This window comes from Cheilinus undulatus, linkage group 9 (assembly GCF_018320785.1).
Source record: "Cheilinus undulatus linkage group 9, ASM1832078v1, whole genome shotgun sequence".
NCBI lineage: Eukaryota > Metazoa > Chordata > Actinopteri > Labriformes > Labridae > Cheilinus > Cheilinus undulatus.
In genome coordinates, this window is record NC_054873.1 from 6,755,247 (window position 1) to 6,999,039 (window position 243,793).

The 243,793-nt window shown below is 39.4% G+C and overlaps 11 protein-coding genes and 1 long non-coding RNA gene across 29 annotated transcripts; 5 read left to right on the forward strand and 7 right to left on the reverse strand.

Moving 5' to 3' along the window:
- Positions 1–52,876: 52,876 nt before the first annotated feature.
- On the reverse strand, positions 52,877–64,996 carry api5 (apoptosis inhibitor 5). The gene is made up of 14 exons (XM_041796641.1): positions 64,677–64,996; positions 62,228–62,389; positions 62,021–62,114; positions 61,841–61,906; positions 61,217–61,368; positions 60,561–60,767; positions 60,330–60,434; positions 57,631–57,720; positions 56,723–56,904; positions 56,505–56,598; positions 56,366–56,422; positions 55,962–56,041; positions 55,708–55,850; positions 52,877–53,493 (listed from the first exon to the last, which is right to left on the reverse strand). The coding sequence occupies exons 1-14, from the start codon at positions 64,746–64,748 to the stop codon at positions 53,417–53,419; spliced, it is 1,581 nt and encodes a 526-aa protein (XP_041652575.1). The 5' UTR covers positions 64,749–64,996; the 3' UTR covers positions 52,877–53,416.
- Positions 64,997–65,909: 913 nt separating this feature from the next.
- samm50 (SAMM50 sorting and assembly machinery component) lies at positions 65,910–78,619 on the reverse strand. 2 transcript variants are annotated; one of them, XM_041794804.1, is made up of 15 exons: positions 78,469–78,619; positions 75,879–75,989; positions 75,663–75,764; positions 75,497–75,584; positions 75,265–75,371; positions 74,945–75,075; positions 74,738–74,825; positions 72,791–72,919; positions 72,232–72,303; positions 72,062–72,148; positions 71,675–71,745; positions 68,794–68,861; positions 68,555–68,701; positions 67,876–68,017; positions 65,910–66,088 (listed from the first exon to the last, which is right to left on the reverse strand). In XM_041794804.1, the coding sequence occupies exons 1-15, from the start codon at positions 78,487–78,489 to the stop codon at positions 66,043–66,045; spliced, it is 1,410 nt and encodes a 469-aa protein (XP_041650738.1). In that variant the 5' UTR covers positions 78,490–78,619; the 3' UTR covers positions 65,910–66,042. The 2 variants fall into 2 exon arrangements, with proteins under 2 accessions (XP_041650738.1, XP_041650736.1); XM_041794802.1 differs by having other exon boundaries at positions 68,555–68,710.
- A 1,608-nt stretch (positions 78,620–80,227) lies between these two features.
- On the reverse strand, positions 80,228–83,068 carry si:dkey-42p14.3 (EF-hand calcium-binding domain-containing protein 10). Its single transcript, XM_041796319.1, has 4 exons — positions 82,895–83,068; positions 81,249–81,413; positions 80,958–81,048; positions 80,228–80,864 (listed from the first exon to the last, which is right to left on the reverse strand). The coding sequence occupies exons 1-4, from the start codon at positions 82,995–82,997 to the stop codon at positions 80,825–80,827; spliced, it is 399 nt and encodes a 132-aa protein (XP_041652253.1). The 5' UTR covers positions 82,998–83,068; the 3' UTR covers positions 80,228–80,824.
- Positions 83,069–83,682: 614 nt separating this feature from the next.
- c9h12orf73 (chromosome 9 C12orf73 homolog) lies at positions 83,683–85,997 on the reverse strand. Its single transcript, XM_041796160.1, has 3 exons — positions 85,877–85,997; positions 85,028–85,154; positions 83,683–84,195 (listed from the first exon to the last, which is right to left on the reverse strand). The coding sequence occupies exons 2-3, from the start codon at positions 85,133–85,135 to the stop codon at positions 84,076–84,078; spliced, it is 228 nt and encodes a 75-aa protein (XP_041652094.1). The 5' UTR covers positions 85,136–85,154; positions 85,877–85,997; the 3' UTR covers positions 83,683–84,075.
- A 696-nt stretch (positions 85,998–86,693) lies between these two features.
- tdg.2 (thymine DNA glycosylase, tandem duplicate 2) lies at positions 86,694–96,246 on the forward strand. Its single transcript, XM_041794869.1, has 10 exons — positions 86,694–86,793; positions 88,937–89,292; positions 90,214–90,416; positions 90,592–90,661; positions 92,304–92,439; positions 92,666–92,748; positions 92,862–92,956; positions 93,041–93,212; positions 93,394–93,550; positions 95,845–96,246. The coding sequence occupies exons 1-9, from the start codon at positions 86,783–86,785 to the stop codon at positions 93,498–93,500; spliced, it is 1,233 nt and encodes a 410-aa protein (XP_041650803.1). The 5' UTR covers positions 86,694–86,782; the 3' UTR covers positions 93,501–93,550; positions 95,845–96,246.
- Positions 96,247–97,342: 1,096 nt separating this feature from the next.
- Positions 97,343–105,625, forward strand: LOC121514636 (G/T mismatch-specific thymine DNA glycosylase-like). Of its 2 annotated transcripts, XM_041794846.1 has the most exons (11): positions 97,343–97,474; positions 99,606–99,680; positions 100,488–100,654; positions 101,388–101,680; positions 101,768–101,837; positions 102,182–102,317; positions 102,430–102,512; positions 102,601–102,695; positions 103,511–103,682; positions 103,837–103,983; positions 104,894–105,625. In XM_041794846.1, the coding sequence occupies exons 2-11, from the start codon at positions 99,622–99,624 to the stop codon at positions 105,019–105,021; spliced, it is 1,350 nt and encodes a 449-aa protein (XP_041650780.1). In that variant the 5' UTR covers positions 97,343–97,474; positions 99,606–99,621; the 3' UTR covers positions 105,022–105,625. The 2 variants fall into 2 exon arrangements, with proteins under 2 accessions (XP_041650780.1, XP_041650781.1); XM_041794847.1 differs by lacking the exon at positions 99,606–99,680 and having other exon boundaries at positions 97,349–97,474.
- Positions 105,626–107,311: 1,686 nt separating this feature from the next.
- On the reverse strand, positions 107,312–115,596 carry LOC121515211 (patatin-like phospholipase domain-containing protein 2). Of its 4 annotated transcripts, XM_041795861.1 has the most exons (10): positions 115,324–115,459; positions 113,831–114,003; positions 112,077–112,309; positions 111,936–112,001; positions 110,058–110,267; positions 109,887–109,947; positions 109,630–109,809; positions 109,325–109,457; positions 109,151–109,201; positions 107,312–107,807 (listed from the first exon to the last, which is right to left on the reverse strand). In XM_041795861.1, exons 2-10 carry the CDS (start codon positions 113,877–113,879, stop codon positions 107,549–107,551), a joined length of 1,242 nt encoding a protein of 413 aa, XP_041651795.1. In that variant the 5' UTR covers positions 113,880–114,003; positions 115,324–115,459; the 3' UTR covers positions 107,312–107,548. The 4 variants fall into 4 exon arrangements, with proteins under 4 accessions (XP_041651795.1, XP_041651793.1, XP_041651794.1 ...); XM_041795859.1 differs by lacking the exon at positions 113,831–114,003 and having other exon boundaries at positions 112,077–112,306; positions 115,324–115,596; XM_041795860.1 differs by lacking the exon at positions 113,831–114,003 and having other exon boundaries at positions 107,312–107,804; positions 115,324–115,596.
- Positions 115,597–117,500: 1,904 nt separating this feature from the next.
- LOC121515174 (1-acylglycerol-3-phosphate O-acyltransferase Pnpla3-like) lies at positions 117,501–124,661 on the reverse strand. Of its 3 annotated transcripts, none has more exons than XM_041795810.1 (9): positions 124,343–124,661; positions 122,516–122,748; positions 122,162–122,227; positions 121,150–121,359; positions 120,510–120,570; positions 120,168–120,380; positions 119,781–119,901; positions 119,281–119,388; positions 117,501–117,920 (listed from the first exon to the last, which is right to left on the reverse strand). In XM_041795810.1, exons 1-9 carry the CDS (start codon positions 124,527–124,529, stop codon positions 117,569–117,571), a joined length of 1,551 nt encoding a protein of 516 aa, XP_041651744.1. In that variant the 5' UTR covers positions 124,530–124,661; the 3' UTR covers positions 117,501–117,568. The 3 variants fall into 3 exon arrangements, with proteins under 3 accessions (XP_041651744.1, XP_041651743.1, XP_041651746.1); XM_041795809.1 differs by having other exon boundaries at positions 120,168–120,359; positions 120,453–120,570; XM_041795812.1 differs by having other exon boundaries at positions 120,168–120,359; positions 124,343–124,660.
- Positions 124,662–124,713: 52 nt separating this feature from the next.
- LOC121515195 (UPF0676 protein C1494.01-like) lies at positions 124,714–130,479 on the forward strand. Its single transcript, XM_041795838.1, has 7 exons — positions 124,714–124,993; positions 125,070–125,194; positions 125,272–125,338; positions 127,055–127,208; positions 128,093–128,235; positions 128,521–128,631; positions 129,594–130,479. The coding sequence occupies exons 1-7, from the start codon at positions 124,841–124,843 to the stop codon at positions 129,777–129,779; spliced, it is 939 nt and encodes a 312-aa protein (XP_041651772.1). The 5' UTR covers positions 124,714–124,840; the 3' UTR covers positions 129,780–130,479.
- Positions 130,480–131,637: 1,158 nt separating this feature from the next.
- LOC121514993 (proton myo-inositol cotransporter-like) lies at positions 131,638–150,169 on the forward strand. Of its 5 annotated transcripts, XR_005992339.1 has the most exons (12): positions 132,331–133,433; positions 133,716–133,875; positions 137,750–137,958; positions 138,063–138,171; positions 138,337–138,500; positions 140,224–140,338; positions 142,032–142,157; positions 143,037–143,155; positions 143,431–143,583; positions 145,267–145,612; positions 149,513–149,581; positions 149,693–150,169. XR_005992339.1 is itself a non-coding variant. In XM_041795515.1 (11 exons), the coding sequence occupies exons 2-11, from the start codon at positions 132,995–132,997 to the stop codon at positions 145,491–145,493; spliced, it is 1,821 nt and encodes a 606-aa protein (XP_041651449.1). In that variant the 5' UTR covers positions 131,638–131,706; positions 132,958–132,994; the 3' UTR covers positions 145,494–147,612. The 5 variants fall into 5 exon arrangements, 4 of the variants coding, with proteins under 4 accessions (XP_041651449.1, XP_041651448.1, XP_041651447.1 ...); XM_041795515.1 differs by lacking the exons at positions 149,513–149,581; positions 149,693–150,169 and adding an exon at positions 131,638–131,706 and having other exon boundaries at positions 132,958–133,433; positions 145,267–147,612; XM_041795514.1 differs by lacking the exons at positions 149,513–149,581; positions 149,693–150,169 and adding an exon at positions 131,651–131,706 and having other exon boundaries at positions 132,955–133,433; positions 145,267–147,612.
- LOC121514995 lies at positions 137,789–145,314 on the reverse strand. Its single transcript, XR_005992340.1, has 3 exons — positions 145,215–145,314; positions 138,039–138,152; positions 137,789–137,922 (listed from the first exon to the last, which is right to left on the reverse strand). It is a non-coding gene; the product is annotated as an uncharacterized LOC121514995 (long non-coding RNA).
- A 3,298-nt stretch (positions 150,170–153,467) lies between the features above and the next one.
- Positions 153,468–243,311, forward strand: LOC121515628 (kinesin-like protein KIF21A). Of its 7 annotated transcripts, none has more exons than XM_041796493.1 (35): positions 153,468–153,944; positions 188,594–188,816; positions 194,336–194,518; positions 197,519–197,659; positions 198,598–198,729; positions 198,823–198,993; positions 199,278–199,393; positions 199,942–200,137; positions 200,220–200,409; positions 200,650–200,716; positions 202,806–203,009; positions 206,284–206,371; positions 206,453–206,567; positions 209,109–209,297; positions 209,892–210,091; positions 210,342–210,449; positions 212,310–212,378; positions 212,526–212,671; positions 214,432–214,576; positions 217,026–217,220; positions 217,387–217,488; positions 218,042–218,207; positions 218,840–218,860; positions 219,584–219,641; positions 222,476–222,530; positions 222,630–222,829; positions 223,450–223,575; positions 228,471–228,545; positions 229,517–229,653; positions 233,298–233,472; positions 234,430–234,594; positions 235,241–235,358; positions 236,065–236,235; positions 236,676–236,875; positions 237,652–243,311. In XM_041796493.1, exons 1-35 carry the CDS (start codon positions 153,901–153,903, stop codon positions 237,740–237,742), a joined length of 4,782 nt encoding a protein of 1,593 aa, XP_041652427.1. In that variant the 5' UTR covers positions 153,468–153,900; the 3' UTR covers positions 237,743–243,311. The 7 variants fall into 7 exon arrangements, with proteins under 7 accessions (XP_041652427.1, XP_041652428.1, XP_041652431.1 ...); XM_041796494.1 differs by having other exon boundaries at positions 223,462–223,575; XM_041796497.1 differs by lacking the exon at positions 228,471–228,545.
- Positions 243,312–243,793: the final 482 nt, after the last annotated feature.

Consider the following 243,793-nt stretch of genomic DNA (forward strand, 5'->3'; position numbering starts at 1 on the left):
CGGTTGCCAGGAGAATGGTACTTGTCTGACTGTATTGTGCCAAGTGTCAAGTTCGGTGGAGGGGGGGATCACGAGTTAGTGTTGTTTTTTTTTCAGGAGCTGGGTTTGGCCCCTTAGTTCCAGTGAAAGGAAATCTGAATGCTTCAGCATACCAAAGATTTTGGACAATTCCATCCTCCCAACTTTGTGGGAACAGTTTGGGGATGGCCCCTTCCTGCCCCAACATGACTGTACACCAGTGCACAAAGCAAGGTCCATAAAGACATGGATGAGAGAGTATGGTGTGGATGAACTTGACTGGCCTGCACAGAGTCCTGACCTCAACCTGCCAGAACACCTTTGGGATGAATTAGAGTGGAGACTGAGAGCCATGTCTTCTCATCCAACATCAGTGTGTGACCTCACAAATGCGCTTCTGGAAGAATGGTCAAAAATTCCCATAAACACACTCCTAAACCTTGAGGAAAGCCTACCCAGGAGAGTTGAAGCTGTTATAGCTGCAAAGGGTAGACAAATGTCATATTACATATTACGTCACATACCCTAACCCTATGGATTAAGAATGGGGTGCCACTTAAGTTAATAAGTGAGTCAAGGCAGGTTAGTGAATACTTTTGGCAATATAGTGTATATACATATACTTATAGAGAACACACTGTCACCCAAGAGGCAGAAAAACCCTCAGCATCTCATAATTCTCTGAGATATTTCATCTTTCAAAACCATCACAGAGTAAACCAAAGACTTTAGGAGGTCTAGGAAGTATGAGTAAGATCTAAGTTGTAGCTGCCACCAACACTGAAACTATCTCAGCTGGTGCTATACCTTAATTGTTTTACTTTGCAGTTAAGAACTTTAGTTCATCCTAGATAGCGCTAGTACTAGTGCTAGTACTAGTGCTGTACAGTAAAAATAAAGACTCATCTTCTGGCACCTATCTGACAACAGCGTTAAAACCACTTTGCAATGAACAACTGATGTACACTCTAAACCTTAAAAATGCTTTTAGAATAACTGAAATATGTGCTTTTTCTAGCAGGTTTTTTGGTCCACTATTCTACCTAGTACTTTTAACTCCATCTTCTTCCGCATTTTGCAAATTTCTTCCATGAAACCAAAACACAGATTAGGAAATAAAGCTTATGCAGTGTTGTTTTTGTATATCTGCACAGAGTCTTCGGTTCAAAACAAGAGGGCAGGGTGTAGGGTTTAGCACAGTGGTAGAGCAGGCACGCATAAAAGAGGCTTGTCCTCGACACACTGGTCGCAGGATCGATTCCCAGTCTCTGGGCGATTTGGTGCATGTCTTCCCACCACTTTTTCTCCCTATACTTCCTGTCTCACTTCGGCTGTCCTTTCAAAATAAAGGCAGCGCCCAAAAAATAATCTTTAGGAAAAAAGAGGGCCGAGCTGAGCTGCACTGTTCTCAATTCATGGCATTTTCTTACTGTTTTGACAGAAAGCCCCCTGGTGGTAGAATTTACATACTTTGTGTCAGTGTTAATTTTGTCGACTAAAACAATGACTAAAATTGTTCGTCGACAACTTTTTTTCCATGAGAAAGACTAGAATAAGACTAGATGAAAACAGATCTTTGATGATTTAAATGGACTAAAAGTAAGGTTAGTTTTTAACATGATGACTAAAACTAGACTAAAATGTATTTTAGTTTTCATTGGACATTCAAAATCTGTCAAAATAAAATGTATCTGTAGCTATTCTGCCTCTCAGCTGTACACAGTAAAATCTGGGGAGTAATTTTTCCTGAGTAAAAAATGTTTTACTCAAAAGTAGCAGAATTTACTCTTGTTTGAGTGTATTTATTACCAGCCACTGCCAGAGTTGGAGTAAAAACACAGAGGCTGTGTCCGAAACCACACACTCATTCCCTACTCCCTATCCACTCTATAGTGAGCAGCATATAGTGGACTATAAAGTGGACTCAACTGCAAAACACAAAAATGATTTCAGACACTACTCCATTCGCGGGCGATGTCGTCATCGCTGTTTCACAATTCAAATGTTTAGCAGCAACGGCTCATAAATTTCCTTGACAATGGCTGAGGATCAAAATTAACGGGAGAATTTAAATGAAAACGGATATAAAATGTAATGTATTTTCACAAAAAAAAAAAATATATATATATATATATTTATATTAAAAAACTTTGTCTCTACAGTGAAAAAATAATATACATTTTTTTGTGTATTATCACTTATTTTTGCATAAAGATGATGGTCTCATGTCTTGTAATCATCATAGGGGGAAAAGTTACTCCATTTTGAATCCTTAATATTATCTTACAGATTCAGTAAACCCAACAAACAAAAAAGCATTTTAAAAAGTTTTTATATATGTTCCTGTGCTCCTTTTGTTCATCCGTCATGTTTAAGAGCAGCAACGGCGATGCATTATGGTAAATATTGCTGGGCTAGTGACCATCGGTTGTTCACTACTTTTCACAATGCATTGTGGGATAGAATGAGTGCACTAAATAGTGAATAACAATGCTCACTCAGAATTCGGACACCACAACAAAATGGCACATTCACTATGTAGTGCACTATATAGTGAATATGGAGTGATTTCGGACACAGCCAGAGTAAATTCTGCTGGAGTAAAACTTTAACCACACCCACTTAAGTTCCAGCTCAGTTGGAGTCACTCATGGCCAGTCATGGCTGCAGCTTTTTAGGCGTCCCAGCTGCAGCTAATCCTTTGCAACCTGGTGATGAACTTTCAGACACCTGTGGACTACAGCTTCTATCAGGTAACATGGCTCCTCTTCAACCTTTGATAATCTAGTGATTTTAGGGGAGTTTTGTGCTGTCTAACTCCATTTTGTCCGTTTTTTTTTTTTTTTTGCAGTGTCTACATCTCACTGCCAGTGATTCTGCCAACCACCAGCCAGCTCACCATTATTTGCACTGTTGTTGTCCAATAAACTTCTTTAACCTTACCACTTCATCTCATGCTCGGCTCCTGGGTCATTGTCATGTTCATCACAATTGTTTCTGCAATATAAGAACAATATGTCTAATATGTGTAAGCAAAAAAAAAAAAACCTCTTTTGTGGTCATGCTCTTTGTAGGTGGAAAGGCAGAATAATCTGTTTAGAGGAAAATGTAGCTCTTTATAAAGAGGAAGATCAGTCTATTTAGAATAAGATACAGTTCTACATAAGTGTTACCTAATTGTAAATGGAGGAGAAACTGTACTGTAAGGAGTGGAGACCAATTCTAAAAGGAATGAAAAACAGCCCTGAAAGGACTAAATATCACTCTATATTGAGAAAAAAAGCTTTATATTGAGTAAACTAAGGTCTGTATTACTCTGTAGTGAGTACAGTTGTTGTAGAGTTGTTTTTATTTTGTTCATCATTGAGCACATAATCATCATTTAGAGTTAAATAACAAAAACTTTTAAGGGTAAAAACAACTCTGAAAACATTACTCTTCAAGCAGAGTGAATTTTACTGAAAAACAGACTGGGACCAAATGTTATATTTTTCAGAGTAAAATTTTATTCAATTTGAGTTGAATTTACTCAGGTAAATTTACTGTGCAGAAAGAAGAGACAGGGTTTGGATGGGTGCAGAGAACACACCACCATGATTCGGTACCAGATTCAGGCAAGAGAATGAACGCTTGGACTAAAAGTTAAGACTGAAATGGAAAAACTTTTTATGGACTAAAACTGGACTCAAACTACAAGGGTAGAAACGACTAAAGTGTGACTAAAACTAAAAGGCATTTAATCTTAAGACTAAGACTGAGACTAAAATTAAAAATAGCCGTCAAAATGAACACTGCTGTGTGTTCAAGTTCTTTCTTCAATGCAGTGAACAGAGTTTTGGAGTATTTTTCTGACATGTTATTTTCACAAAGGCATTTAATTTCTTGCAAAGACACACATATACCAGTAATTCAAGATTATCATAGAAATATTTTAATGTAATGCTGTCCTGGATTTTGACTTTGTGCGTTGTGTTATATATACGATATATCAGGGATAATCAACGGGCGGCCCGGGGGCCACATCAGGACCTTCACATCTTTACATCTGGCCCCCAAAATATAATCAAATTCAAAATGTGCAGAGGATTTTTTTTAATTCCCTACAGCAGTGGCTCCCAAACTTTTCACAGCCCGTACCCCTTCAAAACTGCTATCATATGCTATCCATTTTGAAGTGTTAACATCTTACTGTAGCTGGTATCTTTTAACTATTCTGTACCATATTTCTATTGTAAACCTTGATATTGGATCCAAGTTATTTTTCAGTTTACTGTATTGTTCTCTATCTCCTATTAGAATTTGGATTGGATTTTTATCAATATCTTTTCTATCTCTTTCCACCTTGATTCATAATTTGGGTTACACCAGCAATAAATATATTTCAGTTGTGATGTAAAATATTATTCTTCTAAATTTGGAAGGGCCAGCACCCCCTGCTCTTTCAGGAGCTGTAGTAGCGCATATTTGACCCTAGGTCTCTTACCTCCCCATATAAACTGTGATATCTTCCTGTCCCAAGTTATAAAACAGATTTGAGGTATCATCACTGGCAGCACCTGAAATAAATAGAGAAGTCTTGGTACCATATTCAGTCTTATAATTCCTATTCTTCAACTGAAATCTAAAGGTAGTGTGTTCCATCTTTCTAAATCTTTTCGGATTTCTGTAGTGATGTTTTGGTTATTTGCTTCTGCTAATCCATTTAAATTTTCTGTAACCACCACTCCCAAATATTTTATTGCCTTCAGATTCCAATTAAATTTAAATCTGTCCTTCAAATTTATTGGTGGTATGTAATTTTATGTCAGTACTTGTGTTTTTGTAATGTTTGTTTTATACCCAGATAAGTTTCCATAAGCCTCTAAGAGCAGGGATTGATTGATTTGGTTGCTGGAGAAAACAAATAACATCGTCAGCAAAATGTCCTATTTTATGTTGCATATTTTTTATTTCAACTCCTTTGATCTCCTCTTTCTACCTAATTGCCTGTGCTAAGGATTCTTTATATATGGCAAATAACGTGGGGGATAAACAGCATCCTTGCCTAGTTGATCTGTGTAGAATGAATTTCTCAGTCAAATTACCATTTATTTTGATTCGAGCACTAGGTTGTTGATATAATGTCTATACATTCCACAGATTTTTTTATTAAAGCCAAATCAATTTAACACTTGATAAAAGACCCTCCAATTAACATGATCAAACGCTTTCTCTGTGTCAGTACTTATCAATACAGTGCTTTGTTTTTGTTGTTGTGCCTCTTCTATGATATGTAAAGTTCTTCTTATATTATTGTGCGTTTGTCGCCCTGCTATAAACCCTGTTTGATCTTCGTCTATTAAACTGGCTATAAAACTGTCGAGTCTTTTAGAAATAATTGATGTGTATATTTTGTAGTCTACATTCAGAATTGATATTGGTCGGTAATTTTCACAATGATTGTTATCTTTTCCTGGTTTAGGTATGACCGAAATGATTGCCTCTGACCAAGATGGCAGCATTTTGTTATTTTGTAATGTCCAGTTAAAGGAAGACAGAAGTAATGGTACTAATTCCTCTTTGAATTTCTTGTACCAGAGAAGGGTGTCTGACTGAACATATGTTACTATAAGAATTTTGGATGATTCAGGACAGATTTCCTTCTCCAAGCTGCCTCATGAATCCAGCCTACAGCCTCTCTGCCAACACTTTAGGCCTTTATCAAAGCTCACAATACAAACATTTGCCAGTTTGAACTTTAACTACTGAAACAGCTGGTACTCAAGGGCCAGCAAAAACAGCTGAGACTGAAACAATTTAATCAGGAATGGCTTTGTTTCATCTGTTTTTCAGAAATCCACCTGTCAGCTATTATTAGCAAATATAATGCATGTTAAACACATATCTATCAGTTCATTCTTTTTTGATAAAAACTGCAGTTTTCTGTGGAAACAGGATTTTTTGGGAGTGCAATTTTCCTAATTGGGTTTTTCCACTCACCACTACACAGCATATTATTGGAAATTCCCCTTGTGGGACTAATAAAGGAATATCTTATCTTATTAGCATCAAACCCAGTGATAGACAACAAGACAACCACAGAAATATTCAACTGAAATATCTCAATCGCCCCCTTTTGGCTGGCTGTGATATTAAAGGACGATCTAAGTGTCAGAGAACTTAAAATTAACTTGCATTTGAAAGAAAATACCAATATTTAAACAAAAACATGTTAACTAGACAATTTTTTATAATTTAATTGGCTTATTTAAGAGTCCTGCACCCCAAAGTGGTTGATTAGGAAAAAAGCTGGCCCTTGTACAAATGTAGTTGATGACCCCTGCTGTACATTGTAATATATATTATACTGGCAACTGTGGTTGAAATCCTTCATGGCAGATTCGACCATGTTCTTGCTATTTTTAGGGTTGACTGATATTTGTAACTGAGTGGTGAGTTTGAGCCCCCCAGTTACTTCATTGCCTTAACAACATGCCCAATATGTGAGCAGCCAGTAACTTAAACTTTCTTACTCCTTCAGCTGAAGTCTAATGTATGTTTTTACTTATTTTCTTGTTTATTGTTTTTAAATTTCATGTTAATTTGCATCCTTTACTTGTATTTTGTGTGCCAATATCATTTTTCAATCACTAGTCTGTGTTATTACTCTCTGACCACCCTGGTTAGTCTGTGATGTAAAAGATCAACTGAATCAACTGGGAGGGAATTTATTTATGGAGAGGAGTATGGGAATTAAGAGTGTTTGCAGAAAAATATGAAAAATAGTCTTATTTCAATAAAAATATGATAAAAGAAAAAAGGAAAGTCAGAATACAGCACACAGTGTGAGCAGTGCCGTCAGCACCCACATTTGCTCTTTACTCATTTCCCTACATCTTCAAAGCTCCTGCTCCTGTTTCAAAATGACGTCATCTCTAAAAATACAGCTTTGCTCATGGAGCTCATATCAAAGACAACAGGATCGTCAGAGTATATTTAGGAGCATGCCGTCATTTATCACACATAGAAAGGTGAGGTGACGTAAGGTGAAACGCACCGTGTGATACGTATGATGGTGTGTCAGCTGCTAAGAAGTCTCATCATTCACAAAGTATATTTAGAGCTCTGAAGCAGGTGGATAATCAGACATCAGAAGTTGTGAGTTAGTCATTATGGATATTTATGACCGCAATTATGGCTTCCGGTGTCTGTTTTTTCACCAGGTTCAGTCAATTAGATGTGTGTGTAAATGCACGAGCTGAAACAGCCAAACTACGTCATTTTTTTTATAACACGCCCACTATGTCATGATGGTAATGATTCCAGAGTTACCATCACATTTATAGCCTTCAATGTGGGATGCCAAGTAGACAACAAATCCTTCCAAACATGAACCATTGAGCTTCAGTCCTGAAACGTCACTGTACTGCTCTAAGAGAAGGCAACAAAGTGAGCAACATACAGACAAACCACCACGGCAGTAAACAACACCGTATTAGTAAGAAATTAAGGCACTGAAAAAAGGGAAATTGACAAGATATCTTCTGCTGATTGAACAAGGATATAATATGCAAATAAAATGGACATTTTTACAAAAATCCAAATCATCTGTAATCATGAAAGCTGTAAAACTATATGGACTTCATTAAGCCACCTTTCAGGTAGATTTAACCCTCAGAGCTCACAGCTATTTTTGTCACCACCATGTTTCATCTGGACTTTTTGTCTTAAAAAGCCTCTAAAGCATCAACCCTGTGGTCCACAGTCAAGCTCTATACATCTTTTTATTCAGGACAACCTGGGCTTTAAGACTGTATCTACTACAGTAATGTCACTTGATTTTTTTAAAGATGTTATTGGACTTTAAAGACAAAAGAAAATACCAAATCAGTATTTGAAACTCAGATATTTTTATTTCTAACACAGAAACATTAGTGACTAAGCCTTTTTTTTGCACAGACTTGTTCTCCCATCTTTGGGGACACAACGGTGGAAAAATAAACATTTTATGACTAACGGTTTTCAAAATATCCACATATATATACAAAGAAAAGTCCATGCGCTTTTTTTGCAGTTAGATTCATTTGTGCCATTCCGCAAAGCAGTAGAGACGTAACTGGTTGACTACAACTCCCACAATGCATTGTTGTAAACAACATGGCGATGCCCTGGGCAAACAGCTGAAGTAAGTAATTTAAAATGGATTAAAAATGGATAAAAAGATGCTTGTTATTGCATCTAACAATGTGGATTCAATCTGTAAAGACCCCGAAAAGTCACCGAAGTTTCGGGCTTGCTAGAACAGTGTTCTTTAGGGCTACAGAGACATAAAGGATAGCAAACTAACAACAGGAAAGTCAGCTTTCAAAGGAAAAAAAAAGAGTAAGTGTCATGACTTATGGTTCAAAAGTTATCAATGTTTTTTTAAACTGTGTCACTTCCTGTTATTTACAAAAACACCGTCCTCAGAGACCCTGGAAAGTCAGCCAAGTTCTGGGCTCACTAGAAAATGTTCTCTAAAAGCTACAAATGCATGGAGAACATAATCAGAAAGGCACAACAGAGAGCTTTCAGATAAAGAAACAATGAAGTGTCTACGACCTACGGTTTAAAGGTTACCAAGTGATTTATAAAGGGGTGTGCCTGCAGCATGGATCCATGCCACGTGAGCTCTACAGGTTAATGGTTTAATTTCCCCAAATTCAAAATTTTCAAGATTCTCAGACCACCTTTTGTTGTATCCAGCCATACAAATATTTGGTCAACATTTTCAATCTGTCTCTGATATTTCTTTCTATGCACAGAATAGGAGAATTTTATATACAGTGCTTAACAAATTTATTCGACCACCTGTCATATTTGTCTCAGACCATCCAGCATCATGAACTGCTTTAATGCGGACTCCTTCATTTTCAGTGAGCTCTCCACGTTTTACCATTTTGAACAGGAATGAGGGATTTCAAACTGAATTCATCCAAATTTGAGCTGGCTCACTGGGCTTCTCTGAGAAGTCAGAAATGAATCAAGCATAACATTCAACCACTACAACTAATTTTTCTGTTCAGGAATGCAAGTAAATAACTATAATTTGACATATTAATCAAGAAATAACAATGTGCTTTACTATTTTTTCATTTTTTTGTAAATCAGTAAATGTGACAATTCATGGATAACAATAATAATTACATTTTAGCATTAAAAATATCATTTGGGTTAAAGAGCTTCTACATATTGGTGTATTAACCATTTCAGAAACATAAAAAATGATTTTGGTAATTACCAATACGGTTAATTTAGGGCAGCTGTGGCATAAACCTGACTTTGGTTAGGGTTAGGGTGGGCTAATAAATTTGTTAAGCACTGTAAATTTAACAGGGACAGTTCTGGCTGTATGAAACAGAGGTGTAGTCTTTGTGAGATCATGTATTAAGTTACTGTAGAGAATTCTATTAAGATATATTTTGGGGCTTTCATGCCTTTATTTAGAGAAGAGGAAAGAGGAAAAGTTGAAAACAAGACTGAGAGATCAGGGGAGCTACATGCGGAAATGAAGCCACAGGCCGGACTTGAACCCGGGGTTGGCCACGTTCGTGAGGTGTGACCTAACGGCTATGCCATATGGGCCAACTGAAGAAGCTTTTTCAAAGTTGGTCAAACGTAGTCATCATATTAGAAATGATGATTCTACATTACACTCAATGAAATCAGAAAAGATAGAGAGGTGGAACTGAGATGAGCCTTAGGGCTGTTGCAGATTGAGTGCATGGTTGCTGTGTCAAGGCTGCATAAGGGTTGAATTTCATGTTGGCGCGCATGTTAACAAATCAGGGCTTTCAGACTACCTGCATGAGTGCCAATTCTCACCAATTTAGAGAAAAGAAGGTTCACATATTTTTACCGTAAACTACACACGTTTAAGCCAAAAAAGGCAGAGAAATCATAAATAATAAAATCCTTATTAATCTTTTTAAGCCAAAACATATGCCCACATGGGATATGCCACAAACAAGACAGACAGCATGTTTACACTTCTGTGTTGGCCTTTTCAAAGTAAAAGCACAGTTTGGCATGTCTGTGGAAAAACGTTACTTTTTGTGTACAAAATGCTTTCATTCTGAATTTTTTTGGCTCAGTTAATCAAAGGTTCAAGTCACTCGTAGGGAAATATTTGAGGTAAAAATTGTTTTTAAAAGTCAGGGCTGTGACAGCAGGTAGATATAAGCAACATGCAGCACACGTGTGGCTGGCATTAAAGCCAGGATGAGCACCACAGCTGTCACACAGCAAACATGTACCCTGTCTGAAATAGTCTTCCTAGCAGACATCTACAGTGCACCAGGGTCAGTCATATCAGCCCCACCCCAAACTATATAGATCTATGCCGACTGTAAGCCTGAATATCCTTAAAATCAATGCCAATAAAACAAAAATAACAACCAGACACTTTTTCCCAATAAAGCAATGAGCTAAAGTGACGTTTTTAACCAAGAACCATGAACATGTTTGATTCTACTAAGAAAAAAAGGGATTTTAATGTGGAACCTTTCAGGTATTGCTTAGGTAGTTGCAGTCAGCCTCCAACAGACCCTCAGGAACTGCAGGTTTTTTCTGCTTCCACACTGGCTTCTTTTTCAGCATTACAGGTTGCTGATTGTTTTTTTTATATGAGTTTGTGTCACTCAGAATGACAAAAGACTGATGTCTATGTCAAAAGTTTCCAGTGGAACCACTTCTTACAGAAGATTAAGTCCCAAACACAATGGTGTATGATCCTTTTAAGTGAGGACACTCGTGGGTTTTCACCTAACTGTTTGGTTCAGTTCAGTTTGGTACAGTAAACCCTGATGTTGCTTACATTTTCAGAGCCAAACATAATAATTATAATAACTTTATATAGCACCTTTAAAAATATGTTTACAGAGGGCTTCAACAGTCATGGTACGGGCAAGAACTCAGGGATTAACAAAATAAAGAAGAAGCAATGAACCAAACAGAGAAAGTATTGAGAACCAAACAGAAAGTCAAAAGGAACTAAAACACAAAAAGTCTGCAAAATTAACTAAATCAAGTAAAAATGTATACACACATATAAGAAAACATCACATCATTAGTGATTGAACAAAAATTAAAAGCAAATAAAAAGAGAAGGAACAGGTAAGTGTATTGAAAACAGAGGATATGAAGATGGCAATGGAAGGAAAGGGCAAGGATAAAACGAGTAAGAGCAGCAAAAAACAAAAAACAAAAAAAATAAATAAAAGACTGATTTTTAAAAATTTGATTAAAAAGGCGTCACATAAAGCAATTCTGTAAAATTTGTTTCAAGGTGTGATTTGAAAGATGTTATTTAATCTGCAAGCCTTATCTCCTCTGCCAGGTCGTTCCAAAGTCGAGAGGCCCTGACAGCTAAAGCTCTGTCTCCTTTAGGTTTGAGTCGACATTGGAACAAACCAGGAACCCCCCCCCCGGTAATGCCAGAGAGAAGGAAGTTACAGTATCCCACTCGGGAGAACACTGGGGCGTGTATGACTATTTACAGATTAATGGGGGCCAGATGGGTTCGATTTTAGAGACTGTTCTGATGTCAGTGAAGCAGGACTGTACGACTGTTTTGTTGTGGTGTCCAAAGGTGAGGTTTGCATCAAAGATTACCTCTAAATTTCTTGCTGTGGTGGTGATGTTTGAGGACAGTGGACCGAGGGAACTTTGGATCTCAGTTTTTGTGGATAGTTGAATAAAATTACTTCTGATTTGGGTCATTTATTTGTAAGAAAAAATGGGCACTCCAACATTCAATATCTTTGAGACCGTTAAAAACAGCAGCTAGGCCAGTAAAATCACCAGGTCTCAGCAAGAGGTATATCTGTGTGTCATCAGCATAAAAAAATGGAAAGACAGCTTATAATGTTGAATGGTAAAACCTAAAGGAAGCATATAAATTGAAATTACAAGAGGACCTAAAACAGAAAATTGTGAAACACCACAGGTAATGGGAGAGGTGGAAGATGTGAGGTTTCCTATAGTGACTGCAAAAGTTCTGTAGGGATAAAACCAACCAAGGGCAGAGCCCTTCAGATCAACCCAGGTCTCGAGAAGTTCAAGGATCAACTGTGCCAATCACTTTAACCAAAAAGACTTAAAATTGTGCTCTCCCCTCTGTCTGCAGCTAAACAGTCATTTGTCATTTTGAGGAGGGCGGTCTCTGCACTATGTAGTGCTCTAAAACCTGATTGAAATTTCTCAAAGATGTCTTTTCATTCATAAACTAAAATCTGGGTTAAAACTACTTTTTTACCTAAACATACCCTTACTTGGAAAGCAGGGGTGTAGCAGTGTGTCTAATTCAACCTTTTAGGGTCAGATAGGGATCCCTGGTACGCCAACATAGCGGTGTGAAAAAAGTACAACACATGGATCAGTTATTTTGATGTGTTTCCAAACTTTTGAAAGTGAAAATGCTAATAATTGTGCACAGTACAGAACCAAACTGAAATGGACCACTTGGTGGAAAATTCAGAAGGTGATGAAACCATTGCAAATTAATACTGATGGCTATATATAACCTACTAAAGCTGACAAAAAACATTATTGACATGATTGTCTAATTTTAATAGTTGTCATTATTACTATCACTAGTGCCTGAAATGCTACCAGGGAGGTTTTTCATGTGACAGGTTTATTCAAAGTTGCACGTTAGAGACTTCAAACAGAGACTGATTGTACAGCCTGGAATCTTCACTTACACACTTCCAGGACAGCATCGGCAAAGGATAAATTATCATATTTTGTCTACAGGAGACGCCAAAATCAACACGGCTGGAAAATTCCTTACAGGAGCTCTAACATGATTTTTTGAAATCCTGCACACACCACAAAGAAAATTCTATTCAATGCATTTACACTGGCATTGACTATCAGAGTGTGCTGTCTATCAGCCTGCTCAAATGAACTCAAATATCTGAATGGACAGACTTAATACAACACAATTTAAATCTACAATAGAATTAAAACAAATCTACACAAGATACAAGAGGATATCTGTGTAAGTAGTTTTGAGTGTGATTTAAAGGAAACTGAAGAACCACAAAATAAGGCAGACACATTTCTCAACATTTTCTATACCATGTTTTCAAAAACAATATTATCTTTGCTATTCTCATCAAGTTAAATCAAATGCACATTGTAATGCACATTTAAAAACAACACGAGCTGGCCAAAGCGCTGTGCAACCAAGAGAGGCAATAAAATTGCAATAAAAAAGACAAAGCACCCACATACCGAAATAACTTAAATGGAGAATTAGAATTCTAAAAAATCTAATTGTATCAAAAGGTATGGAGAATGGAAAAAAAACACACCATCTGTTTCACAGGCGGATGCATAGAAGGGGGAAAAATGCAAACAATATCCTGCACACCGTCTCCATTGTTCAACTTGGTTGCCACTTTTCTTTAGGGACACAATGCCAAGTTGTTTGTGCAATTTGGAAAACCTGCAGAAGTTTTCTTGCAACTTTTGGTCATCAAAATAAGAAAGTAGCCAAAATCAGGTACCATGGACTTGTGATTTTCTTGCCCATGTACTGAAACTGGTATGAATGTTGTTTGAATTTCCTTGAATTATATGAAGGTTCAAAAACTGTGTATAATGAACAGCATGCAGCAACATCTGAGCCAAACTGAATCACCCGAACGTTAGTGTGGAAGTGGACTGATGTAACCTAGTCAATTTTACACCTATAAGACAAATGTATTAAAAACACTCATGTGCAGTGTGCAACAAAAAGCTGACTTTTACTACTTTTTTTGAGGCAATTCAAACAAATATGGTGTCTTTCTGGGATATAATCTTAAAATTTTTTCTGCACTGCAATCACACAAAAAAACACACACGCTTTAACTTCCACAGCATTCTTTTTTTCTGCCACAAGCCAAAAACAACCTCAAAACGTCTTTGATTACCACCTTCTGTCTAAAAACAGGAGAACCTAAAGTCACCTAAATAGCACAAGCTACGTCTCCTACAGCCTCCTGCAGCCAACATAACTTGTACCATCATTATCATATTTGCCACATATGTATGTTATATATCACTCTTTACACTTACTCTAACGAGTAAAAATACTGACTTTTAACGTGCATTGTAAGCAAACATGGTGGGACAGTTTGACTCAAATTTAGACATTTAAGTGCTGTGTTCCTGCTACAGGTCACGACGCCAACCCCCCCTGCTCACACCGGTAACTACCGCGTCATTACAAGGGCAAGTAAATGTAACGTGACGGTGGGGTGTTGCCTGAACTGCCTTTGATATGATGACTCACGCTAAGAGGTGACAAAGCAGGTATTTGGGAGGGGACTTTACAGCTCGTGCACGGTGCCAAAAACAAAGAGTGGATGCTGCAGACAAATATGGCTCACAGCTGCTTAAATATCACCAATTAACAACTACAAACTTGATAACACTTTCATCATAAAGTTTTCTAACTACACTGGCATGCAGGGGAGAAACACGGCTGATGAGAAGCGCGTGATGGCGAAACAAGAGAAAAAGTTTAGCCCCCAAAGTTACACTACATCCAGGTGACTCATCTTGGACGTGGCAATTACAAAATTAATTTGAATGGCACGAGGAAGGCCTGTGCACTATTTTCTTAGCAGTTTAAGAACAAATTTAAATACATTTATTCATATGATGGGTGAAAGTACAAGTGTGGAAGATGAAGGAGAGCAGCAAAGCACAACTCAAATATCCAGATGACAAATACGCAAAATGCCCCCATCTCACACATGAACATTTTAGTACCGATTTAAGTTCTACAAAGGAAACCATGTGGACTTCTAGACAAACTATTCTGTGTGAAATCCATGTCCAAGGATAGTCCTTTAATAATACTTTGGGATATTTCAATACTTTTATACCACATGGTATAAAACGCACAGCTTTCTACTTTTACGCACAACTTTCAGGTTTGTTTGACTACTAATTTAAGTCAGACAGAACATCCCCAGTGTTTATACATCCATCTAGGATAAAGACGAGAAACTCACGCTGGTATGTGTCATTTTAAAATAGCATTAATGTGAAATGAGAGGAGGAAGAAAAGAGCAGAGAAGAAAATCCAGCACAAACACCTGCGCAGACACAAGCACTGAGCAGTCAGAACGAGCCTCACGCAAACTGCAATTTAAAACGTGATTTGGATTCGACGTCATCCTCTAACACATCTCAGGCCGTGCAATTACCTTTACTCCCGGGGTGAGGAAGAAGGGGAGGACAAGGAGGGAAGAAGGCCGGTTGGTGTCTCTGTCCGTCTGTCTCTTTGTGCTCCTCGGTGAAAACATCCCAATCGTGGTTCCCCCCTTTTTCTCACTTGGACGCACATCTGGAGGCTCCCACATCAGCTGCAGGGTCCGCAGGAGTCCCGTCATCCCCACCTTTTGCTCTTCTGCTTGTTGCCTCTCCTGCAATTCAGACCAAAAAGAGACACGAACGGTGAGATCTATTAAGTTAGTCTGCAGACATGCAGGGGCAACACAAAGGAGGTGTGATGTAAATGTGGCTTTGGAGAGGAAGTTTCTGAACTTAATGACCCAGGCAGGTGGATGTCAGAAACTCGCCATTTTGACGCACGTATCTGATATGAATTCAGTGTAATTTAATTCTTACATCTCACTTGGAGAGATAAAAGAGCTGGTAACATCCACAATAACATCTGAGTCACGTATTTTGCGTAAAATTGATACCATTGTCATTGGAATAAAGAGAAACACGAGGCCTCTCCACAGGTCAGGGATCACGCTGTTTCTATTTAAAGCACGCCTGATTATTCTGTGGTTTCAGGTGTTTATTTAACATTTTGATGCTATAAAAGTTCATTTAACGCACACAAACCCTGCTCTGGCATTATTTCAATTACGCAGGAGTAGAAAATTGACCAGAAAGAGGCGTAGCAGGCAACTGCAACTCCTGCAAAGGCCTGCCTCTCTCTAGTGCTTTGCTCAAGGGTTGCGTCACGCGTAACTGCAATTACAAAGAAGCCTGCTGGGGTTTCTCTTCAGCAAGGTGTTTTCATCCTGCTCGCTGCGTGCCCTGAACTTTTTCTGACTTCCTTTGACGTCCCCCCCTTTCTGGTTATCTACGTCATAGCTCTTGGACCTAACAAATGGGCTAATTTAGACACAATTACGTCACTTTATGCTCTATGGCGTGCACGTTTTCTATCCTAACAATACATTTTCTTGCCAAGCTTTCAGTGCGTAACGTGCAGCTTTTGCAGCTTAAAAGTGGCCTTTTATTATACATGCACGTCATTTATGTACAGAACTATGTTGTGCAGCTGTTCTGATTCATGTTGTAGATATTTTAACGTGTTATATATAATTTTAACACTAAAGATGCGTTCATACGTGACAGGACAGCTGAGAACCAACTGTGCGTAAAGTTGCATGTGCCTTTTTTACCTCGTGGCTAAACTGAGCTGCATCTTCTTTGGTTCTTTTTGCTCTGTCTTTTAAGACAGAAAATGCTCGTCGTTTATTTTTATTTTCATTGCTCTGATCACTTAATGTGCAGTTTTGTCGTGTTGCAAAACTTCTCAGTATTCTGTCCAAGCTGCAGTAAATTTTGGTGGGCGTTTATTTTTCTTTTTGTATTTCATTCTGGTGGGTCGTGTCCGGGTCTCTGTATGCTCTTTATGGGGGACAAGGAACAGTAGTGGGCTGATGCTTGAGGTGGATTAACTTCTATTCACAAAACGAGGAGGGAGACACGTGTTCGTTTCCACAGTATGTGTGTGAAAGGGAAGGCTTCGTGGATGTCACACACTCTCAAGCACACACACGCAGGCAGTACTACACAGTCAGTGTATGAGGCAGCTATTGCAGATGTTGCTTATTCCTCTCCATCTGCTAATCTGGGCTTCTGTATGGCCTTGTTGGGGAATCCCTCGCATATGCACTTTACTTACAGAGGTGTGTGGGTTCGTGTGTGTGTGTTTTCATTTCTTTCAATCGGGATTAGGGGGCTCAGTGACGCCCAAGAAATGTGGCACCCCACCCTCCAAAAGACGCACACACGCACACCTCCCCTCCACTGTTTTGCCCACGTGCAACTTGTGCATTGCAAGGGTCTCCCCGTGTTTACTCTCTGCTCTACTGGGGGGGCATTGTCACTTGTTCGGTGTGGGACTTGGGGGGCGGGGGGGCTTGGGGGTATGTTTGACTGAAATGTGACTGAATGTTGCATGGCTCAAAGTTGTGAGTCCAACAACATGTTTGTTGACAGAAATACAAATGTGTTTTTTTTTTCTGGAAACCAAAGCACGCAAGAGTTTGAGCAAAACTTGGGTGCGACGTGGCTGCAGAGCTTCGCCACAATTTCTGACAAAGAAAACTGTTGACTGGGGAGAAAAATGACACAGGGAAAAGGGTTGGAAAGCAACCGAGATAAAGATGCCACAGCTTTGGCAATGACTGGAATAGAGAAAGTAAATGATGACAATAATGGTGCAAAAAGAAAATTGGAGGAGGTAAAAGTAAAACAGCTGTTTAAGAATAATAAAATTCCACGAGTGGAGTCGTCTTCCGATGTCGATGTCTCGGCGCGGCGATTGCGCCCTCCGCAAATGCTTTTTGGGGTAAGGGCTTCCCAGATTAATACATATGTACAGCAAGCCCAGACCGCAAAAAGATTCGTGAAGGACATTATCTGCTTCTGCTGCCGTCCGGTGGAGACTCCGTGACACCCGGGGAGTCTGCTCTCCTCTCCGCGCTCCCGTGGATTTATCTCCCATCCCAGCTCGGTTGATTGTATCTCCAGCCATCGGCAACCCGAGGCGAGTGTGTTTCCCCCTCAAACACACACACATACACGCATTCACTCATAGGAGGAGAGGAGAGAGGAGAGGATGGATGAAGAGAAGAGAAATAGAGAAAGAGAGAGAAAAAAGGAGGGGGGTCTCCGGATGCCAAGGCTGCTGCTGCAACTGAGAGCTGTCCAAGGTCCTTTCGCTTTGATTCCCCACTCCTTCTCCAGTTTGAATTCTCCTCTATCTCCTCCCTCATCCATTCCTTTCTCCTCTCCCTCTGTCTCTCCCTTATATTCTCCTCTCTCCCTTCTTTGCTTTTTTTAATCCAAACACTCGGATGTGCAGAGCCCGTGTGATCACTGGGAGCTGTGCATCGATGCGTTTTGTTGTCAGTGCACTCTCTCTCTCTCTCTCTCTTTCTCTCTCTCTCTCTCTCTTATTATATCCCCTGGTCCGTGCTGTGTCTCCGTGTATAGTGAAGCTCTGCCTCTCTGCAGCCGCTCCAGAGCTCTGGGTGAGGAGAGAGCAAGGCTGTAAACTGCTGGCAATAAATAGAGAGCAGGGAGGGATCTTATTGGAGAAAGCGAACCTCGTCATCGACCAATCGGTGTCTCGCTCATATAGGGACCCCCCTTTTTGAAAAAAATAGACAGGGCTAACCAAATTGTGATCTATACCAGAGAAAGTGTATACTTATATGCATTGATGTGGGGATATGAGCATCTGATGCAGCTATTTGTGTATATGCATTTTCCTTTTTTTACTTAATTTGCAGGATGCAAAGCTGACTGCTGCTGTAAGGTGTTATAGTGATGACTAGAATGATAAACAAGCTATCTGGACATGAGTATGTGATTTTTTTTTCATTATTAAAACAAACGCCCCCTTTTCCCTTTTTCTCACGCACCAGCTTAAAGCTACATCAAAGGATGGGACATGCAAATGCATTCAGCAAAAAAATATAATAATAATAATAATAATAGAAAACAAAAATAAAATAAAGAGAGTGAAAATGTAAAAGAAAGAAAAAGAGGGTAAAGGAAAGGAAAGGAAAAAGAGAAACAAAGGAAAACCAGTAAGTTAGTTAGTGGTTTTGTGCCCTAAACAACAAACTAGCGTACTACATACTCTGTGTACTAACCTGACCGTTAGTATGCCGTTAGGCTAACGACCATAGACATTATATACGTAGACGCCTCACTGACTGCCCGCTGCCGCCATACGTCAACGTGTCCGTCATATTACCTGAGAAAAGACCGTCTCATAAACAATGCAAGTCAATGAGGGATGCAGGGTTTTGTGATTAAAAACACACAAGTTTACATTTAAGTGGTCGTTATGAGTCGTTTGTATATAACGTGGAATGCCTCTGGCAAGATGGCGTCGGCGTTGACGTACGGCCCACTGGCCAATGAGGCGTCTACGTTTATAATGTCTATGCTAACGACTTACTTAGGCTGCTTTCCAGACCGAGCTTCGTTAGCTAAGCTAGCAACAAGCTAGCCGAAATGTCGACTTGTAAATAGAATTCAGCAGAAATAAACTTTCTGTGTCACAGCTACGTAGTTACTTGAATGGTAATTTGAAAATGTATACAACGTATTACTTTTATTTTTCCCTGCTTGTTGGCTAGCTGGCGAGCTCCCTTGTGATAGTCTGCCAACCGCAATGCATTTTGGGGCGGTTAAAACGCATACTTTCAAGTACGCATACTAAATGTGACGTCACATTAAGTAAGTTAAAAATTCATAATATGCAATTTTGTGTATTTAGAAAATACGGTATGTAAACCATATCAGACGGATTTTTTTAAGTACGGAACGGTTTTACGTTAGCTTAGCTAACGAAGCTAAAGGCATATTTACAGGGAGGACCTAGGTTACATCCGGGGATTTCACACACTCTCATAGATGCATACTGTGAATTTCTATCGTACTCTATCAATGTGACGTCACAATTGGTATAAATAGTGTAAAGATAAGCCTTAACGGTCGATTTGCATGAGGACAGAAAGTGGAAAAGCTTGGCTTATCCCTCTACTCCGCATCACAACAAACGAAAGATGCATCTGAGGCGACTGGTGGCCATCTATAGAGTGCACAGGAGGATACCACTGCAAAAAAACATGCGGGGGTCTCCGGACTGCAACCCCGAGCTGCGCTGCTTCAGGCATTTACAGCAAACTTTAAAGATAGTATCACAGCATAAGAATGGCATCTGCAACAGTAAAGGCAATCTTAACAACACAACACATTACTATGCATCACATCAAGAGTTAAATCACGACCACTCATTCTCACACACACGGAGTTCAAACAATCTTTAATATTGTTTTCTTTTTCTGCAGAGTTAGTCTAGAATAAAATAAAAACAAAAAAAAACTTACCTGATTTTTTAAAACAGCAACAGTTCCAGTACTTTTAGTAGCCTTTAAAGAGTCTAACCCCCCTTAATCTCCCCTAGATGAAACTGCAAGTTACTGTACCAGACGGAGGCCGGGTCACGATCAGGATCCGGACCCCGTCTATCTCTCCTGCTCCCCCCTTGTTTGTATCAGGTTTGATCCCGAACCAACATATGCACCCCCCCTTCCTCCATCCATCCCTCCCTTCCTCCCTCCCTCCTCCTCTCTCTCCACTATCACTGATGAAACTCGTCTGCATTCAAGTTGGCTGCCAGCATGCGCGGGAGCACACTGAAAACAAGCTTTGGAGGGAGAGAGGAGATGTTTGGGTTTGAGGAATGGGGGACATTTTTTTTTGTTCAGTGCACTCTAGACCCAAAGACCCCCACCCTTTTCCCTTTCTGCTGCGGGTATTTTTTTTATTGGGTGGTCTTTTCATTTGCAACCCAGTCAGTCACGATTCTCCCCCACCGTCTGCACTGCACAGTGACTGCCTCTCCTGACGCAGCCAACGCGCACATTACTCACTTTAGCAGTCACGACTCGGGAATCCGTGTTGTTTCCACCGAAATTACTCGCTCGGTTTTGAATAACTGAGTAACATCTGGCCCCTTGAATCGATATTTGCGCGTTTTGACCGACGATGGCTTGCAGATGTGTTGTTTTTGTGGTGTTTTTTTTATGGGGAGGTGGAGGAATGCATCTCAGGTGAGGCACAATCGGGATTTTGCATTACAAAGGCAAGTGATCGATGTGGGTATTTTTCCAGCCTTGCAGCTCGCAGGCAAAAATACTGGGAAAATCTGACCAAATTCGTGCACTGACATGGATCGGAATCGAGCCTGGATTTTGCCTCCCTTGGTCTTTGCGGATGCTTGTCGCCTGTCTAATTCAACAAAGATACCTTCATTAAAGAGAGTGATTCCTTCAAACTCTCTCTCGGAGTAAAGAGCTAATTATAGCGACACTGCTTTCGACTCTTGCGCGCCCTCTTCCATGCGTTAGGACGCAAAGTTACAGCTCTTAATAGCATTGAAGTTAGATGCGTCTTGCTGCACGTCAACGCTCACAACTCAGCTATTTTGCTGCTATTGTGTCTATATCGCAAGTAAACTGTAAACTTGACACTGCTGCTTGTTTTTACTCCATTTTTTTCTTCAAAAAGTCCGGATTTTGTGCTGGAAATGACGGGACTACCACGCGCAAGAGGGCTGACCCTCTCTCTCTCGCTCTAATTCTCTGCCTATAGCTTCCTATGAGACTGTTTAAACTACCCAGGCGGGAAAACGATCTTAAAACGTCTTCTTAAGCCAAATGTGTCCCTTCAGAGAGAGCAGGCGGTGTAGCTTCAGTATTTCTCCTCCAACGTCGCTCCAGGAAGGAGGATTCACTCAGAATAGAAGCTCGCTGGTTTTCCAAAACAGGAGTAAATAAAGCTTTTGGCTGCCAAGAACAACACCAGCCACCCCCTTTTGCACAAACACTCATGCACACAGGCACACACACACACACACACACACACACAGCACCACCAGCAACAGCCCACTACCGCCACTTGGTGTGGTTTCAGCACCATTGCTGCTGGACAGCTCCCGGGTTTCCCCATGCGGTGTGCCTGGTCTCTGCTGCAGCAACAGCTCCTTCACTCCTCCACTTCCCCTTCCTCTTCCTTCTCTTCTCTGCCAGTCTGACTCCCCTTAAAAACAAGGACAAAACGGAGGGAAATGCGTCCTCATCAGAAGAGGGTTCCCCCTCGCTTTCGCGGTAAAGCAGAGAGAGGGGAGGGAAAAAAAATAAATATGTGATAGGGACTCAACAGCGCCAACAGACAAAGGGAGTTTTTGCACTTGCTTATTTACCAAAAGGGTGATTCCTACTCTGCAGGAAGGGTTGCTCTGTGCTTCAGCATGCCAGTAATATCCATGGAGTCATGTTTTTGCGTGCATAAGACAGAGGAGGAGGCAGAATTAGAAGACAACAGCACAAAGCACTCGGGGGGCATGCATTAACAAAAAAAAAAGTGCACAAAATTAAACATCATATGTGTTGATGCCTCACTCACCATGCAGGCATGTCCTGGCTCTAATCTGCAGAGAGCAAAACAGAGACATTGAGAGTTTAGATAGCAACAAGAGAGTGGAGGAAATGCAACAGATTAAGTCCAGCATGTGTTAATATGTAGGCTTACAGTGGCACGTCCAAGTTTGCTGAGGATCGCCTCCCTTTTTATACAAGTGATACCCGTCTGTCTATTTCTGGCGCACGATCAAAACTATGATGCTATTTTTAGGTCACAGTACGAGGAAGGGGGGAAAAACACTCACAAAAGGCATCGCTTACGTGAAGTGCATGTAATATAAATTAATTTAGCCTCTCCAACTCTGCACAAGAGCCACGATTCCCCTCCGTTGCATCATTGCAGTGATTTTTTTTTTTTTTTGGAACCCTATGTGCCTCCAACAGCACCACCACCTCCTCTCCTCCTGAAAAACACACTTCTTTTCACCCTAAGCAACTAAAATCTGGAGCCTGTCGTCGCTGCCAATATCATCGACAATATTTGATGTCTTGTCGCCCTCTTCAGAAGCTTCTCGTCCCAGTGTCACTTCAGCAGCCAGAACTCGTGAGCGCAAAATAGGTCCAAAATTCTGATGAAGGCGGATTAATCGACGCTTCCTGCCAGACTTTCTGCTTTCTTTTAGTCGACGGAGCTGTGTAAAATATAGTAATAAAGCTCTGCTGACGAGAAGAAGAAAAATAATAAATAAAATGTTTTTTTTTTTCTGTTGAAGGGCTGCGTCAGTTACTAGGCATTGACGTCACGTTCAGATTCTCTCACTTTACAGCCCGTATTAAAGACAGAGCCGCTCTGTGATCAGCTCAACACTAATGTGCCGTGGAAAAAATGAGTGACAAAATAGGAAAATATTACATGTGGTAATGGGATGTGGACTCGTGGAAAGTGCAGCTTTGGAGAAGGTTATCTCCATGGTAAAAAACCCTCCTCTAATGCTGGAGCATCTGGGTTTCCATCCAGCCTCTCCCCCCCCTCCCTCCCTCCATCCATCCACCCCTCCCTCCTCTCTGTCTCTGTTTCTCCCCCCGCCAAGCGTTGGTGCTGTTTTGGTCTTGGAGAATTTTTATCCCAGCATCCAGTGCATTTGGCGGGCAAAACGCTAAATCTAGAAGCAAGAAGGAGGGGGGGGGAACAGCTCCATCTATGATCACAACCCACGCACCAGACCCCGATCACCCACAGAAGAGACCCACACTTGTCCTCCCTCCACAGTATGCTCCGTCTCTCACACTAACACCTTCATTGTGAGGACCCCACGCCGTCCATCTGCACTCATACCGCGTGGAGATTCACGAGACTCTGAGGCATGGGGTGGGGTGGGGTGGGCTTTGGAGATAGAGGTGGTGAGTGTTCACTGAGTGGCAGCTACCTAGAAAAGTCAGCTCTGAGGAGGGAAAAGGGCTGCGCCCGTCGCATCGGTTTGTGCTATTTTTATCCCTGCCTGTAGGCCAACTGTATGTCCGTGACTGCTGGCGAGAGCATGTATGGGAACAGACATACAGCGGCTTTAACATGTCATAAGCACAGAACATAACATAAAAATCACAGAATAGCACCAAAACACAACACTAATACTTATAAACACTGGATATTTGTGAATCTGTTGGAGTGTGGCTCTCTGCTTAACACCAAATCAAGCCAAAGTGCATCAAGTACAATCGAGTACCCTCTCTCTTTCTGACGCAAAACACCAAACTGCATAAACACACATGCATCAACAAATGTAGCCCCTTATATTCAACAATCATTGAATCAAAGAGGGAGCATTATCAATGAGACGCAGCCGAGCTCCCACAGTGCAGTGTGCAGGGATCACCGCATGGTGTCGACAAACTCGGCCAGAGATCCTCCTGATGCCATAAGACCCCCTCCACATCCACCCCCTTTTTTTAAAAAAAAAGTATGCACTCCTGCAAGTTGCAAGCCGCAGCAGACTTCGTCTTTGTCTGCCTCCATCATACAACGAGCTGAAAGTCATGCAGCCATCAATAACCAACACAACATTGTACAACAGGGGAGTCCTGCTTTAGAGCAACCACCTGTTTGAGGCGAAAATAGGATTAAAAACGCGGCACGGTTTAGGATCATGTGATTAGAGAATGCAGCTCTGGAGAGAAACAGCAAAAAAAATCACATTTGATAATGTAACTACCCTAAAAACATCTAATTATATCCCCAAAAACATCCACATTAGTTTAAGAGCTGTAATCAGTGTTAAAGGAATACTAGGCGCTGTCCATGGTGCTGAACAGCCCGGTCTCCTCTTCTACCTCTCTGCAGGCAAGGCTGGGTATTACATGGAGTTTTTAGGATTAAGGATGTCATTGCAAATAAGATATGGGGCAAGAGAGTATCGATATAGCTCGTGATCATGTTGATTTGGCGGGAAATTTAAAGCCAGGGCTACTGCTAAGTAATAAGATTGTTTAAAGTAAGAACCACAAATTAGTAGGTGCATCTTTTTTTATAAAAATCAAATAAACTGATACTTGTTGGATATTATGACAGCACAGAATTCCTTATCAACCAGAATTGAGTTATTTAATGTTTGTTTTGATCAAAAACTGCAGAAAAATCTCCTGGAAATTGCCCAAGTACGTTGGTAACAAACGAAAAAGTGTGTGGGACTGGTGTGCTACTGACATATTTGTGCAATTTGACACCAAAAGTAGAAGTTTTGTTGCAACTTGACAACAAAATAAGAAGCAAGTAACACCCAATATTAAGTATTTTTTATTTTTAATAATCAAAAGTTGCACAAACACGTTGGCAACATCAGGAAAGTTGGTGGTAATGACGTGTTGCAATCGTATTTGTGCATTTTGAGCGTGCTTTCCCTTTTTTGGGGAAAAATATGACTACATCTCAACATTTTTCTATACAACTGATTGTAACAAAAAAGCAAAATATATATTCTTTTAATACATGGTGAATAAAGACAACTTAAGTGTAAAGAAATGATGCCAATTTGGTACAGCTCACACAGTCTGGAGGATTTTGTTAGCCATTTTTGGTAATTACGCACAAAAATCGTCCAACATTGGCTTTTAGGACTCCTATTTCTGCTTCCATGATATGAAATAAGTGTCAATATTGTTTGATTTTTACAAGAATCAAATTAAAGTTAATCATTCTGTCACCATTTTTTATTTCTTTGCAGAAAATATCAAGATTTTCATCAATTCAGCAAAAAAAATAAACAATTTATAACTGCTGGTCCTTATCGACCAGCCCTACCTGCATGTACAGATGTTTCGTTGCAATCTGCACATAAATCACTTCCCGGTCAGTTTAGAGTGTTACAGAACCTGCACGATTTGCAAATGCAGTGAAGGCAACATTGCTGCCACGACAGCAATGCAACACGTTGGGCTGACGCAAGCCCGCTGCGTAAAGTTGTCTACAAGTGAATTTAAGGCGCCTTAACTCGAAGTTGAGCTTCGCCTGTATAAATCTACATGATTGAGATGCTGTCACGCTCTCCCTCTCTCTCTGACGCTCACATTTGCTTCACAGACACGACATGGAATAACCCAGCGAGGCTCAAGCAGCACACATACACGACAAACATCACATGGAGATGGTCAGGAGTGACAGAATATGACATTTTCCCAAAGTTTCCCCCCCTCTTCACGTCTCTTTCTTACTTGTTACTAGGCATCTCAGCAGAGCAGGCAGCCTGAAGCAGAGGATCCCCAACACGTGAATCCTCCCACGCATTACTGCAGCCCGCTCTCTTTAAGTGTCTGCAAAATCCCTCCTGATGTCAATATTCACTCACACAAAACAAAAATCCTGGATGCTGCTCCATGTCTGCGTAGTCTGATCGTCTCCGGACGTAGCGCGTGCCAGGAGATGCATGCCCCGCAATGAGGCTCAAATAAAGTCTTCCTGTGAGGCAATCAGGAAAAATGCTTCACATAAGCTTCAGTTAAACGGAAAGATCCCACGATTTCAAGCCCAAAAAGGCGAATCTGCCTGCTCCCGGTATCCTCACATAATCTAGATCATTGTGTCAAAATGATGCATTCAGACTGGAAAGGCTGGGTAACCTCGCATTCCTGCTCCGGAGAGTGCTACTGCCCTAGTCTTCACATCAACCAGTAATCTCCAAGACTCCCAGTCCCCAAATATCTCCGCATGGTCTGACTGCAAACTTCCCTCACGACTACATCCTGGGTCAGCATTTACGCCATCTAAAAGAGGAATCACTTACCTTTACTTTTGGCTTTCTCTCTCTTTTTAAACTCTTTCTCTGTTGGGAGGTTTTGCTCAGGCTGTGACAGAGAGAGGAGACACAGAGTGGAAAGCAGGGCAGATATAGTCTGCGCTCCTGCGTCAGGATGGAGAAAGCAGGTCAGTCCGGCGTGCGTCGTCTCCCGGAGACTCAAATATTTGGTGTTGCAGCCATTCAGGATTCAGGGAGCCAACTCGGAGGGGAAGGTGGGTTTGGTTTGGGTGGTGGTGTTGGGAGGGGAAAAGGTGGCAGTGGTGGCTGGAGAGGAGGTGGGGGAGCACACTGAGTTACAAATGTGAGCCAGCTGATAGAAAGAGCCCGCCAAATCACAGGGACTTTACGCAATTGGGCAGGCGCGCCACACGATTCACTTCACTGCATACACACTCTCTCTTTTATCTCTTTTACCGTGTGTGAGAGTGTGTGTGAGTGCCAGACAGAAATGGAAAGCATGAATGGGACAAGCACGACTGAGAGTCCGCGCTATTATCGGCTCAAAACCCCGCTGGGATGCGAATAAATCGGGCGCAATTTCAAAAAACAGGCTGAGTAAATAGAGCTCACGGAAGAGGGTTTGGGCTTAATGAGAGAAGAAATAAGCAGAAACAGAATCATTCATGTCACAACACAGGGAAGAAAGAGCTTTGGAAAATGTCTGGACCTGCAGACACCTTTCTGTTCTCTCCTTTCTTTCCCTCTCTCCATCTCTGTGTGCTCGTCTCTCCCTCTCTCCCAGCTCCTCTTCTCCAGCAGTGTGCTATTGACCTGCATTGACGTCATTGCGTCATTAGGTTTCCCTTAGAAACACTGACTTTCAAAAATAGTATCAAATTAATTCAGCTGGCAAGGAGAGATGGGTGGGGCTTATGAGCGTTTGGGGTTGGGGCGTTTGGGGTGAAGGGGGTGCGTGGGTAAGGTTTGGGTGAGGATTTAAGAGATAGCCGGTTTTATTTTGAGATTTTCACCCCACCCACCCTGAAGAAGTCTTCAAACCTCTCCGTATACTAGCAGCAAATCTAAATGGAGCTGGGCGGAGAGCTGGACCAGACACGTCGATATCTGAAGCTTTGACAGCCAAACCTCAGAGCGGAGCCAAAAATAACCCACATTTATTTCAGATTTTTCTAATTTATACTTATTATTGTTTCTAAGAATATAAAATACAGAAGCAATTTGATGGCCAACATGCACTAAAAATAAAGAAAATATACAGCTTTTGTAATGAGAACAAAATAGGGCAACATTTTACAATAAGGTACACAAAATTGGTGTATTTACAAAGCAACAAATAGGTTACTTACTGCTGGTTAACCAGGATGGATGAGCAGTCCTGAAGTATAGTTCTGGGTTAGTGCTTATGATGCTCCACTTTACAGCAGGACAGTGGTGTGTGGGATGGGGGCAGTCAAATTCCCCAAACTGTTGAAAAAAGCACACTAAATTTCCCTCTTGGTAGCCACAATGTGCGCAAAAGTGCCCTCTTGGGAGCCAAAACACGTGCTAAAGTGGCCTTTCTGGAGCCAAAACGTGTGTTAAAGTGTCCTCTTGGGAGGCAAAACGCACTCTTAAGTGCCCTCTTGAGAGCAAAAACACATTAAAGTGCCCTCTTAGGGGCCAAAACACACACTAAAGTGCCCTCTTGGGAGCCAAAACACGTGCTAAAGTGCCCTCGAGAGCCAAAACACATGCTAAGGTGCCCTCTTCAGAACCAAAACACACGCTTAGGTGCCCTCTTGGGCACCAAAAGATGTGGGAGGCAAAACGCACTCTTAAGTGCCCTCTTGAGAGCAAAAACACATTAAAGTGCCCTCTTAGGGGCCAAAACACACACTAAAGTTCCCTCTTGGGAGCCAAAACACGCTAAAGTGCCCTCGAGAGCCAAAATGTGTGCTAAAGAGTTGGCAAAACACTACTGTTGCAATGACTTTTATGTTGGGCCCTTTTTTGATCTATATTGAGCCAGAACTATATCTCATAGAACCAGTTTGGATTATCTGGTGCTAATATGGTGTTAAAATGCACTAGAATACAGGAAATGGCATCTACTTAATTGAAAATGTTCTGGGGGAAGACTCCCAGACCCCCCAGGGATTTACTTATTCATTTCTATGTTCTTCACAGTCCAACGCTGAATCTAAACAGTTCTTGTGGATGCTGATCCTAACTACAAACTAACTTGAGTAGTCTGTCTAGTTAGTCTGTTTTAAGGCTATATAATGTGCCATTTGTATAACATATAAACATGTCTTAAGTGCCCTCGAAAACGCGTGACACTTAGTGCCCTCTTCAGTGGCGAGAACGCGCTGTATGTCTTTTCGCCCCTGCCCTTGAAAAAGTCTTTGCACGCCACTGCAACAGGAGACATAAAATAATGTTGAAACTGAGAAATGTTACCGTTTCATGAAAAATATAAGCTCGTTTTGAATCTGAGGCCAGCATCACATCTCAAAAAAGTAGGGACAGGGCTATGTTTACCATCAGCCCCTCCTTTTTGAACTACAGTCTCTAAGCTTCTGAGAAGTGAGGAGACTAGTTGCTGGAGTTAGGAGAACAAAACTTGTTTGATGTAGGATTCTTGCCGCTCAACAGTCCTGAGTCATCTTCTCTGGATTTTTTTGTTTTAAGATGCTCCAAATGCTTTCTATCGGTGAAAGGTCTGGACTTGTGCACAGTCTCTTCTTCTGTGAAGCCATGCTGTTATGATGGATGTGGTGTGGTTTAGCATTGTCTTGCTGAAATATGAAGGCTTTCACCTGAAAGAGAGGTCTGGATGGGAGCATATGCTGCACTAAAACTTAGTGCCTTACCAGGTAAACCGCCCACAATAACATCAGAGATGAACACTTTTTAACTGTGAGCTGATAGCAAGTTAGATTACAAAGAGAACTTCAAGTTTTGATTCATCTCACCACAGAACAGTTTTCCATTTTAAATTACATTTGGCCCAGAGAAGACAGTGGCATTTATGGATCTTGTTCACATATGACTTCTTATTTACATCATACCGCTTTAACTTGCATTTGTGGAAGGCAAGGTGAACTGTGTTGTCAGACGACTTCTGGGAGTGCTCCTGAGCCAATGCAAAGAATACAGTACAGAATCATGCCTGTTTTTAAAGGGGATATATTTTACCCTTTTAGGACAAGTTTATATTGATCTCAGAGGTCCCCAAATCATGCCCGTGAAGTTTGTTGCTGAAAAAAAACTCCAGTATTAGATTTTTTGGATCCGTCCTGGAAACCTGATTTGTACTGCTGCAAACACGTGTCTACATCCGCTTGGCAGAGAAGGGTCTAGCTGCAGCAACAGCCGCTACAAACCACGCTCCGGACAAAACATGCCCTATCGATCTATACAATAAATTAATTCTAACCCTAACCAGTGGAATTTAAATGCTAAACCTAGCTAATTAAGTAAAATGTACACCTACCCCAGTGAACAACCCCTAAATGTAACCAGTGGAAATGAGTGGCTGTAGACGCGTTTGCACATGCGCAGTACAAATCGAGTTTCCGGGACGGATCGGGTAGCAACAGTGGCTCTCCTGATCCTCATCTCAGCTGGCAGCTGAAAGGAAGATCTGGAGAAGAGGGCAGAACTTTCTGCCAAGCAGGAGGGCCAACCAAACCGTGGGGAGGCTAACTCCCCATGTGAGGCCATGAGGGGAAAATCTGAGAACGGCTTGTTTTAGCACACATTTTCTGAAAGATGGAGAAAAAGAAGGGGGGGGGGGATTTTTCTGGTACTTGAGGGGATTGTGGACAGGCCAGGGTCATATATTATTGTTAGAAAAGCCTCAAAAAGTGATTTTTGCATAATATGTCCACTTTAAGTGTTGCCTGAGGCCCTGAAGATCATGGGGATCCAATATTTACCTCTAGCCTTCATTTTTCCAGATTCCACAGACCGTTCAACAATTTTTAGACAGTTTTTCACAGATTGGTGAACCACTACCCATCTTTACTTTGAAAGACTCTACCTCTCTAAAATGTTCCTTTTATACCCAGTCACGTGACCTGTTCCAATTAATCTAATTAGTTGTAAAACATACCTCTAGCTGTTTTTGATTCGCACCACTTACTTTTCCAGCCTTTTGTTTCGCTATTCCTATTTTTGAGTTGTGTTGCTGGCATCAAATTCAAAATAAGCTAATATTTTTCATGAAATGTTAAAATGGTTCAGTTTCAACATCTGGTATGTTGTCTATGTTCTATTGTGAATAAAATAAGGGTTTATGAGATTTGAATATCAACACATTCTGTTTTTATTTACATTTCACACAGCGCCCTAACTTTTTTGAAACTGACGTTGTAGAGATGAACTCATAGTAAGTTGCCCACTCAAACCCCGGTCAGCTAGCAGTTAGTGATCAATTTATTCTCTTCTAATTTATATAGCAGTAAGTCCTCTTGGCAATTCAATTTAAATCAAACAGAAACCAGAAGACTTAACATAGAGAACTTACCACCCGTGTCCAGATTCTACATCTCTGTGTACGATTTAGAATTTGATGATGACTTATATTAGTCATTGGTAGTGTTACAAAACAAGCACTAAAGACTTCCACTGGAAACTAACCTCATGTTAGTGTGTGTTTGAATGCTCCTGTTACCCCAATGTAGTCTAAATTTTCTCTGCCTGCCCCCTCATGGTTCCCCTCCCCGATCCTGAGATATAAAGTACAGGAACATTAGGAGAAGGAGATCAGGTAAGAAAGATGGGAAATTAGGCAAGAGAGAGTGCAAGTGAAATAGAAGTGGCATTGTGTTTGAGGAAAAGAAAGTTAAAAAGAACTGGAGTGTTTTTGGCTTTAAATCACATTCCAGCACCACGGACAGCTCCTGCAGGAAACCCATAATGATCCATTGTGAACTTTTCTCTAAATCGAAACAAACTTTCTCTTCTTTCTTAGCAGCCTAAAACTATCACTCAAATGTGTAATAAATATCTACAAATACACTGTGGTGTCATTTTTAGTCTAAAAAAAAAAGGCACAGACGAAGACAAATTTTGGTTTAACTTCAAAATGAGGCTCAGATTAGATCATGAATGGGTTACTTACTGATAACTGATCTAAACTAAAATTGGGACAGCTATCACTGAAAGAGTGTAACTAACTGTCATTTAACCAGAGAGAAAACGGTTGTCCAACTGCTAGTTAACAAGGCAATGAAGGTGTAATTGACTCTCATTTGGCTAAGGGAATTAATGAGTAACTTACTGCTAGTCAATGGGGAAATAACTGAGTAATTAGCTGACATTTAACCAAGGAATTAATGAGTGAATAACTGCCTGTTAATGTGGGAATAAATAGCTAACTAAATGTAGTTGGACCTGGGAATGAATGGCTGCCCTTTTACCAGGAAATAAATCACTAACGTGTTGCTTGTTAACCATGAAATGAATAAGATACTTACCACTAGACAACATTGGGATGTATGGGTAACAAACTGCCGTTTTACCAGGGAATGAATAAGAAACTAACTGCTGGTCAACCTGGGAGTAAATGAGTGACTAACTGCTAGTCAATGAGGGAATGGCTAATTAAATGCTATTAACCAGTGTGTGAATGCCTGCTATTTTATCAGGGAATTATATAAGAAATTTACTGGTAGCTAACCTGGGAATGACTAATTAACTAATTACTAACTAATTAACCAGAATAAATAAACGACTGACTAGTAGTTGATAGAGAATGAACAAATAATTAACGGCTAGTTAACAAAGGTATGGCTGAGTAAGCAACTGGTTATCTATCTGGATTACTGAATAATTAAATGCTTGTTAACCAAAGAATAACTGAGTCACTAACTAGTAATTCATCTCAGAGAATAAAGTAGTTACAAATGTCATATAACTAGAGGATGACTAAAGATGAAACTAGCCGCTAGTTAACCAGTTATCACTCCATGGTTGAATCTGTCCTGACCTTTGCCATTATCTCCTGGTTTGGCAGTGTCTCATTTGGAAATAGAAGAGGTTAGAACACATTGTTAAAGTTGCCAGTAAAATTATTGGTGTTGACCTACTGGGTCTGTTGAATCTCAGGCTCAGAACACCATGGGCATTCATACCCTCTGGTAGGAGATTCAGATAACCAAATGGAATTACCAGGAAGAAAAATTCCTTCATAACTCAATCCACTGCACAGCAAAATTTTTATATGATCAGTTATGATGCATTTTATTTCCACTACAACGTAATGATGATTCTGCCCTCAGTTGTCCTTCAAGGTATTTGGTTACTTATCCATTTCAGTGTTGTGTCTAAATCTGTGTGATTGTGTTTCTCATGTTTTATGTTTTACCTACCTGCAAACCAGATTTCCCTTAGGGGAGAATAAAGTTAAAGTTAAAAGTTGAGTTAGAGTTGTGAGAATGAAGGACCAGTTAACTTCCATCTAACCAGAAAATTGATAAGAAACTAACTGCTACTTAACCAGGTAAAGGTTGAGTATCTTTCAGCTAGTTAACAGGGGAATGAATAGCCAACAACATGCCTTGAACTCAAATATTAAATAATGAATACCTAACTGCTTGTTAACCTGTGAATGACTGAATCACTAACTGCTAATTTAACTGGATTAATAAATACCTGACTGCTCGTTAACCTGGGAATGATTGAGTGATGAACTACTGATATGTCTGGATTAATGAATACCTAACTGCTCATTTACCTGGGACTGATTGCGTAACTAGCTGCTAATATATCTAAATTAATGAATACCTGACTGCTTATTAATCAGGGAATGATTGAGTAAATAATTGCTAATTAATCTGAATTAATGAATATCTAACTGCTTGTTAACCTGGGAACGATCGAGTAGCTAGCTGCTTATATATCTAAATTAATGAATACCTAACTGCTTGTTAACCTGGGAATGACTGAGTAAGGAACTACTGATATATCTGGATTAATGAATACCTAATTTTACGCATTCAGCAAGCATTTTTTGTTTGACTGGTCTAAAAGCAATGTTTGGGTTAGTTACGGTTCTATGTTGCCTTCAGATTGAACTTGTGATGTTATGGATTTATGAGTATGGAGTCTTCAGAAAACTTTCACTGACACTGTGAATACCACAAAGGAGGGGCATTCATAAGTTCTCTTGTTGTCATTGCTGTGACTCCAAGGAGCCGTGAGTCTTTACTGTGTGTCACATATTACAGCTACACAAATTAAACTTCCTGCCCTTTCATAGCTAACATTATTATCTAGAGCCTGTAAACATGCTACAGTGGGGTTGTGTGAGTGTAACCAATGAGTTTTCAAATATGTCATAGTTACAGGAAAAACCCTGCTGAGTAAAAGTGGTCTAACTGCTTTATATTCTGTGTAAACCCCATTGTAAAACTTGTTTATCAGCTTAATGGTTGGTTTTTGAACTTCTGCATCATCGCTGACTAAGAATAAATATGGACCTTTTAACTACCTGCCTGTCTCTGAGTCGTGCGCCTGAGTTCAAGCCCATGTCTCTGCAGAGCCATCGCACTGTGTTGTTAAAGCAATTATTTGAAAAAATGCTCTGAGGAGTGGCTTCTGTAAAACTCTGTTACTGCTATTATTTTGACAGGCCTCTGACTCATTTGCTGCCCAGGAAAATATCGTGACTGCTAATTGATAATGAGCATGACAGAGCAAAAGTGGCAATACATTCACCAGAAATGATGTAAAACTGCAATTTACATGTCTTTTACACCAGCCAGAGGAGATATTCCAACAAAATGATTAAAAATATTGCAGTGATCAATTTAAAACCCAGAAACTATAGAAAAATGTGAAAATTTGAGAGTGAAGACAAGATTCTAAAAAAATCCTGTGTACAAAATTTACAACAGTGGAGACAAAAAAACTGCCAAGTGATCGAAAATATCCCGACTCATGATGACTCAGTCTTCAGTAAGGATGGAATGACGCTCTCAGGTCAGAATAGAATACATAGCACCATACTGAGCTCATTATGCAATCTCTACAGCTTAGGTCACTGATGTTATTTTTACAAGGCTTGAAAAAAGGAGCTTGCGATAGGACGACCCAAATTCCAAAAAAGTTGGAGCACTGTGTAAAATGTCAATAAAAACAGAATACAATGATTTCTTATAAACCCATATTTGATGGAGCATAAACAACATATCAGATGTTAAAACTGTGACATTTTAACATTTCATAAAAATATAAGCTCATTTTAAATTTGATGGTAGCAACACGTCTCAAAAAAGTAGGGACAGGGCCATTGTTTACCATTCACAACAGTCTGTAAATGTCTAGAAGTGAGGAGACCAGTTGCTGGAGTTGTGGGAGAGGAATGTTATCCCATTCTTGTCTGATGCAGGGTTTCATCTGAGCAACAGTCCTGGGTCTTCTTTTTGTTTTATGATGCTCTTAATGTTTTCTATTGGACTGCAGGCAGGCCAGTTTAGCATCCAGACTCTTCTACTGTGAAGCCATGCTGTTGTGATGGATGTGGTATGTGGTTTAGCATCATCTTGCTAGAATATGTAAGGTCTTCCCTGAAAGAGACATTGTCTGGATGGGAGCATATGATGCTCTAAAACCTCTATATGCTGCTTTTCAGCATTAATAGTGCCTTTCCAGGTGTGTAAGCTGCCAACGCCATATACACCAAGGTTATCATAGTTAACTAAAACTAAATAATTAAAAGTAAAATGTAAAAGAACTAAATAAAATTTAAATCTGTGCTCACAGTCATACTCAATTTCTCCCAGAAATTGTTGCAATTACAAATGTTTTTGGTATACACGTGTATAGTTTTGAATTTTGAGAAAAATTATGTCAATTCTGGCTTTTTTCTTCTTTTTTGGGTTGTTCCAATGTACATAAAGGAAATAAACATGTGTATACCAAAAACATTTATCATTGCAACGATTTCTGTGAGAAATGGTGTATTTTCTGGAAAAACTCCAGGGTCACCAATACTTTCATCTATATCTGTAGAAAACCTAACTAAAATAAAAAAAGGCACAAAATCTCCTTATTTTTAGTCTTTAGGCAGCCGTATACCAACTGACATGCCTGGAGAGAGTAAAATGGCCTGATTTGACTGAGGAAGACTTCACATAGTGGTAAATTTAAGTCTCAAGTTGCATTCAAATATTAAATTTAAATAAATAAAAGCAAAAGTGACGAGTAGCCTGGTTGAATGGGTTTTTAAAGTTGTATGATGTTAACTTTTTCTGACCCTTTTGGGTCTAGCCTCTGACAAGTATCCCTGAACGCTAAAAAAACTAAAACTAATGTTACAAATACTTAAAATTTAACTAAAGCAAAGTGCTTTGCTAAATTAAAGCTAAGCTAAAATAACAAACTGAAATTTAAGGCAAAAGTAAAAACTAAGAAAAGAAAATGAATGAAAAATCCAAAACCATTACAACCTTGATGTGCACTAATGCAACCCCCTACCATCAGAGATGCAGACTTTTAAACTGTGCGATGACAACAAGCTGGATGGTCCCTCTCCTCTTTAGTCCACCGGGCATGGTGCCTGTAGAGAATTTCAAATTTAGACTCGTCTGACCACAGAACAGTTTTCCATTTTTTGCCTCAGTCCATTTTAAATGAGCTTTGACACAGAAAAGACAGCAGCGTTTCTGGATCATGTTCTCATACGGCTTCTCCTTACATGATACAGCTTTACACAAACTTGCATTTGTGGACAGCACGGTTAACAGCGTAGACGGACGATTTCTGGAAGTGTCCCTGAGTCTATGCAGTGATTTCCAGCACAGAATCATGCCTGTTTTTAATGCAGTGGACGCTGAGGGCCCCAAGATCACAAGCATCCAGTATCACCTTCAGCCTTGACCCTTGTCCACAGAGATTTATAAGATTCTCTGAATCTTTTCATGATATGAGGTACTGTCGACTGTGGAACATTCAAAATCTTTGAAATTTTACAATGAGGAACTTTTCTCCTTAAATGTTTCCTATTTTTTAGACAGTTTTTTGCAGAAAAGTAAACTTCTGCCCCTCTTTCATTCTGAGAGACTCTGCCTTTTGTTGCCCTGTCCCGACTTCAATGTGTTGCTGCCATCAAATTCAAGATGAACTAATATTTTCATGAAATGGTAAAATGTTTTAGTTATACCATCTGATATGTTCTTTATGTTCTATTGTGAATAAAATAATGGTTTATAAGATTTCCAAATCATTACACTCTGTTTTTATTTACATTTTACACAGCACCCCAACTTTTTTGGAATCTGGGTTACACATCTAAAATCTTAGGAGGTAAGGACATAAAAGATTAAAGAAGAAGATGACAGAAGGAGACAAATACATAACGGGAGGGGGAGAGACTGTGGCAAAAAATACTTCACCATTAGGTCTGAATTAGATCTCATGATTCATCCCCTTGAACTGAGAAACACACGTTTCAAATGTCGTAGGATGTTCCATCTCACGTCTGGTAGCAATTTAGCACTACACCTTTTAGGTTTTCTCACTGTGAAATTTCTTTTTTTTGTGCTGAGCTGACACAAAGGAGGGTGTTTAAGGAGGAGGAACAACAGAGAGGGGAAAAAAACCCCATGAATATACCACTAACCTGCTCAGGTTGTTGTGATTTTAAGGAGGCGGGTCCAAGCAGAGCACGTCTGTCCAGGGTTCAAGAAAATATCCGGTTTTGTGGCACCCTTGAGTGAGTCCTGGAACTTCAAGGCGGCTCTTCTGACCTCTGTGGATGAAGGTAAAAGAGGAGAATTCTCACATTAATCAATAATAACAGCAGTGTATTATGAAAAGGAACAAAAACAAGTGTACCACTGTTGTTGCAGGTACAAGCTGTGGGACTCAGTGATGTGTGATAGCAGGAAAAAGGTGGGGGGACCCACATGGGGAGAAATGTATCATAGAGGACGTCATCAGCACCAATGGAAGTCACGCAGCATTCAGGGGTCAGTGCCAAAGCTGACGACAGAGTACGAGCGACAGAGAGAGATCCTGGGTGTGACTAAGACACTCTGACCATGGAAAAACAGCATGTGTCCTCCTCTCCTCCTCCATAATAACATAAACACGGAGTCAGACGGCCTGTTGGAGCGGAAACATTAGCCTTGACAACAATATGAAAATGTCTTTCCACATACAGTGAGCTGAGCTTTAAACCCTCCGCTTTGGCCATTTTTTTCAAGGCATGTCAATACGATAATAAACCCTTGAAAATGTTTGCCTTTGCTGTATGATCCTCTCCGGTTTTTCCACTTGGATCCCTGCTAATGTGGATGTTTGAATTGTATACACACCAGTCCTTTTAATTTGTTTGATGTCCCTCCCATCCACCTCATGGGTTTCCATTCGACTCGCCGGCTGCTTCTTTCTAGGAAACAGTGGGTGTTTTGCTCTGATGTTTACCTTTGGGCCCAGCAGAGCACTGGAAACAGAGGGACTAAAGAAACCTTATCCAGGGCATTTCTGCGCGTAGAAAACATTGTTTCACTAATCTTTAGAGTAAGGATGTCCAAACTTTTGTCTAAAAGTGAAAACAGTGATGATCTAGAACCCTGGATCTCACCTCTGGACCCACCAACAACTGCTTCATGAAGAATTTAGACCCAATGTTAATATTTTTCTTATCAATCAGACTTATTTAAATCTACTTCAGTAAGAATAAAAATACCAGTCTAAAAATCTACTCAAGTAAAAGTACAAAATAAAGTAGAGTATTGAGTAGCTACTGAGGAGTTGTACAGTAAAATATGATCTTTCCTTATTGGCAGGAAAAACAAGAGAATAGATCTCCAACCATGTTTGTTCAGGTAAAGTCACACCTCTTTAATAAAGTAAAATACATAGCAAAATTCACTTATGGGTCCCAACTAGGGCTGGGCAATTAATTGCAAATTAGATTAAATCGCAATATGGCCTGCTGCAATTTACACATTTCAGAATGTAGGTTATAATATTGATTTATTGCTTAAATTTGTTGAAAAATAAGTAAGTTGAGTAACCAAATAAGAATCCCATATCAACTTGCAATCGCAATATCATAAAAAAATCCCAATTAGATTTTTTTGCAAATCGTTCCGCCCTAGTCCTAACCATCTGTTGAGAACCCCAGATCTAGAGCAATGGCTCTCATCTGATCCGGCCTCAGGATCCACCAGTCTGTCTTATGACAGATCGCGACCCAAGTTTCCAGAAAAATTTCAACAACACATGTTTAGTTAATTGAATATATTGCAGTTTGGAGCATGATTGGACCAAAACACCTGATACAAAAAAGAAAAGGGACAAAACGGACAAATTTTATACCCTCTTTTCCCATCATTATGTGCCAATTTTTCAGAAAACTTTAGAAATTACTTCATTATTATGGGAATAGTGGCCATTTATTGCCAGAAGAGGAAATGAATAAGTTAAAATATTGTTCAAACATTTAAATTTACCCAGTTTCACAGTAAAACAGGGTAAATAAAAGGTATCAACGCATGTCCAATAAGGACTTCGGGACTTTTGCTGCCATTTTTTTTCAGACACCTAGTCACAACCTACTGAAAACTACTCTGCGACCCATTTTTGGGTCTAGACCCACCAGTTGAGAACCACTGATCTAGAGTGCTGGATCTCAACTGGTCTCACTGAAGGACCCAACACCAACTCCTCAATGAGGAATCCAGAATTCAATTTTTTATCAATCAGATTTATGGAATGAAAGACACTGCTGTTTGAACCGCAGACAAAACAGAGCATCATGGATTACACCGACTGAAAAATACCCTGGAGTTTACAGGAATAATTTCAGAAGATTTCTAGAAGTCTCCAGGAAAATTTTAGCTAAAAGTTTCTGGGAAGGTTCCTGAAAATTCCATCAAGTTTCCGATGGAAATCCCTGAAATCTGACTAGAAACTAGGGCTGAATAATTTGGGAAAATAACTGAATTGCAATGTTTTTCTCTAGTATCACAACTTCAATTTGATATGCAATTATTTCTTAAGGTCCTTATTGTATGATTTTTTACCGATACACACAAGCAGTAAACTATTTTATATTATAACCAACACAGCCTTAGATAAAACTAGAGCTAAATAGTTTTGAAAAATATCTTATTGTAATGATTTTGACTCGTGTTGCAAATGAGAAAGGAATCGTTGTATTAAATGGAGTCAAAAGTTTGATGTCTTTCTTATGTTTAATAAGAAAAATGTACAAAAAAGTAGGATTTTTGTAGACTCTTTGTAAAAACTGCCTGTGGATGACTGCTTGATCTGCAATGCATAACAACTCTCCTGCAAAAAAATGTTTTAAATTGCTATTTTGATACAAATTTCAGGTTGAAGAAATTTTGCACCTCTGCAATTTGAAAATTACAGCAGGCCATATTGCAATTTAATCTAATTTTCGATTAAAGACCCTGTAAAGTGAAAATAGATGTGCATTTAGGCTTACTTGTATGACGGGTCACTGTGTTATGAACCCCTAAATCAATTTAGGTCAATTAAAACATCTCTACATTAATGAACTTAAGCTTCAAAATCATGAAAAAAGAGGCAATAATCTGCTCCAGGATGGTGTGGGCGTGTCTGTTGAGTGAGGGGAAGCCACGCCCACTCAGGAGAAATATGAAAAAAAAAAAAGAAAAAAAAAAAGGATACAATCTGAATGATCAGAGCGCAGCTGCCTCTGGTCCAGAGAAGAGACAAAATCTGTTTTCTGGCTCAAATCTCTGTTATGATGCTTTAAATGATCCACAGACCTCTGTGGCTGATAGATTTGGCAAATTTACCTCACAATGAACAGCAAACCAGCATCTAACTGACTGTTAACGTCCAAAAAAGGCAGTGACATCAACTAAAAACAGACTGTACTGAGATGATCTGCGCTGTGATTTTATATTATAGTGTTAGAGGGGCGGGGTTATTCCCTTCTGTTGGCTGGTGACATCATAAGCCCACATATTTGCCCAGCCCACGTTAAACCCAGCCAGGAAAGAGGAGAAAAACTTTCTAGCAGTCTAAATCCAGAATTCAGTCACATGTAGATCTCAGTGTTTTCATGTTTACAGCAACCAGATTCCAACATTTCTAGAGTGTTGAAAAAAAACCTTTCAATTTCTCTTTACAGAGTCTTACCCAGGCCTACTAGAAAACGCCTGGAAAAGATTGTTTAAAGGTTCTGTAAAAAGTTCCAATAATTAGTGTAAAACTGACTAAAATGTAATGGTTTCATGTGAAATTTCTTTGTAATTTAAGGAACAATCCTGGGGAAGATTGCCAATGTTTCCAGAAAAATGCCCACAGAAAACTCACAACAAATCAGGGAAAATTCTTGATTTGTTAAAAGAAGTTAATCAAAGTTTCCTTAAAAGTTTAAGGAAAAAACGACTCAAATATCTTCAATCTAAATTCATAATGAAAATTCACAAATAATTCAGGAAAAAACTTGTAAAAAAAAAATGGGTCCTGACCCCAATCCAGTGGAGAGCTGGACTATAAAAGGGTTGTTTATACCGTTAATCCTCATGTGACTCTACAGAGCTTGAGCAGTTTTGCAGAGAAGAAAGGAGTAAAATTTCAGAATCCAGGTGTGTGAGCCTGAAGCCTGACTGAGACCTATGCACACAGACTTGGAGCTGTGATTGCAGCCAAAAGTGACTCTACTAAAGAAGACTAGAAGGAGGTGAATATTTATGCAGTCACTTATTTACATGACATTTTTATGTTTGATCAACATTAATTTGTAGAAATCTGTAGGGTTTAGTAAAAGAGGAGTCAAATTATCTGGCTGCTGACGCTCATACTTCAAAATAAAGTCCAGTTTTGCACATTTTATGATTTTTTTCTGATCAGTTTGGAGCATAAGGGACTTATTCTTTCTCGTCATTGGCCTTTACTGAATATTATCATTAAAAATAACCACTAAACCCTGAGAAGAGGTCTAAAGGAACCCTGTCCAGGTGTTCTAGGTGGAACCATTTTGTATGTACAGAGCGATGGCTGCACAGGTTTTGTTTGAATTTCAGGCCCAGATTAAGAAACCCTGCGCTCTCCTCCCTCCCCTCCCCCTATTTATTTTTCCATCTCTCCTGCCTAAATGATGTCAATGGAAGCACAGCTATTGTGCTATTTATAGAACAGCACCCCCCCCCATCCCCACTCCGTGTGCCCTCCCTACACACAACAGCGACCATCCTTAGCATCACATGCTCGGCTGGGAGCTCTGCTGCACACAATAAACCACCTCAAGAGAAGAATCTGCATGAATCGAGCCTGAATATTTATGAACGGCTTTGTCACATGTGCTCCATGCGAGCGCGCGCATGCGCTCACAGCCCCCCCTAAATACCCCCCCCCCCCCCCACTTTAATATGTGTGAGTGTACTGTATGTGTTTGCTCTCCATGCCTGGTTATTGAGCGTGCTTCCCTCTACAGGAGGAGAAAAAAACAAAAGCAAGAAACCCCATTGAGAGGGACACAAGCTTCTTCATTCAATCATTCATTCATTCCTCACTTCCCCACCCCTCACTCATTCACACAATTCCTCCTGCAGTTTGTGAATGGAGGACAAATGGGATGAATGTGGGGAGCCACCTGTTCTGTTTCTGCTCTGGTTTTTATTGATGAGTTTTGTCCTTCTTTACAGCTGGAATCACCAACTTGTGAGCGCGTGCAGAGGAGGGGGTGGGGGGTAGTAAAAGTCTAAGGGGACAGTAGTGTACACTGTGTTCCCTGGGTATGAGTTTTGGGAGCTCTATAGACCAAATAACACCCCCTTCCCTCCTCCCTCCTCTCCTTCTCTCCACGACTCGCTCTGTCTCTTGACATTCACATGCTATATTACGTAACACAGTTGTGGTTGGTGAGGGGGGGCTGGAGTTGAAAGCTGGAGGAGTGGTTAAGGATGGAGGGGGGTGGGGGGGGTGTTTTAAGTCTCCTTCCATCACAAATAAATGCACGGTTTGCTGCACAAGCGTCTTTGATTGAGAAGAACTCATGAGGTCTGTGTTTTTTTTTTAAAGGCTGTTGTCTATTTCTGAAAGGCGGCCGTGGTATAAATAAAACACACCCCTCCCCTTCACGATTCCTATCATCCACCCACATCCACTCTCACATTCAGAAAAGCTGAATTCTGATAAACAGAGTCGTGTAAATATCCATCAGGAGAGTGGCAGATGATGTGACTGATCATCTTATCAGGGGGATTCTGCATTTTTGAGGTCTAACAAGATGGAAATCCATTTCAAAACCAGTCTAATCACAATTTTGCTACCTGATTTTAAAGGTAAACTTGTTCTCTTCAGGCAGGATGTGACAGAAATGATTCCCTACCCTTAAATATTTCACATTCTTCATGCTAAAAATGCCTTTTCCCAGTGCTTTTGCCTCTATCTTTTTGTCATGCTTGGGGAAAATTAAAGCACATCTTTTTTTAAATTCACAAAGGTTTGCATGTAACATCAAGCAGCAAAGAGTAGGCTGCTACTCGGTATTTATAGACATGCTGTGTACATGCACGGCGGTCACACGTGCAGCTGCCGCTTCCCTGCACTCCTGCTGAAGTTGACATGTTAACACTCACTGGCTGCTATATTTAGCCCAGCCTCACAGTGCTGTTACTATTCCCAGCATTGTACATGAGGGGGCGGACAGTGTATGTTTTTTTTCATATAAAACAGGAAGAAAAAGTTCCCTTTTCACGACTGAGTTTTTTTCATCCTATTGTGCTTTACTGGCTCAGGGACGCCAAAATAAAAGGACTCTTGGAGTCTAAAAGTGAAGGGCGATGGGAAGAGTTTGGAGTGGTGATAAAAAAAAAAAAACCTGACCTAAAATAAATCGACTGATAAAGCCGGGTCCCTCTAAGGACTAATGCTGACCTTGACTTTTGAAAGAAGTTAAAAAATAAAGCTCAAAAAGCAAAGAAATCTTTAACATAGCACACCAGATAGACTGCTTCACATATCCATGATGTGATACACTATATTGCCAAAGGTATTCACTCACACATCCAAATAATTGAAATCAGGTGTTCCAACCACTTCCATGACCACAGGTGTATAAAATCAAGCACCTAAGCATGCAAACTGTTTCTACAAACATTTGTGAAAGAATGGGTCGCTCTCAGGAGCTCAGTGAATTCCGGCGTGGTGCTGTGATAGGATGCCACCTGTGCAACAAGTCCAGTCCTGAAATTTCCTCGCTCCTAAATATTCCACAGTCAACTATCAGTGGTATTATAACAAAGTGGAAGTGATTGGGAATGACAGCAACTCAGCCATGAAGTGGTAGGCCATGTCAAATGATGGAGCGGGGTCAGCGGATGCTGAGGCGCATAGTACACAGAGGGCACCAACTTTCTGTAGAGTCAAGTGATACTGACCTCCAAACTTCTTGTGGCCTTCAGATTAGCTCAAGAACAGTGCGTAGAGAGCTTCATAGAATGGGTTTCCATGGCCAAGCAGCTGCATCCAAGCCATACATCACAAAGTGCAATGCAAAGCGTTGGATGCAGTGGTGTAAAGCATGCCACCACTGGACTCTAGAGCAGTGGAGACGCGTTTGGGTTTGGCGGTTGCCAGGAGAACAGTACTTGTCCGACTGCATTGTGCCAAGTGTAAAGTTTGGTGGAGGGGGGATCATAGTGTGGGGTTGTTTTTCAGGAGCTGGGCTTGGCCCCTTAGTTCCAGTGAAAGGAACTCTGAATGCTTCAGCATACCAAAAGATTTTGGACAATTCCATGCTCCCAACTTTGTGGGAACAGTTTGGGGATGGCCCCTTCCTGTTCAACATAACTGTGCACCAGTGCACAAAGCAAGGTCCATAAAGACATGATGAGAGAGTTTGGTGTGGATGAACTTGACTGGTCCGCACAGACTCCTGACCTCAACACCTCTGGGATGAATTAGAGCGGAGACTGAGAGCCATGCCTTCTCATCCAACATCAGTGTGTGACCTCACGAATGCCCTTCTGGAAGAATGGTCAAAAATTCCCACAAACACACTCCTAAACCTTGTGGTAAGCCTTCCCAGAAAAGTTAAAGCTGTTATAGCTGTAAAGTGTGGACCGACGTCATATTAAACCCTATGGATCAAGAATGGGATGTCACTTAAGTTCATATGCAAGTCAAGGCAGGTGAGTGAATACTTTTGGCAATATAGCGTATCTTCACACAGCACTAGCTCGTACATCAGAGCAGTGCTGAGTTGAAGACATGGAGAGCAACTTTTTAATTCAGTCTCTGTTAGGTGATGTAAGAACAAACGGATGCCTTTATCTGGTGTATTTCCATGGTTGATATCCACGTGGAGAAGCCACAGTGTTTAAAAGTGAGGTTTCCGTGCAAGAGAGGGAGGGAGGGGGGTGAACGAGAGAGAGCAGGAAGCAGCAGGCGCAGTTTTAAATCATCAGTCACCTATTTAAATGACTTGGGCTGAAAAATTCACATAAAATCAACTGGGAATAAATAATGATGGACAAAAGTTTCAGCGTCAGTCTGCAAACATGATTGGAAAAACACGAGATCAATTTTCTTTTTTAACGTGCAAAATATTTGGACAAAAAGAACTGGTCTTAGTGTGCAAAGATCTTAAATCTTGGCCTTTTATTTCTTTTGTTTTATTGAAGCTATCCAATGCACCATTCCACTGATGCTTTCCATGCCTTTGTAGCCCATACAGAAGTTTTTCTAGCAAGCCTGGAACTCTGAGAACTTTAAAGACTAAATCCACATCAGTAGATTTGATATTGAATGTTTTTTCATTTTTAAAAATAATTTTTCTAATAATGTATCGTCGCTACCTCAACTGCAATCAGCCCTTCTGTTTTCCAGAATGCTTTGTGAGTGGCTGTCAACCAATGGCAGCTTGTCCCGTCATACTGCACATGCTTTAACACAGTGATCATTACGGAGACAGCCTGAATAATGGAGAGAAAGCGCGAGAGAGAGAGATTTTAATTCTTATCATTAATACTCACAATAATTAGCAGGAAAAAACTGTAAATCTCACAGAGAGGCCCTACATTACTATTCTGTTAGCTGAGCCGTGTAAAACAATGTGCCAGTTTTCACCGGTATTGGATTGGTACTCGATATCGGTCGGTACTCAACACTCTGGTATCAGCATTGGTATCGGGAAGGAAAAAAATTGTATTGGAAAATCTCTACAAATGGTCCAGCTTATGACGGATGAGAAATCTGTCCAATTCACCAGCTTCGGAAAAAGAAAGAACCTTTCGTAAGAAGTTTCTGAATCTGGACAAACTGAGGATGCAGTACTAATAGAGTCCCACTGCATGCTCCAGAATTGTGAGAAACCGGCAGTAAAACTCTTTAAAAGTTGTTCAGTTTTTTATACTTCAGTATTTTCTAAATACCACACCTTTGACACAACACAACCTCTGTTGTTTTGTTGATTGATAACATTCAAATGAATTGCAATTTAAAAATCTATGTAAATTTCACAAGACAGGCATACAGAAGAGAAATAAAATCATCAAAAATGGCACCAAAAAAAGTCCTGCACAGTGGCTTAAGTGCTAACCTGATATTCCACAGCAAATATTTCTCATTCATCTGGGAAACCTCCAGTTTTCAGCTGCCTTCTAAGACAGCCACATTTCATTAGCTACACTATCATATTAACTTCAGTTTACTTTGCAGTCTACATAACTGCACAACTGTTTCATTGTCTCTAGATTTATGAGTAGTTTCATGAGAAAGATTAATATCTGATAGCCTGTGAAACTTCAGCCAATGTACAAATGAAACCACTATGAATTTTAGGAGTCAGGTTGCCAAAATTGTTTATACCTGGATACTTTTGAATACAACATGTTTTAAAATGGCATTTGATATTCTGATGATTCAAACTGGAAAGCACTTAAACTTCTTTTAAAGGACAGATGGTTAGGTGAGGAAACTCCAGTGCATCATCTCAACTGCTTACACTGCATTGTTTAAGTACCAAAGTGTTATCAAAGCCTTAGTTTAAGTTTGATGGTGTTCACAAATTTGCCTACAATTTCTGAATTCTGAAATTTAAAAAAACATAGTTTAATGAGCTTTGGGAATCTATTTTTGTTTCTATGGTATCAAAACATGCAATTACATTTGATTTCTACAGATATCAAATCATGGTTTTACACCCTGGCAACATGGAGGTCAATAAAAGCCAAAATTTTGCAATTTTTACATTTGTAGACAGTAATAATAGTGCACAAAAGTAAAAACAAGCCCCCTCACATGGAGGTGGGGCAGGTAGGAAAGGAGAAAACAAGCTGAGTAACAACAGTCAGAAATTTAAGTTAGCTATAGGTATCATAAATCCGTCTCAAGTCGCTCCTTTCCTTCACGTCAGTCCCCACTCTTTATCTCCCTTATGCTCAAATCTATACACAGTCTGATCTGAATTAAGACATTAAAGCACCCCCAACCATCCCACAACTTGAAAAGTAAAATCTGTAAAAACTCTGAGGTGCATTTTGGGGGGCATACCTCTGCTGCTTATGTAGCCTGTCTGGAGGATTTCAGCACCACGGACAGTTCCCAATTAGAATTCAGGCTCCAGCTGCTGGTACCGCTTTGAAAAAACCTCTCGATCTTTTCTCCATCTTGAATATTTATTCTAGATAGCAAGAGAAAAAAACGATAGGTTCAAGACCGCATGTAGAGCAGAAATTGTGAATTATTTGAAAACTGCCATGCTAACTAGCTGTACTGTGACCAGACGATCAGTATTTAATGACAAAATCACATGACATTAATGTTTAATAAAAAAAAAAAAAAAAACAGAAAAAATCTTCCAAAAAACCTTTTTAAATGTAATAATAGAAAAGAGCAACTGCTTAAGTACATTTTTGCTGCATATTGCCAAATGTTGTGGTTTTTAACCTGACAGTAATTCTGGACTGTGTTTAAAATGCCCAAGGGTGGTATTTTTCTCATCCTTACTGCCTGAATATACTCAAAGTCCAATTTTATGAGCTGTGGTGTTCTTTGACTTTTCCTGCCATGATTGGGACTTTTCACTCTTTGCGTAAAATGTGAACTAAAAACCATCATTTGCCAAATCATTTTAAACCTACAGTCAGTTGAATAAAGCACACAAACAAGATCCTTTATGTTCAAACTGATAAATTTGATCACCATTTAGAAATATACACACTCTTGAACCAGTTTCAGAATAGTTGGGACAGGAGCATGTTTACCACTGTGTCACATCACCTTTTCTTGTAACAACACTGTAAACATCCTGGGACTGAAGACACTCGCTCAATTGAGAGTGGAATTCTTTCACATTCTTACTTGATGTACATCTTTAAATGTTAAACAGAGATTGGTTTTGTCTTTTAAGCTTCATAATGTGCTGTACATTTTCAGTGGGAGACAGGCCTGGACTGCATGCAGACCAGTCTAGTGTATACTGCACCCTTTTACTGTGAAGCCATGCTACTGTAACTCATGCAGAATGTGGTTTGGCTTTGTATAACTTAAATCAGCAGAAATGTCCCTGAAAAAGACATCTGGATAGAGAGAAATATTAATATTGCCTTCACAGATGCAAGTTACCCACTAATGCCCCCCACCCCTATCCCCCCACAGATGCTGGCTTTTGAACTTTGCATTGATAACAATCTGGGTGGTCTTTTTCCTCTTTAGCCTATGGAGGACTCAATGGAAATTATTTCCAAAAACAATATGAAATGTTGACTCATCAGACCACGGCACACTTTCAGACTTTAGAGGGCGATTTACCAGAAGGCCGATGCAGGATTTCATCTTTTTTTGTTTGTCGTGCCTCTGATTGCATGTTGTGTCCCTCACAACAAGAGAGTTATCAAAAACAAAGTAAATGTACACCATTTTGTTTGTTCATGGCATTTACTTCTCAGCTCTGAAAGAGAAAAAATCAGTAAAGCTATTGAAGGAGGCAAAGGAACAGTGTGACTGTGTGTTCAGGGCACTTGCCACTGGTCAAATGCAGGTCTTTGTTGAGCACACCACTGAGGCAGGTGAATAAAAATTCTAGCAAGTCTGACAGTCATAATTCATGAAAAGGACTATGAATTTACAGTGCCCCCTCTAGGCAGCACAGCAAACGTTTGCATGGTTGAATACAGGACAAACTGGTTGAAAAAAACAAGGTTTAAAGTGACGGACAGTTGGGATAACTTATGCACCAACTCTCTTATTAAATATCCTTGAATATTATAAGCCCTGACATTATACTTTTGAAAATAGTATTAATAGTAGAGTTGCTGGTAAAAAGATGCTTGTGGCTGGTAGATCTTTAAAGCCACCAGCAATACTGGCACATAGCTGGTACAGTTTAATTTTAACCCTGGTGTCGATGGATTGGGAGTGAAAGGCAGTTTTGCACAAAAAAATTCCAGGGCTTAATCTTCCTCCAGGTCCAGTGACACATGCAGATTTCTCCAGATTCTCTTAAAATCTCTATTTGGCCACACAGTCTATCACAAAGCGTAAAAGTCTGCACAATTGTAGATTATGAGTGACTGAGCTTCTGCCCAATCACGGCACATCCACCTGTTACCAGTTAACCTGCTTACCTGTGGAATGCTTCAGGTGTTTTTGAGCATTCTACAACTTTCCCAGTTGTTTATCAAACCTGTCCCAACTTCTTTGGTATGCATTGCAGGCATCAATTCTGAATGTGTTTATTTCTGAAAAAAATATTTTAAGTTGAACATGAAATACCTTGTTTAGACTGAATCCCTATATTCTGTTTTAATGCACATTTTTCGAAATGTACCATCTTTTTTGGGATTCAGGTCTTACTCCTGCTGTTTCTGTCATAATTTTGACTTTCTGCCTCATAATTACGACTAACAGTTCTGACTTTAACTCGAGTACACAATTTCACCTTTTTTAAATCCCAACTTCCACCTTTTATTTCATTATTACGACTTAATATCTCACAATTCTGTCTTTTAATGTCATTATTCCGACTTTCTGTCTCTTTACCATGACTTAAGACTCCTCTCCCCTCAGTGCAGAGCTTTCACATTGGCTCTCATCTTTGTTTTGCTGACAGAAATGGGCTTCCGTACTTCCACCAAGTGCTTCAGGACTATTGATTTACCTTCTTTACCTTCTCTGGTGCTCTCACATGGACTTGTACAGTCGCTCCTTCCTCCCTTTTCTCTCACTGAGGGTCGTCTTCGCTTCCTGCCGCCCACTCCTCCTCCACCACTTGATTATTTTCAGCTCCGTGTGTGGAAACGCATGTGCCAGGCACTGGCTGGCTGGTTGGCTGGCTGGCTCGCTGGCGGGCTGGTTTGGGAAATACCTGGTCACGATCAATGACGAGAGGCTTTATCTCGGTTGCACAGCGCCCTCTAGCGTCCGGGAATGAGAACTTAAAGGTAGACCTTAAACGCACTGTTGATGCCTGTGCCAAAATATGTACAGTATATGTGCAAAAAAAGGAGAAATCAGCGCCACATATGTTAAATATAGAGTAAAGTGATGCAGAATCAGGAAGACTGTGCAACATTTAGTGGCAATACATCGCATTAGGAAATATTATACGACCGGATGCATTCATAAATATCCACATTATCAGTCTGCACAACATCTGCATCCAATTTTAGAAAAATCTCTGGTGCCTTAAATTCAAATAACTTTCAGCACTGACAAAAACAGAGTTTCAATAATGACTAACAAAAGCATAAGGCTTATAATCACCATCTTCGATGGGTAAATAATAATATTTTATAATTGCTATCAATAATGTTGGTTCGTCTGGATCTCAGTGTTCATTCACAAGCTTGAGCCCAAGCAGAAAAAAACAGAGACAAAAAGACATCATGAAAGCTTTAAGTGACTCGTTCAGTAGGGATAAAAATAGATCTGGTTGCTTTGCAAGGAAAACCCTGGTCTCGATCGCCCTCCAGAGGGGAGACACTATCATAACATGGGAAAATATGTGGATGGAAATTCTATTATCTGCTTTTTCCTGCAGAAATGTGCAGAAATGTTAAACAGTGTGCACCCAAAACTCGATTTGTCGAATCAACATTGACAAATATTTTCAAAATACTATTCTAAATACTAACATGCATTTCTGCATGCGTGTTAAAATTATGTCTGTGTGCTGTGTGATAAATGAATATCTGGACTGTCGCCATTGAGAAAATGCTACAAACTGCAATGTTTTATCTGCAAAAAAATCAAACTAAAGTAATGATGCATTACCGTAACTCTCATATCAAGAGCGCAACAACAAAGAACACGTACTCTGGCTGCAATCGTGTTTTTAATTGCCATGCAACTTTTGTGTAAAAGCCTAATGGAGGGTTTTTATTCCACAAATGTCTGTCCGTAAACTCTGCCACAGTCGATTGAGAAAACTGAGGATCTGAGAGCCCCTCCTCCTCCAGAGCATCCACCTACACACATCAGCGCACACGTGTCTCCACATGCAGCTCTGTAGCACCCACTGAGAGCGCTCTTTCTCTGTTTCTCTTCCGTCTCCAGATTTGGACCTTCCTTTAGTTTTGCATGCAATGAATGAATGGGATTTGGCTTCTAAGTTTAATGAAAACAGCCTGATTTGGGCAAAACTCGTGGCTGAAGTCAGTTAAGTTACATTTCTGATATAGTGCATTCAGAGAGTATTCAGTCACTTCTTTTTTTCTAGTTTGATATGTTGCAGCCTGATGCTACAGTAGTTTAAATTCATTTTGAAATATTACATTACCATAAATATCCAGGTCCTTTGCAAAACACTTGGATATTTTCTCTTGGTCATTGCTGGGATGTTTCTACACCTAGATAGGAGTCCACCTGTGCTAAATTAAATTGAATGGACATGATTTGCAAAGGCACACACCTCTCTATAGAAGACCCCATAACTGACAATGCATATCAGAGCAAAGGTCAAGTCATGAGGTCAAAGAACTGCCTGCAGAGCACAGACACAGGATTGTTGACAGGCACAGATCTGGGGAAGGCTACTAAAAGTTTCTGCTGAACTGAAGGTTCTCAAGAGCAGTGGCCTCCATTATTCTCAAATTAAAAAAAGTTTGGCGCAACCAGGACTCTTCCAAGAGCCGTTTTTTCCTGGCCAAACTAAGTAATCAAGGGAGAAGAGCCTTAGTAAGAGTAGTGACCAAGAACCTGATTGTCACTCTGACTGAGCTTCAGAGATCCTGTGGAGATGGGATCAAGTTCCAGATGGCAAACACCACCGCAGCTCTCCATCAATACAGGAGTATAGCAGAGAGGCTAGATGAAAGTTTTTCCTCAGCGTAAGACACATTTAAGAAATCTTGGAGTTTGCAAAAACTCCACATGAAAGCCAAGTGCATGCAAGCTTCACCAAGCACAATGCCAAGCATTGGATGGAGTGGCGTAAAGCACACTGGAGCAGAGGAAATGGGCTCTGTGGAGTGACGAATTAAAGTCAGTCTGGGTTTGGTGGATACTGGGCGAGCGTCACCTGCCTGACTGCACTGTACCAACTGTGAAGTTTCAGGTGACTGAATACTTTTGTCCAGAAAGTGTAGGTTGCATTGACAGACAATCCAGAAAGATTGAATTCTGTAATAAAATGGGTGTACATATTTATGCAGTCAGATTTATGTTTTTTTTTTTTTTCTTCTTCTTTATATCCTACTTTTGTTTCTCAATCAAGTTTTATTTCTTACAGGTTGCATTAAAGGTGGAAAAGTTCAGAAATGATTAATATTGGTTTGATCTTTCAGATCAAGATATTTTTGTTTCCAGTGCATCTAAAGCACATCATCATGAGGATAAGCTTCTTTGGAATTACAGCAAGAGTGGGCTCATCTGACTTTACTAAAAGTGAATCAAATTTAGACAATATGTTGTTAGGAGTATTATCAGCAATAGTGCAGAGAAACGTAAGCATTACTCAGGGTGCAAAAAGACAAAACGAGCCTCCGCCACCAGCAGCAGTGTGTAAAAATGTGCTCCAAACATGGCAGCGACTATTTATGGCTGCGTCAATTATTAAGAGCCTGATCTACCTCTTTCTACTTCAAAGCTGCAGCACCCACCCCCAGCACCTACACACACACAAAAACACTTACTGGGCTAAGAGGGGGAGTCTGTTGATGCAGACATGTAGACAGCAGTGAAGCTTGTTTGTTGATGTGTGTTTTCTAAATGTAGACAGCAGATTGTGGGCTAAATTTACCCTCCATTCACACTGCTTTGATATAAATATAAGCGTAGAGGGGGAGAGGAGAGGATAAATGTGATGAATGAGTGGGTGAGTGAATGAAAAGAGGCGGGGATAAGAGAGGTGCGTTGAGGAGAGGTTTTTAAACATGCAGAGGAGGAGAAGAGAGGACATTTAAAGCTGTAGGAAATGTTATCTGCTTAAAAAAGCTACGGAAACACCACAGGTTCATACTTCCATACAAGTTTATGATAAAAATCCAATGAAACAACATCATTGATTCATACAAAGTAGCATAGTCATCCAATTCAACTTAAGCTCTAATAAAAAACAAAACAAGATTAAATAAAAAGGTAGAAAGAAATGCATTCAACATGTTGCAAAATGAGAGGGTCTTTATCTTTTCCTACAACAATCTGACAAAAATATTCATCAGTTACACGTTGGCAGTCTTTTGTTCCACAAAAATACACAATAAAATTTTAAAAAATCAATGGGGGGGGAGAAAAACATTTAGTTTCTTTTGAGCTGGCCAGGAGGAACACGAGGAGTTAAAGTTAAATAGTCTTGGACTGAAGTCTGAAGACCAGAAACCAAACCCACACCGCCCCTCCAGGAAATGATAATCTTGATTTGTGGGTTGAACAGTGGAAAGATGTGGAGACCAGTTAAAAAACAGAAGAGGAGGTGACAAATAGTCCATCTTGGTGAGGAAAAGATCTCAATGTGATGCAGTTCAATGAGCAATATGTACTGTGTGGTAGGGATCAGTAGATCCGGCCTCGGCTCCTGTTGCCTCTGGATCCAAAACCTCGTCCTCGGCCACCCCTGAAGCCGCCGCGCTCTGCAGATGGAAAAATAAACAGGGCTTTGGTAAGATGGATTAAATTCAAATTCATATATTTTAGAATATCTTACATTTCACTGTTAAATCATGTTTACCTGAATAAAAGCCTACAGTTAAAGTACATAAGCAGAAAACTTTTACAATAAAGTATTGTGTATATGATGCCCTTTTCATTCTTGTTTATTCATATAAATGGTCACTATGGTCTTTATTCTGGTGCAAGCAGTATAACGCTATTAAGTGCTGAGATTTGTGCTAATATGATCCCAGGTCCAGGTCCAGCTGCCCTCATCTCCCATTAAACGCCACCTGATGGGACTAGAAATGAACCCCAGTTCACTCACTGTACAGTATATTTCAAGCAGCTGCTTCATGGCTCACAACCTGCTGTGATACACAGCGACCCAGATGCTGGTGTCACTTTTTAGCATCTTTTCTCCATCATGAGGCCATAACCCTGCGTTTAAAGAAAATGCTAGCATACTAAGAGGTAAACTGATATTAAGCTTGTGGACCGCTGGTCCCCTTAAAGCCTATTGTATCATATTAGATATGCACTTTTATGAGACCTCCGTCTAATCAACACAAGTAATAATGTCCTTAAAAACCTTCTGAATACAATCTAATAAATGATAAAAATGCCCTCTAGTGGGCAGAGCAACTTGAGTAACCCAAAAAGACAATTTAAACCTTTACCTCCCCAGAAGAAGCCTAAAAACCTCAACTTATACACCAGCGTGACCAACAATCTGGATTTTATTAATTGCTGCACCGTCTCTTAGTCACCCCAAACTTGTCTTTGGCCTTTTTGTACCTCAGTCTCTCTTCACTGAAGTGTCAGATAAAAAGAGGCTGAGATTATGGCGATTTATTCAGCACAACAGTTCTACCACATGTACTTTCACATGGGTTTTTTATGAAAGCAGAATAACTTTTTGATACTATCAATAGTGGAAAGTGATGTCAGACTCCCTACTTTGCAACTGTCTTGTCTGCAATATAACCTTGACGCCTTGGTCATTTTTGAGACAGCTAATTTGCAAAAGAAAGGACACTCCGTCTTAAAATATGGTAGTGTTTCGAGTGTCTTAAGTCAATTTCAGACCAAAGATTTGCAACAAGCTGAAACAGCTTGCAACGGGTCATGTTGCAACGTTCTAAACGTCTGTCTGTCTACACCACTGCAAATGAAGGAGCAACAACTCTCACAGTCACTCAGTTTAAAGACTTTTATTTCTGAAGTAACCACAGAATAAATCTCTTTTCAAGAGGGACAGTACTGCACATTAACCATTTTTTCCTGGCATCTTCAACGTCTTGATAATGCCTAACATCTGGCTGTACTTATTCTGCTCTTCACTAACTTACTGTCATCACAGTTATGGTGTGGCAGTGAAATTTCATGGCATGTACAATCACAAATATAAACTCTTGTAAAGAATAATTAACTTTCCAAGGTAAAATTTAGCCAATACAGCTTTGAATTTGTCATGTATCAGCTCACAGTAGCACACGTCTGGCTTTATGTGCACAGCTGATGAAGGAGGCAAGAGTGTTTAAGGGCTGAAGTTTTCATGAGAAAAGTTTGAAAAAAGGGAAAAGATTGAAATATCAATTACCAAAAATCACTAAACGATTTTAACCAAAGGAATAGTCTACTTTGAACAAATATTTATTGGCATCTAAAGCCTTTCAAGTCGTGACTTCCAATAACGCGAAACATGGTGACTATAGACTCAACTTTTGTCTTGTTTAAAAAGAAAACAACTCAGTGCTGTTCTTTGTTCTTCTTTTAACGAAGAATTCTGAGTTCAAGTTCTGATAAAACTTATGCTTTAGCAGCATCAATGCAAATCTCTTCCGGCATAATTGCACCGGGCTCTTGCTGCTGCTTGTTTACGTCACGACTCTACCATGCCTGAAAGTACTGCCCCTCATCGCTGATTGGTCCTGTCACTTTCTAACCGGGCCCAAACGGTTCAGATGGTAGCTTGACAAGATGGATTCGCCAGTGAAAAACAAGGAAATGGGCATATCCATCTGCTTTGCAAGGTTATGATGCATATGTATGCATACAGCATGTATGCACTGTGCATGTATGTAAATGTATGCATGTGCAAAAAAACTTAGCACAACCTGATGAGCGCGACGGGACAATTTTTTTGCTATTATTTACAAGGAATTGAAAAAGTTTCACCAAGTTTTGCTCACCGTAGTTAAAATTGCCGATGGAGGCGCTGTACTTGCCGCTGGGGGGGTTATAGATTTGCCGTGCGTCCCTCCGGTGCTGAGGAGAGATCTGTTTTTTTGTGCTTCCACCGGAGCCCATCTCCTCACCTGAGGGACGCTTGGGTCTAAAAACACAAAAGAAAAAGCAGAAGATTACCTAAAGGGGCAGCAGATACCCTAAAATCAAAATGATTTCATCTCTTTACATCAGCTATGAGAGCTAAGAGAAGACTTACGCTACTGCCTCTGACTTCTGGACCGGCTTCCAGGACAGGGTGACTGTGCTCTTGAAGGATGGAGGGTTGTGGAAGAGATCCTGGAACAAATTAGAAAAAGATGAGACAAATCTCATAAAGAGAAGTACTACCTGGAATTAAAAAATACTTTGTTTAACAATTCAGCCAGATGAAACAAAAGATGTGGAAGTTTTTTAAATCTTCTTTAGGGCTATACAAAATCTTGACTTCTTAGTCCAAGGACCAGCAAAACAATACAAAACTTAAACCACATCATCATATTTATGTCATAATCGTTGCACTCTGAAGTAATCTTCAAACATGGACAACTTTATTGTGTAATGTTTTGTTGTACCAGCAGACAGGCTCTTTAATTTTCTAGTCAGTGTTTATGAAGATCTTACCTTAATGAGGACATTGATGTTATTTGTGATCTTTAGAGCCACAACTTTGATCTTGTTCTGATGACAAAAAAAAGTTCACATTAGAGATTTTCATAGCAGAATAATCAGAGCAGAAACTTAAATTGAAATGTTGCATTACCTCTTCTGTCTTCAGAGCATCTCCCGTCTTGCCTTGCAGTGCTACTCGCAGCTGTCTGATGTAAACCTGCAGGCCTCTGGCAAAATACTGTAACCTGATAGAACACAAGAAAACATCATTACTGTGTGAAAAATGAGCATTTTTGGGTGTAATCGTACTCCAAAATAAGCTAAATAATTTTTCTAGTGCCATGGGACACTTAAGATTGACTTCCTCACCTGATCTTGAAGTCTTTTAGGCGTTCAGCGTCGACTTTATCGATGAGAAAGTCCGGCAGCTTCTTTCCCAGCTGGTGGAAGGCGAAGAGGAGACACTCGACGTAACTGAACTGAAGTTTGGGCTCTTCGTTTGCTGGGTTCTCCCCGTTCTCCACCTCTTCTGGTGGCAGAGGCATGTACTCCTACACAAACACAAAAAAATTAAAACTGAACTTTGTTCTTGTCCCCCCACAGATAGTCTAAAAAGCAGAAGAAACTCGACGTATGAGAGAAAGGAATGAAGGTCGTTCTCAACAAGTCTCTGTTGGAAAACAAAGCGACCCAGACCCAAATTTGCTGCTGATTGCTCGAGGTTTTCCTTCAGAAATCTTCCCATATCCTTCTTTCTCCATGATTCCTTCCACCTTTATGAAAATTCAGTCCCGCTTGAAGGCATCTCTTCTGTAGAAGTGGATTTTTCTTGGCCCATTCCTGTTCAGGGCTCTGGTGATGGTCTTCTTATAGACTACAATTCCTGACTTGGCTAAGTCCTTCACTAGAGTCTTGGCAAACCTGATCAAGAGCCTCTCTTTCAGTGACAACATTACAACAAAATTATTCCTACATATACATATCTACCTCCTCAAATATCAAGTAAAGTTTGTTTGACCAAGAAAAGCTGTGGAAATCGAAAAACTATTCAAACAAGATGTAGATGAGGTAGAGTGATTATGTGGTGCTCTTGACTGTCAAATACTAGCAAATTCATTTTGACCCTCTTTACAGTAAAAACAATGATCTCCAACAAGAGGCTACTAAAAAGATGACATAAAATTTCAGAATAAAACAGGAAATGAATCTGCCGGTGGATCTTTATTTTAAGAACACTATCCTGTGATATTCAAGTAACAGACTACGGGTTCTCTTACCAGCAGCTTGGTAAACAGCATGTTGAGGTTGGCCTCCAGCTTCTCCATGTCTCCACAGAATGGACTCATCTCAGCCAGCAGCTTCAGCACCTACACACAAACACAGAGCTCAGCAGATCCCCTCACACTGTAATGTGCATTGCTAATTAGAAACAGTGTTGCGTGGTGCAGACTAATGACCCATTAACAACATGCAGTTGGCTGACACCTCTGACAGGTGGCTGCCACGCTGACTTTGTTTACTACTACAACCGCTCACCAAATGTCAGACATTAGGAGGATCGGCCTCACAACGATGGACATACTGGTCAGATTTCTCAGGAGTGAGGGTTCAAAAACACACTTAGAGATTCGGGTTAGGAGATGAGTCTTAATTTAATTGCAACACTGAAAATCTGATGCACACTTTAGGAGTTAGTGCTCTGTAATGAGCGTTTGGTTCCGTCCAATTGTGATCACCCTGGTCAGCCAGTCATGAGGTTGGGGGCAGGCGGAGCAAAAGAAAAAAAAAAACAGTGCAAGCACACAGCTGACTGATACTGCTGCAGGAGAGAGAGGGGCAATACACACAAACTTTTGCAGAACATGTTATATTCTGATAATTTTACAGCAGTTATGCTCCAAGTCAGTGGTTCTCAACTAGTTGAACCACAGGACTCACCATCAACTCCTCAAGGAGAACTGCGACCCAAATGTTGGAGATTTTTTTTGGTCAGACGTATTTCATAAAAAAATAGTACAGCTGGGGTTTAAGACAGTACAAACGGTGTTACAAAGCAATGAAAGAGGACAAAACATGCATGTTTTATAGAGTCTCAGACAATTTGGTGTCTTTTTTTTTTTCCCCCAGGCACACATCCGCAACCCACCAGTTGAGAAACACTGCTCTAAGTAACTTAGAAACAGTGCTTCTGCTGAGTGTTTCTACTCTGCCTCTTCTCACAGCATCAATGCCCGCAGCCAGTTTAATTCACCAGTTGGTAAATAGGGACCGTTTTTTGGGCAAACCAGGAGAAAAATTAAACTGTGACAGCTTTGGGACCTAAACATACTAATTGTTACGTGAAATAACAAATCAAGCAGGAGGTCTGCTAGGAACTAGCTGATAGGGAGAATATTCCACCACCTGTTGGAAAGCCAGACACACTTTGATCAATAATTTGATTCTCCACAGCTGTTAGCATACTGTGACAAGGACAGTTGACTAAGTTATTTATTACTAGGGATGCACAGGGTTAACTGATAAAACAGTTAAACTTGTTTATCAAATTAGCCGGCTTGGGATTCACTAGTCAGTTAAAGTAATTACCAATCTTTTTTTTATAAACAGGGGCTTGAACTCCCAGTCTATAATGCTCTTTAAAACTGTAATGAACCTCCCGCTACAACAGGCTGCAGTAGCCTCAGTTAATGACCGCTGCCTTCCTCTCTAGCACATCACCGAATGTAAACATGAGAAGCCCAGCAGTGGCTTAGCGGTTAGCGTGTAGTAGGAACACCGCAGTACGACAGTTTTCCAAAGTAGTAAATGTAACTAAAGTGGTATGTAGGCTGTAGAGGGTTGAACTCACGTGTAACTACTCACCCGATGTGAGAAGAGGCCACATATAAAAGTAAGATATTAATCTGCAAAGAGGGACAAAGGCGGGCGACACTAGCTTTTAATACTACCCATGCTGTAGAGGGAATATCACAGTAACATCACATCCACTAAGACAATGACCCTGTAAGGACTTTGACTGTTTTCTAGGGATTTTCTCCTCTTTGGTCAGTTAGACGAAATGTAAATAAGCGTTTAGTTGAAAAGGGAAACAGATGCATAGAACATCCTTAATTATAACCGTACTAAACATCTATTATCACCCTGACATTTGAAATCTCAGGCAGATGCTATGCCTGCTTGACCCTAGGCCTGCTGAGCTTCCACTGGTGCCTGTTTGGCTGGCTGCAGGGACCACCATTCCCTGATGTTTCGCCCCTTGTCCCAGAGCATCTCCTGATGGCAGCGCAGTGAACAGGGACGTCTCCCTGTAGCCAGCCCTCTTCAAGAGTTTGCAGCTCTCCATGCCTTGTCCCATCCTTACTTATTTGCATCACCCCTACATGACCAGTAGACCTCACAAGTGCTCAGAGCAGGGTCCACTTGTTGTCCTATTTGTCTGACTAAAAACAAAGGTAATTATGTCTTTGGTAATTCTGTCCCCAACTCTCAGAAGTTTTCTTTCAAACTTCAAGCTTTAAAAAGCCATTTTGAACACGTCGTTTGACCACCTGATGTAATTTTTTATCTTGTAGTTTCTTTAAGTTTTACTTGAGCTTGTTTTGAGAAATGCTGACCTTGTTTCTGTTATTGTGTTGTTTTTAAGCACTTTGTGATTTGTACGATATTAAGTATTTTTGCTAACTTAATAACGTGACCCAATAACTTACTAAATGATTGCAGAGTGAATATCCCATCTCTACCAACATTGTGTCAAAAGAGGAAGCAAATAAGCAGCAATCAACCCTAGAAAGTCAAAGTAACATGCTGTTCGTTTGCTGTTCTCATGAAACCAGCTGCTCCAGACTGGGTGGGGTCAGGTTTCAGAATCTGATCCAGTGAGTCTGAATGCGCTGCTGTCACATGGAGCAAAACCACGGTGCAGACCGATCGTGTCACACATGGATAATGTGGCTTTCAGGAGTAGGACAGTACTCACCTCCAACTGTATGTCCAGCTCAGCTACAGGACTCGTCAGGGCGCTGAGGTTTGGCAGGACGTGTTCGCAGAAGTAGGTTACAAAACGTGTGGAATGAACATTTTTCTACAAGACAGGAAAAACCAAGGTGTAAGGTTTACACTTTAACTCAAAAAATGATATATTATAAATATATCTTAAAGGTTTAGACACTTTTTGATCAGTTAACTTAAATGTGTTTGGTATACTCACTGAAAACAGGGGTAAGGCTTGGCGCGTGCACTGCAGCAGGCGATCGACGGTGTCTGGATCACCTGGATTCAGAGCCTGCTCCAGGAAAGCCTGCTCCACCACCAGCTCTACCAACTGCTGCCGTCCGTTAACCGTCTGCAGGACTCGCAGGCCTGACACGACACGCATCAACAACACAAACTCCTCTCCTGTCACATCCTCCAGCACCTGAGGAAGCAGCATCAATAAGTCTCCATGTTGTTTTTGAAGGTTTAGGAAATACTTGGATCATATTTTGAACTTCAGATGACACAGTTCATTTCCAAAATAGATTTTCTTCAAAGAAGAAGCTGAGATACAGTTGAAGGCATAACATAAAACTACCCCCCCTTTTACATGTAACTTAACACAATGCTTTCAGACAACACCTATTACACTAGGGGAGAATGACACTCAGAAATGCACTAAACAGCTTCACAAATTTAAAAAACAAAAACACATTTTAGCACACAAAAGAGATTTCATGCTGCACCTCCATGGAGAATTCAGCAGAGCAATCAGGTTTTACCAGCTGTTGTTTTCAAACATTCTCATTTGAATCCATCAGTTTGACATGAAGTACTCTAGTCATTCACTTAAAATCAAAGACCATTACTCAATTCCTAATATGTGTTCACCTTCTTTGTCTCTGCAAACACGTACTCCTCCACCTCTTTTGTCAAAACGTCCTCTGGTAGAGTCTTCAGTTTAGCGGACAGAAACTTGATGGCCCGTTCCCGTACGATGTCCTCGCCCTGCAGGATCTGAGAGAAGAGACCCCCGAGAGTACCTGAATGACGGCACACGGGAGCAGAAGAGATGGGATTTAGTGAAAACTATTAAACTATTTATTATTTGATTATTTAAAACGCTATGGGGGAATAAATTAATATACATTTAATACATGATGAAACTCATTTAATACTTGTAAACTTCACATTTTAAAGCAATATTTTTTGTTTAAACTATCACCAGTATCAAAAGGCTGGAAGAAAGCGCACCAGTTGGGTGTACATAATAAATCAGTCTCTTTTCTCTTGCTTTAAAAGTGTAAATTCATGCCTGACTGCTAAACCAGATATAAGACTGTCATGGAGAAATATGAAAGTCAAAGCTTAAAGATAGCAAAGCTTTGTTGGGGTGCTGCTGTGGACATGCATCATGAAAACACCGTAAAACTGATGTCTGAATATAATTATTTTTTCTGATATTTACTGAAAACAAGTAGAATGGCCATCCTTTTTTAACTAACAAAGACTTACCTTTTGCGTCAATCTTGAAGATAGAAATAAGTGCTGCATTCACTTGGTTAAATTCTGCTGTATCATCTGAAATTGGAAACAAACGACTTCTTTTAAAGTCATTTCTAAAGAAAATTAGAACTAGAACAAAATAAATCAGACTAAAGCACTGCTAGTTGTCTGTCAAAGAGGATCTCATACCCGTCTGCAGGAGCTGGGTGAGAATATCGGCAACTCTGAGGATGTTGTCTCCGGTTGCAAACCGTGGCAGCTCTTTGATCGCCTGCCGCCGAATCTGGTTAAAGACAAAAAAAGTCACTCTGACGCCCAGTGATCTTAAACGACAAGAAAAGCTGCACAATCACAGCTAAAACATATTTCTACAGAGGAGTGTCCTATAATACTCACAGACACATCTTCATCTTCGCAGAGATCAAGCTGAGCATTAATGGCTGCATCAGACAGCTCGGGGAAGTTGCTGAAAAACTTGGGAATAAACTGTGCTGCCAGGCGCTTCTCTTTCGGTCCACCCTTCACGCCATCCAAGATCACTTGGTATGCATCTTTGTGCTGCAGAACAAAAGAGCAAATTGATAAAATTTGCACAATGTAAATTCTGCAATACATTTTGATTCAAGCTAACTGTGGTGTATGGTTGAACTTGAAAGTAGTTTTTGTCCAAAGCTCTAAGAAACGTCAGAGATAGCTTTAGGTTCTGACTATGCAGAGTGGAGTGCATGTGGATTTGTAAATGCATTCAAAATCTGGTGGTAGCCTCCACTGCCTAATTTCAGACCCCACCGGCCCTCATCAGAGTTTCAGTAATAAACCCCATCCTTAAGAGACATCTCAAACTGTAGTATGTCATATGTGGTGATGGCAAATGTTCTTCTGTAATAAGAAAGAATTATTTTTTTAAATTATTTACACAATTATTAGAGTTCCTAGAGTTGTTTGCACATGGCACATGCCAGTAGGAAAGGTGCCACCAGTGCCTAATTTTCCAATAAACAAATGCAAAAGGTTCTTCACAAATAGGTTACTTGGAGGAAATGCTATGTTATTCAAAGTAAATGTTAAAGTTCAAGGGCCTAACTCATTGGAGGTTATTAGAGTTAGTGGGACACTAGGAAATTATAATAGAATACCTTCAATTTAAAACTCTACGTTGCAAAGTTTGAGTACATAAAAAAGATGTTGTGAAGCTGCTCTGCAGGCTTTTGCCTAATGGGAAATCTCAGTCTCTATTACATTGAGTTTGGCACTACGTTGATGTTTAGCCACTGTGGAAAAGTGCACAAAATGTATTATGTTTCAGCCTCTTGCATACAGAGGTCACACCTTACCTTGCATGTTCCTAGGTTTATTTTTGAGATATTTCTTTGAATCATTTATGATAGGTGTGCATTATGTTGGATTTTTGCTGATAATGGATATTCAACTGTAATTCAGACCTAAAACTTCAGTCCTTTAAACACACAAAATGAAGTTTGAGGAGGAACAAATTATCACATTTCAGTCCTTCAAAAAATACTTTGAAGTGCAAGGAATGGCAAGGAAATGTCTGTTAGTCCATCCTATACTTCTAACTTACTTTTTTATACCGCCAATATCTAAAGATGATAAAGGCAGATTTTATAGCCGAAATACCAGTTTTAAATAGAGGTAGAAACTTTCATACTTACTGTTGTAATAATTCAATTTTTAAGTTTATATCTGTCGATATTGATACCATGCCGATAAAACTCAACATCCCTTATTTATGATGAGACAATTTCATTCACCCACCGTCTTTTCAATGCAGAACTTTCATAAATGACTCAATAATCCAACAAAAACAAAAGCCCTTGGCACCCAATGTGGGCACTTGCTTGAACGTTTTGATTAAATAATTCCAATCCTACACACTTATTAAAAAATGTGGAGTTTTTCTAAAGCTTCAGACACTAAACATCTTTATCAGACAGTCTACGTTGTTAATTAAGCGCAATATTAAAGAGTTACTTATAATTATGACAGTTTCAAGTCTAAAGGAAGAAGCATACAGCGGTGGTATCTTATTGGTGAAATAAAAAAACACCTCGTCTTGCAGATCTTTAAAAACCAACCAATACCCTACTCTGTGACTGAAAAATATTTTCTCCTTGCATTTACGAAAAATGAGGTACTTTGACGTTAAGTTTTTAAATTACGCTTAAGTGTTGAAAGCTGACAGACAAGCACTGAGAAGCTTAGCTGCCAAAGCTCAGATTAATTTCCACAAATATTACCACCAAAGCAAAGTGTTTCGGCGATAACGAATGCTTAAATAAGATGAAAACTACCCTTTTCTGATTTCAGTGTGTATTCAAGCGCTCGCTTGCCGCCTCTCTGAAGGGTCGCGACGGTGAGGCCATTAACATCACTCCTGGGTTTTGGTTTCACTCGCGACCGTGCTAACTTGTGTCTTGATGCCGAATTCGCCTGTGGTTGTCGTAGTTACAGTAGCTGCTGAAAACCTTAACAACCCTTGATAACGTTTAAATTTGTTCATGTTTCATTTTACTACGTTTCTCTTGAGTAATCTTGAGTTTCGTGGGAAAAACTAACCCAAGAGGCATTCGTGATGGCTCCACAACAACTACAGAGGCATAGGGCTGACAGTCACCAGTTAACACGGTCACTCGTTATACCGTAACACCGAACATTGGCGTTACGTTAGCGTTAGCTACAATTAGCCTAGCGCAATCACAACAATGTTTTGCTGCTTAAGTTATACGTGCTAGCAGGAATGTGGGCATATACATGTATTTTACCAGAAAAATAAGGCTCTCAGGTAAAAGGCCTTACAATATGGGATTTTTTTTCCTTTATGTACCTGGCTGAGGTTGTCCTTTGCATCAGCAAGGATCCCGTAGCTCCGGTAGAGATCCTCGATAGTGACCGCCATCAGCGTGCGTCCGGATGCCTGCCGCTCACAGATAACACCACCGATAAAACCTCAGAGAAAAAAAACCCAGCCGGGTTACTTCCACTCTTTTTGACTCAACTGCTTCCCAAACAACGCCGTTTTTTCTCGGTATGTGCGCTCCTAGACGGGGGAACGGGAGATGAAATTTCGAGAATCCCGTGAATGAACACCCCCCACAGTCCTCCTCTCTTCCCGCACTGCTCTATGGCGTGTCGGTTACGATGCTACGGAACAATGAGTAGGGGGCATGCGCGGGCTGGGCGAATCACTGGGAGAAGCTGGACACACGTGACTACGAGTGTGCGCTAAACTGGTGCGCAAGAAAGCAGATAATAAGGGATGGAAAAAAATCCATTCACGTTAACTGACTAAAGTTAGAAAACCACCGCTATTCCTTCCAAGTCAAAATTGTAAGAGAAAAAAATAATTGTGACATAAAAGTCGATATTCTGAGGGATATTGTCGACATATGCGATGGCTTAGTCATAATTGTGGGATAAGAAGTCCAAACTATGAGTTAAAAAAGTCACAATTATAAGATAGAAAGTGGTTATTATGTGATTAAAAGTAAACAAGTTTTCTGTCATAATTAGGACTTATTGGTACATAATTTTTCTTTCCGTTAAGGCTGTCAAGACTAATCAAGGTCAAATAAAACTAATTAAGGTCCCAAACTAGTGCACCATTTCCTTTTTTTCCACAATTAACCTTGTTTTTTTGTCCCTTTCAACACACTATGGTTACTCCTGGTCTGGGTCTCCCTACAGCCACAGTTGTGTAAATGAGTGCACCGCTGTTCCTCAATGTCTCATTTCTCTTTAGTATCTCAGACACTTTAGTGGATCAAACATTTAACTTTTTACAGTTCACTTCTTTTCTTTAAGATCCACAACAAACTCATTTTTTTGTGGTTAAGTTCATGTTAAAATCTTCAATCTACCTTCTGCCCATCTCTCATCATGCTGCACAGAGTTTACATTTCTACTCTGAGTTAATCTAACAGCAGGCTGGGGCTCCTTGGAAAAAATTCCCCCTTTAACTAAACATATTGCATGTCATTTTTAAGTTAAATTATAATTTTGTATTTTGACTAATTGGACCTCCAACTGAAAGCAAGGAAAGATACATCAACACTTCATGTCAGTGCAAACACTTTAATTGAACTAGTTAGATGTAACAACAATTCTGTACAGTTTCCCCTTCCAAATAAAATGAATCTGGCATAAAATGAATATTTAAACACAAAGAAGACCTTCATCCAAGACAGGTGGCTTCACAGAAATCTGATTCCTGCTCCAAACTGGACCCCATCACATATCCTGAAAGGGAGAAAAAACTGTTGAAATCAGATGGCTAAAATCAGATCTTTCCAGGATTTCTTTAAAAAACACTCCAAGTTTATATGAAATGTTATCAAATGTATCTGCATGATTACACTCCAAGAAATTCTTAGTGTATTTCAATCATTTCTACACATGTACACAGACATCTATGTAACTCCAAACAAATTTTAAAAACTTCACCTGCACTTGCAGTTTCACGAGACTGCTTTGCCTTTAAAACCATCTATTACAACTAAAAATAATCACTTATTATCATTGGACAATAAGTATGCTTACTGACATTTGTCCTATGTCTAAAATAAATTAACACGGATTTATGTCTGTTTTGGCCATTTGGTTACCAAGCAGTAATCCTAAATGTTTTGTGTGGATACACCTCAATGATGTACTAAAACAGTAAGATATCAGATAGCTCAGACTTATACCGATGCCTCCATTCGGATGGATTGGAAGTTTAAACCAGGGTACATACAAAAAATCTGACATTCAATTAAATACTTTTAAAGACTTTTTTCAGGACCCTTTTCACACGTTTCAAGACTCTACTGCATCTTCAATTTCTAACTCATCACATAAGGTATCTGAATGTAGGGTCTCCATTTTTACTTAAGCGACCTAATAGTAGTTATGCTTCAAACTAAAAGTAGCTGTTTGCAAGGTTTGCACAGGTAGTAAAGCTAAAAAAGTAGAACAGCATACATTTAGGTTTGAAGAAAAAAAATGTATTATTCCGCATTTCAGGATCCTTATTATACTCTTTGATTCATATTTTAAAGGCTGCAATCTCTTAGATTACTACAAAAATAAAAAAAAATAATAAAAAAAATTTAAGCCCTTAAAGTCTTGCATTTAAGACTTTGTAATACTTTTTTAAAAGCCTTAATTGACTGATCAATTTTGAATACTTTTTAAGACTCTGCAGACACCCTGTACAGTGTGTACCGACACACATTAAAAACTACTCTGTCATCTGATATGATTGGTGGCATTCTGGGAAAAAATGGCTTAATATACAGTATATTTTACAATCTTTGTTCAAAGCAACAGAAATTGCACCCCTTTTTAGATATAAAGATTATTTGTTTCAGCTCAGTAATAAGAGCCGGTCTTTCGGCTCCGAAGTTGCTTTAAATTGGTTGCTATTTTTTTTATTTTTATGTTTATGGGAAAAAGAAAACAATGTCTCAAATGGTAGCTCGCCCCCGTCACTCACAAAGGAGCCAGCTCTTAGAGCCGGCTCATCTACAGACGACACATTAAGACTCCCTCGTAACATCTTGAATTGAGCTGTCATTTCAGTTTAATCACTACCCCACAAGACATTTTTAGTCCTTCAGCAGAATGTTTATGACAACAATCAGGAAGAAAAGCTGTTAAAGAGGCGCACCATGCTCTTAGCATGTGGCTAATTTATCCCAATTCATTCTTTTTGCCAGCAGCCTCAATACACACAGCATGAAGGGATGTCAAGCCACAGTAAGAGAGCTACGGAGATGATGTATAGGCTGTTGTCTGCGTGACAGGCTCACAGGTGAGTTTTGAAATAGATCTGCACTGAAGACATATTGTTAAGAGTTACATACTGAAGTGTGGTCAACTTGGTCTGCATCATTAATGAAAAATGTAAAGAGGGCTTTTGACTTCATTCTGTGTCTTTAATGTATTAAATCTAAAATTCTAAAAATTCTACAGCAAGTTTGCACAACTTCTCCCAGAGATAAATGAATGTAGTCGCCATCTCTTCCTTGTTATTTCAGTCATACCTGTCTCCACTCTGGACTCCCATGGGAATGCAGTAATTTAGCTCGAGCCTGGCAATGTTCCCCAAACGCAGCACAATGCCCAGTCCATATGACCAACGGATACATTCTGCCAGCTTTTTTAGATGTGCTTGTGGCCCTTCACCTGATAGAAAACAAACACAGAGGATCATAACTACAGAAAATGATGGTATCTGCAAAATCCTACCTGAGTAGTGCTTGCTCCTGTTCTCTACCAAAGACAGAGCTCCTTCAAAACATTAACTACAAAGGTTTTCACAGATCCATTATACCACACAAGTCCAAGTTTTGTACTTTTATTTTATAAGGCAGTGCATTAAAAAGAAATGAGTCTTTAGTTCTCTTTAAAAAGAAAATGACTATATGTTGGCAGGGTTTCTTTTTTTGAAATAAGTTCTATCTAATTTTTTTAAAAGAGTGACAAGAACAGAAGGAAAAAAAAAATATCATAAGCATGCTTAAACTGATATATACAAAAAGGAAGAATAAGCAATTTGATAAATTATTTTCAAATATCAGCCCTATTTTGTACAATCACTGCATCTCTTGTCCGTACATCAGGGTTTTATGAACTGAGATATCATTATTTTGGTTTCCAGTGAGCATAAGAAATTACCTTCAAATTATCATTACAATGAAGTTTTAGCTGTTTACTACTCACCATAGTTGAGGTTACAAAGGTTTCCTGCGTTTAGGAAGAAGTGCGTTCTGAAGAGGTCGCCAAAGCCCCCCCGGCCCGGTCTAAAAGGTAGCGGTGTGTAAAGGTGTAGGCCTCCTGCCCAGTAGGCCTCTCCTCCCAAGTAGTCACCTGTCATACCAGTAATACCAGCACAAAGTCATTCTATTAACCAGCAAACTTCAGTCTGATTACCAAACAGCTCAGCCATGTGAATGTCTCACCTTCACTCTGTGGGCCCATACTGTACATACTGAAGCCCCTGATGCTGGTGGGACCACCCAGATAGAACCTAAGAGATAAAAAAAAAAGATACACATCAAAGATAAAGTAACAACATTTTAGTGACTAAAATCCTACTTTATCATCTTTTAGATGAAATTAAATTGAGTTTTTTGACTTGAGTTGGTCTGAATCCCTTAATGAAAAAATACAGACTTCTCCACAACTTATGATTGTCTCATTTTCAGGATTACATATAATTTTGTATGCATTTAAAAGTACATGATTAACAAGACTGCTTTCAAACAATTCTCAGAATTTTTTCAATCATGACATTTTGTCGAAATGTAAACAACAATGAGGAAAAAATAAAGCTCCAGTTTTAGAGTCAGATTTCAAAAACCTTGGAAATTTGTTGAGTGGATTTCAGTCATTGGATGATTCAAATCTCTAAATCTGTGTTTTTCAAAAGAAAAACTCAAACCCCTGCCAAGCAGCTCTGTGCCTCTGCCACCTTCCTAACTATTGCTGGTATTCTGTTGCATGTCCCTTTAACAAGGTTGAGGGTAATGTGCTTGAAAGATATCCATTAGAGTACTCATAACTTTCTTTGTTGTAACGAGTATCTGCACTGTTTCTATTTCTCTCCTTCTTGTTGGTATGCCAGCATTAAGCTGCACGTGAGAAGATAAATACAGCAGTATTGCTAGCTTATTAAGCTGGCAGAAAGGACGGCATTACACCATAAAATTAGTGTAATTATTCCCTTTATTCTGGATTTTTGGTCAAAAGTGACAACAACACCACAGCAAAATGCAAGTTCAAAAGCTCTTCTTGTATTGACAGCTCTGAAGCAGTGCCTTAAAGTCTTGAGGTGCCTATGGGAAATGCACAAACCCTATGTTTAATACTCTGCTCTGTTTTTGAATTGTGAGCATATAAAGTTGCATTAATCTGTTACTTCTTTGCTGAGGCTATGAGCTATAAACTAGGCTGTGTAATAACAGCAGAGGCCACACATCGAGAGGCAGCTGACCACCTTGCTGTTTTTATAACACAGGAGGTAGAAACGTCGTCATTTTGGTAATGCATCATTGCATTAACTATTTTTCTCAACAGGTAATGCTGTAACCTATCAAGTTACTTATAAAAGTAACGCTACCCTGCACTGCTCTTTATGTTTATATTAGTCTTGAGCAATAAAAAAAGCATACAGAGATTGGTGCTATTTGCTCACTTGCCTGAACAGATCATGTGTCTAATTTGGTAAAATAAATGATACAAAAATGGCTTTTCTTTAAAGATAAATCTTGTTTTCTCCTGCATTGTAGAAACCCTAATTGAGGCAACCTTTTAATCAGTGTTGGATTATGGTGATATTTTGTACAGGCATGCTTCTGCTGCAACTTTAAAACCCCATGATGCAGTTTTCTACTCTGCACTTAGGTTCATTACAGGTGGTGCCTATAACACTCATCCCTGCATCCTTTACAGCAGTGGTTCTTAACTGATCCGGCCTCAGTACCCATCAGTCTGTCTTTTGACAGAACGCAACCCAAGTTTCCAAAAAATTTTAACAACGCATGTTTAGTTAATTTAATACATTTCAGTTTGGAGCATAACTGGACCAAAACGCCTGATGTAAAAAAGAAAAAGGACCAAAACTGATAAATTTTATACCCCCTTTCCCCATTATTATGTGTAAATTTTTGCCAATTTTCCAGAGAACTTGAGAAATTTGTGATTTTTTTTTTTTACAAAGCTGTTATTTGGATGCTTCCTTCCTAAATTTCGTTCTTGCTTGTCTGGTCCTCTAGAGCTCATAACACCCATCTTCTAAGCTCGGTAAATCTGCTGTATATTTCTTATATTTTTTGTCTATCATGTATTTTATTCTTTTATTTTCTCAACGTCGTTGTAGATGAGGGTTTGCCCTCAATGATTTTTTAGTCTAAGTAAAGATTATTGTAACTCCTAAAAGACCACAATACGGTACAATAACCTCAAAATTTTGCATGGTCAAAGTGACCTTTGACTTTCAAAATATCATCAGTTTAGTTTTTTCGCCTTTCTTTATGCCTTTAAACAACAAAAACAGGTTAAAAAAAGTAGGGATACAATACCAGCATGATGGTGGTATCAGCAGATATTAAAATATCTGCAGATAATTACAGCTGATATTTTGGCTACAAAATCTGCCTATATCAGCTGTAAATATTGGCCGTTCAAAAAAATAAGTTAGTGGAGTTTAGGCAGGACCAACAGATCAGCTTAAGTCTTTTTCTTTATAATTATTCCTTACATTTTAAAGTCAGTTTCAAAGTAAGAAGTATTGGCATATAAGAAATTGGCAAAAATCCTACATCGTGCATCCCTGAAAAAAAAGGAAAATGGAAGTGCCTCTTAAACAACAATCAATCTAAGCTAGCTCCCATCACTAACAAAAGAAACCAGCTCTCAGAACCGGCTCGAAACATCTCTTGTAGCTTTCCATCTTGAACTGAGTTATAATTTCAACCTAATCAGTAACCAACAAAGTTTAATTTGCTAAAAAGTATATCAGCATGTAATTTAAAAGCTTCTTTAGGAAAACATGAGGCTGAAAAGCTGTTCAAGAGGCACAAATTGCCTCTTTGCTTGTAGCTAATTTGTCCCCACTTATTTGCACTGCCAGTGCCACACTGCAGACAGCTTGAAAGATACCAAACTATGATAAAAGAGACACAAAAATAATGTTTTGGCTGTCGTTTGCATGAGAGGTGGAAAGGTGAATTCTGATATCAGGTCACAGCAGAAGATGCACCGTTCATGCATAGTCTGGACACTCATACTTACCATCATTAATCCCTAGGGATGCATTGTCATAACAACACTTTACTGTACCTGTCTGCAATGCTTGTTGGCTTGTCACCGATAGGAAGGAGTAAACCGCCCCACATCGAGGCAGAGAGGACCTGAGGAGTTAAAGGGATGAGTTTACTTGTGCATGCAAAGCAAAAAAACAACAAATTTATCAAAGACATACAAGTTAGAAAAGTAGTTCAAGCATCACACAAGACAGAGGGATGTATTAGCATGGAGTTGCACCACTATTTGCAGTTTGGGTAGTGCATAAAAATTTAGAACCATAAATCATTCTTTACTTCCAATTCTAATTTGATTTATTTCTAACGCTCATTTTCAGGCAATAAAGCTGCTAAAATTTAAGTTATACTATCTTTGGCAGAGTTAACTTGCTGTATGACTGAAAAAAAACAAAACAAATCTCACTGAATCCCAGATGAGTGTTTTGTTGAGCTGAATCTCAAAGTCCTCCTTTAGGAAACTGGCATCTCCCCCAGTGTAACCAGCAAGTTCCTGCAAAACCACGACCCAAAGCTCCAGTCACACTGTTTTTAAACAGCATTAGAAATGCTCAGGTTTAGAGTTAAAAGACAAACCTGATGGATCTTCAACAGGCCACCTTTCTTGGGAAGGATGGAGGAGTTTCTGGTGTCGATGACCATGGCATGCTTAAAAAAGAAAAAAAAAAAAAAAACAGAAACATATCAATTAACAAGATCAGTACTGGATTACATGTGTCACATTGTAGCTATGTCCCCTGAATTACACTGATACACAGTAAGATTAACCATGAGTGATGAGGAAACAAACACCATTTAAGGTCAGGTCAGGTATTGGGAGCATAGGCCGGTTCGGCACTTTGCCATGTCAACCCTGGTCTTGTACTGTTCTAGCCTCCTGATGGCCATCATACAGGTCTGCACTAGGCCCATGCCCCATCTCTCAAGGTATCCTCCCAGCTGACCCATCCACAACGCATGTGGTCGCCCTTGATGTCTGGACCAGCCCATCGGGTTCTGGGCACCCAGTATGTGGTGAGCCGGAACAGGCCCGGGAAAGTGCACCAGGTGTCTGTAAAAGCACAATCCTGAGCGTGTCTACATTAGACACATGGTCTTGCCACCATGTCTTTAAAAGAAATAATGAGGTACACACCGAAAGGGAGGACTTGAGGGAATGGCCGCTCTCCTCTCGGACGGCGAATGAGGCAGTACGGGCCAGACAGCCCAGCTCTCTCCACACTCCCTCCCACTTTAGAGTTTGGCTGGTCTTCCATACAGGGAACTGTTGGTGGTAAAACAGTTAAAATCAGACACCAGATAAGCATACTGGTTTGTATAAATCTTTTGCTGTATATGAGTGTTCATCAAGCAACATAACATACACTATTTGGACAAGAGTATTTGGCCACACCTGTTAACTATTGAATTCAGGTGTTTCAATCAGATCTATTGCCAAAGGTGTATAAAATCAAGAATCTAGCCAAGCAGTCTCCATTTGCAAACATTTGTGATATTAAATAGGTCGTTCTGAAGAGTTCAGTAACTTCAAACATGGTACCGTGATGGATGCCACCTTTGCAAAAAGGCAGACAATGATATTTCATCTCTGGTGGATACTCAGCAGTCAACTGTAAGTGATATTTTAGAAAGTGGAAGCGTTTAAGAACAGCAGCAACTCAGCCACAAAAGGTCAACAGCCGCATAAAAGTGGCCAATGCTCTGCTGATTCCATATCTGTAGAGTTCTGAACTTCCACTGGTATTAATGTAAGCACAAAAACGGTGCAGTGGGAGCTTCACGGAATGGGTTTGCATGTCCACGCAGCTGCAAAAAAGCCTCAAACCTCACCAAGTCGTGTGCCAAGCATTGGTCGGAGTGATATAAAGAACACCAACACTGGACAGTGGAGCAGTAAAAACATGTTCTGTGGAGTGACGAATCACGCTTCTCTGTTTGGCAGCTAGATGGGTGAGTCTGGGTGGATGCTGAGAAAATGTTACCTGCCTGACTGCATTGTGCCGGTTGTGATGTTGAGGAGGGATTACGGTATTTGGCTGTTTTTCAGGTTTTGGGCAGGTTATCTCCTAGGACTGGCAATCTTTATGAAACGTGTTTTGGACAATGCTATGTGTCCAACTTTGTGGCAACAGTTTGGGGAAGGCTTTTTTCTATTCCAACATGACTGTGCCTCAGTGCCCAAATCAAGGACTATGAAGACATGGTTTCATGAGGTCTGTGTGGAAGAACTTCACTGGCACGCACAGACCTGACCTCAACCCCATTGAGCACCTTGGGGATGAACTGGAATGGAGATTGCATGCCAGGCCTTCTCATCCTGCATCAGTGCCTGACCTCATAAATGCAGAATGAATGGGCACAAATTCCCACAGAAATACTCCAAAACCTTGTGGAAAGCCTTCCAAGAAGAGAGGAGGCTGTTATAGCTGCAAAGGGGGTGGGAGGGGGCAACATATTAAAGTACATGTGTTTGAAGACGATGTCATTACAGTCCCTGTTAGTGTAATGGTCAGGTGGCTGAATACTTTTGTCCATGTAGGCAGGGGCGTAGCTAGGGATTTAGGGCCCCCAGACAAAATATGGCACATGGCCCTCCTTCATCGGTTAGTCAAGCAACAAATGTTGCATCAGTTTTTACAAATATCTATGCAGTCTGCTGTGCAATTCATTTAGTCACTTTTGATTCAATAATGACACTAATTACTAAGAAAAAAAAAGTAAAAACACACTTTTCATTGCAGAATTCTCACGGGCCCCTCCCTACTGTGGGCCTGGGTAATCAGTACCCTTTTTCCCTCCTGTGCTACACCCATGCATGTAGGATTTACCTTCTGCCTTCATAAAAGACAAGAAATAATGTCCCTGAAAGACAGTGGAAGGCTTTAATCTATAGGTATCTATATGTATCTTTTCATGAATGTTGAGTAAATGTTAACACATAAAAAAGCCAAAAGCATAAGTCCAAAGTTTTTGTTTCTGAGACACAAAACTGCTTTTAACCTGTCCTTCATCCATGTAAAAGCATCTTTAATTAAACATAAAATGTAAATAAATAACCCCATAAATAGGAATAAGCACTTACACTCAGCTCTGCAGAAACGCCACGATCTGTCTCCCTCAGTGAACTCCATGGAAACTGGCCAGTTACTTTGTACACGTTGAGAGAAATGCTGAAAGTGAATCAGAAACATCCATACAATTTTGGAATTCCTGTTTCTGCTGTTGCATTAACATTATGTATGAATGTGATTTAACCTTAGAGAATTTTCTGATCTTATTCTCATCTTACCTGCGTTCAAAGTGTCCTGGTTGTGGTTTGAAGAAGGACAGACCGTAGGATGTCTCTTTGGTGCCGTAGGAGAACTGGAAGGTCAGTTTCTCTGCCCGACCTAGGACGTTAGGTAACTTCAGGCCCAGTACCTGAAATAGAAAGTGATTAGGGTTTCTATTTTGTCACAGGAAGTCAAATAGAAAAACTTCAAAGAAGAGGGGTTGCCTCAGTCTGTCAGACTAAACTGAAAAAAAATCAGATTTGGGATTATTTTAGAGAAACTTAACCTGTGCATTCTACTACTATGAGTAAATCCACATCAAGTTGTCAGTGCTCACCATACTGCCTTCATTGTTTCCAACCATGGTGTTGTAGCTGCCCGTCAGCCGTCTCAGCTCGGTGACTTCAAACGTCACATCAAGGCCGTTAGGAAGAGCGTCTTCACCTAAAGAGAGAAGAACACAGTACTTCATGCTCAGAATCAAACCATGTGATGATGTGTGCAAAAGACACCTGGCTGCATTTTGATTTTAAAAGCGTCATTATGAGAATTTTAGTGACTGACGGTACCTCTAGAGGTGTCAATTACGACTTCAACTTTCCTGAAGATGCCGAGACGCAGAAGTTTCTGTCGGGCTTCGTGGGATTTCCTCATTACCTGCAGAACAAATTAAAGCATGTGAGGCTGAAAACATGTATTCAATAAACAAGGACTGTTGTATTAACATGTACCTACATCGATCAAATTCTTCGCCCGAAAAACATCTGCAATTTCATAAGTCAGCAAGTCCTCTTTGGTTCGTCCAAGCCCATCTATGTGTACCCGCTGAACCACAACCTGAAAAAGACAAACAGGATTAATAGCCTGTGACTTTTATACAGAATAAAAATAGGAAAAAAGCTGTAGGTCGCTGCTTTGTCGGTTGTGTTTTAAACTATTTTCAGGACTTACATCCTTGTTTTCGAGAACTTCTTGCTTTGGCTCATGTTCAATCTCCAGAGCCTCGATGTCGTCAGCTTGGACTCCCAGCTCTGGCCCCCGCATGGGCAGAGGGTCCAGGCTCTGCAGCAGAAAACAGGAGAAACAAGAATTACAACCACATAATCACTGGCTTATAAAAGGAAATACAAGACTCAGAAATATTAGCTTATATCAAGTTAATTTTAAGTTTTTAAATTCTTACAGGTGCATTTTATTGATGAGTTTATATTTTTGAGTTGTACATGTGTCTCTCTTTGTCTGATCAGGAGCTTACTTTGTATCTATTTTCAATCAAATGCTTGGGTGTGTCATCTACGGTTGTCAAAATACCAGAATTTTAAAACTTAGACATGATAGTTTTCACTCATCACAACCTGCAGGCAAACTCATTTTTATTATTACATTACATAATGAGCATAACATATTTGTAAAATTTCAGTGCCAAAAGAATTGCCAATGTTTTTGGTGCAACAAAGAGAGTGTAGGAGCTTTCCTGCAGTTACTGTGATGGATTAATTCCTTTCCTTAATACATGTCTTAATAGCATTTTTTTTTTTAAGTTTGATCCTTTTCAATACAACTCAGTTAAAATAACAGAAATTGTTTTGAATCATGTGGTACCAAAGAATTACTGAATAGATTTTAATTCTGATTTGTAATCATTTAAACACATCTTCTTTTTTCTTTTCAGACATTTGTATATGGGTATGCACATATTAGGGACATTAGGATATTACATTTTCAATGTAATGGAAATTTTAGGAAATTTGTTTGGATATATTGATAAATCTGCTTGGAATTTTCTACATGGAAATTTTGGGGATATGTTTTTGTATTTTGGAGAGGTATATCAGAAGTTTTGGGGGAAACTTGCTTTGATTTTCTTTAGCATTTTCATGGTAATTTGAGAAATTTGTTTGGGGGAATTAGTATTTTACTTAATTTTGGAGAAATTTTTTCAATGGTATGTTTAGGCTTGATGAATAAGTTTCTCTGAAACATCTGAGGAATATTTGGGGGGTTCTTTTTATGGGATACTTAATATACAGTCATGTGCATAGGTTTAGATATGTAGGTAGAGCTGGTCAGGTCTGCGCTGCATTGCATTGTGCAGCGCTATAGACACACCTCTGCTGTGCAAGGTTATTTGTCTTTAGTTGGAGAAAAACCGTGGCACTGCAGAGCACTATGCAGCGGATATAAATATAAATTACAAGTAAGGATTCATCACAGGGCCTGGTATGATTCAACCAGGGGGTGGAAAGTAAAGCTCAAAACATGTCGACATGTGTCGCTTGCCAGCCAAGATCAAGCTCAATGGCATTTCTTTTGTCCAGACCTTTCCACACCTGCTAATATGCCTGGAGACCACCAGCTTTTGTTTTTTTGCCCTTGGGGCATCCATAGCACCTCCAGGGGCTTGTGGCTACCCTTACTACCCACCCTGACAGTACCCTAGGCTGTACTTACTCATCACATCCACCCCTTACTTCACCCTAAAGATGTTATTTTTTTCATGAGATTATTTTCCCATGCCCCTGGTAATATGCAAAGACATCCAGGGCACGACCGGGGTTGTGTTAATCCTCCTTCCTGTCCAATAGTGCCTTCAGCCAGTGTTCTCATCACATCTAGACCTTATTGTTCTCTCAATTTTTAACCCAAAAAGCCTAAAACTTACACACAGTACTGTGTATTTAAATCTTTTTTACAGAAGTTTTAAGTAATTTCGTTGAAATTTTAGTGAATTTGTGTGGATTTTGGAATGGTAGAAGTAAAAAATAACCAGAACTTTAACTGGAATGTATTCATGTTCAGCCTTAACAAGTCCTTGTTGTCCATCAATTAAATAACAAAAAAATAGACTCAGCTGTACCTCTCTAAATGACTGACACCATTTTCTTACTGACTGAAGACCCAAAAACCAACCACTGCCAAAACATATGCTCTAAAACCAGTGATGTATTTTATGTAGAAACAGAACCTTCGAGAGACTTGCCGACATCATTTTGGTAAAAAAAAAAAAAAAACTAATTCCTGCTCAAAGACGAGGTCAGGTCCTTCTAATCCCAAATCAGATGGAGAAACTAAAAATGCATTCAAATACTAGCTCTGAGGATTATAGCCTTCAATTTAGTCAGTGACTGTGTAAAGAATTCCTTATTAGAAAGACCTGAAGATATGAATATGAAACTACGGGTCAAACAGTATACACATCAGCAACTTCTAGGGGTGTGTAGCTGAATTTGCTTGCTCTAATGAGAGTCTGCAGCATGCACCAAGACAACAATGAGAGAATACAACACATGCGTCCCATTGCAGTAAACTTGGACCTGAAAAGCACATCATTCTGTATTTTATCTCTGTATTTTCGACCCCACTGCTGAGTTTTAGCAGGATAATGAGTAAGTTTCCTGTTCCATAGCTGACAGCTTGCGCCTTGTTGAACGTAAATTGAGGGCCTTTCCTTCAGTACAGTAGCAGCTCTGTCTAACATCTGACTGACTACACTGAGAGGTCAAAGTCCGCTCATTAACGCGGTAAACCGACTTTCTCTTACCCGGGCATGGACGGTGCCCATGCTGAGCTCCGCAGGGCGCTGTCCCGGTAAATATGGACGAAACTTCTGTGTGGAAAATGACAAACTAATTTAACCTACAAGTAACCGGAGAAAGGCGACGAGGCTCCGTATAAGGAGGCGGCTATGTCACTTCCGGACCACGCCCACTGCTGCTGCGCATTCAACACAGCAACGCTGCAAAATAGAAAATACGCCTTTTTACCGCTAAAACTCATCTTATTAAGCATGACCTTTCATTTGTCGTGAATTATGACGTGTAAAAAGAAAAAACCTCTCTACAAGCTAAAACCTCATTCCTTAGATCTTACTTTTATGAGTTAAATCCAACATTGTTGTGTAATAATGTTCTCAGGAACTAATTTATACTGTAAAATTATTCAACCTGTGACATATTTATATGACAGGGTATTGTTGTGTCATTAAGTGTCTGATTCGTAATTCTATTGCTTTTGGTTTTTTTATTATTATTATTTTGTGTTATCAATATTTTTCTTTATCTAATGCTTTACATGTCAGACCGTGCTGAAATTGGGGAAATCTACGGTGGCCTAGATGTACAATGCAAAATTACAAAGTCTGAAACACTTACAGCTTGAAACTTTTTTTTTCTTTTAAAGATTTCATAAAACATATTTACATAAATGAAACACTTAAACAATTGATGAAACAAATTTACATTTTGTAAAACGAATGTACAGAAAAATCAGAATTGCAAAGTGTGAAGCTTTCTGTTGGTACATTTGGTAAAATGGTATGTTCCCTTTTCGAAAGAAACTGTTGTATGTAAATTTGTTCCATATGTTGTAAACTGTTCTAAGTTTGACTCAGCACATGGAAAAGTGTTTTGAAAATGTTTCTTGTAAAATGCGCCTTTGAAATTTCAAATATAGTTTGCTAAATTTTTTATTTGATACATGATGTGTAAAAATGTTCCTGCTAAAAGTTTTTCATTTTGTAATTTTGTATCAAACATTTTTGTACATTTGTACAGAATGTAAAAATGTTTTTGTCATTTGTAAAAGTGTTTTGCTAAATACATTTATTTTGTGAAATATCAAAGTATTTTGGTTAATGCAAATTTGTTTCATGCTTTTAAAAAATGTTTCAGAATTTGTAATTTTGTATTCTACCTCCAAGCCACCGTAGAAAAAAATTCAAACCATATTTAAAATTCAAAAGGAAAGAAAGCAAATTATGATTTCCTTTTGATTGAACTTTGCAAAGAAAAAAACAATGTTCAGAGATGAGTGCTATTTAAGGGGTTAAGTCATGGGAAAGTTAAGAACTTACTCTGATTTGATGTTTTGATTTTCATAAAAAATGTGACAAGTGAGAACTACAATTTAAAGCAAAAACTATTTTTTTTCTTTCTTATGCTGGTTTCTGGGTTATTCCTTGACAGGATAGGCAAAAATAGGCCATAAGCACCCTTCTTCTCTCTTTGGCTTACTGATTGACAAATTTTGTTCTAAATGATCTTGTTTGATATTTGATTTGTTAAAATTGGTATGAAACAAATTTTGTTGATGAATTAACTAATTATAAGTGAAGACGAATTGATGTGCATCAATTTCTGCCATCAATATTTTTATTTAGATTTTAACACCTCAAGAGCCAGCTTTTACTTTTAGACATGTTTGGGCCAAAAACTTAGGCTGAACTAAGGCCAAGATGTGGCGAGCAAGCTTCCTGCAAGAAAAGGTACTGACACAACCCCAGTTGTGCTCTGGATATTTTATTACCATATCATCAGGGTCATAGGGAAATAATTTGTTGAAAAATAACTAAGTCCACACCCTTAGAACGATGTAATGGGTGCATGATGCGCATGAACATGGCCTACAATATTGTGTGGGCAGGTAGTGCTACAGTAATGCTGTAGATGTCCCATGGGCCTGAAAACTGCCAGAGGTCTCTGCGTGCATCACTAGGGGTGAAAAGGCCAGGACAAAAGCAATGCCATTGAGCTTGTCTTTTGCTACCAAGTGACACATGTGTGTGTCAACATGTGTCAAAATTTGCCTATGGCTGCCCTCCATCCCCTCTCCTGGCCCAGATTAAAGCCCCTCAGGCCCTGCAATGAACCCTTAGCGTCCTATGTGCCTAAAACATATGCACATGACTGTACATATAATCAGATCAAAGATGCACCTTTTGCACCGTTCTGTAGACATATTATCACTTCCTGTGCCAGGCATGGTGCTAATACATATGGACAACAGTTTCATAACAATAATCAAATAAAACCAGCTCATTTACTAAACACAGCTATAGAAAGAGAACAATTCCACGGACAACATCCAAATAATGAACATAAATAACATTTCAGCCTTTGTCATATGTATGTTGCTGAGCACCTCTGAAGGCCTTGCATCCTGTAATATAAATAAAGAAGCAAAGGTTAAACCAACAATTCTGAAACACTGGATAATGAATCATTTTGAACTTGTTAGATAAGCTGCTCTTACGCTTCTGTTTTGAAGGTCTCTTCTGATATTCTGTCCTCATTTACACCTTCAGGGCACTCATTTATGTCTTTTATACCTATGGTGGTCAGAGCTGAGGGGGGGAAAGACTCTGTAAGTAAGTTTGATTCAACTGTAAGGTCATTATTCTGACAAAAAACACATCTGACAAGTATTGTTGTGAAGTGAAATTCGTCAAATTCGAAGACCCTGCAAGTGAAGACGATTAATACTGAGATTGTCTGCATTATCAGTTTTACTGAGCAAAAGAGCATGCCCATGTTTTGTGTTTACCTTGCTTATACTGGGCAAAAGTGATGTATTTCCTGCCAGCTGGATCCAGTATCCCAAAGACTGCATCCAGGTTGGTCTTGTTGAAAAGATTTGGCCCCATCATTCCTCTCTGTTGAGAAAGCTTCAGCTGCTTCAGCTGCTCAATGAGAAACTCTCTGGGGTTTTCTGAAAAACAGAATCAGTGAAAATAAACCGTAGCTGTTATGGTGAATATATTGTGTTTCTGGTTTTACAGGCTCCATTAGTGACTCTACTTAAAGCTTCTATGGGGAACTTTCAGCTTGTGTTAAACATGAGTAAGCAGTGATTTTTTCGGTCTCATCCTGCTAACTTTTAACAGTCACATTTGTCATTTCTCAAGAAGATTTTATGTTGAAAATGTGAACAAAGTCTACTTCAGAAGCTAGCAGTCAGTAGCTTTGTCTGACACCTACTGTACATCCTTTACAGTAGTTTAAGGCTCTAACCTCCTAAAACCCCTCATGCACATATGAGATTATATTTTGGCTTTTCTCACCAAAGTAATCATTTTTTTTCTGTAACCATTTTTGAGATGATTGTCCAGAAAGTCCATCGAAGTTTTTGTTTCAGGGAATTTGTTTGAAATTTTCAATTATTTTCCTTGACATTTTGGGGACATGTTTGTATATTTTAGAGAGTTTCATTGGATGGATTTGGGAAAATTTGCTTCAAATGTTGTTTTGGTATTTTCATCGGAATTTGTAAAATTTCATGCAGAAATTTATGACATGTATCTGTAAATCCAGGGGAATTCTATTGGGGTTTGGGGATTGGAAGTGTTCTATGAATTTTCCAGATATTTCTGGGATATTTCAGAGCATTTTCATATATGTTTCCATCCTTTTCATTGAATTCTAGGGAATTTATATGTAATTTTGGGGGAATTTGCTAAGAAGTTTTAGGAAATTTTCTTGAAAATTTTCAGATTTCTACATGGATTTTTTTAGGGATTTATTTTTAGAATGCTTCAACTTTATGATAAAGTTTCACTGGAATATTTGGGACAACTTAAAGAAATTTTGGTGTATTTTTAACGGAAAATTCTTGAAACCGTATTTAAGAATTTTTACTCAATGTATATACAATTTTGTTGAAATCTAGAGAAATTTTGTGGATTTTGGAAAGGAAAATTTCCAAGTGTTTCCTTTTCAAAGACAAGACTGATGTTCCTGTTTTATTAGGTCATACTTCTCCCAAAAAGTAAGGAGAAACTAAAAATGCAAAAACAATGCTATATAAATACTTATCTAGACTCTGATGTTCTTTTCTGCTTATGCAGGTCATAAAGACTCTTACTTCACTTTAGAACCCAAAGTAAGAGGATTCAGCAAAAACAACACAAACATAATAAAACAGAACGATACATTTCGGAAATAGAAGAGAAAATAACATACATAATTTCTATTCAAACTGCATGAAATGTACGAATAGGACTACCAATACACGCCAAGTATTATTACATAACTCTTACTAAAAAATTAACACATTCGTGAAACCAAAAGTAGCGTTGCAAACTTGATGTTAACCAGTAATCTGTCATCAGGCTGTTCTATTAGCGGTTTCGAAAGCCTTTAGCCAGTATTTTTAGGATGTTATGTTGTCTGAAATAGTAAATAAGTTCCCACCAGGTCTGTAAAAGAAGAGCATGCTAGTCACGTTTTCCAAAAGCTCCATTAATTTGTGCTTCTGAAGATAATCCGCGGCGTCTTTCTCCCCCTGCGTCGCCATCTTTTCTCCATCACTTTTGTTAGAATTTGTTGCTAGGATACGCCAGCCGCCGACGGATAACGACAGAAGAACGCTCGTGCACGTTTGACGGCTTGTTGTTTACGCTGGGACACACTTCCGGGTCAAAGGCATAGAATTCCCCTTGGTTAGTTCTAAAAAACTGCTTTACAATTATTTTCATAAAAAGTTTCAAAAGAGTATCGTGTATTTAAAAAAATGTGTACAGTGATAATTATTCTTGTAATAATATTTGTCTATTCAATTGAAATAGTATTAAACATACTTGGTAATAATGGAACATATATTCATACACGTTTAAACTAGTGTTTAATTACCTTTGTATTTAAAAATCTTTTCTTTTTATCAACTTTGAATACGCCTTTTATCTATACATAAGGAGGGTCCCCCTCCGCCATGTTTCTAAAGTACCACAGAGTGGACTAAGTAACAACTATGCATATCGTTAATTCCACTGATTGCCACATTCCCTACCAGAAATTTCAGCATTTCAATCTAAGATCTGACTGTTAGATGTCCCTAATATTCCCTATCTTACACACAGTACCCAGCCTTATGGGAGACATTCAAACTATAAATGTAAGAAAAAGTGTAAAACCAAAAAGAACTCCTGGCAGAAAAGATAATGTTTTGTATTTTTTGAGCAACAGAAAACTTTAAACTGATGTAACTCATTTAGTTTATTTTATTTCAAACAATATCTTTCTGAAAGAGGAAAAACAATTAAATGGTGCACTTTTTAACAAAATGCATGACTTAATGACTTAAGCAGTTACCATGTGCGATTACAGTTCTCTCTAAGTCTTTAAGAGGCAAAGACTTCATACAGGATGAAGAATCTCCAGGTCTTGCACCAAAGAATCCAAAGCATCAAGACGCCAACCATTAAACATTTTATTCCACTTCACTTTGCTGATGAGAACCAGTCACCCAGCACTTGTAATCACTATTTGCAGATGTCCCAGATATGTCCTTACTCCCACGTAGCAGGATATAGTATTGCAAATACTGGGCATAGTCTGCTTAAGTGTCCGTCACTGTGAGGATGAATTATTCCACATCATTCCACTTTCTGTTCTGCTTTCATCTTTTCTAACATCGCAGCAGCTTCTTCTCTAGCTTTGTAACCTCTCAGTTCTGTTACAAGCTCTCCAGGTTTTGGTGGAATTTCGGGAATACTCTGAAAGATAAAACAATAAAAACAACTTTTAAACATGCTTTTATATTGTGTATGTCATAAAATCATTTTTATGCTAATGTTAGATCTGATGGCAGACAAAAATTTGCTCATATCATATGCTCATATAGCAGCAAAAAGTTGTTTATACATCATGGGTGCAAATATCTCAAATCTTGCATTTTGAAAAAAAATGTAAAAATGATCATCATATCAACACTCTGTAGGCATCTCAATAACTTTTATCTGCACACAAGAACTACTTCATTGTGGTTTAAGGCCTCTTTGATGTATACAATCCCTGGACAATGACAGTACAGCGGTCAGTCGAAAAGAATGACTGTGTGGTTTCTAAGAGTCATAGAAATCTCAAAAGCAGGGGAGGACATGAGGTCCAATGACCCTGACCTTTGACCTTCAAAATCTAGTTGTTTATCCCTGTGTCATGGTGGAAATTTGCACAAAAATTGAAGAAAATCCCCCTAAGTATTTTTGAGATATGGCATTTAGGGATGCATGATAAGCCCTACGTTTGACTGGCGACCTATGACATCTGGGATAGGCTCCAACCCCCCACGACCCCCAATGGGATAAGTGGTATAGAAAAAAAATGGCTGCACTACACTGAATTTTTGCTCTGATGGAGCCAGATTTTGTAGGCATAGTATCAGATGTCAATATCAGCAGAAATATTTACATCTGCAGAAACCTCGAATTCACTTTTTAAGCTCGTATCTGCCAACACTGATAACATACCATTAATCACATGCATCCCTAATTGCATTCACAAGAATCGGCTAGAAAGATGGGAGTCTCTGCAAAAACATTCCCTCACCAAATCTGGCAGGTAGTACTGGTGGACCACCTGTGCTCCTGCAAACATGGCCAGTACACTGGCAGCAAACATCCTAAGGTAGCGAGGCCAAGACACACCAGCTGGCATCTTCACAGAAGTGCTTCACCTGGAAAAAAAAAGGCATTATATAATTAGTTAACAATTTAGTCTAACTATAAATCCAAAGACAAGCAAGTTATCTTAACATGGGGACACAAGCTAAAAGAATTTTACATGTGACTGACACAGGAATACATTAAAATCCAAATTAAAAGCATATCTGAACTGAGAAAAAATAGATTTCTGGATATAACATCATAGAAAATGATAAAAAAAAGTTATCGGACACAGATGTTAAATCATGACCTTTATTACAGTGATATATAAGCCCCAAAACCGATTTTTAAAAACTTTAACACTATTTTTGTGAAAATCAAACGACATGGATACCTGCTTTGATGCCATGGTAGAAAATGCCCCCACTAGTGAATCACATCGCTTATTGATTACAAAAAAAGCAAGAAACCTTTTAAGACTGTATGGAAGACATTTTTTTCTGTTAAGGGTCATATAGACAATGTGTTTAATGTCATAGAAATGTAAGATTCCTTCAGATACAGCTACAGTGAGTACACAGCACTTAAATACTCTGCGATCATTAAAGTTAGAGTTTTATTGTTAATGCATGAAAACACAGCAAACATTTGATCATGCTTACTACCTGCATAGCAGTTATGTCAACATGTTAGCCCGAATGAAAGCTAGCAGTGGCTTAAAGTTTCAATAATATAAACTAATAAAGGTGAAACTGACTTTAAATGACATGAAGAGACGTCAGTGATACCTTACCTTGTTTAATTTACTGTCAAATAAATAAATGGTCGCGAAGAATGGCTAATAATAAATATTTTAAACCCTACTGGCTGTCATTGAGACACACTGGCAGGTCATGCTGTTTGCTAACACGGAGATCGTTCGAAGAAGTAAGAGCACTCACTCTATCTGCATTTAGGACTCGATGTAGTTTCGTGTCCCTAACGCTATTTTACTTTATTCACTGAACTTTCGTGACTTTTAAATTAACATGAACTCGAGTGGGGTTCATTTTCATTACTGAATACAAAGGAACACTTGCTTTCTTCTTCATGACTCTAACTGACGGCCATCTGTCGACAGCAATTAAATTTGAAACTTTCCAACCACACAGTGTTCTGCTGCCCAATCACTTCTACTTTTATTGTTGTGCCAGTGTAAGTCAACCACACAGGTTGACTCAGGGAAATAGTTAATGCTCCATTCAGGCATCAATTGCTACGATATCTGTGTATTCCAATGAGACCATGTTTTTAACCTCGTTGTGTTGCGCTTAATAAAACATACGATCTTTACAGCTACGTCTTTCTACTGCGCAAATTTGTGCTCGTGCCATCATACATACAGCGGCTACCGCCGCCTATTGGTAACGCATACTGACTCATAGAGTGTGATATTTTGTAAGTAAAACGAGAATTAAAAACAAAGAACTTAACTTGATAAATATAGCCTGTCGACTGTTGGTTGTAAAAATGTAAATTCTTGTCATAAACATCCAGAATGACCGCTTTTCCCCCCGAATTTTCCAATACAACTCCGCACCAGGCGGTGGCAGCAGCTCTCATTCAACCGTTGAAAACGAGATGTTGAACGTTTAAATGGTCTTTGTTTTGGGAGGGCTCCAAATCCCTTGTCCTCATAATCGAAAACTAGGGACCAAAAATGTATGACAGGTATGTGAGACTTCTTATATGTCTTGATTTTCCGTTGATACAGAGATCCTGTTCGTTTTAAATAAAGCTCTAGGTCTGCGTAATGATGTTAGCCTACTGTCAGCTCAAGCTTCTACCTTCCTGAAGCACCGTCCATCTCTTCTCTTTGTGCCGGCGGTGTACCGTTTAACCTGAAACTTAGACATAACTGATATCTTCAGTATCTACTGATGTGTATGGGAATGCTATGAATGATAATTTATTTAAATAAGTCAACAGTTAAGATGGAAGAAACCCAGTATACTTCATTGACGGCTCCTACGGATTATTTTCAGCAGTGGTGAGTTGGAGCTGGAGGTGGCAGGTCCTGAAAAACTTCTCATTTTACCTCCTGAACGTCTTCATTTTCATGCATGAGATGGAGGTTGAGAGATAGCATTTGACACATCATCCATGTCTGTTTATTTACATATCTAGGGCTACTGGGAGTGATATGATGCATGCAGTGCTGTGAAAAGTACTAAACCTTTCCTGATTTCTTCTTTTTGGCATATTTGTCACACATTCATGTTTCAGATCATCAAACAACTTTTGATATTAAACAAATTGCAGTTTTTCTAAGATGATGTCATTTATTAAGGGGAAAAAGCTATCCAAACCTACCTGGCCCTATGCGTAAAAGTCATTGCTAAATCATGAATTAACTGTGATTAACCACATTTTCTTGAAAGCTGAACTTAACTGTCATTAGCTACACCCACCCCTGATTACTACCAGACTTGTTGGACCTAGAAATCATTTAAAATAGAACATATCTGACAAAGTAAAGTAGGTTTAAAGATCTAAAAACAAAGCAGCACATCATGGTGCCATCTAAAAAAATTCAAGAACAGGTGAGAAACAAAGTCACTGACATCTATCAGTCTGGAAAGGGTTACAAAGCCATTTCTAATGCTTTGGGACTCCAACAAACCACGGTGAGAGCCATTATCCACAAATGGAGAAAACGGAGAACAGTTGTGAACCTTCCAGGAGTGGCCAGCCAACCAAAATTTCTCCGCATCGACTCATCTAGGAGGTCACAAAAGAACCCAGAATGACATCTAAAGACCTGCAGGCCTCACTTGATTCATGATTCAACAGTAAGAAAAAGACAGGGCAAAAATGGCATCCATTTGGTGAACCACTGCTGACCAAAGAGAACACAAAGATTCATCTCACATTTACCAAAAAATATCTTGGTGATTCCCAATATTTTTGGGAAAATATTCTGTGGACTGAAGAGACAACGGTTGAACTTTTTGAAAAACGTGCATCCTGTTACATCTGGAGTAAAACTAGCACAGCATCTCACTAATAGAAAATCATACCATCAGTCAAACATGGTGGCGGTAGTGTGATGGTCTGGGGCTGCTTTGCTGCTTCAGGATTTAGACCACTTGCTGTGATTGATGGAAACAGGAATTCTGCTGTCTACCTGAAAGTCCAGAAGGAGAATGTTTGGCCATCAGATCAGGACCTCAAGCTCAAACACACTTGGGTTATACAGCAGGGGAATGATCCATAACACACCAGCAAGTCCACTTCTGAATGACTTTAAAACAAAATGGTGTTATCTTTGAGGTTTTGTTTGTCTGATTTAAGAATCTTTTTGATGATCTGAAACATTTAAGTGTGACAAATATGCAAAAAAGAGGAAATGAGGAAGGGTCCAAACAGATTTCACAGCACTGTAAATCAATGCATATAGGTATTCAGTAAATTTGTCTAACATTGACTTATTTAGACATATTAACATAAATGTACCAATGATATTAATTGGACAGATTCATAATGATGCATTCGGCTCATGAATTTGAAAGAATAGTTGGGGTAATGTTGACATGAGTGATCTAATATTTATTAGTATGTGCAGGAGTAATAGAGGTAATAAACCACAAGAGAACGTATGCAATGGATGAAATACAAAGAACACAAACAGGTGTATGTCAGGCAGGGCATGTTTGTTGTCTTGCAAGTTTGTCCCACCAACTCTTTGACCCACATCATTGAATGCACGTATACTTTGTCTTGTCCAGATCCCTTTTTTTCTTTATAGTGCTTCTTCCTGTATCATTTCTCTCTTTAAACTTCTCCTTCTGCCTCCTCACATTTCTCTTTCAAGGTACCAGTCCAGTCAGCAGCACCCTGAAGCGCAGCATGTGATGTCCTATCACAACATGGGCCATTACTCAGAAGGCCCCAGGGATGAACCTGTCATGACTGAGCTCTCTGTCCACCGTGAACCACCTCCTACCTCTTACCAGGAGCCTGTTTATGAGAACTACTACCCCGTAACCTCAAATCACTACCAGGAGCTGGTCTGCCCGCAGAATGCCAGGGAGCAGCACCAGCACCAGCAGCAGCACTATCCTGCACAGATGCATCCTATGCAGCAACAGCACCAACCCCAGGAACACAGAACCCAGCAGCAGGAGTTAAACGTTCACCACCAACCTCAGCCTGCTGCTTCACCTCAAGGTACAGAAGAAATTATCAGATTTTTATCCAGTCTCATATTGTCTTCTGATTCTTTATTGAGCGTTTGTGCTGAACACCTGTACTACACATTTCAAATTGTTTTTGAAATAATGGCCCTCGAGTCCTCTGGGCTAAAGTCGAAAAGGACCATCCAGTTTGTTATCAACACAAAGCTCAAACGCCAGAATCTGTGATGGTGTTGGGGTGTATTAGTGCTCACTGCATGGATAACTTGCACATCTGTGAAGGCACCATTTTTCTGAAAGGCATATGAAGCTTTTGGAGCAACATATGCTTCATCCAGATGATGCGTTTTTCAGGGACGTCCCTGATTATTTCAGGGAGACAATGGTGAACGACATCCTGAGATAGGTTACAACAGCATGGCTTCACAGTAAAAGGATGTGGGTACTTGACTGGTTTGCATGCAGTTCAGACATGTCTCACACTGAAGATGTACAGAGCTTTATGGCACCCAAAATATGACAATAGAAACCCTGCACTGTTCAGCAGCTTAAGATTTCATCAAACAAGAGACGGTAAAGAATTCCGCTTTCAATACTTTAACAATCAGTGTCATCAGTCCCCGGATCCTTGCAGAGTATTGTTAGAAGATAAGGTGGTGAACATGATCCTGTCCTAACATTTTTGGGACATTGTGCAGGCATCAAATTCAGAATGTGTTTTCATGTCCACCTGAAAAATAAATTTTATCAGTTTAAAATTTAAGTATGTTTTCTGTTGTAGCTGAATATAGATTACAAATGAGTTGCAATTCACCATCTTCTGTTTTATTCACATTTGATGAAAAAGTCCTACCTTTTGGGAATTGGGTTTTGCACGTTAATTTGATAATAGGTGCTGTTGTCCTTTTATCAGCGGCATTCATGCCTCTGTATTTTCCCTCCTTTTCTGTCCCAGTTGTGACGCCCATGAAGAAGAAGAGAGGCCGGCCTCCGAAGCAGCAGCAGTCTGAGGAGGGAAAAATAAAAGTGGAGGATAATGAAGTTGAAGCTGCCAAAAAAGCTAAGAGGCTCCTGAACCGCTTCAATGGCATGTCCGTGGCTGAGGTCATGGCCAAAACGCTGCCAGACGTTATTACCTACAACCTGGACATCCTAATAGTGAGTCATTTATGATGCTCTCATTTAGACATACTGAATTACATTATTTCACATATTGTATTTTTGGTATTGATCCAAAAGAAAGATTTACACACAGTCTGTATCTATGTCCTATGGTTTCAGACACAAAAAGAAATGTCTGTTGCCATGGTAACACCCTCATGTTTCTCCTCAGATTGGAATTAACCCAGGACTATTGTCAGCCTTCAAAGGACACCATTACCCAAACCCAGGAAACCATTTCTGTATGTTCAAATTCAATTTCATCACTACTTTAGTTTCACTTTTAACTTCCTCTGCCCTGTTGGATCCATCTTTATAAACACTCTGATCAAAAGAATCATAAGGAATACAAAGAAATGTTAGGAAATGGTGTAAATACACTTAATACGTTTCTTATTGATGTTTGTGCCATCAAAAAAATGGTGTCTTGGGTTTGACTGTATCTCTCTGTATAATTAGGATGTATCAGCAATAATTCACTGCAACAACTAACTATAGATTGGACAGAATGCCTAACACTGTCAGTCATTTAAAGAATAGTTTTTAAGGGGACATGTATCTCTATTTCAGGAGTTTGATATACATGTGGAAAAGGCAAATGTATCTTCAGAGAGAAATAAACGTATGCTTTAGTCATCAGAGGTCTTTTAAAGACTTGTTTTCAAAATCAGAGGTTGTAATGAGAAAGCTTAAATGCCAAGCTCCTTCTTAACACTTCTAGCAAACTGTGAAGTAAGTTAGTTCTTGATTTTCCTTCCTGTTTTTAAACCATGTCCAATAATGCTGGTAAAACATTTAAGCATATCTAGGTAAAGTTCTAGTTTACTTTATTTATCAAGGGGAAAGTGAGCAACATTCATAGGAAATTTTTAAAAATGACATACAACATACGATATAAAAGTCATACAATAAAACCTCCACACAACAGAACATTTTTTTACTTTTGATGTAAACTTAAAGTATTCAATTACATTGAAAAACAACCAAATTTTTAAGGAGGAATTAATGAAAAAAAGTTGTGCAAATAGCCTCATGCCTAGACTAATATTTATGGTGAAGTGTAGTGGGGGCTGCATCATGTTTTGGGGCCGTTTTCTTTCGCTGGAACTGGGGTTTTGGTCAAGGTGGGAAGAATAACGATATCAATTTTGGCACAAAACCCTCAGCTACCAGCTAAACTATTAAACTGAAGATAAGGAATTGTACCTTTCAGCCTGGCTTAAGTTTTAGACTGGCCGAGCCAGGGCCCAGACCTGAATCCTGCTGAAAATGTGTGGGTTGACCTGAAAAGGGCTGTTGACTTGAAAATGCTCTTGTTATCTGACAAAATTTAAGTGCTTTTGCAAGGAAGTGTGGACAAATTTTATCTGTTAAGAGAGGCTAGGGGCATATTAATGCAACCAGTTTTTTAATATATTTCTTTTATTAATTCCTCCAAAGATATTCTAGCTGTTTTATTATTGAACTGCATATTTATACCTCACATTAAAAGGGGAAATAGTTGTGGAGTTATATACGTTGGTCTCATTTTTTGTACCCCAGTAAAATGTGGCATTTTAGCAGGGATCTGTAGACTTTTTATAGCCACTGTATTTGACACTTGTTCCTGTACTAGTACACCCTTTTCCTCGACCCCTGAGAAGGTCTAGGATCTTTACAGTAAATTTAATACACAGCAACAGCATTTAAGTCTTTGTCGTGTAACGATGGGCTTCCTTAATTACATATGCTTCCATGCAAACCCTCAGTGCTCAGCTGTGTGTGCAAAGGTTGCTGAAAATTACTTGACAAATGAGAGATGGCAGAATCTGGTGTTTGAAATTTATTTTATATATTTGAGCAGCTTTTAGCTCACAAAAAAATAATCTTTTCTTCTCTGTCCAGGGAAATGTCTTTTTCTCTCCGGTCTAACCGACGAGCAGCTGAACTACATGCACGACTCGAGTCTGCCAGAGAACTACGGCATCGGCTTCACCAACATGGTGGAGAGGACCACACCTGGCAGCAAGGACCTCTCTAAGTAAATTTTAAAAACCTACAAGTTCATTGGTAGACACACACTATTATTTTGACAATGTTGTTTGAAGTTACAAATCACTGTTGTTTTTAGTTCATGCTTTTCTGCAGAGTAAATGCTATAGTGGACTAAAACTTACTCCAAATTTTTGAAAATTTCTGGGCGATTATCATAAAACACAGTTGCACTTTCTTTTCTGGTTATTTTTCCATTTCTGCTTTTTTCACAGTAAGGAGATCCGTGAGGGAGGAAAACAATTACTGGAAAAACTGCAAAAATATAAGCCATTAATAGCAGCTTTTAATGGAAAAGGTAAAATGAATACAACCCTTTAACAACCTGACTTTAGGTGTTAGACTCCTTATTTATAAAGCTATGAAATAAGTAAAAAAAGAAAACCTTTTGATATTTGTCTGTCTTGGCAGGTATATATGAAATCTTCTGCAAGGAAACATTTGGTGTGAAAGCAAAGAATCTCGAGTTTGGTCTACAGCCGTACAAAATCCCAGAAACTGAGACAGTATGTTGAAACAGAACCTAGACTTTTTAAAATCTGCCTCATAGTTGAGACAACAATATTTATAGCATATTTTCCATAATCTAGGTGTGTTATCTGATGCCATCATCAAGTCCCCGCTGTGCACAGTTCCCCCGTGCTCAGGATAAAGTCCATTTTTACATCAAGCTCAAGGAGCTGAGAGACCAGATGAAGGGCATCACTCCCAACACTGAAGTGAAAGAGACACAGTACACATTCGATCTGCAGCTGGCTAAAGGTAAGCAGTTCAGCTTTAATACTCTTTTTTGGCCTGCTGAAATGTCAAGCTCAATGCTGTGTATTTGTGGTTTATTTTGCTACAAAGATGAATCTGCTATTTCTAAAACGCCAGTAGCATCTGGGTTAATTTTTTATTGTAAATGGAAATGTTATTTGTTGAAGTTGTGTTTGTTCTGCAGAGGATGCTAAGAGGATGGCAATCAAAGAGGAGCAGGTGGATCCAGAATATGAAAGCTGTGGTCAGCCACATGACGATACGAGCCAAAGCAGCAGCTCCTACAACTAAAAGAGACGGAAAAGAATTGAAAAAACAAGCCTGTCTGCTGAAACGCACAGGTAGTGCAAGTAACATATAGATCTCATCATCGTTTAGCTGTTTGTAGATGGAATTTGGATCCTTTTATTGGTTATTATAAAGCAATGAATAGTTTCTGTATGTACACTACGGCTGTAAATAATGACTCCAAATCACTGTGAATGAATACCATCATCCTTATAATATCTAAACATAGTTTAATTTTGATTGCTAACATTATTTTACTTTTCACACAGAAACAAAATTAGTTCACAAAAATTACTAGCCCCCCCAATGCTAATAGTCAGTTGTCTCTCCTTTTTGCTGGATAACAGCCTGCAGTCGTTTGTTGTAGTTTTGTTCTGAGACACGTCTCCTGAGGAATCCCAGTCCATTCTTCTTTGGCCAATCTCTCAAGTTCCTTCCAGATTTGATGGTCGTCTGGCATGGACCTTGGTCTTCAGTTCACCCCACAGATTTTCAGTGAGATTCAAGTTAGGGCTTTGTGCAGGCTAGTCAATAATGTTCACTTTGGTCTTCTGGAGGTAGATCTTCACCTGGAGCCATGTCTATTTTGGGTCGTTGTCAATTTGGAAGACAAAGCAACGATACAGACCCAGTTTTGCTGCTGATTTCTTGTAGTTTTTTTTTTTTTTCTCAATCTTCATAGACCCTTCTTTCTTCATGATTCTTTCTCTATTTACCAAATTCCCAGTTCCAGACACATCCCCACAGCATAATGCCCCAACACTGTGTTTCACTGTGGGGACAGTGTTGTTTGGGTTATACACCTCTCCCTTCTTTCTCCAAACATTAACAACGTCATCTCCATGGCCAGAGAGCTCTAGTTTGGTCTCATCTGACCAAAGGACATGCCTCCAGTATCACTATCTTTTTCCATGTTTTCCTTAGTAGACTTCAGTTTGGCTTGAAGGTGTCTCTTCTGCAGAAGTGGACCTTATCTTGACCTGCAACCTTGCAGTCGATTCCTGTGCAGGGCTCTAGTGATGGTCTTTGAGACTACAATTCCTGACTTGGCTAAGTCATTCATGTCTTGGCAGTTGTTCTGAGGTCGTTAGACACATCTGTGACAGCCTCTTGGATAAATTAACTGACAACAAAATAAGGCTCAAACAGAAAGAGACCAGTAACATATAAACATGGACACAAACAACAAATGAAAGCTGGGTAATGAAATCCGAGCTTTATTTATAATAAGTCATAAATGGAATCAGTTTGAATTAAATTAATGAAACAATATGGGCTGTAGGCGCTGGCCAAAATGAACAAAAGACAGGTGGTGGACATGGCTAACATGCAATGGGCCACTGGACCAGCCATCACCCTAATAAAAACTAACCAACCAAAAACAAACTACCAATTCAGGATAGAAAAAAACAACGAGAAAACAGGACTACCAGCGAACTACAGCTCAAACTAAAACAACAAAACCCAATCATCTAAACATGCGTGGGGGGAATGACTAATTGAAGGAAAGGAAAAACGCTTGGAAATAATAATGAACCGATCAACTAAATTTGGAGGTATACGATAAAGAAAATAAACAGAACAAACCTCTTTGTGCATTGTTGCACTCCTCCTCTCCTGAATGCAGATTATGCTCAGGTGTGTCTGCAGGTAGAAGGAGGAGGGAAGCCAGAGGGAGCAGGGAGAGAGGAGACATGCAGCATCCAACCACACATAACAACATCTTTCACTAGTTTTCTTTTAAGAGTATTTGAAATCTTTCTCTTCATCCCCAGGCTTGTTCTGGACTGTGTGGCTCTTTGAAAGTCTTAATGATCCTTCTCACTCCAGTTCTTGACATTTGAAATGCTGTGATAATGTTGTATCTCCTCCTACTGCTTTGTGAGCATCAATAATTTTCTCAAGTCTAAATTGATTTCTTTTGCTTTTTGCCTTGATGCTTTCTCCAGTGACAGCTCAAACATTTGCTGAAGTTTTTATATGAACTCAATTCTCACCCCATTTCTGAATTTTCTACCTCTTATATGGCTATGGAGCAGTAAAACTGCTATGATTATGGACAGAAATCCACCCTAATCTGCACATCTGCCTTATGTTCCGGTGACACAGAGATATGCAGAAATGTGTTTGTAAAAGTAAAAGTGCAAAATACAATACAGGTTACAAAAAGTCACATAAAATACATTTGCATATGTATTACAAGAAAGGAAATTCTTGAAACAACATTATGGTTTTAATGATTAATCAAACTATTATAAACTGTCAGGAGCTATTTTTTAACTTACACAGCACCTTTGTTTAGCTTACATAGCAACAGGGTTTATCTTTATATCTTCTCATCTTGCAGACATGGATTTATCAGATGCCATGGCATGGAACCTCTGCAGCTGGTTGCATTTGCTCTGCAGACATCAGCTGTCCTATTAGCCTGGTGCACACACCATGATGACATCACTCTGATGGCACAGAAAAAGAAGAGAATCATACAATAAGACATCACAATGTGACGCAAAAGGGGAGAAAGTCCCACATTAGTTACATTTTCTATCTCTCACACAGACTGTGCATGTGTTTTGGTGTTATTTTTACCATTATTTATTGCATTTTGTATGGTATGTGTGTCTAGTGACTTATTTTTGTATTTTTTTTTACAATGATGTAATGATTTATCAGCTGTAAAGTAAATGATTTTACTCTGGAATTTTTAATTTGTAATTACAGAGTTATTAAATCTCTTCTTAAAATGCTATGTTGTTGTAATGTGTAAGTTACTCATGTACAGCTGCAATGGGGCGCCGTCAGTCTTTCCATGATGACAAAAATATATCAGTAGAAAGTGTTTAGTGACCCTAAACCGAGCAATCAAACTGTTTGATTCTTATTTGATGTTTGATACCTGATACTTCATATAAAAGATGAAGATGATTTTATTTAGACTGGAGCAGGACCAGTGAAAATGATTAAGATAAGCTTCATTTGTATTTGACATAGTAAGCTGCAGACATTTTGATATTTTATCAAAAGCAAGGAGGTCAAACAAACAAATTGGATCTTTGTATTTCTAAATTATATCACTACATTGAGTACAGCAAAATTGCTTTATACATAGCTTGAAGGAGAAGTTCATAGTAAAAACGTTTCCCACCAGAAAATATGATAAATTAAACTAATTAACATTAATTTAAGACAGATCTGCGCCCATATTTTCGAGAAAAACTGGTAAACAGAAGAATGTTATGTTAGGCCAAGCTGTGTTGGATTCTATCATACAGTTTTATGTCTTTAAAATTACTTTAAAGGAAATCAAGTTATGTAAAAATACCATATTGGAACCTATATGGTTCAGTGAAAGGTCACAATGGTGTTGAAATCATCCAAACTGAAGTCATTAGTGGAGCTTTTACTTTCTTGGAATAAACTCTAGGTTTAACTTTTATTTTACTTTAAGCCATATTTTTATAATACATAAAGTGACAATAGTTGTTGAATTCACTACACATGATGTATACTACCAAAAAGCCAAATTAAATATCAAATAACCACACCAAGCCGCTGTACACATAACCCTTTAAACTTCTCGTACTATCAGCCAATAGAAAGCCCTCTTACTAAGTTTAAAAGTCGTGTGGTCGATACCAATACTAAAAAATAGGGGAGTATGTTTGTTTTTGTTACAGTTAATGTTGTTGTTTTGTAGAATTTTCTTAATACCACAACGATTATTGGCTTTCTGTGTATTAAAGTATTTTAGTACGTAAATTTTATGTTGGTTTAAAGATCTTTGTTGAAGATGATCATTATTTTTACACATTCACCCCTCGGACTTGGGCTCTTCCGGTGTCAGAGTTGACTGGCAGTGCTGTCATGTCTTTGTTGCCTCTGTAGCTGCTTCTATTTTGTGAAAATACGAGCGGGTTAGATGGGAAAATTGTAGTTTACTGGACATAGGATACTCATTTCAGCAGGCTCCACCAAAGGTTTGATGATGTTTTTATATTCTGGTACATTCTGTACAATTTCTACTCGCAGAAAACTCAAGAGAAGCGAAGCCATTCATCCACGCTAAGTTAGCTTAGCGGCTAGCTGTTGGCTAATATTAGCTGCAGTTGTGGCACTAATAGAATCACTATCAACCATCCCATTCATTTTTTTAACCTGAATTGCGACCCTTGCTTATGTGCGTTTACCTTTAAATGCCATCAGTGTGTTGGAAAACGTTTATTTTGTGTTATGTAGCTGTAGATAGCCAGTTAGCATACCGGTATGGGAATAAAGGAAATGTTAGACTAACAGATGTGATGTATCTAATGCTGCTGAGATCTTATTTTTCTCACAGTGGAAGATGATTTTATTGGTGTTTAACCAAGTGTTCATTTGTAATCACTTCGTTTTGTTATTCTTATATTTGGGGATGTAACGATATACTCAACCGTGATGTACAATACATGTTTAACGATTTTTTTAGAAGGTGCAGGTTTCATTGTTTATCACATCTTTAAGGTGATGGGTTGCCTCAAAAGATTTATCATTTGTTTTCAATTATTTTGCCTTTTTACTACCTTACAGGTTACTTTATTTTGTATGCTGAGGACTAATGCTGCCCTGCCAAATTGATGATCTCTGGATTGTGGCGTTAAAGGAACAAATGACATGAAAACAGCCATAAGAATAATCAACTGTACAGGTTCTTTGTAGATGACGTCAAACAGCAGTAGATAACTCCCCTTGGGGGGCAAGCAGTGATTTCTGCATAGAGACACCACTAAAAGGCCCAGTTTATAGCTGTTGATGAAATTTTCAGGCAAAAAAATGTAACATTTTTTAAAACTCAGTGAAACGGCAGCAGGTGGAATTAATCTCGGTTGCATGTATTTAAGGATGCATTAAAATGTTTGCATGATATCAGTATCATGATAGGATTTTTTTGTCCATCTTTACAACCACTATATTTCAGCTGTAAATATCTGCCTATTTGCTCTTAACATTGAACTTTTCAGCTGTTAACACTTGCCTATGTTTTCTGTAAATTTGGGCCAGTTGGCTTTAAAATATTGGCGATTGGTTATTGGTTCTAGATGAAGGGAGACAAGAGTCTTTAGGAGTCTGACTGGGCCAAAAGGCATCGCCTCACTCCTTTAACAGCTCTTTTCCTTTTTTTGTCATAAACATGCTTTAATAGAAATGCTAATCTACGTATATTAGGGAAATAGACCTAGGGTAAACAACAGAGTAATGGCGTGCTGTTCATGAATGAGCCTGCTTCATGAAACAGCTCTATCATGTGAACCACAATAGCTGTCACCCATTTTAGTTCCCATTTCTTTTCTTCCATTTTTTGTCATTATGTGATACACATTTTAAAAGCCAAACTTCTATCAAAATGAAGAGCCATTTGGGAGCCAATAAACTGTTTACATTATTGAGCTGAGCCAAATGATCAGGATCTCTAAAAAAGAGATGCATTTCCCATCACGAATGAGGCTGGCGCACAAGAAAGCTCAGGGCACTGCTTGTTTGGCATACGTCTGATACAACTCACCCAGGCTTTTGACAGGTTTTTTTAATCCACGTCTGCTGCCATTTCTTTGTAAGCTTTTTCAACATTTTTGCCTGAAGTTGTTGCTACCTTTGTTAAAGTATCTTAAGATAGTATTTTTATGATTTGGATGGCTGTCAGAGTCACAAAAGGCACAGAACTTTAGCATTTTATAGTAGCTACTTCTCTGTGCAAAAATCATCTTCATCTGGAGTTCTTCCCTTTGACTTGACGTCACCTGCAAACAACCTATGCCAGCATATTGAAAATAAGCAAAAGTTCCAAAAAGTGCATCCCTAGTCTGAATGACTCTATTCAGCTGTAGATGCAAGATATTAGAAACTCAAAGAAGAGAAGTCAAAAAGAAACAAACCTTTTTTTGCACCGAGACAGAACTGTCTTGTTATGAGTTACCGTTACATCCCCAATTGTTTGTTATTGTTTCTGTTTTGTTGCTAACTCCACATTTTGCCCTGGCACATGCATTCAGTTTCATACACTGCCAGACTCCTTATGACATGTACACCACCTAGTTATGTGTCCTAAATCTTCCTATCAATTTATTTATAAAGTCAAACCACCCAAAAGATGGAGGAAAGGCTGAACGGATCTTTCCCTGTTGTGTCCCCGGAGTATCTTCAGCAGTGGTGAGTCTTCGTCCTCACCAGTGTGGCCAAAGAGGAGTCTGATCATATGAGCCAATCTTAGAATGGCAGAGTGTGATGAAAATGAAATGAAAGCATGTGCGCCCAATTTCCCTTTTTACATTTGCTTTTTCCACATCATTTTGGTTTGTGCAACATGAACGATAGTTGTTGCTTTTTAAAAGCATGGAGTAGTTTTTGTGCCATGGTTTAATGCACGTAAAAATAACAGAAAACATCTCTTGGGAAAATAAGTTGCAGATGACTTTTCAAATGATTGGATGATATGTAACTTTTTCATTAAAACAGCAATAAAAGGCATCTTTTCTGGACTGATTTTTTGTCTGTTTAGGTTTCTTTATTTGCACCTGTAACTATATTTATTACACAACAAGTAGGGTTAGCATTACAAAATTTGAGGTGATTTTTTTCCCCCTATTTATTCTCCTTTGTTATGAAATAGATTTTTTCTTTTTGATTTAATCAATAGTTAGATCAAACATTACGTCGTTTTAAAATATGTGATATCAAAAACTATCTGAAATCAAAAATGTTAACAGCTTCATAGTGAATGAGGCTGCCTGTTTTACCCAAACTAACAGCACAAGATAGATCATATTAGACAAAGTGAAGGTGCTACAAAAACTAACCTTCATAAATCATGTCATGCAAATACAGAATTAATTTTAAAAAAAGTGCTGTGCTGTTATGCAACACACTGGTCTAACCAAATTCTAACCCTGCAGTACTAATAGCTGCAATTTCTCTTGCTGTATTATTATTATCCCTCTTTTTGTCCCAAATCCACAGGGTTCAGTCTGCACAGCAGTTTCAAGCTCTCCAGGCCCAATATTCAAGCTTCAACCCCAACCATCAGTATCCCTACCCTGAGGGGCCGGCTGAGGAGGCAGCCATGGCACACATGGCTAATCCAGAGCCCATGATGAATCAGCAGGAACCTGCCAATCTGACTAAACGTATAAAAGCCCTTGTTTCATTCATTATATATTAATATTAATGCGGTGCATTTATAAAGTATTCAGACCCCCTTCGCTTTTTTTCAAATGTGTTATATTGCAAAACTAATAATGCTACAGTTGGGAAAAAAATGTTTTATAATAATCTACACTTATTACCCCATCATGACAAAGTGAAAACATATTCAAGAAATTTGTGTAAATTTATGAAAAACTGAAATTCCACATTGACATAAGTATTCAGACCCTTTGCAACAACACTTGTGCCTCCCATTTCTCTGGATTGTTCCTGAGATGTTTCTACGCCAAATTAAATTGATTGCACATGATTTAAAGGCACACACCTATCTATGAAAGGCCTCAAAGCTGACGGTGCATGTCAGAGCAAAAACCAAGCCATGAGGTCAAAGAAACTGCCTGCAGAGCTCAGAGACAAGATTGGTGACAGGAACAGATTTGGGGAAGGCTACAAAAATTCTGCAGCACTGAAGGTTTCTGAGAGGACAGTGGCTTCCATAATTCTCGGATGCTCTAACACGCATTGTCAGCTTTGAGGTCTTCTGTAGAAAGTGGTGTGCCTTTCCATATCCTGCAACATAAGAAAAGTGAAAAAAGTGAAGGGGGTCAGAATACTCTCTGAATATACTGTTCATTTATAGATCTGTTTGATTGGTCAGAGATGGCCCCAAATTTCTTACTCTTCTGCAATCATCTCTCTCATCCTTTCCCATAGCCCCACCCAAAAAGAGAGGCAGACCAGCTCAACCCAAGGAGCCCAAGGAACCCAAACCCCCAAAAGTTCCCAAGATACCAAAACCCCCAAAAGACCCAAATGCACCTAAAGGCAAACCCGGCCCTAAACCCAAGAAGGCAGCTGAGGGTCAGGCGGATGGAAAACAAGAGAAGATTGATGAGACCTTCAAGAAGGTGAAGAGGAAAGTTGACCGCTTCAAGGGGATGTCAGAGGAAGAAGTGATGAAAAAGACTCTGCCAGATCTGCTGGATTACAACCTGGATTATGTCATCGTAAGATTTCCTTTAAAACTGCTCACCATCAGGAGTTAATTTTAGTTTGTACACAATAAAAATATGCACTTTTTTTTTTTTTGATAGATTGGTATTAATCCAGGACTGATGGCAGCTTTCATTGGACGCTGGTTTCCTGGTCCTGGAAATCATTTCTGTAAGTTATGGGACAAGATTTGTTTTGAAGTTTTCTTTCCTGTAGTAATCTGTTGGAGTAATCAGAGGATGGCAGAAAGTTTGGGTCTAGCGAAACGGTAACGAAAGTTGTCCTCAGCTGTTTGCTGAGCCTGAGTTTAACAGACTGTATATGCAGCCACAGCATAACAAGCACCAAGATGAGGAGCTGCTGATGGCGGGAATACACTCACTTAAGATCTGCCCCTCTCTTTTCTGCTTGTAAATGCTGCTTAAGATAAACGCAGCAACACCACTAACTTAAAACAATTACATCTGTTCTTGTTTTCAAAAGTGAGGAATGACTGGGGAACTTTTACATTTCAGGGAAGTGCCTGTTTCTGTCTGGATTCACTGAGGAGCAGCTAAACCACATGCATGATACCACCCTACCTGTAAAGTACAAAATGGGCTTTACCAACATGGTTGCCAGGGCAACGCCAGGAAGTAAAGACCTCTCAAGGTAGGCTAATAGAGAAAATACTGATTTGAACTCACCTTTATGTTTGATGTAAGGTTAAGGAGATTTTTTTACACTATATTTTAATGGTTTAACTTTGATTTTATCTCAACAGTAAAGAGCTACGTGAAGGTGGCAAAATTCTTGTAGAGAAGCTGAGGAAATACAAGCCTCTGATTGCTGTCTTCAATGGAAAATGTGAGAACTCTTCCACTTCTTAAAATCCCATTTACAGTGCAATTATTCCTCAAGTAACAGTTTCTGTGTTCTTCGTTCCTTCCCAAAGGCATCTATGAAATGTTCTGTAGAGAGCTGTTTGGAAAAAAACCAACAAAGCTTGAATTTGGTCTGCAGCCACACAAGATTCCAGACTGTGATGTGGTAAGGATCGTCTTTATGGATTCCTATGATAATTAATTTTTTGTCTGTGTTTAAGAGTACCATTGTCTCCTTTGATTGGAACCTGTCATTGGGTGGGATATGCACGTAAACATGTTGTCCTGAAGATAGAAGAAGGAATGTGTATGTTGCTTGTTTTTTAATGCACTCTGTGTGTTTTATTCCTATTACTGATGTTTGTTTTTATTTCATGTATTGACACCAACCTGCTAATGGGACTGGGGATGGAAATTACCCACCGGGCTATAATCCCATGTATTTACATGCAAATGTTCATTCATACATATTGTCCCATTTTTAAAAAAAAGAACTAAATCTCAAATCTCAAAAAACAGGTAAAGTGTCAGGAGTGTTGACCCGGTGACAGGTCAGTATGCAGTCAGTATGTCCTTGGCTTGTCCAATGCCCCAACCTACAGGTTGAAGAATGACCAACTCTGCCACTGATCCACACAGAACCAAAATTATATCACAAAAAGCAAAAACTACCAGGGTCTTGAATTATTAGCCCCTTTAAACTAACCTTTTTGTCAAGCCATAGCGAAAACCCCTGTTGTTCAATGATGTGCTTTAACTGTGTAATGCTCAAAGCTTTTGAAATCAACTTAGCCTAGGTAGTCTCTCTAGGATGTTTGGAAAAGCTGTGTTAAAAGTTTCTTGCTCTGTTTAATAGCACGTGGGAAATACTTGAAGAAACATTAAATTTTCATAGGCGGGCTTATAATTTTGTCCTCCCTCTCTTCAGTGGCTTTGTCTGTAAAGCAAAAAGAGATAATCTCAGTCATTTCTCTCCTGCAGGCTCTGTACCTGATGCCTTCCTCCAGCGCTCGCTGTGCTCAGTTCCCTCGTGCTCAGGACAAAGTTCACTTCTACATCAAACTGAGGGAGCTGAGAGATCAGCTGAAGGGCATCCAGAGGAGCACAGAAATAGAGGAGGTTCAGTACACGTTTGACCTGCAGTTGGCTAAGGGTGAGCACCAATTTTATTTCAGTCAAAACCTAGATTTGACCACTCAGTGATATGGCAGTAAAATACATTTTCCTTTAAAGACAAAAATTATATATATGTAAATAAGATAACTTGATACTTAATGACATTTTCTGATATTTTTACACATCAACAGAGGATGCCAAGAGGATGGCGATAAAAGAGGAGCAGTATGATCCTGGTTATGAAGATGCCTACGGAGGGGCGTATGCAGAGCGAGGAGCTGAAGGAGCTCAAAGTCAGACTAACGGTCACTGTACATTCTCATCAGGAGAAAACAGAGGTAACCAACACAGTCAAACACTCTTAATGTTTTCCTTTTTCTAGATCTGTTTGTTGACATTATAAAAACATTTTTGTGATGATTAGCGTCATATTCCATGACCAGATATCATAGGAGAGAGACTGTGACTTTGTTTATGTACATGGATTTGCTGCCTTAAAATCTCCAAAAGAAAACAGGATACTGGATGCCATGTATACGCCCTATCCTGTTTCAGTTGCAGACTACCTGCACAGGTGCGACTTTGATTAAAGTGTTCATTTAACTGCAGATACTCTGAAATATTTCAGAACAGCTAGAGTGCAGAGCTGCGTCTGCAGCAGTTTACACCATCTAAACTGACTGCAGTGCTGTGTCTAAATACGCTCATATTTAGACAAATGGTGAACTGAACAGTTTGATTTTTCAGCATGTGAAATATATCCATACAACTGACACAAAACAGTCTGTCTTGTGTGTCAAGTCATGTAATACCCCAGCTAATCTTGGGGGCAGTGTTGAGCAATGCAACCAGGGCAGCAAAACACAACAAAGAAAGCAAATTTAGAAAAATAATGGAACTTTCTGTGGAAATAACACCAAATATTTTGCAAGTTGTTAGAAACTACAAACACATACATGATCTTAGTTCAGCTGAGCACAGAGACAGACAAATACAACAGAACAGCAGAGGCGGCGTTGGACGATGGAGCAGCAGCAAAGCAGTTGTGGAGATCTGTGTGAGAGAGACACCTCAGGTGGACTGATTATTTATTGTCTATGACTGACATAAACCAAAGTGATATGGATTATAGCAAACAGAGCTTTAGGAAGTCACACGTGTAGAAGAGTCCGTTCATCATCATCATCATCTCAGCTGTTATCCCTCTTCAGTGTAGTCCTTCAAGCCTGTGTGTTTTTCTGTGTTCAGAGGGAGCGCAGGAGGTGAGCACGTCACAAATGCCAGAAGGTCAGCTCCCAGACGGACAGTGGATGACTCAATCCTTCGCAGACCAGATCCCCGACATCAGCGGTGGACCGAAGGATGCCGTCGTATGAGGAGAACGCTGACGGGAGAGGGCGTGTCAGATTTTCGGTTGTTTACTTTTTATTAGTGTAGATGGACTTCTTAGAGATTTAGCAGAATATTCTTTCTGCACCTTTTTTATTTCTTTAATGGTCTTGTGTACATGTGTGATCATCTTCATGGCAGTCTTTTAAAAAATGTGAATCAGGGACTCGACGATGACAATGTTGGACTGTCTTTGAGAATCATGTATTTAAACATTTGTACTGTAACGCTGCACTATGATGCAGGAAGTGGACATTCACGTCTACTATTGAAATAGTAGATCAAACTCCAGATGGTTGTTTTAAAGCTCCACAGATCACTGTGAGCTTGTATGATCCTCTGTAAGGATGGAGGATTTTAGCATTAATGTCTTCTTTTAAACGGTGCTATGAACTGACCACAATGCAAAGTGATCTCAGTGAAACAGGACTCATGTCTGTCAGAAAGAAGTTTCTGACAAGCCTTTTTAAATGTTACAAACCTCATACTGGTTTTATTTTAATGTTTTTAATCACTTTATTGGTTTAGAAAGGGTAGGATTATGTTTTGTATGTTTTGAAATGTCATTCTGAGGAAATTTTATGAAACATGTTGTCCATTAAAATAATCCTGATGATGTTTTCCTACATTGTTGTATCACTATTTCTACATCCCTGCATAGCTGAAGGAGTAGCCAGATTCTGTCTTCAAGCTGATGGATATACTCGCAGTCAGAGAATGATTGAACCAGGAAACAGAGAGAGCTCCGGGTTTGGTTTAGTTTTACTGCACGCCTGTAAACCAGGGGTGTCAAACTCAAGGTCCAGAGGCAAATCCCTAGACTATATCATATTTTTATTATAACCAGACCAATATTCTGAGTTCTGCAGATTTCCTCCAGGAAAAGAATGTAAACTTAACTTCATGATTTAAAATATCTTTGTTAAATCAAAAAAATCTAAAAAATTAGAGCTGCAATAATTAGATAAAATGTCAGGAATGTGGGAAAAGAAATTAATCTGAATTTTTATTTCATATTTGCATCTCAAAATTACAACTTGGATATATTATTTTGATTGTTTATTTAATGTTTTGACCTTTTAATTTCATCCTTTGGACTTTTATGTGGAATTTTGACTTTTTAGATTCACAATTTAAAATGTTTTGACATTTAAATCTCACAATTCCAAATATCTCATGTTTTGACATTTAAAATTCATGATTTTAAATTCTTTTTCATATTTTACATTTTAAACCCATGATTTGTTCTTTCTATCTTATACATTTGTCTTTTAAAGACATTATTTTGACTCTTAATTTCCTATTTTGACATTTTAAATTCATAATTCCGGCATTGTATCTCATACTTTGACTGTTCAGATTCCCAGTTTTAAATTTTAAGTCATACTTTGACCTTTTAAACTCGTAATTTTTAATTTTATCTTACATTTTGACCTTTTCAACTCCTTACTTTGACTTTAAATCCCAGATTTTGATATTTTATACTCACAGTTTAAAATTTTAGCTTTTATTTTGGCCTTTTTAACTTGTGATTTTGAATTTTATCTACTTTTGACAATTTTTTACTCATGATTTTTAATTATCTCATATTTCTACCTTTTAAACTCATGATTTATGTTCTTTTTCATATATCTTCCTTTTAAAAACATTATTTTGACTTAATTTCATGTTTTGACCTTTTGTATGAATAAGTTTGACTTTTAATCCCAGATTTTCAGCCTTTAAACTTAATTTTTACTTTTTTTAAATCTCAAAATCACTTCTTATCAGTGCTATTTTTAACCCATCATTCATTACTGGTGAAATTGAGGTCAACAGTTTAAGGTTAAATGGTGACCCTGTTGACCCCTGCTCTAAACAATGGTGGCTGGATGCAGATTTGGTGTTAGTTTTATCAAAAATGGACGTTTAATTTTCTTTATAATCATAATTAGTTCATACCGTCTTCACAGATTATGATTTTTTCTGTTTTCTTATTGACAGATGAGTCAAGTTTTGTGTTACCTTCATGTTTCGACTGCTGAGGTTGGCCACACACTAGAGGATTTTCAAATCTCAAACTATTTTTAACCCATGGTACAACACAGAAATGAAGACTGTTAAAAAATAGACATACAAGGATGTTGGATGAATTAAAAATCTGCAGCTATGGTTCGTTCAGTGGTTCATTAGCTGAGCCTCTATAATGGCTGTTTTTTTTTTCTTACACTCTAAAAGAAACAAAGAAGTAAAAGAGAAAATCTGCTCCATATAGAGAATAACTCTCTACACAAACTCTACATTGAACAAACCTGAAAAGATTTTATTCACTGTGAATGACTTTATAATGGTTCAGCTGTGGTATTTTTTAAATCCTGATCATGACATCACTTTATTTATGTAGCATCTTTCAGAAAAAAGCAATCACAGTTTAAAGTTTTTTTACAAGAAAAAAAGGTATAAATACAGTAGAAATGTAGCTGCTCTATGGCAGTTAAAGAAAGTCTTGAATGTTGTAAACCATGTTTAAAATGTTCAACAGTCCTTTATCCTGCTCGGTTTACTGTTGATCCGTTTACATCTCTGCTTTAGAGTCGACGTGCCGTTAGGAGATGTGTTTGGCTTCAGGGCTTTGTCTGGAGTTGTAGAGGTGATTGTGAGGGATAACTGCTCCATGTTACCGTTGTTGTCCATATGAAGAGTTATGTTGGAGTTTGTAGAGACTTGTGGTGTCAAAGGTTCAAAGTTTCCGTCTCCTACCGTCTGTGTCCTCATGTCTGAGTGAGAGGAGCTGCTGCAGGATGAAGACACAAAAACTTTTTGAAACGTCATTTATTTAAAAAATAGAAATGCCTTTGTGCCAAAGACATTATTTAACCCTTGTGCTGTCTAAATAATTTGTAAGGATCAAAAATAACCCTCCTTTTTTTAGTTCACAGCTCAGAATGACTGCATTTAACCACTGGATAACTCACAGCAAACTAATCATAAGTGTTTAATTCACTATATGACATTATTTATTTGTGTAGGCATAATTACTAAAAACCTAGTGCATTATTGAAAACGAGATTTTTGTTTGCAAAAACTACCTGTGTAGCCTAAAAAGTAGCAGGTGCAGAAATTAGCTTTTAATGCACTAAATGGAACATTTTTGCCAATTTCTTTATAATCTGTTGTGACTTTTTTGGCCTATTCTAGCCACCATTTGCCATTTTTGCCTGTTTTTGCCACTTTTTTCATTATTGTCATCTTTTTGCTGCTTTTTGACAATCTTGCCACTTTTTTCACATTTTTGCCGATTTGTTCTGCTTTTGCCCTTTTTCACCCATTTCTGCCACTTTTTTTTTTACCACCCTTTGCCCCTTTTTGGCAAATTTCTGCAAAAATCTTCTTTCCAACTTTGCCTACTTTTGCTGCCATTTGCCATTTTTTTAATCTGTTTTGGGCACTTTCGTCCATTTTTGCCCTCTTTTTGCTGCTTTTGTGCCATTTTTTGCCAATTTTTCCAACATTTTTTGCCACTTTTGTCCCAGTTTTTGCCCTTTTTTACTCACTTTATGTTCATATCTGCCCATTTCTTTCTATGTATACATCTATTTGCAACCTTTTGCCTACTTTAGCCATCTTTTGTCAATATTTTACCTGTTTTTGGCACTTTGTGTATTTTTGCCCTTGATTGCCACTTTTGTCCCTTTTTTGCCCTTTTCATCCATTTCTTTCACTTATATTTTTCCCTATTTCAGGAACATCTTTTTGCAACTTTTTTTAACCTACTTTGGTCGCCATTTTCCATTTTTTGCCTGTTTGCTACTTTTTGTTCATTTTTGCCAGTTTTAACCCCTTTCTGTCAATATCTGCATTTTTTTGCCCATTTCTTGAACATCTATTGGCAACGTTTTGCCTACTTCAGCTACATTTGCCAGTGTTTTGCCTGTTTTTGCCACTTTGCCTATTTTTTCCCTCTTTTTGCTGCTTTTTGCCACTTTTGTCCTGTTTTTATCCTTTTTTACCCATTTCTGTCACTTACATTTTTATCACGTTTTTGCCCCTTTCTGCAAGATCTTTTTGACACTTTTTGTTCATTTCTGCCCTCTTTTTCCTATTTTTTTTTAAAAATGCATCTGCACACATCCATACCTTTTTCTGCTCCATATCCTCCTGCAGAGCTCTGCCATCAATGTCAGCATTCTGCAAATCACAGAGCAGCCTGATATCATGCTATCACAACCAGAGGCCAGTAAAAATGCTGAAGGTGGGAAAATTAAAGAGGTGCAGCCAATGGTTTCCTATAATTGTCTTAAAGTACCTTACCTTTTGGCAAGTAGGTAAAGCAGCTCGATGGGGAGCAGCAGCAGAGTCAGCAGAGACAAAAACATCCTCACTGGAGGAAATTCAGAGAGCTGAGAGCTGCCATCATGACTGTGCCTGCACGCCTCATGCAGCACTAACACAGGAAAGCACACAAAGCCTTTTACACTCACTTTTCTACCAGCAGGAATAAGTAGTGTTTTGTTCTGCACCTTGGGATTAAAAAACCCTGTCCAGGTGGAAGTACTTCATTGCTTCCTGCTATCTTTTCTCTGTCTTAAAACCTTTGACCTTCTAATCATCCTCACCTTTCTTGAAGCTCAAAGGTAGATTTTTGATGACTTTCAGATTCAGCCAACACTGATCATTCTTGTGACAGTATTTTTCATTCATCGCTGTCTCCTCTGACTCCATCGGCTCACAAAAACATGGTGCGACTGTGTCCATCTCCTCCAAACTTGGCTGAAGATTCTGTGTTTCAAGCAAATCTGTCACAAGTAGATGACCAAAAGCAAACAGAGAAAAATATAATTCTGGAGACAAAGACGAGGGTGGAGGAGTTCACCTCTTTCTCTCAGGAAATGAAGAGCGTCCATGTAACCGTTATGGCAGATCTCTGCAAGCTTCTGTCAAGAGAAGAACAGTTGCTTGCTTTTAGAGAAAAGAAACTTGCTTGAAGAAATGCCATGAGTTACTTCCCAATTTTCTTTATTGTTTAACCCAGACACGGACTGACCTCAGGTTTTGGAGGCAGGAAGGACGTGCAGACTCGGTGCACGTTGCCAGTGTTGACCTGGATGCTCACGTTTCCAAAGGTTGCCTCAAAGAAGTTGAATGTTCCCTCTCTGGGACAGATGTCACTCTCTCCTGAGAATGGAGCCATAGTGATGGTGTTTCTGTGCTCGAACAGCGGCATGTTGTTGCTCAGGGCTCCATCCATGTAGTACTGCAAAGCAAAAGAGTCATAAAATAGTTCTTAGAATAATACTAAATACACACCCTGGGAACTAATGCATTAAGACATATGCAGATATGCAGGAGTGCATAAACAAAATGACTCTGTAAAGTCCATTGATCATGTTAAGTGGCTTTGTCTGTGTTAGTAACTCATTTAAAGGTCACATATTATGCAAAATACACTTTCAGGCATTTCTGACAATGATATGTCCCCCTGGCCTGTCCATAACCTCCCAAAGAATCAGAAAAATCCATTCCCTCCCTGCTCTCTTTCTCCACCTTTCGGAACATGTGTGCTAAAACAAGCTGTTCTCAGATTTTCCCTTCATGATGTCATGTGGGGAGTTGGCCCCACCCTCAGGTTTGGTTGGCCCTCCCCGCTTGGAAGAAAGTTGTGCCCTCCTCTCAGTCAAGGGAGCCACATCCATTAAGCCACATCGACTTCCTGAGAGGGGCGAAGTCAGACAGAATTTAAAGCTACAGACACAAAAACAGCTGGTTCTGAACAGGGCTGAAACAGAGGGGTTTTTAGACTTACAAAAATCCAATACTGGAATGTTGTTTCAGCAAAAAACTTCACAGGCATGTTTTGAGGGCCTCTGGGACCAATATAAACTTGTCTAAAAAGAGTGAAATATGTGACCTTTAAGGTTAACGATTCTGCTTGGAGCGTTTCTCAACAAACTGTTCTTTGACATGCTTTTAATTTGTACCGTCTTAAGGGTATTTTGCACCCTGTTTGAATAAAAAGCATAGACTGTAGAAACAATTGGACAAACCCTGTGTGACATCAGCCGTTTGATTACAATAGTCAGACTCACACTGCTTTTGAAGCCAATCCATGGCGGCCTCTATATTGAAATTGCTGTCTCAACAAAACTTTGGATCAACCTAACAGCAGATAAGGGCCCACCCACTAAGTCAACTTCCTGTCAGCTAAGTTATCACTAAAGCTGACCTTCTGGAGTTAGTGTCTGCCTGTCAAGCTATCTGTCAATCAAATGAGATGCACCAATCAGTATGCAGTGAGGTTTTTCCTAAATATAATTAACCCCACCCCCCATACTGTTTGAGTACATGAAGACATTAGGTAATGTGACACATTTCGCTTTAACATGTGTTGTGGACAGGACTTCCGGTCTTTTAAGTGGACACTTGCAGTATTGCTTGATTTTTCAGGAGGTTGCCGCTTGATAAAAAGCCACTTTTATTTTGAAAGAAATTAAGAAATTTTTGATAGAGGAGTTGTGAACTGGTAAAGAGAATGGTAAAAAAAGGAAATGTTTAAGAACACATGGTGCAGATGACTTTTGACATGTCCACTGAGCTGTCTGTGAGTGTTAAAAGGTAAATGAGTCATCCAAAGAAGGAGCTGTGTCTTAATTTTACATCACTGTGAGAGCAGGACGACACTATGGTGAGTAGCATCTTGCTGCTGCCCTGCAGTGTTAGCATAGTTACATTGCCCATACAAAAACAGAATAGCATGCAGGTAATGCACATTTATATATTGTGTTCATTTCACCTCTTGTTTAGAGTAATTGACTAGAGCACTGCTAGCTCTACTTCTTTAATGCAGTAAAACCTTACATAATCAGACCCTTTTTAATGCTTGGGAAGAAATATAAGCAATACAATTCAGAAGATATCAACTCACCACTCCTCGGTATGAAGGTGGGATGAAAGCACTGTAGCAAGGAAAAAAGCAGCTGCATGCCAGAACCTGCAAAGCAAAGACAGAGGGTCAAGTATCAGACTGAAACGTTGATAAAGATGCATCATCAGAGGTTTATTTCACCTGTATGAGCTCCTCTCTGCTCTCAAACTCTGACACCAGCACATTCTTCCTGTCAGATATTCTGGTCAGGGACACACAGAGCCTCCCAGAGGATTTAAGATGGGCATCTTCTGGAAGCTTCTGCTGCAAGAAGTCCTTTGCTGTCTGCAGCAGACTGAAGGTTGGGTGGAAAACTCCTAGAGTGTGTTTTCTTGCCTTTTTGGCGGTGGTCAAAACATCTGCAAAGAACTCTTCTGAGGAGGAAATCAGCAAAAATAGTGATGGTGATGCCAAGTCAGTTATGCCTAGTTAACTTAAAAATATACTGTATCTATTTATTTGTTCCAATTCTTTTACTTTACAGGTAAAAAATGAAAATCTACATCATCAAAGAAAGTTTTTTAGTTGTCAGCTTACATTACCAAAATATTCCAAAAGTTGTCAGGGTCAGATTAAATTTTCTTTGTAATAGATTTAACAGGGTCCACCACAAATATTTATTGTTACCGTGGAAACACTAGATGTTATGCTACAGGCTTCCATAAGCAACTGCCACTGGAAGCTGCCGCTCAGTTGCTGTACCTCATTCATAATTTGTGCTGCCTACATGAGATGGATCACAATGATTCTCTGCAATCAGCTAAGTTAAAGTCCAACGTCTGACCTCATAAATGAATGAACGGGCACAAATTCCCCACAGAATTACTCCAAAATCTTGTGGAAAGCCTTCCAAGAAGAGTGGAGGCTGTTAAAGCTGCAAAAGGGGGGCTTCATGTCAAAGCACATGTATTTAAATACAGTGTCATTAGTCCCAGAGTTTATGTGTGAGTGAATGGTGTTTTCCCTCATTTGGCCCCTTTTTGCCTTAAACTCCATGTGACCTCTGGAATTTGCTCCCATTATTACTACATGAGTTGTTTGTGTGTCAGTGAACCTGATGTATGTTTACTCAACATATCAGTGAAAATGTGTCTTTAAGATAACGTATCCTCTGACTCTCTCTATAGCCAAGAAGTTCAAATAGAAAATGAGCTTGTAGCAAACAAACAGAAGGGATCAAATCAGAAAAGTACATGAGATAGGATATTGATATTTTCGAAATGAACACTGAAGCTATAACATACATGAGGAAGTGCTGTTGTGCTGAATATTAGCATGACTGTGATCACGTAACAAAAAGATTGTATGAACTCTATGGACGCTCAATCAAAACAATAACAAATCAAAGCTGCAAACAGTGATAAAGGTGACACTGTAGAGAGTGTAGAAACCACTGGGTAAGGTTAAAAGCTTAAGGGACCTTATTGTGAAAATCAAATAAAGCTGGTGGACTTTGTGTTCAAGAGGCTTTTTTTTTTTAAAGGTCCTGACATCTTACATATGTCCACCAGTTTTCATAATCTTGAGTTTAGAAGGATGCAAGGGCAGGCTTTTGAGGAGGCACCACTTAGTCATGAAGCCACCCCTCAAGATTATCAGGTATGTCCACCTTTTAAGCTGGGTCATGTGAGTGATGTTTCATTACAGTAGGATTATTTTAAGCCTTCTGAAAAAAAAAAAACTTCCTGTTTTATGGCGTTTGGTGCTTTACCATGGGAAGAGTTTTAGCCAGGGCTTTGGGAGGCAGTGTGGTGAAGGTGTTTGGATGTTTTACACTAATTTTAAAGGGGACATATTGTGCAAAAATCACTTTTCAGGCTTATCTAACAGAAATATGTGACCCTGGCCTGTCCACAATCCCCTCAAGTACTAGAACCCCCCCCCCCCATCTCCACCTTTCAGAAAATTTGTGCTAAAACAAGCCATTCTCAGATTTCCCCTCATGATGTCATGTGGGGAGTTGGCACTGCCCACAGGTTTGGTTGGCCCTTTCCTGCTTGGAAGAAAGTTCCGCCCTCCTCTCCTGATACTCCAAGGAGATCCACATCCATTAGGCCAGATCCATTTCCTGAGAGGGGCGGAGTCAGGGGCGGAGTCAGACAGCTTAGTAACTTTTAAAGCCACAAACACAGAAACAGCTCATTCTGAGCAGAGCTGAAACAGAGGAGTTTTTAGACATATAAAAAATTAAAGTGTTTTTTTCAGCAACAGACTTCACAGGCATGTTTTGGGGACCTCTGAGACCAATATAAACTTGTCTTAAAACGTAAAATATGTACCCAATGTACCCTTTAAGAGACATGGAACAAACTGTGAAGGAACGCAAACTATGAATACAGAAAAAGTTACTTCCTGTTCGCAAAAGGAAGTGCCATGACAAAATTAAATTATTGAATATGGATGTGTTCAGGCAGGGAGTGTTATCTTACTCGTGAATGTCAATGAAGCTCTGCAGTGTTAAAATGGATAATATTTTTGGCAAAGCGCCAAAATTTTTCATCCAACTTTGGCACCAGATTGTGCGCCCACCATATAATGAAACCCCCATAGAGCACAATTTAAGAACTCTGACTTGTGTAAAATCAGGAAAAATGATTCTGGAGTCAGTCAGATGAAATCCCCTGGAGGAGATCCTTCAGATGCGACACAAGTGATTTGACCCAAAAATGCCAGAAATTTGACCTTTAGCTTTAAACTTCCCAGCTCCTGTGCATTTTTGAAAAAAAGACAATAAATTAGTTTTTTGTTCCTCTTGACTTCATGTAAATGTGTACCAAATTGTACACATGTATCTCAAACTGTCTTGAGAAATTATTCAAAGAGGCTTCTGGGGGGGGCTATGTACAAATCCACTAAAATATGTGTTGCCAAGGCTGATACGTCTGAAAATTTTTGACTTTTTTTTTTGGCATATTGTGGTCTCAAAACAAGCTGCAACGTCAGAAAAATAATAAAAATACCTAAAATTGTAGAGGGTCCTAGCTCAGGCCCTGAATATAGGGTACATGGCAGTAGGGATCTTATTTCACATCATTGTGGCTGCAGGGAGCAATGCACTGTGCAATGATGGAAAGTCAAATCCTTCACCTTGAATTTCAGATAATTACAAAAGAATTCACATGTTGTTTGCATAGGACTTCAGACTTCCCAAAGTATAGGTATAATGTAACTTTTACTATAATTGTATCCATTAAAATCCATTAAAATCCATTCTGTCAAGACAGCACCGGTGCATTTAAACTTCGTACCATCTCAGCGTAAATCAGCAGCCACCCCAGTCATAAAAGTCTGGATTTGTGCTTGTAAACTGGGTAGTACAGCTGTAACCTTTGCTCATAAGGAAGTAATATGTATAAGCCTAAAAGAGCTGCAAAAACAGAAAACTCACCAATGGGAATCCCAACAACCAAAGCTGCAGCCACAAGACACCCAGAAGAAGCTCCTCCAATCTTAGAGGCTCCATGAACCAGCCGTGGGACCCTCTCAAAGATACAGCTCAGAGCTCCCAGGTAGTAAACACTCCTGAATCCACAGCCTGCAAAAGAGATGTTCCACTCCTCGTCCCAGTTGAACATCTTCTCTGCTCACTTTCACTCAGTGCCTTTACAGTCAAGTTCAGCAGGTGCACTTGGCCTTCCTCATCTCTCTAATCAACATGTGTACTAATGTTACACTCACAGTTTGATGTGTAGGGCTTCAGCTGACCATGGTGTGGGATTGCGCAACGTAGGCTCTGACGTCACGGGTTTCATAAGAGAAAACAAGCTGGGGGCCCTTACAGGAGCAATAAGGCCTGCGGCAGGACATGTGAGACTTTCCACAACTTTCTAAGGGAAAAGGGGGCACAGAGGGAGGGAGAGGATAACAGCTGCTGAGAAAAAACACTGGCACGTTTGAAAACTACAGTCTTTGAAGCAGCTTGTCCAGTTGTGCCTTCAGCAGATCTTTGTTTTCCCCTGATCTGGTTGCTTTTTAATTGTTGCTGCTGGGTGGTTTTGAAGACTACACATTATAAAGGTTATTCTAAAAATAGTGCCCCATAATAACACTGTAAGTAAATAAATGTTATTTAAGTATTTAGAAAGACTCCAAATGTTAGACTGGATTCATTACAGCTATCCAACATTTAAAGCAGCTTGAAGCTTCTTAATCCCAAAAATTTAATACGAAGCAGAATTGTATATGATTGTCTCATCAGCATAGAGCTGGTATCAGTGCTTATTCAATCACATAAAGTGAGATAAATTATCGATTAAAAAAAGGACCCAGTAGGCAACTGTGCACAGTCTGCTCAAATAAAGTGACTTTGTACTTGTTCTATCTACAGTTGCTTACATTTGTTTATAATTAAGAGTACCTCAGGTGATCTGCAGCTGATCATGATCACTTCTGCTGAAAGTCAGAAACGTTTTCAACAGCAACAACATCAGACAGCAGCTTTATTCACCTGCATTGGAAGAAAGCCTGTTGGCTGAGAATAGGTAATTCTGTTCTCAGAGAAAAATCAGTGTTTTTTTCTTAAACCTATGCTGTTTTTTCATTGAAGCAGGGCCTCCGAAAGGCCTGTAGCCTGAACAGATATGAAGTCAATTATGATAACTTACCCCTATAGGCATTTTGGGGGCACCAAGATGCTACTGAACTGTGAAAAAAAACTGTCGAAAACAATTTTTGGGAAAGGGCAGAGCCTTTGAAAAAACACTCAGAGGGTGATTGGATGAACATTCTGTCTATCACATCTTAATGGGCCAATCAGAGCAAGAAAACACGTGACGTAGCCCCAAACCAAGATGCGCCCGTACCGAAGGAGTAAACTCCATATAGAACCGCATAATGCGAACCACAGCCACTGTAGACTTTTGTTTTTGAAAAGAAAACAACTCACTGCTGTTCTTTGTTCTTCTTTTAACAAAGAAATGTCATCAAATTCTGATTAAATTGGTGCTTTAGCAGCATCCACACTAATGTCTTCTGGCCTTGCACCAACCTCTTGTTGCTGCTTGCTTATGTCACAACTCCTCCGTGCCTAAAAGTACTGCCCCTTGCCACTGATTGGTCCTGTCACTTTCTAACCGGGCCCAAACGGTTCAGACGGGAGGTTTGCAAGATGGATTCGCCAGTGAGAAACACGGAAACGGACGTATCCATCTGCTTTGCAAGGCTACAAAATGTCCACTTGTCAATCCATCAATTAATTGATCTTTTCATCCATGGATGGATGCTTTATTAATCTCCAGGGAAATTCAAGATTCAAAATCCATGCGTCCATCCATCATTACATCCGTCTGTCTACCCATTCATCAATCTTACTGTCCCTTTGTCCATCCCTCCATCCAATGATCCTTTCATCCATTTCTCAGTCCATCCATCCTATCATCCATTAATTCAGTTGTCATTTATCCATGTGTCTATCCCTTCATCCATCCAGCCTTCCAATGATCCTTTCATTCATGTGTCCTACCATGTGTCCATCCATCAATTCGTATCTGTGTACAAATTTATGTCAAATATTCATCTTAAAAATATCTCAGGACTGTAAATGTATGAAATTACATAGAGGGCAGAGCATTTCCATTCCTTTATTCAACATTAATTTTCATTTATTTTTTATTCTAGTGCATAATAAAACATGTTTACTTGAACGTAGGATACAATGTTAAAAAATCAATTTTTTTGAGATTTTCAGTTTTTTCTGATGTAACATTTCTGATCCATCCCACAGCCTTGCCCAAACCCCATCCTCTACCTTCACCTTTAGGAGACTCTGAGGAAACGTCATCAAACGCAGAGGTGGGGCTGCATGTGGGTGTAGGGGGCGGAGTCAGTGGCATGAGGTCCAGCTTATTCTGTTTGGGCCAGGTAAAGGTGAGGCTGGAGGTGGGCGTGGCCTCTGGAGTCACTGGGAGATCGTTCAGGTTTTCTTGACTCAGATTGGGCAGGTTGAGGCCAGATGGAAGGCTCTTAGATCTGCGCAGTGAAGTCTCACTGGAAACAAAAACAAAGTCCCACTTCAGTCCAATCAACTTCATAGATATAGCGCATTTTAAAAACATGGTGAGGTCGAACCTGAGTTCCTAAGAGATTCAACATTTAACTGTCAACCTCATTTTTACCAGTAATGAATGATTTTAAAAAAAATTGCGCTAATGATAAATGAAATCAAGATTTTTAAAAAGTCAAAATCATAAATTCAAAGGCTCAGATTCTATGAGATAAAAAGTTAAACTTCTTAGTTCAAAAGGCCAAAACATGAAATTACAAGTCTAAATTATGTTCTTAAAAGGCAAATACATGTGTTTTAAAGGTCAAAATATAAGATTACAAGTTGAGTTTAAAAAAAAAAAATCTGAAATAAATTTTGAAAGCATGAGGTTTAAAGGTCAAAATATGAGATAAAATTTTAAATCATGAGTTTAAAAGGTCAAAATATAAGATACAAGTCAAAGTTTTGAGTCTTTAAGGACAAAACATGAAATTAAATTCAAAATAAGGAATTTTACATTTATAAATTGTGAGTCCAAAATATGGTATCAAAAGTCAAAGTTAGGAGTTAAAAAGCTCAAAACCTGAGATAAACCTCAATAAAATGTGGTTTAAAAGTCAGAATATGAGAAACGAGTCCAAATTATGAGGCTTAAAGATCAAAATATGAGATAAAATATAAAATCATAAGTTTAAATTTTACACTGAGTCTAAAAGGTCAAAATATGGGATTAAAAGTTAAAGTTAGGAGTTAAGAAGGTCAAAACAGGAGATAAAATTCAAAATCCTGAGTTTAAAAGGTCAAAATATGACTTAAAATGTAAAATTGTGAATCTAAAATATCAAATTATGCGATAAAAAGTCAAAATGAGGGTGCGCAGATGGCCTAGTGGTCTAAGGCACTACCCATGTACGCAGGCAGCCGTGGTTTGAATCTGGCCTGTGGCTCTTTACTGCATGTCTCTCCCCATTCTCTCTCCCGTTTCCGACTCTATCCACTGTCCTCCTTTTGAAATAAGGCATGAAAATGACTAAATAAAGAGTCAAAATAATAAGCTTAAGTCAAAAAATTGTAAGATGCAAAACTGAAACTATGAAATGAAAACACAAATTATTTCTTTTCCCACATTCCTGACTTTCCATCAGACAATTTCAACTTTTACTTTTTCAAGTTTGTATGACTAAACAAGGATATTTTAATTCATCAAGGTTAAGTTTACATTTCTATACAGGAGGAAATCTGCAGACCCCATACCAGTGGTCATGTTGGTCACCGCAGTCATGATGTTAGTGGCCGAAACCTCAAGACTTAAAGGTATGAAATGCTACATATTTATTACGAAGATGTGAACGGACTGATTACCAGTCATAGTCCTCCTCTTTGCCCCTCCAAGCTTGTTTGTAAATATTATCAGCCATGCCATAAAGCCAGCCCACATCCTTTGGTACATCTGGGATCCAGTTTACCAATCTAAGAAAAAGAATCGAGGGTTCATTTATCTCACATTTGAAGTAATAAAAAAACATCTACAATTATCAGTGACAGTGACATTTGTGAACAGTTTCATGATTTACAGAAGGAAAATGATGAGGAAGGGAGAAGGGAATGCAGGATGAGATGAAGTTACGAGAAGAGATACTATGATTTTATTTCAAATATCTGCTAATCTTATGGAAAACAAATCTGACTTTATATTGCACCAATTATATTAAATATGTATTTTTGGGATGCCTAAATTATGGGGCATCTATCCTAATTTGTAAACATAAACATCAAATTGCTTGTGTCAAATATTGATGTTTAAATAAAAATTATAAATATCTATATATTAGACATAATTTGTAAGTGGGTCTAGACAGTACCTCTGAGCTAGAGAGCAAGCAGAACCGACAGGCAGGATCTGTGGGATCTTTGGCAGGTACTCTGTCATGTGGGACAAAAGTCCACCAGCTGTGTGCGTCTCCCTGCAGGCCTCACACAACGCTGACACAGAGAACAATACACACTCAGTAATTGGCTATACTGTTAAGAAATGGAATTTATTTATGGTACATTCCTTCCACCCCCAAAATAACCCAATGCATTCCTCTAATCTAGCTGCTTTGGGTCTGTTTTTGTTTTAAATGTGAATGTGTTGTAACCTTGTGGTTTTGAATACCTAAAGAAAAAAAAACTTTTTTTTAATACAAGTCCTTCTATTCTCCTTCTATTTGCTCTAAAGTAAATCTTCTTCCAGTAAAAGCACTCACCCTTCTTAATGTTGAGTGGAAGTTTCTCAATGAGTCGCTTATCCAGCCACCAGTGCTCCTGAGCTGCTCTCAGTCTGTTCTCTTGTGTATTTTCTCTGCACCCCACTTCAGCCAAACTCTTCATCAGCTCACAACAAGATGGTTCAGGCGCATCCGTCTCCAGGCTTCTCATTGGAGAATCGCTGATCAGATCTGTGAGAGGACACATGATTTCTGCAATAATAAGCTCTTGATTACCTGCCTGAGCTACTAAGGCTGGTAGAAAAAATAATAAACATCACATAACTTGCCAGCTTTGCCATTGCAGGAAATTCAAACGTGTCTGTGAGATGAATTTCTTACTGTTCTCCTGCAGGAAGCGGAGAGCGTCTATGTAGCCATTCTGGCAGATTTCAGCCATTTCCTGTTATATTAAAAATTCAGTCATAATCTATTAAAATAATCCATCACAGATGGTTTTTAAGTAAATTTGAGACTTGCCTCGGGTGTTTTGTGTGTTTCAAGAGATGCAATAACCAACTTCTGACCAGCAGGGGGCAGAGAAGAGCCCAAAAGAATTTAAGAGTAAATCTGAAGCCATGTCATTTCTTAGCTAGACGTCTATCCACTTCAGCATTCAACAACTAAATCATTTGAAGAAAGGACTGAAAACACATGCAGGCAGCATCTTTGGCTAATCTACTTGAGTGTAATTTTTTTTTCTTCTCATCATTTGGTCTTTAGGAGCATCTACTTCATTTTCAAGGCGATTCCTTGCTCCCACATAAAACAGCTGCACTGAACAGAAGTTTTCAGAGCCATTTTTCTGTCTTACAAAGCTTTAAGAAAGCTTGTGTGTGTTTGGTGTGAAAGGTGTGTTTATATCAGTATCGGCCAAAATGAGTCTGGAATTAGTGGCATATCAGACACTGGCAAAAATCCAATATCGTGCATCCCTTTAAGAATTAAAAGGTGTCACAGTGTTCGTCCCCTCTAGTCTCACCTCAGTCTGCGGGGGGAAGAAGGTGCTGGTCACTCGGTACATGTTCTCTGAGTTCACCTGGATGCTCATGTTTTTGAAGCGCACCTCATGAAAGTTCAGTGTGCTTGCTCGTGGACAGAGATCGCTCTCACCAGCATACGGAGAGAATATTATGGTGTTTTTCACGTGACATCGAGGCTGGTTATCACTGACGGCGCCGTCCATATAACGCTGAGAAAAGAAAAGGAGTGATGGTCAGTGGGAACGACCAGGAATATACATATTCTTAAATATATGGACTAAAGAACACTGTGGCGGTGGCGGTTTGAAGATGCTTAAGGCCAGGGGTAAAATTTTGTCCACTAGGAGGGCATCAGGATAGCAATATTTCAAACTTTTTCCACTTAGAGGTCAGCAAACTGGGCAATTTTTTTCAAATACTGTCCACTTAGAGGGCATCAGGATGGTGGTTTCCAAATTTTTTCCACTTAGAAGGCACCATAGAGGGTAATTTGTCAAATTTTGTCCACTTAAAAGGCACCAAAAAAGCAATTTTGCAAATTTTATCTACTTAATGGGCATCAAGGTGGCAATTTTTCAAATTTCATCAATTTATAAGTCAGTAAAATGGGCACTTTGTCAAGTGATTGTCCACTTAAAGGGCATCAAAGAGGGCTTTTTGTCAACTTTTGTCCACTAAGATGGCATCAAGATGGCAATTTTTTTCCATTTGAAAGGCACCACGCCGGGAAATTTGTCAAGTATTGTTCACTTAGAGGGCACCAAAAAGGGCACTTAAATTGTGTTTATCTACCAAAGTGGAATACAACAGGGCACTATTGCACTAATTTTTAAGTTGGGCTTCCTCCTCTCCCCGCCTCGTAGTCCACCAGTACTGTCTTCAAAATAGCAAAACTAAATTATGTGTATGTGGTTATTTGATTTGTATTTGAGCTCTTCTTCTTTTATATCATTTGTGTGCACTCCATTAATCTGTATTCAGACTTTATATGTGACCCGCAGGTAAACTCACCACCCCGCGATACGTTGGTGGAATAACACCACAGTAGAGAGGGACAAAGCAGCTGCAAAGAAGAGCCTGGAAAATGAAGATACAACTGTTTGTTAGTCAAAGAGTATATACTGTGCTTTGGTTCATCAATAAAGAGAATTCCTACCTTTTTTTGTAAGGAAATAAGATTAAAATACATGGATGTACAAAACACAGATGCACATGTGGTTGTCCCATTTTGTAGGGGAAGATTTCACCACTACCCGCTTCAAAGAGGAAGGACATTTGAAATGAAAACCAACGTCTTCACATGAGCTTTAAATTGAATATGGATTAATAAGGTCATGTTAACTCCCCAACAGTCCACCTACATACCTGTATGAGCTCCTCCCTGCTGTCAAACTCAGATACCAGAAAGTTCTTCCTGTCTGACACTCTGGTCAGTGACACGCAGAGCTTCCCGGTGGCGAGGACATGAGCGTCATCAGAGAGACTCTTGATCAGAGAATCCCTGACGATCCGCAGCAGGTCATACGCCGGGTGAAAAGGACCCAGCCTGTGCTTCCTTGCTTCTTTAGCCATGAACATCAAATCAGCACAACATTTGTCTGCACAGAGAAGCATGAAAATACAAAACTACTGTTGATGCATTCACAGTGGGAAATGAGCTGGAAATTAGAATATACTTCCTACTGGAAAAAATACATTAAAGTAGGCCTACAAGGTATCAAGAAAATAAATAATGTGCATTTCCATTGTTGTGCTGTATCAGTGTAAAGTGTAGGAAATATACATGTTTGAGAGTGTATATTGGCTGTAAATCTAAACGTGTCTGATTCTTAGCAGCAGCTCTTTGTGTTTACATAATACCTCTGATTTAAACATCAATCTGAATCCAGAGCACACAAGATGAGTTCCAGCAGTGACCTTCTGTGGCTGACCCTCCTTATGGAGGGTGTCAATGATTGTCCTCGGGGCAGCTGTCAAGTCAGCAGTCTTCCACTGATTGTGGTTGTGTATACTGAATCAGAGTGAGAGTATGAATCTTTCACTTTGTATGAGATGAATCTAGCATATATGGAAATTTACCTTTCTGAAGTAATTTACCAGAAAAAAAAGAACTTTTACTTGATCTTCTAATTTTTTGGGATGCACCTGTACAGTGTATACAGTACTGTAAAAAGCTTTTAGGCCAAAAATTGAGGTTTAAGTAAGGTATAGTTATGGAGAGTGAGCCTGGCTGAGGGAAGGAGGACTGACACAACCCTTTTGTTTGATTTTCTCCCTCATTTTGTCATAAAGATGCTTTTATAGAAAACACTAGCATGCTATTTAGGAAAAAACGTTGTGGGATTAAAGGGGACATATTAAATCCCTTTGCAGGCTTTTCTAACGAAAACATGTGCCCCTGGCCTGTCCACAATCTCCATAAGTACCAGAAAACAGGCATGTTTAGGGGACCTCTGAGACCAACATAAACTCGTCTTAAAGGGGTAAAATATGTCTGCTTTAAAGACGGACTCATTGGTTGTACTGGCCAGGTGACTAGGCTATACGGTGTAACAGATGGGTACAGTTTCTCCCTGGGATTTCAAGAGTTTTTGGTGATAATGGGCCACAAAAACAATTGCTGGCTAAAATGTATGCAATATCAAAAAATTTAAAAGCGTTTTATTTTATACCAAGAAAGCCTCTGTGGTATGGTTTTGATTTTGCCATGCAAGAGCAAGTCAGCCAAAGCCTGCATTGTAAAGGAGTGTCAAAAAACAAAGGCTTTCTGGGTGTAAAATTAAAACGGTTGAAAAACTTTGATAGTGCAAACGTTTGAGCCAATACTGTGTTGTGGCCCACTTTTACCAAAAACTCGCTAAATTCCGCAGAGAAACTGTACCCATCTGTTGCAGTATAGCCTAGCTTCCTGTATGGTAAAAGACCTTCTTAAAGGAGCAATGCTCTCTAAAATCACAGGAGGCTCCTTTTACTGCTAGGTACCTCATACAACCCAACTTCGAAAAATACTGAAAATACCCCTTTAAAGTGAGCTTAAGTGTCGCGTGATGCAACAAATCAACGCCTAACTTTCAACTCAAATAAACCGATTTTAATTGTGTCTCGTGTTTTCTCGTCCAATGTCTTTATTTCTCCCAGAGAGTCAAACTGACATTTTCTTGAACGGGTTCTGTTTTTGGCACCCATACTCACCCAGAGGGATCCCAACACTGAGAGCTGCAGCTATGAGAGCTCCAGCGGACGCCCCGCTGATTTTAGAGGCGTCTTTAATGAATCGAGGACATCTTTGGAGGATACAACTGCAAGCACCGACGTAGTAAATCCCCATAAAACCACAACCTGCAAAAGAGATGCTCCACTCTGCCTTAAAATCCAACATATCTTAACAAAGGCGGTGAACACTCTGCAGAAGCGAACTAGAGGTGATTTAACGTGTTGGAGTGATGAATAAAAAGTGTAGGAACACACCGTCTCACTCTCATCACCTGTAAACACTTTCCAAAAGTGAGGGAGTGAAATTTGTATCAGCCCTGGCTCGTTTCCTATTGGATGGAAACGCCACATGTCAGCAGAGAGATCCCGATCAGCCCATCTGCAGGATAACTTAGCCGAAAGGCTAGTCTGTTTGTTAAACTTCACTTCCCTGCAGATTTTTGTGTGGATTCGTTCATTTTTTTTTATCCTGTTAAAATGAGCATCCCCGTGGTGGACTTCGGAGCGTACAACATCAACCAGAAAGATGTTTCTGATGAGCTTCTGCACGGTTTGAGCAAGGAGCTGAAAGCAGCTTTTACAGAAGTTGGGTTTGTTTTTCTCACCAACGCTGGGATCACTCAAGAGGAGGTGAGGGGTAAACCAGAGAAAATCTTGTAGTTCTGTTAGAAGTTCTTAAAATGCTTTTTTTTTTTTTTTTGGGTAGGTGGCCCAAGTACAAGACATCGCCATGAAATTCTTCCTGCAGCCAGAGGAAATGAAACAACCCTTCAAACAAAAGAGCTTTGAAATCAGTCAGTACCACGGCTGGGTTTCTATGGATAGTGAAAGGTAGAGACAGATTTGAATGTCTCCTTTTATTCACTGTATGCTTTAGAGGTCTTAATTAAAGTCAATTTGCTTTTTAGGTTGCATCCGGACCGACCAGAAGACTTAAAGGAGGCATACAACGTCTCGACACTTCATCCTGACATAGTAATGAACTCCCTGTTGCAATGTTGGTTATGTAACAGTTTAGGAGAAACTATGATCCAATTTTTTTGAATGATCAGTGATTTGGTCAAAGTACAAGTAGGGGAGACTGGGGACTATTGCAACAAAAAACAAACCTCTCAAGTTTAACTGTTAACATTAGATTTTTTGTTTTACCAGGCATATACAGTATATAACATAGTCTATCATTTTAAATCTATAATTTTTAACAAAAGCATTGGTATTCAGCAATCATGTCCAAGTATTTTATGGTTAAATCATAACCTGAACAAAGTCTCATGGATATAATCCATTTGTTTACTTTAAAGTTTGTGGTGTTCACCATACTGACATTTTTTAACCAACTTTTACCCACTTAGAGGGCATGTTAGAGGCTGTTTGCCAAATTTTCTCTATAAAGAGGACATTTAAGAGGGCACTTTTGTCAAATTTTAGTTTTAAGAGGACACTTTGTTAATCTTTGTCCACACAGACGACACTTAACAAGGCTTTCTATAAACTTTTGCCTATTTGGAGAGATCTTGATGAAATATTTGTTTTGAGGGGATGTAAGAGGGCAAATTTTTTCACTTAAGGGCACTTTGAGAGCACTTTTATTAACTTTTGCCAATTTGGATGGCACTTTAAAGGACATTTGCCTTTTTTTCTATTTTGAGGGCACTTAAGAGGGCCCCCTGTCTAATGTTATGTTTTAAGAGGGCACCTGTCAAATTTTATCCACTTAGAGGGCACTTATGAGGCACTTTATTACATTGTTGCCTACTTAGAGAAGCATTTAAGAGGGCATTTTTTCTGTTTTGAGGGTACTTAAGAGAGCCCACTATTCAATTCTATGCTTTGAGAGGGCAATTTGAACTGTGTCCACAAAGGGGGCACCAGTGAAGGTGCTTCATATCTATTGCCTACTTAGAAGGCATGCAAGAGGCATTTTGCCAAATTTGGCCTATTTAGAGGGCACTTTGTCAAATTTATGTTTTGAGAGGGCACGTTGTCAGTTTTTGTCTATCAAAAGAGGGCAATAAATAAGACACATTGTCAAATTTTTATCCTATTTAGAAGGCACTTGAAAAAGCACTTTGTCAAGTTTTATATTCTAAGAGGGCACTTAAGTGGACACTTACTCAAATTGTGTCTATTTAAAAGGGACTTTGTCAAATTAGGTCTATTAAGAGGGCATTTTTTTATATTTTAAGTGGGGACTTGGTCAATTTTTTTCTATTTCAAGGGAACCTTAGAGTGCACTTGTTCCTCTGTGCCCTCTTTCTGTGCCCACAAAGAGGGCACTTGTTGATCTGTTGCCTACTTAGAGGGCACCTAAGAGGCAATTTTCCAAATTTTGCCTATTGCCCTCCGCTTAAAGGGCACTTATGAGTTCAATCTGCCTTATTTTGTTTATATAGTGGTTCTTTATGAGGGCACCTTTTAAACTTTGGCAACAACCCCTCCCTCATATCTGAATCACATCAGAGAAAAAATGAATTTCCAGAACTGACTGAAAATTTTTGTAGGTTATTTATAAACACTTCCCTTCTTAATGTTCCCTGCTCAGTCTGTGCTTTCATCGTTATTCCTAGTTTTAAGGAATCGATATTTGAAAATGTTTGCTGATGCTATCTGATTTTTTTTTTTTTTGTTGTTGTTGTTGATATTGGGGGAACTTTCTGTCCCAAGCTATCACTTTGTTCTCTCCTGCCACAGAAATGGCCATCAGGTGCTGTGGAGTCGTTTCAGGAGATCCATACATCTTTTTTCCTGCGCTGTAAAGAGCTGGGTCTGCGGGTGCTGAGGGTGATCGCTCACAGTCTGGATCTGGATCCAGAAGTATTCCTCAGCGCTCACCATCTCGTAGGAAGTATGTAAAAAGTAAAGCAAGGACAAATTTATTCTTCATTATTTAATTTTTGATGATTTCCTTGATAATCTTCATGTAATTTGACTTATAAATGTCATAAAATGGCAAACTGGTTTATCAGAGTTTCACAATATAAATGAAAAAAAAGTCTAGAACCACTGCATGGTGGGTATATGCCTCCATCAGTGAACAGTTTTCAGATAATAAAGGGGAATTGGGGGTAAAGAACAAAGGATGTTTTTGTGGTAGTGTGATCGACACGGTCTTATTTCCTTTAATTTTGGAGGTTCATATTTTGCTTTAAACGTTGGATTACAGAGCAGGTTAAGTGTATAGAAGTCGAAGTGATTGATAAAGTGATAAAGTGACCTTTTACCTCCAAATTTAATCAACATATCCCTTTCATTTCCACAAAGATATTTGATCATTTCCAACCAAATTTCCCAAACTATCCAAAAAGCAAATTCTCAAAACATGTCAAACAAATTACTGAAGCATCAATGGACATTCCAGGCAATTATCTAAAAAAATGCATGAAACTAAATTGTTCTCATGGGATCTGCTGATTTTAATCTGATCTGCTGTGCATGTTTTGTGCTCTGTAAAGCACTTTGTAACATATGTTTCTAAAAGGGCTTTATAAATAAAGATTTATTATTATTACTATTATTATTATTGTTTTCATCATAGTGGTACTGATGCTAATTTTTACAACCTGTACAATCCACACAAAATACCCTCAGTTAAGATAGCTACCCCAATTCACAAAAGTCAGGCCAAAACTCAGCTATCATAAGTGTTTAGGATTAATGGCTGACACAGTAGAGAGATATGTGGTACTGCTGATCAGGCAGGGGTAACCACTGGTGCTATTTCTCCTCCAGTGCGTGGAAACAACACCACCCTGCGCTCTCTATACTACCCTCCAGTGAACAGTGTAAAGGTCAAGGAGAATCAGCTGCGATGTGGAGAGCATTCAGACTTTGGCAGCATCACCCTGCTGTTTCAGGGCTCTGAAGGACTGCAGGTAACTCCACCTACAGCTCCGCCTCTGTGAATAAAATGTGCATACAAGAATGCTGTGACTCACCCTTTCTTTATTTTTTAGTTATTTTGTCAAAAAAAATCCTCATCGGATTTGTATTAAATGAAAAACTCAACATAAACTAACAAACTTGTCCACAACACGTAACACGTTTTTAGTCCTTTTAATTTAAATTATTGTGCTCAAAGTTCTACATATTTTACCTCTGAGTTGTCTGTTGTGGTTACTGAAGATAGTTGTTGGTGTCTGTTACTCTTTAACCTCCAGGTTCTGAGTCGATCAGGTGAATTCATCAATGTTCCCTGTATCCCCGGAGCCGTGCTCATCAACATTGCTGATATGATGCAGCGCTGGACGAGTGATCAGTATATCTCTGTGGTGAGTTGGGAGATTTCTCTTGATTCTGTATCTCACATTTCAAAGAAAAAAAAACTTTGGTTTGTTTAAAAGTTTTTCTTACAAAGACAGAATAATACAATTTAAGAGAATAGCTTAACTTTTGCCCCCCCCAACATGATGCTGCCACCACCATGCTTCACTGTTGGGATGGTTTTTGCCTGGAACCTCCAGACATAAGGTTTAGATTTGAGGCCAAACAGTTTAATCTTGGTTTCATCAGACCAGAGAATATATTTTCTCTCAGTCTGAAAGTCCTTCAGGTTCTTTTTTTTTTTGCACAATTCAAGCAGAATTTTATAGGTTTTTCAACGGAGACACTTCCATCTAGCTATTCTGCTGTAAAGCCCAGATCGGTGGAGGGCTACTGAGTTGCTGAGATGTTTCCACACCTTGTTTGGAGTCTGTGGAAAATTAAACTGACTGGACATAATTTGGAAATGGAGTTTCTTGCAAACTCCAAGTAGGCTTTTGTATGTTTTGCAGTGAGAAAAGGTCTCCATGTAGCCACTCTGCCATAATCCCAGATCAGTGAAGGGCTGCAGTGGTGGTTGTCTTTCTGGAAATTTGTCCCATCTCCACACAGGATCCCTGGAGCTCAGAGTGACCAGGTTCTTGGTCACATTTCTTTCTAAGTCCATTCTCCCTTGATCTCTCAGTATGGCCAGGCTACCAGCTCTTGGAAGAGTCGTGGTTGTGCCAAACTTCTTCAGTTTGAGGGGGGGCCACTGTGCTCTTGAGAACCTTCAGTGCAACAGAATGTTTTTTTGTAGACTTCCCCAGATCTGTACTTTGGGACAATCCAGCCTCTGAGCTCTGCAGGCAGTTCTTCTGACCTCATGGCTTGGCTTTTGCTCTGATACCTCATCTGATCTTATCTGGTGTTTTCTGATGTGATCTTATAAATGTGAAAGCTTCTGATATACAATTTTCTTGTCCCTCAGCTCCACAGAGTGTTGCTGCCCCCTGCTGGAGACTCCAGTACTCGTCAGTCTACTGCTTTCTTCCTCTATCCAGATGACGAGGCTGTGATCACCTGCTACGACGGCTCCAACAAATACCCACCTGTCACAGGAGCTGCCTATGCTATCGAAAAATTCCACCAAATTAATGTAGCGACTGTGTATTAATGGACTGTGCCTTTATCTCTCTTCTTTTTGTGCAAAAGTGAAGTCAAAATACTCCCACACTGGGTGCTGATATATTACCTTGGCAAAATAACTTTGGACTGAGACATGCTCAGACGGAAGCTGGTTGTTGGTAGCATACATCAAGCTCACCAGTAAAGTGACAAAAATCCCTCCTCCCTGCTAATCCAGCTGAGGAGACTGTGAGGAGCTTTGTTTTTGGCTTTGCTTCGAGGCAGCTGTTGCTCAGTCCATTTTAATATACAGACTTTGGCTTATGCACATTGTTAATTTTTGCACACACATACACATTTTTGCACCGTTAATGTTCTGCTCTTAGTCAGTAAAGGTCTTGAGGTACCAAGTTGACCAAAAACCCTTCGATAAAGTTTTTAAAATGTTTCTATTATTAAAGTAACTCTTAAAAATTCAGTGTATGGTTAGCTGGATCCCACAATGTCCTCACCTTTGTAAGTCAATGTCTAAAAGAGATTGGGTTCCAAGAGAACCAATGAGAAAATGTTTGTACATTCTCATACCTCACTGTGAGGCAGCAATATACAGTATGCAACCTAGAACAAAGGCCAGCTTCTCACTAGTTCCTTTGTACTGATAATAAACCTAAGACTTTCCATGCACTGCATTGATTACATTCCAACTAGTAACTCAAGAAGTGTGCTTTAAGATTAAATGCAAAGCAATCCTCCCATATCTGTCTGAAATCTGTTGTAATTTCTTGACCCATTCATATTTATATACATTCAGCTGATTGTTATTTAGTTGAACAATTTAAATGCTGATGGGCTTTTGTGACTCAACACAGAGCAGATTTGTTACCCAAGTTGCAATACTTTATGTGTGCTTCACTTGCATTAAGATATCTCTTTATTATCTGTCATTGTTACTAATGAATTTGAGCATGGATCCATTCTTAGGCCTCTCTTTTTCAATATACTAACACTGTTGCTTGCTTTAATTGTGGACTATTTTGACATCTCTTACCATGTATACAACAGACCCACAACTCTTTATCTCAGTGTATTTTTTTACATTTAATACAAAATTTGAAAGATGAAACTGATTGGGCGTGGCCTCAGGCAGACGTTTCTTCATACATGCCCTCTTAATGGAAAAGGAAAAACGAAAAGGTATCTAAAGAAATTAAAGAATTTAAACAAGTTTATTCTTTGAAGTTAATGACTATTAATGCCAGTGATACTTCAGTAATCATCCATTGCAAGATGCATAAATCTTTGTTTACCAAATGACAAATTTAATTTCAATGTTTAATTTTTGTCTTTATATTTCCATCGATTCCATTGAACAATTTGGCTTTTTAGTTGTACAGGGTTGAGTAACACTGATTCATACTTATCTCTGGCAGAAGTCATTCTTATGTTTTTCTTCTGATATTTTAACCTTTTAATGTTTATAAAGGTCTTATAATATATTTCTAAAATACCTTTAATGTCCCTAATATATCCTTTTTAAGTCTGTCAAGAACCTTGAAATACTGAACCTATGAATTTTGTGTCATAAATTAATTTGCCTCTCCATGCTGGCCATAAGCCATAGCCAGGTTATGGATGTCATCATGGGCTTGTTGCTATATGATCCTATTGAGTAGTTTTTGGGTACTTGTACTTTTTGAGCACATTATAAAATCAGTACTTTTGCTTCTACTTAAGTAAGCTTCAACCAGAGTAACTGTACCTTTACTTGAGGACAAGAGTCGTGTAATTTTCCATTTCTGATGTAAGGATAACTTGTAGCACAGGTAGCGTAAGTTCACTGTTTATTACAGTGTCAGTGGGCGTGTTTATCCTTTTCTCTTTTCCTCCGGCCACATCATATGATCTGAGGCGATCACACGCTTCCCGTTTGCGGAACAGGAGACCAGCACTGCTACAAAAACCCTGACATAAAACAGGTATTAATTAAGATAATTTAACAGTGCCAAATGTATTTTTATGACAGGATTGTGTCATTTTTGGTATTTAATTTTATGTCTCGTGAGGGACGGGAGCAGTTCGAACTCACCTGTCAGCTTCTCAGTTAAAAGCGAGTCTGCAGGTGCAGGCAGGCGAATACACACAGGGGTAGACTATGGGCGAATTTCATGGGCTTATATCTGATATCTTAGTTTTAATAGTGGTTTAGTAGTCAGGGATTGTGTAATATGCTTTGGTTCTATACATGGAGACTAATCTTTCATGTGTTGTAGGCTGTAATAGGTCTTGCAATTTAAGCAGTAGACTTCTAGCACTGTAATTCTTACCGTTGCCTTTTTTAAGACACTGAAATATTATTTGGTCAGTTAAACTGGGTCTACAACTTATGAAAATGTAAGGTAAGCCACTACTAAGGTACGTTTAAGACAAAAATAGTATGCCGAATTATAAAGAAACTTTTTAAATGGCGTGCAAAGCTGTTTTAACTCTTATAAAATATGCTGATAATCGATGATTCACTTAAATGTCACATTTTGAGGGAAGTTTTGCGATGTAGTTTGAGGGATTACTGGAGTTTCCCCCCCTAAATAATCGCTTTTAGCTCAAAAATAGCTACTTGTAAGTTTTATTAATTGCTTATTAATACAGAAACTATTTTTGAACTATTTTAGAAAAAATGTAAAAACTCAGGTTTTTAAATTGTCTTTCGTTGCTAAGTATTTCAGTTGTTGGGCAGTCGATGACGTCACGCAAACATGGCGGCACACTGTGGAGTTGTAGCACTCTACGTGGGGGATATTCGCTAAGAAGCCTCCGTTTGAAGCCACCAATATGCCTAAATTTCTCACATGACTTCATAAAGAAATCTGCTGTACCAGCAGGAACAAGGTACAGCCGGCCACATGGACTAATCACGGGACATTATGGTTTTTTGAGTTAGCAACAAAGCTGTCAACGTCGAGACGTGTTGCCTACTTCTGTGTTTTTTCCCTCTTCAGCTGAGGCATTTAACTTTCATTCCGAATTACTGGGGCGTTTATTATTATTATATATAGCCTAAAGAATGTTATATTGTTATGTCCTTCAGTTGCTAAGTTTTCCCTTAAGTACTTTGTTTTGGCCAAGTTTTATGCACTACGAGAAAAAGGCTGACTACTGAGGGGGCAGGACTCCAGCTGTCAAACAAACCCTGGTGCGCTTAATTCCTGATTTTCCCTTATGTCCAGCAGCCACGATGAATACAGTTTAAACCATTTAAACATCCATATGGGCAGCAGGGAACAGAAAGTAAATGAAGATGGACAGCAGAGTCTCGCTGGACCTCCATCTGGACACTCTGCCACACCTGCAAATCTCCTGGACCAGGATGCCTCCTCCACACCCATCTTCGTCTACCTGTTGGCGTTTTTCTCTGCCCTTGGAGGATTCCTCTTTGGGTATGACACTGGTGTGGTCTCCGGGGCCATGCTGCTCCTTAAGAAGGAGATGAACTTGAACACCTTGTGGCAGGAGGTGCTGGTTTCCAGTACTGTTGGGGCTGCTGCTCTCTCTGCCCTCAGCGGGGGCTTCCTGAATGGGTGGCTAGGGCGAAGGATCTGCATCCTTTTGGCCAGCTTCATCTTCAGCGTCGGTGGCATCATCCTGGCTATAGCCCCTGATAAGGAGGTGCTTCTTGTGGGCAGAATCATCGTTGGTTTTGGCATAGGTAAGTTTGTGTTTGGAAATTATGAAACACGTTTCTTTAATTGCTTTCACAATCATAGATATTTGGATTTTTCAGGTGTTTGAAAACAAGAAAATCTCTTCATCAAATTTTTAAGTAAAATCATGCACTCTGTCTACATTGCAGAAGCACATTGCCAATGTTTCTCTACCAAAATCTTGCCAGTGTATTTGTGCAATCATGCAGGAATTTATTGGCAATTAAAAATGGTGAAAATAAAAATGTTTGTGTAAGTCAGGATGAAACTCTTTTTTCCCTCATTAGGCATTGCATCTATGACAGTTCCTGTATACATCGCAGAAGTTTCCCCTCCTCATCAGAGAGGCCAGCTTGTCACCATTAACTCGCTCTTCATCACTGGGGGCCAGTTTATAGCCAGTGTCGTTGACGGGGCTTTCAGCTACATGAGCCACGGTGGCTGGAGGTATGTGTTGCTCTTTACACAACACTGTCAATCAGTCTGTTTATCCATTCATCCATCAGTGTTTATTTGTATAGCATCACATCAGCAAGCAATATTTAGTAATGTTGTAGTGGCAAGGAAAAACACCCTTTAACAGGCAGAAACCTGATAGCTGACGGCGCTACCTCCCACACTACTTATAGGGTGAACTCCAACAAGGCCCAGTTGTCCTATACCATGATTGTCTTTCCTCCCCAGTCTCCCCCTGGCCTGTACTCACATTTCTCCACACACAAGCTGGCCTGAGAACAGCTACCTCTTGTACATGAATCACCACATTATAGTAAGACACACTCACAGCTTTGCTTGTCTTGGAGTCAGCACATTAAAAAGAACAACACAGAAAGCATTCCTGCACCTTTAATGACTTTCTGGCTTGTTTGTTTTGGTCAGATACAACCTTCTAACTCTGGAATTCTCCATTATGTAACGCAGCACATTGATTTGCTGTAATTATACGTAATGTTTTTCATGCAAGTTCATGCTCTAAATGAGCAATTGTACTAAGTCAAAGCCTCCTCTTCCATCCTAGCCTGGGCCACAAAAGTCTACCATACTTGAGTGCAGTGAGAAGCATTTACGCTAGAAATACAGACTGGATTTCGTGTGTTTTCATATTTATTCTTTTAATCTCTTTGTACAGCAATTTCATTGAAAGTGCTTTATAAATAAATGTGTAATAATTATTATTTAACACACTTAGACATGGTACAGATTGCCTAGTAGTACAAGTGCACCCATAGCGACTGTACATACCATGAGCAAGCGTGCGTTCTGTGAGCGTCCTCTGTGTTTGCAAATTATCATAATAGAAGTTTGTTTTACAGTATTTATTTACCATCTTTGACCTCGGGGACACTTACAGAGGGTGTTGCTGACTCAAAAAGTAAACAAGTGAAACATTTAACTAAAATAGTTTTCCATTAGTACAATGCATTGATGCCCCAGATCAGAGTTTCATAGTTTCAAGGTGTACATACTGTAGCATACCTTTTAAAAGCTTTGTACTAACTATCAGCAGCCTTGATTTCCTTGATGGTATGAAAGATGTTTTCAGACTCTGTACGATGGCCATGTCATCTGCATTTTGGCAGCATTCAACACAGAGGTAGAGAGAAGAATATAAATATGAACAACATGTATAAACATGCTTCTGATTGTGATTATATTTGTATGTAGACTAGGGCTGGGCAATTTTATCAAAATTTAGATGAATCGCAGTTTTTCCTTCTGCAGTTTTCAAATCATAGAAGGTGCAATATTGCTTTGACCTGAAAAATGTTTCAAAACACCAGTTTAATACATTTTTCACTGCTTACATGTTCTGCTCTACACATTATCCAAACATTCAGGTGCCAATTTATACTTAACAAAAATCCAAGTTTCCTTGTTTTTCATATCCAGATTCAGTCAACTCTGTTTATCCCAAAGGGCAATTTAGTTTTTGCAGTCTACCCCGACCAAGCGTACATTCACACACAGCAAACGGGTAATGTCAGAGACAATAACAGATAGTCAGTACATTGACAGAGATGCTCATTGACACGTTGACTCCCTCATGTTGCCCTTTTTGTAATGACACACCCAGTTCAGGCAGATTATAATGCACATTTAAAGGTCATATATTTTACCCTTATAAGACAAGTTCATATTGGTCTCATAGGTCCCCAAACATGCCTGTGAAGTTTGTTGCTGAAAAAACACTCAAGTATTGTTTTTTGTATGTCTAAAAACCCCTCTGTTTCAGCCCTTCAGGATCAGGAATTTTTTATGATTCTTGGGGATACTGTGTACAGGTCAGGGGCACATATTTTTGCTAGAAAAGCCTGAAAAGGTGTATTTTGCATGATATGTGACCTTTAAGAACAGAAGCAGATAAAAGGGAAACTAAATAAAATACAAAAAGGTGCATTATAGATTGCATTAAAAGTTTACATTCGTACAATGTATGAGCGAGAATGAGTGTTTGTCTTATTAAAATGAGGAATAATGAGAAAGACAGGATGCAGGTGGCCTAGTGGTTTGAGGTGTGCCCCATGTAAGCAGACGGCCCGGGTTTGAATGCGCCTTTTGGCTCTTTCCTGCATGTCTCTCCCAGCTCTCTCGTTTCTGTTTCCAACTCTGTCCACTGTCCTCCTTTATGAGGAAGACATAAAATCAGTTCTTATCAAATTTGCAATGAGTCAAAATAATCGCAATTAGATATTTTATCAAAATTGTTCAGCCCTCATTTTATTTACCAAATATTGTGTTCATTGTAATGATTTATTGCTTGTTTACTAAGAAATACATCAGTTAAGGAACTTCAAAAATAACCTTAAAATTAATTGCACTCACAATATCGGGGGAAACAAATCACAATTAGATTTTTTCCCAAATTGTTCATCTCTAGTTTAGATGTTGTTTAAAATAGTAACCTACTCTTTATGTTTTACTGGCTTCAAGTATAAAAAAGCCTTGATTCTTGCTCCATCATTTAGTAGATTACTGCAATTATACATCTGCATCAATACCCCTGTTTCTGCTACGCGCAAATAGTTATAAATGATTCAGACTGCATGCTGCACAGCGGCGCAGGGGTTAGCATTTTTGCCACACAGCAAGAAGGTTCCCGGTCAGGGCTTTTCTGTGTGGAGTTTGCATGTTCTCCCCGTGCATGTGTGGGTTCTCTCCCGGGGTACTCTGGCTACCTTCTACCACCAAAAATGTGCTCATTAGGTTTAATGGGGACTCTAAAATTGGCCATAAGTGTGAGGGTAAGCATGCCTGGTTGTCTGTCTCTATATGTCAGCACTGTGATTGACTGGCGACCAGTCCAGTGTGTACCCCGTCTCTCGCCCAATGACTGCTGGGATAGGCTCCAGCCCCCCCACGACCCCCAACGGGATAAGCGGTATTGAAAATGGATGGATGGATGGATACACACTGCTGATACATACTACGACATACTATCACAAGTTTATACTGAAGTGTCTGTTACAGACTTGCAGCCATATGTCCCATGTAAACCTTTTTCTTTCTCTAAATCTGCAAATTGTGGTTCAGCATTTCTTTTAACTCATAGTTAAAATATTCTCGTCAATCAGTTAATATCCACAGTAAAAAAATTCGCTCATGTATGTACAGAAATGATCAATCTACTTCAAAATTGTTGTTAGTTTCTACTTTAAATAAACTGTTTTTATCCAAAAGTTCACAGTTAAAATCGATAAACTCTTGAATGTTTGTAAGTTGTAACAACTACAGCATTGGTTGGTTCTAGTTTTGTCCTCATTATCCTTAAACATATCTGCCCAAAACTACTGAAGATTTCCTGAATTCACCCTGCTAGCTCCCTGGTAGCTTTCCTCTCCCTCAACTCTCCTGCTGTTTGCCTCTCATGACTGACAGGCAAACTGCAGGGAAACTTCCAGCTGTAAGGGATAAATGTAAACAGGCAGGTCCAGAAACTTTCTGGGTAGGTTACCATACAAATTGTGGAGTCTTATTGAGGTAAAGGACAATTCCAGGAACTGCAAAGGATTTAAATAGACTGTGTTTTATCGAGGCAATTCTCTTCTTTAAAAATTCTAATCCGAGGCTCAGTGCTTTAATGTTGGATCCGATTTCAGTCCTGTACACCAGCTGTGGAAAGTGTGTGGTCATGGCAGGTGGCCATTCACCTTTGAGTCCAGTTCTACTCAAGGTTTCTGCACATTTCTGCCCATTTAATCGTTAATGATATTGCAAAGAGCTGCCTCGATCTGCCTGTGAAGTGAAAATGAGAGGAGTTATATTTTGCTTTTGAGTTATATAGAGAACACTGACCATAGCAATGATTGTCTCTGTACTATAGGTACATGCTGGGTTTGTCTGTTGTCCCCGCTATGCTGCAGTTTTTTGGCTTCTTCTTCTTGCCTGAAAGCCCCCGTTGGCTCCTCCAGAAGGGCCGGAGCCAAGAGGCCCGTCAGGTTCTCATTCAGATCCGAGGGGACGAAGGCGTTGATGAGGAATACAACCATATAAAAGCTAGCATAGAGGAGGAGGAGAATGAGGCTGGAGGAGGTGACAGAACTTCCTTTTTGTATCATTGGTAGCCAAATACGTAAATAAACAGAGAGTATGTGGTGTAGAATAGTACTTACTGCAGTTATTTATTTTTTCCTCAGAAGGTCTTGTTATTTTGAGGATTCTCAACCATGGTCCAACTCGAAGGGCTCTCATCGTCGGCTGTGGCCTCCAGATGTTCCAGCAGCTGTCTGGGATAAACACAGTCATGTGAGTTATCTATTTATCTTCTGCTAGCTCCCAGCCAAATAACTCTACATGCTTTAGTAGAAGCTGGAACACCTGATTTGTCCAAGTGAAAACTCCTGAGATTGGGTTTGAGGTTAAAATGCAAATTGATTTCTCTTGTCAGTGAACCTCTCCTTCCTTATCTAGGTACTACAGTGCAACCATTCTGCAGATGGGAGGGGTGCGGGATGTTAAACAGGCAATCTGGTTGGCTGCTGCAACATCTGCCTCCAACTTCGTGTTCACCATGCTCGGAGTCTGGCTTGTTGAGAGAGTGGGGCGCAGGAAGCTAACCCTGGGCAGCCTTTTTGGTTTGTTATTTTATAATTGTATAGTTCATAACTCAATGATGACATTTCTCAGCTCTATATCAGAATACTTAAAACATTTATAAGTACCATGTAATTTTAAAAATGTGTTAAGTTTTCTTGCTGATTGGTGCTAAAGTACCTGCTGCACCCAGTGTTGTTATGCCCTCTTATTAACATCATGTAATTGCTGACAAGCAGAGACAGCAAAGATGATGTGAGAAGCCAAAGGGCCATACTGACAGATATGCTAAATAATCCTACCAGATTTAAAGCAAATAGGAATCTGTTTGTGTCCACAGCTGAGTGTTTGCATGTAAAGTATTTGTAAGTGGGTTCAACTGCTGCCATCTTGCCTATAGTATGTGGCAAAATGAGTAAATGGAGAGGCTAGGTGAGGAAGGTCTACAAGTTTACAGACATGTAAAGCTAACTTTTACCCATTTATACAGTGCATTAGCATGGCATCAGTTCTGCAATAAGAGCTGGTTTTCTGGTTTTGAAACTACCTTTCATTTGGAAACATTTTGTATTTTCATAAATCTTTAAAACAACAGACAGTGAAATGATTTAAACTTCATGAAGCTACTTCGTAAACAGGAGACTGGCTTGTCTGCCAAGGACACAGTAAGATTCCCTTGTAACTTTTTGTCTTGAATAGAGTCGTCAATTAAAAAGGACAAGTTTTACCCTTTTAAGACAAGTTTATATTGGTCTCAGAGGTCCCCAAAACATGCCTGTGAAGTTTCTTGCTGAAAAAACAATTCAGCATTGGATTTTATGCATGACTAAAAACCCCCTCTGTTTCAGCCCTGCTCACAACGAGTTGTTTCTGTGTCTGTGACTTTAAATGTTACTGAGCTGTCTGACTCCGCCCCTGGCCACGCCCCTCTCAGGAAATAGATGTGGCATGATGGATGTGGCTCTCCTGATCTGGCAGCTGAGAGGAGGATCAGGAGAGCCACATCCATCGGGATTAGGAGGACGGAACTTTCTTCCAAGTGGGGAGGGCCAACCGCACCTGGGGGTGGGCCCAACTCTCCACATGACATCATGAGGGGAAATCTGAGAACGGCTTGTTTCAGCACATTTTCTGAAGGTGTGGGGGGGGGTATTTCTGGTACTTGAGGGGATTGTGGACAGGCCAGAGGTACATATTTTTGTTAGAAAAGCCTGAAAAAATTGATTTTTGCATAATATGTCCCCTTTAATTTACCCCCACAATGTTTTTCCCTACATAGCATGCTAGTTTTTCCTATAAAAGCATCTTTATGACAAAATGAGGGAGAAAATCTGCTGAAGAGGCACCGCTAGCCTCTTAGCTAGTTGCTAATTCACCTCATTCATTCTTATTGTCAGTGGCTTTGCTGCAGACAGTTTTTGTCTGAATAACTGGTGGACAGGTGAGTTCCTAATCAGGTTATCACTGAAGTTGACTGCTGATACTAAGGGCTGAGAAACAGGAGCGCTGAGTGGAGTAAATGAGAGACATGTAGCAGAGAGAGGGAGCGGAGTATGCAGCTTAGCAATCCAGCTTTTTCTTAAACTGATTCAGTCCAGGGGATCCGTGGGGTCTTAAAAAGTCTTGAATTTGACTTGTTAAAATCTGCAGAGACCCTGTCAGTCAAACCTGGAAAGAGAAGGTTTGGATAATGACTTGTTCTTCAGAGTGTAGTTGTAGTCCCAATTCTTGTAAGGACCTGTGTCTTTATTCCCTTTAATGCAGGCACGGGTCTGAGTCTGACTTTGTTAGCTGTCGGGTTCTTGCTCTCAGCTCAAAATTCTCCTGCTGTCACCCTCCACCCAGTCGGCCCTCAAAACTCAACCTGCAGCCTTTATGGGTAAGAAAAATGCTCTTCAGCTAAATGTCATTCTTTTTTATTTAACATCACCTGTTCATTAATGTTTTAAAGATTCAGCTTTACATTTGGAATTCATCCTGTTAAGTAACAAATGACTAATTCAGTAATGATTTGGTTCAGTTGCTGAATATTTTTGGCATTATAAACATCAGCCATAAATTTGATATTATAGTTAGTTCCAGAAGTGAAAGCATCTTTGATTGATCAAAATTTAGCATCATTTAAGCTTGTAAAAATGGGGTTTGGAGAGTTAAAATGACCCCCCATCATGTCCAAAGATGCAGAGTTTAAGGTTTGTTTGTTTTTTTGACACATAATTGTGTTCCCCTTTTAGATAATAACGAGCAGTGATTCTGAACTGATCCAACAAAATAAAATATTATAAAGAAGCACTAATCTTTTTAATTATTTCATTAATGAACCCCTGTGTTGGCACAATGCAAAGCTGCATGTCATTTAAAGCTGGCAATGAATAAAAAAAATGTACGGGGGAAGAATCTGCAAAAAGGTCCACACTACGGAAAAAAAAATTCCCTCACTTCCCAATAGTCTGGCTGCATGCCTATGATGATAATTTTTCTTGATAGAGAGAATTTGTGTCCCAAATTTCATGATGCATCCAAAGGCCTTTCAAAGACTTAAGTATGATAAATGTACATGAACAAAACCTAAATTGAGCCACGTTAAACTCCTGGAGGAGTACCTGTTTCACTCCTGTTATGATTCTTGAATATTATTGCATGTCACTGATCAGTCAGCCTCTATGGACATTGATGTAAAGCTTCATTTCTCTGTTATCAGTGCTGACACAGTCGTATGCATTCTTGTTTCTTATGATCAGTGAAAACACGTCTCTCCCCTGTGTATATACCACCTTGAAGTATTTGCCCCCTTCATGATTTATTTTTTTAATTTTTTTTTTTTTGCATATACAGTATGTCACCCTTAAATCTCTTAAATTATCAGCAGTTATTTTGGCCCTTGGACTCTCCCATTGATACCATGTTTGCCCAGTGTCTTTCTTATTGTTGAGTCATGAACACTGACCTTAACTGAGTCAAGAGAGGCCTGCAGGTCTCTAGATCTGGGTTCTTTTTGACCTCTTGAATGAGTTGTTGAAGTGCTCTTAGAGCCATTTTGGTAGGCCGGCCTCTCCTGGGAAGGTTCACCACTTTTCCAAGTTTTCTCCGTTTGTGGGTAATGGCTCTCACCTTGGTTTAACTTTAGTCCCAAAGCCTTAGAAATGGCTTTGTAATCCTTTCCAGACTGATAGATGTCAGTGACTTTGCTTCTCATCTGTTCTTGAATTTCTTTAGATGGCACCATGATGTTTCTTTTTTAGATCTTTTAGCTTACTTCACTTTGTCAGGCAGGTTCTGTTTAAAGGATTTCTAGATTCAACAGGTCTGGCAGTAATCAGGCCTGGGTGTGGACAGTGAAATTGAAACCAGCGTTCAAAAAAGTGGCTTTGGATGGCTTTTTTCCGTAATAAATGAAAACATCATTTAAAAACGGTCTTTTGCATTAACTTGGGTTATCGTTATCTAATAGTAACATTTTTTTTGATGATCTGAAACATTAAAGTGTGACAAATTTGCAAAAAATAACAAATGAGGACTGTACGCGGATGTTTCAGATTGTCAGAAGTTTTACATTCAGCTCTATCTTCCAGGTCCTGTGAGCACTGCATGCTCGATCCAGATTGTGGATTCTGTTTTCGAGAGAACAGCATCACCGTGTTTGACTCCTCCTGCGTCCCTGTCAATAAAACATCTAAAGAGCACGCCGCCTGGGGAAGGTGAGACACTGACTACATGAGAACTTACTTTTTTTTTTGTTTGTTTGTTTCTTTACCTCTGCTAAGCATACTTTTTTGTTTAAACCATGAAATATTTTATCAATAAAGTTTGAATGCAGGGATTTTACTTGAAGTGGGGCTGGATAGTCCAGTGGGTTACACCACTGACTCTGGTCCAGGTGATCCATGGTTTGAATACCAATTAGTACAGAATTAATATCCAGTTTGGGCCCTTGGGCAAGATCCTTAACTCCCGGAACACCTGCCTTACTGCATGTATGTGGTTTTGGATAAAAGCGTCTGCTAAATGACATTGTAACATTGTAAGTAAATTATCTGGGTCCTTTTGCCAATATTTAAATCACACTATTTATATCACATTGTCTTGTAAGACAGCCTGACATGTTTACCTCACTGAAAATTACTACTCCCTGTGTTAACACCTTGTACACGGGTGTTTTTTGATGTTTTTTCAGATGAAGATATTTCCCTGATCTTGACCTAAAACTATCTCAGAGCTACCTTTTTCCTTTGATTGGGTGTTGCTTAAGTTACCCGTTAATTCTCTGGCTGCTCCCCAGCTGGTTTTGGGATACTAAATGTATTAAGCAGGTGCATAATGATGCACAACTTGTTTTATTTCATATATACTCTGCCCACAACCTGCTATCTGTTATGTGCAGGAATAAAAATAGTTCTGACCTACCTGTGTATAAAGCGGTGACTGTGGCTAAACTAAACTTTTTTTTCCGTTTTTATCACCAAATATTTACCTTTAGCTTGTCTTAGTCTTGTCCTCTCATAGGAAAAAGGTAGTGGATCCACATTTTTAGTCATAGTTTTAGTCAAAGAAATGAACACTGCTCTTTTTTGATCCAGGTGTTCAAACCAGACAGAAGAGGCTGACAGTCCAATCTGGGCCTACAACTACTGTCCAACATCGTACTCCTGGATCATCCTCATGGGTCTTATCCTCTATCTTGCATTCTTTGCTCCAGGTATGAAGAAAGTTTTTCATTGTGGTTTGATTATTCTTAATCAGTCTTCCAATAAATTACATTAAAGGAGTTGTAATCTAAACTAAAACAAAGCCACATAATCTTCACAGAGATGCTTGGTCTTTAATGTTTAAGAAATAAATATGATACAGTTTCACCACAGAAGCCTTCATAAAGGATGGATCTGTACTGTGGATTTGTGATTTTCTAAAATTGATAAGTATTACATGCATTGAATGGTATGCTTATGAATGCTTCCTCTGTGTGTGTGTCAGGTATGGGCCCCATGCCCTGGACCGTTAACTCAGAGATTTACCCATTATGGGCACGGAGCACTGGTAACGCCTGTTCAGCTGGGGTCAACTGGATTTTTAATGTCATGGTGTCTCTGACATTCCTTCACATCGCTGAGTTTCTCACATATTACGGTAAGACTGTTAGAAGGTGCAAAGATGGTAAATACATCATCGTATCAACTTTAAACACACTAGACTTGATCGATGCCAGTTTATGATGCACACTGTATCTGACTTCATACTGCAGGATATTTGTCAAGTCCTCATCTTTGTCACAGCTCAATGTCAAATTAAACTGAGGCACACATCGCAAAGCAGGTTCAGTGTTTTTAATGCAGGAAGGCAAATATTTACAAGGAGTATAGGTGCATCCAACAAAAGTTGAGTTTCAAGAAAGTTAAATTCCCATGTACTCTAAATCCATCTCATACAAAGTTAAACTTTTCAAGACTTTTCTGCTTGTTTTAATCTTGATGATTATAGCTCACAGAAATCCACTATCTCAAAATATTACAATGTTGTGGAAAAGCCCAATCTGTACAGTTTCCAGCACCTTCATTCTCTCACTCTAGTCCAGTACACACAACCACAATCATGGGGAAGACTGCTGACTTTTACTCTTGTCCAGAGGACAATCACTGATGCCCTCCACAAGGAGGGTAATCCACAGAAGGTCACTGCTGAAAGGGCAGGCTGTTTTCAGAGGCTGTATCAAAGCAGATTCATAGAAAGTTGACTAGAAGCAAAGCAGATTCAAGGAGTTAGGGGAGCTAGACTGGAGCTGGAGTCAGTGGATCAAGAGCCACTACACAGAAGGGTCCAGAAAATGGACTACAAGTGTCGTATTCCTAGTGTTGAGCCAATCCTGAACCACAGATCTCATAACTGTCTCACCTTGGCTAAGGAGAAAAAGATCTGGATCATTGCTCAGGGCTCCAAAGTCCTGTTTTCAGGTGAAGCTAAATTTTGCATTTCATTTGTAAATCAAGGTCCCAGAGTCCGGAGGGAGATCAGAGGGGCACAGAGCTTGAGTGGACTACTACTAGAACTACTTGGGGGCCAGTGCTTTCAGTTTCCACAGTCAGTGATGGTTTTGTGTGCCATTTAATCTGCTGCTGTTGGTCCTCTGGTCTTTATCATGTCCAGAGTCAACACTGTCAGCCGTCTACCAGGAGATTTCAGAGCACCTAATGCTTCCATCAGCTGAGAAGATTTATGGAGGTACTGGTTTCACCTGCCCACAGTGAAGCCAAAACTATCAGAAACTGGTTTGCTGACCATGGTATTACTATGTTTTATTTGTCAGCCAACTGGTCTGACCCCATAGAGAATCTCTGAAGTGTTGACCAGAAGATGAGAGACACCAGACTCAGCAATCCAGACGAGCTGAAGGCTGCTATCAGAGCAACCTCGGCTCCGTAACACCCCAGCAGTGCCACGGATTGATCGCCTCCATGACACGTTGCATAGATGCAGTTATTTGTGCAAAAAGGAGCTCCAACCAAGTTCTGAGTGCATAAATGAGCATTACTTTCCAGAAGGTCAACTTACTATGTTATAAACACTTTTTTGCACTGATGTTTTGTGATATTCTAATATTTTAAGATAGTAATATTTTATTTTTGAGCTGTAATCATCAACATTAAAACAAAAAAGTCCTTAAGTATTTTACTTTGCATGAGATTAATCTAATTCATCAAGTTTGTTTTATATTTTCATATGGGAGAGCTAACATTTAAGACATTTGTTGCTTTTCATCCTACCTCTGCATTTATTGTTTCTTCACAGGAAAATAAACGTAATTCTCTCTTCCAGGGGCCTTCTTCTTGTACACTGGCCTGGTGGTTTTGGCTCTCCTCTTCGTCTATGGCTGCCTCCCAGAGACGAAGGGCCTGCAGCTGGAGGACATCGAGAACCTGTTCATGGGTCCGCTGTGCTCATGTGGGACCTCCTCACCCCACGACAACCGCAACATCCACTACATCCGGGTAAAAGGAAACAACTACCTCCCCTCTGACAACGAGGCCTCTGATGTAGAGTAGACTGGGACCTTTTCTCTTTCTCCTCTGTCCTTTTGGTTTGCTGATGTGGGGAGGAGAAGGGATGCTGCCCCCTGGTGGCTAGGATTCGAACATGGTCAAAGAAGAAGTTGAGATTGATGGTGACCGACTTTTACTGAAACTTTCCCCTCGATCAGGCGGATCTTTTATCATTTATCTCAGTTTTTCTGTCATATCCGGGAGTGTGGTGTTTTCTCTTTGTTATTTGGTGTATTTCTCCTCTTTCCCATCATTCCCTCTATCATCACAAAAAAGGGAAAATTGAAGCAAAACATTCCAGGGTGGAAAATTTGGGTGAGCAGGATTTTTTTAATAGTGTTGACTGATTTATTAATGATCAAAAAATTGATTATTTCTATTTTAAAGGGACAGTGCAGTATTTTTGCAGGGGGTTATATGAGGTACTCATCAAACGTGGGAGAGGTCGGTCAGCTCAGCTCTACTTTCCTTAGGGCTTTGTAAGACAACAAAGCAAACATACTGTAGATTTTACCCCAAAATTACATGTTGAAATATTTAGCCCAGCTTCCATGCCTGGCAGTCCTTATAAGCCAGTGTTCACAGCACTCACAGCCTCAGATGTTGAAAAAATGCTTCAGAAGTTTCAGTAGTGATTACATTTGAGCCAACATTGTTCTGTGGCCCATTTCTTACCCAAAACTCGCTAAAAACCATGGAGAAACTGGACCCATCTGTTATGATGTATTGTCTAGCTTCCTGGTGGGTAAAACCAGCTAGAATTAACTTAAAAAATACTGGAATATCCCTTTAGAGTGACAACACTCGCTGAAATTACTTGAGGCTAATGCCACTACTAATGACAAGTACCTTATACGACCCAACTTTAAAAAATATCAAAAATATCTGTCTAAAACTAATAATTGCAATAAAAAAAAGTGCTAACAGACAAAAAAGGGGCCCAACAACAGAATAAGCAGAGGAAGTGAAGCACAGTTAAAACTGTAACATTCATGTATGCAGAGGTTTTTATCATATTTTAAATTTACCCATGGTAACCTGTTTTTTAATGTTTGCTGTACCGTGGTCCAAGTGTGCGTCGCACAAAATCCGAAGGATGTTTTCCCAATTTGAATGTTTGCTATTTGAATTTCAAGCATTACTAAGTTATTTGAGCAAATGTGATAACGAGCACTAGACACGTTCAATATGGAGGTGATGAATGATGTATATGTTCAGACTAATAAGCGCTGCTAGCACTAAGAAACCCCACAAATATCTGTGAACAGACTCTAAAAGGGCCGCACTGACCGGCTTCTCCTTTAGCTAATATTCTTATGACTGAGACTGTAAGTCATTTAACCCTGCTTCAAAAATACCAAACTATCCCTGTAAGAACAATCAAGATGAGCCTTTGGGAATGATTTTTGTTTTACCAGCAGATCAAAGTTTGTATTTATTGTTATTCTAAGGTAAGAACTTTGCATGCATTTTTGTTCTCTGTGTGATACTTAAAAATCACCCTACAAAACTAACATAACAGCAAGAATGTGTTTGTGACCAGGGGATATACTACAAGGCAAGATACAATGGTGGGCAGGGTTTTTGGAAAATTGTATAAATTTTAGATACTTTGATACATTTTTTTAATAGTCGGTCTTTTTAAATGACCAAACCTTTGCTCTTTAAATGATCAATAGTATTGACAAATGTAGTAATGACTGACTCATTATTTACGAAGCACAAATTACTAAAACTTTTGTCATCATGATCAACTAATTTTTTTTTATAACTTATTACTCATCAGGATATATTTATTAGGAGGATAACTGATTTGATCACAAGCCTGTCAAAACCAACCTCTTCTCCTCCTCTTTGTCTGTTACTTTCTGACCAAAAGTTACAATAAGACAGCATTTTCATGATGCTTACCACTAAAGATTGGCCTCAAAAGACAGTAACCAATTGGGAATATTCAGTTTATCATTGGGCAAAGGTAGGCAATTGCCTGGGACCTTGTGTTCCAAGAAGTCTTAAGACATACAGAGCATTCAGAAAATCTTCAGACCCCCTTCACTTTTTTTCAATTTTGTTATGTTGCAACATGATTCTATTGTCGAATAAAAACCCTTTTATATTCTCATTGATCTACACTCAGTTCCCCATGTTCCCAGAGCAGTTTCAATAATAAATGATAATTGCACCGAATGGAACTGCTCACGCACTGAATGGAACTCAGCAGTTTCGTTGTACCTGTATACAATGACAAATGTCTCTGATCTGATCTGTTCTGATCTTCTGATCATCATTAACATCAGCATTCAGACTTTGCAAATACACTTGAAATTTAGCTCACATTCCTCCCATTTCTCCCAGTCTGTATGGAGTCCACCTGTTGTACATTAAACTGCTTGGAGATTATTTGGAAAGGCACACTCCTCTCTGTAGTAGGCCTCACAGCTGACAATGATACCAGAGCAAAAACCAAGCCATGAGGCCTGAGCTCAGAAACGCGATTGTTGCATGGCACAGATCTGGGGAAGGCTACAAAAAATTCTGCTGCACTGAAGGTTCCCAGAGCACATTGGCCACCATAATTCTCAGATGGTAGTAGTTTGGCATAACCAGGACTCTTCCAAGAGCTGGTCCCCCCACAAGACTGAGCAATCAGGGGAGAAGGGCCTCAGAAAGAGAGGTGACCAAGAACCTTGTCACTCTGAGCTCCAGAGATCCTGTATGGGATCGGACAAATTTCCAGAAGGACTACCATCACTGCAGCTCTCCACTGATCTGGGCTTATGACAGAGTGGCTACACGGAGACCTTTTCTCACTCCAAAACATACTTGGAGTTTGCAAGAAACTCCCTTTCCAAATCATGTCCAGTCTGTTTAATTTACCACAGGTGGACTCCAATCAAGGTGTAGAGACATCTCAGCAAAGATCCAGAGAAATGGGAGGAACCTGAGCTACATTTACAGTGTTGTTGCAAAGGGTCTGAATACTTGTGTCAATGTGATAATACAGTTTTTTATTTTTCATACATTTGCAAAAATTTCTAAGTTCTGTTTTCACTTTGACATGATGGGGTACTGAGTGTAGATTAGTGAGAATAAAAAAATTGATTTTTTTGACTGCAGCATCAGGGTGCAACATAACAAAATTAAAAAAGTGAAGGGGGTTTGAAACCTGGCGAAATGCACTGTATGCCTTTGTATGTGTGCATCAAGAATGAGGTGTATGTGTAAAGTTACATTCAGTTATTAACTTGATGGCATCATAATGTAAACAAGGACCAAGAGTGAATTAAACACATTAAAATAAAATTTGTATTATCCAAAAAAGACCCTGGAGAGGACTCCTAACCCCAACAGTAAGATCCAAACTTCTCAAAAAGCTTTAAAAAGTTTCCATATCAAGCAAATTATACTTAGTAGATCCCTATAGACATATTTAAACAATTATTTTAGGGATTACTGTAAGTAAAATGGCATGCAATAAAAAAAAATGTATGATTTGTGGAGGAAAAATGTATATTGCACCAATAGTGAGCATATATTCTAGTTGTTATAAGCCTCACGTGGGCTAGAGACACATTGCCTTTAGGTAAATGGTTAAGGGCCTCATACTGATCTTTGTCTCCTTCTATGTGAGAATACACAGCTTAAAGCAGAAGCCTAAAATACCTGATATGTCTAACTGCAGCTGCAGCCTTTGTCAGGGCAGTTTACTTACAGAAAACCTGGGTACGTTACAGTTGCTCCGTTGTATACCCCCTTTACGTTCAAATTCATAAACATTCCAGATCAGTAATGTACGTTTCTGTGTTGTTTGCATATTTGCACATGCTGTAAAAGTGTCCAAACACATTCCTGTTAAAGCGCTAACACGGTTTTAATTCTTAAATCAGACCGGTGTGAAACAAAATGTGGGTTGGTGCTGTAGAGAACTCTGCACTTTAAAAAACCAAAGTAGTGTCTTCTTTTAAATAGATTTTTAAATGGCAGATTGCTAGAATAAGTTGCAAAAATCTCCAATTTTCTAGAACACTGCAGAATTCAGCCAAGCACAGTACGGATCGATGGAGTCAGACAGTGCCATATCTTATATAGCTGTAAGTACATTATGAAAATGCCAAGTTTACTTCACTGTTATGCTTTGATTTTTTTTTCTGATTATTTCTGCTAATGCTCCTTTTATATTCTACATGTCCCTTTTTCCACAGCTAAGAAATGGGGACACCTGAACAACGTCATGTCATGTAAAGCAGACATTAGAAGTCCTGATTGTCTTTCCCTGTATTTATTCCCATTTTTAGGCTTTGGAAGCAGGATGATATCAAGCATTCCTCTTATGTCCGTAGGATTAAATAATGACGCATATCATGAGGATAAATTGGTTTTGGTCACTCTGACTAACGTTACACTCCTCTAGTACTGAAGACAAGGATTGCTGATTGTACATGATAATTTAAGTGGGATATGATGGTACTTTAAATCACGTTACTGGATCAGTTGTCTTTTCATTTTTGATAAAGAAACTGATTTTTTCTCCTGAGTTTTGTTGTTTTGTGTTTGTTTCCTGATCAATTGAATTACAGTGTATCATGCTTTCAGACTTCTATTGATCCTGCACCAGTCCCTCTGTTACTGACAATCATCTCATCATATCCACAAACCACAAATAAAAAGATAATAAAAGATCTTTCTCAGACAGTTGTTGAATGTATGAGTATATCAGGACAAGTTTGAATACCATCTTTGTACATTTTTTGTGATCCATTTGACAGGAATTCCCTAACTTTTCAGCCCATGGCCCTCAAAATCACACTGCCAGAGACTGGGAACCCCACAGTCCCTGGAGGTGGTCAAAGCATATTTTTAGTTTTGCACACAGTTGTGCACACTCTCTGGGACTTTTCCAACAGTGGCACAACAAGAACACAACAGCCTAATGGGGGCAGCAAACTTAAATGCCTTTTTTCCCCCAGTTATAATGTGGAGGTGATGATTTTGTGTTCCTTTGTGAGTCTTCAAATGTACAGTGTTTGAATTCCACCACCAAAGGGGTTTCAATCAAAACAATAACTGAAGATGAAGACAAGAGACACTGCTCAGCTCCGCCCACCCTCATGGCTTACTTCCTGTTTGAATTGAAGACTGTTTAACACAAACTCAGGTTTATTCAAACCACACTGAGCAGCAGATCCACAGGCACCAGTCAGTTGAAGAAAGCTGGAAGCAGTCATTCCATTGTGGCTTTAAACAATTTATTCTTTTTTTTATATAGAGATCTCCAAACATTTTTAACATTTATTCAGATTTTCTCTCTGCGTAGGCTTGTAAGTGTCCTTTATTCAGTATAGCTTCACTTTAATATTCATTGACAAGTGTCGTAATTAGTCAGCCTGTAGTTTTCACTCCTGTCTTTGTAACTTGATAGGCTTGTAATGGGACTCCTGATTTCATGGTATCACTGCCCTGCAGGAAGTTGCAGCAGTGTAGTAGGTTTTAACACACAAATGAAAGTCTAAATATGAAACCTTGACAACAGAATAGTCCTTAGCTGCACATAAATGCTGTTAGAAAGAGGAAACAGTGATTCAAGGGTTTTGTGAGTAGAAAATAAACTGGTCTGTAGAAAAATTCTCACATGATACACCTTTAATGCTTCCAACCACCTCCAAAACAATAAAACACCATTCTGTTCTTGATTAAGACCACCTTTTTCACTACCTGGTATATTTTTAGATTTGCAAGTGCGAAAAATAACAGAAAGCAGACTGTTTATACAGGAAGAAGCAGCACGCCTTGCCCTACAGTGTCCTTATGACATGAACATCAATAGCATGTCATTTCAGCTGGCTAAAGAAGAGGACAATGATGGACAGGATAAGCCTGTAAGTGTTTTTTTTATGTGGACCTGAAGAAGTAATGTGCTAACAGAGCAGGGATTCCCAAACTTGTCCAGTCTCGAACCCCAAATAATAGAGTGAGACTTGAGACCCCCACTGTCCCAGGCTTTTTCCTACTCTGTAATAACAACAGCATAAAGGAACACATCCTAAAACCTCTGGTATAGTAATTTATTGCAAGCAAAGCAAAAGCTACAAAAGGTACTTTATCATGGGTTAAAATAGCTATTTTGCATGGATATGAATTTAATGTGCCTTGAAATTATTGTCCCTGACATTACCTGTTGGCTGTTTGTGAATGCATGTATGGTCTGGGTAGACCAAAAAAAAAAACAGAATTGTCCTTTGGGATATAATGTTGTGTAAATCTGAATCTGAAAACTGTCTATTTTCTGTGTGCCTTGGGAAAAGAAACGCTCAAAAGTCACTGCTCGGTGATAGAGAGAGTCTAACGAATAAACAAATGACCACTAGGGGGCACTAAAAGCCCAGGTTATGGTGACCCAGTGGCGCTGATAATGACCATTACTGCATTTCATTGGCCTGCAGGTATGTTTGATGATATCAGTTCCCAACCTTAGGTCCAGGATCTCCTAAGGGGGCCGCCAAAGATCTCAGGAGGGGCTAGAGGCTTTGTGTGATCTGAGATGGTATAAAACAGATTTGCACCTGTTAACTAAAATCATGATAAAACACTTGTTGCACATAGGGGGCTCCGATTTTTAAAAAAGCATGGGAAATTCTGTTTTATGAGCCAGAAAATCCAGGGTTTTCACCTTTCTAAACTGACAATGTCATATTTTATTATGAGAGTTTAATTAATATTGTACATATTTAATAAGATAAAATAATGACGACAACATCACACCAAACACGAAAGTAATACAGAAAATAATTTTTTTAAAAATCTCATTGTACAAATATAATATCTATGATAATACATGATAGTATATATCAACAATAGTATGTTAATTGAGTGTAAGATTGTCCACCAAAAACATTAAAGTAGGTTTCTAAACAAAAAACTCAAAGTTTTTCTACTCTCCACTGGGAAAGGAGTTTAACACTGACTTAAATCTAAAAATAAAAAACAGGAATCAGTGGCTTGGAGCCTAAATTTTTTTGCTTATGATTAAGAGTTTCCTAATCCAAAAAGTTAAAAACAATATGATATAAATGAGACATTTGCCAGGCCTATTTTTGTCTTTATATTAAAATATAACAACCTTAAGAGAAAAACAGTGTGGTAGTTATATTGCAAAAATAAGAAATGAATAGTTTAAAAAGCCTCTCTTAGAAGTTATATCAAATGACACAAATGGTGCCAAAATGCGCCAGACTGAGCCAAAATGACACAATGGAGATTCTGCCTGAGCATGCCTGTACTAAAACCTCTGTAACTTTGCACCACTTCACTTTATCAATTCAATCTTGGCAACAGTAATGTTGGGATGCTGTTTAATGGGTTCCAGCAGATCTTTTGAGGCTGCTGCAGCATTTCACAAGAGATATTTACTACTGCAAAGACTTTATGGTGGACCAAAAAAAAACCCAACACGAATGGTATGTTCATCTTTATTTACCCAGACAGTAGAAATTAAAGGGATTCTAACACTTCTGCTGAAATATGTAAAACGTTATCTTTACACTGATACCAAATTAAAGTATGTAGACCATGGCGTTGCAGAATTATACTCAGTTGTGTTTGGATATTAGAGATTGAACTCTGAAAAAGAGCGTAGTGATGAACACCATATCCTAAAAGCACAAGCATTATCAACATGCCTGTATATTAAATAATGTTCAGGTTGTGTTTTCTGTAATATTTAACAAATATTTCATGAAACTCAGGAATACCGTACTTATGAGCTAAAAAAAAAACTCCCACATTTTCCCAGAGTATGATTGAGTAGATCAGACATCATTGTGAGGGAACTATATTAGATTTAAATGTACATATCTTAATATTTCCTGACTTCTCACATAAATATATAACCTTATTATGACGTCACCTCGTAGCCAACTTCCCATGAGAGGGCGTGGCTTGCTGACGCATTGCGGCTCCCTCCCCGGTGCGTAAACGGATCAGAGTGCAACGGCAGCGCGCGTGCCGACTTTTTAAACGTGTGCGAACGTGTGCGCGCGCGCGTCAATGGCTCACCTAGCAGCAACAGCAGCAGCAGCACCAACGGTAGATGTGAGTCTGCATGTGGGCTCGAGCCAGCGGAGCTGCTGAAGCATCCGGGCTGTACTGCGCAGAGATGCGGCGCACGTAGACGCGACATGCGGACAACGCCGGCTCACCTCCTCGCTGGTGTCATGGTTGAAACACCGCTTAGATAATTTTTAATGTTTATTTTGCAATGGCGGCACTGAGGTCGAGGTGAGCAGCTCTGTGGCTCGGCCAGCTCGCCTGCCTGAGGAGACTGTGCGCACTTTTATCTCGTTCTCTAGCTAGGACGAGCAGCTCAAACAGTGATTTTTTTGTTGCTTTTTCATCGTCTACTGAACAAGGAATCATGACGACAGGGCAGGACGAAAGCTCGGTCCGTGTGGCGCTGAGGTAAGTCACTAAAATGTCTTAAAATTTTGCAAATGCGCAGCTTGTGTCATAATTACCCGGTGCCACCTGTCAGTCAGCGCCGCGGGCCTAGCAAACACCTGCACTTCCACAGCAGCATCTGCTGATTCACACACTCACTTGATCTATAAATTATCAGCCTCATTTCATTTAAAGCCTGCTGACCCACTTCCAGCCGGGTTCGTCTGGATGCTGCCCCCGGCTTTGCTGCAGATTCCCGGGGTGTTTTTGTGGCTTAAACTCGCGGGGATTTGCACTTTGACACCGCGTTGTGCTTTACTTTCTGTCTCTCTACACTATCAAAAAGCATCACACCCTTTCTGCAGGTGCATGCACATGTGTCATGGTGTGCAGCAGACTCTGGCAGAGCATGAGGAGAGATGATATCATCTTCTGTAGCTAAGAAAGGCAGAGAAAGGGGGGCTTTGGTGAGACAATCAGCCTGTGTGTCTCAGAAAGCCTCTCCTCTCCTGGAGAAAAGACAGCAAATCAATGAAAGAGGAGCTTCACTGACAGCCAGGTTTTTAGTAAAGGACAGCGGAGCGTTCAGTGAAGCAGCTCCTAAAAGACTGACAACTCTGCTCTTTGTTTGCAGACATCCAGCCACAGCTCCACTGATTCAACCTGCCTCTTATCATCCATTCAGTAGCTGTTTGCTTTTGCAGATATGAGACAAAATCAGTCTTTTTAGCTCCTTGAAGTGCATACACTAGAGGTGCTTTTGTGCTGAAGTAGGCCGCCCCCACCCAGCTGGTGAGGTGGCACAGTGACAGTGGCATAATGGGAGACCAGTCTGGCTCTGTACCTCTCATTCAGAGACCCTCTGATGGTTATGGACTCATAGATAATGGCTGTATTGTTGCATTCATTTGGCCCCTTTATCCATAATTTCCATGCTCGTGTTTGCTGATGGTTTGTGACAAACACTGCCCCTCGTCCACACTTGGTCACAAAAAAGTGCCTCATCATTTTGCGTGTGCGTGTTTTCATCCTGAGCTTCCTGAGTCCATTTCCCATGTGGATGTGAGGAAAATCCTTGTTTTGATGCTTTTCAGAAACACTGATTAGTGATGCAGGGCATGTGGGCTCATGTTTTTGTGGTGGTTTTGCCTCATAGGCATGGTTTTGTTTCATGGAAGAAGATATATCTATAAATGCCACATTTTGCTGTTTAAGCTGTTGATGTTGTTTAATCACATATTTTCTTGGATTCACCTTTTAGGACAGGAATGTCAAACTCAATCACAGCAGGGGCCGAAATCTGAATTTAGGCCTTACCTGAGGGCCTAAGAGGGCCAACACTGAACCATAATCAGTCTGCCTCATTTCATAAGTAATGATTACTGGAATAAATAAATACAACTTAGCACTGATGATAAATGATGTTAAGATAAAAAAAAGGCAGAATGATGATTTAAAGGCTCAAAATCTGAGATAAAAAGTTAAACTTATTAGTTCAGAAGGTGAAAACACAAAACTAATTGTCAAAACTATGAGTTTAAAAGACAAATATATGCAATAGAAAGTCAAAAACATGAGTTTCATGGTCAAAATATAAGAAAATATTGAAATTTTGAGTTTAAAGGTTCAAAATATGAGTAAATTAAAAATCATAGGATGAAAATATAAGATAATATTTAAAATAAAGAGTTTAAAAGGTCAAAATGTGGGACAAAATTCAAGTAAAGAATTAAAAGGGTCAAAATATGAGCTGAAAATGAAAAATCATGAGTTTGAAAGGTCAAAATATGAGAGGAAATTAGAAATAAATAGTTAAAAAAGGTAAAAATATGAGATTAAAAGTCAACGTTAGGAGTTTAAAAGGTCAAACAAAATTTTACAAATATTTGAAATGTATAAAAAATAAGTTGTGATTCAAAAAATGTCAAAATATTAGAAAAAATTAAAAATCATGAGTTTAAAGGTTCAGAATATGACTTAAAATCTAAAACTATGAATCCAAAATGTCAAAATCTGAGATAAAGTCAAAGATTTCAATCTACAAGGTTAAAATATTTAAAAAAAAAAGGTGAAATCCAAAGTTTAAGTCAATAATTGTTAGATGCAAAATTGAAAATCTTGAATGAAAACACAGATTAATTCCTGACTTGTTGCAGTACTTTTTACTCTAATTTTTTTTTTTTTTTTACATTTAAGGATATTTTAAATCATCAATGTTAAGTTTTCATTTTTTTACTGGAGTGAATCTGCAGACCTCATGCCGGTGGGACAGTTATCATGAAAATATGAAATGATCTTGAGGGCCGGGAATAACTGTACAATGGGCCGGATTTGGCCCCCGGGCCTTCAGTTTGACACCCTTGTTTTAGGATTACTAAGTGCCCAAATGCATGTAGCCCAGGATTTTTGCCCTCCTGTGACATACTTTTTCCTCGTGTTTATGCAAAGGGAAGCTGGCAAAACTTTTTTTTCTTTTTTTTTTTGCTTACTACTAACAAAAAAGGTTGAAGCAATGTCACTTATACGTTGACTATTACTTGGGGGGGGGGGGGGGTTATGATAAGCTTGTGGTTAAAGCATGGACATTGATCATCCAGGAAGAGGAGGATGTTAACTAGTAGAAGCTACAATTACAGAGCCCTGGTTTTAGCATGCTTCATTCACCCTGTCATTAGTTAAACCAGTTAATGTCATGGAGCACACCCTGACAAGCACAGCTCACCCGTCTCATTTAGACCCTTCAGACTAATGTGGGCTTTAATCCTGTCCTAATAATCTCCACTCTGGGTTTTATAGGATGAAATAATGACTTCAAAACCAGTGTTGTAATTAGCAGCAAGGCGTTCACACATAGCTTTCTCCTCTGTGATTCAAAGCCGTATTGGCATGTTGTAACTGCCACCAACAGGGAAAATAACCTGTCAAGACTGATGTTGACACGTCTCATCGTACACGTGCTTAGCTAGTTCAGACTGGGTGTGACTCTTCCACTCAGCTGCTTCAAAGCCAAATAAACCAAGCTAGCACTGGTATATATTTGGTTATGCTTGTGACTGTGAGCCATCAATATTCTGAAACTTAAATGTAAGGGGATAAGTGGTGGAATTAAATTCAGGTTTTAGGAATATGTCTTTTTAAGTCCCTGCATGAAGTCTTAAATCTGCAGCATCCTTCTGACTATGAAGGGGAATAAAAGATTTTTGTAAACAGTGGTTCTCAGCTAGTCAGGGCCATCCACAACCTCCTTCTCAACCATTTTTGAGGGCAAAAGTTTTTTAAGGTCAGGAGTTTAGAATAAAGATGGAACACAGAGATGGGAAAATATGCTTCAAAATAAAACCATATCAGACTTTCTGCAACATTTTTTTCCAGGCCCACCTCTGAGACACACCCTTGGATCTTGACCCAGCAGTTTGGGCTTTTATCTCTACTATTCATTCTAATGGTCCAAAAAACCCTGTTGTCTTTAAATTTGCATTAGTGTTTATCTGTATTGAATTTTGGTGTTGTGCTTAAGCTGTTTTAATAAGAGCATGTCGGACTGGGAAATATTGTCATTCCAGGTCCTGTAAACCTCTCTGACATTTAGCTTGATTTGGGTCGCTTTCCGAGATTTACTTCCAGTCACATAAAAAAACATTTGTTTGCTATTTTGCCGTTTACATCGATTAGTAGTACCGTCTTTGGGCCATGCATTGACAGCAATGTGAAACTCTAGACCAGGGGTGTCCAAGCTTTTTCCACTGAGGGCCACATACAGAAATATATAAAGATGTTGGGGCCACTTAAATCTCCACAAGGCGTATGACATTGATTGAGTCAGAAGCAGAATAAAGGAGGAGCTGGGGTGGAGGAGGGTTGCATCGGCAGCTCAGTTTAAATAAGGCATCATGAGAGCAAATCAGCTGGCAATCAGCTGATGAGGGCTTCAGTTGGATCAGCTGATCCGGGCAGAGCTCGGCTCTAACTAACGCTAAGCGCTCGATTTACTGGCTGACAAGGCAAGTACAAAATAGTTTCCAGGTTTTTGGGATGCCAATCAGATTTCAGGGTACCCTGATTGCCACTGGCTCTGTCCCCTGAGTATTATTGGTGCTGCTATTTGCTGCTGTAACCTATCAGGGAGTTAGAAAACAACATATCAATTTGTTTGCCAATATGTTTACCATGTACAGAGCTATCGCAACCTCCAAAAAACACATCAATAAATTCTTCCTGTCAAGATGTTTGTTTACAAAATTAGCACGGTAGCAGTTAAACTATGAAGGACAGTACAGTCAAGCAAAAGCATCATGTTCAAATGATGGCCATATTTCATTTTATTTCCAGAACTTGCTGTAGTTCAATCAAAATTGGACCGCAGGCCGCATTTGGCCCGCAGGCTATAATTTGGACAGCCCTGCTCTAGACTAAGACTGTTCATTTTCAGCTACAGGACTTAAATTGGGGCTGTAGATCATTGGCTCCCAACCTGGGGTCCGGGGCCCTCTTGGGGGTGCACGAGGCTCAGCCTACTTTTGAGGTTGCCAAAGTTAGTTTCACTCGTACTAACTAAAATCATGATAACATATGTCTGAATGGGTAAGCAAAGGTTTTCTGGATTTTATATAGATTTGAGCAATGAAAACTTAAATTTAATGTTAATTTTTGACATCCAGGGGGGTCTTTCTTTTTTGTGGGTCCCGGGAGTCCTCAACTCCTCTACAATACAGTTATACAAGGAGAAAAGGTTGGGAACCACTGCTGTAGATGATCTGTCATTCGCGGTAGATGTTAACATTTGCAGGGTATGTTTAGCTCTGTAATCTCATAGTAAACCAGCTAACACTACAGGTTTTTCACTTAGCATTTAGGACAAATAAGAGTCATCGTTCTGCTGACCATATGTCTCAGTGCCTTAGAACAAATACAGAAACACTTAACTGTTTGCATTGCTAACTGGAGACTGAGACATGAATGCCAAAGCATTTTAAAGTTCTGTAAATGATCAGATTCGTTTCATTTAAGGCCTGGTGACCCACTTCTTGCCGGGTTCCTCTGAATGCTGCCACAGGCGTTTCTCGGGTGTGTTTCTAACTCTGGGATTTTCTCTTTGACACAGTGTGATGCTCCGTTTCATCTCTGCACACAACCAGGAAGCATCAAAATCTTTTTGCAGGTGCAAGCACATGTGGCATCATCATGTGCAGCAGAGTCTGGCAGAGCATGGGGAGGCATGATATCATGTGAGCAAACTAAATGTTTTCAGATGGCAGAGCTTCCAACTCAGATGCCTCAAATAAACTGTAGGATGAGACGTGATGTTGATATGGTGATGATATATGATTTGGAGTCTTAGTTTGTTGTAACTCTGAAGTTGATTGAATACTTTGCAGTGTTTTTCTGGCAGTTTGGATCGATCTGCTCTATGTGGATCGACATGGTTTGGCAGAGGTCGACGCTGAAAATAGACCTGCGCCCTGTCTTCAACGAAGCAGAGTGGAGTGGCTACTCACAGGCAGTGGAACTGCTCTGATCGACTAGAGAGGGAGCGACTTGCTCCACAGTGTGTTTCATTGTCAGATCAGCCATTGTAGGGGGGAAATTGGAGGTAAAAGATGACTTTCTCTGCCCAGTAAGAATGTCATATTTGATTCAGCAGTTAGGTATAACATTTTACCATATCATACCAATGTTTTTTCATTAACTTCCTCATCTAGGCCAGAGACTGAAACATTTTTATTCCACTGGGTTTTTCAGAGTTTGACAAACTTCGGCGACTGTCCTCAGCATTTTGCCAATGATGAACATTCTCGAGAGTACCAACAGCCTATACCAATGTTCCATCGATGCATTTGTGCATCACTCCTGGTCATACCAGGCTATTTGCCTATGGCTATCTTGCAAATCTTCAGGCTGAGAAGCTTGTCTCCAGTCAGAGAATATCCAGACAAACCAGAGGAGAAAGAGGCGATGGCTATTAGTTCAGGTGAAGCGACTGCCTGCCTCTAAATAATGGTGCCTACTGTGGAGATAAGTGTTACAGCTATAGCTGTAGTTTTTTTCAGAACTGAACATTTCTTTATTAAAAGAAAAGCAAAGAACCACACTCAAAGCTTTTCATGGTAGAGAAGATATTTTTGCTCTCCTCGAAACCAATTTACCAACAGGCTCCACTGATGGTGAACAACGATAACAGCTGTCTGTCAAGCTCGGATTATGGAGTTTATTCCCCTGGGGGGCTTAAACCTACCACATCACCTGTTTTGGTGCTCTGATTCTAACACCCCACCAGGTGTTGCTCAGATTGATGTGAAAAAATGGAGATGTGAAACGTCTGTCTGGCGTGTCAGGTTTATATTTTCAGTCCTTTACTGTCAAACGTTTCCCCTAGGGGTTATTTGTCTTTTTCTCTTCTCATCTCTTTGTCTTCCTCCACTCCTACCTCTTAACGGGGGAGCAAACTCTGACATGTTGCTACGGCAACCAGGAAAACAGAGTCATCTGTCTTACTTTAACACCAGTTCAGTCAGGAACACTTATGTCCACATTTTACCATTTTATTGCAAAATGAATATACAGTTTTACTTGGCGGTGAAGGCTCTGCTCAAAAGGTGCTCCCTGGGTTAGTCGAACATTGACTTTCCAGGGAGTGCATGGCTAGAAAGCCCCACATGGATGGATACATAAATGACAATGCTTTCTGAATATAATGAAATTAGTTCAAAAGCAATTAATGCATAGTAGCATCAAGGTGTATCACGCTTTATGCTTTGAAGGAGGAGGCTGGGGTGGGGGAGGTTAAGCTTTGCCAGCAGCAGCTGCAGCAGCAGTGTGGTACATCAACATTGATGCAAGCAGGGATTAGTGAGGAGTGCGTCATATTTAAAAAGACCACTGTATTGAAAGGAGGGGCTGTGATTGGCTGTGGGAGCTGGGAGGTGATACATTGATTAACCATTCTAATAATTGTTCTAATTGACTGGCCAACCTACCAAAATAGTTGCTATTTTTGGCCTTGTTGGCTGCACTTCTACAGTCTTGAAAAATGGCACAAGGCAGAAAAAATGCTGCTTTTAAAGTAGGTTTTGTAATATTTATAGACATCTGTTTTCACTCAGATTGTTTTAGATTCCTCATAAGACACTTAGCTGTAGTATTACATAACATTTTTTACTTTTGCAGGCCATGTTTCTAGAGGCTTACAGCCATAATGCCTGATCCCAGATTGCATATTACCTAGACCCCGGTTGCATAAAGACTGATCGGTCCACTTGAGGTTGTTTAATCACTGTAAGACCCCAGCTTATCTCAACAGAGGCCGTCCTGTTCTTGCAAAGGGAAACACAGCTCAAAACATTTTCTTTCAGTGTCTGTTTGCATCCATAGTTTGTTTTTTACTCATGCACAGAAAGGGTGGGCATTGAGAAACACTCCCATAGTTCCTGTGACCTTCCTGGCTGCAGCTTATGTACTGTAGTCGGCTTATTTGCACAGCGCAGAATGTCAGAAAAGTTTACTTAAAGTGGTCGGTGTACATTTAGGGGAAGGGCTCAGGTAGAGCTGAGGACTTGCTGAACCTGCCTGCTGGGAAGATTACTTCACAAGGACAAACATAAGGCAGCTATCATTTATTGTCAGAGCGGTGACAGACGATCAAAGTGGGAGGGAGTGGCATTGACTGTGTTTATATCTGCTGTAACAACTCTGTGTGCTGCAGTTTAGCCGCTGTTGCCAAGCTCATTAAGCTCTCAAAACAAGAAAAAGACGTGTTGCATCAGGAAAATGGCTGTTTCTTTTTGTTTTCCCCCTGCGTGGTATTCTGACGCTGAGCTGAAGGGTATAACAATGACGATAATGAAATTAAACCAGCCCTTAAACCTCTTAAGGCTTAAGTTACAGGCCTGCTTTAATGTAATGACATGGAGGCATGCAGCGACTGGTAGAAGTGGCTAAGTCTAAGCCCTCACGAGCCAGCAGTGGAGGCAGGGTTAACCGTGTGAGAAAAAGCTTGTTAAATGGAGCTGCACGATTAAGCAGATATCTACTATTACTTAATGACCGCAGCAGGCTGGGCTTTAACTCACATGACAAGAGACGGCAGCTGACAATGACTGTGGGGGTGTGCACTGCAAACAGAGGAGAGGGGCCTCTCAGTGGTGGGGAAACGCAGGAAATACACCCATCAATGAATTGTGTAGTCTAATGGAAAACATGGTTATGTTTTGTTAAGTTTTCCTCAGTGTACAGCCTTCTTTACACCAGTAAACACATCCTGGGTGCAAAAGGCTTTGAGCTTTGTTTTACCTTTTCAGATCTGTGCATTAACAGGATGGCCTCTGTTGAACTAAAAAAATGCTGTATCCTTATTTTGAGTCTCAAATAGGAAAAAAAAATCTTATTTTTTGTTTCCATTAATCCAGACAGACTTCCATAGAAACAGAAAGCAATTACGTCCCACCTTCACCAGAGGGGAAAACATTTCATGCTCTCCATTAACTCTTTGCTATGTGAGGTGACTCCTTGTTGCCTTGGTGTGCTTGCAGGCACTGCTTTAGCGCAGCTGATGGAGCAGGGGCCCATACAGAAGCCAGAGTCCTTGATCCACTAGTTGCAGGTGCAGATCTTGACCCTGAAGTGGGTTAATGCACATATTTCCCATCTTTGAGCTGCTCTATATAATAAAGGTAAAAAGCCCCAAAAATAACCTTAGGAAAAAATAACTAAAACATCTTTAACTAGCTTGAAAATGCATTCTTAAATACCTTTCTAACAAGGGAAAAAACTAATCATTGTATTTTTAAGCATCTAAACAAAGTCTATAAGAAGATGGACTGGATATAGGCGGTAAGAAGCCAGACATTAGAAAAAGGATCCTCTCCATCAGATCGATTTTAGAGGTTAAATTTACCTGAGCTATGCTTCGTTTAATATGTCCTGAGGTAGAAAACAACCAGCTCATTTTGCCAAATAGTTCTTATAGTTAGGGAATTCCACTTAAGGTATTAAGTTGGATTAGGGCCTCAGTCGACTAACTGTGCTTTTGTGCTGGCTGCTCTTATTTTCTATTCATAACAGAGGATTGGGATCATTCATTTCTATGATATTGATTCTTCTTATTTATACTGTTTAACTTTCCAAGTCCTTATCGATACCACTATTAGAGACATAACAATATTGAAATTTCATATCACTGTTAATGTGACCTAAAAGATCACCATGACAAGACCTATAAGAAGAATGCACCCCATTGTATGTTTTACCCTTTTACTGATTTTAGAAATCAATCATGGTCAATATAATTTGTCTTTTTGGCAAAAAGACAAATCAGATAGGGTGTGAACAGCCCTTTTAAAGTCCAGCCACAAATTCTCAATAGGATTGAGGTCTGGGTTTTTACTCAGCCACTCCAGAACATTCACCTTCTTGTCTTTAAACCATTTCTGTGTAGGTTTCTCTGTATGTTTCAGCTCATTTTCTCATTGAAAAATAAATCTTCTCCCAAGCTGTAGTTCTCTTGCAGACTGAATAAGATTGTCCTCCAGGATTTTCATATATTTTGCTGCATTCATTTTACCCTTTACCTTTACAAGCCTTCCAGGGTCAGCTGCTGAGAAGCATCCCCACAGCATGATGCTGCCAGCGCCATGCTTTACAGTGGAGATGGTGTGTTTGGTGTCTTGTCTGATGGCCAGAAAGCTCCATTTTGGTCTCATCAGACCAAAGAACTTTCTCCCTCTTGACTGTTGAATCTCCCACATGCCTTTTGGTGAACTCTAGTCTAGATTGAATCTGAGTTTTCTTCAGCAGTGTCTTTCTCTTTGCCACTCTCCCATAAAGCTCTGACTGGTGAAGAACCAGTCGTTTTCTGCAGAGTCTCTCCCATCTCAGCTGCTGAAGCTTGTAACTCCTTCAGAGTAGTCATAGGAGTCTTGGTGGCCTCTCTCACTAGTCTCCCTCTTGCACGCTCACTCAGTTTGCGAGGATGGCCTGATCTAGACAGATTTCCACATGTGCCATACTCTTCAATTTCTTGATGATGGATCTAACTGAATTCTGGGGGATGTTCAGTGCCTTGGAAATCTTTTTGTATCCATCCCCTGACTTGTATGTTTCAATAACCTTTTCTCTGAGTTGCTTTGAGTGTTCTTTTGTCATGGTGTAATGGTAGCTAGGAATACTGATTAACCTGTGACTGGACCTTCCAGGCACATTTGCTGCACTGTTATTATGATTTTGCTGAAAGTGTTCAACCTGTACTGATGTGTCAATTAAAATAATTTCATCAAGTTTAATATTAAAATACACTATTAAATCAAATCAGCAGCACTGAACACTGTACACTTATTATCTGTAAAGCATTAGTATTAACATATTGAAAGTAAACTTGAAAACCTTATCATATGCACTAACAAAGATACTTTGTTAAATTTCATTGTCAACACTTTCAGTATTGTTTAACATCAGTATCCCTCAGGGACACTGATTTTATACCGATGTATCCGTGCATCCCTATTATAAAGAACAGAGCTTCATGTTTCTTTGAATTCCCCAAATTTTCTGTTTTTGTTTTTTTTTTTTAGCTCTGCAAGACACAGTTTCAAGTACTCACATCTGAATGATGCTTTATAAATGTACCTGCCTTGCTTTGAATATATAGAACAAAAACAGACATAAGGCAAACAGGGCTTTATCATGGGCTTTATCAAAGCATCCAGAATAGACCCATTCTAATAAAATCTTGAACGTTTAGATCCTGAAACTGAACCATGGCGGTGTGTTGTTAAGGGAGTGTAACAGTGGGAAACTTATCTGTGCAGAAAGAGCTCTAAATTTGGGCCAGCCCAGTGGAGGACTGGCAGAGGACCAGTGGGAGCTCAGATGAGTGACGTTGGTTACCCAGGGCATCACTATGCAAACACAAAAGCCCTGACGGCTCTAAAGCCTCTCCAGACCTCAGGCTTTGTTCACATCCACTGAGCCAAGTCTGTCTGTCAGGAGCAGGCACTGACCCATGCTCCTGTGAATCTCTCTGTGTATGTAAGAGTGTCTGTGGTTTCCTCACATTGTTACAGCTTTTATCTGGTTTAATACTTGAATTCATTCAACTGTGCTGTCAAAGTTTAGCACTTCTAAAGGACAGATAACAGGATAGATAACTGGAGTTTTGTTATAGCATAGCAAAAAATCCAGTTTCAGCTTTAGTGCATGCTCAACCTTTGTAGTTAGTTTCAAACAGACAGTTTACAACAGTTTATTGCACATCTTATGAAAATCTAAGAAATTTCTGCTGTTGTGTGTCTTCTGTTATAGAAAATTTCATTTTTTGAGTTAAACAAGCTTAGTAAAGACCTAACCTTTGAGTATTAATACATCCTGAAATCACGCAATGTTCTGTTATTTAAAAATGGATTTATTTCTGGGCTAGAGGGGAACTTGAAGGTCTTAAACCTCAGCCAAGACTTTGTTTGTGTGTTGGATCTGAACCAGAATATAATGGGTTCTGTTTTAACCAAGTTTCATGGAAATGAGGCCAGTAGTTTTTCTTTAATCCAAACAATCTGACAAAGAAAAACAGGGTCAACAATACCAAGTAAGCAGAGGAAATTAGATTTTTTTTTATAGGAAAGAAAAAGTGACCTGTTGGACAAACTCTGATCATGATTTCATGGGCAAATGTCAGAGAAGCTGTTGACATACACTACATTCAGATCCGCTTCACTTTAGTTAAATTTTGTAATTTGCAGTCTGATGCTAAAGTCGTCAGGTGCAACAAGCCCTGCACACCTGGATTGGGGGATTTTTCTGCCATTCTTCTTTGCAAATCCTCTCAAGCTCAGTCAGGTTGGATTGGGACCTTTGGTAGACAGCCATTTTCAGGTTTTTCCAAAGGTGTTTGATAAGTCAAGGCTCTGGCTGGGCTACAGAGTCATCACTAAGCCACTCCTGTGTTGTCTTGGCTGTCTGCTTAGGGTCATTGTCATGTTGGAAGGTGAACCTTCAGCCCAGTCTGAGGTCCTGAAAGCTGCAGAACAGGTTTTTATTGAGGATATCTCTGTGCTTTGCTCCATTCAGCTTTCTCTCAACCCTGACCAGTCTCCCAGTCCCTGCTGCTGAGAAACACCCCCACAGCATGATGCTGCCACCACCATGCTTCACTGTTGTTTGGTTTCCTCCAGACATCCTCCAGAGGCCAAACAGTTCAGCCTTGGTTTCATTAGACCAGAGAATCTTGTTTCTCACTTTCTAAAAGTCCTCCAGGTGTTTTCATGTCTTAAAGCACTAAAGAGAGGCTTCTGTCTTGCCACTCTGCCATGAAGCCCAGATTGGTGCAGGGATGCAGGGATGGCTGTCCTGGAACGTTGTCCCATCTCCTCAGTGGATCTCTGGAGCTCAGTCAGAGTGACCATCAGGCTATAAAATAGAAGACTTGGCATCAGATTTAGTGCATGGGATATTTTCTGAAATTAGATTTGCAGGGCTAACTGTATCACATGTATTTTGATATGCAACCAAGAGATTGCTGTATTAAATGGTGACTTCACCAAAAGCTCCGAAGTTAGAGGCTTAAATTTGATCTTGTGCTGTTTGCTATCCTGAATGATCAGGGAACTTGACAATCTGCATTTTGTTAAACAGAGTAATGAATAAAAAGGAGCATCAGTTCTTCTACATGAATGTGTTAATTTGATATCTATGGTAGCCCTTAAAGGACATGCACTCATATCATTTAGTTCCTCCAATTTCCAGTTATAACATGTACTTCTCTTTCTCATGACCTTGTGAAAAAGGAGCTGCTTTTGCCATGAAATTGGGTCAAATATTCCTGTTATTTTGTGAGTAAAGCTTGTTTTGCCATGATAAAGGGATAGTTTACAGGGATTGTTAGGCATCATGATAGGTCAGACCAACCCGATGTGGTAAGTTGGGCCTATTTCTGTGTTGTTGTGCTTTTTTTTTAACCCTGAGGATACAAGTTAATGAGTCAAAATCTCAAAAAGGCAACTGAAAATTCCTCACTTTGATGGGGAAAAGCAGAAATGCAATACATGGATGCATTTCTGTTCAGGGCACCATGATGGGTCAGAGAATATCTCTATTTTCTAGCACTCTGAAGCTGAGCTAAACATGACTTTAGGGCCATAAACAGCCCTATTTTGACCAAAAGTAAAGTGGAGAAAGTAGATCAGCTGCACTGTTTATTGTTTAGAAATGATCAATCAGTAACGTGCTGTGAAAACTGTTCCACATGGTTATTTTGTGTGGACTTTCACCTTTCACCTCCAAACCCAGTATATTTTTAACAACGATTCACACTGTAAAGGGCAATGAGACTCTGGAAACAGTGCTTCAGGTGTAGCCTGCTCTCCCATCAATAGAAGTGGATCATCTTTGGTTTAAATCCTCCACTCTGCCTCTGGAGAGTCTGGGGTTTTCTTTGTTTCTTTGTCTGCAGCGATGATGGTTGTTACCTCTGACCTTTTGGTGCTCTGAGTCCTCATGCGATGATCCACAAGCTTTTATTAGAGAAGAAGCCTGAGGGAGAGCTCGCTCCGTGCTGTACTACTGCTCCACATGCTACATGCCTTTTTAAGTGTTAGCCAAAGTGTTAAAGTGTTAGCCAAGTTACCCGCTCTGAAGCTATGAATAACACCTCCTTTGCCCGCAGCAGTGGAAGGAGGAGGAGAGAGTTTCTAACAAGAGAGCTGGAGCGCCACTTTGAATAGACTCCGCTCATTAAAGTGTAAAATAAACTCACACTTAGTGTTTTATGGTACCATAAGGAGAGCACTCAGGCTGCCACACTGTATCATTTTATAGAGCTGTTATTAGAGATTTGATGGATGTGCATGCTGCCTGCACCTGAGATTGAGCTCTTAGGGAACAAAAGTTAAGTGCATTTGTTAACTTAGCTTAAAGCTCATGTTTGTCTTTTGAAATGTCAGAAAATGACATAGGAGATGTCCTTTAACAAGTGTACAAAGCCTAAGAACATCTTTAGCTTGCTTTTTGTCCAACAAAACATCCAAGAGTTAAATAAATCCACTCTAAAGTGATATAAAAGGTAAAAAAAAAAACAACAGCAATTTTTAAATTCTTTTTTTCAGGGATGAGGAAGAATATTTGAATATCTGAACAGTCATTGCTTTATAAACTGTGAACTTTTGTTATTATAAGAACTGTATTTCCCCCTGTTACTGGATTAAGAAACCAGTGGACCCACTACTGTGCTTTCACTGTCCCACAACTGGAAGGCAAATAACTGCTCATTTTCTTTACTTTTCCCAATTGCAAAAATGATAAAAAGGCCTCCATCTTGCAGCTCTCACTGATGATTGAAAGTCAGATCAAGTTAGATTTTTTTTATAGCCAACCATAGTAGCTCTCTTTTGCCCCTCTTCTCCCTCTCTGATCTCAGAAGACAGAGTAAACAGTTATTGCTAAAAGCTGTAAATTCTTGTCCCTAATTGCCCAACTCTCATCCCAGTTGGGCTTTTGAATATCTGTAATATCTCTGGGATTTTCTTTATAGTCTGCTGATTAATCAAAGAGATTAATTATCTCTTAGATAGTTATAAGATTTGTAATGATGAAATAAATCATTCCTCGTGGACTCACAAACATCTCAAACAAAGTTAGGGAAAGTTGTGTGGGAGGATAACAGACTCCTCCCTGCAGTATAGAGCATCCTTATTATCAGATATTCAGATTATCTTTAGTGATGGACTCCTCCATGGTGACAGACTGCCCTGTGGACCTGTGGGTAACTTGAGTGAAGCCCTGAAACATTTCCAGTGTTTCGCCGTCATGACCCTCTTTCTAGACAGAAGGCTTCCCCTGCCAAGACAACACTAAGCATAGCCTACACTTAAACTCAGCTGGCCCTAAAATAGACTCCAGTCCGGCCGCAGCATTTCTCAAAGACCTCAGTTATCTATATCACGACCTCGGAGGAGTCAGCGCATTTCTGCCAGACGCATCTGCACCGCTGCAGAGAGCCCTCAGCCATGGAGCCGCGCCGCACGCACCACATGTGGACACGTTTATGACATGAGATGGATTTCCTCCCCTCCCCCTTTTTCTCCCCCATTGTGAAGCACTTAAGAAACATGTTGGTGGTGCAGAATAAATTGGATGTAATTATAGTGTTGCTTACATTGACGCCACACCCATGCAAATATGTTGTTCTTTCTTCTTCTTAGTGTTGTTTTTCTCCTTGGTTTTGTCTGTTGATTCTTCATCCCGTGCTTTAGTTTGTATTTGCTCGCCTTTTCCCTCTTCATACAGACCCGTCCAGTTAAGGGCTCGGCTAAAACGGACAGGGTCTAAATGTGAAACTGGTGCCACAAATAGGATGAGGATATAACATAACTTCATCATGAAAGTGCCAGCAGAATGTCAGAAATAGGCCTCAGACGGTCACATATAGCTCTGTTTGCACAGTGAGCTGACACCTATTATTTATGCCAAGAGGCTGTCTCTGCACTTAATAAGTATGGCTGTTATTTTCTCTGTTAACTGAGCTCTTCCTCTTCTGTCCATTACATTTGAGGCTATAACTGTGTTTGGATTTGATGGTTCATATTTTAGGAAGCCAGTTAGAAAAACGGACTAAAGGAGATGTTATAATATGCATGAATCAAAAGGCAGTTTTTTATTGTGGCTTCTTCTGCCAGTTATTATAACATTTATTCATTAAGTATATGAAAGCATAGAAAAAGTATGGAAGCCCATTTCTGCCACTTAAAAAAAGAAAAATGTTGAAGTTAGGCAATTAAAGAAAAGAATCCAAATCCTAAGTCATAATTACAAGATAACAGTGAAAATTATGCGTAAAAAAGTCGATTTATCAGATAAAAATTTAAATTGAGATAAAAAGTCATAATTATGAGCCAAAAAGTCAAAATTATGACTTTTTATCTCATAATTTTCATCTCATAATTTCGACTTTTTATCTCATCTAAACAGCCACCATCTAGAACATCTAAATCTGCCACATCCTCCTGAAATGTTGCTGATTGTCCCAGTCATTCTCTGACCAGGAGCAGAGTATCAGCTTAAAGCTTTGCAAGATAATCTATTAAGTCTTCTTACAAAGGTGCACACATACTTTGTTTTTATGTTTTAAAGAGCCAGGATAATACAGTTTCTTACAAGCATAAGCCTTCATATTTGCATGCCTCCTCCAATTATTTCCATTTTTTCTCTGGGTGATGTGTGTGCACCAGGCTCTTGAACAATGCAAACATTTCTTCACACTTATATCTCACACCTTATATACGGAGTGTTTGTCAGAAGCCTTCCTGTGTCAGACTGTCTTGCACCTAAAGTGCAGGCGTGGATGAATCCCGTGCTGAAGGCGTTATTTGCAAATGAACATGAACACCTGCTGGCATGGTGCAGCAGCTGTCTGAATCTGCATATTCATGAGCCGAGTGTAATTGGAGTTCTGCTGCAGGTGTGAACGCTCATCGTGGGCGGTGTCTTTATTAAACATCTCTGCTCATTGGCCGCCTGTTGAGAAATAATGTAAAAAAAAAGGATCATATTTATCAGACACAGATGCAAATGTTTAACTGTGGAGCAGGACAGACTTTCACTCGACCTCCACTGCTGTGTTTACCTAACCCATTATCTGCTATCTGACTAGCTCTAAAGCTGCACATGGAGGCTGGCTGATGTCTCTCATCCAAACTCACACATAAACAAACGCACATACACACCCACACACACACACACACACACACACCAACCATCTCTGCATTAGCAGGCCGAGCCTTTGTGGCGGCCTGTGGTTGACACAGAGATGGGACTCCTGTGTAAACAGATCATGGTTGAATGACACTGCAGTCCAGACCTGACTCTGCACAAACACAGAGACGAGGAATTATAGAGGAAATTGCAAATAAATTACATCATATGGTTTGTTCTTTACTTCTTACTTTAATTTCATTTAGGATTTTTAATGATATTCCGTTTATTATTGTCAGCCTGCTAGTCTGTGGTCACTTCTTTGAGGATGAAAATGCTGTAACAGCATAAACCCAGCTTAACTTAACATTTGTGTTAGTTTTTGGCCCAAACAATGAGCGAAAAATTAAATGTATCGCAATTTAAACACTTTTTTTATTTGGCAAAAGATGCATCTTCTGTTTCCATCCACTAATGTTTTTTGAGTATTAGGAGTTAATAAGTCAAGCAGCTGGTGGCTTTATCCATAATAAAACAGGTAAAAAGCCACTGCATAAGAAGAGGGTTCAACTCTTTTGTGGCATTTTGATTTAAAGATTATATCTTGCTGGCCAGAGAAGCGATAAACAAACACAAGAGTGTTAAACTGCTGATACTAGATCTGAAGAGTTTTAGTTCTAGTACAGTCCTGGGTGTTTACTTTAGCATGTTAATCCAGAGACATCATTGTGTATTCACCGAAATGCTTTACCACTGCAAAAAGCTGCACTTTGCTTTTATTGTTATGCAAACTATTCCACCTTCCCCTGGAGTTAAAACTTTTTGTTCAAGCTTTTTTTTTTTTAATCAGGTTTTAATGCTTACTAATCAAAAATTAGCATAAAAACCTGGTAGATGCAACCTTCTCTTATATCTTTGTTTACAGTTCTCATAGGTGTTATGTTTGCATGCATAATAGTGAATCTTCAGTTTGACTATTTTCTGTATTTCTTTAAAATTAAGGATTGCACAGAGGCATTGGTTTAACATCAGTATTGGCTGATATTGGACTATTTTAATTTTGTCTACAAGCATTGGCCAATTTGAAAACATATCAGGATATCAGTGTTTATATGTTGTGTACGTCGATTTTATGGTGGCCTCTAGGACTGGGCGGTATTTATTTTTTTTTGATAACTGTCATATTCTCTCTGAATTTTACCAGGGTATACGGTATGACCATCAGGTGTACAAAATCATATTATACAGGCATCACCAGTAGGGATGCAACGATTTGCCGCCATTGCGGACAATAATCGATGATGACTTCCATCGCCGAAAAATTTTATTGTCGATGATTCGTTTGTCATGCCCGCACACCTTTCTTTTCATGCATGTTATTGTGTTTGCAAACGTTGTTTCCTCAAGCTGAGATGCTTGGGAGTGAGCCATCTGTCATTCATACTATCTCTGTGGAGAGTGCATGTGACCAGACAAAAGACTTACAATGATAGCCTGTTAGCTGGGTTCCTGCATTGCCTGGGTTCCTATTGTTTTAATGGTACTTGGTGTCTGTGTCTTGTCTGTATCTTGATGATGTCCATGATGTCTTGGTGTAGTATGGATTGATGCTTGCACTCTGATGAATGTGTGTGATGTCTTAGTTTGCATGGCATCACATGATGTCTGGGTTTTGATGTATTTGGAGGTTGTTGAATTATTATCTCGATCATATTTTTAGTTAGATTCTTCAAGTGTTTGGATTCTGCTGATGTTTGTGTGTCATGTTCTGTCTTCTTTGTCTTTCGTTTGGATTTGTTGCTTTGCTCTTCTGTTTGCCTCTGCACATGTCAAAGCACTTTGTAAACCCATGTTTGTAAAAGTGCTATACAATTTATTTATTTATCTGTTTATTTGTCAGGGACAATACATAAGCATTGCTGCACTGAATTACAGTGCAACCGATGCAATGTATAAAAAACTTCTAGCCATGGCTAGTTTGCAGTCCTGAAATAAAGTTGTTATTATTATTATTATTATTATTATTATTAGATAAAACATATTTTATATTGATATTTATGCCAAGACAGAAGAAAGACTGCCATAAAACTGCTAAAATTGAGTCTTATGACCCCCCCTTCCACCTAACGACTGAGACAACTGGAACGAGCTGTGACTTTAGCAAGACTCTCATGATTTTACTCTGACTTTGGAATTTTGTCGGCGACTTTGAAATGGGAGGAAAAGTCATTCTGTGGCCTTGTCCATACAGAGATGAAAACATTTTATTTCAGTTTCATTTTGAAAAAGTTTTCCTATATACTAACCTGACATGCCAGATGTGTTTCACACATCCATCTGGGAAAGCTTTAATAGGGAACATTTGAGAAAAGGCAGAGGATTTGAAAAATACTTGGAGTGTGATTGGATGAACGTTCTGTCTATCACATCTTTACGGGCAAATAAGAGCAACAAAACACATGACGTAGCTGCTATTGAGCTGCGCGTGCGCAGCTACTGAGGAATAATGCAAAACATGGCGACTATAGACATGTAAGTACTCGACTTTTGTCGTTTTTGAAAAGAAAACAACTCACTGCTGTTCTTTGTTGGCGCTTTAGCAGCATCCACGTTAAGCTGTTCCTCCATAACTGCACCAGCTCTTGCTGCTGCTTGTTTACATTACGACTCTGCTGCGCCTGAAAGTACTGCCCCTCGTCGCTGATTGGTCCTGTCACTTTCTAACTGGGCCCAAACAGTTCAGATGGGAGCTTTGCAAGATGGATTGGCCAGTGAAAAACAAGGAAATGGGCGTATCCATCTGCTTTGCAAGGTTACATAAATATGGGATCGTTTCAGGAAATGTCTGCATAAGCAGGGAACTGGTGAAAACAACTGAAAACACTGTAGTATATATGCCAAGCCTGTGCATGGCGCTGTAACGCAGCCACAGAAATGCACCAAAAGAGAGAAGAAGATAACAGAAAACTGCCCCAAACTTTCTCCTGGTTGCCCTTCTGGTTGTTCTCCGTGGTGGATTTCAGAACATCTGGTGTGTGCTGTTCTCGGTGGTGGTAAAGGAGCATCAGATTTTGCTGCAAAAGCCATTATAAGCTCAGTAGCTTCCTCAGCACAAACACCCCCCTGTAAACCGCCATTGTTGTTTTAGTTCAACATGCACATGTGGGGTAGGTGTGCTACACTATGTATGACGTAGTCATTTCAAGAAAGATGCGGTTGGCCATTCACAGGGAGACGAAAGGGTAAGCGTTTACAGATTTGTCCACTCTCAGACCTGGTTTCAAAAAGTAACGTTTACAGCCTCCCAAAACACCGATTCCATGTGGATGAAATGCCGATAGGACAGAAAACTTTTGCGTCTACTCCTGAATTCGTCTCTGTGTGGATGGGGCCTGTGAATGTCCAGCACAGCTAGAGCCCTGACTTGAACCCTAGTAAACATCTCTGGAGACCTGAAAGAGGCGATCCACCGATAATCCTCATCTAACCTGTCTGAGCTTGGGAGGATTTGCAAAGAAGAATGGCAGAAAATCCCCCAGTCCAGGTGTGCAGAGCTTGTTGTGTCATATTCAAAAAGACTTGAGGCTGTAACTGCTGCCAAAGGTGCTTCAGCTACTGAGTAAAGGGTCTGAATACTTATGTCAATGTGATATTTCAGTTTTTCCTAAAAAAATGTGAAAAATATCTAAAACTCTGTTTTCACTTTGTCATGATGGAGTATTGAGTGTAGATTAGCAAAGGTAAAAATGAATTTAAACGACTGTAGCTTCAGGCTGAAACTAAAAAAGTGAAAAGGGTCTGAATACTTCCAAAACGTACATATAGACATTTTGATTCCTCTGCAGCATGAGCGTCACTTAATGTGACTTAAATTCATACACTGTGTTTTGGTTTATGCTCTGCTGCTAATACGAGATGCCATATCACTGACATATCCCTGTTCCTAGTTTAGTGATCCCATAAAACTTTTGCAGTCCTGGTTTATTTGTTGTGCGCGATGATCCTCCTCTAATTAAACATCTCTTGTATTAGATTTAATGTGTGTGTTTGTTTGGGTGAGTGTTTCCACTCCTAATAAGGTTGCATCATTCATAGCTCAACAGCTACCCACAAATAAACTGTCTAGAAAAAGATGAAGACTTTAAAATCATTACTCTCAGTAATCTGCTGACTGAAAAGCACAATTTGGATGAAACTTGCAGATATTTGAGATTACAGTCTTTGTTAATGTCACTTTAAAAGTATTGTGGGTCTGTCAGCTTTACCCCTGGATCACTGAGTCCATGATTTATAAAATTTGTCATGTGTAAGTGACCACATGCTCTAAAATAGCATTATCAGATATAGAATCAGACATAAATAGTATGCTTCTTATTCCAGTCTTACTGTAGATATGCACAGGTTTTCCACTACCCTTGTGCTTGGCGAGCGTGACTCTGTATGTTCCAGTGAGAAGATGAAAAGGTCTACGCTCCCTCAAACACTGACCCCAGCCTGCCTCCCAGTCCTTCCTCTCCATGTTGACAGCTACAGATGATCCCTTGCTGACACCTCCTGTTGCCTAACCTCCTCCCCCCTCCTAATGATGGGGTGGTCTGCACCCTGACCGTTGACCTGCAGGAAGCAGTAAAGCCGTTATCAGCGTGCCGTGGGGACTTGGCGAGGCCTTGTTTGTTTTTTAAAGCACATTTTCCAAAAGGCTCACAAGGTCTCGGATCAGTGGGATATACATGCATATCCCAAACGTTATGAGGGGAGGATGAACCAGCAAGCTTGGGTCAGCTGCTGCAGAGTGGCCATGAACTGAGCATGCAGATTATAAAACACAGCTAATGTGTCCTAGCAGAGACAAGGGTGTGTGTCTTATTTCTGCCAGCTCTTACCTCATGTGTAAAAATATGTGATGGATTTGTCCTCAGGATTAGATGTTGCTCCATTACAAATACAAACCTATTGTTAAGTCTGTAAGGATAGAAAGATCTGACTCATTTCAAAAGAATTAAGCTCAGTTTTCTACAATGGACCTACCTGAACTTTAAGCCCTTTATTTTATATATTAGCAGAGCTTGCACCGCCAGCCTTTGGTCCTCTGTGCATGTTAACGTCCACGTGCCTGTGCTGTTTGTACTGACACAGCCTGCACTCACCAGCCACTTTATTAGGTATACCTTGCTAGTACCAGCTTGCACCCCCTACCTTAATTCTTTATTACATAGTTTCAAGATGGTGTTGGATACATTCCTCAAAGATTTTGTTCCATGTTGACACGATAGCATCTCGCAGTTGCTGCAGATTTATCAGCTGCACATCCATGATGCTTATCTCCCACTCCACCACATCCCAAAGGTGCTCTGTTGGATTGAGATCTGGTGACTGTGGAGGCCATTGGAGTGCAGTGAACTCGTGCTAAATTGGTACTAAGGGGCCCAAAGTGTGCCAAGACACTATCCCCCACATCATTACACCACCACCAGCCTGAACTGTTGATGCAAGGCAGGAAAGATCAATGCTTTTGTGTGGTTTACGCCAAATTCTGACCATACCATCTGAATGTGGCAGCTGAAATCGAGACTCACCACACTAGGCAACGTTTCTCCAATTGTCTACTGCCCAATGTTGTGAATTGTAGCCTCAGTTTGCTGTTCTTAGCTGACATGAGTGGCACCCGGTGTCGGCCTGAAGCCCATCTGCTTCAAGGCTCCACGTGTTTTGCGTTCAGAGATGGTATTCTGCATACCTTGGTAGTAACGAGTGGTTATATGAGTTACTGTTGCCTTTCTATCAACTCAAACCAGTCTTCCTATTCTCCTCTGACCCATGACATCAACAAGGCATTTTCCTCCACACAACTGCTATTTACTGGATATTTTTCAGTAAATTTTGGACCATTATCTGTAAAACCTAGAGATGGGTATGCATGAAAATCCTAGTACATCAACAGTTTCTGAAATAATCAGACTAGCCCTTCTGGCACCAGCAACCATGCCACTTTCAAAGTCCCAAAAATCCTCTTTCTTCCCCATTCTGATGCTCGGTTTGAACTTCAGCAATTCATCTTTACCACGTCTACATGCCTAAATGCATTGAGATGTTACCATGTGATTGGCTGATTAGCTATTTGTGTTATGCAATTGAACAGGCGTATCTTATAAGGTGGCCGGTAAGTACTGCCAAAAAGATTGGCACTACAGGATGCCATCTGTCCTTTGTGCTGGTTTATATCCAGATAGTAAAGCAGGGAGAGCAAGGCATTTTTTCACTGAGGGCCAAATGGAGACACTTGGGCATCAGTCGCCTTTTCCAAACATCCTAGTTTTATTTTGGATGAAAACATTATTTTACTTTTCACACAGAAACAAAAGTATCTCACAAAAACACCCCCCAAAAAACTACGAGGGTCTGAATTATTGGCCTCCTTTAGAACTGACCATTTTGTTGAGCTATAGCACAAACCACTGTTGTGCAATGATGTGCTTTAACATTGTGATGCTCAAAGATTTGATATAATTCATGAAAAATGTTATGTTAATATTCATGCAGTGCCTTTTGGCATTTTGGGGTTGACTTAAGTGGTTTATTTTTAATTTTTTTAAATTTGTTGTGTTTTGTCTTTTCTCAGTTCTGCTTTGTTCTATTAGATTAGTAAAATGTAAAGAAAAAGAAAGTAATCTGTTATATCAGCATTCTTACATGCTTTTATTCTCCTGTTAATAGTTTATGCCCTTCTAAATCCTGAAATGTTTAAAGTGGTTTGACCTTTAATTTTCCATGTCCTACCCTGTTGCTCCTTGGAGAAGAATTATTGTATTTATTTTTCATTTTAAATTGTCCCACTCAGGCTTCCATAGCATACATGAAAGCTTAACTAAGTGGTTGCACTCCAAAGAAGATAAAACCGATCCCTGTGGGTGTGGAATAATTAAATGATAAACCATTTAGCTTGAAAACGTTGAGCGTAATTCACCGCTCGGTTTGGCAGTAAATTAACCTCCTGAAGTCGGTGACGGGCTGCAGGACGCTGAGCCCTCTCTGTCTCTCTCTGATGCCCCTCCCTTCTGGCATTTTTTATTCAAGCAGACCGGCGTTGCATCCTGCTGGGATCGGATTATGACTTTAATTCTTGGCTTCCATTACCGGTCACCATAGCAACCCCATCCTCTATGTCACGCAGTGTTTGAGTCCTGCAGACGTGCAGACACATCGGTACAGTATCAGGGAGTATTAGATCTCCAGAAATGTGGAATTAAAGCTTTTCTCTGTGATGGATTTGTTTTCGGCAGACTTCATGATGTGCTCAGGGTTTTTTTTTCAACTGGTGTTGGTTTTTATTAGACTGTACTCTCAGCTCTTTGTCTGCTGCAGTAGGTGGTCCCGTCTGGCAGAGTGTGCAGAGCATGAAACCACTTCTAGCAGGGCGTGTGATACTAAAAATGAACCGTCTCATTGTGTTGAAACACTTGAAAAGCGTCCTTTAAAGCTGTTGAGGATCTTAATCATCCGTTTATCATGCAGCTGGTTTTCTTTTAAATTCCGTCAAGTACAAAATCTCCTTTTTATTCCCTTTTTTTTTTTTTGCCAAGTTGAAGCTGCTGCCATCCTGCTACAGTCACCAAACATGCTGCACATTAATATTCACTCCTGTTAGTTAAAGCTCTGCAAAGTGCAGACAAGCTTGGTGCAGTTTTATGAAATGCAGATATCATTCCTGCTACAACAGTGTTAAGTCTCCTCTTTAAACCTGCACACAACCCCCCGTTGACACACAGCAGCTAAGCTCTGCTGCACTAATCCCCAAACTGCAGACAGAGGTGATTTCTTGCATGTAACAACTGTCAGCATGCTACTTCTTCATGCAGTGGGAGTAGAGGCACAGCAAAGATCAACATAGCATTCACAGAAACTTAATACGTGCAGTGGAAATGTTTGCACTTGCAGAAAAAAATGCAAAATTGATGTAATTTGTAGCTAAAACTTGCTATAATATATAATAGTTATATGTAAGGATGTTATGCAAGGAAAAGTAGGAAAAGAAATCTTAAAATGTGTACAATGCTTGAGGATAAAACACTTTTTCTTATGCTACAATGCTGCAAACTGACTGATTTTGCTATTTTATCAACCCTTCTGTTGTCTTAGGGTCAGATGTTGCCCACCACCCTGTACAAAACTTGATTTTTTTCACTTCTTTTATTCCAAATTCTTATTTTATTCTTATCCAATCTTAGCTATACCCAATATGGGTGGAAATGATGGTTAGAAAATGGTTTAGAACAATGTTTGTGTCTGAATTCCTCATTGTAAAGTCAAATTCATAAATCCCTGTTGTAACAAAAAGTTTAATTTTCTCTTTAAAACAACCAGACATTCAGAGCTTATGTCTGCACATATCTGCAAGTCTTTCTGCAAGCTTCTTAGCAATAAACATGTAAACTAACCACTAACCACCAGCTCCCTAGAAAGACCAGTTTTGATTAAAACATCACCTTGATAACCTTTATTTATGAAAAGTTTATGTGCAAGTCCTCTGAGTGATCGAGCTACACCTTTGCATTATTTTCATTGTACATTAATTTCTATGCTGTAAAAATATTATAAAAATGTTGGATCAGTTTGTTCCAAAGCACATGGCTTTATTCATGTTGATTTATTCACTTATTTTTCCTGGTGCTGAGTGTATTAAATAAGTGCAGTTGTAAAGAAAATAAGGAGCATGATAAGATAACTTTCTTTTTTTGAGCATGTGCTTTTTGTTTCATTTACAGTTTAATAATAATATTTCCATTCACAATTTTGTTTTCCCCTTTTATTCCAACTACTTTTCATTGCTTGTATTATTAAAACACTCAAAAAAAATGAAGAAAGCAGAAAATATCAGCATTTGAGTGCCTGGAATATGAAAAATTTAAGTTCCAACACCCTCAAACTCATTAATCAAGCATCAAAATGACTGGCAGTTGGAGTAGCAAGGATGTATTCACTGTCACTGACCTTTTTTTTGTGGGAAAAAAAAACTTTCACTTCCTGCTAAGATATGCTTTATTTTATCTCCTTTTTTGAGTTTGTAGTCTGGTATTCCTTTAAAGCATTGTACTTTCAAATATTTCCAGTTCTACCTCTAGGCTAAACTAGCGTCCCGTGCAGCGTTTGTTATTTTTGTGATTGACAGAAAGAGAAAGATGAACAAAAGCAAATTCCCATGAAGGTAATTAAGTACATATTTTCATCCTTTTCAACCTACCTGACCAGTTAGGAGCTTTTTTATGGTTTAAGGTGAAGTTAAGCCCCACCCTGCTTCTGTATTATGTCTTGTTAAAATTATTTTCTGCAGCGGCGTTGCAGTAAGCACCTGCCCTGTCAGAGCTCCTCTCTCCTGCTGCCTCACAGCATTTTTTTAACACAAAGAAGCCGAAGACGCTGGCCTGGCATGAAGCCCACTGTGTGACAAAGACTTTCTTTCTCTTTTAGTGCCTCCACTGTCCTGCACGCTCTTCCTCTCCGCCCTTCACACAGCCTCTAATCATCTCCTGTGTGAAGGACAGTGAGACGTTACGGTTAAAGTGGAGCGGGCAGCCCGGCGGCAGGTGACATCATCCTGAGGCAGTGGCTCTGCTGCTGGTCTCAGCACATCTGCACAGAGATGTGGCCTGTTTACTCTCCTGTCTGCAGTCAACTCTGGGAGTGGAGCTGGTGTGTGCGTGGCTTTGATTTTTGGCTCTGTGTGTGCAGAAACAAAGGTAGCTGTGAGATGTCTGTTTTTCTCCTGGTTTTGTCTGAAAGCACAAACCTCAATCACTCTGCAGAACTACAGCATCAGAAATCTGGTTTTCTCTCTCTGTCTCTTGTTTTGATGTTTCATCTGTATAATTTTAGCAACCAATGGAAGCAACAGTCATTTTTCTTATATACTCTGATATTTAGAACGCAGACTTTTTATACAAGTGCAATAAACAGCAATCAATCATGCATAAATAAATAAATAAATAAAAGATTTAAATTTGATAAAACTTGGTTTCATTTTCTATCTCTAAAATGAAATATGAGATATTACATTTTTTGCATTTTTGACATTTCTACGTTTCTTTTCTTTCCCATATCAGACACACATAGACTCACACACACCTCTATCGAGCACACTCCGTCCTCTGCAGTGAAATGCTGCTCTCCTAATGATTTATTAGCTGCAGTGAGGAGGGCCAGTGGTTGGAGGGAGTGCGGGGGTGTGGCAGCAGGTTTGGGCGTGCTCTGTGTTCATAGTTTGGCGCCAACAACGACTCAGTAAAACTACGCTGTGAAAGAAAAGATCAACAAACAGCATTTCTGCGTCTGAAATGAAGCTTTTGACTGAGTTTTTTTGTTCATGATTAAGGTAAACTCAAATTGTCCTTATGTCAGGAGTCAGGCTTCTAAATAGCTCAAAGTTCGCCTGCAGCCTCTTGTATTTTTATCTGTTAACTGGCTGATGATAACCTGACGAAAAGTCTCTGCTCAGGAGACGTCTCGACCTCAGACCCTGACCCTCACCTGACTTCTGACCTCGGCTCCTCCCTGCTCAGACGAGTCCTCACAGCTGCTTTTTACAGCTCCAGTATCGAAACATCAACGCTCTGGTTACTGAGCATTTACTGAGTTCACCCCATTGGGTCTAGTGCTTATTGATAATTATTCTCTATTTTTGTTTAAAAGCATTTGGGTCTCCTGTATATGGACTTGGTTCTTATGTTTACAATAGCTGTAATACAGTTCAAACCCTTATTTAGTTCAGTGGCTAAATTAAACAGGAATTATAAAGCACATGTTTGAAAAGGAGAGAAGCACCTGCTGTCAGACTGTTAAACACTCAACTAGTCACTTGTTTACAGCTGAATGTTTTTTCCTGTTATAGATAATGCATGGATGAATTTCTCATAATGATGGAAAAAGCTGTTATAAAGTAGCCGTCTTGGCTAACGCTACATACAATCACTGAATCCTTTGTGATTAGCTCACTTTTTAACAGCTTTTCTCCCTCATTATCTCAGATCCATCCATGAAAAGTCAGTAGATACACCAATTCTAAACAAGACATGAGAAGAAAGGTGAGCGGGGCTGAGCAGCGTATCTCTACCTGTCATCTTTTGTTGTCATTTTGATTTCAAGGCCCCTGGCAGCAGAATTCACTAACTCTGCTCCTGAGTCTCAAGGTGATGTCAGACCCAACAACCCCTCCAAGATGACTCCAATTCTTGACTGCAAGATCTTTGAATGGAAATGGGAAGTAATGTTGCAAAAGACAGAGTTTTCTGTCCAACCTATTCTTCTGTATTTTGTTTTATCCAGTCGACAGATAATGCATCTAATGAATCATATCCAACACTGAATTAACTAGTTATTTGTAATATATCAAAGTCTTGAAGAAAACTATTTACTTGATTAATTTCAGTCAGATTTTTTTCTAAAATATTACTGCAACATTATCAAACCATTAAACACAGTGCATATGAAAGACAACAATGTATAAAACTCCTGAACAGTCCTGGTCTAGTAATTAAAAATCCAAGCAAAAAACCCAAAACCTGATTATCTACATATGTATTAAGGAAGACTAAACCATGTTATGTTCGTATTTGCATTACTGTGAATAAATCTTCACCTAAATCCCGCTGGTAAAGCAGGAAGTCCCACTGTTTCTACACGCAGATGAAAAGCGAGTAGATATTTGAAATAGCAGCAGATTCCCGGGTGTGAGAGTACTGTGGGAGAGTGGCGAATCAGACTGGATTACACACCCAATTAGTGAGCTAAATAGTCTGAAACAAAGACCCCCCTGTGGTTACTGCAAAGGATTAGATTTCTAGAACAGTCTGACAAAACGAGGAAACATGGAATTGATTGAACATGGAGATTTGACATGCTGCTGGAGAATTGATTTTTCTGGTTTGGGATCTCGTTTTGTTTCAGTCCAACAATAAAAATCCAGACAATAGAACAGGATGAGCGCTGTTAAAGAAAGAGAAGGATTTGTTTTGGTTCTGGGTGTCGTTATTTTGCTGCACATTATGCCAGCTGTCACTATTTAGAGGCTCAAGTATGGTGTTGTTTGTAGAGGAATTATACTGGTTATCATGCTTGTCTGGAATCCTTCCCAGCTTTATTTGAATTAGGGTCTTTTTTTGTTATTTTACACCCTCTTTAGAGGGTACTGACACTGACGATATGTTCACATGCATGCTTATTTTAACATTTTAACAGTTTTCATGGCAGCTTATTGTAAAGAACAAAGGTAATCAAGTGATTGATGAAGAATTTGATAGGATAAAAAAAAAGTTGTTATGAAAATGTGAAGATTTTAAGTGGACCAGCATGTTTGTCTGAATTTGTTAGCTTGATGCTAACACAAGATGGAAATTTCCATTTACAGATTTAGCATTGATGTACCTTTACTCCTTCTGCAGCCCATCAAGCTCCCTCGTCTTTTTAGGGAGGAATCTTACATCCCCCGTGATTAAAGATGGAAAGCATGGATTGCACGGTCTTTGTCTTTCCTAACACTTTACTCCAAGTCCACATCTCCTCCTCCCCCTGAGTTCTGCAGGGATGCCTGGTCTCTCCGCAGGGACAATCGTAGGGTGGCACAGTTTAATCAGCTGCCATTCATACAGTGTTGGAAATCTCCCTTGTCTAAATATAACAATGTAAAGAGTTTGACACAGTTATAATAAGAGCACGCTCCTATGGGACATTCATAAGTAGGCTTCTGTTAGAATGTAACTTTACAGCCTAGCTTTGCGGGATATACTGAGATAACTCAAGTCTAAGGGGCATTTTCAGTCTTTAATACATTTTTTATTATCAGTGTATCTGAAAAATTAGAATGGCATGAAAAAGTTTCAAACTCCAATATAATACGCCTGGTGACAATGAACATGGTTTATTGTACTCAAACAAGCAGGAAATATGGCGGACTGCGAACTGGCATAACATTTCCCTGTGGAGTAGAATTAAAGCAGAGTGACACGAACGTAAGAGTATGCACCACATGGTTACGGCATAGATTCAAGGCAGAAGTTTCAAGGCTTAAGGATTCAAGGTTTAAACCAACCTTAAAACTTTATCTGAAACTAGCTGACCAAGGCTAAATTCCCTCAGGGGAATCTTGCTGTAACTACTTCACAATAAAAGCCTCCATTTACTAATATACAGACTGACGCTGCAGCCTTATCTGCTGAGTCATCTTCTTGTTCTTAAAAATTCTCTCAGGATGCATCATGATAATGGGATGTTTTTGAAGGCAGCATTCATTGGCTGACAGTAACACCTCATTTTGCATTATTTTAAGAAATAAATTTGACTTATTTGACTGTTAAATGCAGATTTTATAGTTTATGCAGCCTTGAAGTGGTTGTAGGTTCAATCCAGAAGTGAGTCAAGTGTTGATGATATAGCCCCCTAAAAGAAAGGGTAGACCCAGTCTGACCTAAACCCTAACAGAAGTATTAATAATAGATTGAAGGTTCTGTTTTTCATCTGCCACTCTGTTCCATGACTGTTTTGTGTTGTTGTTTGTGGACATGTCATGCCCTCCAGGCGGGACGTTACCTCTCCTCCCTTGCCTTCGTCCTGCCATGTAATCCTGCAGCTGTAACAGGGGTGTCAGCACGGGGATCCAGTGTCACTCAGACGGACACAATGGCTGCACTGTACTCCTCTCACAGCATTGTTTTCCCCTGAACTTGGAGGCACAATGAGGCTTTTATCCACACAGGACAGAAAGAGAGAGAGAGAGAGGCAGGACCGCTGTCAGGTGCTTTTCTTCAGAGTTTGAGGAAACAAAAGCATGATGAAAACTTTCAAAACATTTAACTTATATTCAACCATAGTGTACAGGGTAATATGGTGCAGCTGATTTTAGCAACAATCCTTGGGAATCATAGTCCAAATGCTCTTTCCTTTTTTAAAGAGTGACTTGACCACCAGAGCATCAGAATGACCACATTCCCTCTCTTCTGCCTCTGTAGCATCCACATTCAGATGGATAATCCCTGCCAGATTAAGACAGTTGGAAAACATTCAGGGCATCAGCAGCAACATATTGTCCTTGTCAGACACACTGTACACAGATTGACAGACACACGGATTCAGAACATGTTAACCCAGCTGGCAGGTTTTATGGGGCAAAGTATTGGGTCAGAGCAGGATGCTGACCCTGTGCTGCTGTAAACACCACATCTGCAGTAGATAATCATGTACAAAAATGTTAAAACTGGAATGATTTAAGATGATCAAACACATTTTTTTATTTTTGCAAAACAGGCAGGGAAGCCAAATATTGATTGCCTTGACATATTTTTATTTATTTTGGACAATTTAGTTTTGGTTTCTGCACATTTTTTTCAACTATAATGTTATTTAGAGTTGCTTCAAACTTGGGCTGACTTGGTCAGCTACATGATTAGAAATTCTACAGCTAGGTCAGTTATCATGCTTCATGTTTAACATTTCCTTAAATGTAAATGACAATACCTGCTCTGGGCTGATTTGCTCCAGTAGATTGTTTTAAATGTCCCTGCAGTTTTTCCTTAGACCCTTATGTTTTCAGATGAAGGCTGAGCTTTGAAACAGCTGTTTGCTGTAAATATTTAGTCCAAACATGTGGTAGAAGTAATGTGTTGTAACTACATGGAGATTGTTGTACGTAAATAATCCAAATCTGTGGAGCTGCTGCAGACATAATGTTGTTTCTACTCCTTGTTTTCCTGGACAAGATCTTTTTTGGGACTGAAACATCAACAAATGTCTGAGGATTAGGAACATGAAACATGAGAAATAGAATTAATCTGGACATGTGCCCAAGATTAGATTTGACTGGCGATGTGAGCAAAGCCTTAGATGCACTCTCCAATGTGCCATAAAAATTCCCATGCTCCTTCACTCCCATATTGAGCAAAATCCTTGAAGTGCTGTAACAGCAGCAAGCTGACTCGGACAAAAGAGCAGATCAGTTCATTTATAAAGCAGCCTATCTTGTTTTTTCCCGTGTAAGCAAATACTGACCCATAAATTATGCTTAGATCCTGAAAATCAGCAAGGGATCTTTCTAATAGCATAACTCTGAAGAGTTGTAGAGATTTTAAGGGAACTGCTACCAAATACTGCCAGATTACTGGTGAAGTAAACTGTGCTTGAATGCATATAGTCTCTGCAAGGGTGTCAAACTTTTAGTCTTTTATAATTTCTTGTTTAAACAGTATCTTTGCTGACATGACTGACAGCCCAGTCTAAAATAAAGCATATGCATAAACCTAAGGTTCAGACATGTTATTTCTTTAATCATGTACGGTTATGTCAATATTCTCCTCCTTTTATTGTGCTCAGGTTTTTGCAGTTAATCAGATTTGGCAGCCGACCGTGGATCATGTTGATTCTCTTATGTTATTTTGATTTGGCTCCGTGGGTTGGGTGTGGTTGGAATTTTCTCTCCATCACATGCTGTATAATGCTGACAGTTTCTTCTGCTCTAGGCTGCTTTTTTCTCTCTTGTTTCAGAATTTAATTATAGACGTAATAGCATAACAACATAATCTTTTTATTGAATGTGCAGTGATACAGCACAGGATGTGTTTTTGTGTGACAAGAGAGTTTCTATGTTGGATGAATGACAAAGACAGGTCAGCCAATGACGAGCTCTGCTTTTCATGTTTTATGGCAACCATAGTCTGTAGAGCTCAGGTTAGTACTTCGAGCTGTGCGTGTCAACTAGGGCTGGCTATTACTAAGAACCTCACGATTCAATTTGATTTCGATTCTTTAGGTTGCGATTCGAATTCGATATTGATTTGATATTGATTTAAATGCTTTGATGTTGATTCAGTAAGAAGTACAAATACACAAATGACCTGTTGACAAATTTTGATAATTATTTTCGTGATCATATGTGGTAGGTCGCCTCAAATTTTTTAGCAATAAAACATCTGAAAATGAAAATTTGCACAATAATAACTTACCTGTGCATAAGGAGTACAAAAGTAAAAAACATGCCAGTTCTGTATTAACACTGAAAAAGTAAAGTGCATGTAAACTTTAATATAATTTCTTTAATATTTCTTTCTTCTTGGAATTATGATAAACCTCACATAACATGGTTATGGTTGGTTGTTTCTTGGTCGAGTGCGGCCTCCGTCCATACAACGCGAATCACACGCACAGTGACCCCCCACTGGCCAGGAGGTGAATCGATTCAGAAGATTTGCTGAATCGATATTGAATTGAGGGGGGAAATATTGCGATGCATCAATTAATCCAACTTTTACCCACCCCTAGTGTCAACTGCCTCATTTCATTATGTCGCTCTGATTGGCTGGCAATTAATGTGACAGACGGAATGTTTGTCCAATCACCTTCCAAGATTTTTTTTTTAAAAAGTCCTTTCCTTCCCAAACATTTTGTAGGGCACGTTTCCCACATGAATGTTGAATATTTTCATGCAGTGGATAAGTGACACAGTCTACCTGGTGTGTCAGGTTAGGTACATACCTGTCCTTGTAGGATTATAATACTGCTGCTGAGAGGCAAGGCAGACTCATATATAAGGCAGCATTCATACAAAGAGCAAGTCAAAGTGGTTGACAGAGTTAAAAATGGAATAGCAACAAAAAATGTAGAATAAATAAATCTAGGGCTGTCAAAGTTAGTCAATTTAATCACAATTAATTAAGATCCACAATTAGTGCACTTATATTTTTTAACAGCAATTAATTGCCTGCTCTATTGTCCCTTTTAACACACTTTCGTTGAGGCTGCAACAGCATCTCTCTGCAGTTACAGTGATGTTAAATAAGGCCGGTCCACACAGAGATGAATTCAGAAGTATACGCTAAAGTTTTTTGTCGTATCAGCATTTCATCCACATGGAAACGGCGTTTTGGGAGGCTATAAACACTGCTTTTTGAAACCGGCTCTGAGAGTGAATGAATCTGCAAATGCTTACCGTTTCATCTCTGTGTAGATGGCCAACCGCATCTTTCTCGAAACTACTGCATCATACATAGCATAGCCCACCTACAATGCATGTGCGAATCAAACCAAAACAACTATGGCAGATTACAGGGGTGTGTTCGTGCTGCAGAAGCTATTCTGGCTTTTGCAGCAAAATCTGATGCTCCTTTACCACCACCGAGAACAGCAGACACCAGATGTTCTTAGGTCCACCGCAGAGAACAACCAGAAGGGCAGATAAACGTTTGAAGCTGTTTTCTGTGATCTTCTCTCTTTTGGTGCATTTCCGTAGCAGCATTGCAGCACACCTTACAGGCCTGGCATATATACTACAGCATTTTCAGTCGTTTCTTGAAATGATCCCGTATTTACGGGAAAACTTCTTCAAAACTAAACCGAAATATATCGTTTTAGTCTCCGTGGGGACAAAGCCTTCATCTACCTTCTGCCTGTCGAGCTGTCAATCAAACGAGATGTGCCAATCAGTGCACAGTGAGGTTTTTCCAAAATATTATTGAAACAATTGTGGTAGAGAAAAATTTACAATACAGTGTGAGCACATGAAGACATTAGCTAATGGTTTTTTGAACCAGGCTGTAAACCAGTTTATTTCTTGTGTTAAAAACGGCTTTTAACATGTACAGACAGGACTTCCGGTGTTCCTGCAGCCAGTGGGGGGCCTAAGGAAAAAAGGTTGGGAACCACGAATTTAAGGAGTCATAATTCAAAACAAAAAAAGAAAAGTGGTGCAAGGATTAAACCCTGAGGGATGCCACATATCAGAGTGGGGGAAGTACCACTGTGTATAAACAAACTGTAAAGTAACTAACTTTAAAATGAGAAAGGTATAAAGCTGAACGGAAATTCAACCCATTTCATCAGATATAATTATGATGTAGTCAGTGGCAGCAATTAAGTGGTGAATAGTAAAAATAGAATATTATCTATACTGGATTGTTCAGAATTTACTCCTCCTTATTGTCATCATAACCAGCTTTAATGTTGCTCGTTATTTGTGTTTTTTGTAGGATTCGCCCTCAGTTGGCCCGAGAAAAGATAGAAGGATGCCACATCTGCACATATGTGATGCCTGGGGAGCCTCAGGTGATCCTGGGCAAAGACAAGTCCTTCACCTACGACTACATGTTTGACATGGACTCCACCCAGGATGCCATCTACTCCACCTGCACCGAGAAGCTGATCGAGGGCTGCTTCGAGGGCTACAACGCCACCGTGTTTGCATACGGACAGGCGAGTCTTTGTCCTTCGTGTCACAGCTGCGGCGCTGGTGGTTCTTTATGGCAGGGTGGATGTGGGGAAACGGCTCAGTGAATTTGTGTGTTTGAGGACGGAGAGAGAAGGGTTTAGTGTTTGAGAGGTGGAAAGTGTTGACATTTGGGTAAAAGGAAACCAGAGGACACTGTTGTTGAGGAATTTCAACCTCTGTGACCTTTTCTCTTTAAGGACTCATTTGACATTTGGAGAAAAACGTTTTTTGCTTTCTTTCTGAGGAAATCAGTGCTGCCCTCACTCCTGTAGAGCAGAGAGGCTTTAAGTTTGAGAATAAAGACGGGAAAGGGAGGGAAAGCTCAAAAGTTCAGGGTTCTTTCTGTTTTATAAGGCATCCTACTTTACAGCACCCACACAATACATTGCTTCTCATAAAAGGTTTATATCTGTGCCCACAGATTTGTAAACAGGGTGTAGAACAAAACAATCAATATGCAAATGTTCCTTCTAAAGCCCAAATTCTCTATTTTTTATTTTTATAACCTCAGAGGGCTTCTATGTACAATATTGTTAGCCCCATAGTATAATTGCCCAAGCCATTTTTTGGCCAAATTTTGAAATCTGCCGAACTCTACTCTCCTAATGTTGCTGAGTCACTGTGCCTTATTGCCGATAGCCTCAGCCAGTCAGAGTGCTTGTTACAGTCCATGATCACTATGTCCTAAGTCATCTATTAATTATTATGTATTGCAGTGGTTCCCAACATTTTTTCCTGCTCATATGTAAGAAAAGCCCCCCAGGTCCCACTTTGAAAAAAAGCCCCAAAAAGCATCAATTTTAATCGTTTTTATAAACAAAATCCCAACACAATAGACCTCTTTACACCTGTTCCTGAAAAATTATCAACATATAAACTGTCCATTAGTATCAATGCATACTAGGAACCTAAAGAGGACCTGTTATTTTACAAGAAAAAACTCAAAATTCCTCAAGTTTAAAAAGAAAGTGATTTATGAGAACGAAGTAGATATTTTTCACTTAAACAGTGGTGAATTTAAATGGAACAAAACTATGAGTTTTTGAGATTTTAAAGTCGAAAATTGAACTCCCACCAAAAATGTTTGCCTTTACACTATTGTGAATTTTTGATTTTAAACACCTGAAATTTTTTAATATCTAATGTAAACATTTAAGACTTTTCAGGCTTTGAAATTTCAAGTTTTGTCTTGTGAATTTATGGCTTTAATACTCTGAAATTCTGAATTTGTTTTCTTTGAAATATATGACTTTATAATCTGAAAAATGTACCCCCCCCCCCCAAAAAAAAATTCTCTTTTTGCTTGAAAATGAAAAAATCCTCTTCATTTTGTTTTTAGCTTTTAGGGGCAGCCTAATGCAATGATTTATTTTCATATTTAGAAAATGTTTGTACGTCGAATTTTGACAAGGTGAGTGCAAACAGGGTCCTGCGCCCCCCCTTAAACCTTTGGCGCCCCCCACAGGGGTGCCCAGACCCCTAAGAACCACTGATCTATTGCGTCACTTTTAGTTATTTTGTAGTACTTGTAGTGGCTTTTCTTTTTTTTTTTTTTTTTTTTTTAAACTTGTTCACATATCTGGTAGAACTTACTGTTACATTATAAATTCTTTTTAAAATCTAAGTGTTTGCCAAGATATGTGTTTTTCCTTTGTTCTAAAAACCTTCAAATATTACTTCCACATTTATGCTATAAGGCTAACGATATATAACTCCCAAAACTCCATACTTAAATAAATAAAAGCTCCAACAATAGTCTGGAAGAGAGGCTTTAAGACAACTCGCCAAAAAGCAATTTATAAAAGGACAGGAAAGTAAGGATGTCTCCCTTGCACAATTTTGATAACAGATACAAATATGGACAATTTACATCAATTTGGAAATCTATAAACAGCCAGAGCATTCAAAGAGTATTTTTGCAAATTTATGAAAATAAATAAGGTAAATATCCAATGACATAAGTATTCAGACCCTTATTCAGTAGTTGAAGCACCTTTGGCAGCAATTATAGTCTTTTTGAATATGACACAATAATCTTCGCACACCTGGTTTGGGGGATTTTCTGCCATTCTTTGCAAATCCTCTTAAACTTAGTCTGGCTGGATGGTGACCATTGGTGGATCAGCAAGTATCTCCAGATACTTTGGCCTACTCTGAGGTCCTGAGCACTGAGGGACAGGTTTTCATTGAGGATATCTCTGTTCTTTGCGCCATTCAGCTTTCCCTCAACCCCGACCAGTCTCCCAGTCCCTGCTGCTGAAAACACCCCCACAGCATGATGCTGCCACCACCATACTTCACTGTTAGGATGGTACTCGGCAGGTGATGAGCTGTGCCTGGTTTCCTCTAGACATAACAGACAAATGTCTCATCAGACAAGAGAATCGTGTTTCTCACAGTCTGAGGCATTTAGGTGCCTTTTTCAAACTCCCGACAGAGAGAGGAGAGGCTTCTGTTTAGCCCAGTTGTTCCTTGCCTTTATTCCCTGAAAGCCCCCCTACTTGTATCTTAGAAACGCTGAGCCCCCCACCTCGAGACCCACATGAATTAAAAAGTGATAGATTTCTGTCAAAAATTAACATCAATTTTTATTTTTTAAGTGACAAATCTGAAGAAAATAGGTCCACATGTCTCTATCATACCAAAAGCGGTTCAGATAAACTGTTTAGGTAATATTTGGCCATGCTAATCTAATTTTGACAACCAGAGATCTTTGGCGCCCCCCTAGGGAGTCCCAGGCCTAGCATGGGAACCAATGGTGTAGCATTATGTCTACATAATCCTTTTTCCCTGTACGCCTTTATTTATCTATTTAGTTTTTAATCATTTCACATTTTTAATCATTTCTCTACAAATAATGATGTAGAAAACCTTCTGGTAAAATATGGTTAATTAATAGCCCGCTGGAGAAATTCTTATGATAAAGATGTGAGCTCCCCTGATTCTTCTTTCACTGTTACTTCCTCTCCCTCTTTGTTTTTGTCACTAAGTTAACCACATGGAAATAACATGCAAGTTTCAGCCTTAGTCTCCTCCTCTTGCTCCCCTCGGCCTCCCCTTACTGCTCAGGTTGCCGTGGTGACAGAGCACTCGCTGTAAGCACGCACACCATTCAGAGTGAGGTGAAGTGCACAAACACCTATTTTAGACTGCCATACATCTTTAATGTGTGTCCATATTAACCCATATCTCCCCAGTTACTGCTGCTATCAGTGCTGGCCTACTTCTGAGAGCAGAGACAGCGGTTGGTTTGGCCTGGATCAGATCTGTTTGCCTCTGTGGCTTTAAAGAGGACTAATCTAGATTTAGACCGACCCACTCGGCTGCATCACAAGAACTCCACCTGCTTGGGTTGCAGATATAAACAGACAGTTATGGTACAAAAAAGGAAGAGCACTTTTCCTGTGCTATTTAATGTTTATCCAATCATGGCATGCTATATGTTTGAAGGCCTATTCAGTGTTGTAAAAATAAGCAATCAACTCAACAATCACAGGAAAAAAACAACGGATGCAATGGTTGCCAAAATCTCCACTACCAAAAGGCTTGCTTTGCCAGATGGAGACCTTATTTTCATGCTCTGTTCCGGATGAACCTGCTCTCCAACTGTTTACTGTATAGCCTCCAGTTAAATTCAAAGAGTTCCTCTTGGGAATTTTCTTTGCAATGCTGGGCTGATAAAGCTGTGGGGCTTTTTTTCTACTTGTGCCAGAATCTGCAGGTTTTTAGTTCAGCAAACACACAGAGATGTTTTGTACATTATCAGTAACGGCATAGACAAAGAACACTGTTAACTAGAAAAGCACTCGGAGAGCACAGACCTCCACTATTAGCCCTATCTCCCAATAGTAATGAATCCTTTAAAAAATTCCTGGATACAGACTGTGATCTGGATCATTCCCCAAATCGAATCAGTTCTTTCTTATGCCATTACTGACATTTCCTGAAAATTTCATCAAAGTCCGCCCATAGCTTTTTGAGTTATGTTGCTAACAAACAAACAAACAAACTAACAAACCCTGCCAATCACATAACTTCCTTGGCGGAGGTAAAAATCTGGAGGAACATTGCCCCACAAATCATCTCAAAACAGCGTAATTGAGTACCTGTTAGCTAGCTAGGTTTTAACAGAAGCTAATGGGTTAACCACCTAACCAAGCCAGCAGCTAAAATCATCATAATAATGCACCTTTAACAGCTGAGGTCAGCATATCACTTCCAAGCTAACATGACTAGCTTTACCTGTACTTTTACAACCCCAATTCCCCCCAAAAAATGGGACGCTGTGTAACATGTAAATAGATTTTTGCAACTAATCAGATCAATTGGCAACAGGTCAGTGACATGACTGGGTGTAAAAGAAGCATTTTAGAGAAGCAGGGTCTCTCTAAAGTTAAGATGGGCAGCGATTCACCAATCTGTGATAAATTCTGTCTAAAAATTGTGGAACAATTTTAGAATAATGTTCCTCAATGATAGATTGCAAAGACATTAATATCCCATCCCACCATCCACAGTACAAAATATCTTCAAAAGATTCAGAGAATCTGGAGAAATCTGAGTGAACAAGGAACAAAGCTAAAGATCAGTATTGGATGCAGGTGATCTTTGGTCCCTCAGGTGGCAAAATCCAGAAATGCCACCTCCTCTCCGGGTCCTATGTCATTAAAAATGGACTGAGGCAAAATGGAAAACTGTTCTGTGGTCAGATAAATCAAAATTTTTTTTTTTTTTTTGGAAAACATGGACACCCTGTCCTGGGAACTAAAGAGGAGAGGGACCATCCATCTTGTTATCCTGGCACAGTTCAAAAGCCTGCATCTCTGATGGTATGGGGTTACATTAGTGCCTATGGCATGGACAGCTGACACATCTAGAAAGGGACTATCAATGCTAAAAAGTAGATAGAGGTTTTAGAGCAGCTTATGCTCCCATCCATATAATCCAAATAATCCTTTGATTATTTCAGCAAGACAATGCTAAACCAGGTACCACATCCATCACAACAGCATGGCTTCACAGAAGAAGAGCCTGGGTCCTGAACTGGCCTTCAGGACTGTTGAGTAGTTAGAACCCCACATCAGACAAGAATGGGACAACATTTGTCTCCCAAAACGCCAGCAGCTGGTCTCCTCACCTCCTAGGCGTTTACAGACTGTTTAAAGAAGCAGGGATGCTAAACGATAGAAAACATGGCCCTGTCCCTTTTTTGTAGATGTGTTGCTGCTATAAAATTCAAAAGCAGTTTATATTTTTCATACGATGGTAAAATGTCTCAGTTTTGACATCTGACATTTTGTTTATTTTCTATTGTGAATAAAATGCTGGTTTATGAGATTTGTAAATCATTGCATTCTGTTGTTATTTACATTTTACATGTCCCAACTTTTTTGGAATTGAGGTTGTACTTTGTGTTATCATTGGCCAATCTGCTTGCAGTGTTCATCTGAATCAGAAGTACTTCATTGACAATTTATTCTTTCATTTTCTCCTCTCCTTGCAGACAGGTTCAGGGAAGACCTACACCATGGGGACGGGCTTTGACGTCAACATTTTGGATGATGAGCTGGGTATCATTCCCCGTGCTGTCCAACACCTCTTCAAGGGCATCGAGGAGCGCCGCCAGGCTGCCCAGGAGCAGGGACGACCCGTACCTGAGTTTAAGATAAATGCCCAATTCCTAGAGGTAAACCCCTAGCTTCACTGCAGCATGGATAATAGTTTTCTATCATTTATCACTGTAAAACTATGGGTATTTAAACTTAAGTATAATAGCAGTAGTGCTTGCTATAAAGAGATGTCACAGGTCAGGCTTATATTGTTGACACAGCTCATTTAACAAGCTTTGACAGCAGCACTACATCATTTGCAAACATCCACACTGACAATTGAACTGCAGCAGCTGTCATCTGGGGGTTAGGAGGTGCTGGGAGGGGGTGGTGGTGTCTCAGTCCGGACAGGAAGAGTTAACAGGACTGGTGTAGCAGACAGTTGTTCTGCTCTGTCACAGTGTGACAGTGTTCAAATTCCTACAGAGGACCTGAAAGTGGAGAGGTGGATGATTTGTGAATGCATGCGGAAATCCAACACTGCAGAACGTGAAGTTTTCAGACTTTATTCTCCTCAGTTATGTTTTTTACATTTGTCCTTTTACACACGGTTGTATTTCAAGTCTCCCTGAATCTGTCATCAATGTTTGAATGGATTCCTAGAAACAGCATAGAGATCATCCATAGAGCAGGTGGTTACTGAAAAAATAAGGCACTAAACAATAAAAAAATGAGAGATTTATGCAGGGAACACTCAGATTACTGTGTACATATGACCCTAAACTTTCATACTGGAACCATTACATACAGTTTATTCAGAAAGTATTCTGACCCCCTTCACTTTTTCAGTTTTGTAATGTTGCAGCCTGAAGCTACAGTTGAAAAACAACATTTCTCTCATTTATCTACATGTAGTACCCAATCGTGACAAAATGAAAACTGACTTTTTGAAGTTTTTGCATATTTATATTTCTTATCACATTGAAATAAGTATTCAGAGCCTTTGCAAAAACATTTAAAATGTTGCTCAGCTTCCTCCCATTTCTCCTGATCTTTGCTGAGTTGTTTCTACACCTTGTTTGCAGCTGTGGTCAATTTAACTGATTGGACATGATTTGGAAAAGCACACACCTCTTTATAGAAGACCTCACAGCTGACAATGCATATGCAGAGCTCAGAGACAAGATTGTTGACAGGGAATCTGGGGAAGGCTACAAAAAGATCCTGCTGCTCTGAAGGTTACCAAGAGCACCATTGCCAACATAATTCTTGAAAGGAAGAAGTTTGGCACAACCAGGACTCTTAAAAAGAGCTGGTCTTCTGGCCAAACTGAGCAATCAGGGGAGAAGGACCTTAGTAAGAGGGGAGAACAAAACCTGATGGTCACTCTGACTGAGCTCCAGAGATCCTGTCTGAAGGTGGGACAAAGTTCCAGGAAGGCAACCATCACTACAGCCCTCCACTGATCTGTGCTTAAAGTAGAATGGATGTTGGAGTTATTTTATGCAAACCCAAAGCAGGCTTTCATGTGTTTTGCACTGATTTTTCTATCTAGCCATTCTACCATAATCAAACATAAAGTTCCTTCTGGAACTTTGTCCCATGTCCACACTGCTCTGCAGGAAGTTCCTTAGACCTTGTGGCTTGGTTTTTGCTCTAATATACAATGGATTTAATTTACCACAGATGGACTCCAATCAAGGCGTAGAAACATCTCAGCCAAGATCCAGAGAAATGGTTATTAGTCATTTACAGTAATTTGTTTAATCTAAGAACCGAACTGCAACAGCTTTTCATTAAATAAATATGAGCTGTCGAGAATTTGTGGAAATTTTGTTCGCCAATTCTTAAAAAGGACTTAAGAAGATCCAACTGGAGGGTGTTATCCCTATATTACCTGTTTTTATTATATTCACAAATTCAGCAGACAAGACCAAGTAGACTTTCTCTTATGACTGTCCTTTAATTACTTAAACCTTCTAGGTGGGCATGTCCTTTGTTCAAGGCGGCTGCATTAGAAATTAAAGTAAAAGTTTAATTATGTGTCTTTTCTGGTTTTGCATGGTAGTATCTCCAAAGGGATAAAAAAAAAAAGAATCAGTTTGCTAACAATTTTCATGCACCTAAAGATTGTGGTAAGACCAGTGTTAATTTTGCCAACTAAAACTATGACTAAAAATGTTTGGCCACAGCTATTTTTTCCATGATAAAAAACTAGACTAAGACTAACAAAAAAATAGATCTGTGATGACTAAAACTGACAAAAAGTAAGTTTAGTTTTCGTCAAGATGACTTAAACTAGATTCAAATGTAATGTAGTTTTTGTCTGACATTCAAAATCCCAGATATTTCTCTACTTTGGGAAAATCTGTCTAAAAACAATGAAGCTGTTCAGCCTCTCAGCTGTAGAAAGCAGGGACCCCAGGTTTGGCACAGAACACACTGTCATGATTTGGTACCAGATTTAGGCTAGGAAATAAATGCTTGGACTAAAAGTAAAGACTAAAATGTGGGGACTTTTTATGGACTAAACCTAGACTAAATGTTTTCGAGTTTTCGTCGACTAAAACTACAATGGATAGACGTGACTAAAATGTGACTACAACTAAAAGACATTTCATCTAAAAACAAGACTAAAATTTAAAAAAGCTGCCTAAATTAACACTGGGTATGAGAGTCTGAAATATTTATTTTTGATATTATTAGTTTTTTGTCCAATTAAAAAAAAAAAACCTAACAAAACAAGAAAACCAGCTCAGGCGTGACATGATACAGACCTATATGTAAAAAATAAAGACTAAAGGAAAAAGATGTACAATGTATTGAGAGAACACATGCACCTGAAGTATAAGTAATACATCAAATCCGGGCGCCTCATAATTCCAACCACTTCTTTGCAATAAGGTGGCATCAACAATTTACAAAAAGGTAAGCCTGAAGGCAGATAAGTAATAAGATATTAGAGGGCAAAAGAGGGGCTAAGATCTGATTAGAAATCCATGCAATATTGAAGATAACAAGATAGTTCCTATAGCTACTTAGTGAAATATTTTTGTTTTGTATTTTTTATTTGATGTAGTCTTTCCTGTCTTTTTTGATTATTGCGTGTATTTTCTTTGTGTTTTGGTTTTCTGTAGCTTTATAACGAGGAAGTTCTGGACCTGTTTGACTCGGCACGAGACATGAAGCAGAAATCTCACATCAAGATCCATGAGGACGCCAACGGGGGGATCTACACGGTCGGTGTGACCACGCGGACTGTGTCCTCTGCCGCTGAGGTAAAGATGCAAAAATCAGTCTCATCGTAACTGCCATTTGGAATGAATTTTAAAATGTTATCTAGTGTTTTGATTAGAGCTGGGCAATTAATTGCAAATCTGATTAAATCGCAATATGGCCAGTTGCAATTTAAAATCACAAAAGCTGCAATATCTCTCTTACTTGAAATGTGTAAAAATACCAGTTTAATACTTTTTTACTTTTTTTTTTAGAATAAAATTTCCTGCTTTAGTAATGTTTATGTTTTTGTTGTTTAAAATGACATTGTCATGGAAATGATTATCCCCTTGAATATAGCAATTGATAACAAAGTTGCAATATGAGCCAAAATAATTGGAATTAGATATTTGCTTTAAATTGTTTTCCCCTATTATCTTCTATCTAATGTGCACATTTTAATTTAGAATGATTTATTGCTTGTATTTATGCAAATATACATACAAATAATTGCATATTAAGTCGTAATAGCAATATTGGGAAAAAGAATCGCAATCATATTATTTTTGCAAACCGTTCAGCCCTTATTTTTATGCACATGTGCATTTCGATTACACCAGGATAGGAGGATTTATTTGCTAAAATCTGCAAAGACAAACTCTTCATGTATCAGTTTTCTAATATAGAGGGATGAACACACGTACAATGCCAAATCTAAACTTCTAGCCATTCACCATTCAACACTAAAGCTTAAATAATGCACACTTATTGAAGTAAATTGATAATGCTTATCCACAGATGTGCATTCATCTCAGTTCTTGAATACAAACCTCTTTGCCAGTGTTATCAGGATCTTTACAACTAGATATTCATTCATAAATAGTCCATATATCACTTGTTTCTGCACTGGCTGCTTTTATAAATGTCTGGTAGTTCTGGTTAATGATGGTTACTCCGGCCATGTCAGCTATATTGAAAACTTTTGTCTTTTACTCTTTAGATGATACAGTGCCTGAAGCTGGGCGCTCTGTCTCGCACCACAGCCAGCACTCAGATGAACGTCCAGAGCTCTCGATCCCACGCCATCTTCACCATCCACCTGTGCCAAGTTCGCGTCTGTGCCTCCGACAATGTCAGTACTGTCTCAGAAATATTCAAACAGTTTAAGAAATTCTGTTAGGAAAATCAGTGTGCATAACAGTGTTCGTTTTTGTCAATGCAACAGCAAGACAATGAGACTGACAACAGAGTCTCCAACGGAAACTCCGAGATGGACGAGTACGAGACACTGACAGCCAAGTTTCACTTCGTGGACCTGGCCGGTTCTGAGAGGCTGAAGAGAACCGGAGCGACGGGAGACCGAGCCAAAGAGGGCATCTCCATCAACTGTGGATTGGTGAGACTCTTCATCCCTCCTTCATTTTACTACAGTGGTGCTGAAGAGTGTGACTGCCATCTAGTGGCTGAATTTTATAACAGTCCCCTCTGCTCTATGGAACAAGGAAATACCTCTATTTGACAACCTCTTTACTAAGTTTGATGAGTGTTTTGGAGCATTTCCTGCTAAGTGGTTCATTGCCTCTTTTATGCCTCGTTTTTGTATGTATCAATTTTGGTTGTCTATGTACTTAATTTCTTCACAACTTGAGAATACGTTTTCATCTTTTTTTCTGTTTCTAGCTCGCTCTGGGGAATGTAATCAGCGCTTTGGGTGACCGGAGCAAGAGGAGCTCACATGTGCCTTACAGAGACTCCAAACTGACCCGACTTCTGCAGGACTCACTTGGAGGAAACAGGTCAGTGCATGCTCATTTAGGCTTTTTCTTCAAGTACTTCCTGTCTCTGTTCTTGTCAGTTTCACTCAGTAACTTGCCTCTTAATACGGAAGAGTATTTTTGGTTTATAGTTTTCATATATGTTGTTTTTACCAAACATTTAACATTGAAGAAACTAGGATTTGAAAACCACACATTAAAATTGTTATTTTAGTTGCAGAAAAGGGGGAACATTTAAACTTGAGATTTTTAAAAGAAAATAGACCTGCACCTGATAGTATTTCTTGGTGAAGCACATGATGGACAATATAAAAAAATAATATTAAATTTTAAAAAACTTACATGGCCCTTGTCAATAAATATTGATGGATTTCACCATTTCAATTAGGTGAAAAATTATCTAAAAACTAGACCTTATAGATATTTTTATGGTAAAATTAAATTAGATATCATCACTAGTCCTTTAAAACTGTGAACACATGCAGTATGTATTATTTGATTAATAAAAGCTGTTTTAAGCCTACCTGCTAAATTGTATTTTATCTTTGCTTCGTCTGTTTTTGTCTCAGCCAAACAGTAATGATTGCGTGCATCAGCCCGTCTGACCGAGACTTCATGGAGACGCTGAACACGCTGAAGTACGCTAACCGGGCCCGAAACATCAAGAACAAGGTGATGGTGAACCAGGACAAGGCCAGCCAGCAGATCAGTGCTCTGAGGACGGAGATCGCTCGACTGCAGATGGAGCTGATGGAGTATAAGACGGTGAGGGACTGAAAGAGTTAAAAGAAATGGACTTATAAAATGCATCTCGTACAGACTATCTAACTCCTTTTCCACTCTGCAGGGCAAACGCTTGATGGGTGAAGATGGTGTGGAGAGCTTCAGTGACATGTTCCATGAGAACTCCATGCTGCAGACCGAGAACAGCAACCTGAGGGTGAGGGTGAAGGCCATGCAGGAGACCATCGACGCCCAGAGAGCGAGGCTCACCCAGCTGCTCAGTGATCAGGCTAACCAGGCCCTCTCCAGAGCAGGTGAGCTGGCACATACCGATCTGCAAAGTCCATGCAATGTGATTCTTTGTCATGTTTTTCTGTCTTTTGTCTCCATCTTTGGCAAAAGTGCCTGTTTCTACTCATCTGTTAGTCATTCCAGCTAGAAATCTTTTTTTTCTCCTTAATACCTACGTAAGGTAGTCTTAAAGATCATTCCTCTTTTGTTAAACCTTTATTTAGCAGTATATCTTTTGACGCTAAATTGTTTTTCTCCTCCAGGTGAAGGTGGAACAGAAGAAATCGGAAACATGATCCAGGGTTACATCAAGGAAATCGAAGACCTCAGGTAAACAACTCTCACCTTTGTTAAATTTTGCTGCAGTCCACATGTTTATTCTGTAGAAGCTGGCTCGAGGACTGCAACATTGCAGCTCATAGTCAAAACACAGGTCTGATTTAGAGCGTTGGGACTGACAGATGGTCTTGTAGTGTGACATAATTAATGACGCATCCAAGATGGCCCACGACCATGACTGGACAAGACTCACATTTCAGAAATTTTTACACCCTGAGCTGACATCAACGACATGAATCCTGATGCCTACCAACAGGAGAGAATTTGCTCCTTATCTTTGCATCCTCATTTCCAAGAGTCCCTACTTTTTCTCCCTCTGGGGAACTAATGTGTACATTTTCTTGTCTTTTATTTATGTTATCCATAATTGGACAGGTTCAGCCAAGAGGGGACACGATTTTAGTTGCAAGGTTTGACATGGTGCCATCATGAACAACCAAAAAACCCATTATTATGATGAAATACAGTAAAATAACATGTATGGACGCATGTCTACTAAGGCAGTGGTTCTCAACCTTTTCAGCCCGTGGCCCTCAAAATAAAGGTGTCAGAGACCAGGGACCCTCACTCTACCTGAAGGTGGTTGAACACAGCCATGCATAATCAGGAATAGTTATGTGCAGACAAGGCCGCGCATAAGGGGGATAAATGGGAGAGCTTTCTGGGCCCAGAAATATTGGCAGAAATGGGTTAAATTGGCAAAAAATGGGCATTTCAAGTAGTGAAATGTGGTTAAAAAGAGCAAAAGTGGTTAATAGTAGCACTAAGGGTTCAACAGAGGCAAAATTAGGTGTGAAGTGGCAAGAATTGGTTTATAGGTGGAAAAAACAGTGGGGAAAAGGTTCAAAATGGACAAAAATTGGTTTTACATAGTAAAAAGTTGTTGAAATTGGCAAAATTGTTTGGGGTAATGTAGTAACAGTGTAATTTGAAAAATATTCATAGTTTTTTCTTTAGAGCATCTGGAGACCTCCTCTCAATGTCTCCGACACCCAAAGGGGTCCCGACCCCAATGCTGAGAAACGCCGCACTAAGGACTGCATTAATTCTCAGACCTTTCTACACCATTTTTTACTAGACACTGGTTCAGGCCCACTGGAAACAGCTTCGCAACCCATTTTTGGGTCTCAACCCACCAGTTGAGAGCAACTGCTCTATGCATCATGCAAATAAATCCTACTTTCCTACTTACTCCTTGTTTTTGTATGGTTTTCCTGTTAAGAATAAGAATGACATAAAATTGATCAGTCTCTTTGATACAACAATTCATGTCAAATTTGCAACATTAGATCATTTTTCGTGTTCATTCAGCCGTAGTTTTATCCATCAAGAATTTTTTTGATTCTTTGATGAATTGCTTGTCAGTTGAAAAATACAAAAGATGATATTTTTATATGAATTTGCAACGCTGTTATTTCACTTTGTCTTCACTTTGTCATGATGGGGCACTGAGTGTAGATTAATAAGGAAAAAATGAATTTTAACGCCTGTAGCATCAGGCTGCAACATCACAAAACTGAAAACAGTGAAGAAGGTCTGAAAACTTTCTGAATGCACTATATTCATTAATTTGAAAGGGAAAGTTTGTATTCATTAATAATCAGATATATGTGAATTTATCTAAGTTAGCAAAAATGCTGATTTTCATCAGCAGCTACTTTGCCAGGTGCTTTTTTTTTTGCAACTTAGAATTAAATATCACACATCAACATATGTCTTAACAGTAAAATTGATCTGATTTTTTTTATATTATTATTATTATTGTTATTTCATTATTTTTATTATACAGAATTGCAGATGTATTGACCTAACAAACATTACTTACAGCAACATCTGACAACAAAATTTAGACTGAGTTTAAAGAAAAATTTTCAACTTACATTTAAACAATACAGCAATATTCAAAGTGTCAGGTCACTGTAGTCAAAGTGTAGGACTTTGGACTTGACAGGGCACCTGGGCACTCTTCACCTGGGACTTGATTCGACTTAAGACTTGTGCCTTGCAAACCTGCGACTGTTTCCCTCCTCTGTTTCAAACCCTCATCTATGTTTTTTTCCGTTCTGGATTTCACCCACAGAGCCAAACTCCTGGAGAGCGAGGCTGTGAACGAGAACCTGAGGAAGAATCTGTCTCGGGCCTCCAGTCGTCAGTCATTCTACGGGGGACCTGGATCCTTCTCCTCCACGATGCTGGCCCCTGAGAAGGAAACCTCTGACATCATTGAACTCGCCAAGAAAGACCTGGAGAAACTGAAGAAACGAGAGAGGAAGAAAAAGAAGAGGTAGTGAGACTGTTTTACACCGTCTAGACATCCCATTTAGAAATGGCTGTTTTTTTAATGTTATCATAGGTTTGCATCCATCTCAGTAATGTTAAACCTTAAATGGATATTTTACTCCATCTTCATCATGGGAGGTGTTTATTAGTGCAGAGCTTCCTCTGACCACTCTTCCCTCCATATTTCCTTCTTTCCTCCGTTCATTTCTTGCTTCCTTTGTCCCCCTTCACTCCTCCCTGAAGACTCCAGCAGCTGTTGGAGGAGAGAGAGAGGGAGGAAAGGGAGGAGGTGGTGGAAGAGGTGGAGGACGCCAGGTTTGTCAGAGCATCCACCCTCCTGTTGGCTCATCCCTGTTCCTTTGCTTCCCCTTAATTCAGCATTTTAGTTAATTTTTAGTTTATTATGGGCAGGTATTTCCTCACCTGGAGTGAGACTGGCTTCATAGAAAGCACCTCCCTTCCATCAGCACTGTCTTAGATAATAAACCCTGATGTCTCTTCTTTTTTGTCACCCTCTTGCTCATTATTGACCCATCACACTACATTTTTGTCCTCTTTTGCAACTTCCTGCATTTTTCCTGCTTTTCTAATTGAATTAGAGGCAACAGGGAATAAGAAAATGTCTGTTATAAAAGATCTACAACCCAAAGTTGAGGCTCAGAAACTGTCAGCTTCCTCAGTGAAACTTTCTGAAAAAGATTTAAACTCAAATTTCACCCCAAATTTCCATGAAAATTCCTTAAGAAATTCAAGCAGACTCCCTAAAGTTTCAAAACAAATCCTACCAAAAATTTCCAATCAGATTCCCAAATATCAACAAATACATTCCACCTCAAATCCATGGGAAATTTCCTAACAAAATCTCCCAAATAGCCAAGCAAATTTCCTAAGATTTCTATGAAAATTCAGGAAATATTTATTGAAATTACCTCCAAAATTTTCAATTAAGTTCCCCCAAAAATGTACAAAAAATGTCCCCTCTGAAAAAAATATGTCTGATAGCAGCAAAAACTCAATATTGTGCATCTCTAATACTTGTGTTAATGAGCAGTTGAACAGGTTTTTACCAATCAGTCAATCTTTGTTTATATAGCTCCAATTCATAACTGAAGTTGTATAAAGACACTTTACAGCATCCCGTTGAGACAACATGGACCTGATTTTAGCAACATTGTGAGGGTAAAAGAATGCAGTCTTTGAAACATGCTTTATGTGGGTGTTGAAGGACATATCCTGATCAAATAGGACTCCTAAATTTCTCACAGTGGTGCTGGATGCAAGGCTAATGCTATATATATATATATACTATTCACATGATACTCATATTACCTGTGGACCTCTAATAACTGTGAATTACCCCCGGAGTCAGTGTTTGGTCTGGTGCATTCATACTGGATAAGTAAAGTCTGTAATGTACTCAAATTTACAGGTTTTTCTGCATGGCTGCAGAAATGAAAGTTCTTAGTGAATTTTTATTTTGAAAATGTATACAAAAAAAGTGCAGTTTGTGCACATTGTGTTCTGCAGGTGGCTTTTCCTACATGTGTCCTACATAAACTGTTCCTATAGACAACATGCACTTAAGTGTTTTTTCCCTATATGGATACATATTTTAACATTTTTAGATCTGTAGTAAGCTGTCTTTGACTGACTACAGAAAAAAACTAGTGAAATATCTCCACCAAATCTCCCATTACGTATCGAGGCTGCGTAAGTCACCTGTGCGAATCTGCCACCGATCAGAAACAAGAAGAGAACGTCAATCGTCCCTCCTGTTAATGTATGACGAAGGGAGACATCTAATATTAAATACGAACCTCAATGGATTATCTGCAGTTAAAGTTGTTGATGTTATTCTGTGCTCTATAAATTTGGGGTCTTTACACATCCACAGCAACTCTCTTCACACAGACCAGCTGTTGCAGCCTGACCACTGAATGTTAAGTGACACATTTCAAATATTTAATTGTGTTATTCATGAGATGTATGGCTAAATAAGACTGATTTAAGATCATGTTCTTGCAAAGAGAAACTGTAGGAAGCAGAGCAGAAACTGTGTGAATGAATGAAGGGCACATGAATTGCTGATTTGCACGGTATTAGAATTACTTGTGGGCCTCTGTGTGCACCGAAATATGGTCAGTAATCTCCATTGTGTTTTTACTCCACAAATTACAGACATGGCCAATTCGCATGGGATTAAAAACACGGACGTCCTGCACAATTATTACAGATTACCAGAGGTCACTAGGTACTACTAGTCCAGTGTGAATAGGGCATATAGCAGTTACACTATTAGAAAAAGCTTCTCTGAGGAAAGCAAAATAACCTCAGTCTTATCTGAGTTAAGAAGCAGGAAAATTCTGGTCACTTATGTCTTAATATCTTAAAGGCATGTTTCTAAATAAAATAACTGATTTCATAAGGCTTCATGGGTACATACAGTTGGGTATCATCTGCATAGCAATGGAAATCTATAGCGGGGTTCCTCATAATGTTACCTAGAGGAGGCATATAAAGAGAATCAGTCTAAGCACAGAACCTTGAGGAACTCCATAGCTAACTATGGTGTGAGTAGACTTATTAGCATTAGCATCATTGGCACATACAAACTGAGATCAATTGAAAGGTACACCTTATGAAGTCTGTGAGTGTATTTATCTTCATTTATGAAAAATTTCAGTTCATCTTAAAATGTGTAAATCAATTCAAAATGAGATGGTGAAATATTTTTTACCTTCCTGTGTTAATCTTTCATTTCCATTCTGTCCAGTTTTCAAGATGCTTTTGCGCCAGCCCAGCGTCACTTAGCTGTTGCTAACCTTCTGTTTGGATAAGATAATTATCCAACAAATAACTGTTATTTTTATTTTTGCATAACCCTACCATGCCTTTTTGCTCACCCTTTTTTTAAATGATACACTGGCTTTTCCACATGTGAGAAAATTAAGATGAAATCAAAGAGTTTTTGTACAGTTAATCTTTACTGTTATTAAGTTTGTTCTTGTTATGTTTGCTTGCATTTAGATAATGCATTTTCTCATTTAAAATCCCAAGTGTTGTTGGTTTAGTAAACCAAACAGGTTAATCAAAAAGACAGTGTATTTCCTTGATTAGACCTGCTATGCATTAACTTATTTACAACTATGAAGGCTGTATCACCTAAAACATACTTTATTTCCCACAGAAGTTTTATTAGAAGCTTTTCCCTTAACATGTGCATTCAAGAACACAAGGTGAATTCTGTCACTGATTCTGAACCATGTCTGAATTTCCAGTGCCAACAAGGAGGAAGTTCCCGACAACGAGCAGGAAAAAGGCACAGAGAAGGACATTGCCGAGCGGGTCAACGAGGACGCAGAAATGGTACGATATACCGCCTCCAGTTCTATCTTAGCTTTAAAGTATAACCCTTAGATATTAAATCATTAATATGTTGTTTTGTAGGACGTCCAAGAAGGTAGCGACCACGAGGAAGCAGATGAGGAAGAGGAGGAGGAAGAAGAGGAGATGGATGTGGAGGAGAGCTCAGATGATTCTGACTCAGAGTCAGATGAAAAAGGTATAAAGCACATGGTCTCCATCACTCTTAGACAGCTGATAGTCCACTAGAGGGAGCTGTTTAATCACTAACACAAGCCAGACAGCACCACATAAATTTACACCCATATTTCAGTCCAAACTGTTGAGATATTTTCACAGCATATGTATTGAAACTGAGGTGTGCAGTTATCTGATAAATAAAAACAAGGGAAATGATGGTAGAATAAAGAAATAGTCCTCTTTTTAAGATTGGTATGGTGTAGCTTTTTCCTGTTAAAATATCCTAATAATTAAAGAATACTACTCCATTGTTATAAACACTTTTTAGTTGAGTACTTACTTTCACTCACATATTTCAATCAGTTTTCAAAGCCAGACAATCCTTAAATTTTGTAGCTGCAAAAGAACAGGTCCAAGAAGGCGACTACCAGAATAGAGCTGCACTGAAAGACGCTGCATCGTTGTCGTGGATGTTAGGTTAAACACTTCTACATAAGGAGGCATGAACTGCACCAAGAAGTCACTGTTCTGATACTGTATCTCATGAATGTTTTGTGCCGCCCACATGAGATCAGCCACCTTAGCACAGAATTAGTTACAACCACAACCATGGGGAAGACTCTGGACTTGACTCTTGACAATCGTTGGCACCCTTGACTAGGAGGGTAAGCCTACTGAAAGGGCCGGCTGTTCTCAGAGACTGTATGAAAGCATATTCATGGAAAGTTGATTTAAGGGAAAAGTGTGGTAAGAAAAGGAGCACAAGCAACAGGGATGAGCTCAGCCTTCAGAGGATTGTCAAACAAAGCAGATTCAAGAACTTAGAGGAGCTTCACAAGGAGTTGACAAAAGCTGGAGCCACCACACGGACAGGTCCAGGAAATGGACTTGAAGTGTTATATTCTAAAGGTCTTTACACCCTTGAAGCATTTTTTTAATCGGATCCGTAATCTAAAAAAACATGACAACCTTGCACACTGAGTCCAATGCTTTTTTATTTGCCTCCACTGCGAAAATTTGTAGAATGTGGAAAATTGTTTTGTACTGCGAGCCTGTGGCTAGAGCTGGATCCATCCTGACAGAGAGCTTCATACAGCACATGCTCATGGGTCATAGCGCTGAGCCAAGTTGGAGAGATGGAGAACAACTTTTCTATGCACCCTCTGTCATGACCTGTTATAAGGCTACAACTTCTGCCTTTATCTGTTTTATTTCCATGGCTGATATCCACATAAAATGGCAAACTACGGTGTTTAAAGTGAGGTTTCAGTGCAAGAGAGGGGGAGAGAGAGGAGGGGTTGGGCAGAGGTGAATGAGCAAGAGAGAATAAAGCAACAGGTGCTGATCTGAATCATCAATCACCCAACTATCTGTTATATTTCCATGGTTGATATCCACATAATAAATAAGCAAACTTTGGTGTTTAAAGTGAGGTTTCGGTGCGGGAGCGAGAAAAAGAGAGAAGGGGTCTGGTGGAGGTAAACAAGCAAGGAGGAAGCACTGTTTTGAATCCTCAATCATCCATCTAAATGACTTGGACTGATGTGAAATTTCGTTTAAATTCCCCCCAAAAAATATGACGGATAAACAATTTGGCATTGGTGTGCAAACATGATTGGAACAACATGAAATCGATTTATTTATTTATTTATTTATTTATTTTATGTGTGAAAATTTTGGACAAAAAAAGAATAACTGTCCCAAAGATCTGTTTTCAGGTTAAACAAAATTTAGCATTTCATTTGGAAATCAAGGTCCAAGAGTCTGGAGGAAGATCAGTAAGGTAAAGACTCCTCGGTGCAGTGATCCTCAGGCTTTTGATTGGGTGTAACTTATGACGTCTTGCCAGTCAGACAGGGTTGTGGGTGGGACATGCGGTGAGACTGTTGAGTGTCAGGAGGACAGCACACAGTACAATGGAACCAAAGCTGCACACTTTTTAAGCAATTTTATTGGTGATTAGTGAGATAATATGCTGATATAGACAATTGGCCATATGCTGAACATCAGCCCTGATATTCTGCGTCCAGTTGTAAACATCCACCTCCATTGCTTACTTCTTGTTTTAAATTATGACTCTGTTTAGTGGAAAACACTCCATCCATCTTCTTCAGCTTATCCGGGGCACAGTGGTAGCAGGCTGAGCAAGTCAACCCAGACATCAAGTTTGCTTCTACATGAAGTTGCACTTCAGTAGTTGAAGAAGCAAACTTCACTCCACAAGGTATATTTACTGAACAAGCCATTTTTGTTCCATAGATGAACTTGCAGTAAAATCATAACTTCCTGGTTCATGTTGCAAGAAGTTCCAGGATTTCAGGACAAACCAGGAAGGCCACTTTTAACAGCCATTCTCCATTCTTTCGTGAAATTCATCCAGAAAATTGCACTAAGAAATATAAATGGTGTGCAGGGTTTTTTTTACTGAACAGAGTCCTCGATTAAAAACAAGAAGTAAGCAGCCATGGTATGTCTGTACTCATCATATATTTGTTATTGTTTTGATTGAGAGCCACTGTGCATTCGAAGTTGTAAGATAATCTCACTTTGTTTACAACAGAGAACTTCCAGGCCGACCTGGCCAACATCACCTGTGAGATCGCCATCAAACAGAAGCTGATTGACGAGCTGGAGAACAGCCAGCGGCGTCTGCACACACTCAAACAGCAGTATGAGCAGAAGCTGATGATGCTGCAGTGCAAGATCAGGGACACCCAGCTGGAGCGGGACCGTGTCCTTCAAAACATGAGTATGAGCCAGTTGCCACGGGGGGGTGGGGGGGGTGTCATGTATCCCTGAGAGATTTAAAATGTGTAAAATTAATCCAGTCATGCTCAGGCTCATCCACCAGATTTGATATGTGGGTTTCACTTTTAATGTCTGTGCTTTCTGTGAGGTTATTTCAGTCTTAAAGGGGTTTATATTTAAGTTCTCTCTTGTCCAGCTGTGTTTTGAAGAATTTTTATCTTTGCCACGTTTAAATGCAGATTTTGTGCTCAGGAAATGAAACAAATATCAGACAAATGTCCCAGACTTTCTGTTCTTCATAGCAGCCTTAGAAGTTTGTCGTGAGTAATCTCTGCAAGCAGCCAGACGATGACAGCTGCATTTATGTTTATCAGCACTAACAGATCAAAGCTGAGGCTGATATTAAAGGATGGAGGAGTTTTAAGCTTGTCTAACAAGAATAAAAGAGACTTTTGACAGCTTAGATCAAGGTTTCTGACTCAATAAACCATTAAAGAAAAACAGACTGAGCTACTTACCATTTAAAGATTTTTTAAGTATCAGACTTTTTGTGTCAATCAGTTTTTTTAATGATTTCTATCTTCAATGCGTTTAGCTTCAGTAGAGAGCGGCACAGAAGACAAGGCCAAAAAAATCAAGGCTGAATACGAGAAGAAGCTGAGCGTCATGAATAAGGAGATGCAGAAACTCCAGTCTGCACAGAAGGAGCATGCCCGCCTGCTGAAGAACCAATCACAGTACGAGAAACAGCTGAAGAAGCTGCAGATGGATGTGGCTGAAATGAAGAAGACAAAGGTATGATTGGTCATGGGTTTAAGAAAGATACAGTGGGCTGTGGACATTCTTATCTTGCCTGAAGCACACCATATCCACATCCATGCCAAACAACCTCTTTGACATGTGTTACAACATCTTTAGTTGTTGTATCGTTGTAAAAATAACTTAGTAAAGATCCCCACAGCACCCATAGACTAGCCTAAATGTTCACCAGTGTGCTGTAACGAACCTTCTATGTCATGAAGGGGTTTTTGATTTTGTTGGTCAGGTTCGTCTCATGAAGCAGATGAAGGAGCAGCAGGAGAAGAACAGGATGAATGAGTCTCGTAGAAACCGAGAGATCGCCTCCTTAAAGAAAGACCAACGCAAACAAGAAGTAAGTGACATCCTCCGATTTTCAAATATGAATTTCAACCCTAAAACTTCAGTCCTCTGAACACATTTTTAATGTGTAATGATAAAGAAATGATTTTGAGTGCTTAAAACACTTTGAGGTCAAAAGACTGAGTGAACCAAGAAAAACTCAACTGGCAAAGGCCTGTTGGTCAAACCTCAAACCTTACAATCATATTTTTACAAATGGCAAAAATATACAGTTGATATGTGCTGATATTCACAACCAAAATATCGGTTTTCTGAGGAATGCTGCATGTTCAGATACTTTGATCTTGTTGGATTTTTTTAGTTCAATATACATATGAGAGATACAAATATCTATCCAACAAGATAAACTTGTCTGATCATGCAGGTTTCCTTTAAATAGCAGCAGAAGTTTTGATATCTGCTGATACCACAACCACAATGCCACCTCTTGTTGGCATGATACTGAATGGTATGTGAATTAAATCAGTTGATATTAATGTGGCGTTACAGTTTTATAATAATGACAGGTTAAATCAGTCGGGATGAATGACGGCACACTTGTATATGGCAGGTTTTCCTTCACACACAAAGGGCGAGGACGTTTGTTATCCTGATAGCAGCTGTTTGTGGCTAAATAAAGGGGAGAAGATTTGATTCACAAAGCAAAAATCTCTCACATTGGATTTGACCCGACTTGCTAGAAAATGGTCAGAAATATGGACAGGGCTGGGCTGAATTAGGCTGAACTGGTTGTGGAGCTGTGTGTAGTTGGTTAGATTCTTCAGCTTTGATATAATCTTTGTAACTTGATAAAATTAAAGTAGAGAAATGACATAGCTCTCTCGTCATCTCTCTTGAATAAATCCTGCTGTCTCCGTCAGCCTCTCTCTTTGTACTGTGTGTTTGCTGAGCTAATGGGGCAGCTGTGTGGTGTTCACTGTGCACTTTGAAGCGCGTCCTTTTGACGATGATGCCATCGTTAAATGTGCCTATTTAGCGATCATTTATTGCATCATATTTGCCTCCTAGTTTGTTTGCATTACCTGTAGTTAACATGCAAAAATGTGTACTTGAAGTATTTTAATTTGCAAATATTGCATGTCAATATTTTCCAAAATTATTCCTCAGTTCCCTAAACTTACAAATCTACAGTCAGGTGATATCCTTAACCAAGAGTTATTTTCAATAAAACCATCACACCACAAGATTCATAATATACTTATCGGTATAACCTTCCCTTTGTCATGCAAGATTATGATCTAACAAGGGAGAAAAGATGGTAAAAAGTGGTGCCAACCTCCATGGTTCTGGTCTGTGCCGCTGTCTCACTGTACATTTTTTTTTTTTTTTTAAAGGTTTATATTTGGGCATATTGTGCCTTTATTTGATAGAGGAGAGGACAGTGGATAGAGTCAGAAACAGGTAAGAGAGCAGGGAGAGACATGCGGTAAGGGGCCTCAGGCCCCTCACTGTACATTTTGAGCAGAGTAGCACTGCTTGCAGTACAGCATGTTATGGGGCAAATTTTAATAATGTCAGGGCAATATGTGACTATGGCAGCTTCAATCAAGATTAGGATGCACGTTTTAGCACTTTATTTTTCTATACAGTGGTAGCACGAGTGTGTAAGCCACTGTCAACTTTTTAGATAAAAGTTTTAAAGTTTCTTTGTAGAATGACACAAAATCTAACATAAGTTTGGTTGTTTTGCTTTAGTCTTGTTTACATTGAAAAATGAAGATGTTTGTGTTTTGTCTGAGACTTTAATGGAGTCTGGCCATTCAATTTTCTTCTCCCCTGTAAGGCCTGAAGCCAATACTGCACAGCCCTGTTTGAGTTTTAATACCATAACTCATTTGTTGTTGTGTTTCAGCACCAACTGAAGCTACTGGAGGCTCAGAAAAGGCAGCAGGAGCTGATTCTACGGAGAAAGACAGAGGAGGTGAGGAGCAACAGCAGATGGATGTGGATTGAGTTCATTCATTATGCATGCAGAAAAACTCGTGATACATTATGCATGCAGAGATACACGTGGTGTTCATTCAGCGCTGAACTATTCTTACTTCTCTCTGTGTGCCATGTGTGTCAGGTGACGGCTCTGAGGAGGCAGGTCAGACCCACCTCAGGTAAGGTTGTCAGGAAGGTCAATCTGCCCGATCCAGTCCAGGACTCGCCACACAGACCGCCATCTGGACGCATGTACTCCTCAGGCAACGCGGCTCCCAACGGTACACGGTGAGCGTTTGTGTGAAAGAGGGTGTATCCAGAGCAAAATAGAGATTCCAGATATGATAATGAGGAAGACTGCTAAATATAAAGCTTTTTCTTTCACCTTATGGCCTTGTTGTGTAGATCAGCTTTCCTACACTTAAAAATGCCAAATTTCGAAATATGTAAGTGCCACACTAAACGTCTAATCACACAAATCTAATCAACACTTGAGATTAAAAAGAAGTGGTTGGGTGTGTATGTTTTATTTCTAAATCATAAAATGTCCAAGTAACTGGGAAATGACTCAAAACCAGGAGACTCAAGTCCATGTAAAGCAGGGCTCATCAACATTTGCACAAGGGCCAGATTTAGTCTTGACAGAGACTCTGGGGGCCAGACTTTCAAATAAATAAAAATTGAATAAATATTCTGGTCTGTTTAACATATTATTGTGTTAGTATTTGTATTTCCTTTCAAAACCCAGAAAATTTGTAGGTATTTTCAGTGATATCTATCCCCTATAATCTCTAATGCAGCAAGCCACAAGGACACAGGCCCGCCCATTGACTCGGCTGGACCCCTGAAAATCCCAGAGAGGGGCCCTTCCCAATTATGATTATCACCAATATTAACTTTTTTTTTAAACTTTAAACCCTATTTTTACTACTTCATTCGGCCATTTCTACAACATTTTTTGTTCTTAACTAATCTTTTATAATTTCTGCCACTTTAAACCTATTTCTTTTTTAAGATTTATTTTTGGGCCTTTTCGCCCCTTTACTGGATAGAGGAGGACAGTGGATAGACTTGGAAACAGGGATGAGAGTGGGGGTGAGACATCCGGCGAAGGGCCACAGGCCGGATTAGAACACAGGCTGCCGGCATACATGGTGTGCGCCTTAAACCACTCAACCGTCAGGTCGCGCACCTTTTAAACCACTTTTTTTCCACCCATTTTGCCGCTCTTTAACCCCTTTTCACCACTTTGCCAGGCTATTTTTGCTAAATTTTTGCTACTTTTAACCCATTTTTGAAATCTTTTGCTTCTTAAACCCAATATTTCCATTCTCTATCCCTTTTCTAACCACTTTTCTTACATGTTTTATCGCCTTTGTACCACTGTTGTATTAATTTTTGCCACTTTTCCTTTATTCTTGCCAGTTTTTTAAACCCTTTCCATTACTTTTTTGCACAATTTTTGCCATTTTTAACCCATTTTTCATACTTTTTGCCTCTTGCTTCCTCTTTTGCCATTTTCTGCCATATTTTAACTTCTTCTCACCACTTTTCTTGCAAATTTTTCGACTTTTATGTCACTACACAACTGGTTTTGACACTTATCGCCCGTTTGCCATTTTTTAGCCCTTTTCATCCCTTAATCCTGACAATTTTTGCAACATTTCTGCCAGTCTTACCCCATTTTCTTTTAATATTTACTTATAATGGCTAACAAGTAAATTTCTGTAAAAACAGATTAAATAAGTCATTCTGAAACTATTTCAGTATAAATTGTTTTTTGGGTGGATTTAATATCTGCAGACATTTAAAGCCAAAATATACTCTTGAAGTGGCTTTACCAAAATGTGCTGAAAGGAAAAATAATGCATAATTCTGGACCTAAATCACATCACAATTAATGCCTTAGTTTTGATTGTTTTGATATCTAAGCTCATAAATGGGTTAAATATTTGAAAACTAGAGTACAGTTTACCTTGTTTTAGTTCCTTTTGTGATTGAACCATATGACACTTATATATTGATACACTTATATATCTCATGTGCAGGTTGTCCTACAGACGTACAGCGGGAATTTACTCCACCAGAGTGGCCCGTAATAAATGGCAGTCTTTGGAGCGACGGGTCACTGACATTATTATGCAGAGAATGACCATCTCCAACATGGAGGCCGACATGAACCGCCTCCTGAAGGTAAACAACCCCTATTTGTGTTATCTGAATGGAGATTTAAAGGTTATCTCTTCTCTTTTCCCCATGGTTGCACTTTTTATCTGATACATCTCAGTCCACAAACACTGTACATAAAATATCATGACTACCTCAGTGGTTTCATCCTGCAAAGAAACTGAATCAACTTAATTTTTCCAGATTTAAAGGAATATAGTTTGCCAAAATGGCAGAGTTTTGCCTGTTCCTTTTTGACGAGTTTTAGGAAGAGAGAGAGAATTTAACCGCTGGTTGGCTTTATTTCATAAGAAGTGCCAAGCAGATTTGTAGCTTCAAGTCCTTGTAAAATTGAATTCAAATGTGTGTCTTAACAAACCATATATATTGAAATAAGGCTGCTGTAAAAACGCAAAACACAGATGTATGTGGGACTGAATTTTGGATTTACACCATTAGAATGTGTTCACCTCTTTCCTGGCTGGGGCAAATGTAGCAACCCCACATCACCGGCTGCTATGGGGAATTACACAGCCCCCCTGATGCTACACCGATACAAAATCACTGAGCAGTTCATCTCAGTACAGTCTGCCTTGACTGAAAAATAACAGCCAGCTTCATTCTGTTTTTGTTCATTGTGGGGTAAATTTCCCAAATCTATCAGCCACAGTGGCCTAGGGGTCATTAAAAGTATCATATCAGAGAGATTTGTACCAGAAAACAGTAGATTTAATCCCCAGTTTCTGTCTGTCTGATCTGGCACAGAGACAGGCAGCTGTGCTCTGATCAGAGTTCATGGTAAGGTCAGGGGGCAGGCTTATTGCTGGAGTGCTCATCTATTTTTTACTTTAACCAGATGCAGCAGAAACAAACATCTTACCTAATGAAGGTGTTTTTTTAATCCACGTTTCACTTGTCTGTAGTCCTGAATGATTAAAAGAAGTAGGCTGTGACTGTCTCTCTCCAAGCAGAAACAGTTTAATCCCTCATGTCTGTTAGCATCACGATGCTTAGGTTTAGTGAAGTATCCGGTGATGAAATGCTTGATCTATAATGGATTGTTAGCTGTACTTTCAGATGTTTCTTAACAGAGATAGTAAATCCTGTGACTATGGTTTGTACTTGAGACAAAGTTCTGCCTGTTTGCTGTCGTCATCATGTACTCAATCAATCAAATCAGATTTGAAATAACTACAAACAAAAATTAAGCACCTAAGATGGGAATTCTGACCTCTCTGTTTAGGTCCTCTATGTAAAATCTCTGTATGCACACAGAGATTATTCATTGCCTAACCTTGAGGCAACACCATGCTTATTGATATATAAAAACACTTGTTTACTATGGGATTGTGGCTACAAGCTTGCAACTTACACTCATTCTCAACTCTAAAATACAAACTATGGTTAGTGGGAATAAAAGGAGGTGTTCACACAAAGGTGGCACAAATTAGGGCCATGACAAGATTGTTGCCCACATAAATCCGTGACATGGATCCTCAAGCATGACACTTCACTTTCAACTCCTCTGAAGTAACATGTAAGGTTATAAAAGCACATACATTCTGCATACAGCAACACTCAACACATTCATTGTAGGTTATTCAGCTGCTGACATTTGAATTGTCATTTTCTGTGAGGTTGTACAGCTAAATGACAGGATTATACATGTGCATAATTACTTACAATGCATTTGCATAATATGCATAAAAATCTCAGCTAAATCATAATGATATGGCATCAGAAATACTAGAGCAGATTTGGCAGATGCCTGTGAGGAGGCTGCGAAGATGTCTGTGACAGCCGTGGGTTTATTTTAAGGCTGTTCTTGAGAAAATGGAGCTAAATTCTGTTATTGGAGAGGGTTTTAATCACTTCAAAATCTTGCAGGATTCAACATTTCAAACAGGTTATCATCAGGTCAATAAGTGCTTTTTTTTTAGCATTTATGAAAAAAATGAGGACAAAATTATAAGTCCCCTTTGAAAAATTCAATTTTTTTTAAGTATTTCCCAAATGCTGTTAAACAGAGCAAGGAATGTTTAACACAGCTTCTGTTTGATTAGACCCTGTTGGTTTTTGGGTTGTTTTGTGTGCAAAGTAAAATAATGTAAGCATCCAAAATAAAACTAGCATGTTTGGAAAAGCTGAGTTCAGAGCTTGGGAAATACTTCGTCCTCATCTTTAAGGTGGCTAAAATAAATGCTGGTCCAGGTTTATGAAGGCTTCCTTTTCTTTTTGTCTTTTTTAATGCCTTTATTTAGACATAGGATAGAGTCGGGAGAGGAAGAAGAGAGAAAGAGGGGTATCAGATGCAGGAAAGGAGCCAGAGACAGGATTTGCTTTGAGGACAGCACTCTCTGGACATGACCGCTAGGCTATCACTGACCCCTGTGTCCCTGTATTTTCATGTTCTTACATAATAAACCCTAGATCTCAGCTTCTCTGGAATATTTACAATGGCTTTCTGTGTCTGTAGCAACGAGAGGAGCTGACCAAGCGCAAAGAGAAAGTCATCAGGAAGAGGGACCGCCTGGTGAGGGAGGGACCAGAGGCAGAGAAGGCGATGCTTCCTTTAAATGAGGAGGTGGACGCCTTGACAGCGAACATCGACTACATCAACGACAGCATCGCAGACTGTCAGGCTAACATCATGCAGATGGAGGAAACAAAGGTGAGACAGGTCGAGTATTTTAAACTTGTGAGACATTTGGATGTAGAGGGATGCCCTTCATCTCATCAGTGATACATTTTTAACACTGAAGAGCTCAAGCAGAGTCTGATGAAAAACTTTACCTGGAAGGTTTATATAAACTCATGCTGTTTTTTTCTTTTTCCAGGAGGAAGGTGACACCATGGACGTCTCCGCTGTTGTGGGTTCCTGCACCCTGACTGAAGCTCGTTTTCTACTTGATCACTTCATGTCAATGGCTATCAACAAGGTAACAGCTCTTATTATCAGGAAGATTCAGAGCAAAGCAAATAGATCGTCAGCACTAAGTCTGGTATGCAGCAAGCAAATTCAAGTTCAAAGAATTTCAGGTACACATAAGGGGTAAATCTGAAATAATATATATAAAATGATATCCAATGTTTTAGGATTTGTTTGAGAAAGACGAGTTTGATCAGTTTCTCTTCCACCATTAGAAATGTGAATTTCTCTTGATTCAGTTCTTGATTGAGCCAAATTATAACAACCATGACTGATTTATAAAACTAATATATGGGTAAAAGTCCTAGGGGTGAATACTTCATATAGGCATTTTACATACCCTGATGCAGGAATATCTAAAGCCTGGAGGTTGTGGGTGAAGACCTTGACTTAAATCAAAAAATGTATTTCTATATACATTAGCCCATTCACACCACATTAACTCATTGATGGTAAAAGCTGTTGTATGATATGTCCATCAGTTTTAAACAATCCCATTCCCTGTTCAGAGACAACAGACCATTTTATCCTAGATTTTAAAGTCTGTGGTCTGGACTCTTCAGGGCCTCCAGGCGGCTCAGAGGGAGTCTCAGGTGAAGGTGATGGAGGGCCGGCTGAAGCAGACGGAGATCACCAGCGCCACACAGAACCAGCTGCTGTTTCACATGCTGAAGGAGAAAGCCGAGTTCAACCCCGAACTAGACGCACTGCTGGGGAACGCGCTGCAAGGTAACAACACTGTTTGTCTTTGAGGAGAAATAGGTATGGAGATGAGGACCCAAAACACGGACCAGACCCCTGATTTAACCCAGACCAGACCCTGAAGTGTTGGTTATTGATCAACGAGTACGATGGGGATTCCTAGTTTGGTTCTTACCCATGTTGATGCAGCTGAATAAATAAATCTGCTACAAAACATATCCTCATACACGATAATTACACGACATGTGACCTTTCAGGGAGTGGACTGGGTTGCTGGTCAGTTGCATGTTGGGGCCTTCTGATGTGTCCTTGCTTGTTGCCTTCTGCTGAATAGAGGCTGGCTTAATTATTGTTAAAATGACCAATCATCAAGCTAATTTAAGTCTGGTATAAAGTTTGTAGGTCTAAAAGGACAACTTGACAAATTTTCTATATTTTAGATGTAATTTTACTATATTTTTCAGCACAAAGTCTCATTATTCATGTGCTTTTGCCAGCCTTTCTTCAGTAGTATGCTGTGTCAAAGTAGCTTCACTTTATTTTCCTTTGTTTGTTTATTTTTTTGTATTTTGGGGGACTGTGTTTTTGATTTGTGCATTGCCTCTTTTCTGTTCCCCCACGTTTTCTTTTCTTTTTTTTGTTTTCTTATGTTTTTACAGAGCTAGGTAACATCCCAGCTGGTAAGTGAAACCACATTAGACTCTTTTCTGTGTAACGAATGCATGGTTCCTCTCCCTTTGCACTTTGAAAACTAACTGAACGTAACATGGACAGGTGCATGAGGTGCAATGCAACCAGGCTTCCCTTCATCTGTCTGCTGACCTCCTCCTTCCCTCCCACTCATCTGGATACACTCTTCCTCCTCCTACTAGCTCCATGTGTGCTACAGCCTCCATGCTTTAGCACCCTGCTAACCCTGACCCTTCCACAGGAGCCATAAACCAGGGATATTTTATCTCTGTCGGACCCCGTAGGTCAGTTGATCCCGTCTGGAGCCACGGACTAATGATTCTTTACACCTCCCCACCTTGTTGTCTCATGTTGGACTCTTTACCTGCCCACACATCTCTTTAATAACCCTCACCACCTGGCCGCTGTCTGCCCTTTCTCAATCCATCTGATCCCATTGAGCTCAGTGAGGACCGAGTTTCTGTTTGTTGATAGAACAGCATGGTGCTGTGCTGACATCTCGTCTGCTTCAAATGTTCATCTTTTCTACATCCATTTTACGCAGCTTTTTAAATAGTCAAGAAATTTACTGTACCTGTAAATGAAAGCGAGCAAAATGATGAATAATCTTAAAGGAGAAGCTAAAAATAAAAGAACTCTTTAGCATTGTTTAGGTGTTGTTTGTAGAAAGGGCTTCCTTTAACTCTAACAATATTTATTGATCTCATTAACAGAGAATGGAGATGACAGCAGCAGTGATGAGTCTGCACAGAGCCCATCTGCAGAGGGAAAGTAAGTTTTGTTGTGGTTTATTGATCTTCATGTCATGTTGCAGCAAATCAGAGTTGTACAACTGACAGCTTAGTAAATTCTATGAATGCACGATAGAATCAGCATGAAATCAGCATCAGCAGATATTAGTTGAACTAGTGAGTTATCAGATTTCTGCCGATGTTTACAGCTGATATTTTGTACAAACGCAGGGCTTGACAGTCATTTTACAAAGTAACTAGCCACCCAGTGTTTCTACTAGCCACAGTTTTGTTTGGAAACCGTGTTGTATGCCAAATCGTGTACATCTGATAAGAGATGAAACACATGCTCTATATTCCCTTGAGCATTCCCTATAACCCCTGATTTTTCCTGGTCTGACATGCTGATATCAGTCTTTTTTGCCAATACCAATTTTCCTTATTACCCACGCGGATGAAATCAGCAGGGGGTTATGTAAAGGGTTCCGTATCTTTGTGCGTTTCTTTGTTTGTTTGTTTGTTCGTACGTGTACAAGATAACTCGAGAACGGAAAGTTGGATCTTCCCTAAACTTTCAGGGAATATTGGGATAGTGACAGGGAAGAATCGATTAGATTTTGGTGATGATCCGCGCACCCGTTCAGTTTTTCTCACACTTCGAATTTTGAACACCATAGTAATCAATGGGAGCATGAGTTCCTCGGTGGCGCTGCTTAGGCGTGGGTCTGCCGCCTCAGACGGCCACTCTAGTTTAAAGTTTTATAGTTGGCAACAAAAACACAAGGTTCTTAGAGTATTTTCTTTAATGAATCTTAGGTTTATACCATCAATAAAACACTCACTGTTCTTTTTTATTTCAAAATATGTATAAATAAAACCTTTCAGGAGGTTTCATAAATATTTCTGATTTTCACTTTGACAAATCTCCACCTTGCTGACTGTCAAACCTTCATCTCCTCTAGTCTCCTTTAAACTTCTAATATCATTTATGGTAGAAGTGTCTTTGTATGTGTAAAATAAAGCTTTAAAATTCATGTGAAAATAACAGATGACTTAGATTAGCTGTATGGAGTTCACATTAGGAAAAGTTTTAAACATCTGTTTAACACTCTCTTTATCATTGCATATTACTGGAATAAATCAAAATATAGCAACATAAAACTTTCCCTTAATTCAGATGAACTCTCTTTGACTCCTAGGTAACAGTTACAGACTCTTATTCATCTATCTTTGTTTCTAAGATCCTCAGAGTTTCTATCATCTTTTATGTCCGTTAATTATTGATAAACAGGAAAACAATCAAATCCTAGTAAATATATGAATGCCAAACATTTCAATAGCTCATTGGTTCCTTACCTGGGGACCCAGACCTCCCAGGAGGGTGCGAGGCTCTGTCTACTCTGAGGCTGCCAAAACTAGATTTGCAAATATTGACTAAAGCCATGATAAAGTAGTTATTAAGTAGTTTATACAAAGGTATTTTGTTAAGAAAAGCATGCACAGGCCATTTTTAGGGTTTTATGAGTGAAACGGTTAACATCTGTATTGATTCTTGGTGGCAGTGTGTCACTTTTTCTGCTCTCTTGAGTCCCAGGGAGGGTGCTACTTTTCTTAGGTACAAGGAAAAACAGTTGGGAAACACTGCAATAGCCATTGATCAATGTGAGTAAATGCAGAGTTTTTAACATTAATTTGTCCCTCTATAAACCTAAAATGTTAAGGTGATATTGACAAAATAAAACTTAAGTATAGCACACACCCCTGGCTCACGCAAGTGACAGAGACCCACACACTCATAGCTGAAATGTGCACATACACACAAACAGCAGTGACACGCTGATCCTCCATGGTCAGAGAGGAAGTTTAAAACAGGAGGAAGAAGTTTGGATCTGCGTTATTCTCCTGTATTCTGAAGAGTTTGTGCTCTATAGAAGTCTACACAACCAACCCGTCAGCGCAAGTGTGTGGTGGGTGTCACTGTTATACAGCATTTAAAGCTGTTGCTGCAGTGTACAGACCCTCAATTGTTCAAAGATACTCAGTCCATTTGCAGCTATTTGGGGGAAATTTTAGCCTTGTATGTTCAGATCTGCCTCTTTTTTTCTTTTTTCTTTTAAATGTTTATTTTGGGCATTTTTGTGCCTTTATTTGATAGAGGAGGATAGTGGATAGAGTTGGAAACAGGGATGAGAGCGGGGGAGAGACATGCGGTAAAGAGCCTCAGGCCGTATTTGAACCCGGGCCGTCCACGTCCATGGGGCGCGCGCCTTAACCACTAGGCCACCTGCACCCCAAGATCTGCCTCATTTTAACACGCATCTAAATCATGAACACTGGTGCTAATAGACAAGCATGGTTAGAGTGAAAAAGAGGTTGTGAATCTGATGAATTCCACCAGGCAGCATGACTAGTTGAGGTCACTCTTTTACCTGCTATGGCTGAAATCCACCCACATTTTGTGGTTGGTGGGTTTGAATGTGAAGCCATGTATGAACAAATAAGTCAGTGGAGTTGTAGGCTGGGCCAACAGAGGGACGTCAGCTAGAGTCTTTTTCTTTATTAATCATCTTTTCCTTGCATGTTGGATATCAGCAAAATCCAATATTGTACATCCCTAGTAAATAAACTTTTATGGAGTATAGTTTTTGTTGAACAGAGTCCTCAGTTACCAACTGTTGGACCGGGCTGATCAGTGCTTCTCCTCTCTGCTTCTTTGTGTCAGATTGAGAGCTCCCTGTTAGTGGAATTCACAGACTGTTTGTTTAAATGTTTTATGTTTATGATTTTTGTTGTAGTTTGTGACAACACTCTGCTTTCTGATTATTTTTTTACAAGCTGCAAGTTTATTTCTTAAATTTATATTTTTTTCTTCAGTACTTTGGCATCGGACCTCATGAAACTCTGTGGAGAGACCAAAACAAGGAATAAGGTATCACACTCTTCATTGTTTTAACGCCTCCTTTCCTGCAAACACTGCTGTTTCTCTGAAGAATCCCTGTCTTAACATTCACGTTTGTTATTTCCACAGGCTCGTAGAAGGACGACCACTCAGATGGAGTTACTGTACGCGAACAGCGACTCTGCCCCTGATGCTCCCACAGACTTCTCCAGTCCAATGCTGCCTTTAGCTGAAACCCCCGATGGCGGAGGAGACCTGGACTCTTCAGGCTCATCAGTCAGGGACTACACCGCTCTCTCCCCTGGCTTTTCCTCTAAAATGGGCAGCATGTAAGTCCAGGGCCGCCACTCTTTTGCTAACACAATAATAATCACAGCTTCCTTCCTTTCTTCCTGCATGTTTAATGTTGCTGCTTTATTCTTGGCTGTATAATTTCTCCCCCCATTATTCATGAGCATCCTTACATCAAATGGTCGTGCCTTCCTAGTAATGATGAGCTCTTTGAGGAAAAGCATGTAAAGGCTAGCCATTATAAACATACGTGTTGCTAATTTATTCCTGGATCCTGCAAAAAAAGTGCTTCTCTAATTCCTCACAGAGCTTACACAGCAGAAATACTAACCACATGGCTTTAACAGGCCGTGCTTTAGGCCTTAGTGCATACTGACATGTTTGTAAAAACTGCCTTGGCTGTTAGTTATCCTTTAAGTTACAGATAAATACAAGAGTTTAGCACAAAATCTGCAATGTCCTTAGTGTTTAAACATGAGCTTGGCGGAGAACCACCACTGTTTTGGGACTTTAAACATCAGGTAACTGTGTTTCTGTGTGATCTTCATGCTCATCTCTTTATTTATGTCATTATTTTGTGTTTGTTTTGCATCTTTCTGTTATTTCATTGTTATTCTTTGTGTTGTTTGTGTACAAATGTTTGAAACTGAATGGTCAGTTCTGGCTCCAGAACTTCACCAGGGCGGGAAAAGCGAACTCCGGAGCCATCCCCGCTCTCTCGCAGGAAGACCTATGACAAGTCACAAGCAGCATCCGACAGGGCAAAGATCAAGGAGATTAAACAGTAAGAGCTTGCTGCCGACGTTGGGGCTGCAGGGCCGAAAAAAAGCAGAATAACTTCATGACTACTAATACTCCTTATCTGTTTCCTGCTTTGAAGAAGCATGTCATCTAAGCTAAATCAAAAATTCTCTGCACCTTGTCTTACAATATGAGCTGCAACGGTCTGCACTGAATTCTAAGTCATACTAATAAACTTGATTATTATGTCTCGTTTTGAGCCATAATGGGATGTTTTCTTTTAAATTCTGTGTAGTTTTGACTCTAATTCAGTGTTCAACCTGCTAATCCGTCCCTCTCCTGCTGATAAACGTCACTGAAGTAGTCCCTGTTCTTTCCCTTTCTGTGTCTTATCAGTACATTCTCGAGTGAGACTGGAACGGAAGAACAAGCTGTCCTATTTAAATTGGCTCCTCCTTAAAAATGAAAATGTGATAACGTCTTATATTCACATGTTGAAACCTTTATTTTCCCTGTCATCTTGTCTTTAAATTTTAAGCGCTGGAGTGCCAATTTTTCCTCTGACACACATGGGCAGTGTGACTGCATGAGCTCTGAGCACATTCATTGTCACACGGCAAAGACGGTAGCTGTCAAAAAAACGCTGTGAATTCAGATTATCAGTGCGGTGTTAGGACTGTCTGACTTTGAGGCTTTAGAGCTCTTCATCAAAGTGTGCAAATGTGATTATATATTTTTCATTTAACTGAATAATCAACACGATCTGAACAAAATTACTCAGCTGCCTGACCATTACACCAACATGGACTGTAATGACATTGTACTCAAATACATGTACTTTAATATGGATTCAGCTCCATTTGCAGCTATAACAGCCTCCACTCAGTGGAGTCAAGTTCTTCCACACCAAACTCATCAAACCGGAACAGCCATGTTGGAATAAAAGAGTCTTCCCCAAACTGTTGCCGCAAAGTTGGAAGCGTAGCATTGTCCAGAATGTCTTTGTATGCTGCTGAAGCATAAAGACTGTCCTTCACTGGAGATAAGGGGCCTAGCCCAAACCCTGAAAAACAGCCCTGTACCATTATCCCTCCTCCACCAAACTTCACAATGCAGTCAGGCAGGTCACATTCTTCCGGGGTTCCAAAAGACCAATTGTCTTAAAAGGGTGAAATAGGTCCCCTTTAAGAAACATGAATAAGTTTGTTAGCTCATTACTGTCTACTTATGCTTTAGCAATGAGGACTTTCTTGCCCTTCACTTCCAAAACATTATTGGCCCAAAACCATCACAAACCAATAAGCTGTGCTAACAGCGGCGTTTGGGGAAGGATTTTCAACTACTGTAGACATAACTGTATGTAAAAATCATCAAAGTAAAGTTCTGGCTTCCTATTTAGTGATTTCAGTGCCGTCATAACAGAAACTTAAGATTTAAGTTTTTCTGTTTTTCTTGGCATGTTAAGATGATTTAAACATGCCTCATTTTAAAGAGATGGAGTGTTAAAATTGCCTGGTGCTGCAGCTCCATGCTGCTGCCACTGGTAGCCACTGCTCTCCAAAGCTGCTCCTTCTGCCCTCCAGTCCTCTGCGTGATCACGTGGCTGAAGCTATGAATACTGATAAGTTTATAACCTTTTTCGAGCACTGGTTTGATTGGAAAGACCCCTCAATTAAAGGCAAGAAGTAACCTGCAGAGGTGGGCTGTATGACTCACAAGACTGTGTTTGTCAATTTAAAGTAATCACCACAGGCCCTGGGCTCAGCTAGCATTTTATAGCAACAGAGGAGAAAATTCTCTATAGCAAAATGAGCTTGTATTTAAAGAGCTGCAAAGAAACTGCACACTGTGGACTTCTGCTAAATGCATTTGAAATCATCACACTTAAACCCTTTATTCTCCCAGGGAGAGGCACAAAAAAGCAACACAGCCAAGCTTAAGCTGTAAGGTTGCGCATTTAAGGGTCTAGCCCCCAGAGAGTATTTGCTGTTATATTAGCACAACACTGCAGAAAAAATCTAGCTATTACTGCCATAAATGTATGATGTTTACTGCCATACTGGTGATCTGAGTCGGAATAGGCATTGGTCTCATGTGAAGAGCTCTTGTTGACATTAAAAAGGCCTTATAACAGATGAAGCGCACCTTGACAAAATAAAAGGAGGGCCATGGATCTTGGAGAGTTTTTGGTAGCCTCTACTTGGCTTTTTTGCTGAAATAAACCAACTTAACCTGAGTGAAATGCCAGACTTTAAATGAAAACATAGATTTCAGTTCAGCCTTTATTTAAAAAAGCAATACACCTATAACAATGCGTCCTTCACAGATATATGTCCAAACACGTGAGCATGTCGAGCCTTGCTGATGGTTTCCTCTGAACGATGTGAATGCAGCATATGTGTCTCCTTCTGTCCTCATGCAGTCCTCCCACACGCCTGCCACCAGTGTGTAAACAGCTCCCCACACTCTTTAATTATTCTACCGCTTAATTGGCAGCCCTACTGTCTTCCTCCACAGCTCGGCCATCGGGAGATGCAGCCCACCACTTCTTCTCTCACCTACAGCCTGTACTGTTACTGCACCACCACATTAGCTGTATATATGTAGGATATGTGGGACTGCAGACAGCCTGCAGGTTAAATAAGAACAGGAGAGAAGTAAAATCAACACAATCCTCTCAGAGAGTCACATTACAGTCAAGGAAAGATGGTAAGGATCAGAAATAAGGCAGTAAAACTAGAGTGTACACTTTAGAGTTCAGGGCTGTGGTTAATTTTTACAAGTACAAAGTGGACCTTACATGCAAGTGAATCTAAAAAGAATTAGAATATCATGAAAAAGTTTGTTTTATTCCTTTGATTTAATTCAAAAAGTGAAACTTCCTTACATTTTAAATAAATCTCATACAAAGGGAAATATTTTTGTTTTAATCTTGTTGATTTTGCATTGCAGCTAACAAAAAAAAAACCCTTGTAGTACTACTGAAGTATTTCATATACTTCAAGACGATTTAATTTACTCATTCTTGTTGTCTCTTTACATGCATTCTTGATCCTGTGACTTCTGTTTTTTTATAGGCCTTGTTTTGGTTCTTGCATGGTCCATAAGCCTGCCAAATTTTGCAGACCTAGGTGAAACACAGTGCAGGGGCTGATTTAAAAATCAGGGGACACTATTAAGCCATTTTTTTCCACCAACTTATTCCTCTTGGCTCTTGTCTGCCAATATTCACTGCAGAATAAGTGTTTTAGGCTCTTGAACTTCCTGTTTCATGGTGAACAATGCTTTGCCATGGCAGCAGCTTAAGTTGTAGAGCAATAACTTTAAAAATTATAGTATGGGGACAATTAACAGATGTTTCACCCTAATTCTGAGGGTGATTTAGTAAACCTTGTATGAATTATCTCTTTGTTTTGAGTGTAACCTACTTTCTGTAGTACTGTGAGACATTAAACTTTGAGGAGCCACTCTAGCCAGTTTGGGTTGAATTTTGATCATGAGTCAAATAACTTTTTCTCTTAAAGGTCTCTTCTAGTATTAAACCACATTTTGATTGGATTTGATGAACACCTTCAGAGGAGATACTCCAAGAAAGACCCCTGAATATGATTAAGAGATTTTGCAAATGCCAGAAAAGAGTCCACGTATCTTGAAATGTTGTAGAGGAGTTTCTAAGTGTGAATCTAGGAGGGGGATGTTTGATTTCAAGAGAAAGTCTGTTCTACAATTTGAATGCCACCACAGAAAAAGCTTGACCACCTTGGGTTTCTAATTTGGTTTTAGGGACAATGAGGTGAAGCTGATCAGCAGACCTAAGAGATCAGAAATGTACCAGGGAGCTGCATCGTATAAAGCTCTAAAAATTAAAAGCCAACATTTTTTAGTTGGTTTCAAAATGAGTGGGGAGCCCATGGAGGGCAGCCAGGATCAGGGTGATGGGTTCATCTTTGTGTGTACCTGTTAAATTTTGGACTAACCAAATGTGAAAGAGAGATCAGGTTAACTCCAAGGGAAAGTGTGTTACAGTGGTCCAAACACAGAAATGAAAGCATGAATTACTTTCTCAAAATCATTAAAAGATAAAACTGAATCTTGGATAAAAGCCTCAGATGATATAAATTAGATTTAACAACAGAGTCAAAGTCGAACCTGTTGCAGTGGCTTAAGTTTTTTAATTTATTCTAGGGGGTTACCACTAAGCTTTTTAGCCACGCCCACCAAAGACATGCATATTACATATCTCCTTCGCCCACATGGAATTTTTATGCCAGGTTTCATAGCTGTGCAAGTAGGCTTAGTCCCTGCAAAATCTACTTCCTGTTTCATGGTGTACAAAAAATCCCCATGGTGATAGCATTTGAAGTCACTTTATGGCTATTATTTTTTATAAAGCAGGTGTTGGGATGTACCTGAGAAAATTTGTGTTGGACTCAGTATAATAGAAATAGTGTGTAATAATTCAGAAACAGCAACTTCCTGTTGCCAGTAGATGACAACAGGAAGTTGGAATGTGAAAATGTTTTGATAATAATTATTATTATATGGGGATAAATGGGGTAGGAAAAACGTGTACAAGCTTTCACCTTTTGAGGACATAGCGTTCTTTAGATGAAGAACACAGTAGTGACTCAAGTCACCAGATTAAGAATAGCTTCATGAATCTTCTTGACAAATCTTGGAAAAATCTTAGGTAAATATTTGTAAATGAGGCACAAGTATGGTCCTTTTTATTCTTATGAAGTCAAACTAAAGTGGCTTTATTATTGTGTTTGATAAATATTCTTCCATCCATGAGTTCAGACTCACTCTTGAATTTGCTTCACTGAGGTTTGGTATTATCAGGTAAGAAATGGCTGAGAGAAATTAAAACAAATGTTATAGAAAAATGTAAAGGAGCCACTCAGCTCTCAGGTCATTGACACTCTCTTCCCTCCTCAGTACAGATGGATGCTGTCACTTGTCTTACTACCACATCCTTCGTACTGTTTCCCCTCCTCCCTTGGACCCACCCAAGTACATTTTTTGCAATTTAATTTGCCTTATGGGTCACTAAAATATCGCTTTTGGTGTGTGGGGCTAAGGTGTATCCATTCACGGACCCTACAGGTGTGGTTTCCGTCTTTTGTCAGCATCACCAACACAGCCAGACAGATCTTATGGCTCTTAGATTGACTGTTGGAGGACGGGGCGATACACCTAGGCTGGATTAACCAGACACAGACTTCATTCAACAATGAATGGGATACTTATCAGGGATCAATAGATAATTAGAATAAACCCCAACAGTCTCATCTTTTAAAGCTTATTACAGCCTTTGAACACTTAGTAATCCTCTCCATTCATTAGCTGTTTTTCATTTCATTGGCGTCTTTTATTCAGCACACAACAGGCCCTTCTGAAGCTCATTCATTAAAGAAAGAAAACCCCAGTATCGACGTCTGGATCTGCAGTTCAGCATCAGCTTGTCTGCTGCTGCTCTGAAACAGATAGCTGCAACTCTAGCAGAGAATAATGATTGCACAATTATACTATCAGATGCTGATTTGTCAACATGACCGGTCAATCGGTGATCGATCAGTGTTCCTGTGATGCTTCATGGATTGTTGTGGTCTAAAGATCTGACACCGCTGGTTTCCCACGATCGTCTGTCTGCATCCTCTTCGATGTTTCTTTAATTCTATTACAGGCTAAAAAAGAGAAGCTTTTGAAGGGGCAGCAGGGGTATTTTTGGACTCTTGGCTGTCTTTTTCACAACACAACAATGGTGGCTCTTAAACTGCTGTCTCCTCAGTTTTCTTTGGACTGTTCCTGTCATCTCTTTCTATTCTTGGTTTGCAGCGTCGTGCTAATAAGCCACGAAAGCTGCATGCTGTGCATGATTCTGGTTACGTGGGTGTGATTTATTTCTGTGCTGCACTCTGATTATTAGACAGTGTAATGCCTATTCTGCAGCTGTTCATAGTGATGTGTGTGTGTGTTTCCAGGGGCGTCATCAATCCAGTGCCGGCAACTAAGAGCAGCCGTTCAGCGACATTACAGTGCGTCCACGTGGCGGAGGGACACAGTAAAGCTGTCCTGTGTGTCGACTGCACTGACGACCTTCTTTTCACTGGATCCAAAGGTTAATAACACCCCCACTCATCTCTCCATCCTTCTTTTTTCACCTCTTCCTCTCTGCCTCATCAGTATTCCTCACGTGTCTGCATCTTACACATGCAATGGTAATTTATTCCGCTTTGACATGCACTTATGCTGTTAACAGCAAATAAAACCTGACAGGGATTAATGAAGATTGGCAGGTGCTCAACATGTGTGGATAAATGAGGGGATGGAGGAAGAATGACATCGCCCATACAATAAAACTACTCCTATTAAGCAGATTTGTATAAGAATGAATGGAGGTAGGTGCATTGGCAATCAGCGAGAGTGATTTCTCCCTTTCCCCTGGAGCTGCTAATTTTTATTCCTCCATGCTGGAGACAGCCATGTCTAGATGCATTGCATTTTCAGGGCAAAAAGTCAGTCCGTGCTTTCCTCATGAACGCAATGCATCAGAAATCCTGGAGGGATTTATTGTACTTGCACAGCTCCTACCTGAACATACAATCATGGTGGTCAAGCCTACTTAGTCTTCACAGAATGCATGTTTTTTTTTTCCACCAGTCAATAATTTATACAAAAATTACATCAAATTTTACATTTGCAAAGCTGATGGATCAGCCAGATTCTGTGTCTCTCATCAGGCCAATTCATCCTGCGAAGATTCAAGCTGATATGCTTGTTCATGATCAGAGATTAACGGGACAAATCTGTGTCAATCTGAGGGGAAAAGGAGGCAGTAGCTACTAGGGCTGAACGAGTTTGAAAAAAAAATGTAATTGTGATTATTTTGACTCAAACTGCAAATGCCAGTGTCAAAATGTAATGCAGATGCTTTTATCTAGAGCGACATGGATCTGACAGGTAGATAGGTGTTCCAGGAGTAAAGGACCTTTCCCAAGGGCCCATACTGGATACTGATCAGGCCCTGATTGGAATATGATCCATTGAAACCCCATACCGAAGTCAGCGATGGATATACCAACTGAGCTATCCAGCCTCAGCCAAATGAATCGTTGTATTCAAGGGACTGGTCATTTTTATGTCTTTCTCATTAAGAAAAGCATGTACAAAAATAAGGAATATAACTATTCTAGAAATACCTTATTTGATGCCAAAATTTTAATAAAAGTGGTATTTTGAGACATTTTTGGTCAAAGAAATACTGGACCTTCTGCAATTTAAAGGTTTCAGAAGGTTATATTGAGATTAAATTAAAATTTTCCCAGCCTTAGTAGCTACAGGCGTGGTTTAATTGTACTGCAAGTCTGTAAACAATGGCACTGGTGAAGAGATTAGCATGGATGTAGCTATAGCAGCAGTTTTTCAGAACTGGACAATTTCTCAGTTAAAAGAAGAGCAGAGAAATATCTTCTAAGCAGAAAAAATGTTTCTTCTCCTGTCCTGCAGAAGTTTAATTTTACAACTTGCTGAAACTACAATGAGCAAACTTACCTCGTTCCTCACAGTGCTGTCCAATTCCCTCTGCAAATCCTCATCACCAGGAAGGTCTGCGCCTTTAAGGTTGTCAGTGGGGTGGTATTATGTGCTGACATCATTAATTCAAGAAATCATCCTGATGAAATTCTTCCTTCAAAATCCACAGGATGTTTAAACACAACAGGTTCCCGTGTTTGTGTTAATTACCGCTGTCTTGCAGGAAAGGGATGTCTTCTTTGACTATCCACCATTTAGGGATGGATTGGTATGCTTGGCACCCCTATGGAAATAAGCACTTAACGTGCCATTTCACCCTTTCTATGTCATATGTCTTGTCACTCTGATTGCCCTGTAATGAATCTACAGAAGGAATATTCACCCAGTCATTCTCTGAGAATATTTTTCAAAGGTTCTGCCCTTCCCAAACACCATCTGTGAGGTGTTGCCCAAGTGGATATGAAATACATCCTATGGATATATTAGTTTGTTAAGCCTTTATTTTACCAGGAATATTTCCATAAGATCTTTGTTGCAAGAGAGTCCTCTCCAAGACAGGAGAGATTCTACACATGAAAAACAAAAAATCATAAAAAAATAAAGGTTAAATTGATTGATTTAGTCCATGGTAGAAACTGCAGTAAGACTGAACTTGTAAGAGTCAAAACTCATTACGCTATTAAAAGATTTTTATCATATTGAATTTTCAGTTTTGACCACCATTTCTTCCATGCACTTTATTTGCAAATTATCCGGCAAGTCATTCTTTCATCCTTTGCGGTTTCAGCCTTGTCTTTTTATCCTGAAGAGCACCTGATCTTGCTTATGTTTTAGACATTATTGACCCTGTGTAGCACTTACCCTCCTCTATCTACATTTAAAAGAATATCAAAGCAATTAGTCATGGGTTTGATAACTTTCTGCATTAATTATTCTGTTAGGTTTAGTTATGCAACCAAACACCCTTCATAGAGCTTATATCACTCTGTCTAGACTAAGGGCTCGAAGACTCGAGTGGTTCAGATCTCTGTTGGCATGTTTGTGGACAAGTGTATCTCTGATTTATGAGCTGTGGCACTGCCCTGTGGTTACATCTTTTTGGATAGAAGTGTGTCATTTATCTTCAGTACTAATAAATACACATACGGTGCTTCTCCATGTCCAGTTGTTTTTCTGCTGAAGGGCAGAAGGCTGCAGAGTTAAGTCAAAGATAAACAGTAGCTGGGCCCTTTTTGGCTGCTTAAAGAATTTCAAATTGGAGAATTCTTAAGCCAAAATGTTTCTCAATGAAACATGACAAATTTTTTGACATTATTAATATGGAGTGAATAGCAGATACATGGCATTACTCTAAGTTTAAGGCCAAAACACTTGTAAATCAGTCTCAGAATCACATATGTTAAGTGCCTCATTGCCAACAATAGAAGTATTATGCTGTGGGGATGCTTCAGTGCGCCTGGAATTGGGAATCTCATAAAGGTGGAAGAAATTGTGAAAATTTAGAAAGAAAACCTCAAGCACTCGGCAGCAAAACTGGGTCTGGGTCATCGTTTTGTCTTCCAACACGACAGTGACCCAAAACATACCTGGCTCCTGGTGAAGAACTACCTCCAGAAGACTTGAAGACTTGAATCCCATTGAAAATTTGTAGGGTGAACTGAAGACCAAGGTCCATGGCAGAGGACCATCAAATCTGGAGGAGTTTGAAAGATTGTCCAAAGAAGACTGGGCTGGGATTCAACAGGAGATATGTCTGAGACTAAAACTACTGCAGGCTGTTGTGACTATTAACACTAATAATTTAGACCCTAGTAGTTTTTGTGAAATAAATTTGTTCTATGTGCAAAGTGAAAAAATGTAAGTATCCAAAATAAAACTAGGATATTTTTAAAACCTGTGTTAAAATTTCTGTTTTGGGGGGAGCAGGTGGCCTAGTGGTTAAAGGTGCCCCCCATATACGCAGGCGGCCTGGGCTCGAACCCGGCCTGAGGCCCTTCACCGCATGTCTCTCCCCCACTCTTGACCCTGTTTCCGACTCTATCCACTGTCCTCCTCTGTCTAATAACAGCAGAAAAATGCCCAAAAATAAATCTTAAAAAAAAAAAAAATTCAGTTTTGGCACTCAGGAAATACTAAAAAACCCTGAAATTTTCATGGAGTGGGGGGTAATAATTCTGTCCTTATCTGTATGCTCCATATTTAACGCAGTGAATGTTTGTCCTCTTGCAGATCGGACCTGTAAGGTGTGGAATCTGGTGACGGGGCAGGAGATAATGTCCCTGTCCGGTCATCCAAACAATGTGGTGTCAGTCCGCTACAGTTCCAGTTTGGTCTTCACCGTCTCCACCTCCTACATCAAAGTCTGGGACATCAGAGACTCTGCCAAGTGCATCCGAACACTAACGTAAGTTTGGCTGGTTAGAACGTGCTTTCAGAGATGCTTTTTTATATTCATGTTCAGTTGAACCTTTAAAGATTCACAAAATAAAAAGAAACTAGACAGATGTCAGACAAGCTTAAATGTACAGTGCATCAATAGAGTATTCAGACCCCCTCCACTTGAAAGTGAAAACAGAATTTTACACATTTTTGCAAACTTGTTAAAAAGAAAACTGAAATATCACATTAACATGAGCATTCAGACCCTTTACTCAGTGCTTAGTTGAAGCACCTTTGGCAGCTTTTTTGTATGTCCTCTCAAGCTCAGTCAGGTTGGATGGGGGCTGTCAGTGGTCAGACATTTTCAGATCTCTCCAGAGATATTTGATAGGGTTCAAGTCAGGGCTCTGGCTGGGCCACATTGAAGGAGTTGTCTCTAAGCCACTCTTGTGTTGTCTTGGCTGTGCGCTCAGGGTCACTGTCATGTAGGAAGGCGAAGCTTCAGCCCAGTCCGGGCCCTGGGTGCTTTTGAACAGGTTTTTATCTAGGATATCCCTGTACTTTGCTCCATTCAGCTTTAATTCAACCATGCCCAGTTTCCCAGTCTCTGCTGCTGCTATAAAACACCCCCACAGCATGATGCTGCCACCACCAGGCTTCACTGTTAGCATAATGTTCAGAATTGAATCCAAACAGTTTAATCTTGGTTTCATCAGACCAGAGAATCTTGTTTATCATAGTCTATCAGTCCTTCAGGTGCTTTCAGAAGTTTTGTACTGAGAGTCTTCCATGTAGCCACTCATAAAGCCATAAAGCCCAGATCAGTGGAGAGCTGCAGTGATTGTTGTCTTTCTGGAACTTTGTTCTATCTCCGCACAGGATCCCTGGAGTTCAGTAAGAGTGACCATTAGGTCACCTCTCTTTCTAAGACTGGAGGGGCAAAAATACTAGAAACTAACACTACTTTCATGTGTGTTTTTAGATCCTCTGGTCAGGTTAATGTCGGGGATGCGTGTGCGTCTAACACAAGCCGCACTGTCACCATCCCTGCAGGAGAGAATCAGATAAACCAGATCGCTCTCAACCCCAACGGGTCGGTTCTGTACGCTGCTGCTGGAAACTCAGTCAGAGTGTGGGATCTGCGAAGGTGAGCAAAGGGACTAAAAATCAATAACAATGAAATTACATGTAAGAAATGTTCAGACAGTGACACAGCAGACCAATCATTCAGCCAACAGACCTTTTATGTCCCCTCTGGGATAAAAAGTCTATAAATGTGACTAAAAATGCAGTTTATCATGAGATTATGCTGGTGGTCTGTTATTCTCTGCCTTTACACTCTGCTCTCTCTGATACTGTGAAACAATTCTCTGATGCCAAACACACACAGTGATTCAATAAAGCCTGATTTCTTTTCCTCACACTCTTGGAGGATCTAATTCATTAAAAACCTGTCGGGCATCCAATCTAAAGCTGTCAGTGGTCAATGACAAGCTGTACAAGTTTTGATGAATAGCCTCTTTATTTATTTTAGAAAGGAGGGGCAGTTTGTAACAGCCTGTCTAGATAATAAAAATAACTTTAAATCAATCTACCCTCAGATTAAACTTCCAAAGTCAATCCTTAAGTTTGTTTACCCACATGTCACTTTGTATTACAAGTATTAGCTCAATAACCACCGTGCTACAGAGATTTAAACCATGATTTAATGCCATGTAATCAATTGATTTTTACCAGGATGGATGGCTGTTTTTCTACCCTTAAAGGTTTTTTACTTGTTGTCTCTTTGTCAGATTTGCGTCCACAGGGAAACTTACTGGTCACCTCGGCCCGGTGATGTGCCTGACTGTGGATCAGTCTGGGAACAACCAGGACATGGTGATCACGGGCTCCAAGGATCACTACATCAAGGTGAGCGTTGAGTAGCCTGCACCTCTTCATGTGCAGTTTTTACCCCAACACAATCTCTAAGAACGGCCTAAAGTTTGAACTGACTTCATAGACTGGGGATTACTTGATTATGCAGGAATGATGATTTTATCTCTAGTTGATACGCTATATGGACAAAAGTATTTGGCCACACCTGTTAATTATTTAATTCAGGCATTTCAAACAGACCCATTGTCACATGTGTAAAAAAACAAACTTAGCCAAACAGTCTACATTTGCAAAAATTGCAAACACAATTTCATTCCTGCTGGATAGTCCACAGTCAGTTATAAGTGTTATTATACGTGGAAGCATTAAGGAACAACATCAACTCAGCTATGAAGCAGAACACTACGTAAAATCAGAGTGGGGTCAATGACTGAGTTGATTCCATAACTGAAGAGTTCTGAACTTCCACTGGCATTAGTGTAAGCAGAGAAACAGTGCAGCTGGAGCTTCATGAGCAAATTCCCACAGACAAACTCCAAAATCTTGTGGAAAGCCTTCCAAGAAGAGTGGAGGGTGTTTTGCTGCAAAGGGGCCAACTCTGTCATTACAGTCCCTGTTGGTGTAATGGTCAGGCGGGCAAATACTTTTGTCCATATATTGTACATTGCTTTTAACAGGAAAAACTACCACAAAGTTTTGTGATACTTCTTTGACATGCAGTTTTCCGGCTTTCTTGCAGCTGTTCGATGTGACTGAAGGCTCTCTGGGAAGCATCACCCCCACACACAACTTTGAACCTCCTCATTACGATGGTATCGAGTCCCTGGTGGTCCAGGGGGACATTTTCTTCAGCGGCTCCCGAGACAATGGCATCAAGAAGTGGGACTTGGACCGTAAAGATCTGCTCCAGGTACTAAATTAGTGAGAAAGCACATACGCACAAAGATAGATAGATTGAATACTTAGGTGTTTGGTTGATGACAATTCACAGCTACACAAGAAAAATCTGCCTATTTTAATCTTTGTGAACAAAGGTTTTTGTGTCTTACACGAAAAATAAAAAAAGTAAATAAAGACTTGATAAGATGTTTTATTGTCTATGTTTATGGAGCAAACGTTTGGATGCCTAAATTTCTTGCATGAATGAATACTATAGGTACAGTAAATTTAACTTTAGTGAGAAAGCTCCTAGCTGCAAGTATCCTGATTTTTGTCTCCTGGAGGCTGACATAATTTTATCAATATTAAATGTGATTAATTTGTAGCATCATTGCTTGAAAATGTTTGGAATAGCTTTTTTCATTTTCATAACAGCGATGTATTTGAATCTTCACTTCCTCTCTCTTACAGCAAGTCCCCAATGCCCATCGTGACTGGGTTTGTGCCCTGGGTGTCGTTCCCGGCTCACCCGCCCTGCTGAGTGGCTGCAGAGGTGGGGTGCTCAAGCTGTGGCACACAGACACACTGGGGACTCTAGGTGAGCTGAAGGGTCACGAGAGTCCAATCAACAGCATCTCTACCAACAGCAGCCACCTGTTCACCGCCTCAGAGTGAGTCTCACACCAAGAGAGCACAAGATTTTTATGTCTCAGTGGTGCAGTGTTCTAGCTTTAGTTTTCAGATAGTTTTAAGACACATCTTAAGACAGTTTATTTTTTGCATGTGCCTTTTGTTATTTCAAGTTTTAGATAAGTTAATTTTGTGGTACATGAAGTAACGGATAAAGATATGGATAAAGCATCAGTCTTTGGAGCCATGGATTGTTAAAAATCAAATACAGAGCACGCTGCTTGATGTGCATCTTTTGAGCAGAGCCTTTCCCGCCAAGTAAAACTGTATATCCATTTTGCAATAAAATGGTAAAATGTGTGACAAGGGTGTCCCCAACTCAGGGATGTCCAAACTTTTTCCACTGAGGGCCACATACAGATATATAAAGGAATGGTGGGGCCAGAATCAAAATCGTACCTTGAGGATATTTAAGTTATTAATTCCAGTCTAAGTAGGTTAAGATATTCTTAGTGATTGAGTGTGCTCACATGGCTGGTTAGTGGTTGACAAGGCAAATAGGCAATTGATTTAAGGATTTCCGGAAGGCCAATCAGATTTCAGGGGAACCTGGTTGGCCCTGGCTTCCACTTACTCCACCCCCAGAACACTATTGGTACTGCTATTTGCTGTTGTACTCAATTAGGCAGTTATATATCAAGATATCAGTATTATTTTGGTTGCCGAAATGTTTACCATTCAATCGCTGTCTTAGTTTTAATCACATATTTTAAAAACACATCAATAAATTCTTCTTGTCACTCTTCCTGTCTTCCAGTGACCGGACCGTGAAGATCTGGCGTGCACGTGGTGGACTGGACAGCAACTTGGAGACGGTCGACAATGCAGATGAAGTGGCCAGTAACTGAATACAGTGCCACCTGCTGGGTGTGGCTAGAGGACATTAACGGCATCTCTTGATGCTGCTCCCTGCACTTTGATCCTTTACTTCTTAAGCCCACTGCTGAGTCCTTAAATACACCTTCAACGCCATGTAACCTTTGAGACTGAGCCAAGCAGAATGCCATTTCACATCAACACAAACTAGCACGACGTTTCTTTTCTTCAATTCGTGCTGGTTCGTTTACTTTCATGTGTTGTTAAAACTCTTTGCAGCATTTCTTTCTTGTTGCCCATTAGACGACTTGTCATCTTAGATCATGATGGAGACTTGACTCATGATGATATGAGCGTTAAAGTACCAGGATAACGTGAAGAGTGAATAATTTAAAAAGAACAGGACGTTGGTTCAGAGGAGCAAGATGGCCAAGCTAACGGGTTGGTAGCTGGTCTTCCCAAACCCAGTCCTCCAGTTTATTGGTATTGCTTAGACTGTTTTCTGCACTTGAAGCAGAACCAATGTCCCCGCGCTCCTTTACCCTTAAGATGAACAAAAGTGGCTTTACTATTTATGTAAAAGACAAATCATTGTTAACTCTTTATCTCCCTGACTTTGCCTTTGTGCCCCCCCCTCCCAATTTATGCAGCTGTTTAAAATCAGCGACCAAAATTGTGCGAATTTGTCGTCCTTGCTGTCCTGCACTGCACTCATGAATGACCACACTTTACAGTAGCAGTCCCACTTACAGAGAAAGTTTGACATTTTCAGAGATACGCTCATTTACTTTCTTGCTGAGTTTGTTGGTACCACTCTCACGTCCATATGGGAAATGTAGGACTACATTAAGGAGCTGGTATGTTTAGCTTTGCAAAAATACTGGGAACAGACAAAGAAGCTGGCATTACTTTGTCCAAACTGAGGAAAATCTGCCTGCAAGCACCTCTAAAGCTCAGCAAGTCTTACATTTTATCTTGAGTGATTATTCCATGCAGAAAAAGGCTAAAATTATGTTTATTTTACACAGGAAGGCCCCAAGATTGCTATAATTAGGTCATTACTGAATCTGCTAAAATAACCAGGGCTTTTTCTAACAATTCAAGAGTAAAACTATAATGTGCTACTTTCCCTCCTCTCTCTTCACAGTCATGAAAGAGACAACAATAGCCCTGTTCAGACCAAAGATTCACAGCAATCAAACAGGATAAAGTAGCAGTAGCTGAAGCTACCGTGTGGAGCTACTGATGATATCGCCTGTGAAAAGCTTGTCAAGTCACCAGCTGCTGATTTTCAAACATAAGGTCTGTATCAGCTGCCATCAGCTTGTAGCGAAGTCAGCTGGCCAAGTCTGATGAAGTCTTAAAGGAACACAGAAAAACAGATCGGCTATATTTAGAGCAGAACAACGTCCAGATAACAACTATGAGTCCAGAGAAGAAAATGGCAGGTTGTTTTATTTATAACTATTAAGCCTTTTATGTGATGAGTAGATTATGAAATGTAAATAAAGAGGCAGGAAAATTGAGTATTTCTTTTTGTAAAATTCAGTATATTTTCATTTTTTACAGGGCGAACTACACATTTTGATGGTAAAATGTACTTAATCCTAAAATTTAATTAGAAAAAGTTAGAGCATCAAAATTAATCAAGCTAATCGCAAGTAATTAAGACCCACAATTAGTGCACTAATATTTTTAATCCCGATGAATTTCATCCTTTGTTGCATCCTTCCACCAAACTTTAGTTAATCCATGTCAGAGTCTCCCTGCAGCCATAGTGATGTAAAATAAGTCCACCACTGCTTCTTAATGTCTCATTTTATTAAAAGAAAAACTCAGATAGCTCACATGTCAGCTGTCATCTACTCTTGCTCTAAAAGTAGGTCTGTGCAAACAGGGAATCGGTTACTCTTATTTTAAGACAGTAGAAAAATCCAGAACAACACAAAAAAAGTTTAAAATGCAAAAAGGGTGCAAGAAATTGCGATTAACTACTGAAATTCTGTGATTAATTGTGGTTTAAAAAAGGTGATCTTCACAGTGCTTAAAAAAGATTAAAAAAGCTAAAAAACTGATGAGGGCTGTCGTATTAATTGTGATTAACTATAATCCTCCATTAGGGCACTGTTATTTTTTTAAGCCAGGATTAATCACATGCTTTATTTTCGTTTTCAACAAATATGGTTAACCCACCAAAGCGTCTCCCTGCCGCAGAAACACATCCACCACTGCTCCTTAATGTCTTATTTTATATATATATATATATATATAAAACTCTTGATAACTGAGTGCACAATTCAGTTATGATCTGCTTATTTTTAAATGATGTCTTATTTCCGTATTTTCCGTTAAATTAATGTTAAAATCTTAGCACTCACTCTAAAAGTAGGTCTGCATGCAAACAGAAATACAATTACCTTTAGTTAAAGGTGGCAGAAAAATCCAGAATGACACAAAAACAGTAAAAATGAAAAAGAGTGAAATTTTAGAATGCAATAAAGAGTGATTAATTGTGATTAACTACAGAAATTCTGAGATTATTCAAATTTAAAAGATGTATTCTTTTGACAGCCCTTGAAAAATTGTTAAACAGAAAAAATATTGACTATAGCTGTCAAGATAAATCACATTATTCGCGATTAACTACGATCCACTATTAGGGAACTCCTTTTTTTTTATGTGATTAAACGCATGCTCTATTTTCGCTTTTAACAAATATGGTTAAGCCACTGCAACGTCTTCGTGCAGCAGAAACACGTCCACCACTGGTCCTTAATGTCTCATTTTATTGAAATAAAACCTCAGATAGCTCAGTGCACAAGTCAGTTGTGATCTTGTTTTTAAATGATGTCTTATTTCATTTTCAATCCATAGCAAGTTCCTTTGTCCGCTGTTAAGTATATGTTAAAATCTTAGCTCTTAAGAAAGTAGGCCTGTATGCAAACAGAAAGTTAGTTACCCTTAGTTTAAGACCATAGAAAATCCAGAATGACACAAAAACAGTTTAAAATGCAAAAGAGTGGAATTTCAGAATGCAAAAAGGCTGCAGTTAATTGTGATTAACTACATAAATTCTCTGTTAATCACATTAAGAAGTTTCAGTCTTTTGAGAGCCCCTAAAAAGATTAAAACAGGGAAAAAAGGAAGAAGGCTGTCAAGATTAATCACATTAATTGTGATTAACTATGATTCAAAATTAGGGCACTGATTTCTTTAAATGGCAATTAATCGCATGTTCTATATTCACTTTCAACAAATAGGGTTAAGCCACTGCAGTGTCTTCCTGCAACCAAAGTGATGTAAAACAAGTCAACCATTGCACCTTAATGTCTCATTTTATTTGAGAGAACAACAACAAAAAAAAAACTCCTTGAAAGACAGCGACCTCTAGTGGATTAGTTTGTCAGTTTCCACTCCAGCATAACAGACTTAGCGTAGTTGAAGACAGTTGAAAACTCCAGAATGACACAAAAACGGTTTTGAATGCAAAATAGTGAAATATTACAGTGTGATAAAATGGGTGTGTTAATCATGATTAACTACAGAAATCCTGTGGTTAATCGCAATTAACATTTTTAGTCTTTTGACAGCCCTACGTCTGATTACATAGAGCCTTAGGTTAAGAACTAGACCTGTTGGTTCTCAAGTGGTGGGTGTGTGCCTGGAAAAAATACATGGCATGTTAGTTCTTTAATGTGCTTTTATTTTGAAGGATGCTTCTCTATTTCTGTTCCCTTACAGGTTTGCTCTGTCTCAAGTCTAAACTGCTAAATTTTTCATCCAAAATATTTAGTTATGATTATTTTTATTTATTTATTTATTTCCTAAAGATTATTTTAGGGTCTTTTTGCCCTTTTTTTCTGACAGGGCAGCTGAAGAGAGACAGGAAACGTGGGGAGGCAGAGTGGGGGAAGAGATGCACCAAACAGTTGTGAAGTCAGGAATTAATCCCACAACCAGTACATAGAGGGCTCACCTCTGTATATGGGTGCCTGCTCTACCAGCTGAGCTAAACCAGCACCCTGATTAATTAGAAAATGTAAGAAAATTGGGTCAGCATTTGTTATTCAGAAGGTGGCTGTGAGTCCTGACACTAAACCAGTTGAGAACCACTGTACTAGATTTTTTTCTTGGCTGGGGTTAGTTACCTCCTCGAAATCACTCTAAATGTGTAGTGATTACCTCAGATGAGGCAGGAGTATAACAGCAGTTTATCAGAACTGTGACACATTTCTTTACTAAAATCAAAGCAAAGAGAATGCATGAAGTTTTTCCATCAACAAGCTCTATCGTAAACTACAGCAGCGTCTGTCTGTCAAGCTCAGGTTACTTTTTTCCCCTGAGATTGATTTTGGGGCTTTTTTTGCCTTTATGAGACAGAGATGGGACAGGGGATAGAGTTATGGTGAAAAAGCAACAGTCCAGAGTTGAACCCGGGCCAGAGTGTGGCCTTACCATGTGTGGTCCCTCTTACATCTTAAAAATAAGATTTCTAAAATCCTTTAGTGTGTGCCAGGCCATGACAGGTTGTTACATCTCACTTCAAAAGACCTCTGCATTGTCAAATATTTTTACAGATTTAAAGCAATACAGGCCTTAGTTTTTGAGCTCATCTACTGAGATTATTTTTACTTGAAATGAGTTTTGCAGGGTTGACGGGATTGGTTTCCTCAGATTGATGCCGGACTAGGTGCTTCCTCTTGCTCCCAGTCTTTATGCTAAGCTAAGCTAAGCTAACTGTCTGCTAAGTAGAGAAGAGGACTCAACCTTCAGAAAATGTCAAACTCCTCTTGTAACTCTCGAGCACTTGTGAAATATGCTGACACAGTGAGTCTTTGAGAATTACGTTGATAGATGTGAGCAGGTTCAGCCTCTATATTCTACACGTTGTCCATGTTTCATCGTATGTATAATCGTATGTTCACTCTTCACATGTTGAAGCTAGCACTCACTGAACCTTCACTACTGAGATGTCGTCTTACTCCTGTGCTGCTACGTCGTGTGCTCACCTTTAACCCTATAAGAGGGCTCTCTCGTCAAGGACTCCGGGTGAGGTCCAATCATTACCGAGCAATGTGTTTGTATATAAATGTAATAGTATCTTTTTGTTTGGAAAGGAGAGGCCTTCAGACTTTGCCTGTGTTGTGAGAATAAACCTCGTCTGTCTCCCACTTCTGATCCTTGTGGGGCCTTCCTGGAGACACTCGCTGTCTCTCCTGATGTAACTGTGGCGATTGTGTGCTGTCACTTCTGAATGTTAGGCATTGTTTGAGTACATATCTAATGTATGTAAACTATGTATTTAAAATAAATCAGACTGAATGTTAGCTTTGTGGGACCATTCAAATGATCACAGTCCCACACGAGAGCCAAGAGGACCAGAACTGGCGAGAGAAAGCTGCAGATGAGTTTTTCCTGCAGTGAGCTGGCAGGTTGTGTTTTGTGGCCTACACTTAGTTAGTTTTTTTTCATTTCTCTGTTTGTAATGCTCTCCCTGTTACACATTTCCCGGGCGTCCTCCCCCTCTCTTTGGAGTTTTAGAAGCCATTACCGAGTGGTGGACTCTGTAGCGATTCTAATGTCAGATGCCTGGTGAGAATAAACGCCATCTGTCAAAAACAATGGTGTGTTCTTTCAATGGTCTATGAGTCATTTTAAAACCTTTCTTCAGCCCTCAAATGTGCAGATACAGTCATGTTCATAAGTTTTAGGCTTGTAGGGATTCATCACAGGGCCTGATGTGCGCTCAAGCTTGACACATGACAACACACGTGTGTCAAGCTTGACGGCATCTTATGTCTGGGCTTTTTCAACCCTGGTAATAGTCCCAGAGACTGCCCTTTTTAGTTCCTTTGGACATCCACAGCAGGACCAGGGCTTGTGGCAGCACTGTTACCCACCTGGACGGTACCCTAGGCTATGCTTACTCACCACATCAACCCCTTAATCCGCCCTGAAGTTGTGGACTTTTTTTCAACAGACTTTTCCCATGCACCCTTGTAATATGCAAAGACATCCAGAGCATGACGAGGGTTATGCAAACCCTTCTCTCTGATGGTGCCCTCAGGTGGGTACCCCACATT

Coding starts and splice junctions, on each gene's coding strand:
- LOC121515211 (XM_041795858.1), bottom strand. CDS start 115,510: ATGTTCAACTGGGACGAGGAGTGGAACATCTCTTTTGCAGGCTGTGGA. Junction 112,002..112,076: donor GCAGAGAGGAGCTCATACAG/GTGAAATAAACC, acceptor TTTGCTTTGCAG/GTTCTGGCATGCAGCTGCTT. Junction 107,808..109,150: donor AGGATATGGAGCAGAAAAAG/GTATGGATGTGT, acceptor TTCATCCTGCAG/CAGCTCCTCTCACTCAGACA.
- api5 (XM_041796641.1), bottom strand. CDS start 64,748: ATGGCGGTCACTATCGAGGATCTCTACCGGAGCTACGGGATCCTTGCT. Junction 56,423..56,504: donor ATGCTCTGAAGACAGAAGAG/GTAATGCAACAT, acceptor TTTTGTCATCAG/AACAAGATCAAAGTTGTGGC. Junction 55,851..55,961: donor CAGAAGTCAGAGGCAGTAGC/GTAAGTCTTCTC, acceptor TTGTGTTTTTAG/ACCCAAGCGTCCCTCAGGTG.
- c9h12orf73 (XM_041796160.1), bottom strand. CDS start 85,135: ATGCCAGCTGGTGTGTCTTGGCCTCGCTACCTTAGGATGTTTGCTGCC. Junction 84,196..85,027: donor AGTACTACCTGCCAGATTTG/GTGAGGGAATGT, acceptor TTTATCTTTCAG/AGTATTCCCGAAATTCCACC.
- si:dkey-42p14.3 (XM_041796319.1), bottom strand. CDS start 82,997: ATGGCGACGCAGGGGGAGAAAGACGCCGCGGATTATCTTCAGAAGCAC. Junction 81,414..82,894: donor GCTCTTCTTTTACAGACCTG/GTGGGAACTTAT, acceptor TCTGTTTTTCAG/AAAACCCCAGAGAGTTTCTC. Junction 81,049..81,248: donor TTTTGCCCAGTATAAGCAAG/GTAAACACAAAA, acceptor TCCCCCCCTCAG/CTCTGACCACCATAGGTATA.
- LOC121514636 (XM_041794846.1), top strand. CDS start 99,622: ATGGAGGAAAGGCTGAACGGATCTTTCCCTGTTGTGTCCCCGGAGTAT. Junction 101,838..102,181: donor TGGTCCTGGAAATCATTTCT/GTAAGTTATGGG, acceptor TTTACATTTCAG/GGAAGTGCCTGTTTCTGTCT. Junction 103,683..103,836: donor TGACCTGCAGTTGGCTAAGG/GTGAGCACCAAT, acceptor ACACATCAACAG/AGGATGCCAAGAGGATGGCG.
- LOC121515174 (XM_041795809.1), bottom strand. CDS start 124,529: ATGTTGGATTTTAAGGCAGAGTGGAGCATCTCTTTTGCAGGTTGTGGT. Junction 120,571..121,149: donor TCTTCCCCCCGCAGACTGAG/GTGAGACTAGAG, acceptor TTAATATAACAG/GAAATGGCTGAAATCTGCCA. Junction 119,902..120,167: donor TCCACTCAACATTAAGAAGG/GTGAGTGCTTTT, acceptor TCTCTGTGTCAG/CGTTGTGTGAGGCCTGCAGG.
- tdg.2 (XM_041794869.1), top strand. Junction 92,440..92,665: donor GGCAGCAAGGACCTCTCTAA/GTAAATTTTAAA, acceptor CTTTTTTCACAG/TAAGGAGATCCGTGAGGGAG. Junction 92,749..92,861: donor AGCAGCTTTTAATGGAAAAG/GTAAAATGAATA, acceptor CTGTCTTGGCAG/GTATATATGAAATCTTCTGC.
- LOC121515628 (XM_041796493.1), top strand. CDS start 153,901: ATGACGACAGGGCAGGACGAAAGCTCGGTCCGTGTGGCGCTGAG. Junction 197,660..198,597: donor CTGTGTCCTCTGCCGCTGAG/GTAAAGATGCAA, acceptor TTTACTCTTTAG/ATGATACAGTGCCTGAAGCT. Junction 200,138..200,219: donor AGCTGATGGAGTATAAGACG/GTGAGGGACTGA, acceptor TCCACTCTGCAG/GGCAAACGCTTGATGGGTGA.
- samm50 (XM_041794802.1), bottom strand. CDS start 78,489: ATGGGCACCGTCCATGCCCGG. Junction 74,826..74,944: donor CCAGGACACTTTGAACGCAG/GTAAGATGAGAA, acceptor ATTCACTTTCAG/CATTTCTCTCAACGTGTACA. Junction 68,711..68,793: donor TATGGGCCCACAGAGTGAAG/GTGAGACATTCA, acceptor CTGGTATTACTG/GTATGACAGGTGACTACTTG.
- LOC121515195 (XM_041795838.1), top strand. CDS start 124,841: ATGAGCATCCCCGTGGTGGACTTCGGAGCGTACAACATCAACCAGAAA. Junction 128,236..128,520: donor AGGGCTCTGAAGGACTGCAG/GTAACTCCACCT, acceptor TTTAACCTCCAG/GTTCTGAGTCGATCAGGTGA. Junction 128,632..129,593: donor GTGATCAGTATATCTCTGTG/GTGAGTTGGGAG, acceptor CTTGTCCCTCAG/CTCCACAGAGTGTTGCTGCC.
- LOC121514993 (XM_041795512.1), top strand. CDS start 132,947: ATGTCCAGCAGCCACGATGAATACAGTTTAAACCATTTAAACATCCAT. Junction 137,959..138,062: donor GGAGAATGAGGCTGGAGGAG/GTGACAGAACTT, acceptor TTTTTTCCTCAG/AAGGTCTTGTTATTTTGAGG. Junction 142,158..143,036: donor GAGCACGCCGCCTGGGGAAG/GTGAGACACTGA, acceptor TTTTTGATCCAG/GTGTTCAAACCAGACAGAAG.